This window comes from Carcharhinus amblyrhynchos, chromosome 6 (genome assembly GCF_965287045.1).
Source record: "Carcharhinus amblyrhynchos chromosome 6, sCarAmb.v2.hapA, whole genome shotgun sequence".
In the NCBI taxonomy this organism is placed as follows: domain Eukaryota; kingdom Metazoa; phylum Chordata; class Chondrichthyes; order Carcharhiniformes; family Carcharhinidae; genus Carcharhinus; species Carcharhinus amblyrhynchos.
Genome location: NC_137329.1, coordinates 66359559 through 66590686, shown reverse-complemented (window position 1 = coordinate 66590686; position 231128 = coordinate 66359559). Strand labels below are relative to the sequence as shown.

The 231128-nt window shown below is 45.7% G+C and overlaps 2 protein-coding genes across 16 annotated transcripts; one reads left to right on the top strand and one right to left on the bottom strand.

Annotated features, from left to right (window-relative positions):
• Positions 1-30617: 30617 nt before the first annotated feature.
• pacsin3 (protein kinase C and casein kinase substrate in neurons 3) lies at positions 30618-92719 on the bottom strand. 15 transcript variants are annotated; one of them, XM_080191648.1, is made up of 10 exons: positions 92642-92719; positions 48425-48514; positions 48121-48277; positions 47514-47749; positions 47036-47191; positions 46567-46742; positions 44617-44737; positions 43125-43252; positions 36740-36900; positions 30618-30772 (listed from the first exon to the last, which is right to left on the bottom strand). In XM_080191648.1, exons 2-10 carry the CDS (start codon positions 48467-48469, stop codon positions 30657-30659), a joined length of 1296 nt encoding a protein of 431 aa, XP_080047774.1. In that variant the 5' UTR covers positions 48470-48514; positions 92642-92719; the 3' UTR covers positions 30618-30656. The 15 variants fall into 15 exon arrangements, with proteins under 15 accessions (XP_080047774.1, XP_080047781.1, XP_080047768.1 ...); XM_080191655.1 differs by having other exon boundaries at positions 48425-48511; positions 92642-92683; XM_080191642.1 differs by having other exon boundaries at positions 48425-48511; positions 92595-92659.
• Positions 92720-124615: 31896 nt separating this feature from the next.
• LOC145343974 (lysosomal acid phosphatase-like) lies at positions 124616-229387 on the top strand. The gene is made up of 11 exons (XM_080190565.1): positions 124616-124823; positions 143491-143586; positions 148226-148312; positions 153796-153948; positions 154557-154655; positions 155581-155676; positions 191608-191740; positions 209924-210009; positions 211317-211420; positions 223125-223300; positions 225611-229387. Exons 1-11 carry the CDS (start codon positions 124704-124706, stop codon positions 225817-225819), a joined length of 1359 nt encoding a protein of 452 aa, XP_080046691.1. The 5' UTR covers positions 124616-124703; the 3' UTR covers positions 225820-229387.
• The last annotated feature ends 1741 nt before the right edge of the window (positions 229388-231128 follow it).

Genomic DNA, 231128 nt, shown 5'->3' with positions numbered 1-231128 from the left:
TCACCATATAACTAATTGCTGGAGCTGCCAGCTGGAAAATGACCCATTTATGTTTCTGAGGCAATCTTTCTAAAAAGTGGCAGTGTGCTGTTTCCAACATGAAAACCGGTGTGTTTCTCTCTAGATTCTGCCACAAAAATTAAGGAGGCATGATTTTCACTCACCGAAGCGCTTCAACATACGGTGAAAATCTGGCTGCTCAGATTTGGCGCCCTGATCAGAACCTGACCTCCTCGCCATTCCACCCCCCCCCCCCAGCTCAGCATGGAAGTTTTGGAGTGCCCCCCACCCCATCATGTGCCCCTTCCCCCATGACCATCAGCCCCTTCTCCCCTAGACCCCTCACGATCATTGGACCCTTCTCCCCCAGCCTGCCTGATCATTTGCCCCTTCTTCCATCACCATAACCATCTGCTCCTTCTTTGCCCGACACAATCATCTGCCCCTTCTCCCCCAAGCACCCCCATGATCATCAGCCTCTTCTCCCAGAGCCCTCTCCAATCATTGACCCCTTCTCCCCATACCTCCGAACGTTTGCCGCTTTCCCTCCCCGATCATTGGAATACTCTTCACCTCCACCATTAATCCCAGCCTCTCTCTCTCCTCTCCCCCACTGGAGTCATTGGCCCCTCCCCCCTCCCCACAGTCAGAGCGTGGGCGGCGTGGTAGTATAGTGGTAAGCACTGTTGCTTCACAGCTCCAGGGACCTGGGTTCGATTCCCGGCTCAGGTCAGCGTATGTGTGGAGTTTGCACATTCTCCTCAGGTCTGCGTGGGTTTCCTCCAGGTGTTCCAGTTTCCTCCCACAGTCCAAAGATGTGCGGCTTAGGTTGATTGGCTAAGGTAAAATTGCCTCTTAGTGTCCCGGGATGCGTAGGTTAGAGGGATTTGCGGGTAAATATGTAGGGATACGGGGATAGGGCCTTGGTGGGATTGTTGTCAGTGCTGACTCGATGGGCTGAATGGCCTCTTTCTGCACTCTGTGGCGTCTCTATGCAGCTGAAACTCACTGTTCCAAAGGCTATTGCTGCATGCCCTGCTCCTCTGCTCCAGGCCCACAAACAAATCTGAATGAAGTCCTCTCCCGATGAGGCTCAAAATAGGGTCCACCCATTGACAGTGTTTGGTGCTGCCAGATTGGCATCACAACTGTGCCAATCAGGTAGTGCCAATCTGTGGAAAGTGCAGTTCCAAGGAACATTATCAGGTCACTTCCAGGCCATATCTCTCTCTCCTGGGGGCTACACTCAACTTTATGTCAGTTGTAAATGGCGCCAGGATGATGCATGCTGTTGCCCTCGGATCATCCAGTGAGGGGGGGATTCCTGGCAAGAGTGCTTGTTAATGACATGCTAATGTATTAAAATTAACTTTCTGTAGTTCAGCGACATGTTTCATGTCATGCCACTGGCAAGGGGCAGGTAAGATTGAGATTCCAAACTTGCGGGTGTAAATCATGCTTTCTGGATTTGGAACATGTGTCATCATTCATGTAAACAGAATGTGGGCTCAAATTCACCCCCAAAATTCTTTTGCAAATTTATTTATTTCAGTTTATTGGTTTTTTGTGATTGGAATACGTCACATTCAAATTTAACATGGAATACTACTCCTTCCCAATGGATCTTTCATTATTGGATTACTAACACCCTGCCTCATTACAAAATATTAAAACTAAAATTTCTTTGTCCCAAGTTGAATCTACTATATATTATTTCAAGAAAGTCAGGAAAACATTCGACAAACTCACCTTCTACACCACCATTGTCAATTTAGTCGCCCCAGTCTACATGAAAATTGAAGTCCCTCACAATTATTTCAATACTTTCTTACACTCCAGTAATTTCTTGCTTAAAGCTCTTTCTCATGGCGTAACTACAGTTCAGGATGACTGGATGCACCATGTGTCCTAGATGAATTGATCTGCAGGAAGTGTCAGTGGCTATAGAAGTTTGAGCTCTGGGCTTTGGTAATTGAGGGGTGGCTCAGTCACTGTGATGCATCTGTGAGGCAAAGAAGTAAGTGGCTCACTTGTTTAGGGAGATGATCACACCAGGTTAAAAGTAAAGGTAGAAGCAAAATAGTGTGGATGCTGGAATCTGAAACAAAAACAGAAAATGCTGGAAAATCTCAGCAGGTCTGATAGCATCTGTGGAGAGAGAATAGAGCCTTGAGTCTAGCCAAGCTCTGACGAAGGGTCATCTAGACTCAAAACATTGGCTCTATTCTCCCCACAGATGCAGTCAGACCTGCTGAGATTTTCCATCATGTACAGTTTAAGAGCATGCAAGCGGACAGGGAGTGGATGTCTGTAAGACAGTCTTAGATCGGACAGATAGACTCAGGTGACTCCTGCACTATCTTGCATGCTAATTGCCTATTCATTTTGGATACTGGTAAGGACTATGACTCTTCATCAGGGAGCCAAGTCTGTGGCACCATGGTGGGTTCAGCTGCACAGGAGGGGCGGAAGAAAAGTGCAAGATCAATAGGGGGATCACGGATTCCACAGTGTAGGGGATTTTCACAGTAGCTTCATTACAGTGCGAATGTAAGCTTACTTGTGACTAATAAGTAAACTTTACTTTTAATCAGGGGATCAGAGAGGCATTCCTACAGCAGTAAATGTGACTTCAGGATGGTGTGGTTGTCTCCACAAAGTGGTTGGAGGACATCTTTCTGGAGGAGATTGAACAGCCAGAAGCTGTTTTTAATATTGGTACCAATGGCATAGGTAAGAAGAAAGATGAGGTCCTGAAACAGATTTCAGGGAGTTAGGAAGGAAATTAAAAAGCAAGACCTCAAGAGCAGAAATTTTATGATTACTCCCAGTGCCACTTGCTATTGAGCATGGGAATAGAAGGACTAAGCGATTGAAAACTTGGTTGGAGGACTGATGTTGGAGGGAAGGCATCAGATTCCTGAGGCACTGGGACCACTTCTGGGGCAGATTGGATCTGTACAATCTGGATGGGTTGTACCTTAACAAGGCTGGGATTAATATCTTCACAAGGAGCTTTGCTACTGCTGTTGGGAGATTCAAATTAGCTTGGCGGAGGGCAGGAAGCTTACAGGTTACGATGTTAATAACTGAAGTTGGAGTAGGGGAGATAGTAGTGACATCTAAATCAAGGTTAGATTCACTTTTCTTTAAACTTTTTTCTTTTCACTTTTTTGGCTTCCTGTTACCTTGTTAAATTATTTAAATTTCAGCTCTTTAAAACAGCCCCTAATGTCAGTTAATCACTAACTAGTCTACTTTCTGCTTTCCTGACGTGATTCTTGGATTTTTCAAACTCAGCACGCTGTTTAAAGCTGTCCCTCGCAGGTCCAGAGTTCTCCAATCCCTCAGGGTCCCAAGCCTTGCAACTTCCTTTATCCTCCCACTCAGAAAGGACAGTAGGACTAGAGGGCACAGCCTCAAGATAAGGGGGGGCAGTTTAGAACAGAGTTGAGGAGGAACTTCTTCACTCAAAGGGTGGTGAATCTCTAGAATTCTGTGCCCGTTGAAGTGGTGGAGGCTACCTCGCTAAATATATTTAAGTCACGGGTAGATAGGTTTTTGGTAGGCAAGGGAATTAAGGGTTATGGGGAGAAAGTGGGAAAGTGGAACTGAGCCACTTCAGATCAGCCATGATCTTATTGAATGGCGGGGCAGGCTCGAAGGGCTAGATGACCTACTCCTGCTCCTACTTCTTATGTTCTTATGTTCTCTGGTGGGTGGCACAGAGGTTAGCAACTCTGCCTCACAGCTTGAGGGGCCCAGTTTCGATTCCCGGCTTGGATCATGGTCTGTGTGGAGTTTGCACATTCTCCTCATGTCTGCATTGGTTTCCTCCAGGTACTCCAGTTTCCTCCCATAGTCCGAAAGACGTACTGGTTAGGTGCTTGGCCATGCTAAATTTGCACGTTCTCCTCATGTCTGCATGGGTTTCCTCTGGGTGCTCCAGTTTCCTCCTACAGTCCGAAAGATGTGCTGCTTAGGTGCATTGGCTGTGCTAAATTCTCCCTCAGTGTACCCACACAGGCACCAGAGTGTGGTGACTGGGAATTTCCACAGTAACTTCATTTCAGTGTTAATGTAAGCCTACTTGCGACTAATAAATGAACTTAAAACTTTAAAGAGGAGTGTCCCTCACAGGTCCAGTGCTCTTCATCCCCCAAAGGTGCGGGAGGGCCCCGAGCCTTGTGCTTTTTTATCCTCTGCTCCCAGAGGGGTATCCCTCGCAGGTTCAGTGCTCTCCCCTTGCCAAAGGTAAGTGATGGCTACAAGCCTCACATTCCCTTTATCCTCTGCTCCCTGATCAGTGTCGCTGTGGGTCTGGTGCTCTCTGCTTCATGAAGGTAAACGATGGCCTTGTACCTTGTACTCCCTTTATCCTCCATTCATAGAAGTGTGTCCCTCGCAGGGCCGGTGTTCTCCCCTGCCTGAAAGTGAGTGAGAGCCTTGAGCCTTGTACTTCCTTTACCCTCTGCTCCCAAAGTCTTTTATAGGCATATAAATAGTAAAATGGTTGTAAAAGGAGTAGGGCTGATTCTGGACCAAAAAGGGAATTTACACATGTAGGCTGGGAGAATGGCTGAGGAATTGAATGAACATTTGCATCTGTCTTTAGCAAGGTGGTAGATGCTACCCAGGTATGGTGACAGATGAGAAAATTCTGCCCCTAGAAGGGTTCACAATTGATGAGGAAGGTTTGAATAATCTGTTGATACTGTTGCGGTGTCCCTTAGGTGTCAGTATTAGGGCTTTTCCTGATGTATATTAATGATAGCTCTTGATGTGCAGAGGACAATTTCAAAGTTTGCAGATGATTCAAAATTTGGAAGCATTGTGAACTGTGAGGAGGATAGTGTAGAACTTCAAAAGGACATAGATGAGTTGGTGGAATGGGCAGATAGGTGACAAATGAAGTTCAATTTGGTAAAGCATGTGTGATGCAGTTTGGTAGGAAGAACATGGAGAGACAATATAAAATAAGGGCTAAAATTCTTAAAGGGTGCAGGAGCAGAGGGAGCTGGGTACATACGTATATAGATCATTGAAGGTGGCAGGACAAGTGGAGAAAGGAGTTAGTAAAGCAAATGTTATTCTGGGCTTTATTAATAGAGACATAGAGAACAAGAACAAGGAAGTTATGCTTAACTTATACAAGACACAAGTTAGCTCTCAGCTGGAATATTGGGTGCCAGAATATCGGAAGGATAGAAACACATTGTGGAGAGCGCAGAAGAGGTTACTAGAATGATTCCAGGGATGAGAAACTTCAGTTATGAAGATAGATTGGAGAGGTTGGGACTTTTAAGGATAAGAGGAGATTTGATAAAGATGTTCATGAGGGGTCTGGACTGAATAGATAAGGAGAAACTGTTCCCACTTGTAAAATGATCAAGAATGAAAGGGCACAGATTTAAAGTGATTTGCAGAAGAAGCAATTGTAATGTGAGAAAAACTTTTTCACACACTGAGTGGTTCAGATCTGGAATACATGGCCTGGTAGTGTAGTGGAGGCAAGTTCAATCAAGGCATTCAGGGGACATTGTTTCTATTCAAATAACCATCTAATGTGCAGGGGTGTGGTAAAAAGACAGGGGAATGACACTAAGTCATGATGCTTGTTTGAAGAGCCAGTACAGACAAGATGGACCAAATAGCCTTCTTCTGCACCATAGCAATTCTATGATTCTGTGAACATCAGCCATGATCATATCAAATGGTGGACCAGGCTCAGAGTACAGTCTACTCCTCCCCCTATTTACTTTATTCTTATGTTTTGAAGTGATGTTTGAAATTCAGAATTTAGCTCTATACAATCTGAAGATTGATCAATAATTATAATGAAACAATTGGATTGCAGTTTAGTATAATAAAGAAAATTGATATAGTGAATGGTGCTGAGAAATGAGTGGCTGTACATCCATCCTCCAGCTGATAGCCACAGAGTACCCAAGAACCTCATTCAGCCCATCAGACCTGCGCTCTTTGAAGGAGCTATCCAATTCGTCCTCTTTCTAGAAATATAGAAAAACTACAGCACAAAACAGGCCCTTCGGCCCACAAGTTGCGCTGAATATGTCCCTACCTACCAGGCTTACCTATAACCCTCTATCTTACGAAGTTCCATGTACTTATCCAAAAGTCTCTTAAAAGACCCTATCGAATCCACTCCACCAGCACTGCTGGCAGCCGATTCCATGCACTCACCACCCTCTGATTGAAAAACTTACCCCTGACATCTCCTTTGTACCTACTCCCCAGTACCCTAAACCTGTGTCCTCTTGTGGCAACCATTTCAGCCCTGGGAAAAAGCCTCTGAGCATCCACCCAATCAATACCTCTCAACATCTTATACACCTCTATCAGGTCACCCTTCGTTCTTCGTCGGGATTTTGTTCTTTGTTCTCCAAGGAGAAAAGACCGAGCTCACTCAACCTATCCTCATAAGGCATGCCACCCAATCCAGGCAACATCCTTGTAAATCTCCTCTGCACCCTTCCTATGGCTTCCACATCCTTTCTGTAATGAGGCGACCAGAACTGAGCACAGTACTCCAAGTGGGGTTTGACCAGGGTCTTACATAGCTGCAACATTATCTCTTGACTCTTAAACTCAATTCCTTGATTGATGGAGGCCAGTACACCATACACCTTCTTAACCACAGCCTCTACCTGCGAAGCTGCTTTGAGCGTCATGTGAATCTGGACCCCAAGATCCTTCTGATCTTCCACACTGCCAAGAGTCTTACCCTTAATAAAGAGTCTTCCCTTACTAAAGGTGAAGCTGGAAGATGATCAGGATTTGTATTGAAGAGAAATCAAAAAGGATCTGATTCTGTGTTGATAGGAAGGATAAGAACATAAGAAATAGGAGCAGGAGTAGGCCATCTAGTCATCCAAGGATGACAAGAATCAGGTTCTGTGTTGAAGGGAAGTTTGAGAATCAGAGTCTGTGTTGAAGGGAAGGTTGAGGACCAGAGTCTGTGTTGAATCCAGACAAGTGATCAAACTCAGCTGTAGTATTTATACATTTTCCACCACCTAACTCTCTGGGCAGGCTTTGATTTTGGAAAAACAAAGCTGAAAGGGTGACTACATTTGCTCAGATCTGTACCTCTGGGTTGTTGAAGAAGGATACACAGTGTGTAACATATGTGTGGATCCTATCAGGAAAATCTTTAATCAATTGTTTTGTAATGTCGCTCAGGAATTCTGTGTAGTTCAGGGTATTTGCTCCTAAATGTTTCTCAATCTTGGAGCATACTTCAGCTGAGTCAATAAGGGGAATGGTCAAAGCAAGCATTGAGCTACATGATCTAGACACTTCCTTGCTCTTTCCACCCAGGTTCAGTAACAAACAAACCAAGTGTGAATGAATTTGTTGGTTAAAAAGATATTATTCTGGGATTTCAACATCCACACTGGACTAAGCTCCCCAACACACTAAACGCTTCAGCCTGCATCTTTTCACAGTTCGCTTCAAAGAATGGTTGGATCCTACTGATGATTTTCAATATAAAGGTCCTGATGGTATTTGGTCTCAGTTGAGCTAAATGCTTTGAGAGGCTTAACAACACCTCAAACATTAGTCATTTTCCCCAGTTTCCATCAGACTAGTCATTGCACAAAGCACTGATCGCGAATGTTTTTCTGTTCTCTGAGGAGCTCTAGTTGTAACGTTGCTCAGGACCCGAACATAGAGAAACTAGACAACTGAAGAAACAACTAAGCAGCCTGTTCATCAGGGTATCTGTTAGCTGAAGCTGTGAAATCATTGAAGACTTTAGAAGTTCTCCAAGGAAGACAGCTGCAGTGGTTTTCTGACATTCTTCTACTATGAGGATGGGAGCAGAGAGTTGCACTACAATCCCAGTCAGACTAGGGCCAGCATATACCATTGTTTTAGTCAGCAGAATAACCCCTCTGTGTGATTTGCGTAGGTCCATCATCTGATTCCAACCTCCACATTCCATCATGAAATGTACCATATGTTTATTGTTTGACATATTCAACGGCTCTATTAAAATCTCTACACAATTCACACTGCTCAATGACTGAGGTTCAGTTGAGATATAAAGAATAAAGAACAATACGGCATAGGAACAGGCCCTTTGGCCCTCCAAGCCTATGCCGATAATGATCCCTTAACTAAACTTAAAAAAAAGAGCCTCTGCCCTTACTCGGCTCATATCCCTCTATTCCCTTCCTATTCATGTACCCATCCAGATGCTTCTTAAATGTTATTAATGTGCCTACTTCCATCACCTCCCTGGGAGCATGTTCCAGGCACCTACCACTATCTGCATGAAAAATGTCCCCCTGCACATCTCCCTTAAATTTTTTCCACCTCACCTTGAACTCGTGCCCCCTTGTATTTGACACTTTCACAGTGGGAAAAAGCCTCTGACTATCCACCTTGGCTGTGGCTCTCATAATTTTGTACACTTCAATCAGGTCTCCCCTCAGCGTCCATCTTTCCAGTGAAAACAACCCTAGTTTATTCAATCCCTCCTCCAGTCAATATCCTGGTGAACCCCCTTTGCATTCTCTCTAAAGCTTCCACGTCCTTCTGACAGTGCGGTGATCAGAACGGCAGGCAATACTCCAAATGGGCCTAACCAAAGTTTTATATAGCTGAATCATGATTTCTCAACTCTTGTACTCAATGTCCCAGCTGATGGAAGCAAGCATGCATATGCCTTTCTAATCACCTTGGCCATCTGTGTTGCCACTTTTAGGGAACTGTGGATTTGCACACCCAGATCCCTCTGTATATTAATGTTCTTAAAGGTTCCATTACATACAGTATAATTCACACCTAAATTTGATCCTCCAAAATGCAACATTTCCACATTTGTCTGAATTCTGTGCCCAAGACTTCAATCTATTTATATCCTCTGATAATCCCCGGCACTATCAGCAATTCCACCAATCTTTGTGTCGTCCGCAAATTTACTAACCAGATCACCCACATTTTCCTCCAGAACATTTATATATACTACAAACACAGAGGTCCCAGCATTGATCCCTGTGGAACACCACCACTAGCTATTCTGAAAAACATCCTTCCACTGATATTCTCTGCCTTCTACAACCAAGCCACTTCTGTATCCATCTAGCCAGCCCACCCCAAATCCCATGTGATTTTATTTTTTGTACCAGTCTGCCATGTCAAGCGCCTTACTAAAGTCCAAATAAGCTACTCACAGCCCTTCCCTCATTAATTACTTTTGTCACATCTTCAAAAAAACAAGTTGGTGCGACATGACCTTCCCTGTACAAAACCATGCTGCCTGTCATAAGAACATAAGAAATAGGAGCAGGAGTAGGCCATCCAGCCCTTCGAGCCTGCCCCGCCATTCAATAAGATCATGGCTGATCTGTCGCTGCTCAGTTCCACTTTCCCGCCCTCTCCCCATAACCCTTAATCCCCTCTCCTATCAAAAACCCATCAACCCGCGTCTTAAAAATATTTAGCGAGGCAGCCTCCGCCACTTCAACGGGCAGAGAATTCCAGAGATTCACCACCCTTTGAGTGAAGAAGTTCCTCCTCAACTCCGTTCTAAACCGCCCCCCTTTTATCTTGAGGCTGTGCCCCCTAGTCCTATTGTCTTTTTTGAGCGGGAAGAGTCTTTCCACCTCTATCCTATCCATCCCATTCATCATCTTATACGTCTCAATGAGATCTCCTCTCATTCTTCTAAACGCTAACGAGTACAAGCCCAGTTTATTCAGCCTCTCCTCATAGCTCAACCCCCTCAACTCCGGTATCAGCCTAGTAAACCTCCTCTGCACTCCCTCCAAGGCCAAAATATCTTTGCGCAGGTGCGGCGCCCAAAAATGCACACAGTACTCCAGTTGCGGCCTCACCAATGCCCTATACAGCTGCAGCAAGACCTCCCTACTTTTATATTCAATCCCCTTTGCTATGAAGGCCAGCATCCCATTCGCCTGTCATTAACTGGTCCATTTTCTTCCAGATGTGCATATATCCTGTCCCTCAGTATCAATCTCCAAAATCTTCCCACCACTGATGTCATGCTCATAGGACAATAATTTCCTGGATTATCCTTGCTTCTTTTCTTAGAAAGGGAACAACATTGGCTATTCCCCAGTCCTCTGGAATCTCACCTGCAGTGCAAGAAGACATGAAGATATCTGTTAAGACTCCAACTATTTCTTCCCTTGCCTCCCACAGTAACCTGGAATAGATCTCATCCAGCCCCGGGGCCTTGGCTAACTTAATGCAATTTAAGATACTCAACACTTCTTCCTTTGATATATTTACATTCTCTAGAGTGTTCGCACACCTATCCCTGACTTCATCCATCATGAACTTCTCCTTGGTGAATACTGATACAAAGTACCCATTCAGAATCTCACCCACTTCCGGTGGCTCCACGGGCAACTTCCCTCTATTGTCCTTGAGTGGGCCTACACTTCCTCTTGCTCCTAATATATGCAAAAAAAGCCTAGGGAATTCTCCTTGACCCAGTTTGCTAATGACATTTCATGGCCCCTTTTAGCTGTCCTAATTCCACATTTAAGTTCCTTTCTACTTTCATTATATTCCTAAGGGCTTTGTCAGTTTTTAGATGCCTAGACCTATCATATGCTTCCTTTTCCCTTTTTACTGAGCTACAGTTTCCTTTGTCATCCATGGTTCCCAAATCCTGCCATTTCTATCCTTCATTTTTGCAGGGAGATGCCTGTCCTACACTTCAATCAACTGGCCTTTAAAAGCCTCCCACATGCTAGATGTCCATTTGCCCTCAAATAGCCGCTCCCTACCCACATTCCCCAATTCGTCTCTGCTTCGATTCACGATGGGAAACAAAAACTTTGGGCGGACGAATATTGATGGAGGAGCTGTAACAATATGCTGAATAATTGGGGAATAGCTTGATGACTGTTTCCCTTGACTCGTTTGTGATTATCATCTCATAGAAACACACACAGCAGTCAGGGATTCAAAAGATAAATACTGATTCAGGTTGTCAGTGATGGGCTAGGTTCTCCTTTCCCCAACTGGTAATTGTTCAGTACATTCAGCAGCTCCCTCACTGTATTCATGGAACATTCTGTCTCCTCTGCCAATGCTCTCCATATGTCACTGCATAATCATCCAAAGGAACTGGGAAAGTGAGGAGGCAGGATACAACTGTTGGTGTGTGGTTAGAATGGCAATACTACATAGAACTGAAAATTTCATAGCCTTTGAAGGAACTGACTGTAACTGAACTCTCAGCAGGTCAAGTATCTTAGAGACCTGGTCCTGAAGTTCACTGCCACGTCTCTTAATGTAGGTTTTCAGGAGGACAGTCTGCTCTCAGTCATCAAGCGATGGAAGGGACCATCAACAGTGCAATTAAGTGATACTTAGAAATAAACTGCTCACAGAACTCACTTTGGGTTCCATCAGGGTCACTCAGCTCCTGACTCCATTACAGCCTTGATTCAAACATTGGCAAAAGAGCTGAATGCCAGAGGTCAGGTGAGAATGACTGCCCTTGACATCAAGGCAGCATTTGACTGAGTCTGGCATCAAGCAGTCCTGTAAAACTGGGGTCAATGGGAATCAGGGGAAAATGTTCTGTTTGTTGGTTTCATACCTGGGTGCCCCATGTCCCCCATGAGCCATCCCTGCACCCTGGCCTCCTCCTCAAAGACCTCCGGGATGTCTGAGCTCCTCAAGATAAAGCTGTCATGAATGCTGCTGGGGTGTCTGGCACAGACGTGCACAATGTCAAGCTGATGGCCACACACCAACTGCACATTTATTGAATGGAAGCCCTTTCTATTCATGAATCTTCCTGGATTCTTGACAGGGGCCTTGAGGGTGACATGGGTACACTCTATAGCCCCCTGCACATTTGGCATCCCCATGATGGCTGCGAATCCTGCAGCCCGGGCTCCCTGCTGGGCCTGGTTCAGGTCAAATTTGATATATTGGCCAGCCTGGGCATACAGGACATTCATGACCTCCTTCACACATTTGTGGAGAGATGACTGTGAAATGCCACAAGGTCTCCACTGGCAGTCTGGAAGGACCCAGTGGCATAAAAGTTTAAGGTGGCCACTGGGAATGGGTGCACCCCCTACACCCCCACCCCGTGCCCCGAGGTGCAAGATCCTGCATAAAATGGCACAGGCGTTGCACTGTCTCCTTTTGGGAACTGGAGCTGTCGGCCAAACACAATGTCCAACAGCAGCTCATAGCACAATCAGCCACCTCACGCTCCTTCTAGTGGGGTGGCTATCTTGTTGGCCCTGCATTTTCAGCTGGAGATCTTGGGGGGGGTCAAGGAGCCTGTGCCAAATCGATTATTGCACGTGATGATCCACGAGCAGGGGGCATGGCCATTCACTTTCTGAACATTTATGTCCCGATCGCTGGACCACAGCAAACAACTTTATATGAGAAAGGGGGTGAATGCATCATTTTAGCTGGAGGACAAGCGCTTCCTGGACACGTTTCATCGATTTTGGGCCAGCTAGAGAAGGACGCGGGAAAGCTTCCCCTCCTTGAGTCTATGGTGAGATGTGGGCAAGACTCACATCCGTATTTTCTGTCAGGAATACGCAAGAGGGTCGACAAAGCGGCAGAAATCCAGGCTTGCGGAGTTGGAGAAGGAGATTTTCGACCCAGAGGCATGCCTCAGTCAGCCCGACGCGGACCTGGTCCTGTGGCTGGAGTACAAAGAGAAAAAAGGTGCGCTGTGGGATGCAACTTGTTGGATCCCGTGACATGTACATGAGGTCACGGCTCCAGTTCCAAGTGGACTGGACCGTGGTTCCCCCTTCTGCTCACCGGAAAAAGGCAGGCTAACCGTCAGCAGCTCGTTACGCTGCTGGCTGACAAAGGTTCCCTCGTCTTGGATCCAGAGGGCATCCGGGCTATTACCTGGGATTATTACATCACCCTCTTCTCTCTGGATCTGTCCAATGAAATTCCCACAGAGTCTTGTGGGAGGACCTGCTGTAGGTCAGCTCGGAAGGCGTTGGCAGGCTTAAGGCCCCAATCAGCCTGGCCAAGCTGACCAGCACCCTTGACAGCCTCCAATGGGTCAAGGCCCCAGGGCTGGGCGGGCTGACCGTGGAGTTCTTCAGGGCACTCTGGGACATCCTGGGGAACGACTATGCCAGGATCCTGGGGGAGAGCATCGCAACGGCAGAGATGTCCCTTTCTGACACAGGGCAATGATTGCCCTGCTGCCAAAGAAGGGGGATCTCTGGTGCCTTAAAAACCAGCGCCCAGTGTCCCTCCTCAGCACGGACTACAAAATCTTTTCCAGGACTATGGCTTCACGCCTTGACCACATGATCCACCCTGACCAGACCTACACAGTCCCTGGCCGATCTATTCATGATAATCTCCAAGTCGTCCGTCACTCACAGGGGGATGTCGAGCGCCTTCCTGTCTTTAGATCAGAAGAAGGCATTTGACAGGGTGGAACACGAACATTTGTTTGGAACTCTGCGGGCATTCAGGTTTGGGAAGCATTTTGTCACCCGGATCCGATTACTGTACTCTGCCACAGGTTAATTAAGGTTGCAGGGTTCCTGACGGCACCACTTCACTTTGAGACAGGAGCGTGGCAGGGCTGCCCCTTGTCCGGCCAACTGTATTCGACTTCGGGGGAGCCATTGCTGCGCACCTTGCGAAGGAGGTTGTCGGATTTGGCTCTGTGCAGCCTGGGTATAGGGATCCGGCTGACCTGCGGAGGATGTGAGAATGCCAGGCGATGTACTCTGCCACTTCCTCCACTAGGATCAACTAGGCCAAGTGCTCTGGGATCCTGGTCGGTCCGTGGCAGTTGGACCCCCTCCCGGAGGAGCTCAGCCCTTTCACCTGGAGCAGGACCAACCTCCCCTACTTGGCGGTCCATCTCTGCCCAACCAAGGAATCCTAGATGGCAAACTGGCAGGAATTGGAAGCCAAAGTCACCACTTGCCCGAGTCGCTGGACAGGACTGCTCTGAGCGCTGTCCTACAGGGCACGAGTTCTTATCATAAATCATGTTATTGTACTGGCTGGTCACTTTGACCCCTCCCCTGGCTTTGTCATCAATATCCAGAAAACCCTCTTCGGTTCTTCTGGGTCAACTGACTGCACTGGGTCTCCGTTGAGGTCCTGTGTCTCCCACTTAGGGAGGGCAGTCAAGGTCTGGTGTGCCTCCGCACAAAGATAGCAATCTTCCGCCTCCAGACTGTGCGAAGATACTTTACGCCAAGCCTCTACAAGGGTGTGCCCTGGCAATGTATTTCTTCCACCAGTTGCATGGCCTGAATTATGACATACAGCTCCTTCATATAAATCTGGCGCATTTTCTGACCTTGTAGGTGGTACCCGTCTTTTACCAGGATCTTCTCACAGTCTGGAACACGGTCACCTCGCGACGCAGTTCTCCCCCGTCAGGAGTAGCAGCTCTTGTGTGAGAGATGCTACTCAGGCATCCATTCCTCCAGCCGCATAACTTCAGGTGGCTGGCGGAGCGGAGTGCCGTGGATGCAGGGGGGACCAGGATTGGGAACAGATGGAAGAAGAGTGGGCTGGATGAGCCCACACGTGCTGGTTGAGCAAACGGGGGTGGCCGTCTGGCACGCGGCCAAAGCCATGCAAGACCTTAGGGCAGTTATGCTTAGCCCTGCGTGCACACACGATCTCGAGATGGTGCAGGCGTCGAGATGGGCTCTGGCAGATGTATTTAAAATGTCAGTATTCGTGGGGGAGGTGTCAGTTGATTGGAGGGTGGCTCATGTTGTTCCGTTGTTTAAAAAAGGTTCCAAAAGAAATCCAGGAAATTGTAGGCCAGTACATTTGACATCGATGGTGGGCAAGTTATTGGAAGGTGTGATAAGGGATAGGATCTCCAAATATTTGGATAGAAAGAGACTTATTAGGGAGAGTCAACATGGCTTTGTGCGTGGTAGGTCATGTTTGATCAATCTATTAGAGTTTTTCGAGGAGGTAACCAGGAAAGTGGATGAAGGGAAGGCGGTGGATGTTGTCTACCTGGATTTCAGCAAGGCCTTTGACAAGGTCCCTCATGGGAGGTTAGTTAGGAAGGTTCAGTCACTAGGTATAGATGGGGAGGTTGTAAATTGGATTAGACACTGGCTCAATGGAAGAAGCCAGAGAGTGGTTGTGGAGGATTGCTTCTCTGAGTGGAGGCCTGTGAGTAGTGGAGTGCCGCAGGGATCAGCGTTGGGTCCATTGTTGTTTGTCACCTATGTCAATGATCTGGATGATAATGTGGTAAATTGGATCAGCAAATTTGCTGATGATACAAAGACTGGAGGTGTAGTGGACAGTGAGGATGGTTTTCAAAGCTTGCAGAGGGATTTGGACCAATTAGAAAAATGGGCTAAAAAATGGCAAATGGAATTTAACACAGACAAGTGTAACGCAGACAACGCAGGCACTTTGGAAGGACAAACCAAAGTAGAACGTACATGGTAAATGGTAGGACTCTGAAGAGTGCAGATGAACAGAGGGATCTGGGAATACAGGTACAGAATTCCCTAAACATGACGTCACAGGTGGATAGGGTCATAAAGAGTGTTTTTGGTACATTGACCTTTATAAATCGGAGTATCGAGTATAAGAGTTGGAGTGTTATGGTAAGGTTATATAAGGCATTGGTGAGGCCAAATTTAGAGTATTGTGTACAGTTTTGTGTACAGGATGTAAATAAGTTTGAAAGAACGCAGAGAAAGTTCACAAGGATGTTGCGGGACTTGAGAAGCTGAGTTACAGAGAGAGATTGAATAGGTTAGAACTTTATTCACCAGAGCATAGAAAAATGAGGGGAGATTTGATAGAGGTGTTTAAGATTTTGATGGGTATAGATAGAGTGAATGCAAGCAGGCTTTTTCCATTAAGGCTAGGGGAGAAAAAAACTTGAGGGCATGGGTTAAGGGTGAAAGGAGAAAAGGTTAAAGGGAATATTAGGGGGGATTCTTCACGCAGAGAGTGGTGGGAGTGTAGAATGAGCTGCCGGATAAAGTGGTAAATGCGGGGTCACTTTTAACATTTAAGAAAAACTTAGACGGGTTCATGGATGAGAGGAGTGTGGAGGGATATGGTCCAGGCGGGACTAGGCAAAAAATGGTTTGACACAGACAAGAGGAGCCAAAAGGCTTGTTTGTGAGCTGTAATTTTCTTTGGTTCTATGTCCTTGCCTGTAGCCCGGATACATCTTGTTGGGCCCTGTTGCTGCCTGGTGGGGAGGTCTGAAATGGAGGTCCCTCTGTGGAGGAATCTCCCCCAGCTGTCTTTGGGAGCTGGGATGGAGGATGCTATACACAGTAGTACCACACAACTATAGGTTTTTCAGGTTCACAGGCTCCCAAACTTGCCCTTTTTGTGGTCTTGTAGAGTCTATGGACCATGTCTATGTCTTGTGTTTTAGGTTGCACGCCCTTTTCAGTTTCCTGAAAAACCTTTTACTGATGTTTTGTTTGCACTTCAGTCCCACGCTCCTGATCTATGGGCACCCGGTGCAGAGAGGGGAGCATCGGGACGCTGACCTCCTCGTGAACCTGCTGCTGGGCCTGGCGCGATGCGCCATCAACAGGTCCAGGCAGCGAGCGATCGACGGGGCCGTCCGTCCCGACTGCCTGCCCCTCTACTGCAGCTACGTTCGCGGCCAGGTGTCCCTGGAGAGGGAGCACGTGGTGTCCACGGGCACAGTCGACACCTTCCGCACCCGCTGGGCACTGCAGGGGCTGGCGTGCGTTATAGACCCTCACAACCACATTTTGATTTAACGTTTTAAGTTTCCTTTGGACTTTGGTTTCTGTTCGGGCCGTTTTCCCCCCCCCAACTATCCTTTTTGGGGGGCCGCCCCTCTTAATTTGTCCCTAAGTTAATTTGAGTTGGTTTTGCTCGTTTGGCTGACAAGAACTACCTGATGAGTTCTAATTGATGGTTAAATCAGAGAGCCTCATGCTCCTTATTTAGAGACACTGTGTCAGACTCCCAGCCTGCATTCTGTAGGGAGCAACTGTTTGAGCTGGCTGTATCCGGAAGGGGATCACTGCTGTATCCAGGTGAAGGGTCCCTTCACCTTTATGAGAGGGATTGTACTGGAAGGAAGAGTCATCAACCTGCCTGACCACCCAGTCACTGGAAGGTGCTCTCTCCCTGCGAGAGGAGAGGGAGAAAGAAAGCAAAGTTTTCCATCCACAGGAGGGAGGACAACACAGAACAACAGGACAGAATATCACATCAAAGGACTGAGTTGTTGGGCTGGTGCCCTTGAGTATCAAAGTTCTGTGCTTGAAAAGGAGGGAGGGAAGAAAGCAAGCAGATCTTTCCCATCTGCAGGAGTGGGGGTGAAGATACCCTGGACATTTTACTGCTTGACCCAGGAGGGCTGAAGAAGAGAAGTCTCCCCACGCACTGCTGCTGCCCCAACACCGGCAACCCCCCTCCCCCTGCTCTTCTACTGATCTGGGGCACCGGCCCACCTCAGTGTCCTATCTCTCGTCCTCCCTTCTACTCCTCTGTCCCCCTCTCTCCCTCCCTGACACCAGGGAGAGAGCACCTAGATCCCCATCCTCCCTCATTCTGATCCCCCTGACACCTGGGCTGAGACCTGCCACACTCACCACACCCACAATCCCTACCCTTTACCCACCCCCTCTCTGCACCTAGCATAAAGGCCATAGAGGACCCCCCCCCCCCCCCCCCAGCTCTCCCTACACCCTACGAAAAATAAACAATCAATACACCCTGCCGTATGTCTGAGCAATCTCGGGGTGGGCGTAGCACTCATTGTTGACAACCATGGCGACAGTGCCACTGTTGCTGATGGCAGGGCCCTCTAGGCCCACTTATGCGGGTGTGGTGGCAGCCAAAGCCCCTGCTGCTCCCAAGGCCCTGCCACCTTTCAAACTAATCACTAAACAACTCAGGTGAAGTGCTACGCCCACCCCGACATGACGATCGAGGCATGTGTTCACGCAATGGCTGGGGTTGTCAGCCCCTCAGCCATTGTAGAGGCCTCAAAGATGTATGGCAAGGCTGTATTCTTTTTGAAGGCTGAGCAGGCGGTCCATCTACTGAGGGAGGTCAGGTCTGAGGTGGTGCCAATCCCACTCAGTCTGTGACGCCCACCCTAAGGCATATGTACTCCTTCCGGCGCCAGGTATAGGTTCGCCTGGCCTGGGAGGGGTGCCTGGAGGGTGCCTTCAACGTCCCTTTTGAGGGCACTGTCTACCGGGTCTTCTGGTCCATGGTTGGTGTGCAGCGCCATGCCTGTAAGGAAGTGGGGCATATCAAGAAGAACTGCCCTGCCTCCAAGGCCGCCAACACCCAACCCAAGGCGGCCGCAGCTGGCACCACAGCCCCCTCTCCCCCCAAGCGAAGTACCACATGGCCCCCTGTGAGGAGAGGCCACGGCGGCAGCAGCTGCCACCTTGGCTGCCGGTGGGGAGGGAGTGGAGCCTCCGCGCAGCTAGAAGACTGCGGCAAAAAAGGGTAAAAAGAAGGCGGGAAGGGGGGGGAAATGGAACCCTGACCCCACCACCCCAGCTGCCAGCTCGGGGGGAAAAAAAAATGCCTCCGGACCCCTCCACCCCAAAACCATCTACCGGGCCCGTGGGTGCCTCAGCACCAAGTGCTGTGCCTGGCGGCGGTGATGTGCACAATCCCGGGTCCAGGTGTGGCAGGGTATGCGATCCCGAGCCGGCAGCGACAACACCTCCGGGGGAGGGAGAAGGTAACGCCAAGGAAGGGGAGGGGCAGAGTGCGAGGGTCATCCCCTGCCAAAGGGTTGCCCCTCAAGAAGAGGTGCCACACCTCAAGGGAGCTGGAAACTGAGATCAGTGGGATTCCTCATACCCCCTCCCCTAGCTCGGAGACTGCGCCACCTACACCCCTCCCTCAATTTGTACCAACCACTGCCCCGCCCCCACCTGTCTTTGTACCTTGCCCCTAAGTGGGGGGGCAAGAGGAAGGGAAAAAAGAATGTGCCGCCGCAGTCCTCCAGGCGGAGCTTCCCCGGGCCGGGTGAGAGCAGGGCCCCCCGTGGTCTCGTTCTTCCCAATCATGTTTAGCACCACCGAGGAGTTTTTTCTTGAACTGCTGGGGGACTGTGGTGGCACCCAGTTGTTTGGGTACCTGGGCAACGGTGGTGAGGAAAGCCCCCCTCTCTCTGTCCCGACCTCTGAAGCTGAGCATCCCTGACCTCATACCGGGAGACTCTCTGTGGGGTGAAAAGTGAAGTGAAGAGCCCGGGGGAACCCCTCCTCTGCTGATCCTGGGGGTGGGATCGGGGAGGAGCTAGGACTAGTTGGCAGCTCCGTGTCGCCCGGCGTATGCCCTGCGGCGGGGGACTCAGAGTTGAAGGGCAATGGCCCTGAGGAGGTAAACTGCTCGGCGGTGGGCACTGGGACTATTTCAGAGTCCACCTTGAGCGAGGCGGGGGCTCCCTCATGCCCACCACTGAGTTGCCCCTCATCCCCTCTGGGGAACTCGGCATTTATCAAAGACCATTCTGGCTGCCCTGACTGCATCCGACGAGCCCTCGACTGTTGGTCAGGTCCACGCAGGCCTGGCTGAAAAAGAGTGGCGTTGGGTACAGGAGTTCCTCGACGGGCTCACCAGGGAGTGGACCGGCACAAATTGCACCAGCGTTCCCCCAGATAATTAGATAAGTGGTGACGGTGGCACGATGCTTCTGACATGAAGGTGACCATAGCCAGCCTCAACGTCAACAGTAGCAGCGAACCACTCCGCAGGTTCCAGAACTTCTCGGTCCTCCGTGACGGGAGTATGCGGCGTGTTTCCTGCAAGAAACCCGTACCATTCCAGGAGATGAATGCCAATGGCTCCTGGAGTGGCGGGGGGCGCGAATGCATCGTCGTTGGGGTTGGGGGGAGGGGGGAGATTTCAACTGCACCCTCGAGGCACGGGACCACGTCGGCCCCTTGTGGCACACCCTGGCAATGGTGAAGTTGCAGGACCTGACCGGGACCCGCGATTTGGTAGACATCTGGAGACATCTCCATCCTGACTCCAGAGATTTCATTTTTGTGAAGTGTGGAGGCAGAGCGTCCAGAACCAAATGCCTTTACATTTTTGAGGGCGCACGTGTCCAGCGTGCCGTCGGCCTCCACATGGCAGGTACCGTGCACGGACCACCACTTGGTGTGGGCAGAGTTTGTTCCGTCTTGCGTCCGGGGGGGGGGTCCGCGTACTGGCCCTTTAACAACGCGCTACTTGAGGACAAGCGCTTCCTGAATTCGTTACATCGATTTTGGGCCGGCTAGAGAAGAAGTGGGGAGGCTTCCCCTCCTTGAAGCTATGGTAGAATGTGGGCAAGACTCACATCCGTACCTTCTGTCAGGAGTACGCAAGGGCGTCGACAGGCGGAAATCCAGACTCGAGAAGTTGCAGAAGGAGGTGTTCAACCTGGAGGCACGCCTCAGTCAGCCCGTGAACCTGGCCCTGCGACTGGAGTACAGGGAGAAGAAGGGCGAGCTTCAGGACCTGCAACTCATCGGATCCCGTGGCATGCGTACGTGAGGTCACAGCTCCAGTTCCGAGTGGACCTGGACCACGGCTCCCCCTTCTTCTACTCACTGGAAAAAGGACGGGCTAACCGTCAGCAGCTCCTTACGCTGCTGGCCGACAATGGTTCCCTGTCTTGGCTCCGGAGGGCATCCGGGCCATTGCCTGGGATTATTACACCTTCTTCTTCTCTCCAGATCTGTCTAGCGAGGATGCCCAGAGTCCTGTGGGAGGACCTCCTGCAGGTCAGCCCACAGGGCTTGAGGGCCCCATCACCATGGCTGAGCTGACCGGCACCCTCAACAGCCTCCAACAAGGCAAGGCCCCAGGCAGGACGGGCTGACTGTAGAGTTCTTCAGGGCCTTCGGGAACGTCCTGGGGAATGACTACACGGGGGTCCTGCAGGAGAGTGTGGCGCAGGGCAATTATTGCTCTGCTGCCGATGAAGGGGGATCTCCGGCAACTTAAAAACTGGTGCCCGGTCTCCCTCCTCAGCATGGATTATAAAATCTTTGCCAGGGCAATGGCTTCACATCTTCAATCTGTGCTGGACCACATGATCCACCCTGACCAGTCCTGCACAGTACTGGGCCGATCTATCCACAACAACCTCCATCTAGTCCAGGACCTGATCCACCATTCCCAGAGGGCTGGTCTGTCGAACACCTTGTCTTTAGATCAGGAGAAGGCGATTGACAGAGTGGAGCACGAGTATTTACTTGGAGCTCCGAGGGCATTCGGGTTCGGGATGCATTTTGTCGCCTGGATCCGATTACTGTACTCTGCCACAGAGTGTCTGATTAAGGTTAACGAGTTGCTGACGGCGCCCCTTCACTTTGGGAGAGTACGGCAGGGCTGCCCCTTGTCCGGTCAACTGTATTCTATATGCGTGACAGCATCTGTGCCTCTTGCGGAGGAGGTTGTTGGGTTTGGCTCTGCGTGGCCCAGATCCTTCAAATCATTTATATATATATATATATATATATATATATTACAACTGCAAAGGTCCCAGTACTGATCCCTGAGGAACACCACTAGTCAGAGCCCTCCATTCAGAAACGCATTGTTCCACTGCTACCCTCTGCTTTTAATTGGAACCCATTAGAGATATTTATTAAGGGTGTACATTATAGTGGTTGTTTTGTTTCTTATAAAAGTTCTTACTATATATGTTAACTATATTCTTAAATAAATGTTTCATAAAAGCTCCCTACAGGATAATTTTAATCACACCTGAAATGAGGCATCTCATGCTTATCCTAGCCAAATTCACGATGCAAAACGATTCAAATGAACGTCACAAAATACTTTGGAGTTTCTAAACTGAACCATAACATTTGTTTTTTTTTAATAACCTTGGGAAACAATACTTAACTCAAAATGCTGATATGAATGGCTCATAGCCAGCCAGCCAGCTTTACGTACAGGTCTTAAACTTTGGGATTGGACACTTATCTAATTTGGCAGCCTGATTAGCTGTTAATTTCTAGTCACCACAGATGCAGATGATCTTGTCAGACTTCAACTTTGGGTGGTGCGCATTCCATAAATTGAATTGGCTGGATGATAACCTGTTCTTCCAATTTCTTGTCCAACTTTCCTTGAAAGGCACATGGTACTGGTCTTGCTATATGAAAAAAATGAGGGATTGCCTCTAAATCCACACAGATCATCATCAGGAGGCCCTTTAGTTTACCTAATGCATTGCAAACAAAACATTCTTATACTTCTTCTTTAACTCAGGCAGTCCCCTTCCCATCCAGTTTAACCTGATTACCTTGAGCCAATCACGACCCAGAAGACTTGGTCCTTGGCCTGACACTATTATTACTGGGAGTTGAGCAAACTGCTACCATTCACTTACAGATACTGTGCTAGTGTCTTTTATCTTGATAGCTTCTCCTGTGTACATTGTTCGTTTTGCTGTGCAACCTTCAAATTAATGGCTGGACTCCCTGTAAATATCAAAATGTGTGTTCTCCTATCTCTGTGGATGAGGCTACCATATCAAACTCCATCTTTAAAAGTGAACTGTTTACCAAAAGAACCAATGTGATGGGGGCTACCTTGCCCATGTTCATGTTGACCAATGAGTGAATATTTAAATCCTTACTTCTGGGCACTTCCATGTAATGCACTTGTGATATATCACTAACACAGTTACTAGGTAGACTTGACTTGACTTATATATTGGTGCCTTAAGTGATTTTTCCTGTGGCAGAAAAAAACATTCAGACTCTTTTAGCTCTGACAAAGAGTTATCCAGACTTAATGTTAGCTCTGTTCTCTCGCCACAGATGCTGTCAGACCTGTAGTTGGAAATTCAATCCTTTTCTAAGATGGTGCTTCAGATCTGCATGGCCTTTGATTGCTTACTAATAGCGCGGGGGGGCGGTGGTGGTTTGTGCAGCTGTCAATGAGACATGCTGTTTTGATGTTGATGAGAATTGTAGGATTGAGGCAGATGTACATATCATTCAAGAGAAGATGCATCTCCTGCGTTCAGTTGCTCAGGAAAAGCCTTTTGACTGATGGGGTTGGCTCCCTAACAATGGTGTGTGGTTTGGAGACCTTTGCAAGACTCTTCTCAAATACCTTTGTAAGCCTGGCCTTGTTCATTGCCCTGAATGTTATGATCCAACTTTCCCTTCACTGTATCTGTTCCATTTGTCATCCTTGTAGTTTTATCCACAGCCCAACTCCCCATTTCCTCCCTCTCGTCCCAGCTAATGAATCAGCCAAGGAACAATTTAGAAAACTGACATGCATAGTGTGCGTAGAGGGCCTATCAGATTGTCCTTAAAGTGCCAAAGGAAAGTGTTGGAAGTTGGAACACTTAATTATATTTCATAAATAGGTATATTCACTATCCAGAAGAGATGGACTGGTGCCCAGATGTGGCATCACAAGTTAGTAACCTTTAAGGGAACCCATGAGAACATTTATTTGAACTCTGGGCTGAGCATCTTAGGCTTCTAGGCAACCAGGGTGTGGTGTCAGCCAAGAGAGGAGTCAGCTTCCAGACTTCATGGACTAATAAAATACCATTATGCTGAGGGTGAAACACAATTGGCTGAAGTATTTGACATGTATTATTGTTGATTTGTGTATCATGAAATTGATTGATTTAAAGTTATTGAAAGGTGGGGATGATTGATAAGAAAAAACTAATTGATTGATTTTTGATCGTATATGTTAGATTCATCAGAGGGGGTCTGCTGCTCTACATCAGAGGTATTTAACCCTTTGAATTCCTGGCAGCCGCTGGTTTAAAAAAGTAACTTCTTTATACAAAGATAACTGCCTTGTGAATCTTGTATTGTCTAAACTTTGGGCAGTACTGTTCAGCTCTGGGACCCCACTACACACAGCCTCCAGTTTGCAGGGGAAGAGAATTCCAAATATGAGTAACTCAGTCAAAAAATGCATCCTCATTTCTATCTTAAATGGGGGCCCCTCATTTTTAAACTATGCCCTCTAGCTCTAGACTCCCCCAAGAGGGGAAAAATGCTTTCACTATCTAATCTGTCAAGCCCCCTTAGGATTTTAGATGTTTCAATAAGAGCACATCTCACTCGCCTAAACTGCAACTGAGTACAGGCTCAATCTGCTTAAACTTTCTTCATAAGACAAACCCTTCATCCCAGGAATCAACTTGTCAACCTTCTCTGAACTTCTTCCGACACAAGTATAACCCTCCTTTTTCTAAATGTGGACTCACCAATGTGCTGTATAAGGATTCACTTTCAGTTTAGTTAGTTAGAAGCTGTTGGACTCCAGAGTGAAAAGCAGTGTTTCTGTGTCTCACCCTGGTATTGGAAATGTAGTTCTTGTTGGCTGGCTGGCTGGCTAGCCAGTATTTAGAGGTAAAGAGTGCCTCTGTCTCTTGAAATACAATAAAGGTACCAGGGTCTACTCACTACCCAAAGGAGTAAATCCCAGAGGGGGTTGGAAAATTGCAAGATCCAGCATCATGTGAGCATACTTACTTTCTGTGTTAAGCCTGGAATGGGGGGGTGTATGTTTGTGAGAACATTTGAGTTGGAACAGCGTTCATAACTGTTAAGGTTTATACAATATCACTTTTTTCTTTGTTTGTAATTGGTTAAAGTTATTGCTAATTTTCTATATGTTAGCTGTATTTTAAAATAAGCTTTGTTTAGTGAAAGCTCCCTACAGAGTAATTTCAGTCATACCTGGAATGAAACATCTTGTGCTTACCAATGCCAAAATTCAAAATGCATAACTTATGGTCTAGGCTGACTTCATAAAACATCTTGGAGTTTCTAACCTGGATTATAACACGAGGTATTTGGAAAAGAAACCATGGCTGTTTCTAAATGCATTTCCCCCTCTCTTCCTGGTTCTCTTCCCTGTTTCTCTGAAGATGTTTTTAGGTGATTCTTTCAATGCAGCATGAGGCAAAGATACTTGTCATAATTCCAGATAAGGTGAGTGGTAATTCCATTACAATTTTGAATTCTGTTTACCACTGTCATGATCAAAATGGCAAACATTGTTCACACCTTACAGTGACTTATCTGTTAGTGTCTTTGTGTTTGAAGGGAAGTTATCAAGTTGATGTGCTTTTTATTAATTATTTTGAAACAATCATTGGATTTCAAATATCCTTTTCTATACATGTCTGAGGACGTCTCATCTTTGTCTGGCCTGAATCCAAAAGATAACCCTCTGAGTCTATTCTGAAAACAGCCCCGAAACTCAGTATAGATTTAAAGATGTAACCTTTAGAACAGTTTTCTTAAAGTCACTAATATCACGAACTGCATATTGTAAGTAAAAAATAGTAAGATGCAGTAAGTAGAAAGGGTCGAGAGCTTCAAGTTTTTAGGTGCTCAGATCACCAAAAACCTGTCCTGGTCCCCCCATGCCGACACTATAGTTAGGAAAGCCCACCAATGCCTCTACTTTTTCAGAAGACTAAGGAAATTTGGCACGTCAGCTACGACTCTCACCAACTTTTACAGATGCACCATAGAAAACATTCTTTCTGGTTGTATCACAGCTTGGTATGGCTCCTGCTCTGCCCAAGACCGCAAGATCATGACAAAACATCATGAACGTAGCCCAATCCATCACGCAAACCAGCCTCCCATCCATTGACTCTGTCTACGCTTCCCACTGTCTCGGCAAAGCAGCCAGCATAATTAAGGATCCGTGCACCTCAGATATTCTCTCTTCAACTTTCTTCCTTCAGGAAAAAGATACAAAAGTCTGAGGTTATGTACCAACTGACTCAAGAACAGCTTCTTCTCTGCTGCCGTCAGACTTTTGAATGGACTTACCTTGCATTAAGTTGCTCTTTCTCTACATCCTAGCTATGACTGTAACACTTCTGCATTCTCTCATTTCTTTGTTTTGTCCGTACAGCACGCAAGAAACAATACTTTTCACTGTATACTAAATACATGTGGCAATAATTAATCAAATCAAATAACATTAGCCACAGATGATTAAGTCTTTTTGAGTCTTTTTCTCTCAAATGAATACATCTCAGTTTTGAAATATTACCTTAAAAGTCAACTGCTGTTTCCCTACAGCTTTACTTTTTGATTGTTTTCTCAATCCACTAACTAACTGTCATAAAGGTGATTTACAATCAAGGCATGAAAACGCTTATTTCTGACACAAATTTCTCACCTGCAAACCGAATGTGAAATTCTGTTATACTATGCTTATTATTACCCAGAGAATTCTTTACTGAGGTCATTAATTGAACTTACCTCATTATACTCTACCAGGCCTAAAATAATCTGTTCCCCAATTGGTTCCAGAATGTATTGTTTAAAGTAACTGTACCAAATATACTTTATGAACTCATTCTACTAATTTAATTCTAGTAATCAATACAGATTCATAGAATCCCTATAGTGCAGAAGGAGGCCATTTGACTCAACAAGTCTGCACCAACTACAATCCCGCCCAGGCTCTATTCCCGTAACCCCACCTATTTACCTTGCTAATCTCCCAACACTAGAGTCAATTTAGCATAGCCAATCAACCTGACATCTTTGGACTGAGAGAGAAACCCGGAGCACCCAGAAGAAACCCACGCAAACACAGGGAGAATGTGAAAACTCCATACAAACAGTGACCTGATATCCCTGGGTACATTATTGTGATATGAACATTAAAATCATCTATGATTGTTGCAATATCTTTCTTATAAGCCTCCATTATTTCTTGATTTATAATTTTCCCTACAGTGTAGATACTGTCATGGGACTCAAACTGGTAATTCTATTGCAATTCTTTTTATTACCAGTGACTTCTTTCGTTGTTACTTATTTCCACCCAAACTGATTTTACATCTTGATCTCTGAATCAAGATCATCTCTCACTACTAAACTGATCTCAATTTTAATAGCAGAGCTACTGCATCTTATTTCCCTTTTGTCCTAACCTTCTGAAATTTCAAGTACCCTTGACAATTCAGTTCCCAGCCCTGGTCACTTTGCAATCATGTCTCTATAATGACCAGCATATCATACCCATTTATTTATATTTATGCTCTATGTTCATCCATCTTGCTTAGAATGCTGTGTGCATATAGATAAAGAGCCACAACCCTCTGGGACATCTGCATTCCTCTAATGCCAGCCCCTTGTGCATTCCCAATCAATTGCTCCACTATTGGTGCCATGTCTTCAGATGCCTAGGCCCCCCTAAGTTCTGGAAATTGCTCCCTAGACCTTTCCACTTATGTCCCTCCTTTGAGGCACTCGTTAAAACCTACCTCTTTGACCAACCTTTTAATCATCTCACCTGTGATTTAATGTAGCTCAATGTCATTCATTCGATAATGCTCCAGTGAAGGTGCTATAACATAAAAAATGGAACATTACAGCGCAGTACAGGCCCTTCAGCCCTCAATGTTGCGCCGACCAGTGGAACCAATATTAACTATTCCAATATTATCCATTTGCCTATCCACTGACTATTTGAATGCCCTTAAAGTTGGCGAGTCCACTACAGCTGCAGGCAGGGCGTTCCTCGCCCTTACTACTCTCTGAGTAAAGAACCTACCTCTGACATCCATCCTATATTTATCACCCCTCAATTTAAAGCTACGTCCCCTCGTGTTAGCCATCACCATCTGAGGAAAAAGGCTCTCACTGTCCACCTTATCTAACCCTCTGATCATCTTCTATGCCTCAATTAAGTCACCTCTTAACCTGCTTCTGTTTAACAAAAACAACCTCAAGTCCCTCAGCCTTTCCTCATAAGACCAATGAGGTTGTCATTGTTGTCAATGCAAGAGTCAGTTGCCTCTTCCCCCAAGTTCCCTCGCCACCCTAGATCTGAACTCTGAACTTCATATAATTCTCTCCTGTCTCCTCCAATGTCGTCTTTACGTTTACCTTAATGGATAAAAACCCACCAAGCCAATGAAACAACTGACCACCCAACTGGCGGCGCGGGCTCGTTGGGCCGAAGGGCCTGTTTCCCGTGCTGTGTTGTTCTTTGTATTAGCACCCAATTTTGCTTGCTGCTGCTAGCTGACTGAATTAGTATCTGGTTTTCCTTACAACAAACCTCCCCCCCCCCCCCACTAACTCCCCATCCTATCATTCTGGCAAATTCCCACTTCCTTCATCCACCATTGGCGCCTGTGCCTTCAGTCAATAAGGAATAGTTCACTCCCTGAATCCTTCACCTTTCTCTCTGTACCCCCCCCGCCTCAAAACACTATGCTGAAGAAACTTGTGGCCTTGAGGAGTTTATGTTCAAGGTGCTATCTAAGTTCCACATGTTGTTAACTCCAAGTATGTAACTAGTGTTAATGTCTTGGTTATGGAGCAGAAGAAAGTCAAACCATATCAGGAGAGTTGACAATTCAGGAGAAGTCACTTCATCAGAACAGTTCCATTTAGTTTTAACCTGTTATTCACATGCTGTCTACCATGTTATCTGTTTCTATTAGGGTCTCTGATTTTCAGCATCAAGGGTTTGTTATGAGATGAACAACAGCTATTTATGTTCCATGCTTTGAGGCTGGGAAATGTTTCTCACCTATAAGCACAGAGCCTAGTGATTCCTTCTCATTAAGAACAAGAGAAAAAGTCAGTAAGGAGAATAAGAAAAGTGATAGAGAAATCAAGGGCCAGAGTCAGATAAGAACCAAGTAAAAAATAGTACGAAAAAGGAAAAGACATGTTAAAAATGCCCACCTTATGGTTTTCTATCTGAACACTCAGACCATTTGAAACAAAATGGATGAATTAGTTGCACAGATAGACGTAAAGGGGATTATATCTCTGGCATTACAGAGACATGGCTCCAAGGGAACTAAACACTGAGGGCTATTCAGTGTTTAGGAAGGACAGACATAAAGGAAAAGGTGGTTACTGTCTGTGTGGAGTTTGCACATTCTCCTCATGTCTGCATGGGTTTCCTCTGGGCACTCCAGTTTCCTCCCACAGTCCAAAGGTGTGCAAGTTAGGTTGATCGGCCATGCTAAATCACCCCTCAGTGTCAGGCGGATTAGCAACGTAAATACATAGGGTTGCGGGGATAGGGGCTGGGTGGAATTGTTGTCGGTGTAGGTGCAGACAATCTGCATTGTAGGGACTCTTAAAAAAACTCTAACAGGGCTAGGCAGGGTAGATTCAGAAAGAAATGTTCCTAATGGTGGGACAGTCCAGAATTAGGGGTTATAGTTTGACAATAAGCATGATTTAGAACTGAGGAGAGGAGAAATTTCTTCACCCAGAAGGTGGTGAATGTATAGAATGCAGTACCACAGAATGTAGTTGAGACCAAACATTGTCTGATTTCAAGAAGAAATTAGATATAGCTCTTGGGGTATGGGAGGATCAGGATATTGAATTTGATGATCAGCCATGATCAAGATGAATGGCAGAGCAGGCTCAAAAGTCCGAATGGCCTACTCCTGCTTTTAGTTTCTATTGCAAGGTGGAAAATATGATATTAAATGTTGTGGCAGTAATTGTAACCTGGCCTATTGCTGCAGATGAACTGGCATCTACTTAATTGTGAAGGTGAACGTGACTGCAGAACCTCAAATCTATTGGCTGCAGACCGAAGCAAAGGACATGTCATGTAACTTCTCCCTTCTGACACCATCAGATTACAGTCACATTGATTATGCCACATGCTCAGTCCAGGTTACATCACCTTCAGAGGTGATTCAGAATTCAGGATGGGTGGCAACTAAGTCGAGATACATGCAACAGATCTACCTCATCAAACACTCCCAGGACGGCATGAGGTTAGATAGAGTAAAGCTCCCTCTACACTGTCCTCATCAAATACTCCCAGGACAGATATAGCACAGGGTTAGATGCAGAATAAAGCTCCCTTTACACTGTCCCCATCAAAAACTCCCAGGACAGGTACCGGGTTAGATGTATAAACTGAGGTTATGATGCAGATACAGGGCCCACACTAAATGTTAATCTGTGGTGAAAGTAAAACCCTCAGAGCCGATAGGTGTATATCCCAGAACTAATCATATCTAGTCAGTGTGCGATTTGTAATATCCATTTATTTCACACTTTCTCCTGCCACATACAAATGAGATTAATTAAAACGCAGCTGCTTCCTACATCAGGCTAGAAAAGTCTTCTGCTTTCCATTTGGCAAATATGTTCACTTAGTCTATCCCAAACATCTATTGTGCTGTGATTGCATTTGATGCTCCACAAACAGATGAAACACGGTCTAGTCCAAGGAAATAATCAGGTCCAGAATTCCTTCAGAAATCCACAGCGTCAGACTCAAATCTAGTTCAGGCTTCTTCACTAAACTAGGAGACAAGACAGAGTCTCCTCCTATTGACCATAAATACTACTCAGTTCATTCTAGAAGCTGCTAAGCTCTACCTCAGACAATTGATCAGCAAAAAGAAAATCTTAACCAGTACAATACAAGTGAAGTGAACTAGCCCCCATTGATTAATAAGCTCAAGTTCTCCCTATCTTGTATTTTTCTAATCCTTCATTTGGAGCAGGAATAGGCTGCAACAGGGGGAACATGAAGCAGAATAATTAGCTATAGGTAGCAGGAGTGGGGGTGGGGGGGGGGGGGAGAGAGAGAGAGAGAGAGAGAGAGAGGGTAGAGGGTTGTACAGTGCTGGTGGTTTTATGAAGCATTTGTCAGGAGTTCACAAGGACTGCGTAGTTTGCAGGGTAGAGTCCTGATTGACCATTGTCCAGTTGACCTTTACACCAGCCCTGTTCATCCTCTTCACCAATCTTCGTTAACTCTTGACCTGTGAAGAAAGCCGACAAGAGCACAGAGAATAACTAAACTTTGCTTGTTTGGTGGTGATGACTCACACCCTGTAGGGAACAAACTGACAAAGGGAACCCAACAAACCGGATGATTTGTGACTCGTCAAAATCAAGGCTAAGGTGGTGTGGGAGGGCAGCCAGAGTGACCACAAAATGTGTCAGATTATTGTGAAAAGTGAATCGTCACACCCATTCCAATGCTTAGAATTCCCACACTGTATGGTTTAACTCTAGGGTAACAATCAACAATAAATGCAGCTGTGCTGATGTTATATACATCTCAAAGTGCTCCAGTCTTCTTTTCATCATCGAACGGTACAATAAACTGCCAATCCAAAGTTAACCACCTCTCCCAGTATTTGATGAAGTGAGAGTGACCATTCCTGTGTTGTTTTTGATAATGAAGGCAGTGGATAGCATGTTTTATGGACAGCAGCATCTGACCATGTTAGTATTAGTAGCCCATAGATGCTGTGGATTTCTGGTAAAGCCTTTTTGACCTTGCTGAGCACAGTCATTTGGTTCAATTGCCAGTTAGCCAGGTAACTCACTGGACAGTTTCAGGCTAAAGGTTCTTGACATCTAGTGCTATTTATGCTGCAAGGCATTCAATTAGCTTCCACTGAAGCAACCCTATAATTAATTTTACAACCCACATCACACAATTTGCTCAATCCATGAAAAAAACACTCTGCCAACCTGGTTCCAAATGCCCATTATGGGGGAAGACGCTGCCCCACCACTCATTGTCCTGGTTTAACAGTTCAAGCAAGAGGGGTAAAAACCAAACATGATGGGCCAAATACCATTCATTACGTTGTAAATTTAATGGTTCCAAACAGTCCAAATTACCCAGATTAACAGTTAGACACTCAGACATGCCTGCCACAATCCAAAGGATGTGCATGTTAGGTGGATAGGTCATGCAAAATTGCCCTTAGTGTCCTAAGATGTGTAGGTTCTGGGGATTAGCGTGGTAAATATGTGGGGTTACCGGCCTGGGTAAGATGCTACATTGGAAAATTAGTGCAAACTTAACGAGCCAAATGGCCTACTTCTGCACTACTGGGATTCTATGATTCTAACTAACTTTGACTCAAGATCGTTATGGAAAAGGTCAAGGAAGAACCAGAAATCAAAGTTCTAAACTGGGGCGAGGCTGATGCAGACACACATATTGGTATAGCACAGCGTGCCCACGCCCCTTCATACAGTGCGGTGCACCCACGTCCCTTCATACCTTCAGCGAGTTGGGGGCCAGGCTGAAGTGTAGGGCCTCCAGGGTGGCGTTCTCTGGGCTGCTGTCAGTGCCCAGTAATAGCAGGGATAAAAATAACGAGATCCTGCAGCTGAATGCATGGCTGAGGGATTGCTGCAGGATAGAGGGTTTTACCTTTGTAGACCATTGGGAAGTCTTTGTGAGGAAAGGACACCTGTACAAGTGGGATGGGGACCATTTAAATGGGAAGGGCACAAATATTTTAGCTGGGAGGTAGGCTGGAGTGTTTCAGCAGGGTTTAAACTAATATGGAGGGGGGGTGGGGAGGAGACAGGTAGCTCAGTAGGCACTGGGATTGGGAGCGAGTTGGGTGACAGGGTAAGTCTAGATGATAGGAAAATCTCCCAGGAGGAGGAGGGTCCGAGTGGGCCTGTGGGTCTTCAGTGCATCTGTTTTAATGCGAGGAATGTGACGGGTAAAACGGATGAACTTAAGGCAAGGAATTTAGATGTGGTGGCAGTGATGGAGTCATGGTTAAAGGAAGGGCAGGACTGGCAGCTAAATATTCCTGGGTATAAGTGTTTTAGGCATGACAGGGGAAGGTCGAAAAGAGGAGGGGGAGTGGCGCTCTTAGTTAGGGAGCACATCACAGCGGTGTAGGGGGAAGATAATATAGAGGGGTTAGGAATTGAGTCTCTGTGGGTGGAGTTGAGGAATAGGAAGGGGGCCATTACTATGCTAGGGGTGTACTACAGACCGCCCAACAGCCCACGGGCAGTGGAAGAGGGTGTATGTAGGGACATTTTGGATAAGTGTAGGAAGAACAGGGTTGTTGTAGTGGGAGATTTTAATCTCCCTGGAGTGGATTGGAAGGTGCCTAGAGCTGGGGGTTCGGACGGGGAGGAATTCGTAAGATGTGTATTGGAAGGGTCCTTGGAGCAGTATGTAGATAGCCCGACTAGAGAAGGGGCTATACTGGATTTAGTTCTGGGCAATGAGCCGGGTCAGGTGGTTTAGGTTGCAGTAGGTGAACATGTGGCTAATAGTGACCACAACTCTGTCTACTTTAGGATACAAATGGGAAAAGATGAGTGCTGTCCTAAGGGGAGGGTCTTAAATTGGGGGAGGGCTAGATACAGCCAGATTAGGCAGGAGCTTAGGGATGCAGACTGGGATAGGCTGTTGGAGGGCAAGTCCACGTTAGGCATGTGGGAGTCTTTCAAGGGAAAACTGAAATGGGTGCGGGAAAGGCATGTGCCGGTTAAGAGGAAGGATGGGAAAGGTAGGATTAGAGAACCGTGGATTACTAGAGATATAGAGGACCTGGTCAGGAAGAAACGAGAGGCGTATGTCAGGTCTAAGCAACTGGGAACGGAGAGAGCGTTGGAGGAATACAGAGAGAGGAGGGATCTCAAAAGGGGGGTTAGGAGGGCAAAAAGGGGGCATGAAATGGCTTTGGCAGGTAGGGTTAAGGAAAATCCAAAGGCGTTTTTCTCCAATGTTAGGAACAAAAGGGTGGCTAGGGGAAGAAAAAAATTGGTCCCCTCAGGGACAGAGGAGGGGAATTGTGCTTGGAGTCTGAGGGAATGGGGGAGATCCTGAATGAATACTTTGCGTCGGTATTCACGAAGGAGAGGGGCTTGATGTCTGGTACGGTCTTCGAGGGAGCTATAGACCAATTGAAGGAACTATCGATTACGAGGGAAGAAGTGTTAGGGCTTTTAGGTAGCATTAAAACTGATAAATCTCCGAGGCCCGATGGCATTTATCCTAGGCTGCTTAGGGAGGCGAGAGATGAGATTGCTGGGCCTCTGACACAAATCTTTGTCTTTTCTTTGGACACAGGTGAGGTCCCAGAGGACTGGAGGATAGCGAACGTGGTACCGTTGTTTAAAAAGGGCAGGAGGGATAACCCGGGTAACTATAGGCCGGTGAGTTTGACATCAGTGGTAGGCAAGTTGATGGAGAAGATTCTTAGGGATAGGATGTATGAGCACTTAGAGCATTGCGATCTGATTAAGGATACGCAGCATGGCTTTGTAAAGGGGAAGTCTTGCCTTACAAATCTGGTAGAATTTTTTGAGGAGGTGACAAAACTGGTTGACGAAGGACGAGCCGTTGATGTTGTCTTTATGGATTTCAGTAAGGTGTTTGACAAAGTCCCTCATGGTAGGTTGGTAGAAAAGATTAAAGCTCATGGGATACGTGGCCAGGTATCTAGATGGGTTGAGAACTGGCTTGCAAAGAGGAGTCAGAGAGTAGTAGTGGAGGGGTCCTTTTCTAGCTGGAGGTCTGTCACTAGTGGTGTGCCGCAGGGCTCAGTACTGGGACCTCTTCTCTTTGTAGTGTATATAAATGACTTGGAAGAGGGAGTAAGTGGTGTGATCAGCAAATTTGCTGATGACACTAAGATGGCTGGATTGGCGGGCAGTGAGGAGCAGTGTCTGGCAATACAATGGGATATTGATAGGCTGGTATATTGGGCAGATATATAGCAAATGGAGTTTAATCCGGATAAACGTGAGGTGATGCATTTTGGCCGGAATAATGTAGGGGGGAGTTACATGATAAAGAATAAGCCTATAAAGATTATAGAAACGCAGCAGGACCTGGGGGTGCAAGTGCACAAATCTTTGAAGGTGGCAGTACAAGTGGAGGAGGTTGTGAAGAAAGCTTATGGTATGTTAGCCTTTATAGGAAGGGGTATAGAGTATAAGAGCTGGAGTCTAATGTTGCAGTTGTATAGAACGTTGGTTAGGCCTCATTAGGTGTACTGCGTCCAGTTCTGGTCGCCTCACTACCAGAAGGACGTGGAGACTCTGGAGAGTGCAGAGGAGGTTTACCAGCATATTGCCTGGTATGGAAGGACTGGGTTATGAGGAAAGATTGAGCAAATTGGGGCTGTTCTCCCTTGAAAGACAGCGACTGAGGGGAGATCTAATAGAGGTATATAAGATTATGAAGGGTATAGATAGAGTAAACAGTGGTAAGCTATTTCCTATATTAGGGACACACAGTACGAGGGGCCACGGGCTTCGGGTGAGGGCGGAGAGGTACAACACGGATATTAGGGGGAGGTTTTTCACACAGAGGGTAGTGGGGGTATGGAATGCTCTGCCAAGCAAGGTGGTGGAGGCAGGCACGCACGCTGGAGTTGTTTAAGAGTTACTTAGACAGGCACATGAGTGGGTTGGAGATGGAAGGATATAGGAGATTGTTTTAAATAAGGTTCATTAGCATTGGGACGTCCCTGGTAATGTATAAGGATGTGGAATGATCCTAATGTTTTTCTCTTCTAATTCACAGGTTTTAAGTCGGTCCGCCATGTTGTCCAACGAGGGGCATACACGCGATGGGTCGTACTAGGGCTGCTCTTGGATGTTCGAGAATAGCCTAGTACTTCATGTCGTTACTGTGCGCTTAAACTGGACCAGATGCTGGGCAACACGACAGCTCAGTGACTATCACTGTTTGCTGTGCAGACACATGGATTTGGGACAGTGTCTGTGGGAGTTTGCGCATTCTCCCCGTGCTTGCGTGGGTTTTCTCCGGGTGCTCCGGTTTCCTCCCACACCCCAAAGATGCGCTATTTGGCTGATTGGAGGTAATAAATTGTCCCTAAATTAGTTTTCCCTCAATATGGAATGCCATAAGCATAGATAAGGGCCATGGGTGGAGGGGGGACTGATAATGTTAAAATGGCGGCGTGGGCTCGTTGGGCCAAAGGGCCTGTTTCCCGGGCTGTTTTTGTTCTTTGTTCATACAGTGCGGCATGCCCGAGGGGACGGGCGCAGACATACCCTTTGACGGGGCGTTGGGCGTGGACACACCTTCCTACAGCACGAGGACACACCTCCAGCCAGCGCGAGGCACATGCGCGCACACCTCCTGACAGAGCGATGCTTGCACACAGACCTCCAAACAGTGCGATGCACACACCTTCAGACAGAGTGACCCATGTACATCTTTAGACAGTGCGATGCACACACACACACACCTTCGTGAGCCGCTGTAGAGCAGTCTGAGAACAGTGCCCTCGCAAGCTCCGGGCAGCACTTTATGGACGGATCCTGGCAGGCATCATTCACCCAGAAGGTGATTACTCAAAATCGGTACAAGACACAGGCACTGGTACACGTGAGCAGTGTTACACAGAAATGAGTCCAATTTCATTCAAGCAGTGGCAAACACAAATATATTCTGATGCATTCACTATACATGCGGATACAAGAAGTGGGAGGTACATGCACAATTAGGCAGGAGCACTGATATTCACTCTGGGGATCGAGGCTATTAGATTCGGTAGAATAGATGGCACCAGAGCGAGGCGACTTCTTGTAAGCTGTGCCCAGCATAACTTTGAATTCTATCTTTTACTCTTGTTCCATGCTTCACAAACTTTATTCTAACTCTTTTAAACTCTCTAACAATGCTCTAATATTAATATGTATGGAGCAATAAGATCAGATTGATTGGATCAATGAAAAATCCCAACACAGTAAATGGGCCAGATGGCCAGTCTCTCTGCCTGGCTAAGTAACTCGGTCAGTTGTACACTGCCTGTGTGGATACTCCATTACTATAGACAGCCGTGAGATGCTGTAGATTTTGGTGCTGAAGGTATGTGTTGGTGTGAGATGGACTCTGAGGGTTAACATGCAGTGCGCCAACAGCCTGCACATGCAACATTGCGGAACAAGACCGATCTGTGTTAGTGTGTCAATACCTGCCGAGAAGCTTAGCTCATCAGCCTCCTGCCCCGCATAATCATACAGTGCACGCACTCGGACCATCGCTACCTTCACATCATCTTCAGTGCTCAGTGTCAACACAAATCTCCTGGGGCTGTCATCATCCGACCAATCAGACGAATAATCCTTAAATCCACTGTGGGACACAACACAGATTAGTGTGAGGTTATCGTATGTGGAAAAGAGAGAGAGAGAGAGACAAAGATAGAAACAAACAAAAAGATAGAAGCGGCGAGGGCGCGAGACAGAGCGAAACACAAGCAAGTAGGTATGATACTGAGAGACAGAGTCATACAATACGGAAGGAGGCTATTCAGCCAATCATAACAGTGCTGGTTCTGGTAGAGCTGTCCAATTAATCCTCTCCCCCCTACTCCTGAGATTATTTTTCCTTTCAAGTATTCCTCCAATTCTCGTTTGAAGTTTATTATTATTGTACTTGGACTTCCTGCAGGCATTTGATAAGGTATCACATCAAACTTTATTGTGTCGGGGTTAAAATATTGGTATGGATAGGAGATTGGCCAGCTGAAAGGAAACAGGAAATAGCCACGAATGGATCTTTTTCTATTTGGCAGGGTATGATAAAGAACAGTAAAGCACATGAACAGGCTCTTCAGCCCAACAAGCCTGTAGCGATTACATTGTCCTATCTAGACCAACCATCTGTATCCCTCAATTCCCCACCTGTTCATGTGTCTATTTAGGTAAGTCTTGAATATCGCTAAAATGTCTGTCTCAACCACTTCACTTGACAGTGCATTCCGTGCCCCCACCACCCTCTGTGAAATGCTTCCCCCACACATCTCTACTTTCCCCCCTTACCTTGAACTTGTGTCTGCTTGCAATTGTCATTTCTGCCCTGGGAAAAAGCTTCCAACTATTCACCTTATCTATGCCCCTCAATTTTATAAACTTCTATCAGGTCGCCCCTCAGCCTCCGTCTTTACAGTGAGAACAAACCCAGTTTATTCAATCTTTCATCATAACTAATATCCTCCGCACCAAGCAACATCCTGGTAAACCTTTTCTGTACTCTTTCCAAAGCCTCCATGTTCTTCTGATAGTTGGGTGACCAGAGTTGGACACTATTCCAAATGTGGTCTCACCAATGTTTTATATAACTGTAACATAATTTGCCAACTTTTATACTCGATGCCCCAGCCATTGAAGGCAAGCATGCCATATGCTTTCTTCACCACCTTTTCCACCTGTGCTGCCACTTTTAAGGATCTGTGGACCTGTACTCTCAGATCTCTCTGTGTCTATGCTCCTGATAGTACTGCCATTTATTTTATTGCTCTCACCTGAATTGGATGGAACAAAATGCATCACTTCGCATTTGTCCAGATTAAATTCCATCTGCCATTTCTCCTCCCAATTTTCCAGAATATCTACACCCTGCTGTATTCTCTGACAATCTTCATCACTATCCCCAACTTCAGCAATCTTAGCATAATCTGCAAACATCTAATCAGACCAGCTACTTTTTCTTCCAAGTCATTTATATATATTACAAACAGCTGAGGCTCCAGCACTGATCCCTTCAAACACCACTAGTTACAGACCTCCATTCAGAAAAACACCTTTTCACTGCTACCCTCTGTCTTCTGTGGCCAAGCTGATTCTGAATCCATCTAGCTAGTTCACCCTTGATCCCGCGTGATTTAACAATTTGCACCAGCCTGCCAGAAGACTGGGGGACAGCAAATGTTGTCCCCTTGTTCAAGAAGGGGAGTAGAGACAACCCTGGTAATTATAGACCAGTGAGCCTTACTTCTGTTGTGGGCAAAGTTTTGGAAAGAATTATAAGAGATAGGATTTATAATCATCTAGAAAGGAGCAATTTGATTCGGGATAGTCAATACAGTTTTCTGAAAGGTAGGTCGTGCCTCACAAACCTTATTGAGTTCTTTGAGAAGGTGACCAAAGAGGTGGGTGAGGGTAAAGCAGTTGATGTGGTGTATATGGATTTCAGTAAAGTGCTTGATAAGGTTCCGCACGGTAAGCTATTGCAGAAAATGTGGAGGCATGGGATTGAGGGTGATTTTGCAGTTTGGATCAGAAATCGGTTAGCTGTAAGAAGACAGAGGGTGGCGGTTGATGGGAAATGTTCACCCTGGTGTTCAGTTACTAGTGGTGTACCGCAGGGATCTGTTTTGGGGGCCACTGCTGTTTGTCATTTTTATAAATGACCTAGATGAATGATGGATTAGTAAATTTGCGGATGACACTAAAGTTGGTGGAGTTGTGAACAGTGTGGAAGGATGTTGCAGGTTACAGAGGGATAAGCCGCAGAGCTGGGCTGAAAGGTGGCAAATGGAGTTTAATGCAGAAAAGTGTGAGGTGATTCACTTTGGAAGGAGTAACAGGAATACAGAGTACTGGGTTAATGGTAAGATACTTAGTAGGTAGATGAGCAGAGAGATCTCATTGTCCATGTGCATAGATCCCTGAAAGTTGGCACCCAGGTTGATAGGGTTGTTAAGAAGGCGTACGGTGTGTTAGCTTTTATTGGTAGAGGGATTGAGTTTTGGAACCATGATGTCATGTTGCAGCTGTATAAAACTCTGGTGCGGCCGCACTTTGGAGTATTGCGTACAGTTCTGGTTGCTGCATTATAGGAAAGATGTGGAAGTATTGGAAAGGGTGCAGAGGAGATTTACCAGGATGTTGCCTGGTATGATGGGAAGATCTTATGGGGAATGGCTGAGTGACTTGAGGCTGTTTTCGTTAGAGAGAAGAAGGTTAAGAGGTGACTTAATAGAGGCATACAAGATGATCAGAGGATTAGATAGGGTGGACAGTGTGGATCTTTTTTCTCGGATGGTGATGGCAAGTATGAGGAGGCATAGCTTTAAATTGAGGGGTGATAGATATAGGACAGATATCAGAGGTAGGTTCTCTACTCAGACAGTAGTAAGGGCGTGGAATGCCCTTCCTGCAATAGTCGCGGACTTATCAACACAAAGGGCATTTAAAGGGTCATTGGATAAGCATATTGATGATATTGGAATAGTGTAGGTTAGATGGGCTTTAGATTCATTTCACAGGTCAGCACAACATCGAGGGCCGAAGGGCCTGTACTGCGCTGTAATGTTCTACGTTCTAAATGCTTCACTAAATATAGACAACATACACAGCCCTTCTCTCATCAATCATTTTTGTCATCTCCTCAAAAAACTCAATCAAATTAGTGAGACATAACCTCCCCTGTACCAAATGCAGTTCCAAATGTGTATAGATCCTTTCTCTAAGAATCTTCTCCAACAATTTCACTATCACTGACCTCAGGCTCACTGGTCTATAATTACCTGGGTTATCCTTGCTATCCTTCTTAGATAATGGGACAACATTGACAATCCTTCAATCCTCTGGGACCTCACCTGTGGCCAACAAGGAAATAAAGATTTCTGTTAGAGGCCCAACAATTTCCTCTCTTGTCTCCCTCAATAATCTGGAATAGATGCCATCTGGCCCTGGGGATTTGTATACCTTAATGCTTTTTAATATGCCTAACATTTCCTCCCGACTTACTCTAGAGGGTTTCCATTCCTGTCTCATCAATCAACGTGTCCCCCTCTCCTTTGTGAATACTGATGCAAAGTATTCATTAAGGATCTCACCCACTTCCTACGCATAACTTCTCTCCTTTGTGCTTGACAAGTCATGTGCCACAGGGATCAGTGCTGGGGCCTCAACTGTTCACAATTAATATGAATGACTTGGATGAAGGGCAACACAGTGGTTAGCACTGATGCCTCACAGCACCAAAAACCCAGGTTCAATTCTGGCCTCAGGTCACTGTGTGTGAAACTTGCATGTTCTCCCTGTGACTGCACGGGTTTCCTTTGGGAACTCCAGTTTCCTCCCACATGCCAAAGATGTACGGGTTAGGTTAATTGGCCATGCTAAATTGACCCTAGTGTCAGGGGAATTAGCAGGATAACTGTGGAGTTACGGGAATAAGGGCTGGGTGGGATGTGGTCGGTGCAGACTCGATGGGCCAAATGGCCTCCTTCTGTCCTGTAGGGATTCCATGATTCTATAAAGAGACTGAAGAGATGGTTCCTAAATTTGCTGATGGCACAAAGATAGGTAGGAAAATAAGTTGTGAAGTGGATGCTAGGAGGCTACAAAAAATATAGATAAGTCAAGTGAGTGAGCAAAGATCTGGCAAAATGAACTATCATGTGAGCAAACTGAAATTGTCCATTTTGGCAGGAAGAATAAAAAGCATATTATCTGAATGGTGAGAGACTGCAGAGCTCTGAGATTCAGAGGGATCTGGATGTCATAGTGCATGAATTGCAAAAGGCTATGTATAGGTACAGCAAGTAATTAGGAAAACTATCACTTATTGCAAATGGAATCGATTACAAAAAGCTGGGAGGTTATATTTCAGTTATACAGGACATTGGTGAGACCACATCTGGAGTACTGTGTACAGTATTGGCCTGCTTCTTTAGGGAAAGATGTAAATGCGTCAGAAGCAGTTTAGAGAAGGTTTAGTAATGCCAGGGTCTGAGTCTATTATGTGGAATTTGTGGAAGTTATCTTTTGAAAGTCCATATGCACAACATCAATCCTATGACTACCATGAACCATCTACCTGAAAATATCCATTAAGGTAGTCAAATACGATTTGCCTTTAACAAATCTATGCTGATTTTAATTTATTAGCTCATAATTTTCCAAATGTTAATTAATTTTGTGTCATATTGTCAACAGATGAACCCTCACCACTGGCTGCTTTGTAGTTACTCAGTTTGATCCTTGCCTTCGTTTTAAGAACATAAGAAATAGGAGCAGGAGTAGGCCATCTAGCCCTTCGAGCCTGCCCCGCCATTCAATAAGATCATGGCTGATCTGTCGTGGCTCAGTTCCACATTCCCGCCCTCTCCCCATAACCCTTAATCCCCTCGCTTATCAAAAACCCATCAACCCGCGTCTTAAAAATATTTAGCGAGGCAGCCTCCACCACTTCAACGGGCAGAGAATTCCAGAGATTCACCACCCTTTGAGTGAAGAAGTTCCTCCTCAACTCCGTTCTAAACCGCACCCCCTTTATCTTGAGGCTGTGCCCTCTAGTCCTACTGTCCTTTCTGAGCGGGAAGAGTCTCTCCACCTCTATCCTATCCATCCCATTCATCATCTTATATGTCTCAATGAGATCTCCCCTCATTCTTCTAAACTCTAACGAGTACAAGCCTAGTTTATTCAGCCTCTCCTCATAGCTCAACCCCCTCAACTCCGGTATCAGCCTAGTAAACCTCCTCTGCACTCCCTCCAAGGCCAAAATATCCTTGCGTAAGTACGGCGACCAAAACTGCACACAGTACTCCAGCTGCGGCCTCACCAATGCCCTATACAGCCACAGCAAGACCCCCCTACTTTTATATTCAATCCCCCTCGCTATGAAGGCCAACATCCCATTAGCCTTCCTGACCACCTGCTGCACCTGCAGGCTGGGTTTTTGCGACTCATGCACAAGGACCCCGAGGTCCCTCTGCACCGTTGCCTGCTGCAGTTTTTCGCCACGTAAGTAATAGTCCTTCCTATCATTATTCCTACCAAAGTGGACCACCTCGCACTTGCCAACATTAAATTCCATTTGCCAGTTCCTGGCCCATTCGCCCAGCCTATCTAGATCCTTCTGTAGACTCTCCACACCCTCCGCACAATTTGCTGTTCCACCAATCTTGGTATCATCAGCAAATTTTGACACCATACACTCGGTTCCCTCCTCCAGATCATTTTAACACAAGGAAAACAGATACAAAGTTACGTATACCCTTTGCCTCCACAGGAACGTCTCCTAATCAACCCTATCCTTCCTTCAAATACCCTTTTATGTGTCTTTAACATACTTTGGCTTTCCCGTTTTGTTTTTTAAAATTTTATTCCAAACTTAAAGTAACAAAGCGAATACACAGAGTGCACAAGGCAAGCCCTTAATCCATCTCCTTGCTTGCTTCCAAAACCAAATTCAAATTAAACCCAATTCATGGACTCCACAAGAGAGACATACAAGATCCAGACTGACAAGAGAAGATATTGCTTCCCATCTTGGGCTTGATCTTAGTCAAAAAGTGATGCATTAGTCACTAGTCCAGTGCTCTGAACACAAGTCTCTAACTCAAAATGCAACTCATCAAACACTTAAGTGAATCCCAATATTAACTGTACAGACTCCTTTTGATGTTGCTTGCTTTGTTTTTATACACTTCTTCTTGTATTTCTGAAAGTGCATCATTCAAAGAACAACTATTTTCAAAGACCTCTAAAATTGGGGAGAAGTGAATGATGGGGCACTTTGTTAGTGGTCAGGGGGATATTTTGGATTCAGGGACCCCGTACCTGTCCCCTGGGGGAGAGAGGGGCACAGTGTTACTGGAAGGGATGATGTTGGTGAGAGTCACTTCCTCCATTCCTTGGCTGCTCTTCTCCTTACGATTAATAGCTCGGTTTGCTTCTGGGACCCACTCCTGTCAAAGGCAAAGAAACTAGTTATTCAAGTTCAAGGAGCAGGAATTGTTTGGGAAGAAGTGGTGGGGTGGAAAAGGCATATGAGCAGAGGCCAGGGTTAGGTTGGGTGGACAGGGAGTCGATGCTTGGGGAAAGAGTGTGTTGCCATCAAGTTGGGATGTGAAGGCACAGGGTTCTGGGAGGAGCTCATGGGGTTCCAAGGAGGGACAAGGAATAGTCCGGAGGGAAGGGAATGTCAGGGAGGAATCCGGATGGCCCAGTGATGGGGATTTTGCAGCAGGGTGCCAAGAGAAATTCGGATGGAGGGGTACGGTATGCTGTAATGAGGGGTTGGGGGAGCGAGGATGGGCTCCAAGGGAACAGTCTAATGGGTGCCTTATATTAATTATCACAGGAATACTTCAAACTGCCACCAGTATGTTGGTGATAATGAACTTAACTTCTGTAGTTCCTTGAGAATTGAAGGCCATCAATGGTGACATCACTCCACATCAACTGTCAGCTGTCCTTGGAGTGTGTCCTTTTGTTAGCATCCCTGTTACGGAGGCGTGAAGCCAATTCAATAGGTATGACGGGAGAGTGGGCTATGTGAAACAGTAAGAAACAATTCAAAATGTTCAAGAAAAATGTATCTCATTAGCAATATAGATCCATCTGTGATTTACTGAGGGAGTGAGAGATTGTATTAAATTAAAAGACGCTTGTACTGTTGCAATGTAGAAGAAGTTAACATTGGGAATAAAATGAATTCAATGTCAGGTAGTGTGTGATGATTCACTTTTTGCGCAAGGTTAGAAAGGCTGAATGTATTTAAATAGAAATATTAATGTTCAGAGGGACATAATATATTTGTAAAAGAAGCAAAGGTAACAAAAAATAGGGAGTTCCCAAACTAATCTCACTGCCCAGCTCTCTCCCCGTAGCCATGTATCACTCCCAAAATAATCCCATTGCCCCACTCTCTCCCATAGCCCTGTATCAATCCTCAAAATAATTTCACTGCCCTGCTCTCTCCCCATAGCCCTGTTTCAATCCCAAACTAATCCCATTGCCCCACTCTGTCCCATAGCCCTGTATCAATCCTCAAACTAATCCCATTGCCTCACTCTCCCCATAGCCATGTATCAATCTCAAAATAATCCAACTGTCCTACTCTCTTCCCAAAGTCCTGTATCAATCGCAAATTAATCTCATTGCCCCACTCCTTCCACAGCCTTGAATCAATCCAAAATTAATCCCACTGTCTTCTCCCTCACCGTATCCCTGTAACAATCCTAAACTAAATCCACTGCCCCATCCTCCCCACAGCCCTGTATATTTATCTGCTTCAAAGGGGGATGAAACTGAGGCAACAGCAACTTACCTCAAACTGTGGCCAGTTCATGGCCATGCCAGGTCCATGAGTGTTCTGCCACCATTGTAAATCTTCCTCCTCTTTGGCTGAAGCGATGGTCTGGTACAGATCGCGATAGATAGTTTGGAAACTGAAACAACACCACAGCCATGTATTAGTTAAACAAATTATCTACCCCTGACTACAGACGTTCAGCAGCAACCCAGAATAAACAGACTTGCAGGGTTTTGCTGACAGTTCAGAGGGAGATTAGCATGCTGTTACCGTAGGTCTGATCAGGGTCCAATCTATTACCATGTTGTTGTGGAGTTAGCAGAATGGCACAATGGATTGACTAAGCTTCAGATGCAGGTCATGACAGATGCAGGTCATGACTTAGCCAATAGCTCACCCAAATTGGTGGGACAGCCATTACAGGTCAGTCACATAGAACCATAGAAACCCTACAGTGCAGAAGGAGGCCATTTGGCCCATCGAGTCTGCACCGACCACAATCTCACCTAGGCCCTACCCCCATAATCCCTACATATTTGCCCGCTAATCCCTCTAACCCATGCATCGCAGGATCCTAAAGGGCAATTTTTAACATGGCCAATCACCTAACCTGCACATCTTTGGACTGTGGGAGGAAACCGGAACACCTGGAGGAAACCCACACAGACACGAGGAGAATGTGCAAACTCCACACAGACAGTGACTCAAGCCAGGAATTGAACCCAGGTCCCTGGAGCTGTGAAGCAGCAATGCGAACCACTGTGCTACCGTGCTGCCCCATGCCATCACATACTAACCTTCAGCTTATTGCTAAAAAACAACAGACCTTTCAACAGGCCCGACATCCCTTCCAGCAGGCTCGACCCCAGGCCCCCTTCCAGCAGGTCCAATCTCAGCCCACCTTCCAGCAGGCCCGACCCCGCACACCCCTTCCAGCAGCTCTGACCCTGGCCCACCTTCCAATAAGCCCAAAACCCCTTCCAGCAGGCCCGAGCTGACCCACCTTCCAGCAGGCCTGGCCCTGACCCTGGCCACTCCCCACTCCCAACCAGCAGGCCCGACCCAGTCCCCTCCTCTTCCGGCAGGCCCGACCCCAACCCCCGCTTCCAGCAGACACAACCCTGACACCACTTCCAGCAGGCCCGTTCCTGGCTCACCTTCCAACAGGTCTGACCTCCCATCCAACCGGTATAACTCCGAACCCCCTTCCAGCAGGCCCGACACTGGACACCCTCCCAGCATGTCCGACCCCCCCCTCCAGCAGGCCCAACTCCTAACCTCCCATTCCACCAGGCTCGACCCTGGCACCCCCTTCCAGCAGGCCAGATCCCAGTCCTCCTTCCAGTAGGCCCAACCTCGGCTTCCCCTTCCAGCAGTCCTGACCCCAGCCACCCTTCCAACAGGCCTGACCTTGACCCACCTTCCAGCAGGCCCGACCCCGACTCCTCCTTTCAACAGACCAGATCCTCCTTCCAGCAGGTCAGACCCCAGCCCCCACTTTCCAGCAGGCTGACCCTGGCCTCCCCTTCCAGTTGGACCAACCCCTGCCCCCCTCTTTCCAGCAGGCCCAACCTTGGCCCCCACTTCCAGCAGGCCTGATCCCAGCCTCCCCCTTCCAGCAGGCCCGATGCCAGTCCTCCCTTCCATCAGGCCAAACGCACTTTACAACAGGCCCAGCGGAGTGACAGCATGTATTCTAGCTCTCCATATTATCTCATCCCTCGCAACCCAGCATTATTCCCCACAACAATCATCTACACACAAAGGGGCATCAGAGCCGCAACTTGTGCCTGCTTCATCTCATCGCCCACAGGACCCTGTAAATGTTGAGCTGCAGACTGTTGGGCCATCAGAATTCAGAGCCACAAACTCCATCCTAAATCCTGCTTGTAATATCCTGAGACACCTTCAGTTCCCCCATCAGCCCAGCCAAACATGCTGCCCACCACAGACCCTTTCTCTCACCTGTTGGAAGTGGAGAGGTCAATGTGTTTGTGAAATTCCAGCAGGATCTCCTTGAAGAATCGGAGACGCTTCTTTTCAAAATCTTGGCAGCTGTCAAATACCTGCTCCATGTCCTCCATGTATTTGGGATTGTATTTGTTCAGCTCAGCCAGGGCTTTCTCATATCGTTCATGACACTGAATGCAAACAGCCACATTATTGCTCAACACAACACCCAAACTGTCCTACCACTTTTGGCCCTTCACCTCTAACAACCTGCTGACCCCTCAATCTCTCCAACTTGCTCACCTCTAATGCCCCATTCCCCACTGACTGCTCACCCATACCCGCACAATGACCAGATCCACTAGTCAAATTTCGTCTCCTCCCAATCTGACACATCCCTGCCGTTTTCTCTTCCCCATCTTTGACTCACACTTTCCATCAGCCTCCCTCTCCCCCTGTGTCGCGCGCTCCATCTCTCTCTAACCTTCTGCACTTCCTGTGAGCTTCTCTGCACATGTTCCTGCAGTTTGTGGAGTTGATCGGGGGACATGGACTGGTCAGCCCTGCCATTGTTTTCCCGGGTGCGTACTGTCCGTTCCTCTTTGCACGCACTGTGGTAACTGTGTTTAGCCAGCTCCACCTGAAACACAGGGTGAACAGATAACAGGACGTGCAGAGCAACAACAGGCAGCTAGGCACAGAGAACTCAGTAACTTACAAGTGGCCAGATCCACTGTTCATCCACTCTCTTACCATCAACCAGAGAATTCAATAGCCCAGCCAGCGAAGGCGGACACCGAGACACTGGCCCAGCCAGTGAGGGGGGAGACCGAGATGCCGAGTGAGGGTGTTGATGAGGGTTTGGGATGGACTAACAGAGATGATCACTCCCTTGCAGCACACAGTATCTGCTATTGAATGAGAGATAATCTGAGATCCACATCACCCAATGACAACCTCACCTCCTTCAGCTTCTTCAGCCATGGTTTCTGAGCCTTATGAAACTCATCCTGGGCATCTCTGCTCTCCTTGAAGCCCCCAATCAGCTGTTTGTGGAAGGCCTCCTTCTGCCATTGCTTCACTCGTTCAGAGTCGACAGCAGATAAATGGTTCTGTACCTCAAGGTGAAGCTCACTCAGTTTGTCTGCAGCTGTCATGAAAGCATGCCAAGCTTTCTCCACGGTACCATACTGTGCGCCTAGGGGTGAAGAGCAGGAGAGCAAGATGGTGGGGGTGGGTGGGGTGAGGGAGAGGCGGAGGTTGGGAACAGAGGGAGAAGTGAAGCAGGGAGTTAGATGAAACATATAAACACAGAAATATTTGCACAAGCCCCAACCAAGTGACCCCCAAACCTTGCAGGGGATGGGGGGGGGGGGGGTGGTGGTGGTGGTGGTGGTGGTGGAAATGACACACAGTAACCCCTGCCTCTGCCTCAAGGGGATGCAGTGCCCCATTGGTGACAGCAAACTGCCAATACTACTTTCTGTGACTAAGAGTTGACAATATACCGACAGGAAGGATTCACTCATTGACTGGTGAAGTGGGCAGATTGCTCTAGCAGACTCTTACCTTTGTCAATCAAAGTTTTCCATTTCTGGGACCAGCTGGTCAGTTTCTGAGCGTACTGCTTCTCAATACGGGCCCGTTCCTGGAAGCAGCTCAGCAGCTCATTGCAGAGACGGTGACCATCATCAATCCGCTTTACCGTTCGTCTGTACTGTCCCGGCTACAAAGAGAGGAGAGGCACTATGAGCAGAAAGGAAACACACAAACTGAGACAGGAGGCACGTCACATGGTAACTAGGAGAAAGATGGCAGTGTTTGTGCTTAGGGGCCTGGTGAGGACATTGTGAGGGTCATGTTTGTCACTGACCTCCCAGAAGCTCTTGGCTGTTTCATCTTGCCTTGCCACTGACATGGCTTGTGTTCCTTTGCAGCACAGAATTTTGGCGGCTTTGTCCTGCTGAAGTAAGAAATACGTAATTAGTGGAGAAATGATGGGAGTTCACACAGTTTGTCCCACCTGAATGAGGGGCAGCTACAGCACGGTGCAAGTAGCATGCACCTGTCTTTCAATAGCCCTCCCACAGCCACAGTGCAGAGATAGAAATGGAGAGAAATGTGCAATTTCAGTTACTGAAGCTATAATTTCAGAAGCCGCTTGGAGCAAACCTTGCTTTAGTAAATTACAGATTACACATGAAAATAGAATACATTTTGCACAATGGTGGAGTGAGCTTTGGGTGAATGGGAGTCTGTTTGATCCTACTCTGTGTGGATGAACGGAGAGATCTTGGTGACCATTTACTGAAATCCATGGCATGTTAAAAGGTGATTGAGTAGTTATTTTGTAAAGCGAATAATCATGCCTGAACTTTATAAATCACTCGATTTGCCTCAGCTGAAATACTGTGGATAATTCTAGGCTTCAGAAGTAAACACCTTAGAAAGATGCAGATGATGTTAACCAGCATTTTGCTGCTGAAGATGAACTTCAGACATGAGATTTGAATCGTCAAGACTGTTCTCCTAGGAACAGAGATGATTAAGAGATAGTCTAATTGAGATTTTTTAAGGTATGTTTTGGTAGCTTGGATGGGGAAAAACTATTCCTTCTGGTTAGTGAATCAATAATTTGAGGTCAGAGATTTAGTTTAATCGAATAAGATCCAAAGGTTGATGAGAGATTTATTTCCTCGAGTTGTCGGATTCTAGAAAACTTGAAATGAAGTGCCGGTGAAACATGATTTTGTAATTTAAAAGGTACCCGACTTCTGGACAAGCATCGGGAATATGAGAAAAATATGACTGCACTTTCAAATGGCCAGTATGGGTTGAAAGGCCTCCTGTGTAGTAAATTTCTAAGAAGACCAATTGGTTACAATAGCAAAAAAGGACATGAAGGAAAGTGAACAACAGCAGAAAGATTGAAAGATGGAGACACAAAATCTGGAGCACTGGATGAACAGGGCAATACCAAATAAACCTGTTGGACTTTAACCTGGTGTTGTAAAACTTCTTACTGTGTTTACCCCAGTCCAACACCAGCACCTCCACATCATGAACAGGACACTGACAGGGCAGAATGGAGACAGTACAAAGAGAATAAGAAACACAAAATACTGTTGAGATGGAAATGTGAATTATAAAACAAGAATACTACAAATACATGGCAACTGTGGAGAGACAAACTGAGTTAACGAGGCGATTTTCCCCAAAAGTGCTGAATTGGCGAGTAAACTGGTCTAGATCACAACTGTTTTTTCAGTGCAACTTCACACCTGAATCTCCCCACGTTGTGCAACGCAGACGGTGCAATCATGAATATCATTAAATGCACAGGGGGTGGGGCCTACTCACGACAAAGAGCCTGTATGGAATGGCAGCCAATCCACAACCTGAGGGATGCATGACACTCAACTGAAAAAACGCCTTCAAAATCTCTCACAAGGATTTGTTGCCAATGTACCCTTGACTGGCCACACTCACTGCACTGCACCCCGTAATAAGCCAGAGCTGTATATAAGCTGCAGGAATGGCACACAGTCAGTTATGCCACAAAGATATCTGTGTGGAAGCCTGCTCCCAGATTTTCAGAGGCCGACCAGGAACACCTGCTGGATGCCGTGGAGGAGAGGTGTCATTGTCTCTCCGCTGGCCAGGGCCCTAACCCAAGGGGTATATCTGCCATGGCATTGTGGGAGGAGTGGAAGAAGTGGTGAATGCCAGGAGCCCGATACTGTGCTCTGACCAGCAGTGTCGGAAAAAACTGTACAACCTTCTTCAAGCAGCAAGGGTGAGGGAGCGTCCCACCTGGATCCCCACACATGGTTTACATGGATATGCTTAGACACCTGAAGGAATCCTTTCCCCGTCACACCTTAAACGGTAGCCATGTTCCCAAAACTGCCAGCACAATGCCCGAGGCACAGGCAGGCATTGGACACCATGCACTTCAATATGTTAATGCTTGCTATCCACCTTATGTTCCCACAGGAGAAAAACATTCAGGAGAAAAACACAGGAGGAAAAAAGTTTTGGAAAGAATTATAAGAGATAGGGTTTATAATCATCTAGAGGGAAATAAATTGATGAGGGATAGTCAATATGGTTTTGTGAAGGGTAGGTCGTGCCTCACAAACCTTATCGAGTTTTTTGAAAAGGTCACCAAAGAGGTGGATAAGGGTAAGGCAGTTGATGTGGTGTATATGGATTTTAGCAAAGCGTTTGATAAGGTTCTCCATGGTAGGCTACTGCAGAAAATGCAGATGTATGGGATTGAGGGTGATTTAGCAGTTTGGATCAGGAATTGGCTAGCTGATAGAAGACAGAGGGTGGTGGTTGATGGGAAATATGCAATCTGGAGTTCAGTGACTAGTGGTGTACCTCAGGGATCTGTTTTGGGGCCACTGCTGGGGGGAGTGGGGGGGGCGGGGGGGGGAATGAGCATGGGGTGGGGGAATTTATAGTCAGGGTGAGGATCCTCACCCCAAATGTAAACCCTCCATTCTGACTCCAAATATAATCCCCCCCATCCCCACCCTGAATATAAACACCCCCCCCCCGACACTGAATATAAATCCCCCAACCTCCCGCGCCCCTGCCCCCCCAGCCATTCCTCATACTGAATATAAACACCATCCCCTGTGATTGAATCTTCTGATGTGTACACACTGCAGTTTGATTGAACATAGAACACTACAGCACAAACAGGCCCTTCGGCCCACAAGTTGCGCCGATCATATCCCTACCTCCAGGCCATAGAACTATCTGTAACTCTCAATCCCATTAGATCCCATATACTCATCCAGAAGTCTTTTAAAAGACCCCAGTGAGTTCGCCTCCACCACCACCGATGGCAGGTGATTCCATTCACTCACCACCCTCTGAGTGAAAAACTTACCCCTAACGTCTCCTCTGTACTTGCTTCCCAGCACCTTAAACCTGTGTCCTCTCGTAGCGACCATTTCAGCCCTGGGAAATAGCCTCCGAGAATCCACCCTATCTATTTCTCTCAACATCTTATAAATAGAGGGACAGTGTTAACTTGACTTGGTCTTGTGGACAGCCCTCTGACAAAAGTGAACTCCTTTACTGACTGGATATGCAGCTACTCAGCAAGAAACAAGAGACAGATTGACCATCACTTCAGGGATTACAAGTGACCAGATAGCCCCTGACTGAAACCAAAAGAGAAAATGCTGGAAAATCTCAGCAGGTCTGGCAGCATCTGTAAGGAGGGAAAAAAGCTGACATTTCGAGTCCAGATGACCCTTTGTCAGAGCTAAAAGGCATAGCAAATGGGAGAAATTTATAAATCCTGTTGGAGAGAAGAGCAGTACTTCTTCAGGGTGTTTTTTTAGACCGTGACCAAATTGAAAAACAAAATCAAGAGGCCACAATATCTGATGTGGGTAGCTAAATCTCACAGGAGATGCCCGTGAGAGTGTCTGTTCGCCAAGACTCACCTTGTTATCCACACAAAACAAGTCGTACTGTCACTCTCCCCTCAGACACACAGAGGGACCCTCTCCAGTGATCCTCTCTTTTAATTCCCCATTTCCAGCTTTGCTTTTGTTGGCACTCTTCCAGATGAGAATTCTGCTCTCTGCACCCAGTGTCAAGTATCTGGGCACTTCCCCATCACATGTTTATTGCCTGGGGGACCACCTTGTTATTGTTGTACGTTAACAGGAAGAGATGGAGCTCCGTGCCTGGGGATTGATATCCACTGGGAATGAAACAAGATCCTCCCACAGCCAGACATAGTGCAGTTGCAAATAGATGTAAACATGCTGGGATTGAGCTTGAAGGATAAATGTTGCACTACTGTGTGTGTCTACAGGAGGGATACACATACTCGGCCATCAGCGAGTTTAAGCTCAGGAAAGCAGACAGAGAATCCAACATCAAAATCTCAGCATAACCACTGAGTTAGTGAGGTCACCTGATCAAAGATAAAGACAAATTACTGTGGATGCTGGAATCTGAAACAGGAATAGAAAATGCTGGAAAATTTCAGCAGGTCTGTCAGCATCTGTGGAGAGAGAATAGAACCAATGTTTTGATAATTAAGTCAACTCTGACAGAGTCATTCAGGCTCAAAACATGAACTCTGTTCTCTCTCTACCAATGCCGTCAGATCTGCTGAGATTTTCCAGCATTTTCTGTTTTGGTTTCACTGCCTAAAAATCTTTCCAAACTGCAATCAACATGTCCACTAATTAACTAGATTTCCTGGATTGGAAAAGGTCTGAGCAAATCACAGCCATGAATAATGACCAGACTGAAGCACACCTGATTCTGCTGTAGAGTGTTGGGCAGAAGGCTGAAGTTCAGGATCTCCAAGTTCGTACATAGGACAATACAGCACAGTACAGGCCCTTCAGCCCTCAATGTTGTGCCGAGCTATGTCCAATCCCAAGATCAAGCTATCCTACTCCCTATAATTCAGGAGTGCTCCATGTGCCTATCCAATAACTGCTTGAAAGTTCTTAAAGTGTCTGACTCCACTATCACAGCAGGCAGTGTATTCCACACCCCAACTACTCTCTGAGTGAAGAATCTACCTCAGACATCCCTCCTATATCTCCCACCATGAACCTTATAGTTATGTCCCCTAGTAACAGCTACATCCACCTGAGAAAATAGTCTCTGCGAGTTCACTCTATCAATCCCTCTTATCATCTTGTAAACCTCTATTGAGTCACCTCTCATCCTCCGCCGCCCCAAAGAGAAAAGCTTCAGCTCCCTCAACCTTTCCTCATAAGATCTACCCTCCAAACCAGGCAGCATCCTGGTAAATCTCCTCTGCACTCTCTCCAATGCTTCCACATCCTTCTTATAATGAGGTGACCAGAACTGAACACAATATTCCAAATGTGGTCTCACCAACGTCCGGTACAGTTGTAGCGTAACTCCGTGGCTCTTAAACTCAAACCCCCTGTTACTAAACACTAACACACTATAAGCCTTCTTCATGGCTCTATCCACTTGAGTGACAACCTTCAGAAATCTGTGGATATGAGCCCCAAGATCTCTTTGTTCCTCCACATTCCTCAGAACCCTGCCGTTGACCCTGTAATCCACATTCAAGTTTGTCCTACCAAAATGAATCACCTCACACTTATCAGGGTTAAACTCCATCTACCACTTTTCGGCCCAGCTCTGCATCCTATCAATGTTTCTTTGCAGCCTACAAGAGCCCTCCACCTCATCCACTACTCCACCAATCTTGGTGTCGTCAGCAAATTTACTAACCCACCCTTCAGCCCCTTCTTCCAAGTCATTGATAAAAATCACAAATAGCAGAGGACTCAGCACTGATCCCTGTGGTACACCGCTGGTAACTGGCCTCCAGTCTGAAAATTTTCTCTCCACCACCACCCTCTGTCTTCTATGAGACAGCCAGTTACTTTTCCAATTGGCCAAATTTCCTTCTATCCCACACATCCTTACCTTCTTCATGAGCCTACCATGGGGAACCTTATCAAATGTCTTACTAAAATACACATAGACATCTACTGCTCTACCTTCGTCCACACACTTAGTTACCTCCTTAAAGAATTTAATCAAATTTGTGAGGCAGGACTTACCCCTCATGAAACCGCGCTGACTATCCCAGATTAAACTGATTCTTTCCAAATGGTCATAAATCCTATTTCTGGACTACTACAGTTGCCACGTGCTGGTGAGAGTATGAATAGGAAGATTAGGCTGATGAATGTGTGGCTTGAGCGCTGGTGCAGCGAGCAGGGATTTAGGTTTTTGGATCACTGGGTCTCTTCTGGGGAAGGGCTGACCTGTTTAGAAGGGACAGGTTACACCTGAGCTGGAGGGAGACTAATATCCTGATGGAGAAATTTGCTAGAGCCACTCAGGAGGGTTTAAACCAGTTTGGCAGGGGGAGTGGAAGCCAAAGTAGTAGGGAGACCAAAGAGAAGGTTGAGGATAGCACAGAAGTTAAAGAGAGCACATTAAATAGTAAAGGCAGTGCCATTAATCCTAGTATTAGACAGATCAGGCAAAAGCAAGACAGAGCACAAGGGAAGTCTAGAGTAAACTGCACTTAGTTCAATGTGAGAGGGCTGACGAGCAAGGCAGATGAACTCAGGGCATGGATGGGTACATGGGATTGGGATATTATAGCTATTACTGAAACATGGCTAAGGAAAGGATAGGACTGGCAGCTTAATGTTCCAGGGTACGATAGGAAAGATAGAACAAGAGGCGAGAGGAGGGAGAGTTGCACTTTTGAGCAAGGGAACCTCATGGCAGTACTGAGAGGGGATATATCCAAGGGTTCGCCCACTGAGTCTATATGAGTTGAAATGAGAAACAAGAAGGGAAAAGTCACGTTGATAGAGTTGTACTATAGGCCCCCAAATTGTTAGTGGGAAATTGAGGAGCAAATATGTAATGAGATTACAGATAGCTCCAAGAAAAGTAAGGTGGTAAAAGTAGGGGATTTTAACTTTCCCAATATTGACTGGGACAGCCATAATATTAGAGGGTTGGATGGAGAGAAATTTGTTGAGTGTATTCAGGAGGAATTTCTCATTCAGTATGTGAATGGTCTGACTAGACAGGGGACAAAACGTGACCTCCTCTTGGGAAATAATGAAGGGCAGGTGACGGAAGTGTTAGTGAGGGATCACTTTGGGACCAGTGACCATAATTCTATTAGTTTTAAAATAGCTGTGGAGAATGATAGGTCTGGCCCAAAACTTAGAATTCCAAATTGGGGCAAGGCCAATTTTGATGGTATCAGGCAGGAACTTTCAAAAGTTAATTGGGGATGTGTGTGGGAAAGCAAAGGGATGTCTGATAAGTGGAACACTTTCAAAAGTGTTAACCAGGGTTCAGGGCAAGCACATTCCTCTTCGAATGAAGGGCAAGGCTAGTAGAAGTAGAGAACCCTGGATGACTCAGGATATTGAGGCCCTGATCAAGAAGAAGGAGGAGGCGCATGACACGTGTAGGCAGCTGGGATTAAGTGGATCCCTTGAAGAATATAGAGGGTATAGGATAGAGTTAAGAGAGAAATCAGAAGTGCAAAAAGGAGACACGAGATTGTTTTGGCAGATAAATCAGAGGAGAATCCAAAGAGCTTCTACAAATACATAAAGGGCAAAAGAGTAACTAGGGAGAGAGTAGGGCCTCTTAAGGATCAACAAGGTCATCTATGTGCAGATCCATAAGAGATGGGTGAGATCCTAAATGAATATTTCTCATCAGTATTCAATGTTGAGAAAAGCATGGATGTTAGGGAACTTGGGGAAATAAATAGTGATGTCTTGAGGAGTGTACATATTACAGAGGAGGAGGTGCTGGAAGATTTGAAGCACATCAAGGTAGATAAATCCCCGGAACCTGATGAAATATATCCCAGGACGTTGTGGAAGGCTAGGGAGGGAATTGTGGGTCTTGTAGCCGAGATATTTGAATCATTGACAGTCACAGGTGAGGTGCCTGAAGATTGGATGGTGGCAAATGTTGTGCCTTTGTTTAAAAAGGGCTGCAGGAAAAATCCTGGGAACTACAGGCCAGTGAGCCTCACATCTGCGGTGGGTAAGTTGTTGGAAGGTATTTTGAGGGACAGGATCTACAGGCATTCAATGATACATGGACTGATCAGGGACAATCAGCATGGCTTTGTGAGTGGAAAATCATGTCTCACAAATTTAATTGCGTTTTATGGAGGTGTAACCAAGAAGATAGACGAGGGTAGACGAGGGTGTTGTCTAAATGGACTTTAACAAGACCTTTGACAAGGTACCACACGGTAGGTTATTGCATAAAGTTAAATCGCAAGGGAACCAGGGTGAGGTAGCTAAATGGATACAAAATTGGCTTGATGATAGAAGAGGGTGATTGTAGAGGATTGTTTTTCAAACTGGAGGCCTCAGGGATTGGTTCTGGGCCCACTGTTATTTGTCATTTATATCAATGATTTTAATGAGCGTGCCTTTATAGGACGGGGTATAGAGTATAAAAATTGGTGTCTGATGTTACAGCTGTATAGAATGTTGGTTAGGCCACATTTGGAGTACTGCGTCCAGTTCTGGTCACCACACTACCAGAAGGATGTGGAGGCTTTGGAGGGAGCGCAGAGAAGATTTACCAGGATGTTGCCTGGTACGGTGGGTCTTAGCTAGGAGGAGAGATTGGGTAGACTGGGGTTGTTCTCCCTGGAAAGACAGAGAATGAGGGGAGACCTAATAGAGGTGTACAAAATTATGAGGGGTATGGATAGTGTGAACAGTGGGAAGCTTTTTCCCAGGTTGGAGGTGACAAACATGAGGGGTCACAGGTTCAAGGTGAGGAGGGCAGGGTTTAGCTCATATCAGAGGGACATATTTTGCACAGTGGGTGGTGGGGGCCTGGAATGCACTGCCAAGCAAGGTGGTGGAGGCACACACGCTGGAATCGTTTAAGGCTTATCTGGATAGTCACATGAGCAGACTGGGAATGGAGGGATACAGAAGAATGGTCTGGTTGGACCAATGAGCGGCGCAGGTTTGGAGGGCCGAAGGGCCTGTTTCCTGTGCTGTATTGTTCTTTGAGAGTTTAGTAGACATGGTCAGTAAGTTTGCAGATGACACCAAGATTGGTGGCATAGTGGACAGTGAAGAAGGTTATCTAGGATTGCAACGGGATCTTGATCAATTGGGCCAGTGAGCTGATGAATGACAGATTGAGTTTAATTTAGATAAATGCGAGCCGATGCATTTTGGTCAACTGAACCTGGCCAGGACTTACTCAGTTAATGCTAGGGTGTTGGGGAGCGTTATAGAACAAAGAGATCTAGGTGTACAGGTTGATAACTCCTTGAAAGTAGAGTCACAGGTGGACAGAATGGTGAAGGCGGCATTCGGCATGCTTGGTTTCATTGGTCAGAACATTGAATACAAGAGTTGGGAAGTACTGAAATTGAACAAGACATTGGTAAGGCCACGCTTGGAATACTGCTTACAGTTCTGGTCACCCTGTTATAGAAAGGATATTATTAAACTAGAAAGAGTGTAGAAAACACTATTAGGATGCTACCAGGAGTTGGTGGTTTGAGCTATAAGGAGAGGCTGGATACACTGGGATTTTTTTCTCTGGAGCGTAGGGGGCTTAGTGGTGACCTTATAGAGGTCCATAAAATAATAAGGGGCATAGATCAGCTAGATAGTCAATATCTTTTCCCAAAGGTAGGGGAGTCCAAACTAGACGACATAGGTTTAAGATGAAAGGGGAGAGGTACAAAAGGGTTCAGAGGGACAATTTTTTCACACAGAAAGTGGTGAGCGCCTGGAACAAGCTGCCAGAGTTAGTAGTAGAGGCAGGTGCAATTGTCTTTTAAAAATGTTTGGGCAGTTACATGGATAAGTTGGGTATAGAGGGGCTTTGGCCAAATGCACGCAATTGGAACTAGCTTAAGAGGTTAAACAAAAGGCAGCATGGACAAGTTGGGCCAAAGGGCCTGTTTCCATGCTGTAAGCCTCTAGTACACCATGAGTCTATAACAACCACCCAGAACAGCAGACCAGATATTCCAGCTGCAAAACCAAGGCAGCGTTCCACCGTGATGCAGTGCGAGGGGGATGAGGGCAGTATTCCAGTATGATGCAGTGCGAGGTGAGGGCAGTATTCCAGTATGATGCAGTGCGAGGTGAGGGCAGTGTTCCAATGTGATGCAGTGCGAAGTGAGGGCAGTGTTCCAGTGAGAAGCAGTGCGAGAGGAGGGCAGCATTTCAGTATGATGCAGTTCGACAGAGGTGAGTGCAGCATTCCAGTGTGATGCAGTGTGAGGGGGCGAGGGCAGCATTCCAGTGAGACATAGTGCGATGGGGGGGGTGAGGGCAGCATTCTAGTTTAATACAGTGCAAGGGAGGAGTGTTCCACTGTGACGCAGAGTGAGGAGATGAGTGTTCGAGTGTGATGAAGTTCGAGGTGGAGACAGCAATCCAGTGTGATGCAGTGAGCAGGGGACAGTGCTCCAGTGAGACACAGTGCGAGAGGGAGGCAGTGTTCTAGTGTGACACAGTGTGAGGCAAGAGCAGCGCTCCTGTTTGATACAGTGCAAAGGGGAAGCAGTCCGCTGTGACGCAAAGTGAGGAGGGGAGCATTCCACTGTGACACTTGCTTATGGAATGCTAGCTTTTATAGGAAGGAGTATAGAGTATAAGAGCTGGCGTCTAATGCTACAGTTGTACAGTACGTTGGTTAGACCGCATTTGGAGTACTGCGTCCAGTTCTGGTCACCTTACTACTGGAAGGACGTGGAGACCCTGGAGAGAGTGCAGAGGAGGTTTACCAGGACGCTGCCTGGTATGGAAGGACTGGGATATGAGGAAAGATTGGGTAAACTGGGGCTCTTTTCCTTAGAAAGACAGAGATTGAGGGGGGATCTGATAGAGGTGTATAAAATAATGAAGGGTATAGATAAACAGTGGCAGGCTTTTTCCTAGATTGGAGACAAATATCACGAGGGACCACGAGCTTAGGGTGAGGGGGGAGAAGTATAATTTGGGTGCTAGAGGGAGGTTTTTCACACAGAGGATCGCGGGGGTACGGAATGCACTACCAAGTAAGGTGGTGGAGGCAGGCACGCTGGACTTGTTTAAGGTTTACTTAGATAGGCACATGAGCGAAACAGGGATGGAGGGTTATAAGAACATAAGAACATAAGAAATAGGAGCAGGAGTAGGCCATCTGGCCCTTGGAGCCTGCCCCGCCATTCAATAAGATCATGGCTGATCTGTCGTGGCTCAGTTCCACTTTCCCGCCCTCTCCCCATAACCCTTAATCCCCTCTCTTATCAAAAACCCATCAACCCGCTTCTTAAAAATATTTAGCGAGGCAGCCTCCACCACTTCAACGGGCAGAGAATTCCAGAGATTCACCACCCTTTGAGTGAAGAAGTTCCTCCTCAACTCCGTTCTGAACCGCCCCCCCTTTATCTTGAGGCTACTATCTAGTCCTACTGTCTTTTTTGAGCGGGAAGAGTCTTTCCACCTCTATCCTATCCATCCCATTCATCATATACGTCTCAATGAGATCTCCCCTCATTCTTCTAAACTCTAACGAGTACAAGCCTAGTTTATTCAGCCTCTCCTCATAGCTCAACCCCCTCAACTCCGGTATCAGCCTAGTAAACCTCCTCTGCACTCCCTCCAGGGCCAAAATATCCTTGCGCAGGTGCGGCGCCCAAAACTGCACACAGGTTTTAAATAAGGGTCAGAGCCTCGGGACGTTACTGGAAATCTAATGCTACATGTATTGATGTTTTGTCTCTTTTACTGCACAGGTGCGTTGGTCCACCTTGTTGTCTAACGAGGGGCATGCACACGGTGGGTCGTGCGTGGGCTGCTCTTGGATGTTTTGAGAGTGGCCTAGTACTTTGCGTCATTTGTGTATGCTTAAAACTGGGCCAGCAGATGGGCACCACAACAGCTCAGTGACTATCACTGCTGGCTGCGCAGACACATGGATTTGGGCCAGTATCTGTGGGAGTTTGTGCATTCTCCCTGTGGTTGCGTGGGTTTCCTCCGGGTGCTCCGGTTTCCTCCCACACCCCAAAGATGTGCTCTTAGGCTGACTGGTGAACAAATTGTCCCTAAATTATTCTCCCCTGAATCTGGTTTCCAATGGGGGCACCATAAGCATAGACACGGGTCAAGGGTGGAGGAGGAAAAACAGTGTTAAGATGGCGGCGCGGGCTCATTGGGCCGAAGGGCCTGTTTCCTGTGCTGTGTTGCTCTTTGACAGAGTGAGGGGGCGAGCGTTCAAGTGTGGCACAGTACAAGGGAGGGGGTGGGGGGCAGCATTCCAGTGTGATGCAGTGCGAAGGAGGGGTGCCCCAGTGTGAAGAGGGCAGCGTTCCAGTGTGACGCAGTGCAAGGGAGGCAACAGTAACGTTTCAGTGTGATGCAATGCAAGGAGGGTGAGTGCAGCATTCCAGTGTAATGCAGGGCGGCGTAAAGGCAGTGTTTCAGTGTGACGCAGTGCAAGACAAGGGCAGCGCTCCAGTGTGATGCAGTGTGAGATGAGAGCAGTGTTCCAGTGTTTTGCATTGCATGGGAGCGAGGGCAGACTTCCAGTGTGATGCCGTGCGAGGGGATGAGAGCAATGTTCCAGTGTGATGCCGTGGAGGCGGCAAGGGCAGCGTTATACTGCGACACGGTGCAAGGTGGGAGCCTTCAAGCGTGACGCAGTGCGGGGGGAGGTGGGGGGGGTGTGAGGGAAGTGTTCCAGTGTGACAGTGCGGAAGGGTGTGGGGGAGAGCAGCATTCCACTGTGATGGAGTGTGAGCGGGTGAGATCAGCATTCAAGTGAGATGCAGTGTGAATGGGTGAGGGCAGCATTCCAGTGTGGCACAGTACGAGAGAGGAGCATTCAAGTGTAACGCAGTGTGAGAGAGGCAGCATTTCAGTGTTAGACAGTGTGAGAGGGGAGCGCTGAACTGTGACCCAGCATGAGGGTTCGGGGGCAGCGTTCCAGTGTGACGCAATGTGAGGGGGGCAAGGCTGGAGTTCCAAGGTGATGCAGTCCAAGGAGGGTGAGAACAGTGTTCCAGTGTGGCACAGTGAGAGGGGAGAGCGATCAAGTGTGATGCCGTGTGAGGGGAGCGAGGGCAGCATTCCAGTGTCGTGCCGTGTGAGGAGGCAAGGCAGTGTTTCAGTGTGACGCAGCGCAAGGGAGATGAGAGCAGTGTCCCACTGTGAAGCAGGACAAGGCAAGGGCAATGTTCCAGTGTGACGCGGTATGAGGGTGTGAAAGCAGTATTCCAGCGTGAGGTGAGTGAGGCAACGTTCCAATTTGATGCAGTGCGGGTGGGGCAAGGGTAGCGTTCCAGTATGATGCATTGTGAGGCAACAGCAGATTTCCAGTGTGATGTAGTGCAAAGGGGTGAGGTCAGCATTCCTGTCTGGTACACTGTGAGAGGAGAGTGTTATACTGTGATGCAGTGCAAGGTGGCAGCGTTCAAATGTGACGGAGTGCAAGGGGGCAAGGGCAGTGTCCCAGTGTGATGCATTATGAGAGGGGAAAGGGGAGTGTCCTAGCATGATGCAATGCAAGGGGGAGAGGGGTGAGGACAGCGTTCTGGTGTGATGCAGTGCAAGGGAAGCGAGGGCAGCATTCCAGTGTGATGCAGTGCGAGGCAAGGACAGCAATCCAGTCTGACATCACGCAAGGGGGTGTGAGGGCAGCATTCCAGTGTGACACCACCGTTACAGTGTGACACAGAGCAAGGAGGGGCAGCATTCCTGTGTGACGCTGTGTAAGGGGAGGGCAGCGTTTCAGTGTGACGTAGTGCGAGGGGGTGAGTGCAGAGTTCCAGTGTGATGCAGTGCGAGGGGTGGCAGTGCAGTGTTCTAGTGTGATGCAGCATGAGGGCAGCGTTCCAGTGTGAGGGGGGCAAGGGCAGAGTTCCAGCATGATGCAGTGCAAGGAGGGCGAGGACAACATTCCAGAGTGACACAATGCGAGGGGGAAGCATTCAAGTGTAATGCATTTCAAGAGGGGCGGGGGCACCACTCCAATATGACGCAGTGTTATGCACTGTGTCAGGGGAGCATTAAAGTACGACGCAGTGTGAGGGTGCGAGAGCAGTGTTCCAACCTGACACAGTGTGAGGAGGGTGAGGGCAGTATTCCAGTGTGCTGCAGTTTGTCGGGGGAGGTGGCAAGGGCAGCGTCCCAGTGTGCTGCAATGCAAGGCAAAGCAAAGTTCCAGTGTGATTCAGTGCTTGGGGGATAAGGACAGCATTCCAGTGGGACACAGTGCAAGGGGTATGGGGGCAGTGCGAGGTGGGTGAGAGCAGTATTCCAATCTGATGCAGTATGAGGGGACATGGCCAGCAGTGTGTGGGGGGTGCTGAGGACAGTATTTGAGTGTGATGCAGTGTGGGGGGGGGCGAAGGGGAAGGGCAGCATTCCAATGTGATGCTGTGCAAGCTGTAAAAGTTAGCAAACATGCCAAACTTCCTTAGTCTCCTGAGAAAGTAGAGGCATCAGTGGACTTTCTTAACTATATAGTGTTGGCATGAGGCGGGGAGGTGTCCATGGCCGGTTGTTGATAATCTGGATACCTAAAAACTTGAAGCTCTCGACCATTCCTACTTTGTCGCCATTGATGTAGATGGGGCATGTTCTCCTCGACACTTCCTGAACTCAATGACTGTCTCCATCATTGAGGGAGAGATTATTACCAGTTCAACCGATTCTCTATCTCTTCCCTGCACTCCGTTTCGTCATTGTTTGAGATCCAACTTGCTACGGTGGTGTTATCAGCAAACTTGAAAATCAAGTTGGAGGGGAATTTGACCCCATGGTCATATTTGTATAAGGAGTATAATAGGGGGCTGAGAACACAACCTTGTGGGGCACTGGTGCTGAAGATAATCATGGAGGAGGTGATGTTTGCCTTTCCTTACTGATTATGGTCTGTGAGTTAGGAAGTTCATGATCCAACTGCAGAGGGAGGAGCCGAGGCACAGGCCATGGATCCCGATGAATTTCGTAGGGATAATGGTGTTGAAGGCTGAGCTGTTATCGATTTTTAAAAAAGGGCTTGCGTAGGTGTTTTTGTTATCTAGGTGTTCCAGGGCTGAGTGCAGGGTCAGGGAGATGGTGTCTGCTGTGGATCTGTCGCAGTGGTAGGAGGAAGAAGTTCCGGAAACTCAGGGTGCTGAGAAGAGAAGATTCTCCTTATGATGGCACAGTGGTTAGGGAGTGCCAGAGAACCAGGTTCAATTCTGGCCTTGGGTAATAACTGTCTGTGTGGAGTTCACAAATCCTCCCCATGACTGCAGGGTTTCCTTTGGGTACTTGGTTTTCTCCCACAGTCCAAAGATGTGCAGGATTGATGGATTGGATGTGCTAAATTGTCCTTTGGTGTCCAAAGATGTGTATGTTAGGTTGATTAGCCAGTGTTTATGTGAGTGGTTATGGAGATGGGAGTGGGGGGGGTGGGGACAATGCCTTGGGACAATGCTCTTTCAGAAAATTGGTGCAGCCTTGATGAACCAAATGGCGACCTCCTGCATTGCAGGAATTCTATCGCTGTCTTAAGTGAGTGACCTTTTATATTTAAATGGTGACTCCTAATTCTAAATTCTCCCACAAAAGAAAATATCCTTTCCATGTCCATCCTGTCAACACCCCTCAGGATCTTGTATGTTTCGATCCATATGTATGTATGATCTTGTACGTTTCAGTCCAAAGATGTGCAGGTTAGGTTGATTGGCCATGCTAACAAATTGCTCCTTAGTGTCCAGGATAGTGGAGGTTAGAGGGATTAGTGGATATAATATGTAGGGGTAGGGATATGGGGGTAGGGCCTGGGTGGGATTGTGTTCGGTGCAGACTCGATGGGCCGAAGGGCCTCTTTCTGCACTGTAGGGTTCTATGGTTCTATGATTCTAAGAGGGGCGAGGGCAGTGTTGCAGTGTGAGAGAGGTAGCATTCCAGTGTTACACAGTGTGAAGGGGAAGCATTCAAGTGTGATGCAGTGCAAGGGGAGGCCAGCATTCCAGTGTCATGTAGTGTGAGGGGATGAAGACAGCGTTCCAATGTGACACACTGCGAGAGGGTGAGGGGGGGCAGGGGCAAAGGCAACATTCCAGTGTGACGCAGTGCAAGGGGAGGCCAGCACTCCAGTGTGACACTGTGTGAGGGGATGAAGGCAGTGTTCCAGTGTGACACACTGTGAGGGGGAGATGCGAGGGCAGCATTCCAGTATGACACAGTGCAAAGGGGCTTGGGCAATGACCCAGTTGAAAGCAGAGTTGGGGGAGTGGGGGGGGGGGTAAAGGCAACATTCCAGTGTGATGCAGTGCAAAGGGAGGCTAGTATACCAGTGTGATGCATTGTGAGGGGATGAAGGCAGCGTTCTGGTGTGGTGCAGTGAGAGACAAGGGCAGAGTTCCAGTGTGAATCAGTGCAATGGGGCGAGGGCAGCATCCCAGTGTGGGGGGGTGAGGGCAATATTCCAGTGTGAAGCAGTGCGAGGGGGCGTGGGCAGGGATCCGGTAGGGCGTAGTGCATGGGGAGGGTAAGGGCAGCATGTGAGTGTGATGCAGTGTGAGGCAGTGTGAGGGGAGTGAGGGCAGCATTCCAGCGTGATGCCGTGCGAGGGGGCAAGGGGATTGTTGCAGTGTGAGAGGGATAGTATTCCAGTCTTATGCAGTGTGAGGGGGGAGCATTTAAGTATGATGCAGTGTGAGGGGGCAAGGGCAGCGTCCCAGTGTGATGCAGTGTAAGGGAGTGCAAGGACAATGTTCTAGTGTGATGCAGTGCGAGGCAAGGGCAGAGTTCCAGTGTACTGCACAATGAAGTGGGGGAGGGCAGTGTTTCAGTGTGACAAAGTGCAAGGAATGTGAGGGCAGCACTCTGTGATGCAGTGCAATGCATTTGCGTTCCAGTGTGACAGAGTGCGAGGGGTCTGAACGCAGGGTTCCAGGGTGATGCAGTGCGAGGGGGGCAATGGATGTGCTACAGTGATGCAGTGTGAGGCAAGGACAGCATTCCATTGTGATGCAGTGTGAAGGAGTGAGGGAAGTGTTCCAGTGTGACACAGTGCAAGGGGGTGGGGGGTGGTGGGGTCAGAGGCAAATTTCCAGTGTGACGCAGCACAAGGGGAGGCTAGCATTCCTGTGTTACACAGTGCTAGGCGATGAGGGCAGTGTTCCAGTGTGATCCATTGCAAGGGGGTGGGGTGTGAGGGGAGGCGAGGGCAGTGTTGCAGTATGATGTCGGGGGTGGGGGAGGGAAGGGAGAACAGCGCTCCAGTGTGATGTAGGGCAAGAGGGGTGAGAGCAGCATTCCAGTCTGACACAGTGCGAGGTAGGTGAGGGCAGTGTTTGAGTGTGATACAGTGTGAGAGGGGAAAGGTCAGTATTCCAGTATGATGCAGTGCAAAGTGTCAGCAGTGTTCCAGTGTGATGCAGTGTGAGGGGGAGAGACAATAAAACATAAGAACTAGGAGCAGGAATAGGCCAACTGGCCCCTCGAACCTACTCCGCCATTAAGATCATGGCTGATCTTTTTGTGGACTCAGCTCCACTTACCTGCCTGCTCACCATACCCCTTAATTCCTTTACTGTTCAAAAATTTATCTATCCTTGCCTTAAAAACATTCAGTGAGGTAGCCTCAACTGCTTCACTGGGCAGGGAATTCCACAGATTCAGAATCCTTTGGGTGAAGAAGTTCCTCCTCAACTCAGTCCTAAATCTGATTCCCCTTATTTTGAGGCTATGCCCCCTAGTTCTAGTTTCACCCGCCAGAGGAAACAACTTCCCTGCTTCTATCTTATCTAGTCCGTTCATAATCTTATATGTTTCTATAAGATCTCCCCTCATTCTTCTGAACTCCAATGAGGAAGGCTCCAGTCTACTCAGTCTCTCCTCATAAGCCAATCCTCTCAACTCCTGAATCAACCTAATGAATCTCCTCTGCACCCTTCCAGTGCCTGTATGTCCTTTCTCAAGTAAGGAGACCAAAACTGTACTCCAGGTGTGGCCTCATCAGCACCTTGTACAACTGCAACATAATCTTGCTGTATTAAACTCCATCGCTCTAGCAATGAAGGACAGAGTTCCATTTGCTTTCTTAATTACCTGCTGCACCTGCAAACCAACTCCTTGAGATTCCTGCACAAGGACACCCAGGTCCCTCTGCACAGCAGCATGCTGCAATTTTTTACCATTTAAATAATTGTCCATTTTGCAATTGGTCCTACCAAAATGGATGATCTCACACTTACAGAGAGGGCAGCATTCTAATGTGATGCGGTGTGAGGGGGCCGAGGGCAGCATTCGAGTCTGCCACAGTTGGCTGGGGGGGGGGGGGCGCTGTTCCAGTGTGATGCATTGCAAGGGGGGGGCGGTGGGGGAGGGTGAGGGCAAGGGCAAGGGCGAGGGCAGCTTTCCACTTTGACAGAGTGTGGGGGGGGGGGGGGGTGAGGACACTGTTGCAGTATGACATAGTGTGAGGTGGGCAAGGGCATCTTTCCAGCGTAATGCAGTGTGAGATGGGGAGAGGGCAGCATTCCAGTGTGACACAGTGAGTGTGGGGCAAGGGTAGCATTCCAGTGTGACACAGTGCGAGGCAGATGAGGGCAGTGTTACAATGTGGTGCAGTGTGAGGGAGGTAAGAACAGCACTTCACTGTGATCCAGGGTGAGGCAAGGACAGCGTTCCAGTGTGACGCAGTGCGAGGGTGGGGCAAAGTTAGCATTCCAGATTCCAGTGTGAAGCAGTATGAGGGAGCAAGGGCAGCATTTCAGAATGACACAGTGTGAGGGAAGGCGAGGACAGTGTTGGAGTATGACGCAGTGTGAGGTGGGCGAGGGCAGTGTTACAGTGTGACACAGTCTAAGGGGGGAGAGAGCAGTGTTCCAGTGTGATGCAGAGTGAGGGGGAGAGGGCAGTGTTCCAGTGTGACGCAGAGTGAGGGGGAGAGGGCAGTGTTCCAGTGTGACGCAGAGTGAGGGGGAGAGGGCAGTGTTCCAGTGTGACGCAGAGTGAGGGGGAGAGGGCAGTGTTCCAGTGTGATGCAGTGCGAGGGAGGTAAGAGCAGCGCTCCACTGTGATGCAGGGTGAGGCAAGAGCAGCGTTCTAGTGTGACGTAGTGCAAAGCAAAGGCAGTGTTCCCTGTGATGCAGTGCAAGCTGTCAGCAGTGTTCCAGTATGAGGCCAGGGCAGCATTACAGAGTGACACAGTGCGAGGATGGGCAAGGGTAGTATTCCAGTGTGATGCAGTGCAAAGGGGTGAGGGCTGCATTCCACTGTGATGCAGTGTGAGCCAAGGGCACTGTTCAGTGTGACGCAGCACAAGTGGCAAGTGCAGCAATCCAGAGTGATGCAGTGAGGGGCGAGGGTAGTGTTTCAGTGTGACGTAGTGTGAGGGGGCAAGGGCAGCATTCCAGTGCGACACACTGCAAGGTGTCAGCAGTGCTCCAGTGTGACACAGTGAGGCAAGGGCAGCGTTCCAGTGTGACGCAGTATGAAGGGGGTGAGGGCAGCATTCCAGTGTCATGCAATGCGAGTGGGGGAGGGGTGGAGCATTCCACTGTGACGCAGTGCCAAAAGACAAAGTTGTGAGTGCGAGTAAATTGAGATACACGACGGACATGAATAGGATGAGGATCTGTGATTTCTGTCTGTCAGGCTGGTATCAGTCACTGATATATCCGCATATCTGGGCTGTTACCATATTTTTGACATCACAGGCGACATCCGCATCAATAGCTAACTGTACAGACGTGTGCTTTCTTTCACACGGTGAGACAATTTGATTTTGCAGAGCAGTGTCATCTCATCTCATTATATTTATCCAGCACATTACAATATAGCATTTGATAGAGCAGTCACGTTATAAACCAGCACAGATTGGCAACCCTAATGAGGCCATCAAGTTTCTGTATCGACCTGCCACTTTGCTGTGTGGTCCTGATGAATTTGGGCTGGATGGGGAACAGAGGGAAAGCAGCAAGTTTCTGTTACCCAACTGCCAACAATTCCCCTTCACTCAGTCAGAAATTCAAGCTGGGGTGAACCCCAAACCCTCATCACAAGGCAGTCAATTACATAAATCAAACTTATAGATACATGAAGAGGTTACATACCCAGTAATATTGTACAAACAGTTTCCTTCACTCCATCTGTCTGTTTCCCTCTCTCTCTGCCCCCAAGCTGCCAAATCATTCTTATTAATAGGCTCCTGTTCCATTTTATTAACATGACGTTCATGACAAGTGGATGTCACAAAGCACATTCCCAGCTTCAAACCCACTCTGTCACCTGATCAGAGCTAGCAATAGAAAGCAGCACATGGACAGGGCAGTGACAAGCCCTGTAAGGAACTTGAGCAGACGCCAGATTTTAATACTGTGATATTTCACACACCCTGTGTACTGGACGGCAACCCAGCTTTCAGGGTCCTGAAAGGCATTGGTGAACCCCAGTCCCACCCAAACTATACTGCAGGAACAACTAGATCTGGTCCTTTTTTAAGCCTCGTCCCGGAATACCCACCTCTGGGATTGGTACAGGCAGCAGGCCAGGAAAGGGCGGGGTTGAGATATTTCCAACCAGTTCTGGCACAGGAATATTTCACACAGAAATGAAGGGTCCAGGCAGCACTGCACACCAGGGATTACAGCTCTCCCCACCCTGTGTGACATTCATCTCCACCCACCATCCCTCCACTCTCCAGCACTTCTCTCTTCTGCCTTAGTCATTCTCTCCAGCGGCCCCGACTCTCCTACCACCCAAATCCCCACTGATGGGAAGGGATTCCCCACTGAGGGGGGGGGGGAGAGAAAGAGTGGGAAGTGGAGAAAGAGATCTTGGGGGGTGGAGGAGAATGCTGCTGTTGGCGTGGGGGGGGGTGGTGGTGGAAAAGAGAAGGAAGGTGGGTGGAGGAGGATGTTGTCATTTAGTAGCTGTGTATCTCTGTTGCTCACACCTTTGATGGAGAAATCGGTGGGTCCTCAATGACTCTATAAAACAGAGCACATTGTCGCGTGTACTCTGGAGTATGAAAGAAATAACTGCAGTGACAGTGCCATTTGAAAATGAAGAGTGGCTACAGGGTGACCAGAGCAGCAAGCGACAAAGTCCAGTCCATGTCAAACAAACAAACAACTCCCTACCGCTGTTTTGAGCAGACACAGGATTGAATCTGGCAAGTGTAGTTAGCTGATCGTGACAGAGGCCTCCTACTCAACTCCCCATCAAAGCCACAACTATCCCCAACACAGCACTACAAGAATCTGGCCATATCCTCAGTGGGAAACAGCTGAATAGAATGGGGCTTCCCACTCAGCCAGTGTCAGCTATTTCATTCTGCAGCTGCCGAGGATAAGAAGCCAGAGGTCAGAACTCCAACCTGTCTGACAAAACATGCTCGGGGAGAGCAAACTTGGAGCAATTTATAGCAGATTTATATGCTTCAGTCTTCCAACACCCATTCAAAAGGCATTCTCTCTGTGGTGGAAATACATATTATAAATAAATATAACATATAATAAATAAATATCATTTATTTATTACATCATTAATATAAACGGACAGGCCCAATCCCTCACTGACCTGAGTGAGACAGGCCCAACAACTCACCGACCCCGGACTGGATTGACTTGGCCTGACCCCTCACCGACCCCGGACTGGATTGACTTGGCCTGACCCCTCAGCGACCCCGGACCGGCCCGGCCCCTCACTGACCCCAGAGGAAACCCTGGCCCTATGGAAAGTTTCAATCCTGTGTTACTCAGGTAGACGATCCCCCTCCATGACCCAGAGGGGCTCTGTGATCTCTCTGTGACCTGAGAGGGAGTCTGTAGCGCTTCGGTAATCTGGGAGACTTCCTGGAGAATCCCTCCACTGGGCTGTGAACTGTGGGAATGCAACCCCTCCCGCCTCCTCCATAACCCTGAGGAACTTCCTCACCTGGCCAGGGTGGGGGGTGGGGAAAGAAAAGGAAAGTAAAAAGAAACTTGAACAAGGAATAAGGAGGGCTAAAAGGGGTCACGAAAAATCATTGGCCAGTATGATTAAGGAAAATCCCAAGGCTTTTTATACATATATAAAGAGAAGAGGGTAGCCAGGGAGCAGGTTGGCCCACTCAAGGACAGGGGAGGGAATCTATGCATGGAGCCAGAAGAAATGGGCAAGGTATTAAATGAGTACTTTGCATCAGTATTCACCAAAGAGAAGGACTTGGTGGTTGATAAGTCTGGGAAAGGATGTGTAGATAGTTTTGGTCATGATGCAATCAAAGAGGAGGTGGTAGTATTGGGGGGGTCTTGAGAAACATTAAGGTAGACAAGTCCCCAGAGCCTGATAGTATTCTGGGGTATATCCTGAGAGGCACAAGGGAGGGAATTGCTGGGGCCTTGAGAGAAATCTTTGCATTCCTACTGGCTACAGGGAGGTCCCAGAGGACTGAAGAATAGTCAGTGTTGTTCCTTCGTTTGAGAAGGGTAGCAAGAATAATCCAGGTAATTATGGCCGGTGAGCCTTACGTCAACGGTAGGGAAATTATTGGAGAAGGTTCTTCGAGACAGGGTTTACTTCCACTTGGAAATAAGTGGACATATCAGCAAGAGGCAACTTCGTTTTGTGAAGGGGAGGTCATGTCTCATTAACTTATTGAGTTTTCGAGGAAGTGACAAAGATGATTGATGGGGGTAGGGCAGTGGATGTTGTCTACATGGACTTCAGTAAGGCCTTTGACAAGGTTCCTCGTGGCAGACTGGTGCAGAAGGTGAAGTCACATGGGATCAGTGGTGAGCTGGCAAGGTGGATACAAAGCTGGCTTGGTCATAGAAGATAGAGGATGGCAGTGGAAGAGTGCGTCTCTGAATGTAGTGGCATTCCTCAGGGATCAGTACTACTATCTTTGCTGTTTGTAATTATATATATATATATATATAAAATAAATGATTTGGAGGAAAATGTAACTGGTTTGATTAGTAAGTTGCAGATAGTAAGATTGGTGGATTTGCAGATAGTGATAAGGACCAGAGGATACAGCAGGATATAGATCGGTTGGAGACTTGGGCAGAGAGATGGCAGATGGTGTTTACTCGGGACAAATGTGAAGTAATGCACTTTGGAAGGTCTGATACAGATAGGAAATGTACAGTAAATGGCAGGGCCCTTAAGAGTACTGATAGGCAGAGGGATCTGGGTGTAGGTACACAGGTCGCTGAAAGTGGCAATGATGGCATGCTTGCCTTCATCAGCCAGGGCATTGAGTTTAAAATTGGCAAGTCATGTTGCAGCTTTATAGAACCTTAATTAGGCCACACTTGGGATATAGTGTTCAATTCTGATTGCCACATCACCAGTCAAATGTGGAGGCTTTGAAGAGGGTACAGAAAAGATTAACCATGATGTTGCCTCGTACGAAGTGCATTAGATACGAGGAGAGGTTGGAGAAACTTGGAACGACAGAGGTTGAGGAGGGACCTGATAGAAGTCTACAAGATTATGAGGGGCATGAACAGAGTGGATAGTCAGAAGCTTTCTCCCAGGGTGAAAGAGTCAATTACTAGAGATTTAAGGTGCCCCCTTGTAATTGATAATTCCACCCTGGGAAAAAGCCTCTGACTATTCACCCTGTCCATGCTTCTCAATTTTGAAGGTCTCTATCAGATCTCCTCTCAACCTCCATCTTTCCAGGGGAAAAAAAATCCTAGTTTATTCAACCTCATAGCCAATGCCCTCAAGACCAGGCAACATCCTGGTGAACTTTCTTTACACTCTCTCCAAAGTTTCCACGTCCTTCTGGGAGTGTGGTGACCAGAACTGCACGCAATACTCCAAATGCAGCCTAACCAACGTTTTACATAGCTCCAACATGTACTCAATGCCTGGCCAATGAAAGCAAACATGCTATGTCTTCTTAATCATCTTGCCCACGTGTGTTGCCACTTTTCGGGAACTGCAGACCTGCACACCCAGACCCCCACTGTACGCTAATGTTCCTCAGGGTTCTGTCATTTACGCTATAATTCACACCTAAATTTGATCCTCCAAAATACATCAGCTCACATTTGTCCAGATTAAATTTCATCTGCCATTTCTGTGCCAACATCTCTAATCTATCTATCTATATCTATGAGGAGAGATTGAATAATCTGGGATTGTTCTCCCTGGAAAGGTGGAGACTGAGGGGTGACCTACTAGAAGTTTATAAAATTATGAATGGCATAAGGTGAACAGTTGGAAGTTTTTTCCTAGAGCAGAAATGACAATTACAAGGGGCACAAGATCTTGTGTGCCATTGTAATTGTCATTTCTGGGGGGAGGGAAGGTTCAGTAGAGTTGTGTGGGGCAAGTTTTTTTACCACAGAGGGTGATGGGGACCTGGAGTGCACTACCGAGTGAGGTGGTTGAAGCAGACATGTTAACAACATTTAAGACTTACCTGGATAGACACATGAACAGGCAGGGAATAGAGGTCTAAATAGGACAATGTGATCAGCGCAAGCTTGGTGGGCCTAAGAGCCTGTTCCTGTGCTGTACTGTTCTATGTTCTCTTCTTTGTATTTATTCTGTTACATCCTCTGATAATTCCCGGCACTATCAGCAACTCCACCAACCTTCGTGTCCTCCGCAAACTTGTTAATCAGACTACCCACATTTTCCTCCAGATCATTTATATATCCTACAAACAAGAGAGAGATCCTAGTACTGATCCCTGCACAACATCACCAGTTACAAATCTCCATTCTGGAAAACACCCTTCCACTGTTACTCTCTGTCTTCAATGACCAAGCCAGTTTTGTATCCACCCGGCCAGTCCACCTGGATCCCATGCGATTTTAGTTTTTATACCAATCTGCCATGAGACCTTGTCAAAAAGTCCATATAAACTACATCACAGTCCTTCCCTCATCAATTATCCTTGTCACCTCTTCAAAAAACTCAATCAAGTTGGTGAGACATGACCTTCCCTATACAGCACCATGCTGCCCATCATTAACTTGTCCCTCAGTAGCTTCCCCACCACTGACACCAGCTTCCCCAGCCTATAATTTTCTGGATTATCCCTGCTTCCTTTCTTAAACATGGGAACATTGGCAATTCTCCAGTCCGCTGGAACCCCACCTATGGTCAAAGGCCTCAGCTATTTCTCCCCTTGCCTCCCGCAGCAACCTGGGCAGCACGGTAGTATCGTGGTTAGCACTGCTGCTTCACAGCTCCAGGGACCTGGGTTCGATTCCCGGCTTGGGTCATTGTCTGTGAGGAGTTTGCATATTCTCCTCGTGTCTGCGTAGGTTTCCTCCCACAGTCCAAAGATGTGCGGGTTAGGTTGATTGGCCATGCTAAATTGCCCCTTAGTGTCCTGAGACATGTAGTTAGAGGGATTGGTGGGTAAACATGTAGGGATGTTGGGGTAGGGTGTGGGTGGGATTGTGATCGGTGCAGACTCGATGGGCCAGATGGCCTCTTCCTGCAATGTAGGGTTTCTACGAACCTGTGATAGATCCCATCTGGCCCCAGGGACATGCCTACCTTAATGCAATTTAGGGTACCCAACACTTTCTCCTTCCATATACTGACATGCTCTCTAGCGTTCACACAGTTATCCCTGGCTTCCTCATCCGTCATATCCTTATAGCGCATACCAATTACCTATACGACCAGGCTCAGGAATAGCTCCTTCCCCAGAGCTGTTACCCAGCTGAACTCTGTCCTTTAATATATTCCTAGGCAATGGACATTGTGCAATATGCATGTATACACTTAATGCTTACTGGCACCATTTTATAATGGCTTTGCTTCTTTTTGCATCTTGGGAGTCTGCAAACTCGCATTTCATTGTATTTGTATATTATACAATGACAACAAACTTGAATTGAATCGATCTGAATAAGGCAGAGAGGCAACAGTCAAACCAGATCAGAGAGAGAGAGAGAGAGAGAGAAAGACAATAAGTAGTGAGGAATAAGATGGAGAGGTAACAGGCAAATCACAAATGAGATGGTGAAGTAACATGCAAACCAGCAGCCACAAGTACGAGACAAACCACCAACTGCGACAGTTGCAGAGCTCATAATTTCAACAATCACAGATTCAGATAACAATAATGTGTGTATATTGCTGCTATCCGATGACGGGTCACAACGTTGATTGTTTCTTTCACCAGAATGTTCATAAATAAACTCGTAATGTCAAACAAGCACACTGACAAGGCAGTACTAACAACAGGCAGATTGTCTTTGAGAGAGTGAAGGAATCCTTCACCATGTGGATAACTCACTAAGAATCAATTGGCTGTAGTAATTCGCTCAATCATTTGGCCAATTTGCGCTGCGCAGAACTGGCCATTCATTCAAAAGGGTGTACTGGGACATCCATGTTGTGAGCCTTCAGCAGCCCATTTATAGATATATATAGATGTTGTGAACCATGTGCAAGGCAGTTCATTACTTTTAAACAAGTCTAACAAATGCAGAAATAGCATCAAAGCTATCCTGCAGGACAATGAATATCCCAATCAGGTCATCGTTCATTGAGGAGAGCACAAACTAACAAATCAGACTGGAAATAGGCTGGGTCTGCCTTTCCAGCATAATTTGAGGTCAAGTATCTCAAAAGTTTAAATAGGTTAAACAAGGTGTTTCATGCTGCCACTGTGCAGTGGCTACGTGAATGGCATTTTCCATGAACAGGACCTGCCATCAGTCCAAAAGGACCTTCTGCCTACCACACAATTTAGTAATGTTGAGTATTTCAGTACCTGTGTAATGCCAGGTATTTGCTGTAGGTCCCAGTGACTGGCCAACTGAATCAACCAGCAGGTTCCTTCAATTGTTCAAAATAGGCTGGGGTAGAAGACTGTACTCAACCAGCCACATTTACAAAGCCCAAAACATCAACTGTGATGTGATTCCATTATTCAACAACCCTTGAGCCATTCTAGGTGTGTGAAGAGCAACACTAACAGCCAATTTCTGATAATCAGTTCAGCTCACAACATGGCTCATTGACACTTAGTGAAGCAGCTTACATTTAAGCTTACATTACATTTACATTCCTGTAAACAAAAGAAACATGTTCAAGCCTTGCTTGTGTTTTGAATTATGTGGGAGCCTGGGGAGCTTCTGACTTCCCAGTGCTTTCTCCATTATAGCGCCTTGGCCAGAGTCAACTTGGCAGCCAATCTGCACCCTATGCTCCCATAGTATAAACTGTAATAATGATTTGAAATTTGGCATTTTTGTGTTTGTCCTGATGAGTGTAAGATGAAAAGATTCAGCAACATAATGGGTGGATTGTTTTATGAGGAAAGATTTAACAGGCTAGGCTTGGATCTGCTGGAGTTTAGAAAACCAAGAGGCACATAGAATCATAGAACCCTACAGTGCAGAAAGAGGCCCTTCGGCCCATCGAGTCTGCACCGAACACAATCCCACCCAGGCCCTGCTCCCATATCCCTACCCCTACATATTATATCCACTAATCCCTCTAACCTCCACTATCCTGGACACTAAGGAGCAATTTGTTAGCATGGCCAATCAACCTAACCTGCACATCTTTGGACTGAAACATACAAGATCATACATACATACGGACCGAAACATACAAGATCCTGAGGGGTGTTGACAGGATGGACATGGAAAGGATATTTCCTTTTGTGGGAGAATTTAGAATTAGGAGTCACCATTTAAATATAAAAGGTCACTCATTTAAGACAGCGATAGAATTCCTGCAATGCAGGAGGTCGCCATTTGGTTCATCAAGGCTGCACCAATTTTCTGAAAGAGCATTGTCCCAAGGCATTGTCCCCACCCCCCCACTCCCATCTCCATAACCACTCCCATAAACACTGGCTAATCAACCTAACATACACATCTTTGGACACCAAAGGACAATTTAGCACATCCAATCCATCAATCCTGCACATCTTTGGACTGTGGGAGAAAACCAAGTACCCAAAGGAAACCCTGCAGTCATGGGGAGGATTTGTGAACTCCACACAGACAGTTATTACCCAAGGCCAGAATTGAACCTGGTTCTCTGGCACTCCCTAACCACTGTGCCATCATAAGGAGAATCTTCTCTTCTCAGCACCCTGAGTTTCCGGAACTACTTCCTCCTACCACTGCGACAGATCCACAGCAGACACCATCTCCCTGACCCTGCACTCAGCCCTGGAACACCTAGATAACAAAAACACCTACGCAAGCCCTTTTTTAAAATCGATAACAGCTCAGCCTTCAACACCATTATCCCTACGAAATTCATCAGGATCCATGGCCTGTGCCTCGGCTCCTCCCTCTGCAGTTGGATCATGAACTTCCTAACTCACAGACCACAATCAGTAAGGAAAGGCAAACATCACCTCCTCCATGATTATCTTCAGCACCAGTGCCCCACAAGGTTGTGTTCTCAGCCCCCTATTATACTCCTTATACAAATATGACCATGGGGTCAAATTCCACTCCAACTTGATTTTCAAGTTTGCTGATAACACCACCGTAGCAAGGTGGATCTCAAACAATGACGAAACGGAGTGCAGGGAAGAGATAGAGAATCGGTTGAACTGGTAATAATCTCTCCCTCAATGATGGAGATAGTCATTGAGTTCAGGAAGTGTCGAGGAGAACATGCCCCATCTACATCAATGGCGACAAAGTAGGAATGGTCGAGAGCTTCAAGTTTTTAGGTATCCAGATTATCAACAACCGGCCATGGACACCTCCCCGCCTCATGCCAACACTATATAGTTAAGAAAGTCCACTGATGCCTCTACTTTCTCAGGAGACTAAGGAAGTTTGGCATGTCTGCTAACTTTTACAGATGCATCATACAAAGCATTTTTTCTGGTCGTATGACAGCTTGTTATGGTTCCTGCTCTGCCCAAGATCGCAAGAAACTACAAAGGGCCATAAATGAAGCCCAGTTCACAACACAAACTAGCCTTCCATCCGCTACACTTCCTCAGAAAAGCAGCTAGCATAATCAAGGACGTACTCTCTTCCACCTTCTTCCTTGGGAAAAAAATACAAAAGTCTGAGGTCACATACCAACTGACTTAAGAACAGCTTCTTCTCTGTTGCCATTAGACTTTACCACTACATTCTGCACTCTCCTTTTTTTCTTGATGAATGAATCATAGAATCCTACAGTGCAGAAAGAGGCCCTTCGGCCCATTGAGTCTGCACCGAACACAATCCCACCCAGGCCCACCTCCATATCCCTACATATTATACCCACTAATCCCTCTAATTTACACATCCCTGGACACTAAGGGGAAATTTCTTATCATGGCCAATCAACCTAACCCGCACATCTTTGGACTGTGGGAGGAAACCGGAGCACCCGAAGGAAACCCATGCAGACACGAGGAGAATGTGCAAACTCCACACAGACAGTGACCCGAGCTGGGAATTGATCCCAGGACCCTGGAGCTGTGAAGCAGCAGTGCTAACCGCTGTGCTACCGTGCCGCCTGTCTCTATAGCGTGAAAGAAACAATACTTTTCACTGTATACTAATCCATGTGACAATAATAAATCAAATCAAATCAAATGGCAGTGGAAGACATTTCTAAGTCAGAGTCCTTATTAACAAACATTCATTTTGAGACGAGCGAGATCCTAAATGAATATCTCTCACCAGTATTTACTATTGAGAAAAGCATGGATGTTAGGGAACTTGGGGAAATAAATAGTGATGTTTTGAGGAGTGTACGTATAATAGAGATACTGGAAGTCAACGCACATCAAGATAAGTAAATCCCCAGAATCTGATAAAGTTATCAAAAGACGTTGTGGGAGGCTAGGAGGAAATTGAGAGTCCCTGAGCAGAAATATTTGAATCATTGACAGCCACAGGTGAAGTGTCTGAAGACTGGAGGGCAGCTCTGGACTGGACTGGTTGTGCCTTCGTTGAAATAGGGCTACCGGAAAAAGCTTGGGAACTACAGACAGGTGAGCCTAACGTTTGTAGTGGGTAAGTTGCTAGAAGGCATTCTGAGACAGGATCTACAGGTATTTAGAGAGGCAAGGACTGATTAGGGACAGTCAGCATGGTTTAGAGAGTGGAAAATCATGTTTCACAAATGTGAGTTTTTTTGAAGGGGTAACCAAGAAGGTAGATAAGGGCAGTGCAGTTGATGTTGTCTACATGGACTTTAGCAAGGCCTTTGCATGGTGGGTTATTGCATAAGGTTAAATCTTATGGTTTTCATGGTGAGGTAGCCAGTTGAATACAAAATTGGCTTGATGATAGAAGACAGAGGATGGCTGTTGAAGGTTGTTTTTCAAACTGGAAGCTGGTGATCAGCGGTGTGCCTCAGGGATCAGTGCTGGGTCTACTGTTATTTGTCATTTATACTAATGATTTGGATGAGAATTTATGGAACATTGTTAGTTAGCTTGCAGATGACACCAAGGTTGGTGGAATAGTGGAGAGTGAAGAAGGTTATCTAGAATTGCAACGGGATCTTGATCAATTGGGCCTGTGAATGGCAAATGCAATTCAAATGAGATAAATGTGAGGTGATGAACTTTGGTAGATTGAATTGGAGCAGGACCTATTCAGTTAATGGTAGGACATTGGGGAGAGTTACGGAACAAAGAGATAGAAACATAAAAACATAAAACAGTACAGCACAGTACAGGCCCTTCAGCCCTCAATGTTATGCCGAGCTATGTCCAAACCCAAGATCAAGCTATCCCACTCCCTATCATTCTGGTGTGCTCCGTGTGCCTATCCAATAACCGCCTGAAAGTTCCTTAAGTGTCTGACTCCACTATCACCCCAACCACTCTGAGTGAAGAATCTACCTTGGACATCCCTCCTATATCTCCCACCATGAACCTTAAAGTTATGCCCCCTAGTAACAGCTACAGCCACCCGAGCAGATAGTCTCTGCATGTCCACTCTATCTATCCCCCTCATCATCTTATAAATCTCTGTTAAGTCACCTCTCATCCTCCTCTGCTCTAAAGAGAAAAGCCCCATCTCCCTCAATCTTTACTCATAAGACCTACCCTCCAAACCAGGCAGCATCCTGGTAAATCTCCACTGACTCTCCAATGCTTCCACATCCTTCTTATAGTGAGGTGACCAGAACTGAACACAATATTCCAAATGTGGTCTCACCAACATCCAGTACAGTCGCAGCATAGTCCAATATAGTTGCAGATCTAGGGGTACAAGTTTGTTGCTCCTTGAAATTGGAGTCACAGGTGGGCAGAGTGGTGAAGAAGGCATTCGGCATGCTTGGTTTCATTGGTCAGGACACTGAATAAGGAGTTGGGATGTGTTGTTGAAGTTGTACAAGACATTGGTAAGGCCACACTTGGAATACTGTTCTGGTCACCTGATGATAGGAAGGATGTTATTAAACTAGAAAGAGTGCAAAACGGATTTACTAGGATGCTACTGGGACTTGGTGGTTTGAATTATAAGGTGAGGCTGGACAGACTGGGACCTTTTCCTCTGGGGGGTAGGAAGCTGAGGGGTTAACCTATACAGATCTATAAAATAATGAGGGCCATAGATCAGCTAGATAGTCAACATCTTTTCCCAAAGATAGGGGAGTCTTAAACTCGAGGGTTTGGGTTTAAGGTGAAAGGGGAGAGATACAAAAGGGTTCAGAGGGGCAGCTATTTCATACACAGGGTGGTGAGTGTCTGGAATGAGCTGCCAGAGCCGGGTAGAATTTTGTCTTTTAAAAAGTATTTAGACAGATACATGGGTAAGGTAGGTATAAAGGGATATGGAGCAAATGTGGGCAACTGGGGCTAGTTTAATGGTTAAAAACTAGGTGGCATGGACAAGTTGGGCCAAAGGACCTGTTTCCATGCTGTAAACTTTTATGACTCTACAGCAGAAGCATTGCAACCCGAGGATTCTGATTTTAAGTGATGAGCAAAAGACCCAACATGAGGATATTGATTTTTTCCCCCCCACAGTAACTCGTAGCAATTTGGCTGTCTAAAAGAATAGAACATAGAACATTACAGCGCAGAACAGGAAGATCATACAGATGTCATTTACTGACTGAATATTTAAAGGGGGCACATCTATAGGCTATGGGGGTAAAAGCAGGATAGCGGGATGGGAATTGGAGAACTCTTTCAAGAGCAGCTACAGGCACACAAGGCCAAATTTGTACTGGATCATTCTCTGAGACACATAGCTAACAGAAATAAGGTCAGTGAGTCTCCAGACTCTGAAGGTCACAAACATATTTTCATCCTAAACAGCTCCCCCTGTATACATATCCTCTCCCTGGCAACCACTATGAACTCAAAAATACCAGGCAGAATGAACCTTCTGACTGACAGTCTCTGGCTCTAAAAGCAAAATACTGTGGATGCTGGAATCTGAAACAAAAACAGAAAATGCTGGAAATCTCACAAGTCTGACAGCATCTGTGGGGAAAGAATCAAGCTCTGACGAAGGGTCATCTCAACTCGAAATGTTGGCTCTATTCTCTCCCCACAGATGCTGTCAGATCTGCTGAGATTTTCTCTTTTTGTTTGAGTCTCTGGCTCTTGCCCGGAAGTCCCCCTCCTTCCAGGCTGTGCCAAGTGCCCAAATCCCAGTCCCTCTGCCTTCATTACAGGCCTTTACAGGCGTTTGATAAGGTTCACCATGGAAGGCTTCTGCAGAAAATGCAGATGTATGGGATTGAGGGTGATTTAGTTAATTGGATCAGGAATTGGCTAGCAGATAGGAGACAGAGGGTGGTGGTTGATGGTAAGTATTCATCATGGAGCTCAGTTACAAGTGGTGTGCCTCAGGGATCTGTTTTGGGGCCACTGCTGTTTGTAATTTTTATAAATGATCTGGATGAGGGTATAGTTGGGTGGATCAGTAAATTTGCTGATGACACCAAAGTCGGTGGAGTGGCAGATAGTGAAGAGGGGTGTCATAGTTTACAGAGAGACTTGGACAAGTTGCAGATCTGGGCCGAGAGGTGGCAGATGGAGTTTAATGCGGAAAAGTGTGAGGTAATTCACTTTGGCAGGAATAACAGATGTGTAGAGTATAGGGCTAACGGTAGGACTCTGAATAGTGTTGATGAACAGAGGAATCTAGGTGTATGTGTACATAGATCCCTGAAAGTTGGGAATCAAGTAGATAAGGTTGTTAGGAAGGCATACGGTGTCTTGGCGTTTATTGGTAGGGGGATTGAATTTAGGAGCCGCAACGTCATGTTGCAACTGTACAAAACTCTGGTGCGTCCGCAGTTGGAGAATTGTGTGCAGTTCTGGTCCCCACATTATAGGAAGGATGTGGAGGCATTGGAGAGGGTGCAGAGGAGGTTTACCAGGATGTTGCCTGGTATGGAGGGGAGGTCCTATGAGGAGAGACTGAGGGATTTGAGGTTGTTTTCGTTATAAAGAAGGCGGCTAAGAGGGGACCTTATTGAAACATACAAGATGATTAGAGGTTTAGATAGGGTGGACAGTGGTAGCCTTTTTCCTCAGATGGAGAAAGCTAGCACGAGGGGGCATAGCTTTAAATTAAGGGATGGTAGTTACAGGATGGATGTCAGAGGTAGGTTCTTTACCCAGAGGGTGGTGAGGGATTGGAATGCCCTGCCTGCTGCAGTTGTAGATGCGCCTAGTTTGGGGGCGTTTAAGAGATCTGTGGATAGGTTTATGGATGGAAAGGGATTGGTTTAGGTTAGAGGGTCATTGCTTTTTTAATTGGTTGGCGCAACATCGTTGTCCGAAGGGCCTGTTCTGCGCTGTAATGTTCTATGTTCTATGTTTAGCACATTCTCCAACAACAACGCTCTCAGACACATCAAAACCTTGGTGTTTGAATTCACTCACTTACTGTGTTCCTGCTGCTGTCACTTGTCAACGAAAGCACTGAATGCCGAACAAGAATCACAGGAGCTGCACAGAATTCAGCTAAACTTACTGAACAATCGGTAGGCTGGTGTGACACAGCAGTACAGAGAGGTACATGTACCACTCTGCTGCCCAGAGCTCCAACATCAAAAATATAAAGATCATCAAAACCCAAATCTCTGCAACCCCAGCTGTATCTCAAGGTGCTCAGTAACCCGTATTTCAGTGTTCCTTTTTACTGACTTTCTACTGATGTTGTGGGACTGGTGGGGTGCTTGCATGCTGAGGAATATTGGCTAGGTGATGACACAATGTGGTAAGGGGTGGGAGTTAAGAGAATCATAGAATCATAGAATCCTAGAGTGCACAAAGAGGTCCTTCGACCCATGGAGTCTGCACTGAACACAATCCCACCCAGGCCCTACCCCCATATCCCTACATATTTTACCCACTAATCCCTCTAACCTACGCATCTCAGGACACTGAGGGGCAATTTTTTAGCGTGGCCAATCAACCTAATCCGCACATCTTTGGACTGACGAAGGGTGCGAGGGCAGTGAGGTAAGACAATAGAGAGTGGGGAGGGGAGCAGAGCGGCATGGTGGCACAATGGTCAGCACTGCTGCCTCACAGCACCAGGACCCAGGTTTGAATCCTGGCTTGGGTCACTGTCTGTGTGGAGTCTGCACATTCTCCCTGTGTCTACGTGGATCTCCTCCAGGTAGTGGTTTCCTCCCACAGCCCAAAAGACATGCTGGTTAGGTGTACTGGTCATGCTAAATTCTCTCTCAGTGTATCCGAACAGGCGCTGGAATGAGACAAGTGGGGGACTTTCATAGTAACTTCATTGCAATGACAATGTAAGTCAACTCATAACCAATAAATAAATCAACTTTAAAATATGAGTGAAGGTGAGACAGGAGTCCTACTGGAAGCACAAATGAGCAGCAAATTGTGTATGAGAGTACTGCCCCTCCTGCGTCGGCTTGCTGTAATGTTGTTAGAGTGCAGTAGAGACTCCATTCTCTCAGTTAGCTCTGGAACACAAGGGGGTGGGGGACTGCCAGTCAGGGTGGGGGGACCAGCAAAAAGGGGATGAAGGTGGGAGAGACCAAAGACAAAGAACAACACCAGCCAACAGCATTGACACAACTGTAACCATCCAAAAAAAAAGAAAAACATTCACTACCTGTTGTCTCTGCCTCCTGGATGCCTTTACCCTTTGTCATCCAATTATTAGAGTCAGAACCACAGAGTCACCATTTCTCAGCACCACTTATTCTGTCTCCCCGCCCCAACTCAATAACGCAGGATGCATCCTGCCATCCCACCTCCCTCCCACCGAGCCCTTCTGTTAAGCTGCAGCAGCAAGAACAGTGAATGGGCTCTCTGTGTGAGGGTGCAGCACACAAACAGACTATAGCCGTCCGTCGCACACTCCCTCAGGCACTCGACATAAAGAAGCACTTGTTCGCTTTGCCTGCCTTCTTTTCCAGCTCGACTCACTGGAAATCTGCATGGTCCAATGAGAAATGGCAAGGGGAAACCAAGGGCAGCAGTCAAAATCAGCAGGAATCTGTAAGGGTAAGGCTGGACTGCCTGAATGCTAACTGTGGACAGAGAGCTGTCCAGAGAGAAGAGCAGCACAGATGGGCTTCAGTCACAGGGATTTGATAATTAATGGTTAGGCGGCATTCTCTGCAGTCCTGACCAAGAGCATTACCTGCCACAAAGAGTAAGTACAGCTCAGAACCAGCAGAGGGAAACTTGGAAAGACAGGGAGCAATGACAGGGAGCAAAAAGGAGCGGGAAGGAACATCAGAAGTAAGGAACGAAATCAATGAACTAGATCTCAATGGAAAGTGAGCAGTAGACAACGATGCAGTTGGGAAAGTTTGACAAAGCAGCACAGAATGACTGAACAAGTAATAAAAGGGAGGAATTGGAGCAAGACAAGCGAAAATAAACAAGAAATATAAAGATACACAGTAAAAGCTTCTGCAAGTATATCAAAGAATGTTTGACATATTGGTGTCTTAAGAGTTTAAAAATGGAGAACTAATAATGGGAAAGAAGGAAATGACAGACTTTGAACAAACTTTGTAACTTCACAGTAGAAGACACGACAAACATCCCAAAGATAGCAGGAAATCAAGAGCCAAGCAGGAAAATGGAACGGTAAACAATCACAATCACTGGGGAAAAGACACTGGAAAATGACTAGAACTAAAGGTCGTCGAGTCCTCACGAGCTGATGACCTACATGTGAGGGTCTTAAAGAAAATGGCTGCAGAGATAGTAAACGCGTTGGCTGTAATCTTCCCAAATTCCTTAGATTCTGGAACGGTCCCCTTCATATTGGAAAGCTGGAAATGTAAGACCGCTATTTAAGAAAGGAGGAAGAAACAGAGCATGGGGCAACAGCTGCCTCACAGCTCCAGGGACTCAGGCTCAATTCTGGCCTTGGGTGACTGACTGTGTGGAGTTTGTACATTCTCCCTGTGTCTGCGGGATTTCCTCCAGGTGCTCCAGTTTCCTCCCACATTCCAAAGATGTGCAGGTTATGTGGATTGGCCATGCTAAATTGCCCTTTAGTGTTCCAAGATGTGTAGGCTAGGAACATTAGTGGGGTAAATACATGAGGTTACAGGGATAGGGTCTAGGTACGATGCTCTGTTGGAGAGTCAGTGTAGACCCAATGTAGTTATTCTAATGTCTGTCATAGGAAAAATGCTCAGATCCATTATTAAGGAGGTTATAACAGGACATTTGGAAAATCATAATAGGACAGAGTCAACATGACACTGTGAAAGGGAAATCCTGTTTGACTAATTTATTAGAGCTTTTTGAAGATGTAATGAGCAGGGTGGCTACAGGGGAACCAGTAGATGTAGTGTATTTGGATTTCAGGAAAGTATTCAATAAGGTACAAGGAAAAAGTTAATGGTGTTGGAGATGATATATTAGCATAGAGGATTGGGCCAAACATAGGAATTAAGAGCTGAAGTAGGCAAATTCAGCCCTTCTAGCCTGACAGGAAACTCAGTCAGTATAAAAGGCTCATTTTCAGGTGAACAAACTATTACCAATGAAGTGCCACAGGGATTAGTGCTGAAGCTTCAACTATTTTCAATTTATGTTATTGATCAGGATGAAGGTACTAATATGCAAGTGGACAAAAATTTGGCAGATGAAGTATAATATGAACAAAAAAAATTACAGCAAAGAAACAAGTCCTCTGGCCTTCCAAGCCTATACTGACCATGCTACCCAAATGAACTTAATCCCCCTATCCTTCCAGGGACCATATTCCTCTATTCCCATCCTATTCATGTATTTGTCAAGGCGCCCCTTAACAGTCACTATTGTACCTGCTTTCACTACCTCCCCCAGCAGTGAGTTCCAGGCATCCACCACCCTCTGTGTAAAAAAACTTGACTCGTACAACTCCTTTAAATGCTACCACTCACACCTTAAACCTATGCCCCCTAGTAATTGACTCTTCCACCCTGGGAAAAAGCTTCTGACTATCCATGCCGCCCTTGCCCCTCATAATTCTGTAAACTTCCATCAGGTCGCACCCCCCCCACCCCCCAACCTCCATTGTTCCAATGAGAACAAACAAAGGTTCTTCAACCTCTCCTCATAGTTAACCCCCTCCACATCAGGCAACATCCTGGTAAATCTTTTCTGTACCTTCTCCAAAGCCTTTACATCCTTCTGGTAGTGTGGCGACCAGAATTGAACACTACATTCCAAGTGCAGTCTAACTAAGGTTCCATAAAGCTGCAAAATGACTTGCCAGTTTTTAAATTCAATACCCCGGCTGATGAAGGCAAGCACCCTGTATGCCTTCCTGACTACCTTCTCCACCTGCATTGCCATTTTCAGTGATCTGTATACCTGTACACCCCGATCCCTCTGCCATTTACTGTATATTTCCTATCTATATTAGACCTTCCAAAATGCATTAGCTCACATTTCTCTGGAATAAACTCCATCTGCCATTCCTCCACCCAAGTCTCCACATGATCTATATCCTGCTGTATCCTCTAATGGTCCTCATCACTATCCGCAAGTCTACCAACCTTTGTGTCATCACAAACTTACTAATCAAACCAGTTACATTTTCCTCCAAATCATTTATATATATTACAAACAGCAAAGATCCCAGCAATGATTCCTGAGGAACGCCACTTGTCACAGCCCTCCATTCAGAAATGCACCCTTCCACGGCCACCCCCTATTTTCTATGACCAAGCCAGTTTTGTATCCATCTTGTCAAGCTAACCTCTGATCCCTTGCGACTTCACCTTCTGCACCAGTCGCCCATGAGGGACCTTGTCAAAGGCCTTACTGAAATCCATGTAGAAAATATCCACTGCCCTACCCTCATCAATCATCTTTGTCACTTCCTCAAAAATCTCAATCAAGTTAGTGAGAAATGACCTCCCCTTCACAACACCATGTTGCCTCTCGCTAATACGTCCACATATTTACAAGTGGGGGTAAACCCTGTCTCGAAGAATTCTCTCTAATAATTTCCCTACCACACACGTAAGGCTCACTGGCCTGCAATTACCTGTATTATTCTTGCTACCCTTCTTAAACAAAGGAACAACATTGGCTATTCTCCAATCCTCTGGGACCTCCCCTGTAAGAAGTCTCATAACACCAGGCTTAAGTCCAACCAGTTAAACCTGGTGTTGTGAGAATTCTTACTGTGTTTACCCCAGTCCAAAGCCGGCATCTCTACATCACGACCTTCCCTGTAGCCAGTGAGGATACAAAAATTTCTCTCAAGGCCCCAGCAATTTCCTCCTTTACCTCTCTCAATATTCTGGCATATATCCCATCAGGCCCTGGGGACTTGTCTACCTTAATATTTCTCAAGAATCCCAATACTTCAGATCTCAACATGGCTCAAACTATCTACATACTCTTTCCTAGACTCATCATCCACCAATTCCTTCTCTTTGGTGAATACTGACGCAAAATACTCATTTAATAAAGTGGGAAAATGAGAGGTTGTCCACTTTGACAGGAAGAATAGAGAAGTAAAATATTATTTAAATGAACAGAAACTGCCAAAAGCTGCAGTCCAAAGGGATCTGGGTGTTTTTGTCCATGAATCACACAAAGTGAACTTGCAGGTACAGCAAGTAATCAGGAAGGCAAATGGAATAATGGCCTTTATTACATTAAATGTAGAAAAGTCTTGCTATAGCTGTATACAGTATTGATGATATTGCACCAGGAGTAGGGTACAGAATTGTTTTTTTTTTACACTTAGGGAGGGAAATGCTTGCATTGAAAGCAGCTGTAAGAAGTTTCCTGAGGTGAAGGATTGCCTTATGAGGAAACATTGAACAGATTGGAGATGCATTTTGATAGACTGAACCAGAGCAGGACTTACTGGGGTAGGGCACTGGGGAGAGTTATAGAACAAAGAGATCTAGGGTTTCATGTTCATAGCTCCTTGAAAGTGGAGACACAGGTAGACAAGGTGGTGAAGAAGGCATTCAGCATGTTTGGTTTCATTGGTCAGAACAGTGAACACAGGAGTTGGGATGTTTTGTTGAAGTTGTTCAAGACATTGTTAAGACCACACTTGTAGTAGTGTGTAGTTCTGGTCACCCTATTACAGAAAGAATATTATTAAACTAGAAAGAGTGCAGAAAAGATTTACTAGGATGCTACCGAGTAAATGCTATTATAGTAAATCCTTTCTGCACTTTTTCAAGTTTAATAACATCCCTTATATAATTGGGTGACCAGAACTATACACAGTATTCCAAGTGTGGCCTTACCAATGTCTTGAGTTTGAGCTATAAGGAAAGCTGGATAGACTGGGACATTTTTCCCTGGAGCATAGGAGACTTAGGGACAATCTTATAGAGGTCTATAAAATGAAGGACGTAGATCAGCTAGATTGTTAACATCTTTTACCAAGAGTAGGGGAGTCTAAAACTAGAGAGCATAGGTTTAAGGTGAGAGGGGAGAAATACAAAAGGGTCTAGAGAGGCAATTTTTTCACGCAGAGGGTGGCGAGTATCTGCAACATGCTGTCAGAAGTAGTGGTAGAGGCGGGTACAATTTTGTCTTTTACAGTTACATCGATAAGATGGGTATGGACCAAATGCAAGCATTTGGGACGAGCTTACAGGAAAGTCAGTGTAGACCCAATGATTAAAAAGGAGGGTGGAATGGACAAGTTGGGCTGAAGGGCCTGTTTCCATGCTGTAGATCTCTATGACTTCATGTTCATTGGAGTTAGAAGAATTAAGGGATAAAGACAAAAGAAGGAATAAAATTCTTAAAAGGTGCAGGAGCAGAGGAAAATCATCAAAGGTGGCAGGAGAGGAGGAAGAGCAATTAATAAAGCAAATAGTACTCTGGGCTTTATTTATGGGGGCATAAAGTACAAGAGGAGGAAGTTATGCTAAACTTATATAAGACACTATTAAGACCTCATTGGAGAGAATGCAAAAAGAGGTTTACAAGAATGATTCGAAGGGTGAGAAACTTAAGTTGTGAGGATAGATGACAGAGGGGGGATTGCACTTTGAGAGAAGGCGGCTAAGAGGAGATTTAATCAAGATGTTCAAAATCACGAGAGGGCTAGACAGAGTAGATAGGGAGATGCTGTTCCTGCTTGTAAAGGATTATAAATGACATGTAAAGTGATTTGCAAAAGAAGCAAATGTGCTGCGAGAAAAAACATTTTTAATACAGAGTGGTTGGGGTCTGGAATATACTGCCTGGAAGTGCATTCAACCTCTCTTTACAACAATCGGAGGTCCCTATCTACTTCAAGAAGATGACCAGCATCCCAGTACCTAAGAAAAGCCAAGCAGCGTGCCTTACTGACTATCGGCTGGTGGCTCTGACATCCATCATCATGAAGTGCTATGAAAGGCTAGTCATGGCACAAATCAATTCCAGTCTCCCAGACTACCTGGATCCATTACAGTTTGCCTACCGCCGCAACAGGTCCACAGCAGACGCCGTTTCTCTGACCCTGCACTCAACCTGGAACACCTAAATAACAAGGACACCTATGTCAGACTCCTATTTATTGACTACAGATCAGCCTTCAACACTATTATTCCCATAGAATTCATCTCCAAACTCCATGACCTGGGCCTTGGCACCTCCCTCTGTGACTGGATCCTGAGCTTCCCAACTCACAATCAGTAAGGATAGGCAACAACACCTCCTCCACGATTCTGATGAAGTGTATCCCTGGCCATTGTGAAAGGCTAGGGAGGAAATTGCGGGTCCGCAGCAGAGATATTTGAATCATCGTAGACACAGGTGAGGTGCCTGAAGATTATAGGATGGCAAATGTTGTCCCTTTGTTTAAAAAGGGCTGCAGGGAAAAGCTTGGAAACTACAGGCCTATGAACCTCACATCTGTGGCGGTTAAGTTGTTGGAAGGTATTTTGAGAGACAGGATCTACAGGCATTTAGAGATGCAAGGACTTATTAGGGACAGTCAGCATGGCTTTGCGAGTGGAAAATCATGTCTCACAAATTTGACTGAGTTTTTTGAAGAGGTAACAAAGAAGGCAAATGAGGATAGTGCAGTTGATGTTGTCTACATGGACTTCAGCAAAGCCTTTGACAAGGTAGCGCATGGTAGGTTGTTGCATAAGGTTAAATCACACGGATCCAGGATGCGGTAGCTAAATGGATTAAAAAAAAACTGACGTGATGACAGAAACCAGAGGGTGGTTGTAGATCTGTTACCAGCCTCAGGGGTCGGTGCTGGGTCCACTGTTATTTGTCATTTACATTAATGATTTGGATGAGAATATAGGGGCTGGTTAGTAAGTTCACAGATGACAGCATGATTGGTGGCATAATAAACAGTGAAGAAGGTTATCCCCGATTGCAACGGGATCGTGATCAATTGGACCAGATGAATGGCAGATGGAGCTTAAGTTACATAAATGTGAAGTGATGCATTTTGGTAGATTGAGCCAGGGCAGGACTTTCTCAGTTAATGGTAGGGCACTGGAGAGAGTTACAGAACAAAGGGTACAGGTTTATAGCTCCTTGAAAGTGGAGTCACAGGTGGACAAAGTGGTGAAAAAGGCATTCAGCATGCTTGTTTCATTGGTCAGAACATTGAATACAGGAGTTGGGGGCATCTTGTTGAAGTTGTATAAAACATGGGTACATCCACATTTGGAATACTGTGTACGGTTCTACTATTACACTATTATAGAAAGGATATTATTAAATTAGAAAGATTGCAGAAGAGATTTACTAGGATGTTACCGGGACTTGATGGTTTGATTTGTAAGGAAAGGCTGAATAGACTGGAACTTTTTTCTCTGGAGCGTAGGAGGCTGAGGGGTGACCTTATCGAGGTCTATAAAATAACAAGGGGCATAGATCCGCTAGAAAGTCAACATCTTTTCCCAAAGGTAGGGGAGTCTAAAACTAGAGGGCATAGGTTTAAGGTGAGAGAAGAGAGATACAAAAGAGTCCAGAAGGGCAATTTTTTCACACAGAGGGGGTCAGTATCTGGAACAAGCTGTCAGAGGCAGTAATAGAGGCTGGTACAATTTTGTCTTTTAAAAAGGGTTTGGACAGTTACATGGGTAAGATGGGTATAGAGGGATATGGGTCAAAAGTGAGCAATTGGGACTAGTTTAGAGGTTTAAAAAAAAAGGGCAGCATGGACAAGTTGGGCCAAAGGGCCTGTTTCCATGCTGTAAATCTCTATGACTCTATCCTCAACACCAGTGCCCCACAAGGTTGTGTTCTCAGCCCCCTACTATGCTTCTTGTATACCTATGACTGTGCCGCCAAATTCCCCTCCAATTCGATTTTCAAGTTTGCTGACAACACCACTGTAGTGGTTCGGATCTCAAACAATGACGAGAAGGAGTACAGGAATGAGGTAGAGAATCTGGTGGACTGATGTGGCAACAATAATCTCTCCCTCAACGTCAACAAAACGAAGGAGATTGTCACCGACTTCAGGAAGCTTAAAGGAGAACATGTCCCTGTCTACATCAATGGGGATGAAGTAGAAAGGGTTGAGATCTTCAAGTTTTTAGATGTACAGATCACCAACAACCTGTCTTGGTCCCCCCATGCTGACTTATAGACAAGAAAGCCCACCAACGCCTCTACTTTCTCAGAAGACAAAGGAAATTTGGCATGTCAGCTACAACTCTCATCAACTTTTACAGAGGCATCACAGGATGCATTGTTTCTGGTTGTATCACAACTTGGTATGGCTCTTGCTCTGTCCAAGACCACAAGAATTACAAAAGGTCATGAATGTAGCCCCATCCATCACGCAAACCAGCTTCCCATCCATTGAATCTGTCTATACTTCCCACTACCTCGGCAAAGCAGCCATATAAAGGACTCCACACACCGTGGACATTCTCTCTTCCACCTTCTTCCTTCGGAAAAGAGGTACAAATGTCTGTGGTCACGTACCAACCACCTCAAGAACAATTTCTTCCCTGCTGCTGTCAGACTTTTGAATGGGCTTACCTTGCATTGAGTTGATCATACTCTACGCCCTAGCTATGACTGTATAGTACATTCTGCACTCTCTTGTTTCCTTCTCTATGAACAGTATGTTTTGTCTGTATAGTGCACAAGAAACAATACTTTTCACTGTATGTTAATACATGACAATAATAAATCAAATCAAATCAAAAGTGTAGTAGGATGAAGGCAGCTTCAAATGAGACATTCAAGAGGACATTTGATGATTATTTGAAAAGAAACAATGTGCAGAGGTACAGGGAAAAAGCAGGAGAATGGCATCAAATCATGATGCTTGTTTGGAGAGTTGTGCAGATACAATGGGCCAAATGGCCTTCTCCACCATAATAATTCTGTGATTTTATGGAAATGTAAAAGATTCACAGGGAGCTTCTCAGAGTAGATAATGAAAGGATATTTTTCCCTCATGGGGGAAGTCCAGAACTAGGGGGTCACAGTTTGAAAACGAGGGGTCTAATATTTAAGGGAGAGAGCAGAGGAAAAGGAATTTCTTCACTGAGAGGCTCTTTATGTTTGAAATGTTCTATTCACAAAACAATGGAAATTGGGTCATTGAATATGTTCAAGGCCAAATTAGATAGAATAGATCCACAAGGTATCAAGAGTTACGGAGGATAGGCAGGAAAATGGGGTTGAGATCACAGTCAGAACACCCATGATCTTATCAATAACAGAACAGGTTCGAGGGGCCGAATGGTCTACACCTGCTCCTATCTTTTAAACGATTCTCCAAGTCATGTGTTCTAGACTCAACTAAAGTTGCAAAATGCCACTGATTGATTGAGCGGGAAAAACTAGGGCAGGTAGAGTTCATTATAAACACGTCTGAGAGTATCGACTTGTTCCCAGGAAAGATAAATTAGTCAGCTTAAAACCCACCCCAACCTCGACTCCAAAATCTCACTCAGTCCTAAGCCTCTTCACCATATCCAATCACCCTGAACATTCACATCATCCCCTGTCCTTCAGTTTCCAACAAACCAACTACACCCCTCACCCCAAATCTCCTATCTCACTAACAGGGCCGGCTCCCTCCCAGCAAAGACTGAGGATCCCTTCTCCCGGCCCCCGGGCTCTACCACTCTCACACTCTGCGCTCACCACCTCCGACTCTCGGCCCACTCCAAAGGCGGTCCCTCCGAAACCTCTCCTCGGGTTAGAGAAAGACTGACCCCGGAGCCGGCACTCCGCGAACGGTGATTCTTCAACATTCACGAACCCAGAAGGTGAGTTATTCTCTATCCCACTTGCTCCTGTGTTTAACCCCTTCACTCCCTGTAACCATACTGCGTTACTCTCCCACTCATTCCTGGGTTTAACCCCTTCACTTCCGGTAACCCAGTATGTCCTTTGGGATATAAACTCTTCAAAGCCTGTAACCCAGACAGTGAACTGTGCTCTGTCCCACCCACACGAAGGAGTTTAACCCCTTCACACCCTGTAAAGTTTTTAGTTTATTAGTGTCACAAGTAGGCTTACAATGAAGTTACTGTGAAAATCCCCTAGTTGCCACACTCTGGCTCCCATTTGGGTACACTGAGGGAGAATTTAGCATAGCCATTGCACCTAACCAGCACGTTGGATACAGAACTGGCTTGGGTGTAGAATGACGTGGAGATCCCAGGCGTTGGACTGGGCTAAGCATATTAAGAAGTCTCACAACTCCAGGTTAAGTTTTAACCTGATGTTGTACATGGCCGTAGAAGACAGAGGGTGGCAGCGGAGGGGTGCTTTTCTGAATGGAAGGCTGTGACTAACGGTGTGCCACAGCGATCAGTTCTGGGACCTTTGTTGTTCATAGTACATGCAAATGATTTGGAGGAAAACGTAGCTGATCTGATTAGTAAGTTTGCAGACGACACAAAATTTGATGGAGTTGTGGAAAGTAAAGAGGACACAGCAAGATATAGACTGTTTGGAGACTTGGGCGGAGAAATGGCAGATAGAGTTTAATCCAGAGAAGTGTGAGATAATGCATTTTGAAAGGTCCAGAGCATGTAGGAATTATACAGTAAATGGTAGAATCCTTAGGAGTATTGACAGACAGAGAGATCTGGGCATACATGTCCACCGATCACTGAAAATGGCAACGCAGGTGGATAAGGTAGTCAAGAAGGCTTATGGCATGCTTGCCTTCATCAATCAGGGTATTGAGTATAAAAATTGGCAGGTCATGCTGCAACTATACAGAACCTTAGTTAGGCCTCACTTAGAATATTGTGTACAATTCTGGTCGCCACACTACCAGAAAGATGTGGATGCTTTGGAAAGGGTACAGAAGAGGTTTACCACAATGTTGTCTGGTCTGGAGGGTATTAGCTATAGGCAAGGTTGGATAAACTCGATTTGTTCTCACTGAAACGACGGAGATTGAGGGATGACCTGATAAAGGTTTACAAGATTATGAGTGGCATGGATAGTCAGATACTCTTTCCTCAGGTAGAAAAGTCAAGTACTAAGGGATATAGGTTTAAGGTGCATGGGGAAAAGTTTAGAGGAGACATGCAAGGCAAGTTTTATACACAGAGGGTGATGAATGTCTGGAACACGCTGCATGGAGAGATGGTGGGAGCAGGTACGATAGTGCCATTTAAGGGGCAACTAGAAGAATACATGAATAGGATGGGAATGGAAGCATATGGACTCCGTAAGTACATATGGTTTTAGTTTATGCAAGCATCATGATTGACGCAGGCTGGGAGGCTGAAGGGCCTATTCCTCTGCTGTACCTTTCTTAATTCCTTGCTGTCTTTCAGATTATGGGCGGAAACCCAAGCAGACACGGGAGAATGTGCAGACTCAAGCTGGGAATCGAACCTGGATCCCTATCATTGTGAGGCAGCAGTGCTAACCACTGTGCAACCGTAACCCAGCCAGTGAGTTACTCTCAGTCTTCCTGTGTCACCGCTAAGGTTTAACCACTTCACACCCTTTAACCCAGTGAGTTACTCTCAATTGAACTGTTTTTGTATTTGTAAATGGAATGTGAGGCAAAATCAGCATTTGTTGACCATTCCTGATTGTATTTGAGAAGGTGATGGTGAGCTGCCTTCTCACACTGCTGCTATTGTGTGGTGTAATTCACTCACAGAACTGTTAAGAAACCTATTCCAGGCTATTGAACTGGTAATACAGTGAAATCACAGTGTGTCAACCTGGGATGACACAAAATTCTGGTTATGTCAAATTTCCATTGGCAGAATATCAAATCCCAGGGAATGACATCTTTGAAAAGCCAAAATTCTACTCTGGAAACTCCAGATTTGTCAAGTTTGTCTGACCTTGTCATATGACCGCACCACCGATCAGAGTTAGGCCACACAAGCATATGAAAATGGAGCATAGGACAAACTACCATTTGATATCAAGATCGTCCTGTGAAATAATGTGCAAAAGGATGTTGCCTTGGCTGGAGAGTTTTAGTTATGAAGAGAGATTGGATAGGCTTTGGTTGTTTTCCTTGGAACAGAGGAGACTAAGGGGGTACTTGATTGAGATGTATAAAGTTATGGGGGACATAAATAGACAGAAAGAAGTGTTTCCCCTTGGTGGAAGGATCAACATCCAGAGGACATGGATTTAAGTTAAGGGGTAGGAATTTTAGAGGGGATATGAGGACAATCTTTTTCACTCAGAGGTGGGAATCTGCCCAAAAGGATGGTGAAGGCACAGACCCTCATAACATTTAAGGCATATTTAGATGTGCAATTGTAATGCCAAGACATACAAGGCTACAGGCCAAGTGCTGGAAAATGGGAAAATAGTTGGGTGATTTGTCTTTGACCAGTTTAGACACGATGGGCTGTAAGGATTTTTTTTCTCTATGACTGTATGACTCCTAAGTATAGCTGAAATTATGAGAATGTGAAAAATATTGTCAGAGAGAAGATGAAGTTAAGACAACAAGGGGAAAACCGTGGTGCGATGTGGAAAATGAGCATCGCAAAGAAATGGGAAATTCTTTCATCAAGTTTGTCAATCATTATGAAACACAAGGTGAACATTTTGTAAAGGTTGACAAGCAGACACTCTCTCCAGCAATGGAGAGGATGAGAACAGCTGCCTATCCTGACATTGAAGAAGCTCTATTAATGTGGTGTCCTGAATCCGTTGAATCCTGGAGGAAAAGGATGTCATGATGGCAAAGAAGCTGGGTCATATGGCATTCACCCCTGGAGACAGATGGCTGGGCCAGTTCATAAGGTACGATATTGTCTTCTGCGTGGTTAATGGTAAGGGTGCACAAAAGTTATGGTAAGGATAACAGACAATTAGCTCCAAAATGGCCTTGCCCATATCTTGAATAAGTATAGAACATAGAAAATAGAACATAACAGCACAGTACAGTCCCTTTGGCCCTCAATGTTGTGCTGAGCGATGTCCAATCCCAAGGTCAAGCTATCCACTCCCTACCATTCTGGTGTGCTCCATGTGCCTATCCAATAACTGCTTGAAAATTCCTAAAGTGTCCGAATCCACTATCACAGCAGGCAGTGTATTCCACACCCCAACCACTCTCTGAGTAAAGAATCTACCTCCGACATCCCTCCTATATCTCCCACCATGAACCTTATAGTTATGCCCCCTTGTAACAGCTACATCCACCCGAGGAAATAGTCTTTGCAGGTCCACTCTATCAATCCCTCTCATCATCTTATAAACCTCTATTAAGTCACCTCTCATCTTCCTCCACTCCAAAGAGAAAAGCGCCAGCTCCCTCAACCTTTCCTCATAAGACTTACCCTCCAAACCAGGCAGCATCCTGGTAAATCTCCTCTGCACTGTCTCTAATGCTTCCACATCCTTCTTATAGTGAGGTGACCAGAACCGAACACAATATTCCAAATGTGGTCTCACTAATGTCCGGTCTAATTGCAGCATAACCCCACGGCTCTTAAACTCAAACCCCCTGTCAATAAACGTAACACACTATAAGCCTTCTTCACGGCTCTATCCACTTGAGTGGCAACCTTTAAAGATCTGTGGGTCTGAACCCCAAGATCTCTCTGTTCCTCCACATTCCTCAGAACCCTGTCATTGACCCTGTAATCCACATTCAAGTTTGTCCTACCAAAATGAATCACCTCACATTTATCAGGGTTAAACTCCATCTGCCATTTTTCAGCCCAGCTCTGCATCCTATCAATGTCTCTTTGCAGCCTGCAAGAGCCCTCCACCTCACCCACTACTCCACCAATCTTGGTATCATCAGCAAATCAGTAACCTACTCTTTAGCCCCTTCTTCCAAGTCATTGATAAAAATCACAAATAGCAGAGGACCCAGCACTGACCCCTGTGGTACACCGCTGGTAACTGGCCTCCAGTCTGAAAATTTTCCTTCTACTACCACCCTCTATTTTCTATGAGACAGCCAGTTTCTTATCCAATCGGCCAAATTTCCTTCTATCTCACACATCCTTATCTTCTTCATCAGCCAACCATGGGGAGCCTTACTAAAATCCATGTATATGACATCAACTGCTCTACCTTTGTCCACACACTTAGTTACCTCCTCAAAGAATTCAGTCAAATTTGTGAGGCAGAAGTTACCCCTCATGAAACTGTGCTGACTATCCTGGATTAAACTGAATCTTTCCAAATGGTCATAAATCCTATCTCTCAGGACCCTTTCCATTAACTTACTGACCACCGAAGTAAGACTAACTGGCCTATAATTACCAGGGTCATTCCTATTTACTTTCTTGAAGAGAGGAACAACATTTGCCGCTCTCCAGTCCTCTGGCACTACCCCTGTGGACAGTGAGGACCCAAAGATCAAAGCTAAAGGCTCTGCGATCTCATCCCTTGCCTCCCAAAGTATCCTAGGATGTATCCCATCTGGCCCAGAGGACTTATCAACCCTCAGGTTTTTCAAAATTGCTAATACATCTTCCCTCAGAACATCTACCTCCTCCATCCTATCAGTCTGTATCACGCACTCATCCTCAAAAACATGGCCCCTCTCCTTAGTGAACACTGAAGAAAAGTATTCATTCAATGCCTCACCTATCTCTTCTGACTCCATGCACAAGTTCCCACTACTATCCTTGACTGGCCCTAACCTCACCCTGGTCATTCTTTTATTTCTCACATAAGAGTAAAAAGCCTTGGGACTTCTTTTATCTGACCTGCCAAGGACTTCTCATGCCCCCTCCTAGCTCTCCTAAGCCCTTTCTTTAACTCATTCCTAGCTACCTTGTAACTCTGAAACGACCCAACTGAACCTTGTTTTTTCATCCTTACATACGCTTCCTTTTTCCTCTTGACAAGACATTCAACCTCCTTTGTGAACCATGGTTCCCTCACTCGGCCATTTCCTCTCTGCCTGTGAGGGACATACCTATCCAGGACACGCAGTATTTGTTCCTTGAAAAAGCTCCACTTTTTGTTTGTGCCCATACCTGACAGTTTCTGCTCCCATCTTATGCTCCCTAATTCTTGCCTAATCGCATCATAATTACCCCTGCCCCAATTATAAACCTTGCCCTGTCGTGTGACCCTATCCCTCTCCATTGCAATAATGAAGGACACCGAATTGTGGTCACTATCTCCAAAGTGCTCTCCCACAAACAAATCTAACACTTGGCCCTGTTCATTACCCAGTACCAAGTCCAATGTGGCCCCACCTCTTGTCGGCTTATCCACGTTGTGTCAGGAAACTCTCCTGCACACACTGTACAAAAAGTGTCCCATCCGAACTATTTGACCTATAAAGGTTCCAGTCAATATTTGGAAAGTTAAAGTCTCCCATGATAACTACCCTGTGACCTCCACACCTATCCATAATCTGCTTTGCCATTTCCTCTTCCACATCTCTATTACTATTTGGGGGCCTATAGAAAACTCCTAACAACGTGACCGATCCTTTCCTATTTCTAACTTCAGGCCATATTACCTCAGTCGGCAGATTGCCCTCGAAATGTCTTTCAGCAGCCATATGACATATTTACTGGATCTTTTGCCATACCACCATATGATGTTTAAAGGTGGAAGGTATAATGGTGGAAAGCAGAGCTGTATCACTGCAATGGTCTGTGCCAACATGGATGGAACAAAAAAGCTGCCATTTTTTGTGATGAGAAAGTCCAGAAAGCCATGGGGTACAAGACTAACAAAACCACCTGGATGATCGCCAGCATTTCTGAGGTGTGGAGCAGGGAAGTAGAAAAAATGTGAATGAAAGAAAAGGAAGATTGTCATCATTACAGACAACTGACCCGCGCGCCCACTCGTTGACCTCAGGATTGTCAAATAGATATTCTTGCTGCTCAACACCACAGCCAAACTCCAGCCAATGAATCGGGGCTGACTAGAAATCTGAAAATCTGTCAGTGTTGTGTATGTGGTGTTTGTCTCTTTAAAAGAGTAGAGCAGACGGCAGTCACCTGACTTGAGGAACCAGTGGAAACCAAGAACAAGTGATCACCCATGAGGGTGAAGTCCTCTCTCGAGGAGAACCATTGAGGAGCCATGTTCTAAGCATATACAGACTGGAGCTCTGCTCCAAGGCAGCCTAGGGTTGCAAACCTCCTGTATCAGGTTTGTCTTATCAATAAATATTTTTTATTGCTAAAAAAGTTTGAAATCTCTTGACAACACCACAACGTATCACTCAGCTTATTGATAAGAAGCAGAACTTCAATCCCACTGTACCAGAGACCATGTTCATGATGGAAAATGGTGACAGAAGCCCCAATTATCAGTCACACTGGGTTCAAACAGGTTATGTGTAATGACCTCAACAAGGCTCATGAGGTTGGTCTCTTGGATTATGAGCTCGTAATGATAGCCAGCCCAATCAGGGAGTCTCACCTGTAAATATCTTGATGAGTGTTTGGATTCTGACTTTGTATCTGAAGCACTCTTAGGAGTGGAGATAAGTTTGTAAATAAAGGAAATCTTGGTGAATGGACACTGGCCTCTAAGAAGTTATTTCAGTGGCAATGAGCAAAAAGAGTGACCCTTAGAAACTTGCTTGCAATAGCTGGCTTTGTTTGGGGGTAAGCCATTTTCAGGCATCATACCTCTGTTTGGGAAACTGGACTTTTTTGACCCTGCTGTGGAGGACAGGGCCAGATATGTGGAACACATGCGTTATGTTTTTAAGGCTAATGACATTGTGGCAGATGAAAAACAATGGGTCATTCTTCTGACTGCTTGTGGCCATCGCCGTTATTCATACCTTAATTTTCTCAGAGGCACCAGATAACAAAACCTTTCAGGAATTAGCAGACTTAGTGAGGGAATATTATGACCCTAAGCCACGTCTGATCCTGAGAAGATACCACTTTTACTCAGCAATCTGGGAGACAAGGAAGTTTGTTATGGGTTTTCTCACAAGTTTGAGATGACTGGCGGAAGCACGTGAACTTGGGTTGACACTTACTGAGATGTTTAGGGATCCTTTGATTTGCGGAATAATAATGTAACTATCCAAAAATGCTTGTTGGCTGAAGCTCAACTGGACTTCAAACAGATGCTACTGCTGGCCTTATCACTGGAAAATGCTGCAAGTGGGGCATATGATTTGCAAGGTATCCTAATGGAAATGGACACCTATGCCAGTTCGATTGAGTTCAGAGGCCACCATTTGAGCACGGGCGATTACATAGCCTCATTCAGGAAATATCCAGATACAAATAAACCCACATCTGCCCGGAGTCCAGATATTAACTGTTCCTTCAGAATCCTGTCTAGCAAGGAAATGGGCAGCGCCAATTGCCCCTATTTCAGGTTCAGTCCACTTTTGCAAGAACTTTAAACAAACAATAAACCATTATTCACATCTGGACAAATACCCAATTTCCTCAGATCGAGGATTTATATGCAAAATTGGCAGGGGATTCTTATTCTTGACATTAGGACTTGAGGCTGTTTTCGTTAGAGAGAAGAAGGTTAAGAGGTGACTTAATAGAGACATATAAGACAATCAGAGGATTAGATAGGGTGGACAGAGAGAGCCTTTTTCCTCGGATGGTGATGGCTAGCATGAGGGGACAAAGCTTTAAATTAAGGGGTGATTAATATAGGACAAATGTCAGAGGTAGGTTCTTTACTCAGGGTAGTAAGGGCAAGGAATTCCCTGCGTGCAACAGTAGTGGACTTGCCAACCATAACGGCATTTAAATTGTCATTGGATAAACATATGGATGATATTGGACTAGTGTAGGTTAGATGGGCTTTAGATTGTAGCACCGACCTGTGAAACCATCGAGGGCCGAAGGGCCTGTACTGTGCTGTAATGTTCTATGTAGACTCGGTTCATGCTTATTTGCAGTTGCAGCTGGATGAGGATCTCAGAAATATTCTACCATCAATATTCTAAAGGGCCTCTATCAATATATAAGGTTACTTTTTGGGGTATCGCCAGCCTGCTTGATTTTTCCAGAGGATAATGGAGAACATATTAGAAGGTTTACGCCAGGTGGTCATTTATCTGGATGACATTCTCATCACAGATAAAACAAAGGGAGATCACCTACAGAATTTGGAGGAAGATTTTAGTCATTTTTAAAGTGGCCCCTAAGAAGGGAGAAATGCATCTTCATAGTACCTCATGTGACCTATCTGGGGTACAAAGTGGACAAATTGCGTCTATATCCTTTGGAGGACTGCGTGTGGGTGATTAAACACGTCCCAGCTCCCACGCTTATCCTGGAGTTATGGTCATTTTTAGGGCTGGTGATGTACTACGGAAAACTCATACCAAACTGGGCCTCTATCTTGGTTCTGCTATATCAGCTGCTAAAAATGGGTCATGCTTGGGAATGGTCCACCTGTCAAGACCTGGCTTTTAAGAGAATACAGCAACAGCTGTAATTGTCAAATTTCTTAGCACGTTATGATCCTAGAAAAGTTAGTGCTAACTTGCTATGCGTCTCTGTATGGCATTGGGCAGTATTAGCACATCGATGGCCAAATGGAGAGGAATGCCCAACTGCATACGCCTCCAGGACCTTGGCCATTGCGGAAAGAAAATACGCCCACGTTGAAAAAGAAGGGTTGGTGTTAATATTTGGAGTGAAATAAATCCATCAAAAAGTTAAAGTTTATTTATTAGTGTCACAAGTAGGCTTACATTAACACTGCTATGCGGTTAATCTGAAAATTACCGAGTTGCCTCACCTGTTCAGGAACACTGCGGGAGAATTTAGCATGGCCAATCCACCTAATCAGCACAACTTTCAGACTTGTGAGAGGAAGCCAGTGCACCTGGAAGAAACCCATGCAGACATGGGGAGAATGTGCTAACGACTGTGCAAGTACTTTTATGGGTGGAAATTTGTGATTGTCACCAATCACAAGCCACTATTGGGGCTACTAAGAGAGGACAAAGCGGTGCCACCAATATCATTGCCCCGTATCTAGCGGTAGAGGTTATTATTGGCTGCCTACGACTATCAGTTGGAAAACCGGCCAGAAGGCTGCATGGTAAACGCAGATGCCTTGAGTAGTCCGCCTTTAGCAGACATTGCACTGCTGGTACCATATGTAGAAGAGAGGTAATGACCATGAAATTTCCCGTTGTCACACATAATAAATAATCTTTTGGATGCAAAAGGACCCGGTCCTTACAAAGGTTAAACAAGTTTCTTGTTGATGAAAGAGAAAGACCAGTACTGCCATAATTGCTCCTGTATTGGAGTAGAAGAGAGCAGCTCATTGTAGATGTCAGACTGCTATGGGGGAGCACAAGTGCTTGTTCTGCGTCAAGGCTGCTGTTCCATACTGGCTGAACTACATCACAGATGCCCTGGAGCATCCAAAATGAAAATTGGTGAGGAGCTATGTTTGGTGGCCCAGAATGGATGTGGACATAACGATGTTTGTGGGTTGGTGCCAGGAATGCCAGCAAGGACAAAAGTTGCCAGCAGCAGCTCCGCTACATCTGTGGGAATGGTTGGAAAGATCATGGACTCGGCTGCATGTGGATTAGGCAGGCCAATTTATGGATTTGATGTTTCTAGTCATAATGAGCACCCATTTGAAGTGGATGGATGTTCTTAGGGTGCGTTTGATGACCACATCATTAATGGTAGAGAAACTTTGCGTCTCCTTTTCAACATATGGGATCCCGGAAGTTGCTGGCCTGACAATAGGACAACTTTTGCCAGCCAGGAGTTCACCAGGTTGATGAAGTTGAATGGGATTCAACATATCAAGATGGTACCTTACCATCCATTGTAAATAGGGTCTCGTGGAGAGAGAAGTCCAGATTTTAAAAGCTGGTTTTAAAAAAAAGCTGGCAGCCTCAATGGACACCAAGCATTCATGTCAGTGATTTAATTATAGGATAATCACCCATGCCACTATGGGAATAGCGCCTGCAGAATTGCTCATGGGCAGACGACTCTGCACTAGATCTTCTCAAACTTTTGTGGGGCGTCTTGCACGTCTTGAACTCACAGTTTGTCCAGGAGCTATCTGCCAACTCCACAGTGGGCAGAAAACTGAGGAGCGTTTCCCAGACCAGACCAACATCTCCCAGCTCCCCATCACATATAGTTAGGATTTTGCAGTCTGAAACGGTTACTGCAGATGGAGCCACGGGTTACTACTTTACCTCCTGATGAATGGAGTGAACTAGAACTCTGGCATTGCATTATAAGAGACGATTGCCTGTTCAATACACCCTGCCCATATCAGATGCCATGTTGGAGGAACTGGATCCGGCCCTGAATTGCAGCAAGAGATCCATGAGGGGTGTGAACCATTGGCTTAAGGGGAGAGCAGTGTAATAACCTTAACAAGGCCCAAGGCCTCTTGAGCTCCCTGATTCAGGTAACGATTGCCTACCCAATCAGGGAGTCTCACCTGTAAATAAATATTGAGGAATGGCAGGTCTATTGACCTTTTAGATTCTAAAGCACTCTTAAGTGTGGAGGTAAGTTTGTAAATAAAGTGAATCTGGGACACCAGCCTCTGAAGAGTAATTTCATCTATGGGCTTGAACTTTGCTGGCAGGCCTATTATTTGGCATGTTATCAAACACTTTTTGCAAGTCCATATACACCGCATCAGGCCTTTCTATTGCCTCATCAAAAACTTAATCAAGTTAATTGAACATGATTTGCCTTTAATAAATTTGTATGGGCTTTCTGGGGTTGTGGGGCATTGAATTCTGTGGATAGTAGTGCAACTGGTGGGATTTGTCATTTCAAGATGCATGCACTGACTTTGATTGCTCATGTTGGGTCGTTGAATTTCTCATACACTGCAACCAATCCCTGGAGCTACTCTCCTGTCATTGACCTGCAAGGCCATCTGGCACCACTTATTTTCTTCAACTAATGAGTACTGAGCTCAACTGATGAGTACATGGCATTTAATGGGATTGAGGGATATAGCTAGGGCTGGTAGGTAGGAATATGATTGGTGTAAGTTGTGGGCTGAAGGGCCTATTTGTGCTGTAGTGTTCTATGTTCTAATCAGCACTTGTCCAAGTGATTTAGTCCCATGTTATTTTTTCTGATGGGGCTGGACAGAGCAGATGGTTAATGTGTGGTTCAGATTAATGGCAACAGTGCAGGTTCAATTCCAGTTCTGGCTGAGGTAGATTTGGGATTTGTCTCCTCTTTGGCCTGCCCCTGAGAGTGGAAGGTAATCATGAAGCAACTGAAGATTGTAGGACTCTATCCTGAAGAATTTCTGCAGAACATCCTGTGACTGGGATGATTGGCTCCAACAGCCATTTTTCTTCATGCTAACTATGTTTCCAACCAATGAAGAATTTTCCCCTGATTCCCATTGACTTCAATTTTACTTGGAGCTATGAATGTACCATTGAGGGATGATATTTATTCCTCATCACAGCCTTCCTGCTCTTCCATCTCTTTCTTTTACACCACTGTCTGACCAGGTTACTGTTCTTGGATATCTGACAGGAGGAACCTGCAAGAGTATTGTTGTGGTGAGGGGTAAGAAGGAGGTGCATACTTCCATTATCTTCATCTTATAAAACAGGAGAGATTAACTGCTGAAGAAGAAATGATTATCTGTTGTGGGAAATGCTTTCAGGTGACCTGATTAATTTAAAGATAATCTTTTCATTAAACATTTCATTTCAAAGGCAAAAAAGAAGTTTATTTAGTTCAATGAAATACTTAAATTAAACTAATTTTATTAAAAACTTTGACATGTCAGAATCAAAAACATTACAAATTAACAATATTCAGACAAACATACAATTAAGTCAAGACAAATATCATTTTGGCCCAAAACAGGAGATCTATGGTTCCACCCACAAAGCTAATATGCTAGCAGGCTTTTTAAAGATCTCAGATTTCATGCCAAAAAAGTAGAAGTTATACATTTTTATCAGATTAATCTGCCCTGCCCTTAATTAACAGTTATTTCATTCATTCATTGATCGGTCAATCTACTGATGGCATATCTTTTAATCAATAATTCTTTGATACCTTCAAATATAAATATGTCATTAGTCTGTCTATTTTACAGAAGTTCTCTCCCAAAAAATGGCTTCTTCTGATTCAGCATTTCTCCAACAAATTTAAACTGGTTCTACTGAAGGCGCCTTTATCCATTGGGCTTATTTCCCTGGCTTAGATATGCATTGATAATTTACTTTGCTGCATTATTTATGCCTGACTTGTGCTGATATCTTTCATGAATACATCTTCCAATTTACTGGCCTGTTACAAACTCATTTCTTAATAAGACAAATTTCATTTCTTAGAGAACATTATTAATATGCTACATAAATATTTTGTACTATTCTCAAACCACATATTAAAACATTAGCTGCTAATTATCCTCAAGTTGGGAATATAGAATTAATCAGAATTTTCAACTACAAATTCAGTTTTCTTAACTGGTTTTCTTATCTCTGATATTGACTTGCTGTCTGGCTTTTGTCCCAGAATATTTTGAACTTTGTTTCAGTTTCTTAATCAAAAAGTCCATTGTGTTTCTACATCTTTCATTTCAGTTCACAAATCTCGTGCACATTGATTTTGAATGAATATTCAATATTAATCTTTCAGAAAAGTTTTATACAGTTCAATTATTTCTAAACTGAATTACTAATTTACCTAATCCTTTTTTCTGTTAATTCCCATCTACAATATCTGAGAAGGAGGATTACATATGAGCATCCCAAAACTGTGTTTGATGGTTTTAATGTCACCACTGCCATGATGTCAGTCCTGGTTGCTTATATGATGGCGAGCACTATCTTCTCCATGGGGATGAGTTATGCAGATGTGCCTGTCCCCTACTAGGTTATCTCACGCTGCCTCTGGTTGTCTGGCATATTCCGTTTGGGGGATGTTACTGCAAACTGAGATGTGCGTGTGAGGTTTGCAGCAGTGTGAGGGTGAGGTGAGCTATGAATCTCAAGTAGGTGTCTGATTTGCTAAATGGTGGGGGTATAGTGCATTGAATTCTGTGGATAGTAGTACAGCTGGTGGGATCTATCATTTCAAGATGCATGCACTGACCTTGACTGCTCATGTTGGGCCATTGAATTTCTTGCAGCAATTCATCAGGAGGCACTCAGCCAGAAGACATTATGATTGTGTATACATAGTTTCAGCTAGACTCTCTGCTATTAACCATATCCTAAAAGGGGATATATGCAACTAGGATAACCTGACCTAACCTCATTTGGTGTTGTGACCCCACCCTATCACCCTATTGGCTGAAAGCCAGGGAACATTCAAAGAAGGATGAAAACACCATTTTCAAGACAAACTCCAGCGAAGACTTCACCAAACCTGTTGTGACCTGGGATGATGCAAGAGGACATGCAAGATCCACCTTTGTGCGAAGAAGACTCCAAGTTCATCTGTCGCCATGAGCTCAGTGAATTGAATCCAACAAATCGATTTCACCAAACTGGGTAGTATCTATTTCTCAGGCAATTAGCCTACTTTGGGGAAAGTTAACTTAATTTATCATGTAAGAATTGTTTCTTTAACTGGTGAGTGTTTTTAATAAGTTTTGAACCACAGTCCTTTGCCTGTCTCATAAAGTAAAAGCACTTGAGTTGATGTGTGATTAAACTGGTTGAAGTGTCTGTATAAAATACAGACAATATCTTTCGTCTCTATGCCTGCTCAATCAAGGCCTCCAGTAGAGCATTGGACATTCTTAGCATCCACTTTCTGCCATCATGTGCCATCATTCAGTGTTCCTTCTCACATACTTTCTCATGCAAACAGTTCCAGCATCTACTCTGGACTGAGTAGATGTCCTTTTGAAGAGGTGTAGGGCTGACTTCAAGTGGTGCTAATTCCTCAATGTTTTGCACCTCTTTCTCAGCAGTACAGCCACTCAACAACATGCAGACCGTTGTCTGCATAAAACATTAACTTAAATGCATACGTCATAAGCAATGGACACGGGTTAATGACACCTCATCATCTCTGTGCCTGGTTTTGAGCATTACCAATGTTGTAGCCTCTGTCCTCTCTATTTCTTTGTCTCCCTATCTCTGTCTCTCCCTCTGGGGTCAGCTGCCCAGGGAACTCTTCATTATGTGGAGATGTCCGCATTGGACTTAAACATCACTAACTGACCTGGCTGGAGACAATACACAGCCCTTTAACCTATGCTTAACCCTCTCTCCACTCACATTGTCTGTACCTTTAAGCTTGATTACCTGTAAAGACTCACATTCCAAGCATTATCTTGTAAAATTGAGTTTGTGTCTATATATGCCCCGTTTGTGAACACAACTCCTCGCTCACCTGAAGATGGAGTGATGCTCTGAAAGCTTGTGCTACCAAATAAACCTGTTTGACTTTAACCTGGTGTTGTGAACCTTCTTACTACAACTCTTCATTATGCAGGTCTATCTTTGTCTATCGGCTACCATTCTTGGTCCTTTTTCCTCCAATCTCCTCAATTTCACTGTTCAACTTCCCCAGGCTCTGATATTGAGAATATTTTCACCAAAGCAACAAGTTAAAACAGTTGCTATTTGTTAGTTTGAACTCCAATCCTTTAATAGTGCCTGCTTTTTATCTATGTACTCCGGAATTTCTCTCAGATTTAACATCCAAATTCCTGAACAACATTGTGCTACGTGGTAAGACGTGGCTGCTGTTTCTGACCTGATGCTCTGTAGATTCAGAAAGAATGTTCCCAATGATGAGGGAGTCCAGAACTAGGGGCCATAGTTTGAGAATAAGGAGTAAACTTCTTAGAACTGAGGTGAGGAGAAACTCCTTCACCAAGGGGGTGGTGAATGTGTGGAATTCACTACCAATGAATGTAGTTAAGGCCAATACATTGTCTGATTTCAAGAAGAAATTAGGTATAACTCTCGTTGCTAAAGGGATCTAGGGATATGGGAGGAAGGGGAGATCAGTATATTGAATTAGATGATCCGCTGTGATCAAGATGAATGGCGGGCACGCTCAAACAGTTGAATGGCCTACTCCTGCTTCTATTTTCTATGTTGTTAATATTTTATTGTAACTTTGATCAGCTTACAGACCTTGCCCCATTGCTCCTGTAGCTGTAGGACCTCAATCTCCTGCTGAGGTTGGTTCTGAGCCTGGTTATAATGATGTTCCAGTCCATACCTGCCCAGAGACTCATCTATCTATATTGAGATACACTCCTCCACCGTTTCTCAATTTTATGCTGATCTCCAATCAACTTTCTGTCCTTTCTTTTATTCATTCATAGGACATGGGCATCGCAGACTGACCAGCATTTATTGCCCTTGCTTTGTTGCCAGAAGGCAACTGAGAGTCAACCACACTGCTGTGGCTCTGGAGTTACATATAGGCCAGACTGGGTAAGGATGGCAGAATTCCTTCCCTAAAAGACCCAGATGGGTTTTTCTGACAATTGACAATGGTTTCACGCTCATCAGTAGATTCTTAATTCCAGATAGCTTTTTGTGAAATTCAAATTCCACCTTCTGCTGTGGCGGGATTCGAACCCGGATCCTCCAGAACATTAGTTGAGTTTCTGGATTAGCCTAACGATAATAACATGAGGCCATCGCCTCCCTATAACTCCTACAACTGCTTCTGTACATCTCCTGGATCATTCCCATGGGAAATCCTCTGTATGTCGTCAGTTTGTCCTCTGATAGTCTAGCCTCAAATAGTTTCAGGAAGTCACTCAGCCATCACATCAACCTCAAAACTTGAACAATAATTTGTTGATGTTCTGTCCTGACGCCATTGTTAATTTCTTGTCAATTGTGGAGGTGAAGATATTGATTGGGTTGTTACTTGAGCATATATAGAGACACTTGCTGACACTGGAGGATGGTTGCATTACAAGGTATATATTCGTAATGATTCATTCTGTGAGTAAAGATTGTCTCCAACTTCATCCTTCATTGGCTGACTGTCAGGGGTTTGACAGCAATAGCAGAGAATTATTGCCTAAAGGTGAAAGTTGGAACTTAAAATAAATGAGGCAGAATATTACAATGGGTTTCTTCGCAATGCATCACTTGGTTACAATCACCAGGTTGTAATGAGCATAATAGACAATCACAATATGTGAGATCCTTGCTGGGACAGAATGGTGGGCACCACCTGATCAATCCTAATCGTTCTGATGTGTTGTATTTCTCTGCAAACTCTGTTTGAGTTCCTCATAGCAATAGCCATCTCTTTAGTAAGTAGCCTAATCCAAGAATCTTTCTTTGAAGGCCCATGTTTGGACATCTGGGATTTTCTTAGTATATAGGCATGGTACCTGCTTCTAAGGCACTGTGCGCACACCTACAACATCTGTTTGCAGTGGTTGAAGATCAGTTGGGTATTGACTCTTATTGGAAGCCCTTTCTATTGATGAGGATGGCTGACTGGCCTATTGGAGCTTTAATGACCACATTCTAGGCTAGACTATCGGAGAACAAACTGATGACATATGCAGGATTTCTCATGGGAATAATCCAGGAAGTGTACAGAAGCAATTGTAGGAGTTATGGGGAAGCGGTGGCCTTATGGTATTATCACTAGACTATTAATCCACAAACTCAGCTGGAGGACTCGGATTCGAATCCTGCCACGGCAGATGGTGGAATTTGAAATCCACAAAAAATATCTGGAATTAAGGTAAGCTCTTCACGACCATGAAACCATTGTCAATTGTCTGAAAAACGCATCTGGGTTACTGATGTCCTGTTAGGGAAGAAATTCTACCTTCCTTATCCTTGGCCTACATGTGACTCCAGAGTCACAGCAATGTGGTTGACTCTCAATGGCCTTTGGGCTACAAGGGATGGGCAATAAAAGTTAGTCAGTCAATGACATCTAGACCTTGCAGGATCCAGCAATGGCCCTGAACCCAATGGCTCTCTCCAGATCAATGCAAAAATGGATGTGGTGGTTAGACCATCAGTCACTACTTTGATATATCTGTGAGCAATAGACTGGGAGATCCCACACACATCTACAGGCATTGAAACTCAGCACCATGTGAACATCAGTGTCACTGGCATTGGATGCACACATTTTCTATGTATGGTTTGATTTGATTTATTGTAACATGTATTAGGATACAGTGAAAGGCACCATTTCTTGCACACTATGCAAAGCATATCGTTCATAGAGAAGGAAAGGACAGAGTACAGAATGTAGTGTTACAGTCATAGCTAGGGTGTAGAGAAAGATCAAATTAATGCAAAGTAGGCCCATTCAAAAGTCTGATGGCAGTGGGGAAGAAGCTGTTCTTGAGTTGGTTAACCTCAGACTTTTATATCTTTTTCCTGACGGAAGAAGGTGTCAGAGAGAATGTAGGGTGTAGAGAAAGATCAACTTAGTGCGAAGTAGGTCCATTCGAAAGTCTGGTAGCAGGGAAGAAGCTGTTCTTCAGTCGGTTGGTACATGTCCTCAGACTTTTGTATATTTTACGTGCTAAAGAGGATGGAAGAGAGTATGTCGGGGTGCTTGCGATCCTTAATTATGCTGGCCACTTTTCCAAGGCAGCTGAAAGTGCAGACAGTGTAAATGGGTGAGAGGCTGATTTGAGTGATGGACTGGGCTTCATTCATGATCCTTTGTAGTTTCTTGCGGTCTTGGACAGAGCAGGAACTGTATGAAACTGTGGTACAACTAGAAAGAAAGAATGCTTTCTATGGTGCATCTATAAAAGTTGGTGGGAGTCATAGCTGACATGCCAAATTTCCTTTGTCTTCTGAGAAAGTAGAGACATTGGTGGGCTTTTTAAACTATAGCGTTGGCATTGAGGGATTAGGACAGGTTGTTGATGATTTGGGCATCTAAAAACTTGAACCTCTCGACCTACTTTGTCCCCATTGATGTAGATGGGCATGTTCTGCTTTACGCTTCCTGAAGTCGATGACAATCTCCTTTTTGTTTTGTTGACATTGAGGGAGGGATTATTGTCATTGCACTAGTTCTCTAGATTCTCTATCTCTTTCCTGCCTCATCATTGTTTCAGATCTGACCCACTATGCTGGCGTGATCAGCAAACTTGAAAATCAAGTTGGAGGGGAATTTGGCCACATAGTCATAGATGCATAAGGAGTATAGTAAAGAGCTGACAACATAGCCATGTGGGGCATGTGTTATTGCAGTCTGTGGGTTATGAATTTCAGGATCCAGTGGCAGAGGGAGGAGCCAAGCCCCAAGCCACAGAGTTTGGAGATGACATTCATAGGAATAATGGCTGGGCTGTAGTTGATTAAAAAGGAGTCTGACATAAATGTTTTTGTTATCTCGGTGTTCCAGGGTTGAGTGTAGGGCCAGGAAGATGGCATCTGCTGCAGACCTGTTGTGGCGGTAGGTGAACTGTGGTGGATCCAGGCAATCTGGGAGGCCGGAATTGATTCATGCCATGCCTAACCTTTCGAAGCACTTCATAATAATGGATGTCAGAGCCACTGGGATGATAGTTGTAGGGTCTACTTTCTTCTTCAGAATAAACTTGAGCACGACTGATTCAAAGTGGAAACTTCTTTATCAAATGTCTTTTATAATTAGAATTTTATAAAAAGCTAAAGAGATTAATTTTACTGGTAAGAGAGAGAGAGAGAGAGATCTTGCCTCAAACTTGTACAGCATCCAAAACAGCAATTGAACAGAACTGGACTGTAAATATATAGCTGTAACTAACAATATAGCTTTTTGGTTATTTTTTTTAAGGAGCTGGGTGCATACAGTCTCTAGCTGCATAAACAATTGGCATCTGTGACCATGAAACACTGTTGTTTACCTTATGGTACCTTGCTAGCACGAGGGGGCATGGCTTTAAATTAAGGGGGGGTAGCTACAGGATGGATGTCAGGGGTAGGTTCTTTACCCAGCGGGTGGTGAGGGATTGGAATGCCCTGCCTGCTGCAGTTGTAAATGCGCCTAGTTTGGGGGCGTTTAAGAGATCTGTGGATAGGTTTATGGACGAAAAGGGATTGGTATAGGCTAGTGGGTCATTGTTTTTGTAACTGGTCGGCGCAACATTGTGGGCCGAAGGGCCTGTTCTGCGCTGTGATGTTCTATGTTCTATGTTATGGGAGCCGTTTATTAGAAGGATCATTTCTACTTAACACTGCATTTCTAAAATGTAGCCAAGTTTCTAAGCTAAGTCCAAAATTCCAAGCTAATGTGGTCAAATTAGCGTAAGTTAATTTAAAGCATAGCACATTAATTACATTAGGCAGAAATACATTAAAATGAAGCCTTTTAACTGGGCAAACCATACCCACAGTTGAGTCATTGATACACACTGCCTGCTTTTCTTTGGTACTGGAATGATGGTCGTCTTCTTAAAGTAAACAGAAACCTCAGACTGTTGTAAAGAGAGGTTGAAGATGTCTGCGATTATCTGTACCAACTGGTCCTCGCAGGATCTCATCTGGGTATCCAATCTGGGCCAGTTGCTTTCCATGGGTTGACCATTGAGAAGGCTGTTCTGATGTCTACGATGGTGATCTCAGATACAGTTTTATCCGAGGCTTCTGGGGTGGAGGATGTGCTCTTGCTGACCATTTGCTTAAAATGGGCATAGAATGGATTGAGCTCAAGGGGAGGGGTACATTGGTACGCTGATTTGACGTGCCTTCATCTTGTAGCCTGTTATGACTTGCAGATCTTGCCATAGTCAGTGGGGGTCTATGTGGCTGGCTTGGTCCAATATTGTCTTTTGGCATCGTTGTTGGATCTCCTTAAATCATATCTGGCTTTCTGCACTGCAGGGTCATCTGACTTGAATGCCTTAGACTCAGATTTTAGCAAGTAGTGATATCCCTGTTTATCCATGGTTTCTGGTTGGGAAACCTCTGGATTTGCTTCTTTCACACAGTCTTCTACACATTTACTAATGAAGTCAGTTACTGTAGTTACATACTCATTCAGGCTGTTCGCAGAGTTTTTAAACACTGACTCTAAGCAGTCCAGTAGATCATCCAATTCATTGCTTTTGCTATCTCAAGTTTCTTGCTGTGTCTCTTTCTATCTTTTTCCCTCAGTATCTTTCTGTCTTTTTCTTTCTCTATACTGTGTGTGTGTGTGTATGTCTCTCTCTCTGTCTCTTTTTGGATCCCTCTTTCTATTCTTTTGCTCTCTTTTCTCTCTCTCTCTCTCTGTCTCTCTCTCGTCTCATGTTCTCTCTTTGCCAGTATTTTTCTCTGTTTCTTTCTTTCTCTCTGTTACTTTCAAAACTGAGATCGATAGATTTCTACACATTGTCACCATCAAGTAATATGGGGATAGTGCGGGAAAATTGAGTTGAGATAGATCAGCCATGATCACATTGAATGGCAGAGCAGGCTAAAAGGCCTCTTCCTGCTCCTAATTTGTTTCTCTCTCGTCCTATCACTGTTTCTTTATCTCTGTCTCTTTCGCTCTGAGAATAACAGAATTGTCACAATGCAGGAGGCCATTTAGGCATTGTGCCTGCATCTGCTCTCTGAGCAATTCACTTAGTGCAATTCCCTCACTTTCTCCCTTCAGCCCGGCACATTCTTCCTTTTCAGATTACAGCCTAATTCCTTTTTGAATGATTCAGTTGAACCTACTTCCACCACACACTCAGGCAGTGCATTCCAGATTCAAACCACTTGCTGTGTGAATAAGTTTTCCTAACGTTTCTTTTAGAAATTACTTTAAATCTTTTTCTTGATCCTTTCATGAGTGGAAACTCTTTCTCCCTATCTACTGTATCCTCACTCATCACAGATTTTGAATACTTTTAGTAAATACAAGTTTAACTAACTCTTCTACTCTATGCCCTATTAATAAAGATGTGGAGATACCGGGGTTTGCCCCTGCATCAGGTGAGTGGACTCACCTGATGAAGGGGCAAACCCCAAAAACTTGTGGGTTTACTATCAAATAAACTTGTTGGACTTTATGGTGTTGTGAGACTTCTTGCTATTAATAAAGCCCAGGAAAAGGCTTTATTAATAGTTCTCTCAAACTGTCCTGCCCTCTTCGATGACCTATGCACATATCCACCCAGGTCTCCCTGCTCCTCCACTCCCTTTTAGAGTAGTGCCCTAATTTTCACATTGTTTCTTAATGTTCTTCTTGCCAAAATGAATCATTTCACATTTCTCCACGTTGAACTTCATTTACCATCGGATTGCCCATTCTGTCAACTCTGTCCTTTTTAAACACTGTCTTCACAGTTCACAATGTTTCCAAATTTTGTATCATCTGTAAATTTTGAAATTATGCCCTGGATACCATAATCATCAATAAAATCAGGAGAAACAAGGGTCCCAAGGCTGACCTCTGTGGAACTCTGTTACAAATCTACCACCAGCCCAAAAAATATTCATTACACTATACCCTGCTCCGTTGCTCAGCATTTTTGTATCATCTGTCTTCCTCCCTTTCTCTTATTGTCTGTCCCTCTCAGTCTCTCTTCCTCTCCGTTTTCCTCCTTGCTAGTATCTCTCAATTCCTGTCTCTCTTCCTTTTTCTTTCACTGTCTCAACTTCTCATTTTTTCTTTCTTACTGTTACCCTGTCAATCTCTCTGCATCATGGTCTCTGTCTGAATCTCATCCTTCCTTTATCTCTATCTCTCTCTGCATATTTGTTACTCCTTGCCTCTCTCTCTGTCTGGAGAAATGCCTTTGTGCACTACTGCCTCCTGTGTACTGTAGCTGTGGATTATTACCTGAACCATGTGCAAATTATAAGAGGATAAATAAGATTAGGTAAGTGAGTGTGTGGCTTAAAGGCTGGGGTGGAAGAAGTGGGTTCTGGTTGGTGGGGTGTCAGTCTATACCTGAGCTGGGCTGGGACCAGAATCCTTGCAAGCCGCAGAAGTAGGGAAGGCTTTAAACTAAACAAGTGGAGTGAGGGAATTAAGCTTGAATAGATGTAACAACTCAACCTTTGAGTCAGAGCAGGAGAACAAAACAGTAATATGAGAATTAAATACCTGGATTCCAGTTTGGGAATATATATTCTGTGTCCAACATATAGAAGTATGTCACATGACCTTATTTTGACCTTGTCATTTGGAACTGAACTCTGGCAGTTATTTGACATGAAAAATGAACAAAATTCCAAGCTGGTAAGCCTGTGCTGCTTACCATCAAGATGGTGGCAATATAAAGACCTCAGACCTTTATCAAAGCTGCCAATTGCTGGAACCTTGGAAGTCATCCCTCTAGACTCGCTCATTCTATGTGCCTTCTCTTGTCATGGACTCTGTCACTCTGGAGCATTCTGCGATCAGCCAACCTCTCCTTGGAAGGACTATTCCAGTTGACTCATGATTCTGGACTCTGGACACATATAAAACACGCACTTGTATTTTTAACATAAGAACATAAGAAATAGGAGCAGGAGTAGGCCATCTAGCCCTTTGAGCCTGCCCCACCATTCAATAAGATCATGGCTGATCTGTTGTGGCTCAGTTCCACATTCCTGCCCTCTCCCCATAACCCTTAATCCCCTCGCTTATCAAAAACCCATCAACCCGCGTCTTAAAAATATTTAACGAGGCAGCCTCCACCACCTCAACGGGCAGAGAATTCCAGAGATTCACCACCCTTTGAGTGAAGAAGTTCCTCCTCAACTCTGTTCTAAACCGCACCCCCCTTTTATCTTGAGGCTGTGCCCCCTAGTCCTACTGTCCTTTCTGAGCGGGAAGAGCCTCTCCACCTCTATCCTATCCATCCCATTCATCATCTTATATGTCTCAATGAGATCTCCCCTCATTCTTCTAAACTCTAACGAGTACAAGCCTAGTTTATTCAGCCTCTCCTCATAGCTCAACCCCCTCAACTCCGGTATCAGCCTAGTAAACCTCCTCTGCACTCCCTCCAAGGCCAAAATATCCTTGCGTAAGTGTGGCGACCAAAACTGCACACAGTACTCCAGCTGTGGCCTCACCAATGCCCTATATAGCCACAGCAAGACCTCCCTACTTTTATCTTCAATCCCCCTCGCTATGAAGGCCAGCATCCCATTCGCCTTCCTGACCACCTGCTGTACATGCAGGCTGGGTTTTTGCGACTCATGCACAAGGACCCCAAGGTCCCTCTGCACCGTTGCCTGCTGCAGTTTTTCGCCACGTAAGTAATAGTCCTTCCTATCATTATTCCTACCAAAGTGGACCACCTCGCACTTGCCAACATTAAATTCCATTTGCCAGTTCCTGGCCCATTCACCCAGCCTATCTAGATCCTTCTGCAGACTCTCCACACCCTCCGCGCAATTCGCCGTTCCACCAATCTTGGTGTCATCAGCAAATTTCGACACCATACACTCGGTTCCCTCCTCCAGGTCATTTATATAAATGGTAAATGGCTGAGGCCCCAGCACTGACCCCTGGGGCACTCCACTAGTCACCAACCGCCAATCCGAATAGCACCCATTAACCCCCACTCTCTGCCTCCTATTTGACAACCAATCCTCTATCCACGCTAACACCCTACCTCCAACTCCATGCCCCCTTACCTTCTGCAATAACCTCTTGTGAGGTATCTTGTCAAACGCCTTCTGAAAATCAAGAAAGACCACATCCACCGGCTCTCCTCTATCCACCGCCCTAGACACATCCTCATAGAACTCCAATAAATTTGTCAGACACGACTTCCCCTTAACGAAACCATGCTGCGTCTGCTCTATCAAGCAATTCCCCTCAAGATGCCTCGGTATTTCCTCCTTGATGACGGATTCTAACATTTTACCTACAACAGACGTTAAATTAACCGGCCTATAATTCCCTGCCTTTTGCCTGCCACCCTTCCTAAACAACGGCGTAACATTAGCCGTTTTCCAGTCTTCCGGCACTTCCCCGGAATCCAGCGACGTTTGAAAAATAACCACCAAGGCATCCACTATCACCTCCGCCATTTCTTTCAGAACCCTTGGATGCATTCCATCCGGTCCTGGGGACTTGTCCAAAATCAGTCCCTCCAGTCTGTCGAGCACCGCCTCTCTAGTAACAATAATGTCATTTGAGACCCTCCAGTCCGACCGCCTTTCCATCGCTAACACCCGGCAAATTATTCACGTCCTCCTCCGTGAAGACCGAAACAAAAAAGTTATTCAAGACCTCGGCCATTTCCCCATCCCCTACCACTAAGTCCCCCCTCTCATCCTCTAAGGGTCCAACGTTCACCCGAGCCAGCCTCTTCCTTTTTATATATTTATAAAAACTCTTGCTATCTTTTTTATATTAAGCGCTAGCCCAGCTTCGTAGTTTCTCCTACCCTTCTTTATCAACTTCTTTGTCAATCTTTGTTGACATTTAAACCTCTCCCAATCCTCTTCTCGCCCACTACTCTTAGCTACTCTAAACGCCTCCGCTTTTAATTTAACACTTTCCTTCACCTCCTTTGTTATCCACGGCTTATTACCTCTCCTCCTACGGTCCTTTTTAACCATCAGAATAAATTTCTGCTGAGCATCAAGAAAGATCTCCTTAAAGATCCTCCACTGCTCCTCAGCAGACCTACCTTCCAACGTGCTCCCCCAGTCAACATTCGCCAATTCTTCTCTGGTTTAAACTGATTCAGAGGGGGGGTGGGATCCTGGGTAGAGGGGGTGAAAGTGAGGGGGGCATAGAAGGGGACGGCATTGCACGGCATTGTGGGGGTGGGGCGGAGCGAGGTTTGAAATGTATATACTTTAACGCGAGGAGTATTCGCAATAAAGTGGATGAACTTGCAGCGTGGACCAGTACCTGGGACTTTGATGTTGTGGCCATTTCAGAGACGTGGATAGAGCAGGGTCAGGAATGGATGTTGCAGGTGCCGGGGTACAAGTGCTTTAGTCGGAGTAGAGAAGGAGGTAGAAGGGGGGGTGGAGTAGCATTATTGGTCAAGGACTATATCACAGTGTCAGAGAGGAAGTTTAATGAGGACTTGTCTGTTGAGGTAGTATGGGCAGAAATTAGAAATAGGAGAGGAGAGGTCACCCTGTTGGGAGTCTTTTATAGACCTCCAAAAAGTTCTAGAGAGGTTGAGGAAAGGATTGCAGAGACGATCCTGGTTAGGAGTGAAAGTAATAGGGTAATTGTTATGGGGGATTTTAACTTTACTAACATTGATTGGAATTGCTATAGCTCTAGCTCGTTAGAGGGGTCAGTTTTTGTTCAAAGTGTGCAGGAAGGTTTTTTGACTCAATATGTAGATAGGCCAACTAGAGGTGAGGCTATATTGGACTTGGTGCTGGGAAATGAGCCAGACCAGGTGCTAGACTTGGAAGTTGGTGTGCTTTTTGGTGATAGTGACCACAATTCGGTTACGTTCACCTTAGTGATGGAAAGGGATAGGCATGAACCTCGGGTCAGTAGTTTTAGCTGGGGGAAGGGTAATTATGAGGCCATTAGGAGAGAATTAGGAAGCATTGGTTGGACTAGGAGATTACAGGGACTAGGAACGTCTGAAATGTGGAGTTTTTTCAAGGAGCAGCTACTGTGGGTCTGTGATAGGTATGTCCCTGTCAGGCAAGGAGGAATTGGTAGGGCTAGGGAACCGTGGTGCACAAAAAAAGTTGATTTGTTGGTTAGGAAGAAGAAGGAGGCTTATGTTCGGATGAGGCTTGAGGGCTCGGGTAGTGCAGTAGAAAGCTTTAGATTGGCTAGGAGGGAGTTGAAGAGGGAGTTAAGAAGGGCTAGAAGAGGGCATGAGATGACTTTGGCTGATAGGATTAAGGAGAATCCTAAGGCATTCTATAGGTATGTCAAGAACAGAAGGTTGGTTAGGGCAAGATTAGGGCCAGTTACAGACAGTAGGGGGAAGTTGTGTGTGGAACCGGAAGAGATTGGAGAGGCATTGAACCATTATTTCTCTTCGGTGTTCACGCAGGACGATATGAATGTAGCTGAGGAGGTCACTGGGGTGAAGGGGTGTAAAATAGAAAGTATTGTAGTTGATACAGAGGATGTGTTGGATATTCTAGATGGGTTGAAAATAGATAAGTCCCCTGGTCCAGACGGGATTTACCCTAGGATTCTATGGGAGGCAAGAGAGGTGATTGCAGAGCCACTGGCTCTGATCTTCAGGTCGTCGTTGGTCTCTGGTATAGTACCGGAAGATTGGAGGACAGCGAATGTTGTCCCATTGTTTAAGAAGGGGAGCAGAGACTTCCCTGGGAATTATAGACCAGTGAGTCTTACTTCTGTAGTGGGCAAGGTTTTAGAAAGAATTATTAGGGATAGGATTTATAGTTATTTGGAGAGTAATGAATTGATTAGAGATAGTCAGCATGGTTTTGTAGCGGGAAGGTCGTGCCTTACTAACCTTATTGAGTTCTTTGAGAAGGTGACCAAAGAGGTGGATAGGGGTAAGGCAGTAGATGTGGTATATATGGATTTTAGTAAGGCGTTTGATAAGGTTCACCATGGTATGCTTCTGCAGAAAATGCAGATGTATGGGATTGGTGGTAATTTAGGTACTTGGATCAGGAATTGGTTAGCAGATAGGAGACAGAGGGTGGTGGTTGATGGTAATTATTCATCATGGAGTTCGGTTACGAGTGGTGTGCCTCAGGGATCTGATTTGGGGCCACTGCTGTTTGTAATCTTTATTAATGATCTGGATGAGGGTATAGTTGGGTGGATTAGTAAGTTTGCTGATGACACCAAAGTCGGAGGTGTGGTAGATTGTGAGGAAGGGTGTTGAAGTTTGCAGGGTGACTTGGACAGGTTGCAGAGCTGGGCCGCGAGGTGGCGGATGGAGTTTAATGCGGAGAAGTGTGAGGTAATCCATTTCGGTAGGAATAACAGATGTGTTGAGTATAGGGCTAACGGGAGGACTTTGAATAGAGTGGAGGAGCAGAGGGATCTAGGTGTATGTGTACATAGATCCCTGAAAGTTGGGAATCAAGTAGATAAGGTTGTTAAGAAGGCGTACGGTGTCTTGGCGTTTATTGGTAGGGGGATTGAATTTAGGAGTCGCAGCGTCATGTTGCAACTGTACACAACTCTGGTGCGGCCGCACTTGGAGTACTGTGTGCAGTTCTGGTCCCCACATTACAGGAAGGATGTGGAGGCTTTGGAGAGGGTGCAGAGGAGGTTTACCAGGATGTTGCCTGGTATGGAGGGGAGGTCCTATGAGGAGAGACTGAGGGATTTGGGGTTGTTTTCACTGGAAAGAAGGCGGCTAAGAGGGGATCTTATAGAAACATATAAGATGATTAGAGGTTTAGATAGGGTGGATGGTGATAGCCTGTTTCCTCGGATGGAGAAATCTAGCACGAGGGGGCATGGCTTTAAATTAAGGGGGGGTAGTTATAGGACGGATGTCAGGGGCAGGTTCTTTACCCAGAGGGTGGTGAGGGACTGGAATGCCCTGCCTGCTGCAGTTGTAAATGCGCCTAGTTTGGGGGCGTTTAAGAGATTGGTGGATAGGTTTATGGACGAAAAGGGATTGGTTTAGATTAGTGGATCAATGTTTTTTTTTAAAAATAAGACTGGTCGGCGCAACATTGTGGGCCGAAGGGCCTGTTCCGCGCTGTAATGTTCTATGTTCTATCCTACCGTACTCCCCTCTGTTCAAACAAAGGACGCGTGTCCGGGAACCCACTTTCTCCTCCTCCATCTGCACCAGAAACTCCTCCATACAATGATCACTCTCCCCAAGAGGATCCTTCACCACAAGGTCCCTAATTCTACCCGCCTCATTACATAACACCAGATCCAAGATAGCTCGCTCCCTCGTTGGCTCCAACACACACTGTTCAAGGAAACTATCCCGGCAGCGTTCGAAGAACCCACCTCGAGCCCACCGCGTCCAACATGGGTCAACCAATCAATATGTAGATTGAAATCCCCCATAATTATTGCCGTTCCATTCCTGCAGACCACACTTACTTGAGCGTTAACAGCCCGCCCCACCTCCAGATCATTATTCGGGGGCCTATAGACGACACCCACCAGCTCTTCCTCCCTTTGCTGTTCCTAATCTCCACCCACAACGATTCCACTTTCTGCTCTTTGGTTCCTATATCATCCCTTGCTACCACCCTGATGCTATCCTTAATCAGCAGAGCTACGCAGCCCCCCCCCCCCTTTTTCCTCCCGCCTATCCTTCCTAAACACTTGATACCCCTAGACATTCAGCTCCCAGTCCCTGTCACCTTGCAGCCACGTCTCTGTAATGGCCACCAGATCATATCCATTTGTGCCGATCTGCGCCATCAGTTCATCCACTTTATTCCGAATGCTTCGTGCATTCAGATAAAGTGTCTTCATCCCAGCCTTCACCTGGACCCTATTTGCCAGAACGCCACCAACCATACTCACGCCCCCTACTCCCTTTATTATTGGGACATCCTCGGCCTCTTCCCTTACCTGTACCCTCTCCTTAACTTTAGATCCCGTAATGTCACCTACCCTCACACCCTCCCCAATTAGTTTAAAGCCCTGTCTACAGTCCTATTTACACAATTTGCCAGGACTCTGGTCCCAGCACAGTTCAGACCAACCCCATTCCACCCGAACAGGTCCCACCTACCCCAATACTGATGCCAATGCCCCATAAATTCAAACCCACTCCTCCCACACCAATCCCTGAGCCACCCATTCACTTCCTTAATCTTATCAACCTTACGCCCGTCTGCACTCGGTTCAGGCAGTAGCCCAGAGATAACCACCTTGTCGGTTCTACTTTTTAATTCCATTCCCAGCTTTTCATACTCCCTCCCCAGATCCTCAGTTCACATTTTGCCTACATCGTTGGCACCCACATGTACCACAACGACTGGATTCTCACCCTCCCATTCCAGGTTCCTCTGCAGCCCACATGCGACATCCCGGACCCGAGCACCAGGCAGACAACACACCCTTCTGTGCACTTTGTCATTGTGACAAAGGACAGTGTCAATACCCTTAACTCCACTATTCCCAATTACTACTACGTTCCTTTTCACCTTCTCTTTGCCTATGTCCTGCGTCTGCATCACTGTACTGCGTGTAGTTTGCTCACCAGCCTCCCCTCCCTCGTTCTCGTCCAACTGAAAGCAAGATCCTCAAATCTGTTATGCAGATTGAGAGGCTGAGGCATCCGCGCCCCACCCTCCTTCCTCCGCTCAGCAGCCCCCTCTTGTTCCTGACCCTTAGAGTTAGCCAGTCTAGGGGGGGTGGATGTCACTTGCACCCCATTGACAATGGCACCCTCTCTCCCCCTGATGAGCCTCAGTGTCTGTAGCTCAGAGGCCAGCTCATCTACCTTGAGCTGGAGCTCCTCCAGCAACCTGCACTTACTGCAGACATGGTCACTGGGAAGGACCCTGGGGTCCACCAGCTCCCACATCATACAGAAACAACACATCACATGCCCCTCCATTATTCACTGTAGTAATGTTGAAAATTTCAACATGAACTTACGAAGCCCTTTTGCTCCTAAGCCCTAGTAGCTCACTCTGCTTCCCTCTCACTCCGCTGCCCGCTGTCTGCACCAGGCCTCCTTTTAAACCTGGCGTTGTTTTAAAGCCTGCTCCCCCACAACTCCCTGCTATCCACTCCCTTAGAATTCTTAAAGTGGTAGATACAAAAAGCCCGCAAAAATGTTTTTAAATGATTTAAACAGTTCTACAAGGAAAGTTCTTACTACGAAAGGGCTTTAAACTTATTTAAACAGGTTTTTAACAGATAATTTCTTATCTCTCTGTTGTGGTTATGCTGAACTCTCTTCCTTTTTCCTTCTCCCCCATTTGTGAGAGTGCAAAAAGGGGCATACATTGTGAAGTTCTTCTTGTCTGTGTTTTGTGTTAAAATAAACCAACCCTTTTATTTTCATTGTGCCTTGAGTTTGTTGTGCAAATTAATAGTAGAGGATTGAAATATTTCCAACAAGATTTGAGGAAATATGCCATTATTGATAAAGGGGGAAATCAGGATAATTTAAAAAAAACACTTTCTATTTATGGATGGGAAGAGAGTGGGGAAATCAGGGCAGTTTAAATTGACACCCCTCATGTCCATAACACTGCCCCTCAACTTTCTAAATTGCAGGGAATACAACCCTCATTTGTCTGATTCGTAATATTTCAGGTATCTGACTTCAGTGTCAAAGGGTGACATAATTACTGACCAAGAAAATGTTGACCAGACATAGCCTGTGCCAGGTGGTGAGAAAAGCAACATGAGGGGAAAAGCTACTTGCCCTTGTCATCTACCATGTCTATGATAGCACTGCTTGAAGTGACTACGGTACAGCACTGTGGAGACAAAACCCCATCTTTACACCCTTCGTCATCTTTTGTGTTAAATGCAATAAATTCAGAATAAATCTAGTAGCTCAAATCATGAGGTATTGTGGCCAACAGCAGTGGAATTGTATTTCACTGTAATGTATCATGATCTGTACAGTACTCATTCTATCATAGCCAATAACCCAGTAATAAAGATACAAGGGGGCACATCAGGAGCAGCAGCAGGTATACCTAAAATTGACGTGCCAATCTGGTGAAGCTGCAAAAAAGATTTACCTCCATGCTAAACTGCAGAAGAAGCATGCATAGATAGAGCTAAGTGATCCCATAATCAATGGATCAGATCAAAGATCTGCAATCTTGCCCCAGTCAGGAATAGTACTTAGCACTTGAAGTACTAACAGGAGATTGAGCATCAAAATGTTCCATCAGTGGGGAGCCCGACATATCAGTACAAAAGTTAAGGCTGGTGCATTTACAAATATCTTCAGTCCAAAATGCCAAGTAGGTGATCCATCTCAGGGACTTCTTTGGATTTCAACTATCACTGATGTCAATTCAATTCACTTCACTTGGCACTGCCTAAAGATATGGCTGAAGGCACTGGATACTGCAAAGGCTATGGGCCTGGACAATTATCTGGCAATAGTGCTGAAGACTTGTGCTAGAGAACTAGCCAGGCACCTAGCCAATCTGTTCCAGTACAGCTACAACACTGGCATCAACCCAGCAATAAGGAAAATTACCCAGGTATGCCCTGTACACAATCTATCTACTCTTGATCATCAGCAAAGTGATGGGAGGGGTCATCAACAGCACTATCAAGCAGCATTTACTCAGCAATAACCTGCTCAGTGACACTCAGCTCCTGGCTGCATTGCAGTCTTGGTTCAAACATGGATAAAAGAGATGAGTGCCAGAGCTGAGGTGAGAGAACATAAGAAATAGGAGCAGGAGTAGGCCATCTAGCCCTTCGAGCCTGCCCCGCCATTCAATAAGATCATGGCTGATCTGTCGTGGCTCAGTTCCACATTCCCGCCCTCTCCCCATAACCCTTAATCCCCTCTCTTGGCAGCATCTTCTGGCATCAAGAACCCCTAGCAAAACTAGGCTGAGGATTCTCCATTGAGTCTGCAGTTACTGTCTCAGGACTCCTCTCCAATCAGCCTTCCCATCACTGACACAATTTCCATCGTTACTATCTCACAGAGCTAGTACAGACAGGCTGGGCCGAATGCTCATTTCTGCACTCAGAAATACAGCACACATCATCAAGATGACAGGGTCCACATTGTGTCCGTGCCGGTTTCTCATTGCTCGGTGCGACTGCGCCGTGCCGGTTGCTGATTGCTGAGTGCGGCTGCGCCGTGCCGGTTGCTGATTGCTGAGTGCGGCTGCGCCGTGCCGGTTGCTGAGTGCGGCCGCGCCGTGCCGGTTGCTGATTGCTGAGTGCGGCTGCGCCGTGCCGGTTGCTGAGTGCGGCCGCGCCGTGCCGGTTGCTGATTGCTGAGTGCGGCTGCGCCGTGCTGATTGCTGAGTGCGGCTGTGCCGTGCCGGTTGCTGAGTGCGGCTGCGCCGTGCCGGTTGCTGATTGCTGAGTGCGGCTGCGCCGTGCCGGTTGCATGGGGGTGTGCCGACTGTTTTAAGGTCCGTCCCCGCCTCCAGTCGGTGGTTTCGGCAGCTGAGGTTCCGACACTGGTACGGGATGGTCGGCGCCGTGTCCCAGGCTCCGGTCCCGGCCTCCCGCCGGGCTTTGCTGGGCGTTGTGTTAATGCTCGGGATCCTGAGAGCGACAGAGGGAAGAAAACTGAAATTCGTCAATCTGGTGAGTGAGAAACAGAGAGGAGGAGGAGGAGGAGGAGGATGGGGGACAGGACCAGGGAGAACGCAGGAGAGAGTTCTTTGTAATCTGATAGTGTAGCTATCTATCTCTTTTAAAATACCCCAGTAGTACCCACCACTCCCCCCACCCCAAACATATATACACGTGCACACTGTCACCATAGGTGATTGAAGAGAAACTTTATTTTAAAAATGATAAAGTTCACATGGTGTTGATGTTGTCAATCAGGAGTTCCCTCCTACGAAGTCAAGCCGGCTAATCCAGGTGAGGGTAGCTGACGGGTGTCAACCTTTGGTGAGATAGGGAGATGTCTATCACACAGCGTGTGAAGACAGAGTCCGGCGGATAGAGTAGATGAGACCAATGGAAGGTCCAATGGTCAAGAAGGCGGTCTCTACAAGCATCATGGAACGCGAAGAGCAGGACAAGACACAGAAGACGTCCTGGTCATCCACTGTACCTCGTCCCACCTCCAGCCGCATTGACTCTTGTCTTGCCACTGGATCGAGATAGGAATTGGGAAGAGAGAGTGAGGCTGACGCTGCGCAACTCTCCCTCACTTTAATCCAAATCAAGCGCTAGTTTCAACACCATCATCATCAGTGGCCTGTTCAACCCTTGAGGTCCTGTGGTGATGGGCGAGTGACGAAGCAGCAGGTGTGGATACACTGGGAGCTGTAGTCACGGACCTGCACGCAGGTGGCTCAGGTCTAATGGTCATTTTCCGCTGACCAAAGCAGCAGTGGAACTTGGCATCTACCTGGGCAACTGAGCAGTCCTCTTCAGGAACACGCTGCTCACCTCCATAGAATGAGGAAGGGGCTAGAAAAGGTGCCCTAAACATTGCCTGCTTCACTACACCCTGGTCAGTTTACCGCGGCTGGCAGGGATCCCATCTTGTGGTCGAACACAAAATAAAACACAAGGTGACACCGCTCACCATTGGCACTTGGAACGTGCGCACGCTTTTGAACAACCCTACAGCAGACAGACCAGAGAGAAGAACAGCCTTAATTGCCAGAGAGCTTGTAAGATACAACGTTGACATTGCAGCCCTGAGCAAAACTCGTCTTGCCAATGTAGGTCAGTTGACTGAAACTGGACGTGGATACACTTTTTTCTGGAGTGGTAGCAGCAGCGATGAGCGTTGTGATGCTGGAGTTGGATTCACCGTCAGGAGTCACCTTGTTCGGAAACTTGATAGTCTCCCCAAGGGTGTGAACGACCGGCTTATGACATTACAGCTTCCGCTACAGAACAGAAGTCAAGCCACTCTGATCAGCGTCTATGCCCCACAATGGACAATCCGGACGAGATGAAAGACAAGTTCTACAAAGAACTAGATGCCCTACTATCAGCAGTGAGCAGTACTGACAAGCTGATCTTGCTTGGCAGTTTCAATGCAAGAGTAGGCTGTGACTCTGCAATCTGGCAGGGAGTCACTGGGAGGCATGAGTGGGCAAGTGTTACCGTAGTAGCCTACTCTTACTGAAAACCTGTGCAGCACACGACCTCTTCATCACCAACACAACTTTCTGTCTGCCCACCTGTAACAAGACCTCCTGGATGCACCCCCGCTCAAAGTATTGGCATATTATCGACTATGTCATTGTCAGGCAGGATGTCAGAGAAACCAAGGCCATGTGTGGTGCTGACTGCTGGACAGATCACAGGCTCATTGTCTCCAAAATGAGGCTCCGCATCAGACCCAAGAGGTGACCACAAGGAAGCAAGGTTATGAAAAGAATCAATGCGGCCATGCTAAAGAACCCCAGCATAGCTTCAACACTGGCTGAAGACTTAGAGATCAAGCTTGCTGACCTGCACCTCGCAGGGAACGCTTGAGGGATGCTATCCGTACATCTGCACTGAAGATGCTTGGGCCTTCCACCCGCAAGCAGCACGATTGGTTTGATGAGAATGATGAGGAGATACGGGTTGAAAAGGTTTTCTGCTTGTTGAAAAGCACTGTCTTCATCGGGCCTGTCAGAATGACCCATCTTCAGCTGCCAAGAAAAATGCTTTTACCAGTGCTCGCAGGACTGTCCAGAATAAACTGCGTAAAATGCAGGATGCCTGGCTGAGCACCAAGGCAGATGAAATACAGGGATACACTGACAGAAACGACTTGAAATGGTTCTATGAAGACCTCAATCTCTCAGGAGTTTCCCCATCCTGAGTACAGATGATACTACTCTCATTACAGAGAAGGCTGAGATCCTGCAGAGATGGGCGGAACACTTTGAAGCCATCCTCAACCGACTGTCATCTATTAACAGTGATGCAATAGACAGGATTCCCTGCATTGATGTCAACAACGCCATGGATGATCCACCGGTGGTAGCCGAAGTCACCAAAGCTGTCAGCCAGCTATCCAGTGACAAAGCCCCAGGGGCAGATGCCATACCCGCAGAGATCTATAAAGCTTCTCGTCCTGCACTTATTGAGAAGCTCGTTGAGTTGTTCCAGTCCTTTGGGAAGCAAGGATCCATTCTTCAGGAACTTAAAGATGCTTCCATCGTACACCTCTACAAGAGGAAGGGCAATCGGCAAGTATGCAACAACCACCGAGGAATCTTGTGGCTCTCATCACAGGAAAAACCCTCGCGAGAGTCCTGCTAAATCATCTGGTCACTCATCTGGAGCTGGGCCTGCTTCCAGAGTCACAGTGTGGCTTCCGCAAAGGTCGTGGGATTACTGACGTGATTTTTGCTGTGCGCCACCTTCAGGAGAAGTGTCAGGAGCAGAATCGCGAGCTCTACACAACCTTTGTTGACCTTCAATACCGTAAGCCGACAAGGCCTGTGGAGGATCATGTCAAAGTTCAGCTCCCCCCAATTCATTCAGATGGCACGCCAGCTCCATGATGGCCAGAGTACTGGGTGGTGGGGAATCCTCTGAGGCATTCCCAGTCACCAGTGGTGTCAACAGGGCTGTGTGCTCGCACCCATGCTGCTCAGCATGATGTTTACTGCCATGCTGAATGATACCTTCCAGGACAGTGTTGCTGGAATCAGCCTCAAGTACAGATTGGATGGGAAGCTCTTCAACCTGAGGAGACTTCAAGCTATTACCAAAGTGAAGAAGACTGTTCTGAGAGATTTCCTCTTTACCGATGACTGCGCCCTGTATGCTGGCTCAGAGCCAGAGATGGAAGTCAGTATGGACAAATTTTCCACAGCTTGTGTCAACTTTGGATTCACCATCAACATTAAAAAGACTGCTCCTCATGCACCGTACACAGAACCCATAATCACAATCAAAGGGCAGAAACTACAGGCAATGGACCAGTTCTGTTATCTTGGCAGCACCCTCTCCCAAGCAGTGACTATTGATGCAGAAGTTAACTGCAGAATAGCAAAGGCAAGTTCTGCCTTTGGTAGACTGCGCTCCCCTGTATGGGAACGTCGCAGAATCAGTCGAGCAACAAAGCTGAAGGTCTACCGCGCCGTGGTACTCACTACCCTCCTATATGCCCGTGAAACGTGGACTGTGTATCGAAGACATGCAAGACAACTCAATCATTTCCACGTGACTTGTCTTCGCAGAATATTACACATCTGATGACAAGACAAAGTACCAGACACTGAAGTTTTCTCTAGAGCAAGCCCACCGTCAGTCCACACACTGCTGATGAGAGCACAGACCTGGTGGGCAGGTCATGTCATCCATGTGTCAGCATACCCAAGCAGCTCCTTTTTGGGGAACCCTCTGCTGGAAGACGCTTGCATGGGGGGCAGAAGAAACATTTCAAAGGCACAAGGCCTCCCTGAAGTCGCTTGACATTGACACGACCACCTGGAAAACGCTGGCACAAAACTGCCCTACCTGGCACTGCCTCATCCACAAAGGCTGTCAAGCTCACAAAGCAATGTGTATTTGCTGAAGCACAACTTAAGTGCGAGCTGCGCAAGTCCAGAGCCACCAGTACAACAACTACAGTGTCTACACAAGTCTGTCCACTATGTGCCCGGACATTCCATGCCCGAATTGGCCTGATCAATCACATTTGGACACACTACAACCAGCCTCAAAATGACTATTGGTGTTGAGGTCCTCATCCATGACGATGGCCAAACAACCTACGAAGACAGATTGCTCATTTCCATCAATGCCAGGAGGTTCTCACTAATGTAACTTCAGCATGGAGGGAAAATATAGCTGGATCAATCTTTCTTGTCTCAACCTCTCGGGTTTTAAGTGACAGGCAAGTTCCACCGTGGTGTGTTCCTTGCTGGATACTGGCAGCTTTCCACTTTCTTAGTTCAGTCCCAACTAAGTTTAAAAAAACTACAAGTTCAAAACTCAAAGCTGGGGTGATTTCCAGTAAATTACTAGCCTCTGCCTTCATACCAGTACTTATTTTAATAAACAGTTCTGTGCTCAGACATGTCATGCTGGTCAGGTGATTCCTTGGAAAAGGCTCGTATAAAGGTGATCTTATGAACTTTTTAAAAAAAAACAAGTCTTCAAATTTTAAAAGAGAATATAGTATGTGAGGATATGATTTTTATATTCCGAGGAAGCGGCTTACGAATGGCATAGATGGATCAACTGTGTGGAGGGGGTATGAATAATAAAGACCAGTGCGCCAGAAAGAAATATGTCGTTGGTCACAGGTATAGTGCCAGAAGATTGGAGGATAGCGAATGTTGTCCCATTGTTTAAGAAGGGGAACAGAGACTTCCCCGGGAATTATAGACCGGTGAGTCTTACTTCTGTTGTGGGCAATGTTTTAGAAAAAATTATTAGGGATAGGATTTATAGTTATTTAGAGAGTAATGAATTGATTGGAGATAGTCAGCATGGTTTTGTGGAGGGTAGGTCGTGCCTTACTAACCTTATTGAGTTTTTTGAGAAAGTGACCAAAGAGATGGATGGGGGTAAGGCAGTTGATGTGATATATATGGACTTTAGTAAGGCGTTTGATAAGGTTCCCCATGGAAGGCTTCTGCAGAAAATGCAGATGTATGGAATTGAGGGTGATTTAGTTAATTGGATCAGGAATTGGCTAGCAGATAGGAGACAGAGGGTGGTGGTTGATGGTAAGTGTTCGTCATGGAGTTCGGTTACAAGTGGTGTGCCTCAGGGATCTGTTTTGGGGCCACTGCTGTTTGTAATTTTTATAAATGATCTGGATGAGGGTATAGTTGGGTGGATTAGTAAATTTGCTGATGCCACCAAAGTCGGAGGTGTGGTAGATAGTGAGGAGGGGTGTCATAGTTTACAGAGAGACTTGGATGAGTTGCAGAGCTGGGCCGAGAGGTGGCGGATGGAGTTTAATGCGGAAAAGTGCGAGGTAATTCACTTTGGCAGGAATAATGGATGTGTCGAGTATAGGGCTAACGGTAGGACTCTGAATAGCGTTGATGAACAGAGGGATCTAGGTGTATGTGTACATAGATCCCTGAAAGTTGGGAGTCAAGTAGATAGGGTTGTTAGGAAGGCATACGGTGTCTTGGCGTTTATTGGTAGGGGGATTGAATTTAGGAGCCGCAGCGTCATGTTGCAGCTGTACAAAACTCTGGTGCGGTTCTGCGCTGTAATGTTCTATGTATCCTTACTGTCTCTTTTTCAGAAAGTTTCTAAAGTATTTCTTGGCTAATTGAAGTGCTCTTTGAAAACAAAGAGTGGCAACAAATTTTCACTGAGTAAGCTCCCATAATGTTGGCATTGGACTGGGGTAAACACAGTAAGAAGTCTCACGACACCAGGTTAAAGCCCAACATGTTTATTTGGTAGCACAAGCGACAAGTTTTCAGAGCACTGCCCCTTCATCAGGTGAGTGGGAATTCTGTTCACAAAACAGGGCATATAAAGACACAAACTCAATTTAGAAAATAATGGTTGGAATGCGTGTCTTTACAACTAATTAAGTCTTAAAGGTACAGACAATGTGAGTGAAGGCAGAGTTAAGCACAGGTTAGAGAGATGTGTATTGTCTCCAGCCAGGACAGTTAGTGAGATTTTGCAAGCCCAAGCAAGTTGTGGGGTGCTTACAGATGGTGTGACATGAACCCAAGATCCAGTTGATGCTGTTCTCACGTGTGCAGAACTTGGCTATCAGTTTCAGCTCAACAATTCTGCATTGCCATGTGTCGTGAAGGCCACCTTGGAGAACGCTTACCCAAAGATAAGAGGCCGAATGTCCATGACCGCTGAAGTGTTTGCCAACAGGAAGAGAACATTCTTGCTTGGTGATTGTCGAGTAGTGTTCATTCATCCATTGTCATAGCGTCCACATGATGTCCCCAACGTACCATGCCTCGGGACATCGTTTCCTGCACTGTATCAGGTAGACAACGTTGGCCAAGTTGCAAGAGTATGTACCATGTACCTGGTGGATGGTGTTCTCACGTGAGATGATGGCATCCACGTCAATGATCCGGCACGTCTTGCAGAGCTTTTTGTGGCAGGGTTGTGTGGTGTCATGGTCACTGTTCTCATGAAGGCTGTGGTAGTTTGCTGCGGATAGCGGTCTGTTTGAGGTTGTGTGGTTGTTTGAAGGCAAGAAAGGGGGTGGCCTTGGTGAGATGTTCATCTTCATCAATGACATGTTGAAGGCTCTGGAGAGCGTACCGCAGCTTCTCCGCTCAGGGGAAGTACTGGACAATGAAGGGCACTCTCTCCGCTGTGTCCTATGTTTGTCTTCTGAGGAGGTCAGTGCGACTTTTCGCTGTGGCGTGTTGGAACTGTCAGTCAATGAGTCGAACGCCATATCCTGTTCTTATGAGGGCATCTTCAGCGTCTGGACGTGTCAGTTGTGATCCTCATCTATGCAGATCCTCTGTTTACGGAGGGCTTCTTTAACATGTTTAGGGTGGAAGCTGGAGAAGTGGAGTATTGTGAGATTATCTGAGAGCTTGCGGTACAGTGAAGTGCTGAGGTAACCGTCCTTGATGGAGATGCATGTGTCCAAGAATGCAGTGGATTTTAGAGAGTCCAAGGTGAGTCTGATGGTGGGATGGAACTTGTTGATGTCATTATATAGTTGTTTCAGTGATTGTTCACTGTGAGTCCAAAGGGAGAAAATGTCATTGATGTATCTAGTGTATAGCATTGGTTGAGGTCCTGTGCAGTGAAGAGGTCTTGTTCGAACTTATGCATGAAGATGTTATGACATAATCTCCGGAGCCTTCAACACGTCATTGATGAAGACGAACATCTCGCCAAGGCCATCCCCACATCCCACTTGCCTTCAAACAACTGTACGACCTCAAACAGACCATTGTCAGAACCAGCCTTCACGAGAACAGTGACCACAGCAACCTCTGCAAGATGTGCTGGATCATCAACATGGATGCCATCATCTCACATGAGAACACCATCCACCAGGTACACAGTACATACTCTTGCAACTCAGCCAATGTTGTCTGCCTGATATGCTGCAGGAAAGGATGTCCTGAGGCATGGTACATTGGGGTGACTATGCAGACGCTATGACAACGGATGAATGAACACCGCTCAACAATCACCAAGCAGGAATGTTTCTTTCCAGTTGGAGAACCATTCAGCAGCCACGGGCATTCAGTCTCTGATCATCGGGACTTTAACCTGGGGTTGTGAGACTTCTTACTGTGCTTACCCCCAGTCCAACGCCGGCATCTCTACATCATGACTACCATTGACGCTGCAAACTGCTGGCTTCAAGTACAGAGGATCTCCAAGAAGATCACGCATATCAATACAGACATCAATTTTCTACAAAGATGCAAGAAAGTAGACAAGATACCAAAAGGACTACAGATCACGAACCCACTCAGGTAGATCTACAACACAGACCATGCTGAGTGACTTTGCCATTGCACCTCTCTCACACTCCTCAACCACTTCAGACGCCAGCTCTACAGCAAACGCTGCAACCTGGAAACCAAGATAGAGTCCATTTTCTCAACTTACCCTCAAGACGCAAACCAGCTGTGAAACACTGCTAAGCAGATGAGACAATGGAACTACGCTATCTACATACACACCAAGAACAGGAAACTTGAGAAATTCGGCATTACCACCAGCAGCAACCAAGCCTCCCCTGGTACTGCAGTAGAAAACAGTACCACTGCAGGAAAGTCCATTGTCAATTTTGTTGGACTACACTCTTCAGCCAGATGAAATCGAAGTTCTCCATCCCACCACCAAAATGGACCCCATCAGTCTCACGGCAGACACAGAGGAATTCATCAGGCGAATGAGGCTGCAGGAGTTCTTGCACAAACCCCAAGAGGCCAACAGCGAACACAGTGAGACAGCCAATGAACCGGAATGGCGTACGGTGTGTTAGCTGTTAGCTTTTATTGATAGAGGGATTGACTTTCAGAGCTGTGAGATCATGTTCCAACTGTACAAAACTCACGTGGCCACACTTGGAGTATTGCGTACAGTTCTGGTCGCCGCATTATAAGAAAGATGTGGAGGCATTGGAAAGGGTGCAGAAGAGGTTTACCAGGATGTTGCCTGGTATGGTGGAAAGGTCTTATGAGGAAAGGCTGAGGGACTTGAGGTTATTTTCGTTAGAATAAGGTTAAGAGGTAATCTAATTGAGGCATACAAGATGTTCAGAGGTGTCGTCAGCAAATTAGACTGGATTTACTCCCACTTAAAAATAAGTGGACACATTAGCAAGAAGCAACATGGTTTTGTGAAGGGGAGGTCATGTCCCACTAACTTGCTTGAGTTTTTCGAGGAAGTGACAAAGATGATTGATTGAGAGTAGGGCCGTTTATGTTGTATATATGGATTTCAGTAAGGCCTTTGATAAGGTCCCTCATAGCAGACTGGTACAGAAGATGAAGTCGCATGGGATCAGAGGTGAGTTGGCAAGATGGATACAGAACAGGTGGATAGAAGACAGAGGGTAGCAGCGGAAGGGTGTGTTTCTGCATGGAGGGCTGTGATAAGGGCATTCCTCAGGATTCGGTGCTGGGACCTTGCAGTTCGTAACGTAGATAAATGATTTGCAGGAAAGTGTAACTGCTTTGCAACGACACAAAGGATTGTGAATTGCGATGAGGACCATCAGAGGATACAGCAGGATATAGGTTGGTTGGAGACTTGGGTGGAGAGATGGCAGATGGAGAACGTGAGGTAATGCATTTTGTAAGGTCCAATGCAGAGAGGAAATATACAGTAAATGACAGAACCCTTAAGAGTATTGATTAGCAAAGGGATCTGTGTGTACAGGTACACAGCTCACTGAAAGTGGCGACACAGGCGGGGAAAGTAGTCAAGAAGGCATACAGCATGCTTGCCTTTATCGACCAGGGCATTGAGTTTAACAATTGGTAAGTCATGTTGTAGCTTTATAGAACCTTAGGCCGCACTTGGAATATAGTGTTCAATTCTGGTTGCCACACTACAAGAGGGACGTGGAGGCTTTTTGGAGAAGGTACAGAAAAGATTCACCAGTTGACTGGTATGGAGGGCATTTGCTTTGAGGAGAGATTGGAGAAACTTGATTTGTTCTCTCCGCAATGAGGGAGGTTGAGGGGTGACCTGATAGAAGTCTACAAGATTATGAAGGGCATGGACAGAGTGAATAGTCAGAAGCTTTTTCCCAGGGTGGAAGAGTCAGTTACAAGGGGGCATAGGTTTAGGGTGCGAGGGACAAGATTTAAAGGAGATGTATGAGGCGTGTTTCTTAGAGGTAGTGGGTGCTTGGAATTCATTGCCATGGGAGTAGTGGAAGCAGATATGATATGACTTTAAGGAGTGTCTTGATAAATACATGAATAGGATGCGATAGAGGGATATGGTCCCCAGAAGAGTGGGGGCATTTAGTTCGGTCAGGCAGCATGGTTGATACAGGCTTGGAAGGGCGAATGGCCTGTCCCTGTGCTGTAATTTTCTTTGTTCTTTGTTCTTTACATGCTGAAAGATCTTCAATGACGCAAACCTGATTTTTTTTTGGTTTTTGGGAATATTCTTTTTGAATCTACCCTGTCTAACCCTGTTATAAATTTATAAGTTTCTATGAGATCCCCCTCGTTCTTCTAAACGCCAGTAAATATAATCCTAACTGGTTAGTCTCCCCTCATTTGACATACCTGCCATTCCAGGAATCAGACTGGTAAACCTTTGCTGTACTCTCTCTATGGCAAGGACTTCAAAACTGCACACAATACTCCAGGTGTGGCCTCACCAACACCGATTGCAGCGCATTGTTTGCTGGAGCAGAGAGACAGATAAGAAATTATCTGTTAAAAACCTGTTTAAATAAGTTTAAAGCACTTTCGTAGTAAGAACTTACCTTGTAGAACTGTTTAAATCATTTAAAGGCATTTTTGCGGGCTTTTTGTATCTACCGCTTTAAGAATTCTAAGGGAGTGGGTAGCAGGGAGTTGTGGGTGAGCAGGCTTTAAAACAGCGCCAGGTTTAAAAGGAGTCCTGGTGTAGACAGCGGGCAGCAGAGTGAGAGGGAGGCAGAGTGAGCTATTAGGGCTTAGGAGCAAAAGGGCTGGGGAGAAAAGGGGCCAGGTAAGTTCGTGTGGAAATTTTCAATACTACTACAGTGAATAATGGAGGGGCGTGTGATGTGCTGTTTCTGTATGATGTAGGAGCTGGTGGACCCCAGGGTCCTTCCCAGTGACCATGTCTGCAGTAAGTGCAGGTTGCTGGAGGAGCTCCAGCTCAAGGTAGATGAGCTGGCCTCTGAGCTACAGACACTGAGGCTCATCAGGGGGAGAGAGGGTGCCATTGTCAATGGGGTGCAAGTGACATCCACCCCCCCTAGACTGGCTAACTCTAAGGGTCAGGAACAAGAGGGGGCTGCTGAGCAGAGGAAGGAGGGTGGGGTGCGGATGCCTCAGCCTCTCAATCTGCATAACAGGTTTGAGGTTCTCGCTTCCAGTCTGGACGAGAACGAGGGAGGTGAGGCTGGTGAGCAAACTGCATACAGTACAGTGATGCAGACGCAGGACATAGGCAAAGAGAAGGTGAAAAGGAACGTAGTAGTGATTGGGGATAGTGGGGTGAAGGGTATTGACACTGTCCTTTGTCACAATGACAAAGTGCACAGAAGGGTGTGTTGTCTGCCTGGTGCTCGGGTCCAGGATGTCACATCTGGGCTGCAGAGGAACCTGGAATGGGAAGGTGAGAATCCAGTCGTTGTGGTACATGTGGGTGCCAACGACGTAGGCAAAATGCGAACTGAGGATCTGGGGAGGGAGTATGAAAAGCTGGGAATGGAATTAAAAAGTAGAACCGACAAGGTGGTTATCTCTGGGCTACTGCCTGAACCGAGTGCAGACGGGCGTAAGGCTGATAAGATTAAGGAAGTAAATGGGTGGCTCAGGGATTGGTGTGGGAGGAATGGGTTTGAATTTATGGGGCATTGGCATCAGTATTGGGGTAGGTGGGACCTGTTTGGGTGGGATGGGGTTGGTCTGAACCGTGCAGGGACCAGAGTCCTGGCGAATCGTGTAAATAGGACTGTAGACAGGGCTTTAAACTAATTGGGGGGGGGGTAGGGTGCGAGGGTAGGTGACATTACAGGGTCTAAAGTTAAGGAGAGGGTACAGGTAAGGGAAGTGACCGAGGAGGTCCCAATAATAAAGGGAGTAGGGGGCGTGAGTATGGTTGGTGGCGTTCTGGCAAATAGGGTCCAGGTGAAGGCTGGGATGAAGGCACTTTATCTGAATGCACGAAGCATTCGGAATAAAGTGGGTGAGCTGGTGGCGCAGATCAGCACAAATGGATATGATCTGGTGGCCATTACAGAGACGTGGCTACAAGGTGACAGGGACTGGGAGCTGAATGTCTAGGGGTATCAAGTGTTTAGGAAGGATAGGCGGGAGGAAAAAGGGGGGGGGGGGCTGCGTAGCTCTGCTGATTAAGGATAGTATCAGGGTGGTAGCAAGGGATGATATAGGAACCAAAGAGCAGAAAGTGGAATCGTTGTGGGTGGAGATTAGGAACAGCAAAGGGAGGAAGAGCTGGTGGGTGTCGTCTATAGGCCCCCGAATAATGATCTGGAGGTGGGGCGGGCTGTTAACGCTCAAGTAAGTGTGGTCTGCAGGAATGGAACGGCGATAATTATGGGGGATTTCAATCTACGTATTAGAACATAGAACATAGAACATTACAGCGCGGAACAGGCCCTTCGGCCCACAATGTTGCACCGACCAGTCTTATTTTTAAAAAAAACATTGACCCACTAATCTAAACCAATCCCTTTTCGTCCATAAACCTATCCACCAATCTCTTAAACGCCCCCAAACTAGGCGCATTTACAACTGCAGCAGGCAGGGCATTCCAGTCCCTCACCACCCTCTGGGTAAAGAACCTGCCCCTGACATCCGTCCTATAACTACCCCCCCTTAATTTAAAGCCATGCCCCCTCGTGCTAGCTTTCTCCATCCGAGGAAACAGGCTATCACCATCCACCCTATCTAAACCTCTAATCATCTTATATGTTTCTATAAGATCCCCTCTTAGCTGCCTTCTTTCCAGTGAAAACAACCCCAAATCCCTCAGTCTCTCCTCATAGGACCTCCCCTGCATACCAGGCAACATCCTGGTAAACCTCCTCTGCACCCTCTCCAAAGCCTCCACATCCTTCCTGTAATGTGGGGACCAGAACTGCACACAGTACTCCAAGTGCGGCCGCACCAGAGTTGTGTACAGTTGCAACATGACGCTGCGACTCCTAAATTCAATCCCCCTACCAATAAACGCCAAGACACCGTATGCCTTCTTAACAACCTTATCTACTTGATTCCCAACTTTCAGGGATCTATGTACACATACACCTAGATCCCTCTGCTCGTCCACTCTATTCAAAGTCCTCCCGTTAGCCCTATATTGATTGGTTGACCCATGTTGGACGCGGTGGGCTGGAGGAGGAGTCCTTAGAACGCTGCCGGGATAGTTTCCTTGAACAGTGTGTGTTGGAGCCAACGAGGGAGTGAGCTATCTTGGATCTGGTGTTATGTAATGAGGTGGGTAGAATTAGGGACCTTGTGGTGAAGGATCCTCTTGGGGAGAGTGATCATTGTATGGTGGAGTTTCTGGTGCAGATGGTGGAGGAGAAAGTGGGTTCCCGGACACGCGTCCTTTGTTTGAACAGAGGGGAGTACGGTAGGATGAGAGAAGAATTGGTGAATGTTGACTGGGGGAGCGCGTTGGAAGGTAGGTCTGCTGAGGAGCAGTGGAGGATCATTAAGGAGATCGTTCTTGCTGTTCAGAAATTTATTCCGATGGTTAAAAAGGACCGTAGGAGGAGAGGTAATAAGCCGTGGATAACGAAGGAGGTGAAGGAAAGTGTTAAATTAAAAGCGGAGGCGTTTAGACTAGCTAAGAGTAGTGGGCGAGAAGAGGATTGGGAGAGGTTTAAATGTCAACAAAGATTGACAAAGAAGTTGATAAAGAAGGGTAGGAGAAACTACGAAGCTGGGCTAGCGCTTAATATAAAAAAGATAGCAAGAGTTTTTATAAATATATAAAAAGGAAGAGGCTGGCTCGGGTGAACGTTGGACCCTTAGAGGATGAGAGGGGGGACTTAGTGGTAGGGGATGGGGAAATGGCTGAGGTCTTGAATAACTTTTTTGTTTCGGTCTTCACAGAGGAGGACGTGAATAATTTGCCGGGTGTTAGCGATGGAAAGGTGGTCGGACTGGAGGATCTCAATGACATTATTGTTACTAGAGAGGCGATGCTCGACAGACTGGAGGGACTGATTGTGGACAAGTCCCCAGGACCGGATGGAATGCATCCAAGGGTTCTGAAAGAAATGGCGGAGGTGATAGTGGATGCCTTGGTGGTTATTTTCCAGACGTCGCTGGATTCCGGGGAAGTGCCGGAAGATTGGAAAACGGCTAATGTTACGCCGTTGTTTAAGAAGGGTGGCAGGCAAAAGGCAGGGAATTATAGGCCGGTTAGTTTAACGTCTGTTGTAGGTAAAATGTTAGAATCCGTCATCAAGGAGGAAATACCGAGGCATCTTGAGGGGAATTGCTTGATAGAGCAGACGCAGCATGGTTTCGTTAAGGGGAAGTCATGTCTGACAAATTTATTGGAGGTCTAGGGCGGTGGATAGAGGAGAGCTGGTGGATGTGGTCTTTCTTGATTTTCAGAAGGCGTTTGACAAGGTACCTCACAAGAGGTTATTGCAGAAGGTAAGGGGGCATGGAGTTGGGGGTAGGGTGTTAGCGTGGATAGAGGATTAGTTGTCAAATAGGAGGCAGAGAGTGGGGGTTAATGGGTGCTATTCGGATTGGCAGTTGGTGACAAGTGGAGTGCCCCGGGGTCGGTGCTGGGGCCTCAGCTATTTACCATTTATATAGATGATCTGGAGGAGGGAACCGAGTGTATGGTGTCGAAATTTGCTGATGACACCAAGATTGGTGGAACGGCAAATTGCGTGGAGGTGTGGAGAGTCTGCAGAAGGATCTAGATAGGCTGGGTGAATGGGCCAGGAACTGGCAAATGGAATTTAATGTTGGCAAGTGCGAGGTGGTCCACTTTGGTTGGAATAATGGTAGGAAGGACTATTACTTACGTGGCGAAAAACTGCAGCAGGCAACGGTGCAGAGGGACCTCGGGGTCCTTGTGCATGAGTCGCAAAAACCCAGCTTGCAGGTGCAGCAGGTGATCAGGAAGGCGAATGGGATGCTGGCCTTCATTGCGAGGGGGATTGATAGGGAGGTCTTGCTGCAGCTGTATAGGGCATTGGTGAGGCCGCAGCTGGAGTACTGTGTGCAGTTTTGGTCGCTGCACTTACACAAGGATATTTTGGCCTTGGAGGGAGTGCAGAGGAGGTTTACTAGGCTGATACCGGAGTTGAGGGGGTTGAGCTATGAGGAGAGGCTGAATAAACTAGGCTTGTACTCGTTAGAGTTTAGAAGAATGAGGGGAGATGCTTTAACTTTACACAGTAGTCTGTTATGTGAAACCTTGGCGAAAACCTTCTGTTCTTCTGGGACAGAAGAAGGCTAAGAGGATTTTTGATAGAGATGCTCAAAATCATGAGGGAGCTGGACAGGGTAGGTCGGGAAAAACTGTCCCCGCTCATAAAATGATCAAGAACGAGGGCACAGATTTGCATAGAAACATAGAACGGTACAGCACAGTACAGGCCTTTCGGCCCTCAGGTTGTGCCGAGCTATGTCCAAACCCAACATCAAGCTATCCCACTCCCTATCATTCTGGTGTGCTCCATGTGCCCATCCACTAACAGCTTGAAAGTTCCTAAAGTGTCCGACTCCACTATCACAGCAGGCAGTCTATTCCACACCCCAACCACTCTCTGAGTAAAGAATCTACCTCAGACATCCCTCGTATATCTCTCAACATGAACCTTATAGTTATGCCCCTTAGTAACAGCTACGTCCACCCGAGGAAATAATCTCTGCACGTGCACTCTATCTATCCCCCTCATCATCTTATAAACCTCTATTAAGTCATCTTTCATCCTCCTCAGCTCTAAAAAGAAACACCCTAGCTCTCCCAACCTCTCCTCATAAGACTTACCCTCCAAACCAGGTAGCATCCTGGTAAATCTCCTCTGCACACATTACAGTGCTTCCATGTCCTCCTTTTAGTGAGGTGATCTGAACTGTACACAATATTCTAGATGTGGTTCCACCAAGATCTGGTATAGTTGCAGCATAACCCCATGGCTCTTAAACTCAAACCCCCTGTTAATAAACGCTAACACACTATAAGCCTCCTTTATAGCTCTATCCACTTGAGTGGCAACCTTCAGAGATCTGTGGATGTGAACCCTCTCTGATCCTCCACATTTCTTAGAACCCTGCCGTTGACCCTGTAATCTGCATTCAAGTTTCTCCTAACAAAATGAATCACCTTGCACTTATCAGGGTTAAACTCATCTGCCTCTTTTTTTCTGCCCAGTTCTGCATCCTATCAATGTCTCTGCAGCCGGCAAGAGCCCTCCACTTCATCCACCACTCCACCAACCTTAGTGTCGTCAGCAAATTTACTGATCCAACCTTCAGCCCCTTTTTCCAAGTCATTGATAAAAATCACAAATAGCAGAGGACCCAGCACTGATCCCGCTGGTAACTGGCCCCCAGTCTGAAAATTTTCCTTCCACCACCACCCTCTGTCTTCTATGAGACAGCCAGTTATTTTTCCAATCAGCCAAATTTCCTTCTATCCCACACCCTCTTACCTTCTTCATGAGCCTACCATGGGGAGCCTTATCAAATGCCTTACTAAAATCCATGTATACGACATCAATTGCTCTATCTTTGTCTACACGCTTAGTTGCCTCCTCAAAGAATTCAATCAAATTTGTGAGGCAGGACTTCCCCTCACAAAACCATGCTGACTTTACCTGATTAAACTGCATCTTTCCAGATGGTCATAAATCCTATCTCTCGGGACTCTTACCCTTTGCTTTATTTTGTTTAGGGCAGTTCCTGACTTTAAGGGCCACTGCTTTAATTTTGTCTCTCAGTTTATCTGATTTATTTGGTTTGCCAACAGGATGACTTCACCCGTGTGCTTGTTGGAAGGAAATTGGGCGCACAAACAATTCACTGCAATGGTTTCTGTCCCTGGCTGTTTCTCAGGGCCACCCAACTGATTTTACACTTTGATCTTCAAGAACTAAGGCTCATCTCTCGCAACACTACTCATGCCTTCTCTGATAAACGCAAATTGCCCCACCACTGGCTCCCTGTTTTTCATTATTGCTGTTTCCTAACTGCGCATCTCAATTTCTATCCTCCTGCTTTGGCATTAGTGTATCTCTCTCCAGCTCACTGTTTTTCCTCTTCTCCCTTACCCCTATCTATTGCAGTGTCGGTTAGCCCTGGGTCTTTCTCTCCTTTCTGATTAGCATATTTGATTGCCTCTGTCTATCTCCAGAATCTGCCTCGCATGTACTGATCCCCTCACCTGGCCCCAACCCCACTGGCTTCTCTCCACCAGTTGGTGTCCACAGCTCTGCCTCTGGTACTGAGATCAGTCAGATTGTTCCCTGGCAACAGAGGAAATCGCTCAGCAAAAATAACTGAAGACAGAAATAACAGAACCATCATCATACACCCTCAGTTCAGTTAAGAGGAAGATTAACCCAGAACAGTCCACCAGTTCTGTTTAATAATGAAACTGCAATTCCAATATTGCATGTTTTACGTACCAAAACGTGACACTGTAGGGGACTTGTGAAATTCAGGCTGGGTGTTTCACGAGACACAAACTGCTCCAACTTCATCATACATCACACAGCCTTACACTGGATAATTGTGCTTGCTGCTCAGACTCTCCATATTCACACAGCATTTCCGACCTCACGTTATAATCTTTTTGTACTTGCTACAGGACCAGAGTAAATGGAACTTCCTCTCGCCTTACTGTCCAGAGAATATATGGAAGCTCTTTGAATGTGAAGGTTCCTGTCTGGCTGGCGCTCTCACAATACTGTGCTGGTTCACCTCTTATAATTCTTCAGGCCACAATCCCTGCTGAATTGCAACTGTGGATTTTCACAATTAATCCAGTGTTCCCCCAAATATCGTTACTCACAAATGCATGTGATTTGTAAAAGAAGCAAATGTGTTGCAAGAAAAAAAACTTTTTCACATAGTGGTTGGGACCTGGAATACACTGCCTGGAAGTATGGTGAAGGCAAGTTCAATCGATGCATTTAGGAGGACGTTTGATGATTTCAAAAGAACCAATGTGCAGAGATATGGGGAAAAGGCAGGGGGTTGGCACTTAGTCATGATGCTGGTTTGGAGAGCTGACACAGACATGGGCCCATTGGCCTCCTGCATTGTAACATTTCTGTGATTCTATTACCATTTTGCTGGTTTGGCAATACATACTCCAGGGATGATGTTGCTGGTGTCTGGGACATTGTCCTTGAGGTATGATTCCATGCATGTGACAAGTCTGTGGGACAGCTCCCCCAATTTTGACACAAGCCACAAGATGTTAGTAAAGAGAACTTTGCAGGATCCAACTGAATTTGCTGTTGTCACTTTTGCCTTGTACCTAGGTTGATGTTAGGTGGTCTGCCCAGTTGCATTCTTTTTTAGACTTGGCAGTGTTTTGAAATAAGTGGCTTGCCTGACCATTTCAGAGCTCTGGGTATGGAGTCACATGTCAGCTAGACTGAATAAGAACAATAAATTTTCTTGACTATACGACATTAGTGAATCAGATAGATTTTTATGACAATCAATGATAATTTCATGGTCGCTATTTCCAGACTAGATTTATATTTTTGATACACTGAATTCCACCAATTGCTGTAGTAGGATTTGAACCTGTGTACCCTGAGCCTCATGACCACAAGTTGGGTGATATTACCGCTATGCCACCACCTTGTATCTTTCTCCCTCTGTGTTCATCTTTTTAGCAACTCCATCTTTGAATGGAGTGGAGCAGGCTCAAGGCGTATTGAGGCTTCATGTTCTATTGCTGTCCTTGCTTCTTGTGTTTAGCCTCCTCCAATTAGGTTTTTGGCTCTATCACAGCAAAGAAACAGTTCTCATCAAAGTCACAAAAGATATTCAATGTGACTGTGATCCTGGCAAATTATGCTGCCTTCCTTGAACTTTCTGTGATCTTTGACATGGTTAATCTCATTTTTCCCCCTCCATTGTCCAACATTTCATCTGTAGCTAGGATATCTACAACGCTTTTCTTTTTCTACACCCCTATCTACTGTCTATGTTCCCAGGTTTATCGCCATGGAGACCGAGCACCTGTCAGAAGATACCCAACCGATCCGTATGTGGAAAAGGACTGGCCCCAAGGCTTTGGGCAACTTACCCAGGTCAGTAGTTCCTGTCTCTCGGCTTTGCATTTGTCTCTCACCCACCTCGCATCCCACCCTTTCTCTCACAGGAGAGGTGGGGTGGGTCACAACAGAATATCTTATCTGGAAGACTAACGGTAGTAAATATGCTCTGTTTATTTCTGTTGCCCAGTATTTGTAACTGAGCTGCAAGATCACCATCTCTGTCAGAAGCTGTCTCGATTTGTTCCCATGAAGTGATTTCAGATTGGTATTTGAGGTCAAGGGACATGTACTTGTGAGGCTGTTGAGTTCTGAACTCCACTCTGACCAGTACAGGGCATTTGCCCAAGTACCGTTCCCCCCAGCCCCATTTCTTAACAAGAGACAATTGAGTACAAAACTGGTTCGGTCAAAGAAGGCAGAGGGTAGCAGTGGAAGGGTGTGTTTCTGAATGGAGGGTTGTGACAAATGGTGTTCCTCAGGGGTCAGTGCTGGGACCTTTGCTGTTTGTAATATAAAAGAACAAAGAACAGTACAGCACAGGAAACAGGGCCTTTGGCCCTCCAAGCCTGTGCCGCTCATTGCTCCAACTAGACCACTCCTTTGTATCCCTCCATTCCCAGTCTGCTCATGTGACTATCCAGATAAGTCTTAAACGATGCCAGCGTATCTTCCTCCGCCACCCTACTTGGCAGTGCATTCCAGGCCCCCACCACCCTCTATGTGAAAAACATCCCTCTGATATCTGAGTTATACCTCGCCCCTCTCACTTTGAACTTGTGATCGTCACCTCCGACCTGGGAAAAAGCTTCCCAGTGTTCACCCTATCTATATCCTTCATAATTTTGTACACCTCTATTAGGTCTCCCGTCTTTCCAGGGAGAACAACCCTGGTTTACCTAATCTCTCCTTATAGCTAAGACCGTCCATACCAGGCAACATCCCGGTAAACCTCTGCACTCTCTCTAAAGCCTCCACATCCTTCTGGTAGTGCGGTGACCAGAATTGGACGAAGTACTCCAAATGTGGCCTAACCAGCATTCTATACAGCTGCAACATCAAACTCCAGCTTTTATACTCGGTACCCCATCCTATAAAGGCAAGCATACCATATGCCTTCTTCACCGCCTTCTCCACCTGTGCTGCAACCTTCAAGGATTTGTGGACTTGTACACCTGGGTCCCCCTGTATTTCTATACTCTTGATGGTTCTGCCATTTATTGTATAACACCCCCTACATGTTCCAAAATGCATCACTGCGCATTTATCTGGATTAAGTTCCATCTGCCATTTCTCCACCCAATTTTCCAGCCAATCTGTATCCTGCTGTATTGTCCTACAACGTTCATCGCTATCAGCAAGTCCAGCCATCTTCGTGTCATCCGCAAACTTGCTGGAAACACCAGTTACACCTTCCAAATCATTTATATATGTCACAAATAGCAGAGGTCCCAGTACAGAGCCCTGCGGAACACCACTGGTCACAGACCTCCAGCCAGAAAAAGACCCTTTGACTGCTACCCTCTGACTCCTGTGGCCAAGTCACCTCTCCTTGTATCCCATGAGCCTTAACCTTTTTCACCAGCCTGCCATGAGGGACTTTGTCAAACACCTTACTGAAATCCACATAGATGACATCCTTCGCCAACCGTTTTTGTCACCTCCTCAAAAAACTCCACCAAATTTGTAAGGCACAACCTCTCTTTTACAAAACCATGCTGTCTGTCACTAATGAGATTGTTCCGTTCGAAATATGCGTACATCCTATCTCTAAGAATCCTCTCCAACAACTTCCCTACCACAGACGTCAAGCTCACCAGCCTATAATTACCCGGGTTATCCCTGCTACTTTTCTTAAATGATGGTACCACATTCGCTATCCTCCAACCCTCAGGGACCTGTGTCTAATGAAGACATAATATATATATGTATATATGATTTGGAGGAAAATGTAACTGGTTTGATTAGTAAGTTTGTGGATGATGCAAAGGTTGGTGGATTTGCGGATAGCAATGAGGACCATCAGAGGATACAGCAGGATATAGATTGGTTGGAGACTTGGGCAGAGAGATGGCAGATGGAGTTTAATCTGGACAAATGTGAAGTAATGCATTTTGGAAATATACAATAAATGGCAGAACCCTTAGGAGTATTGATAGGCAAAGGGATCTGGATGTACAGGTAGACAGGTCACTGAAAGTGGCAATGCATGCTTGCCTTCATCGGCTGGGGTATTGAGTTTAAAAATTGGCAAGTCATGTTGCAGCTTTGTAAAACCTTAGTGAGGTCGCACTTGGAATATAGTCTTCAATTCTGGTTGTCACATAGAATGTGGAGCTTTGGAGAGGGTACAGAAAAGATTTACCAGAATGTTGCCTAGTATGAAGGGCATTAGCTATGAGGAGAAGTTGGAGAAACTTGGTTTGTTCTCATTGGAGCGACGGCGGTTGAGAGGCAACCTGATAGAAGTCTCCAAGATTATGAGAGGCATGGACAGAGTGGATAGTCAAGCTTTCTCCCAGGGTGCATGTTTTAAAAGAAATGTACAAGGCAGATTTTTTACACAGTGGTGGGGAAGGTAGTGGAAGCGGATATAAGAACATAAGAACATAAGAAATAGGAGCAGGAGTAGGCCATCCAGCCCTTCAAGCCTGCCCCGCCATTCAATAAGATCATGGCTGATCTGTCGCTGCTCAGTTCCACTTTCCCGCCCTCTCCCCATAACCCTTAATCCCCTCTCCTATCAAAAACCCATCAACCCGTGTCTTAAAAATATTTAGCGAGGCAGCCTCCACCACTTCAACGGGCAGAGAATTCCAGAGATTCACCACCCTTTGAGTGAAGAAGTTCCTCCTCAACTCTGTTCTAAACCGCCCCCCTTTTATCTTGAGGCTGTGCCCCCTAGTCCTATTGTCTTTTTTGAGCGGGAAGAGTCTTTCCACCTCTATCCTATCCATCCCATTCATCATCTTATACGTCTCAATGAGATCTCCTCTCATTCTTCTAAACTCTAACGAGTACAAGCCCAGTTTATTCAGCCTCTCCTCATAGCTCAACCCCCTCAACTCCGGTATCAGCCTAGTAAACCTCCTCTGCACTCCCTCCAAGGCCAAAATATCTTTGCGCAGGTGTGGCGCCCAAAAATGCACACAGTACTCCAGTTGCGGCCTCACCAATGCCCTATACAGCTGCAGCAAGACCTCCCTACTTTTATATTCAATCCCCTTCGCTATGAAGGCCAGCATCCCATTCGCCTTCCTGACCACCTGCTGCACCTGCAAGCTGGGTTTTTGCGACTCATGCACAAGGACCCCGAGGTCCCTCTGCACCGTCGCCTGCTGCAGTTTTTCGCCTCGTAAGTAATAGTCCTTCCTACCATTTTTCCTACCAAAGTGGACCACCTCACACTTGCCAACATTAAATTCCATTTGCCATTTCCTGGCCCATTCGCCCAGCCTATCTAGATCCTTCTGCAGACTCTCCACACCCTCCGCACAATTTGCCGTTCCCCCAATCTTGGTGTCATCAGCAAATTTCGACACTCTACACTCGGTTCCCTCCTCCAGATCATCTATATAAATGGTAAAAAGCTGAGGCCCCAGCACCGACCCCTGGGGCACTCCACTAGTCACCATCTGCCAATCCGAATAGCACCCGTTGACCCCCACTCTCTGTCTCCTATTTGACAACCAATCTTCTATCCACGCTAACACCTTACCCCCAACTCCATGTCCCTCGACCTTCTGCAATAACCTCTTGTGAGGCACTTTGTCAAACGCTTTCTGAAAATCTAGAAAGACCACATCCACCGGCTCTCCTCTATCCACTGCCCTAGACACATCCTCATAGAACTCCAGTAAATTTGTCAGACACGACTTCCCTTTAATGAAACCGTGCTGCGTCTGCTCTATCAAGCAATTCCCTTCAAGATGCCTCGCAATTTCCTCCTTGATGACAGATTCTAACATTTTACCTACCACAGATGTTAAACTAACCGGCCTATAATTCCCCGCCTTTTGCCTGGCACCCTTCTTAAACAACGGCGTAACATTAGCCGTTTTCCAATCATCCGGCACTTCCCCAGAATCCAGCGATTATGATATGATTATGATTATGATATGGTAGTGACTTTTAAGGGGTGTACTTTGACAAGTATATGAATGAGATGGGAACAGAGGGATATGGTCCCTGGAAGCGTAGCGGATGTTAATTAGGTCAGGCAGCATGGTTGGTGCAAGCTTGGAGGACGGAAGGGCTAATTCCTGCGCTGTAATTTTCTTTGTTCTTTGTATGTTAGTGAGACTGAGGGGCTCAAATATAATGTTGCAGCCCAGTGTAATAATACACCCCCACTCTGAGTATTACAGCCCAGTGTGATATTGCACCTCCGGCCTGACTTAGCATTACAGCCCAGTGTAATACTGCACTCCCACCCTGAATGAGCATTACAGCCCAATATAATACTACTGTGTCTCCGTTTTGAGTGATTTGTATACTCCTGTTCACATATGAACTTGCTGACTATTCTCACCGGGTTAGCTGTGTACACATTGTGATAGACTTGGGACAGCCTGTTGCTAAGGTGGATTGCAAAGCGGTTGTGATTGATGATTGAAGTCTGACGCTGATCTGTCGTCTCCTGTAATGACCAGGATTTCTGCTGCCCTTTTTGCAGGTTGGGATGAGGCAACATTATGAGCTGGGCCAGTATTTACGACATCGTTACAAAGACTTCCTCAACATCTTGTATGATTGGCAAGAGGTGAGTGGTTGAATGAAGCGGTCACTGGAGGGTTGAAAGATTAAGTGAGGGGTGAGTGAGAGAATTTGGTTAAGGGATGCGCGCTTGGGTGAGGAGCTGATCCATTCTCTGAACTGCGATCTCAACTCAACCTTGAATATATTTGAGTGATGGAAGAGGAGTGTTTTTCAGCTGTTGTGTTATGCTGGCGACTTGTAGTCAAAGTCTTCTGTGAGGTGCTTTGATTCAGGTGAGTGTAAAGACCAGGCTTGTGAACAGGGAAGCCAAAAAAGAAGCTGGTGTTAATTAGAACAGTGGATACACTAGCCAAAGTGGGATGCTTTTTGGGAGATTTGGCATATACCTGATGGGCTGAATGGCCTCTTCTGCACTGTAGGGGTTTTATGGTTTTAAGCAGCCAACTACTTTTCAGGATTTTCACAGACAGACAAGGAGGAAACAGAAGGAAGTAAATTAAGATCTTTGTTTCAGGTGTGCAAAAATATAATAAATTCACTGTGAACACACGGTGATTTTTAAAATGATAAATTTAGTTTAAAAGTAGTACTTAATTATTTAACAGCATACCGCAATGAGCCAATTATTTTTTTCTGTTCTTTGAATTTTAACAAATGATGTTGCCATTAAAAAGACATCTGCACCTGATGAAGATGTATATTTTTAAACAATTTCTAACAACAATACAGTTTTCAACCAGCGGTAGAGCACTCTGTGACACAGTGTTCATACTAATCAGCCTGTGTGCTGCGTCCTTAAGTTGTGATCAGTTTCAGAGAGTGACCCACTACAGGGGCAGTAACAGATGGGGAATTTGATATCTGTCACATCATGATGCAGGTGTCCTAAACTGAGCTCAAGAAGGACAGAAACCCCTGGTGGAGCGGAAGGGCCGAAGCTCGCTTGATCTTGATTTTCATTATGGATGCAGACCGTGAAAGTGGGGCCTCATGATCTTTATGATCTTTTGGGTTTTAAGCAGGAGATGTCAGAAAAATTACCACAGGGATAACTGAATTGTGGCGACCAGACCTTCATAATGACGTCGCATTTGATACTTTGATAGCGATTCTTCCCAATATTTTGAAACGAAATGCAGTTGACACAAAGTTGGGTGGAGAGGTGAGCTGTGAGGGAGATGCAGAGATGCTTAAGTGTGTTTGGATAAGCTGAGTCAGTGAGCAGATGCAGTATATTGTGGATAAATGTGAGATTATCGGTAGAAAAAACAAGAAGACAGGTTATTTTATGAAGAGCCATATGTTGAGAGGGGAGTTCAGGCTGTGTACACCAGTCACTGAAGCTAAGCATACAGGTGCAGCAGGCATTAAAGAAGGCAAGTAGTATGTTGGCCTTCATAGCACAAGGATTTGAGTGCAGGAGTCCTGGAATATTGTGTGCAGTTTTGCTCTCCTTACTTGAGGAAGGGTGTTCTTGCTGTAGAGAGAGTGCAGGGAAGCTTTACCAGACTGCTCGGATGACGCAAGAGAGGAAATAGAGTCAGTTAGGATTGTGCTCACTGGAGCTCAGAAGAATGAGGGGATTTTATATAAACTTATAAAATTCTCAAAGACTGGACAGGGTAGATGCAAGAAGGATGTTTTCGATGGTGGGGATATTCAGAACCGGGGGTCACTATTTGAGGATACATTTTAAGACTATCACTGAAAGCAGTTGAGACTAAAACGTTGTGTGTTTTTGAGAAACAGTTAAATAAAAGGCACTCAATGAGTATTAAAATAGCTCTTGGGAGCAAAGGGATCAAAGGATATGTGAGGAAGGTGGGATCAGACTATTGAGATTGGATGATCATAATGAATGACAGAGCAGGCTCAAAGGGCCAAATGGCCTCCTCCTGCTCCTATTTTCTATGTTTCTATTCTATGACAATTAATTGATAATGACAGCTCTGATATTCTGCTGTCAACCCCATCCCTCCTTCGCATTCTATGCCAATTTAGGAGAGATCTGGAGATGATAGCAGATAACTACTAAACTGTCTACGCTATTGCCATGTCGGGAAACTTCAATGGACTATCTGAACAAGCAACGGGGTAGTCAAGTTTAGTTGTCTCCCTTGAAGCATCGTGATATTTTTTAAAAATTCATTTATGGTTTGTGGGTGTCACTGGTTAGGCCAGCATTTATTGCCCATCCCAATTTGCTCTTAAGAAGGTGGATGTGAGCTGCTGCATTAAAGCACTGCAGTCCCTGAGGTGTAGGTACAATCACAGTGCTGTTAGGCAATTTCAGGATTTTGACCCAGTGACAGTGAAGGAACGGTGATATATTTCCAAGTCAGGATGGTGGTGGTGTTCCAGATATCTGCTGCTCTTGTCCTTCTGGATTGTATTGGTGGTGGGTTTGAAAGGTGCTGTTTGAGGAAACTTGGTGAGTTGCTGCAGTGCATCTTGTCGATGGTGTACATGGCTGCCACTGTTCATTGGTGCTGGAGCGATTAAATGTTTGTGGAAGGGGTAGCAGTCAAGCGGGCTGCTTTGTCCTGAATGGTGCTGAGCTTCTTGAGTGTTATTGGAGCTGCACTCATCCAGACAAGTATCCCATCACACTCCTGACTTGTGTCTTCTCGATGGTGGACGGACTTTAGAGAGTCAGGAGATGAGTTACTCACTGCAGGATTCCCAGCTTTTGACCTGCTGTGGTAGCCACAGTATTTCTGTATCTAGTCCAGTTTAGTTTCTGGTCACTAGTAACCCCAGGATGTTGGTAGTGGCAGATTCAGTTATGGTTATATCCTCTCTTGTTGAAGATGGTCATTGCCTGGCACTTGTGTGGCATGAATGTTACTTGCCACTTCTCAACCCAAGTCTGGACATTGTTCTAATCTTTCTGTGTTTGGACGTGGATTGCTTCAGTATCTGAAAAATCACGAACGGTGCTGAACATTGTGCAATCATCAGCAAACATCCCCATTTCTGACCTTATGGTGGGGGGAAGGTCTTTGATAAAGCAGCTGAAGATGATTGGGCCTAGACACTGCCCTGAGGACCCCTGCAGTGATGTTTGAAGCTGAGATGATTGACCCCCTACACCACAACTGACTTCCGTTGTGCCAAATATGGTTCTAACCAGTGGAGCGTTTTCCCCCAGTTCTCAGTTTTGCTAGAGCTTCTTGATGCCATACTTGGTCAAATTGAAGAAGCCGCTAAGATGTCTTACCACTGACCACCTGCTTTCCCTTCCTCACCCTGAATCTGTGGAGCCTGTTCCTTGCATTTGGATTCTTGTGAGCGCTGCACTAAATAAGACCATAAGACATTGGAACAACAATAGGCTACTTGGCCCATTAAGTCTGCTCTGCCATTCAATCATGGCTGATTTTTCTTCTCATCCCCATTCTCCTGCCTTCTCTCCATAACCACTGATCCCCTTATTAATCAAGAACCTATCTATCTCTGTCTTAATGATACTCAATGATCCGGCCTTCTGTGGCAAAGAGTTCCACAGATTCACCACTCTCTGGCAGAAGAAATTCCTCCTCATCTTTGTTTTAAAGGATCATCCCTTTAGCCTGAGGTTGTGCCCTCAGGTTCTAGTTTTTCCCACTAGTGGAAACCTCCTCTCTACGTCCACTCTGTCCAGGCCTCGCCTGTAATTCTGTAAGTTTCAATAAGATCCCCCCTCATCCTTCTAAACTCCAACGAGTCCAGATCAAGAGTTCTCAACCGTTCCTCATATGACAAGCTCTTCATTCCAGGGATCATTCTTGTGAACCTCCTCTGGACCTTTTTCCAAAGGCCAACACGTCCATCCTCAGATATGGGGTACGAAACTGCTCACAATATTTCAAATGGGGTCTGACCAGAGCCTTGCACAGCCTCAGAAGTACATCCCTGCTCTTGTATTCTAGCCCTCTCGACATGAGTACTAACGTTGCATTTGCCTTCTTAACTGCCGACTGAACCTGCACATTAACCTTGAGAATCTTGAACAATGACCCCCTAGTCCCTTTGTGTTTTTGATTTCCTAAGCATTTTCCTATTTAGAAAATAGTCTATGTCTCCATTCCTCCTTCCAAAGTGCGTAATCTCCCACTTTTCCACATTGTACACAATGGGATATTATGTACACTCATTTCTCATTTCCTGCCCAAGTTCAAGTCGTAAGGTACACACCTTCTTGAGTCAGTTGCAAATGACGCTGTTCTGAAATTGCGCCAATGCAGGATTTAAATTTGATGTAGGGGAATGATTCCGGTGTGTGGCCACAATGAGATGTAAATTTATCAGTTCCTGAATTTAGTAGCAGGAAATGTGGCCTGTCATTGATGACGGGAGGAGACAATCATATCCTGGATTTGCGCTGCTGGAAAACCCACCAAGGATCTTCTCGTCAGATTTTCCAATCTTGCTGCCTGCCCTGAGTGGGTGTGGAATATCCTGACCAGATTGTCATGGAACAGGTTATTGCTGAGTAAGTGCCTCTTGATCACTCTGTTGGCTCCTTCCATCATTTTACTGATGATCAAGAGTGGACTGGGGCAGTAATTGGTCAGGTTGGATTTGTCCTGTTTCTTGTGTGCAGCTCATATCTGGGCAATTTTCCAAATTGCCGGCTAGATGCCAGTGTTGTTGCTGGACTATTTGGCTAGGGCACAGCAACTTCCGGAGCACAAGTCTTCAGAACTATTGCTGGAGCATTGTTAGAGCCCGAATCCTTTGCTGTACCCAGTGCCTTCAGCTGTTTCTTGATATCTTGTGGAGTGAATCAAATTAGCTGAAGACTGACATTTGTGATCCTGAGGGCCTCTGGAGGAAGCCGAGATGGATTATTCATTCAGCACTTCTGGCTGAAGATTGTAGTGGCTGCGTCACTTTATCTTTTGCACTGATATGCTGGGCTCCTCATTATTGGGGATGGGGATATTTGTGGAACCTCCTCCAGTCAGTTGTTTGACTATTCACGACTGGATGCGACAGGACTGTAGAGCTTAGATCTGATCCATTGGTTGGAGGGAATTGCTTATCTATTACTACTACTTGCTGCTTATACTGCTTGGCATGCAAGTAGTCCTGTGTTGTAACTTCACCAGGTTGACATTTAATTTTTAGATAAGCCTGATGCTGCTCCTGACATGGCTTCCTGAAACTCTTCATGTGCTTTTCCCCTTTGGTTCCTTCAGCACCTGTCAGAGTCCCAGTTTAGCAGCTATGTCCTTTTTGGATCAGGCCAGCTCTGTCTGTGGTGGTGTTACAGAGCCGCCACCTCTGCTAGATTTGTTAAGACAGTGGGACAAGACGTAGCCATTGTTGTGGAGTACGTTTTCAGGAAAGACGTTAAAATGGTAGAAATAAATTAGATATAAAAGCAATTGAATGTGATTCTGCAGTTCAAGACTGATAGGATTTGGTTAAAAAAAAAGTGCCAGCATGGTTAATCTCAACAAAGAACTGCCTTGTTGGGCCTAATGGCCCTTTTGTGTTCCTACACTTCGAGCAAATATAACTATTTTCTCTTCACTGTAGATTTATGTTCGGAGTACAGATGTTGACCGGACTCTAATGAGTGCTGAGTCAAATCTCGCTGGTCTGTACCCTCTACGTGGACATAAGATCTTTCTTCCTGGTCTTAAGTGGCAACCTATTCCCGTGCATACAGTGCCTTTGCAAGATGAAAAGGCAAGTATCCACAAACAGAGTGAACAGTAACGTGCACCATTCACAGAAAAAGAGAATGGGCCCTCATGTATAGGGGAGAGACTGGAGCTCTGTGTGCTAGTACAGGGAAGAGAGTGTTTATTCACACAAGTATAAGGCAGAAGATGGAGCTCCCTATACTAGGACAGGAGAGAATATGGGCCATTGTACAGGTACAGGAGAGAGTGCAAAGCACTATACACTAATATAGGGGAGAGAATGGGCCCTCATACAGTTACAGGGGGTATGTGTGGAGCTCCATACACTAGTATAAGGGAGAGAATGGGCACTGATACAAACACGAGGGAGAGTACGGAACTCCCTGCAGTAATAAGGTGGGGGGTGGGGAGAGAGAGAATGGGCCTTCGTACAAGTACAGGGGAGAGTGTGGAGCACCATACACAGATATAGAGGGAACAGAGCATGTGGTCACTGGCAGCGTTACAGAGGGGGGGGATCATCAGGCCCCATGCAGTGGTACAGTGAACAGCATAGGGTTGACAACAATCTGTGCACAGATGTGACAAGTGTGTCTGGGGCCCCGAAGCCCCTTGCGCTGGCACTTACTGACACTGTCTGCATCTTTTTAGTTGTTGGTGTACCCAGTGAAAAATTGCCCTCGCTATGTTGAGTTGATGATGGAGACTGAGAGTTGTTCTGAATACAAGGAAGTTCTGCAGGCAAACCAGGTAAGTGAGAAGCAGTTTGCCAAAACAAATCTGTTGAACCTCTGCTAATCCTACCCCTTTGTGTTTTGCTTCTGTGTGCTGCCCCTTACCTGGCATGGCATGGCATTTTCTTTCACAATTTAACCCCACACCCCCTCTCCCACTCTCCCACCCTCCCTATTGCCCTCTGTGGGTCTGCGGTCTTGCACAGTCTGCCCCTCAGTCTGTCTCTGTCTCGTTAGCAAGTACTCCACCTCTCTCTCTCCCATGAGCGCACTCTTCACATCTTTCTCACTTGACTGCGGTCACAGACTCCCTCTCCCTCCCTTGCTCACACTTTGTGCCTCCTGCTCTCACACTCCCTCTCTCACTCAAACTCTGTGCCTCACACTCTCCCTACCTCTCTTGCTCACTCAAACACTGTGGCTCCCGCTGTCTCTCTCTCCCTCCTTTTGCTTGCTCACTCTGTGCTTCCCACTCTCCCTCTCCCTCACACTCAATGCCTCCTGCTCTCCCTCCCTTTTTACCCACTTCCTTGCTCATTGAAACTCTGTGTCTCATGTTCTCCCCCTCTCTCGCTCCCTCCCTCGCTCAAACTCTGTACCTCCCACTGTCCCACACCCTTGCTTGTTCACACTGCCTCCTGCTATTCCTCTTCCTCCCTCGCTTGTGCACAATTCTCTCCTCTGCTGTTGCTCCCCCCCACCTCGGTTTTGCCGTCTGAATCCTCCACCCTCCCTCCTGCTCTTGACCTCTGGCCCCACCCCCTGCGCTGTTGCCCTCTGCCTCTTGCATGTCTGCCTGCCTGTGCGCCATTGCTCTCTGCTTCCTTTACTGAGGGTGGGTAATTCTGTCTGGGACCTCCACTCTGAGGGACTTGATCTCTGAGCCTGTTGTGGACCCCTTTTCTAATATTGCTTGTTCTACTCACTGGTCACTTGTCTAGGACTTTCTGAAGAGGTTATCTGCAAACACGGGGATTCCCTATAAGGATTTGTCGCTGTATGCTGTGTGGCTGATTTATGACACCTTGTACTGTGAGGTGAGTAGCTCAGAACTGTGACAAGTTTCTTTTCAATGGGATACCGAACTGGAAGCTACAAGAGAGCATAGTGAGGTGAACAGCAGTGTGCATGCAGGTATGTACGTGTAAATCCTGCTACCCCATTCTAAACGACCATCCCCATGTTCATCCTGCCTCTATCCTGTGGGTTCTGTCTGATTGAACACCAGTGTTTTGATCATTTGAACAAATGAGGGGTTAGGGGTTAGCACCTGAGAATGAGCTCTCTCTCTCTGTATCTTAATGGTCACAACAAAAAACCAAAAACAGGATATCCATTTCTATCATACTGTTCACAGCTGGAAAATGTCCTAAAGTGCACTACATCGAATGAAATGTGTTTGAAGTGTCAGCACTGTTGTAACATAGGAAATCCTGGAACTAGTTTGCACAAAGATCCCGTATTCAGGAATGTAACGATGACTTTAAGTTAGGGAGGAAGCTTGTGTAATCTGTTACAGACAGGGAGAGATGGTAAGACACTTCCTCCTTTTCTCCATTTGTCAGTGAACAGTTTCTTCTTCCAAATCGTTAAGATGTGTCTTACAGAAAAATTAATTTAAACACCACCCCCCCCCCCCCCAAAAAAAAAAGAATCAGGGCTGAGTCTGAGTCCACTGGATTTTGGATACATACTGTTTGCTAACATGCATAGTTCTGTTAAAACCTGATAAACCACAACACTCTCATTCTACTATGCACCTGGCTCTTCCTTGACTGACTCTGGCAACTAGAACTAGTTTGGCCCAATTTTTGCTAATGATTGCTGCTAACCAGAGTTCCTGCTGCAAGCTAATTTTTTTTTTAGTTTCGCTACGGCCTTATCGAATCTACTATATATATGAAATATCCTAGCAGTGTCTGCTCTGTAAGCTCATTGACAATTACAGTGCCCTTGGTCTTAGCACATTTGGCTAAGTTTCACTACCAGGTTAGCATTGTTTAAACTTGGGAGAAGTGTCTTCATATGGTATAAAATGGTGTTCCCATATGTCGCTGTAACTAGCAAGTCATTAATGTATGCTGCACAGTTAAGTAAGCTAGCGAATTCTTGGTTCATTCGCCTGGGCATCATAATGTACTGGGGTGAGCCATCTGGGATCATGAAAGCTGCAGTTATTTTTTAGCATGGGTAGTCATGCCAGAATCCCCTCACAGATTGACTGACTGGTAATTTAAGTGGAATTGCCCACTCAGTCGGATATGGCCTTCAGTGCAAGGAATTGAGTATGAATCAATTTGGATCACTGTGTCAACTTTTCTGTAGTCAGTACAGAGTCTTTTGGAATCATTTTTGCTTAGGGACTGATATGATAGGAGGATTGACTCGGTTTGCTTATGTTGTTTTTCAACATGTATCAATTCTTCTGTCAAGCGTACTTGGCCAGTATGAGTTCTGTTTAGACCGTAAGACATCGGAGTAGAATTTAGGCCACTCTGCCCATTGACTCGAGCCATTCAACGATGGCTGATATTTTTCTCATCCCCATTCTCCTTCCCCATAACCATTGATCCCCTTAATATTCAAGAGCCTATCTATCTCCGTCTTAAAGACATCCAATGACCTGGCCTCCACAGCCTTCTATGGCAAAAAGTTCCACAGATTCACCACTCTCTGGCTGAAGAAATTCCTCTTTATTTTATGAATTGTACCTTTAGCCGGAGGTTGTGCCCTCTGGTTCTAGTTTTTCCTACTGGTGGAAACATCCTCTCCGTGCCCACTCCATCTAGGCCTCACAGTATCCTGCAAGTTTCAATAAGATCTCCCTCATCCTTCTAAACTCCATCGAGTACGGACCGAGAGTCCTCAACCATTCCTCATACGACAATCTCCTCATTCCAGGGATCATTCTTGTGAACCTCCTCTGGGACCCTTTCCAAGACCAGCACATCTTTCCTTAGATATGGGGCCCAAAATTGCTCACAGTACTCCAAATGGGGCCTGACCAGAACTTTATACAGCCTCAAGTATATCCCTGCTCTTGTACTCTAGCCCTCACGACATGAATGCTAATGTTGTATTTGCTTTCCTAATTGCCAACTGAACTTGCATGTTAACCTTAAGAGAATCTTGAACAATGACTCCCAAGTCCCTTTGTGTTTCTGATTTCCTAAGCATTTTCCCATTTAGAAAATAGTCTGTGCCTCCGATCCTCCTCCTAAAGTGCATAACCTCACACTTTTCCATATTGTACTCCGTCTGCCATTTTTTTTACCCACTCTCCTAACCTGTCCAAGTCCTGCAGCCCCTCTCCTTCCTCAATACTACCTATCGCTCTACATATCTTTGTATCAACTGCAAATATGGCAACAGTGCTTTCAGTTCCTTCTTCCAAATCGTTAATGTATATTGTGAAAAGTTGTGGTCACAACATTGACCCCTGAGGTATATCTTTAATCACTGGCTGCCATCCTGAAAAAGATCCCTTTATCCCCACTCTCTGCCTTTTGCCAGTCAGCGAATCCTCTATCCGTGCCAGGATCTTCCCTTAACACCATAGACAGTTAACTTATTTAAGTCTCCTATGTTTGTAGGTGGGGTCTCCCCTGCACCATGAATGGCCAAGGAAGTGAAACTTGGCTTGTCCCTACAGTCTTCCTTAAACTCTGAAAAATTTAATGATGTTCTTGCTCAGCATGTATACTGTATCTGATCTCCTGAATATCCCTGTTCTGACTAGCTTCACAAAGGGGGTTCAATTTGGAAAATTTCAGTCATCACTCCTTTAGCTCTTCCCACTATCAGTTTCTTCTTCATTCATCCCCCAGTGCTGGGCCATTCATCTGACATACTGCCTCACCTCCCTCTGGGGTTTGCTTGGCTATGTACCGTGTTACCACACAGTCAGGAGAAGACAGTGATTTCTTTGCACAGCCTCTCCATTTCTCTGAGCTCACTCAACTGAGACTACTGGAGAGGTTACCACTCTACTCCATTCAGATGGATCTGATACATGGCCATGAACCCAACCTCAGTATTCTTCACTAGAATGTCATGGATTGGCCTGGTGACAGCAGTAGCCACCAAAGGGGATGATGAGATGCGACCTTTCCTAGTAACGAGATTAACAGACAGAATCAGATGTAAATAGCTATCATCGGGAAACAATTTACCTAGGTGACTAAGAAATCAGTGAAGGTATGCAGGTGCTAATTTCTAATGTGAGAATCAAGTAAAGTACAGCACAGGAACAGGTCCTTATGCCCTCCAAGCTTGTGCTGATCATGATGCCCTAAATAAGCTAAAAAAAAACTTCTGCCCCTCGAGGCTATGTATTTGCTCAGACTTAAACTAAATACAAAGACTCAAAATGCAGTGTACTGATGTTGAAGACGTTTTTTTATTTAACCAAACGATTGAATGGGAGAATGATATGAGGAAGCCCTGCACTCGTGGTATAGAATGCAGGCAATCAGATATCAATCTGAAGAACAGTGCCCCTGTGAAGGCAATTATACATTCTCAAAATCAGATTGCCCTCTTTTCCGGTGGGCATTATCCAGTAAACTGATTAATATTAATCAGTCAATAATCATCCTGCCATTAACTCCAGCCAATAAGAATGCGTATCACGAGCAAATGGGATTTCATTTGTTATTAAATTATGGGCTTTACCTCCCTTCAGTTGTTCGTAGTACATACAAATGATTTGGAGGAAAATGTAGCCGGTCTGATTATTAAGTTTGCAGATGACACAAAAATTGGTGGAGTTGTGGATAGTGAAGAGGATTGTCAGAAGATGCAGCGCGACATAGACTGGTTGGAGAGTTGGATGGAGAAATGGCAAATGGAGTTTAAACCGGACACCACCACCACCACCATGCACCCCCCCCCCCCCCCCCCCCCCCCCCCGAAACACTTTGAGAGTGGTATCGTCAGAAGGACCTGGGTATCTCAAGTGTCGCTTGTATGTCGCCATTTTTTAAAATTCTAATTGTGGAGCACTACTGAGCAATTTTTGTTCAGATCAATGAATAGATGAATCGTGAGGTTGTCAGAAAAGAGCTATTTAACTGGCCAGCAAAATCAAGGTGGCCAGTTTTAGTCTAGCAGCAGTCACCATTAACAATAGGGACCCAAAGAGCACAGGTGTCGGCTGTAATGACCTGAAGAGGTGTCTGTTCTATAAGTGTGTTGGAGTTTGAAATCGGGCCGCATGTAAAATTTAGCGCAAGTGCCTTGAAGAATTGAAAATATGTCCTTTTAACATTAGGGATAAAGAAATGGCCCTTCTATCATTAGAACACTGGAAATAAAATTCTCAGTGTCACTTGGAATGCAGAGCAGCTGCAATTTGTACCAGGCTTTTGTACTGTAAGAGTCTTGTTTATTTCATTTCCTGTTGAGAATGTAGCTCAGTTGCCTTGAAGATTTTAAAATTTAGCACAGCTGCCTTGAAAATGTTAAAATTTAGCATAGCTGCCTCAAATGTTATAATTTAGCACAACTGCCTCAAAGATTTTAAAATGTAGCATAGCTGCCCAAAGAGATGTATAATTGGCTTAATGTTGTCTTAACTAGAGAAAACTAGTGAAAGAGCTGGTGTCGGATTATGTAAGTAATCTGGTTAATTGTACGAGCAGCCTACAATTGCTTGTAGGCAGGTGCTCCTATCAGGGATTCTTGTACCTTGCATTAGTCTGTACTGTAGGTTGAATTTCATCATTTGGGGTACCTTAGGTTACTTCATTTAGCATTTCTGTTAACCAATTGCCCAACAGAGACTCTTTTTCTGAATCATTTGTCTCATGGGGCTCCATCGTTATCTCCTCACCTGGTTCCCATACCCGTGTTTGTTCGTTGGACTGCACTGTGGGGTGTGTGTTTGAATCAGGGTTCAGGAGTTCTTCATCCTCGTGCCCCAGTCTAATTAATCTATGTGTTTGGTCCCTTATCCATGTGGAGGATGCAGCATCGGGTATCCCCATCGAAATAGAACAGAGAACATTACAGCGCAGTACAGGCCCTTTGGTTCCACTGGTCAGCGCAACATTGAGGGCCAATCTAATGACTCTCTAATCTAAACTATTCCAATGTTATCCATATGCCTATCCACTGACCATTTGAACGCCCTTAAAGTTGGCGAGTCCACAACTGCTGCAGGCAGGGCATTCCACGCCATTACTACCCTCTGAGTAAAGAACCTACCTTGACATCTGTCCTATAACTACCATCCCTTAATTTAAAGCTATGTCCCCTTGTGTTAGCCATCACCATCCGAGGAAAAAAGCTCTCACTATCCACCCTATCTAACCCTCTGGTCGTCTTGTATGCCTCAATTAGGTCACCTCATAACCTTCTCTCCAATGAAAATAACCTCAAGTCCCTCAGCCTTTCCTCATAAGACCTTCCCACCATACCAGGCAACATCCTGGTAAACCTCCTGTGCACCCTTACCAATGCTTCCACATCTTTCTTATAATGCGGCGACCAGAACTGTACACAATACTCCAAGTGCGGCCGCACCAGAGTTTTGTACAGTTGCAACATGACCTCACAGCTCCGAAATTCAATCCCTCTACCAATAAAAGCTAACACACCATACGCCTTCTTAACAACCTTATCAACCTGGGTACCAACTTTCAGGGAACTATGCACCTGTACACCAAGATCTCTCTGCTTGTCAACACTATTAAGAGTCCTTCCATTAGCCCTATATTCTGTACTCCTGTTACTCTTACCAAAGTGAATCACCTCACACTTTTCCGTATTAAACTCCATTTGCCACCTCTCGGCCCTGCTCTGCAGCTTATCTATGTCCCTCTGCAAACTGTAACATCCATCCTCACTGCCTACGACTCCTCCAACTTTGCCGTCAACAAATTTACTAACCCATCCTTCTACACCCTCGTCTAGGTCATTTATAAAAATGACAAACAGCAGTGGCCCCAAAACAGATCCTTGAGGTACACCACTAGTAACTGAACTCCAGGTTGAATATTTCCCATCAACCACCACCCTCTCTTCTATCAGCTAGCCAATTCCTGATCCAAACTGCTAAATCACCCTCAATCCCATGCATCTGTATTTTCTGCAGTAGCCTACCATGGGGAACCTTATCAAACGCTTTACTAAAATCCATATACACCACATCAACTGCCTTACCCTTATCCACCTTTTTGGTCACCTTTTCAAAAAACTCGATAAGGTTTGTGAGGCACGACCTACCCTTCACAAAACCATGTTGACTATCCCTAATCAATTTATTTCCCTCTAGATGATTATAAATCCTATCCCTTATAATTCTTTCCAAAACTTTGCCCACAACAGAAGTAAGGCTCACCGGTCTATAATTCCCAGGATGGTCTCTACTCCCCTTCTTGAACAAGGGGACAACATTTGCTATATTCCAGTCTTCCGGCACTATACCTGTAGCCAATGACACATGAAGATCAAAGCCAAAGACTCTGCAAACTCCTCCCTAGCCTCCCAGAGAATCCTAGGGTAAATCCCATAACCCGGAATTTAACCTGGTGCTGTTAAGTCAGGCCCTCACTGTTGGGTCTGGGGCTGTTTAGGCTTATGTTTATTAAAGAATCCATAATGCTGCAAGGGTTGATATCTGGCAAGTTGCACCAGCCCTCTAGGGTGCGCAAGTTTCCTGTGATGTCTGGGTCAGTTAGTATCCGTAGAGGCACTTCAGGTGTGGACGAGGCTCTGGGCTGTAGCGTGGTAGGGCTAAGAATCTGCTCTGAACCCGAAAGTGGATAAGAAGGTGTCCAAGAAATACATTCCCTGGGTGAGGCCATTCCAGTCGTCTAGTGTCATCCTTCCCTATCTCTAATGAGAGATGATGGAAGTGATTATTCTGAGTCCCGTGAGCTTTAGTTGATTGACGTGGAACCAACCAGTTTTCTCGTTGGCTATTAGGACTTTATACTCTGAGGGGCTTATTTTGTTGGTGATGGTGTGCAGACCTGCATATCTTGGGGACAAGAAGGAACTGGGGTTGCAGAGGGAAATCATTACCTGCTGGCCAACTGTATATCCTACCGGGTGTAGCCTTTTATCGAAATAAATTGCTGTGTTTCTTTTTAACTCTTTAGACCGCCGCGGCTAACTGGGCTGCTTTAATGTTTTTGTTTATCTGCTGGATGGCTTTCTTGTGGGTGAACACTGTGATAGCAGGCACAGTTAAGTCAAACCCCAATAAATATTCAGCTCCCGTCATAGGTCGGCCAGTCATTAATGTGTGGGGGGTGAATCCAGTAGAACTGGAAACGGTGTTACGTACCATCATCAGGACAAAGGGAAGTCCCATGTTGTGTTGTTTTGCTACACTGTCTTTCTAATGATCCTCTTTAGTGTTCAGTTCATGCGCTCTACAGTTCCACTAGATTGTGGATGGTAGGCAATATGGAATTTCTGCTTGATGCCAAACAAAGCCGTAGTGTTCTGCATCATCCGCCTGGTGAAATGTGTCCTTTGGTTGGACTCTATGCTGCAGGGAAGACCCCATTGTGTAAACACCTGGGCTAATATCTTTGCGGTGGCCTTAGCTGTGTTGGATCTAGTGGGGAATGTCTCAACCCATTTGGTGAAAGTGTCTGTTATTACCAGGACGTGTTTAAATCCATGGCGGTATTGGCTGGTATAATCAATTTGGAGATTTGTCCAAGGGCCTTCTACTGGGCATATGTGGCTTAGCTCCGCTTTCCTGCCTTACCTATCAAGGTTGTTCTAGGCATAAATTAAACAATTGTCGATACAATGGGCAACGTCATCATGCAGTTCGGGCCACCAACATAATTCTTTTAACTGCTCAATTGTTGCCTCTATGTCCTGATGGCCATGTCCATCATGGTACTGGTAGATGAGCTGATCCCTGCCCTGGGTAGGGACTACGTATGTGCTTGCCTTTAATATCAAGCCATCCTGAATCTGTATCTTGTCCTTCCATTTCTCGTGGGGCTGGATAGACGCCGTCTAAAATTTGTTTTAGGGAACTGTCAGTGTGCTGCGCCTGGACTAGGTTGGCTATATTAGTTTGGCAAGTGGTCGCAGCATTTACTTGCTCTCCTAAAGGTGGCTGCCAAAACTCTACCATGTGAACACCGGCTTTGGTTAATGCATCAGTCTTATAGTTATCGGGTCGGGAGGTCCTATGGTGGCTTCTAACTTAATAATCCCATATGTGCGCCCTTCGGTGGCCTGCAGAATGTATTTGAATTAGGGGGCTGTCGGTAGGGCCTTTCCATCCCCTGATACGAAGCCTCTGGCTCCCCACAACAGTAGGAACTCAGTCAGACTTGCACACGTACATACTATTGGAGTGCAAGTGGGCGGGGATTGGAAATAGGTCTGGGTGGCTCACTACGTATGTGACTGCTGCTAGTTCGGCAGCTTAAGCACTCAAATGGCTGGGTAATTTGAGGGCAAGTTCTATTAGTGGCTGTCCCTGTTGATTTTCTACATAAATGCCATTTATGTAGAAAATGAATCCTGTGATTCTGGTCCCATTCTCTATGGTGGATGAACCATCTATATAAATTCTCATGGCTGAACCTGTCCGTTGGGTGGCTGTTTGTTTTGTCCCTGATTGTCCCTCTCGTTTTGTGATAAACGGACCTGTAGGGTCCTTTCTGGCTGTAACCTGACATTCATGCGGATCTCCACCATAATTTAAATTATCTGCCAGGAACTTGGACACTTTAGTTCGCTTTACAGTGAGGACCCTACCTTGCAGTAGTAGTGACCAACGGGCAGCACGGACATGACTTATTGAGCCATCTTTAAGGCGGCCATCCAGCAGAAGATGGGTTGGGGTGTGTTCAGCGAGATGGTTATTGGGTTCAGTCCGGTGATATCGGCGAAATGCTGCACGGCCCAAAATACCGCGAGCAGGTGTCGTTCACATCCGGAGAAGCCTTGTTTGACTGGGTCTAATGCTCGTAAGGCATAGGCTACTGGGCCTGGTCTACCATGTCTCATAGTACTGCTGAAAGTGTGTGGTTAGTGGCTGCAACTTCTAAGGCATATGGTAGATTTGGGTCAGGGACTCAAGGCTGGCGTTGTGGCGAGGGCACGCTTTAAATCGGTTACTGCAGCCGTGTGCTGTACAGTCCACTTTCAAGTTGCGTTTTTCTTTAGCAATTTGGGGCTGCCTTGGTGGTGAAGCCATCGACATGGTTCCAACAGTACCCTATTAAACCTAGGAAAGATTGGAAGGCACTCACATCTCGGAGCAGTGGAAGGTGCACGATGGAGTCTATCCTTCTCGGTTCAATCTCCCTCTTCGCATGGGTAATCACTGTACCGAGGTATATAACCTTGGGTTGCAAATTTTGCGTCTTTTTCAGATTGACTTTGCAACCAAATGAGTGGAGCAGTGTGAGTAATTCATCCAACAACGTTAGATGTTCCTCTTTGATGTTAGTCTGTAACAATAAATCATTTACATATTGGACCAAGCACTCGGGTTGGGAAAACTTTTCCAGTTCAATCTCCAGTGAAAGATGGACGGGGTATTCGGTAACCTGTTGTAGGCAAGTCCAAGTGTATTGCTGTCCTTGGAAGATAAAGGCAAACTTGTACTGACAAGAATGATTTAAAGGGATAGATCAGAAGCCATTACTAATATCTAGTACTGTGAAAAACTTGGCCTTGGGCTCTCTGTCTCATCATGGTGACGGGGCTTGTGGCTACTGTGGGGGCTGAGTGGGGTAACCTTATTTAATTCTTGGTAGTCGATCGTTAACCTCCATGATCCATCTACCTCCTTCACAGGCCATATCGGCGCATTATTTGTGGATGCTACTCGTATCAACACCCCCTGCTGAAATAGACTATCAATTACTTTAGCCACCTCCCCATCTGCCTGTCTGGGCCTGTCTCTGTGGTTTCGGATCCGGCCCTTCAATTAATACCTCCCCACGTATCCAGCCACAATCATGTTTATGCTGCACAAACACCCCATTGTTTCTTTGAAGCACCTCCCTGATTGCTGGATCACTGCTAGTCGTTAAGGGATCAAACCAGAATTCCCCTATTGTGTTAATCCTATTAGCATATATCCTGACTGGAATGATAGTGCTCTGCTAATCTTAGCCGTCTGCCAAATGCATTGATTAGCTGGGTCGAATGAAAGACTACATTTATTCATATAATCGGACCCCAGAATGTGTTCAGCGCTTGGGGGAAGGTCAGATAACACAATTGGATGGTCACACACCATGTTAGGCAGACCTGTACAGGGGCTGTAATGCATCCCTCCTGCATGTATCCTACGAACCCACTGAGTGTAATTGTGCTCGTAGTTGGCCAAGGGATGTCTATTTTTAATTTTGATACATTTAGGATAGTTCGGGAGCTTCCGGTATAGGGTTTCTAGGAGGAATTCTATGAGGTGGCCTCTTATCTTGCCGTTAACTAGGGTTTTCCCGACAGTATCCCACTGGTGCTACAGATCCAGTTGGGGAGGCTGGGCACCGTCAATCTAGGGTTCCATAGGCGAGGACAGTTGGATACAGTGATGGGCTCGTGCTTATGGTATGCATGGGGTAATCGGGACCTTCCATCGGTGGTGGACAGTGTTCTCTCTCGTACCTAGGAGCTGCCCTAACTGGTGGAGCCGGTGGTCCTGGTAGACTCGGGGACCGTGTATATGTGGTGGGGGTCTCCCGTAATCTCTGGCGACATGTCCTGGCTGCCTGCAATTAAAACATGTCCCTCTACCTCTCCCAGGGCTGCTGTGTAAGGTGGAGCTGTACCTCCCTGGTGTTGGTGATCCCTTCTACCCTCGTTTCTCCATACCAGACCCTGGCTAGCCCTCATCGGAAGCATTCTCGCCTCCCTTTCTGACTGTGACATTGGGTCTCCCTGAACTTCCTGTTCCCAGGCTCTAGCTAAGCGCTGGAGAACCCATGCTTCATTGTGTGTGGTCTCTGTGGGGTCAAAATTAGCACAGGCTTTCTTGCCTTCCTCTGTGGTATGCGAAACTAATGTCCTAGCTCATTTGGATGAATCAGTCTCATTTAATCTAGCCTGATCTAATTCCCCATATACTCCCGTGAAGTGGATCTGCAAACGACCAGCAAAGACAGTCGGATGTTCCCTTGATTGGAGATAGTCAGCATGGTTTTGTGGCGGGTAGGTCGTGCCTTACTAACCTTATTGAGTTTTTTGAGAAAGTGACCAAAGAGGTGGATGGGGGTAAGGCAGTGGACGTGGTGTATATGGATTTTAGTAAGGCGTTTGATAAGGTTCACCATGGTAGGCTTCTGCAGAAAATGCAGATGTATGGGATTGGGGGTGATCTAGGTAATTGGATCAGGAATTGGCTAGCGGATAGGAGACAGAGGGTGGTGGTTGATAGTAAATATTCATCATGGAGTTCGGTTTCGAGTGGTGTGCCTCAGGGATCTGTTTTGGGGCCACTGCTGTTTGTAATTTTTATTAATGATCTGGATGAGGGTATAGTTGGGTGGATTAGTAAGTTTGCTGATGACACCAAAGTCGGAGGTGTGGTAGATAGTGATGAAGGGTGTCATAGTTTGCAGGAAGACTTAGACAGGTTGCAGAGCTGGGCCGAGAGGTGGCGGATGGAGTTTAATGCGGAGAAGTGTGTGGTAATTCACTTTGGTAGGAATAACAGATGTGTCGAGTATAGGGCTAACGGGAGGACTTTGAATAGTGTGGATGAGCAGAGGGATCTAGGTGTATGTGTACATAGATCCCTGAAAGTTGGGAGTCAAGTAGATAAGGTTGTTAAGAAGGCATACGGTGTCTTGGCGTTTATTGGTAGGGGGATTGAATTTAGGAGTCGCAGCGTCATGTTGCAACTGTACACAACTCTGGTGCGGCCGCACTTGGAGTACTGTGTGCAGTTCTGGTCCCCACATTATAGGAAGGATGCGGAGGCTTTGGAGAGGGTGCAGAGGAGGTTTACCAGGATGTTGCCTGGTATGGAGGGGAGGTCCTATGAGGAGAGGCTGAGGGATTTGGGGTTGTTTTCGCTGGAAAGAAGGCGGCTAAGAGGGGATCTTATTGAAACATATAAGATGATTAGAGGTTTAGATAGGGTGGATAGTGATAGCCTTTTTCCTCGGATGGAGAAATCTAGCACGAGGGGGCATGGCTTTAAATTAAGGGGTGGCAGTTATAGGACGGATGTCAGGGGTAGGTTCTTTACCCAGAGGGTGGTGAGGGACTGGAATGCCCTGCCTGCTGCAGTTGTAAATGCGCCTAGTTTGGGGGCGTTTAAGAGATCCGTGGATAGGTTTATGGACGAGAAGGGATTGGTTTAGGTTAGTGGGTCATTGTTTTGTAACTGGTCGGCGCAACATCGTGGGCCGAAGGGCCTGTTCTGCGCTGTAATGTTCTATGTTCTATGTTCCCCTGTCTACATTTGTTTAACCCATCTACAGGATCCCCTTTATTAAGTCGTACACCGGTCAATATTGCTTCCTTAATTCCATTTAAGGTTCCTTCCCTGACCTTCTGAAGGATTGGCAGGGCAGACCGTACAGACTTGATTAATCACATGTCTATCAGCTTCACTTCTTCTTTCCTTTCATCTAACCCACGCATTATCCTCTGCCTAATATCCTCAAAGAAACTGCATGGATCAGCCAATGGCTCAAAAGTTGTGATTTTGGCCAATTGTGCCACTGTAAACGGGGTTGTGTATGTAACAGCTGGGCTCTGAGACTCTCCTACCCGACGTTCAATCATCACTGGGTACATCGGTACTGGGGGCGCAGTGGATATGACTTCCTCTGGGAAAGATGGTGGTGGACCCCAATCCTTGGTTTGTGTAACGTAAAGTCTAGCATTCTCCTTTAATTCTCCCCAGTCTGCATTCTCTATCTATTCTTCCTCTACAGTCCCGAAGGTACACATAAATCCATTTTGAACTGATAATAGGGATTCCAGCTGTGAAATTTCTTGCTGGCATTTGGAGTGGTCAGCGGTTTCTTGAGTCTGTTCTTTACTGACTTGATGTAGTCTTTTATTGCCGCCTGCAGATCAGTGAACTTGGCTCCCAATCGTGCTACTGTCTGCTTGGCTTCACTTTGGCCAACACAGCGCACTGGGCATGTTGGTAGTCTCTCTCATACTGGGCTTGAAAATTGCCCAGATGTAATAAATTTGCTTGGTTGGTTCTCCTTAATTCATCTATCTTGCTGTCCTTTTCGGCTCTTATCTGCTGTATCCTTTCCTGCTGTTGTTCCTTTAGTTTCTTAATCTCCTCCTCCTCCTCCTCCTCCTCCTCCTCCTCCTCCTGTGCCCACTTCGATTCCTTCAGTTCCCTATGAACTGTGTTTAACTCTTTTTCTGTACCTAGCAGCTGTCCTAAGCAGCTCACAATGGCAGTTCTTTCTTACTTTTGTCTGCCCGTTTTCCCTGAACTTTCCTTAGATCATCCCAATATTTCTGCCCTAGGGATCCTGGTCCCGTCTCAGTATTGGCACAAGATTCTGCTCATAGGAGCCACCCTTCTTAATAAATTCCCTAATTTTTGTTTCCTGTATGGGACACTTCTCTGTCTCTGTGCTGTTTCCTGCTACTCTATATTCAATGACAAGGGGTAGGGAGTTGATCGGACTGCGGGTACAGCTTTAGGCTATGTTCTGGTGTTAATCCCTCCGGATTCCAATGCAAACCTACGGAGTTTACCCTATCCTCCTTGTTAGTAACAACACATGCATAATAAACAATTTTCCGAAAGCAGTTATTTGTCCAATAAGGAGTTTACACCTGTTGACTCTGAGTTTTAAATAGTAGTTTAATGTAGATTCTGTGGGATTCGATATCAGAGCAACAAAGTTACTTCTTGTTGATGTCCCAGCAGAGTCGCCAATTGTTGTACCTGCCACACAGTCTGTTTTAACCCTTATACGGTGGACAAATAACTGCGAGTAGGCGTCTGGTTAGTTCAATCAATATTTATTTAAGACACACAATCAATAATCATCCACCCAACCAACAATAACTTAATCTTACAGAAAATACTAGAGTTTAAGCCCAATATAAGACCTTGACTTAGCTTTGCGTGACTAGCAAGTACCCCAGCAAATATTGGCCTTTATCTGTGCGCTGGTCTCAGTTGTGCTCTGCGTAGTTTGGTCCTTTGGTCTGGTCTGGCACTCTGGTCTTCCTTCTCGGGTGTGGTGGCTCTCCTCATGCTGGTCGTCGCTGGCAACGGTCGCCAGTGTTGTAGCTCGTTCGGGGGGAGGTCAGAGAGAGAGAGATTCTTGGTTGTGCAGCACCCTTTATATCCATCGGGTTTTGCGTTCCTTTTGGCCGTTGCCAATTAATCGATCAGGACTTGATCACCCTGATCGAAAAAGACCAATTGGGTGCTGCCACACCGATCTCTGGGTGTATCCCCAGTGCCCATTTCTGCAGGTGCTGGGCGCATGTAGAATACACACCTCCATCCCAGATAAGGGGTTGCGACGCCCCTATGTCTGGTAAACAACCCAGTTTGACCAGAAAGTCCCTTTTGTCCTGGAGATGACCCATATTCTGTGTATTCACTTGTCTGTGTTGCAGTCTGTTTATCTCCATCTTTTAGGCTGCAGCCTGTGGTTTTAGTTCTTGCCCAATATGTTGCACCATACTGATATTGTTTCAGGGAAGTGGTGAGATAGTACCTACCTGTTCCTTTGTAAGCTACCCGAGTTATGTCTGTGTCTGGGCTACGAGCTTCTACTGAGCAATTTAGGCTAGTGTTTGTTCTGAAGCCACACAGTGCGTGCTCATTTAAGTAAACTGGGTATGGGCATGCGATTATTTAGTCAGTTTGCTGACATCTGTCCAAAGTATTGCCCATGAGCCTCCCTTCTTTCTGGACTGCGTGTGGTAAATATATCCAGATATATTCATGGAAAGTCCCTATATTCTCCACTTCAAAGGCTCATCAGTCTGACCTCGTCGTCAGTGATTATCGGGAGCCCCAACGTCATTCCCAGGGTTTTCCCTGGAGTTCCTTTGCCGTCGTCATTGAATCAGACTTTGACCAGAAAGTCCCTTTTGTCCTGGAGATGACCCATATCCTGTGATTGCACTCAACTGGGTTGCAGCCTATTTTTTGTCTTTTGGGCTGTAGCCTGTTCTTTTAGTTCTTGCCCAATTGTCCCAGAGTGGTTTACAAATTGCCATTTTAGATGGCCTGTTTGGCCACAGGGAGGTGGTGGGAGGAGGTATGATTGTGGCATTTAAGAGGCAACTAGATAAATATATGGATAGAATGGGAATGGAAGGATAGGACTCCGTAAGTGCATATGGTTTTAGTTAGGCAGACATCATGATCAGTGCAGGCTTGGAAGGCCGAAAGGCCTGTTCTTGTGCTGTACTGTTTTTTGTTCTTTGTACTGCAGATACTGGAATCTGAAAATAAAACCAAATGCTGGAAACTCTCAGCACGATTGACAGTATCTGTGGAGATTACTGCCGTGATTCTGCCATTGTGACCGCAACTTTTCTGGTGGGTTGAGCTGGGAGATGTGCATCGGTCAACTTGCGGGTTCTCTGCTAGATTTTACGACCCATGCGCATCTTCCAGCAGGAGAAAAATGGCACCACCCACTGAAAACTGGCAGGCCACTGATTAGCATGAGTTTACATACCTTTACATGCCATTATTGGGATCCACACGGCAACCTCTGTCCAACATGGTAGCACAGTGGTTAGCACTGCTGCTTCACAGCTCCAGGGACCTAGGTTCGATTCCCGGCTTGGGTCACTGTCTGTGTGGAGTTTGTACATTCTCCTGGTGTCTGCATGGGTTTCGTCCGGGTGCTCTGGTTTCCTCCCACAGTCCAAAGATGTGTGGGTTAGATTTATTGACCATGTTAAAATTGCGCCTTAGCGTCCTAAGATACATAGGTTAGAGGGATTAGGGGGTAAAATATATGTAAAGATATGGGGGTAGGACCTGGGTGGGATTGTGGTCAATGCAGACTCGATGGGCCAAAGGGCCTCTTTCTGCAGTGTAGGGTTCTATGATTCTATGTCTGCGTTTCCCACCTCTTTGGCATGATGTTACTTCGGCGCAAAGCAGACTAGCTATTTAAAAGTCTCAACCTGGTGTGGCAGCCTTGAACTGGCGTAAGGAGTGCGAGGCATGTTGCAGGCAGGTCCTGGAAATGCCTGGTGGCCATTGTCCTGCTGCCTACAGGTGTTGTCCCATGGAGCAGTGATATCTGGGGTGGGGCTCGGGTGGGCTTCTATTTCCTCTCAGCTCTCTAGTGAGGTTTCGCCAGGGAGTCCTGCTTACCCCCATCCCCTGGGCAGCACTGTAGCATAGTGTGGCAGGCAGCCTCGAGGGCTTCTGCTTCACTGCGCCCCCCCACTTCCAGGGCAATGCTGTAGCGCAGTGAGAGAGGCAGCCTCGAGGGTTACTGCTCCTCCCCTCCCCATCTCCTGGGCAATGTGTAGTGCACTGTGGGAGGCACTGTCAAGGGCTCCAGCTTCCCCTCCCTCTCCACAGCACTTTGCAGTGGCTTTGACTTGCCTGGGGTGTGGTCAGGGACTTGACTGAGTGCTGGTGTTCTGGGGTTTGGGAGGAGTGTGCCATGTGCTGACTTGAGGCCTAACTAGACGAAACAGTTGCTACTCCAGACCTGGGTGCAGAGGTTCAGACATGGACTGCATGGAATCTGCTGTCACTGGGCACACATCTGGTGCTGATTTGCAGTCTGACCCTGTCCTGTGATACAGACCAGAAGCACATGGCTGTCACAGTTGCTGTTACACACAGCGATGGTTCAAGGGTGCACATTGCCCATGTCTGCACACTGACCTACATAATCTGTGCCAGCATTTGTCATGATGGGAATCTCACACAACCCTAATCGGGCCACGCGTGGCAACATGGATTGTGTGGTGTTGCCAGTTCCCACAAGTGGGGATTGGGGCGATGCTGGATCAATGCAGCCAATGGTAATAATCTGTCATTCTATGCTTTTGCCAAGCCCTGTTGTGCAGATGGATCTCGATCTGGAGCTGGCAATGTTGGTTGCAGCAGGGGTGGAGGAGGCGGCAGCGGCTCAGGAAGTGGCGGGTGTGGAGAGACCACCACAAGAACAGCCACCCCCAGGCCCTCAGGAAGGAGGGCAGGGGGCTGTCCCTGAGGGCCAGGAGATGGGTGAGCAGGCTCCTGAGAGGGTGCGCAGAAGGCAGAGGGTGCCAAAGGCAAGGAATTACAGACCCCGCAATTCAATTGGACGGCCTGTCTAAGACCGTAACGCTACACATTTGCGACGTGCCCTCTCACACCTGGCACCTCAGGGGAGTGGGAGCTACCCACTCGCTGTGGACGTGAAGGTGATGGCAGCCCTCAATTTCTATGCCTCTGGATCATTCCAGGTTCCCAGTAGTGATCCAGCTGGGATCTCCCAGACCTCTGTGCACAGATGTGTAGGGATATGGGAGGATGGGATTGTGGTCAGTGCAAACTTGATGGGCCTGGGTGGGATTGTGGTCAGTGCAAACTCGATGGGCTGAATGGCCTCTTTCCGTACTGTAGGGTTTCTGTGATTTCTAGAAGGTCACAGATGCTCTGTATGCAGGGCAGTTCATTCATTTTGATGTGGGCCGTGTGCACAGTAGGAGGCCCAGATTCTCAGCTTCGCATCCATCACTGGGGTTCCAAATGTGCAGGGTGCAGTGGGTGGCACGCATGTCACCTTGCAGGCTCCCGCCCATGCAGGGCAACAACAATTTCTGAACTGGAAGGAGTTCCACTCCCTGAATGACAAATTGTCTGCCATCATCAAATGAAGATCATGCAGGTCGATGCATGCCACCAAGGTATTGTCCATGACAGCTTTGTGATCCTGCAGTTGGACATCCCTGAGCTCTTTGAAGACCAGCCCAGGTTCCCGGGATGGCTTCTGGGCGACAAGGGTAACCTGCTAAGGTCATGGCTGATGATGCCTGTGCAGAGGCCCGAGACCGAGGCAGAGACCCGCTACAATGAGGTCCATGCAGCCCGGTCTGTCATTGAGCAGTCCTTCAGCCTGTTGAAGATGAAGTTCCACTGCTTGGACCACTCTTGGTGAGGTGCTAGTATGATGCTGTGTGTGCTTTGCGCATCATTATTGTTTGCTGCATCTTCACAACATTGCCCAGTAGTGGGGAGACCAGCTGGAGCAGGAGAAAAAGGAGCGGAGGGGTGGGCGTCCCACCATATGAAGAGCCGGAGGAGAGAGAGAGAGGGTGGCGATGGCAGGTGTCTGGCAAGGAAGGGCAGTGAGGGACACCTTGATTGCAGTCTGCTTCACCAGCTGGTGCTGTGCAGTGAGGGAGGTGCAACCAATATACATCCACCATACCTCAGGAGCAAGTGTAGCTGTTATTCCCGCTCCAAACCAACCTGGGCCCTCAAACCACCACATTGCCTTTCCCCTGCTCCTGTCATCCCACCACTATATCCCCCAGAAACATCCAACCCTATTAACGTGCCTGGGCTGGCACAGGCATCATCAGCCATGACCTTAGCAGGTAACCCTTGTCACCCAGAAGCCAACACCGGAGCCTGGGCTGGTCTTCAAAAGAGCCAGGGATGTCCAGCTGGCAGTGGTTGCGAGTCTTGTTTGAAGGCTGGAGGATGATGACGACTTGCTGTTGTGCATACAGGGATCCTACCCCTCGTATAACTCAAGTCTGATTCCCACCTGTACTCTCAGTGCATGCTGCCACCCTGGCCCAGGTAGCTGTAAGGGTTGGGGACACATGTTTTTTGGCCAAGGGGGTAGGATGGGCACTTGCATCAAGGGTCTGGTGGATGTTAGGGAAGGTAAGGCAGGCACTCTGAAATATGTGGCTGAGTCTGCAAGACTCAACAGACAGCACCTCTATGTTTGGGAGTCGGGAACACTGAGCTCTGGGGGTGGGGAGTTGGTGAATCAGAGACACGGTCACAGCATGATGTGCAATCAACAGTTTATTGTGCTCTTAACACAAATGATTATGCTAATGCTGACCTTCATCCGTGCCCTCTAGTGAACAACTTTCTAACTTTGTGCTCTCTTCTGCTTCTCAGCACATCAGAGGTGGAGGTGTCCAGCTGTGATCACGCCCTGTTGCCTGTGACGCCCTTGGGGGCATCCCTTGGGTGGCCGGACCTGGAGGGCCTTGTCTGACTTGCAGATGGCACTGTTTTGGTGCCACCCTGTTCATCTTGCTGGCCCTGAATGCCCTGATGAGAGGAAGGGGGGAATTGGAAGGTCTCGGGCTGTCCGGGATCTTCTGGGTGGAAGACCTCAGCATGGACTCAAGCCCTTCCTCCTCCCTTGGACTGCCCAGATGCCCCAGGGGCACTGCAGGGGAGCTGCACTGAGCTTTAGAAGCTCTAGGCAGGCTTAGATACGTCTGCTCCATGATGTGTGATCCTTCAGCCCTGGCCCTCTGAGACTCAGCCAAGCTCCATAGCCCCTCCACTGCAGCATTCTGAAAGCAAGCCCTTCAGCAGTAACCCTCTGAGCCTGTGCAAAGTTGTCGAGGCTCAGAGCCACGGCCTGCTGTGTCTCCAGAATACCAGCGAGAGTCCCAGCCAGTGTCTCCCACGTGCCTCCGATACCCATGGTCATCAAGTGCTTGCCTCCTGGATGCCCATGGCCTGTAGTGTCTCCAGGATGGCCTGGATCCTGTCACCCATGAGGACAGACCCCTGAGCCATACTTTCCACTGCGGCCACCCTTGCAGTGTTGACCTGGATCTCGCGCTGTGTTGGCACCACCTCCTGCAATAGCACTCTGACTCCCCTAAACAGCCTTGCAGTCGCAGCATGGTTGCTGATAGCCCTTCCACAATCATCCGGGTTTCCTGATGTACCTTCACCAGCCTTGGGAGGAACAAACCCAGAGGCCCTGCAGCTGGCTTGGGGATAGCTGAATCCTGGCCTCTGGCAGACCTCTGTCTGCCCGAGCCCTCAGATATGCCCGCCTCCATCCAATGTACATTAGCAGCGTGATGTGCTCACCAGATCATGACCCAGAAGCCTCAACGCTAAAGGTACCCACCGTGGTGCTAATCTCTGTGTTGATGGATTACGTGGTACATGCCAGTGATGTTTTAGTGGTGCTGCTCTCAGAGGATTCCTCAGCGTCTCCCTCTGAGGTGTCAATCAGTGGGTGGTGTGCAGTTTGCTCCAGAGAGGGGGAGGGGGAATGAGGCCAGTATGTGCGACTGGGGGGTTTCTGGAAGCTAGCGATATCTGTGTGTGATGGGGGGGAGGGGTTGTGGGGGCAGTGATCTGAATGCCAGGAAGTCTTTTCGGTGATCTCCCAACGATGTGCACATTCACGGGTTCCCGCTCAACATGCCAATTTCAGGCTCTTTGGCATGAATAGGCCCCACCCCCTGAGCATTTAATGATGATTTCATGACTGGGACTTCTGCAGTGCACAGAGTGCGGAGATTCGCGTGAGAAGCTGAACTGAGAAAACAGTCAGGATTGCAAACAGTTTCCCCACAGATTTTGGGAGAATCGCGATCAATGTTTCAGAACTCTGATGAAGAGTCATCCAGACTTGAAACATAACTCTGTTCACAAGATACTGATGAAACCATTTCACAATGAAAATGATGGGTAGATTGTCCTTATCTGACTGAACATATACATATCTCAGCTGTTGTCAGCATCTGTATTGCGCAACCAGTGGGTTTTTCTGACCTATCAGAGTACTGCCTCAACTATTACAAAAGAGGAGGTTGATTGCCTCTCTGAAAACTAACACTTAACTACTGAAAGAGAAGTACCTTGTTTCATAATCTTGAGGTGTTTGTGAGAAGGGGGATTATCTGCCCTTCAACAGCTTTTAGTGGTCAAATCTATCTGAGACTCTATATCAAGAAGTAACATTTTATTCTAACAGTAAACATGTTGACTAAACTATTAACAAATTGAATAAAACACTATTCCAGTGGAATGCTGTTTAGATAAATACAATTCCCACTTAGTTTAAAAAAATAGAACTTTTAGTCACACTTAAAATGCAATCAGGTTTGTCATCTCCCGACATCATCATCTTTGTGGATTTCTTCTATTTTTACTATGTTCTGATGGTACCATTACAATTTTAAGACATAAATGTGGCCGTTACACTGGCAAAGAACAGTGACTGTCTGTGTGTGTGTGTCTCTCTCTCTCTCTCCCGCTGTGAGCTGAACTATGCTGTTACTCGGCAGGTATGGTTTTCTGGCCGTTTTCTGGAGCTGACCACATACTAAAAACCCCCACATTGGATTGATTTGCGGATTATCAAAACACCAAATTCAAATTTGACAGGCTGTTGCTATTCAAATGCCTGTTTTAAATTGGTTAAAATTCAACCTGTTGCCTTGGCAGCAATTACTGCCTAGCCTACCGATAGTGTTTCATTCTATGTTCTCTTCGTACTGCACATTTGCATCTCTTCAAACAAAAACTACCTTTTTTTTTAAAACAGACAAGGCCATTTTACAACTGTTAACATTTTACAGATTTTTATAGTTTTACTAACACTAACTTCGCAAAACCTCTCCCCAAGAAGAAAATGAACATCATCATGAAAAGGTGGCTTCATTTTTTCTTTAAACATGTGATAAAGTATCCGTAATAATGTTTTCCCAAACCGCAACATATACAATCTGTAAATTAAACGCTTGTAATGTAACATTCAACAAAATAGCCTGGGGTTCTTGTCCTTGAATCTTTCTAGAAATGTCAAAGGATTGTGACCGGTTTACGCAATCGGCTCTGATGCATTGTTTTTAATGTAAACGTTAAAATGGTGTAAGGCCGTTATTAAACTCTAACTCGCTTTCAAATGTGGAATATTTTGCCTGGCGGATATTGAGTTTTTTTCCAAAAATGACCGATTGGCTTTTCAATTCCACAATCATCCTCTTGTAACAACACAGCTCCAACACCTATGTCGCTGGAATCGGTGGTGACTTTAAAGAGTTTCATAAAGTTTCGTGTGGCTAAAACAGGTTCGGTGGTTAACATTGCTTTCAACTTCTTAGATGCCTCCAGGCATTGTTCTGTCCACCGAAATTTCACATTCTTACTAACAAGTCCGTCAATGGTGCCATGACGCTATTGATGTTTGACACAAATTTCCTGTAAAATCCGCTCAATCCCAAAAATCGTAGCACTTCCTTCTTGATCATGATCTTGTGAATTCCTCAATGGCATTCCTCTTCTTGTTTCTCAGTGTCGTCTGTCTGTATTCGATGTCGTGTCCTAAGACTGTCACTTCTGCCTTTGCAAATTCTGCTTTTGCCAAGTTTATGACCAACTTTGCCTTCAGTTGTCTCTCAGAGCATTTGGCAGAGCTCTGTGATCTTTCCATGAATGACTAAAGATCATTAAGTCATCTATGTAGACAGCATAATTGATCAATCCTACAACAACTCTTTTCATAAGTCTTTGAAAAGTGCCTGGTGTATTTTTCATCCCAAAGAGCATTTAAATTGATACAGCCCATATGAGGTTGCAAATACAGAAACATCTTTTGCTCTCTCTGACAAAGGTACTTGCTAGTAACCACAAAGTAAGCCCAACTTTGTGATGTAAGTAGCTTGTCTCACTTTTTCCACACAATCCACCAGCCTTGAAATTGGGTATAAATCCAGATTTAGTCACTGTTGACTTTACGATATTCTACGCAGAATCGTTGCGTACCATCAGGTTTGGAACCAACATGATTGGTGAACTCCACATGCTTCGACTTGGCTCTCTGATGTTGTCTTATAGCATCGCTTCCACTTCCTTCTGAAGCGGGGCTGCTTTGAGAGGATAAAGCTAGTAGGAGTGTTGTTTTATTGGAACAGTATTCCTTATATCAGTCTCATGTACTGTATCATTAGTTCTCCTCATTCTATTTCTACCTAGGTTCTCATAGCACCGTAACAAATCTTTCGAATCAGTTCTCTGTTTCTGAGATATGTAACTCCCTACCCTATTTCATTCCTTAAGGACTTCTTCATTGTTCGTTTTATTCTGAGGCATATCAAAATCCACATCATCTGCATTTCATTTCTCAATCTGAGTGATAGGAGCCATTGTTTTGTTGGCTCCCTTTCCCTATTTTTAGCATATTCAATGACATACCCTCTACATTTTTTTCTTATCTGGCATCTTTACCAGACAATTCACCTGACTTAACTTCTCAATCTGATAGGGACCACTAAACCTGGCTTTCAAGGGATCTCCTACCACTGGTAATAGCATCAATACTTTGTCCCCATGGGCAAACATACGGATTTTACATTTCTTATCTGCTTCTTGCTTCATTAGGTGCAGTGCCACGTTAAACTATTGTCCAGCAAATTCACCCACTCTGTTTAATCTTCCTCTCACTTTAGATACATAATCCAACTGTGATTAATCCAACTAATCCATTTGTTGTAACTCTGACTTTGGACTTACCAACTTTTGCTTAATTTAGTTGAAAGGCCCTCTTACTTCATGAGAGGAGGGATTAAATAGTCTGGACCTGTACTCGTTGGAGTTTGGAAGGCTAAGGGGGGATCCTATAGAGACTTACAAGACAATGAAGGGGCTAGATAGGGTAGAGGTAGAGAGATTCTTTCCGCTTAGGAAGGAAAACAGAACTAGAGGGCACAGCCTCAAAATAAGCGGGGGGGGGGGCGGGGGGGACAGTTTAGAATGGAGTTGAGGAGGAACTTCTTCACTCAAAGGGTGGTGAGTCTCTGGAATTCTCTGCCCATTGAAGTGGTGGAGGCTACCTCGTTGATTATATTTAAATCACGGGTAGATAGATTTCTGATAGACAAGGGAATTAAGGGTTATGGGGAGAAAGTAGGAAAGTGGAACTGATCCACTGCAGATCCCGCCATTCAATAAGATCATGGCTGGCAGGCTCGAAGGGCTAGATAGCCTACTCCTGCTCCTATTTCTTATGTTCTGATGTTCGTGTCTGAATATCAATTCAAATGGAGGAGACTGAGTCATTTGGAGCACCTCTGATAGCAAATAATATAAAGGGGGATATCTTTATTCCAATCAGTTGGGTAATCCTGGCAATAAGTCCTCAACATGGTCTTTTGGGTCTGATGCCATCTTTCCAAGCTTCAGGATGGTACGCACTTGAAGTTAGGTGTCTGATGCCTTAACTATCCATGACCACCTTAAAAAATTTGGCAATAAAATTGGACCCTTGGTCTGACTGAATCTCTCTGGGCAATCCATAACAGTTAAAGAAACCAAACTACTCCTCCACAACCTTGCCTTGATATTCCATAAAGGAATTGCCTCTGGAAGCCTGGTAGACACATCCATTATGGTTAACAAATACTGATTCCCGCTTTTGGTTTTGGGGAGGGCATCTACACGATCAATTATAACCCATGCAAAAGGTTCTTCAAATGCGGGAATTGACATCAAAGGCGCTGGTTTTATCACTGCCTGTGGCTTTCCTACCATCTGACATGTATGACAGGTCCAGCAAATTTCAACCACATCTTTCTGTAATCCCTCTGTATCTTAGTCTGAGTGTTCCTCAATCCTAAATAAGCTCCTGCAGGCAATTTGTGTGCTACACTCAATAATCCCTGTCTGTATTCTACCGGCAACACAATCTGGTGAACTTCCATCCATTTCTCATATGCTCTAACCTGCCATGGTCTCCATTTCCACCTTAATATTTTACCCTTAAGGCAATAGCATTCTGAAATTCACTCTGATTTCTTCTCTGTATAGGCTTCATGATATAAATCGTTTATTATTTCATCTTTCTGTTGTAACTCCATTAATCTTTCAGAAGTAAACACCTCTGCCTGATCCTCTACCCGTTTAGGCTTTTCCTTTACCATTTCATCAGAGTGATGCTAAGTGGATCGCAACACCTTTATCTTTTTCTTTTGTTCTCTTAACTTATGGCTGTGGGATTTTATCAACACAGTCTGGAAAAATTCCAGAGTATTTTTCTTTTAATTTCTCAGTCTCCTTGGTTTTTTTCTGGCTTTTCCAGTACAGTGGGCATCACCCCACCAGTGATCCAATTGTATAATTTCAAATGATTCTTGGAATAGCTAAGTTTTCCATCAGTCCCAGTATCATTTCCCCAGTCTTGATTGTATTTTCTAGCCTTATTTTACACAGGGGAACACTATCATTCTCTTCATTTATTCCACAGATTACCACACTCTTGGGCAACATTTCAGAAGGAGTGCTAATATTTTCATCTCTTGCTATCAGAGACATGCTATCCTCCTGTATCCGTCAATGTTTTATCTTCTTTACCAACTCCACCTGTTCTACCTGAGTAAACCTTACCCACACAGGTGAAGTCTTTGAAAAGATCGGGCGCTATCTTACTATCCAGCCCCTGTGTAGGCTGTGCACTCCCCTACAGTTTCTCGACTTCTGTCAAGATTTCCTTCACTGTTTTAACTAATCCAACTGGTTGAGCACCTTTTACCACATCCTTTTTCCCAGTGCCTTTCTTAAGCCACAAGCACTGTGACATTTTGTGTCCCACCTTATAGTGTAAACACTGGAGGTCTTCTACCTTTTTTCCCACCCCCTTGGGTTTCTTTGTTCACCGGTGGTAAACTGTTCTCAGTGTGTTCTACTTTTTGTTTTTCATTGAAGGATCTCCTCCTTTCCCAATTTTTATTCCTCTCAGAATGAAATTGCTGTCAGAAGCTTGATTTCAATTTACGCACTAATGTGTATTCATCTGCTATCTCTGCAGCTCTTCTCACTGTTCCAGCTTTCTGTTCCTCAACATGTTCCTATCACACTTCGGGAAGTGAGTTTTTGTACTCCTCCAGCAAAATAATATCTGTCTCCTATGTCTTTTCTCCCTTTAATGTTCTCACCCATCTATCAAAGTTGCTCTGAACAAAGAACAAAGAAAATTATAGCACAGGAATAGGCCCTTCAGCCCTCCAAGCTTGCACCAACCATGCTGCCCGACTGAACTAAAACCCCTACCCTTCCAGGGACCATATCCCTCTATTCCCACCCTTTTCATGTATTTGTCAAGATGCCCATATCCGCTTCCACTACCTCCCCTGGCAACAGGTTCCAGGCACTTACTACTCGCTGTGTAAAAAATCTGCCTCGTACGTCTCTTTTAAACCTTGCCCCTCGCACCTTAAATCTGTGTCCCATAGTAATTGACTCTTCACCCTGGGAAAAAGCTTCTATGTACTCTGTCCATGCCTCTCATAATCTTGTAGACTTCTTTCAGGTCGACCCTCAACCTCCATCACCCCAGTGACAACAAAACAAGTTTCTTCAACCTCATAATTAATGCCCTCCATACCAGACAACATTCTGATAAACCCTCTCCAAAGCTTCCACATTCTTCTGGTAGTGTGGCAACCAGAACTGAACACTATATTCCAAGTGCGGCCTAACTAAGGTTCTGTAAAGCGTCAACATGACTTGCCAATTTTTAAACTCAATACCCCGGCCTGTGAAGGTAAGCATGCTGAATGCCTTCTTGATTACCTTCTCCACCTGCATTGCTACTTTCAGTGACCTGTGTACCTGTACACCCAGATCCTTTTGCCAATCAATACTCTTAAGGGTTCTGCCATTTACTGTATATTTCCTATTTGTATTAGACCTTCCAAAATGCATTACCTCTCATTTGTCCGGATTAAGATCTAGCTGCCATCTCTCTGCCAAGTCTCCAACCGATCTATATCCTGCTGTATCCTCTGATGGTCCTCATTGCTATCTGCAAATCCACCAATCTTTGTGTCATCACAAACTTACTAATCAAGCCAGTTGCATTTTCTTCCAAATCATTTATATATATTTACATATATATTACAAACAGCAAAGATCCCAGCACTGATCCATGAGGAACGCCCCTTGTCACAGCTCTCCATTCGGAAATGCACCCTTCCACTGCTACCCTCTGTCTTCTTTGACCAAGCCAGTTTTGAATCTACCTTGCCAGCTCACCTCTGATTCAATGCGACTTCATCTTCTGCACCAGTCTGCCATGAGGGACCTTGTCAAAGGCCTTACTGAAATCCATATAGAAAACATTCACTGTCCTATCCTCATCAATCATCTTCGTCACTTCCTCAAAAAACTCAATCAAGTTTGTGAGACATGACCTCCCCTTCACAAAACCATGTTGCCTTTCACTAATAAGTCCACTTATTTCCAAGTGGGAATAAATCCTGTCTTGAAGAACCCTCTCCAATAATTTCACTACCACTGATGTGAGGCCTTAATTATCTGGATTATTCTTACTACCCTCCTTAAATAAAGGAACAACATTGGCTGTTCTCCAATCCTCTAGGACCTCTCCTGTAGCCAGTGAGGATATAAATATTCCTCTCAAGGCCCCAGGAATTTCCTCCCTTGCCTCTCTCAGTATTCTAGGGTATATCCCATCAAGCCCTGGGGACTTGTCTACCTAAATGTTTCTCAAGAACCCCAGTACCTCCTTTTTGATCTCAACATGGCTCAAACTATCTACACATCCTTTCTCAGACTCATCATCCACCAAGTCCTCTGGTGAATACTGATGCAAAGTACTCATTTAGTACCTCGCCCATTTCCTGTGGTTTCACGCAAAGATTCCCTCCCTCATCCCTAGCCTCACTCTACTTAATTCTTTCAAATTCAATATATGTCTGACTTAGTTCCTTCCTTACATTTCTGAACCATTGTCTATATGCTTCTGGTACCAATTCATAAGCACTCAAAACAGCCGCCTTTGCTTCTTCATATTCTCCTGACACCACCTCTGACAATGCTGCAAACACCTCAGTAGCCTTGCCTACCAACTTAGTCTGAATTGACATTACCCTTACCTCCTTTGGCCACTTCATTTGTTTTGCCAATTTCTCAAAGTAGATGAAAAAGGCTTGTGTCCTTCTCATCAAATTTTGGTAATATTTGGAAATATTTGTAAATATCCCTTCCCAGCAGTTGGTTACCATGAGCTTGCTCACCATCACTTCCATCTTGTACTTTCACTCTTGTCATTTAAAGTCTTTTTGCTTCCAATTCCAAGTTTATCTTTTTCAACTTAAACAATCCCGTTCTTTCTCTCTCTTTCCTCTCTTCTTCCCCTCTCTCCTTTTCGAACTCTAATCATCTCATTTGCAATTTTTTTTTCTAACTCCTCACTTAACAGTTTCTGTGATATACCTAAATGCTTGGCTATCTCCATTGCAATTTCAGCTTTCTTATTGTCCCTGGTTTAAACCAATTTTAGCCCGTTTGCCAATTTTACGAAGTGTCACTTTTTTCTGGCTTTCTAAACTTGGCAAATTTGGGAAGCATCTTTAACCCCCAGAACCTCTTTAGCAATGTTAAGAGCCATTTCCCCACTTTTGATTTAACCGGTTTGCTGTCAGTTAACTGATCTTCCACTTCTCAATTAAGGTTTACTTAAAGATCTAGGACTATTCAAATCCAGGACACAAGGATCTAGGACTCTTCAAATCTAGGACACAAGCCCGCAAATCTGTTACAAAGGGGAGGTTGATCTCCTCTCTGAGAACTAACACTCAACCACTCAAAGAGAAGTACTTCCCTTCATAATCTGTTAAAGAGTTTGTAAGAAGGGAGATTATCTGCAACTCATCAGCTTTTCGTGGTCAGATCGAAGTAACTACCTGAGACCCTCTATGTAAAATCAACAAATAATACTTTTTCTTCTAACTAACAATGAACAGGTTAATTAAACTATGAACAAACCAAATATAACACTATTCTAATAGAATGCTGTTTAGATAATTACAATTCCCACTTATTAACAAAAAAATTAGAATTTTTAGTCACACTCAAAATGCAATCACGTTTGTCATCCTGGAATCATTTTTCTTCTTTGCTGATTTCTTGTTTTCATTATGTTTTGTTGGTACATTTATGATTGAGGTGAAGCTTTCTTTTAAGATATAAATGTGGCTGTTACGCTGGCAGAGAGCAGTGAATGTCTTTTTCTCTCTCTCTCTCTCTCTCTCTCTCGCTGTGAGCTGAACTAAGCTGTTACTTGGCAGGTGTTAGCAAGTGGTCTTCCGGCCATTTTCTGAAGCTGGGAGCTCGTTTTATACCGCCGATGATATACCAAAAAACCCCCATAATAGGATTGGTTTACAGGTTACCAAACCATCAAATTTGATAGGCTGCTGCTACTCAGATGCTTAGTTTAAATTGGTTAAAATTCAAAAACAACCTGTCGTCTTGGCAGCAATTACTGTCTAGCCTAGTGATACAGTGTTTCACTCTGTGTTCTTTTTATACTGCGCACCTGCATCTCTTTTTTAAAAAAAAAGACCTTTTTTGAAACAGACAAGACAATTTTACAACTCTTAGCATTTTACAAGTTTTTACAGTTTTACAAATACTAACTTCACAACAGTGTAGGACAAGGCATTGCAGAATAACTGAATTGACTTGAAATGAACCCACAGAATAGCTGATTGTAACAGTGTCCTCAAAGCTTTCTTTTGTGCTGGCCTCCACTTCCATTTGGTTGGTTTGTGAAATAGTAGGTACAGTGAAGCCAACACTGTTGAAAGTCTGGCAGAAATTTCTTGTAATTTATCATGACCTGAACTCAGACACATCCCTGGAATTTGGAGCATACTTAAGAGCTGAAACTTTTTCCTCCACGGAATAAACCCTGTCTTGTGATTCTATGATCTGAAATTCCGCACTCGGTGCTTCGAAGATGCACTTGTGATTCTTCAGCCGCAGCCCTCCTTCTGAAAACATCTTTAACACTTGATCAAAGTTGCAAAGCTGCCCCTGATAGTTTTCCCTGCAATCAGAATGTTGTCTAAATAAACTGCTACATGAGGAATACCTTGTGACAGATTGTCCATTATCCTTTGAAAGATCACCAGTCTGGAAGAAACCCCAAAAGCCAGACTAATTGTATTTGAACAACTCTGAGTGGGAGCGTGACATACTGCTATGAGTTCTTCTTCTAGTGAGAGTTGCTGGTAGGTATGACTCATGTCAAGCTTTGAGGACAACTTTCCTCCAGAAAGGGTTAAAACAATTCATCTACCCTCGGCTATGAGTAAGCATCCAACTTGGAGGCCTGATTAATTAGTTTGTACTCTGTGCAAATGCGAACAGTGGCGACACTTTTAAGAACAGGAACAATTGGAGTTGTCCAATGTAGGAACTGAATGCTCAATGATTTCAAGTCTTTGCAGCCATTCCAGCTCCACCTGGTTTTGTGAAGGGTAGGTCGTGCCTCACAAACCTTATCGCGTTCTTTGAGAAGGTGACCAAAGAGGTGGATAAGGGTAAAGCAGTTGACGTGAATATGGATTTTAGCAAAGTGTTTGATAACGTTCCCCATGGTAGGCTACTGCAGAAGATATGGATACATGGGATTGAGGGTGATTTAGCAGTTTGGATCAGGAATTGGTTAGCTGATAGAAGGTGGTGGTTGATGGGAAATATTCAACCTGGAGTTCAGTTACAAGCGGTGTACTGCAGGGATCTGTTTTGGGGCTACTGCTGTTTGTCATTTTTATAAATGACCTAGATGAGGGTGTAGAAGGATGGGTTAGTAAATTTGAGGACAACACTAAAGTCGGAGGAGTTGTAGACACTGAGGATGGATGTTACAGTTTGCAGAGGGACATAGATAAGCTGCAGAGCTGGGCTGAGAGGTGGCAAATGGAGTTTAATGTGGAAAAGTGTGACTGGAAAGAGTAATAGGATTACAGAATATAGGGCTAATGGAAGGACTCTTAGTAGTGTTGACAAGCAGAGAGATCTCGGGGTACATGTGCATAGTTCCCTGAAAGTTGGCACCCAGGTTGATAAGATTGTTAAGAAGATGTATGGTGTGTTAGCTTTTATTGGTAGAGAGATTGAATTTCAGAGCCGTGAGATCATGTTGCAACTGTACAAAACTCTGGTGCGGCCGCACTTGGAGTATTGCGTACAGTTCTGGTCGCCGCATTATAAGAAAGATGTGGAAGCACTGGAAAGGGTGCAGAGGAGGTTTACCAGGGTGTTGCCTGGTCTGGGTGGGAAGGCCTTATGAGGAAAGGCTGAGGGACTTGAGGTTGTTTTCATCAGAGAGAAGAAGGTTAAGAGGTGACCTGATTGAGGCATACAAGATGATCAGTGGATTAGATAGGGTGGACAGTGAGAGCCTTTTTCCTCGGATGGTGATGGCTAACATGAGGGGATATAGCTTTAAGTTGAGGGGTGATAATTATAGAACGGATGTCAGAGGTAGGTTCACCCAGAGAGTAGTAAGAGCATGGAATGCCCTGCCTGCAGCAGTTGTGGATTCGCCAACTTTAAGGGCGTTCAAATGGTCATTGGATTGGCATATGGGATAACATTGGAATAGTTTAAGTTAGAGGGTCATTAGATTTGTTCCACTGGTCGGCGCAACATCGAGGGATGAAAGGCCTGTACTGCACTGTTATGTTCTGTGTTCTACCTCCATTTTGCCTTTCATGGGCTTGAAAAAGTAAGGAGTAGCCTAAGGATCTACGCACAACTTAATTATGGTGCCATGCAATGTACCAATTCTTCTTCAAAAACCTCTGGGTATTTCTGGATGACGTCCTCTCTCACCGGTGTGAAATCAATCTCACTCCAGTTCACAGAATTTTAATGAGCAAGTCTTGCCCCAGTAAACTGGGCCCTTTCCCTTTCAACACTAGGAGCTGTGCTTTCACTTCTTAATTGTTGTATGCAATGTTCACCACTAATGTCCCAAGCAATGTGTAGCCTCTCTGGTGTACACCTGAAGTTTGATCTTTGCCTAAGAAAGGGTTGGTGCCTGCTTAGAGCCCCAAGTCTTCCTTTTGTTTTCTACACTAATTACTGATGCAAAGACTCCTGTATCCACCTACATCTTGATTTGTTTTCCATCAACCTTCACTCACCCTTTACTCACAACCATATTGTAAAAGTGGTCTCTGCCTAGTCTGAGCTTTGCAAGTGATGTACAGCTGACTGAGACTTTCCAAATCTGCATTTTCCTGCTCGGCTTTTAACTTGTTCTTAGTGTTTCTGCATTTTTTTTACTTAAATTACTCTTCTGGTTGCAATGGTGACAAACAGCATCCATAAATTTGCAATGGTTTTCATAGTGTGTTCCTCCATACCTGAAACATTCCATTGCGTTACCTTTTTGCTTATAACCTCTTTGTTTACTTGATGCACTGCACTGACTTGTGTGTAGCCATTGGCCTTTTGAATGTCTTGAATTGCTCGCAGCTATTTCTGTGCCTGGAGAAATTTCTAGGGCCTTCTTAGAAGTAACTGTGCCTTCTCCCAGCAAACATTGCTGAATGCTTTCCTGGCTAATGCCACAAACTAGCCTGTTCCGCAGCATGTCTTCCAAAACTGTCCCAAACTCTCAATGTTCCGAGAGCTGGTGCAATTCAACAACAAAATTAACTACAAGCTGTCCCATCTTCTGAAAATATAATGGAATTTGAAACACTGGGCAATCATGGAGGGCTTAGAACTGTGGTGATTCTGAATGAGTACAACTAAATCCACAAATGGAATATACCCCTGTTACCGTGATGTTGCTGAATTCCCCATTAGCCTATAGGTCTTCATCCCACATACACACTCAGGAGAATGGAGCACGTTTTAGCCTTATCTGCAATCCTGTTTGCCCAGACAAAGCGTCCTAACCTTTCCACAAACTCAGACTAATCCCTGCTCTCTTCCACAATCTCACTGATAGTCCCAAATATAGCTATGGTGCTTTGTTTCTTTGGTGAAACTCTGATCTGAAATCTGGATCTGAAACGTTCGCTCTCCTCAAATGCTGCCAGACCTGCTGGATTTTTCCAGCATTTTCAGTTTCTACTTAAATTTTTTAACATCTGTACTTTTCTTTTAATGGTGTACAATATTTGAGTTGGCTGGGTGCAGTATTAGGGCTGGCATGCAGAGTTGGTAGAGCTGCACAGCATTTGGAGAGGGTGGCGAGGAATGGTTGTCATTAGGTGGCACAGTGGTTAGTACTGCTGCCTCACAGTGCCTGGGACCAGAGTTTGATTCCAGCCTTTGGTGACAGTCTGTGTGGAGTTTACACATTCTTCCCATGTCTGTGTGGACTTCCTTTGGTTTCCTCCCACAGTCCAAAGATATGTAGACATGCAGGTTGAGTGGATTGACCATGATAAATACATGAAGTTACAGAGGTAAGCGCCTGGGTAAGATGCTCTTTCAGAGAGTAGATGCAGATTTGATATGCCAAGTGGTCTCCTTCTGCACTGTATGGATTAGAACATAGAACACTACAGCACAAATTAGAATATAGAAAAACAACAGCACAAACAGGCCCTTCGGCCCACAAGTTGCACCGATCATGTCTCCACCGACTAGGCTTACCTATAATCCTCAATCCCATTAAGTTCCATGTACTCAACCAGAAGTCTGTTAAAAGACCCTATCGAATTTGCCTCCACAACCACCGATGGCAACCACCCACCACCCTCTGTGTGAAAAACTTACCCCTGTATCTATCCCCCAGCACCTTAAACCTGTGTCCTCTCACAGCAACAATTTCAGCCCTGGGAAAAAGCCTCTGAGAATCCACCCGATCTATACCCCTCAACATCTTATAAACCTCTTTCAGGTCACCCCTCATTGTTCGTCTCTCCAAGGGGAAAAGACCGAGCTCCCTCAACCTATCCTCATAAGGCATACCACCAGGCAACATCCTTGTAAATCTCCTCTGCACCCTTTCAATAGCTTCCACATTCCTCCTGTAATGAGGCGACCAGAACTGAGCACAGTACTCCAACTGGGGTCTGACTAGCGACTTATAAAGCTGCAGCATTATCTCCCGACTCCTGAACTCAATTCCTGATTGATGAAGGCCAATACACCATGCGCCTTCTCAACCACATCCTCTACCCGCGAAGCCAATTTAAGAATCCTGTGGACCCGGACACTAAGGTCCTTCTGATCCTCTACACCGCTAAGAGTCTTACCCTTGATATTATACTGCTTCATCCCATTTGACCTGCCAAAATGGACCACTACACATTTATCTGGGTTGAAGTCTATCTGCCACTTCTCCGCCCAGTCTTGCATCCTATCTATGTCACGCTGCAACTTCTGACATCCCTCCAAACTATCCACAACACCACCAACCTTTGTGTCGTCGGCAAACTTACCAACCCATCCCTCCACTTCCTCATCCAGGTCATTTATGAAAATGACAAACAGCAAGACCCCAGAACAGATCCCTGGGGCACTCCACTGGTGACCGACCTCCATGCAGAAAAAGACCCATCTACAACCACTCTCTGCCTTCTGCGGACAAGCCAGTTCTGGATCCACAAGGCAATAGCTCCTTGGATACCATGCCCTCTCACTTTCTCAAGAAGTCTTGCATGGGGACCTTATCGAACACCTTGCTGAGGTCCGTATAAACCACATCTACCACTCTTCCTTCGTCAATGTGTTTAGTCACATTTTCAAAGAACTCAACCAGGCTCATAAGGCATGATCTGCCTTTGACAAAGCCTTGCTGACTACTTTTAAGCATACTAAACTTCTCTAAATGTTCGTAAATCCTGTCCTTCAGGATCTTCTCCATCAGCTTACCAACCACTGAGGTTAGACTCACTGGTGGTAATTTCCTAGGCTATCCCTCTCTTGAATATAGAAACCACATCTGCAATCCTCTGGAACCTCTCCCGTCTCCACTGACAACGCAAAGATCATCACCAGACGCTCTGCGATCTCTTTCCCTGCCTCCCACAGAAACCTGGGGTACGTCCCATCTGGTCCCGGCGACTTACCTATCTTGATGCTATTCAAAATTTCCAACACAGCCTCTTTCTTAATGTCCACATTTGGATTCTGTGGTATCAGCAAGTGCGTGCTTTGATAATTGTATTGTTAAGCTAATTGTCTCATTGGCCTTCATAGCGAGGGGGATTGAATATAAAAGTAGGGAGGTCTTGCTGCAGCTGTATAGGGCATTGGTGAGGCCGCAGCTGGAGTACTGTGTGCAGTTTTGGGCGCCGCACCTGCGCAAGGATATTTTGGCCCTGGAGGGAGTGCAGAGGAGGTTTACTAGGCTGATACCGGAGTTGAGGGGATTGAGCTATGAGGAGAGGCTGAATAAACTAGGCTTGTACTCGTTAGAGTTTAGAAGAATGAGGGGAGATCTCATTGAGACGTATAAGATGATGAATGGGATGGATAGGATAGAGGTGGAGGGACTCTTCCCGCTCAAAAAAGACAGTAGGACTAGGGGGCACAGCCTCAAGATAAAGGGGAGGCGGTTTAGAACGGAGTTGAGGAGGAACTTCTTCACTCAAAGGGTGGTGAATCTCTGGAATTCTCTGCCTGTTGAAGTGGTGGAGGCTGCCTCGCTAAATATTTTTAAGAAGCGGGTTGATGGGTTCTTGATAAGAGAGGGGATTAAGGGTTATGGGGAGAGGGCGGGAAAGTGGAACTGAGCCACAACAGATCAGCCATGATCTTATTGAATGGCGGGGCAGGCTCGAAGGGCTAGATGGCCTACTCCTGCTCCTATTTCTTATGTTCTTATGTTCTTAAAGACAGGCAATGGTTATTGGTTCCAATTCCAAAAGAGAGTAAATGGACACAGTTGGAACAGTTGCTGTGGAGAACCGTAAGGACTTTGTATCTTCACTGAGTTGTATGTGAAATAAACTTGCTGAAGATAAAGACAAGCTGCTGTATTATCCCTTCATCATATACTATCACTAATGTAAACAGGGATGGGAAGGGCACGGGGCGGGTAAAATGTGTAGGTGTGTTTGGAGGTGAGGCGTGGTGGATGTTCTGGGCCAGTTGGACTGCAGCTCAGCTCGAGCCTATGCTCAGCTGCTAGCCCTCAAGGGTCATTGCAGAGTTACGACACTCCAATGATCTACCAGATACTGAGACCCACTGGGTTTATAGCTGGAATGAGTGTCCCTGCATAGAGCTGGAAAATCCTGATTAATTACTAACTTGTTCTTCCATCTTATTTGGACAGCAAGTTCACAACTTCACTCTGCCATTGTGGGTGACACCAGCCACCATGGAACATATGAGACAACTGAAGGAATTTGCCATCAAGTCTGACTATGGACTGTACAAGCCAAAGGAGAAATCACGGCTCCAAGGGGGTGAGTATGGGCTGAAAGTTTTGACTGGGTCCTGAAGAGATGAAGGGGCAGAATGGTGAAAAAAGACTATTCTCACAGTCTTTAGGACAAGTGTTTGGTCCAGCCTTGTTCAGCAGCACCCAGCTGTCATCTTGTGGAAATGCTGAAGCTCCAGAACTAGAGGATCTGGTTTCTCAGCAGCACGTTATTGCCACAACGACATTGTTAATAGAAATTTAGAAAATCAAAGGCATGTTGAATGGATACTTGTGTCAATGTGTACAGGAGTGGAAGAGGTCAGCATACCTGACATCCCAAGGAAATTAATATTGAATCATTGAAAAATAATATGGAAATAGGCCTTTCCCATCCTTTTCCATTTAGCCCCTTCATAATGTGTGCGCCTCAATCAAACTGTCCTCAGTCTCCCCGCTCCAAGGAAAACAACCTTGACTTAACCAGTTTGTCCTCAATATTCCAATTCTGGAAACACTCTTGTCAATCTCCTCTGTACCCTCTCTAATACATAGAACATTACAGCGCAGAACAGGCCCTTCGGCCCACGATGTTGCACCGACCAGTTTTTTTAAAAAAAAAACACTGACCCACTAATCTAAACCAATCCCTTTTCGTCCATAAACCTATCCACGGATCTCTTAAACGCCCCCAAACTAGGCGCATTTACAACCGCAGCAGGCAGGGCATTCCAATCCCTCACCACCCTCTGGGTAAAGAACTTAGCCCTGACATCCGTCCTATAACTACCCCCCCCTTAATTTAAAGCCATGCCCCCTCGTGCTAGCTTTCTCCATCCGAGGAAAAAGGCTATCACTATCCACCCTATCTAAACCTCTAATCATCTTATATGTTTCAATAAGATCCCCTCTTAGCCTCCTTCTTTCCAGCGAAAACAACCCCAAATCCCTCAGTCTCTCCTCATTGGACCTCCCCTCCATACCAGGCAACATCCTGGTAAACCTCCTCTGCACCCTCTCCAAAGCCTCCACGTCCTTCCTGTAATGTGGGGACCAGAACTGCACACAGTACTCCAAGTGCGGCCGCACCAGAGTTGTGTACAGTTGCAACGTGACGCTACGACTCCTAAATTCAATCCCCCTACCAATAAACGCCAAGACACCGTATGCCTTCTTGACAACCTTATCTACTTGATTCCCAACTTTCAGGGATCTATGTACACATACACCTAGATCCCTCTGCTCCTCCACACTATTCAAAGTCCTCCCGTTAGCCCTATACTCAACACATCTGTTACTCCTACCGAAATGAATTACCTCACACTTCTCTGCATTAAACTCCATCCGCCACCTCGCGGCCCAGCTCTGCAACCTGTCTAAGTCACCCTGCAAACTATGACACCCTTCCTCACAATCTACCACACCTCCGACTTTGGTGTCATCAGCAAACTTACTAATCCACCCAACTATACCCTCGTCCAGATCATTAATAAAAATTACAAACAGCAGTGGCCCCAAAACAGATCCCTGAGGCACACCACTCGTAACCGAACTCCATGACGAATATTCACCATCAACCACCACCCTCTGTCTCCTATCTGCTAGCCAATTCCTGATCCAAGTACCTAGATTACCCCCAATCCCATACATCTGCATTTTCTGCAGAAGCCTACCGTGGTGAACCTTATCAAACGCCTTACTAAAATCCATATATACCACGTCAACTGCCTTACCCCTATCCACCTCTTTGGTCACATTCTCAAAGAACTCAATAAGGTTAGTAAGGCACGACCTACCTGCTACAAAACCATGCTGACTGTCTCTAATCAATTCATTACTCTCCAAATAACTATAAATCCTATCCCTAATAATTCTTTCTAAAACCTTGCCCACAACAGAAGTAAGACTCACCGGTCTTTAATTCCCAGGGAAGTCTCTGTTCCCCTTCTTAAACAATGGGACAACATTCGCTGTCCTCCAATCTTCCGGTACTATACCAGAGACCAACGATGACCTGAAGATCAGAGCCAGAGGCTCTGCAATCACCTCTCTAGCCTCCCAGAGAATCCTAGGGTAAATCCCGTCCGGACCAGGGGACTTATCTATTTTCAAGCCCTCTAGAATATCCAGCACATCCCTGGTATCAACTGCAATACTTTCTATTTTACACCCCTGCACCCCAGTGTCCTCCTCAGCTACATTCATGTCCCCCTTCATGAACACCGAAGAGAAATATTGGTTCAATGCCTCTCCAATCTCTTCCGGTTCCACACACAACTTCCCTCTACTGTCTGTAACTGGCCCTAATCTTGCCCTAACCAACCTTCTGTTCTTGACATACCTATAGAACGCCTTAGGATTCTCCTTAATCCTATCAGCCAAAGTCATCTCATGTCCTCTTTTAGCCCTTCTTAACTCCCTCTTCAACTCCCTCCTAGCCAATCTAAAGCTTTCTAATGCACTACCTGAGCCCTCAAGCCTCATCCGAACATAAGCCTCCTTTTTCTTCCTAACCAACGAATCAACTTTTTTAGTACACCACGGTTAATACAATTACATTAATTAATACAATTACATCCTTTCTGTAATGAGTTGACCAGACTGCACACAGCACTCAAGCTGTAGCCTAATTAATGTATTATACAGCTTCAGTATAACCTCCTTAATCTCTATGCCATGCATCTGTTAATAAAGGAAAGTATTCCACGGGCCTTTTTAATCATCAGCCTCCTGTTCATCAGCAAAGTGATAAGTGTTGTCAACAATGCTATCAAGCAGCACTCACTTAGCAGTAACCTCCTTACTGATTGCGTTCCACGTCAGCTTCTTACCTCATTGCAGTCTTTGTTCAAATATGGGCAAAAGAGCTGAACTCATGAAGTGAGGTGATATCAAGAATCCCTAACAAAACTGAAGCCAACAGGAATAGGGATAAACTGGGGATAAGCTAGTTGGAATCATAGAATCCCTACAGTGCAAAAAAAGAGGCTATACAGCCCAACAAGCCCAGGCCGATGACAGTCCTGTAACCTCATGTATTTACCCTACTAATCTCCCCGACAGTAAGGGACAATTTAACATGGCCAATCCACTTAACACCTTGACACCTTTAGTGTCCAGAAATCTGTTTCTTTGTCTAATATATCCAGTGATTTGGCTATCACAGCCTTCTACGGTAGAAAATTCCACAGGTTCACATCCCTCTGAGTGAAGAAATTTTTGCTAATCTCAGCCTTGAATGGCCTACCCTGTACCTTTTGTTCTAGAAACCCCCAGCCCCAGTCAGAGGAAACACCATCCCAGCATCTAGTCTGCCCAGCCTTGTCAGATTTTATGGGGACGATTCTCCCAGTCCATGGTGCTGCTTTTGTAATGCAGTGGGTCGGGAAACTCAAGTGGGGGCTATTTTGCGGGCTTGGTGCGGAACTGCATAAATTATTTAACTCGGCGTAACTTTACAATTTAAATGTAATTTGCGGGCCTGGGACTGAAATCTGTGGACCCATGAGCATCTTCAACCCCCCCGTCCCTCCCCACCAGGAGTGGTTCATTCCAGTGGGGTTTCGTATAGCTTGCCACTTGCAGGGAGCTAGCAGCCTGACCTTGCTGGAGTGAAGGGAGGCCATCGAAGACCCCAGATGGTTGGGCTGTTGAAGAAGGGTGGGCTGATGGGGCAGAGGGGGAATTGGTGGGGTGTTCCGCTGCCTCTCAAACACGGGGCTCGGGCTGAATAACAGAGAGAGGGGGGCCAGCGATTGGGGCTGGCCATCGGAGGGGGGGGGATGGGGTTGGGGGGTCAATCGAGACATTGGGTTGGGAGGGGTGACGTCAAGGTGGGCTGAGACAGGGCAGAGATTGAGCTTTGCCCAGACATGCCCTGTGGCCAGCAATTGGTGGTGGCGGGGAGGGGGGTGATCTGCTAAAGATGAGGCTTCGCAGGGCTGGCCAGCAATTGGGAGACCAGTAGTGCGGGGCCCGCTCAGCATTATGCTGCCGGACTCTCCAGCGGGAATAGGCCCCATCCATAGAATTTCAGTATCATTTATGCTAGTGCACTCTGGAATGCACAAAGTGTGGGAGATTCATAGGAAAATAGCAAATAGGTGCAGGAGTAGGCCATTTGGCCCTTTGAGCCTGTACCACCATTCAATATGATCGTGACTAATGATGCACTTTCAGTATCCTACTCCTGCTTTCTCTCCATACCCCTTGATCCCTTTAGCCACAAGGGCTACGTCCAGCTCCCTCTTGAACATACTTAACAAACTGGCCCCAGTTGCCCTCTGTGGTAGAGAATTCAACAGGTTCACAACTCTGAATGAAGAAGCTCTTCCGCATCTCAGTTTTAAATGGCTTATTGCTTATTTTTAGACTGTGATCCCTAGTTCTGGACATGGGAACGTTCTTCCCGCATCTAACCTGTCCAGTCCCATCAGGATTTTATGTTTCTCTGAGATCCCCCCTCATTCTTCTAAATTCCCGTGAGAACAAGCCCAGTCGATCCAGCCTTTCTTCAAATGTCAGTCTTGCTATTCCAGGAATCAGTCTGCTGAAACTTTGCTGGACTCTCTCACTAACAAGGATGTCCTTCCTCAGACTAGGAGATCAAAACAGCACTCAACACAAGGTGTGGCCTCACCAAAGCCCTGTATAATTGCAGCAAGACGTCCCTACTCCTATACTCAAATCCTCTTGCTATGAAGGCTAGCATGGCACTAGCTTTCCTCACCGTCTACTGTACCTACATGCCAGTCTTCACCAATCAACTGATCCACCATGACACCCAGGTCGCATTGCTCTTCCCCCTTTCCTAAACTGTTGCCATTCAGATAATAATCTTCCTTGGTGTTTTGCCACCATAGTGGATTAATCCACATTATATTGCATTTGCCAAGTAGTTTTCCACTCAGTCAGCCTATACAAGCCACCCTGCGGTGTCTTAGCATCCTGTTCACAGCACACATTGCTACTTAGTGTCGTCTGCAAATTTGGGAATATTGCACTCAATTTCTTTGTCCAAATCATTAATGTATATTGCGAATAGTTGGAGCCCCAGCACTGAACCCTGCAGTACCCACTAGTCATTGCCTGCCATGCTGAAAAGGACATGTTTATTTCCATTATCTGCTTCTTATCTGCCAACAAGTCCTCTATCCATGTCAATACATTATCCCCAATACCATAAGCTTTAATTTTGCTCACTACTCTCTTGTATGAGATCTTGTCAAAAGTGTTTTGAAAGTCCAAATATACAACAACCACTGATTCATACTTGTCTGCTCTACTGGTCATACCCTCAAAAAAAATTCCTGAACATTTATCAAGCACGATTTCTCTTAGTGAATCCATGTTGACTTGGACCGATCCTGTCATCGCATTCCAAATGCTCAGTTATTGCATCCTTAATAAATTAACTCCAGCATTTTCCCTACCAGAGATGTCAGGCTAATCGGTCTATAATTACTGTTTTTTTTCTCTCCGTTTTTAATTAGCTACCCTCTAATCCACTGGAACTCTTCCACAGTCCATAGCATGCTGGAAACTGAGTACCAATGTGTCCACTATTTCATTTTGAAAATCCCACTGAAAACACCAGCTGGATTTACTCCAGTTTTTACATGAATTTGATACTTTGAATTTTTTTGGGAGAATCGCCCCCTATATGTTTCAATTAGATCCCCTTTCATTCTTTTAATTCCAGTGAATACAGATCCAGTTTGACCTGATCTGTCCTCATATGAGAATCCTGCCATTTCAGGAATCAGTCTGGTGGACATTGATTGCACTCCCTCCATGACACGTGTAGCCTTTCTTAGGTAAGGAGACCAAAACTGCTGCTATCATAGAATCCCTGCAGTGCAGAAGGAGGCCATTCGGCCCATCACATCAGCACTGACCACAATCTCACCACTAAGGGGCAATTTAGCATGGCCAGTGCACCTAACCCGCACATCTTTGCACTATTCTAGATGTGGTGCAATATTCGAGATGTTCTATAGATATTCTATAGATAGTTACATGGGCCAAATGTGGGCAATTGGGATTAGTTTAGGGTTTTAAAAAAAAGGTGGCGTGGACAAGTTGGGCTGAAGGGCCTGTTTCCATGCTGTAAACCTCTATGACTTTATGACCTCTATGTGGTCTCAAAAATGCCCTGTACAGCTGCAGTTAAGTATCCTTGCTCCTGTACTCAAGTCCTCTTGCAATGAAGGCCACCAGACCATTTGACTTCCTAACTGTTTGCTGTACCTGCACGCTTGCCTTCAGTGACTGGTGTAGTAGAAGACCCAGGACCCTTTGTATGTCAACATTTCCCAATCTATCACCATTTAAATAATACCCTGCCATTCTGATTCTCTATCCAAAGTGGATAACTTCAATTTATCAATGTTATACTGCATATGCCATGTACGTGTCCACTCACTTGTCTAAATCGCTTCAAAGCCTCTTTACTTCCTCCTCACAATTTACATTCCCACCAAGTTTTGTGTCATCAGAAAACTTGGAAATGTTACTTTTGATTCCCTCATGCAAATCATTGATGTCTATTGTGATGAGCCGGGCCCCAAATACTGATCCCTGTGGGACCCCATGAGTCACTGCCTGCCACTTTAAAAAGACCCATTTATTCCTACACTCTGTTTCCTGTCTATTGAACAATTCTCAATCCCCCAATCCCAAGCACTCCAATTTTGCTCTTACGTGGAGCAAGGCGACTTCTTGCGAGTTGTGCCCAGCATATCCTCTAATTCCATCTTTTATTGTTGTTATCTTTCTCTGCACCCTAGCTATGATTGTAACACTACATTCTTCATCCTTTCCTTCCGTATAAATGGTATGCTTTATATGGAGTGCAAGAAGCAATACTTTTCACTGTAAACTAATTCATGTGACAATAATAAACCAAATTTATCAAAAGCTTTCTGAAAATCTAAATACACCACGTAATAAGTCAAATCAAATCCACTTGTTCACCCTTATCTATTCTACATAGAAACAAAGAGGATAGGAGCAGGAGGAGGTCATTTGGCCCTTCAAGCCTGCTCTACCATTCATCATGATCATGGCTGATCGTCTAACTCAGTAGCCTAATCCTGCTTTCCTCCTTTACCTTTGATCCCACTCGCCCCAAGTACCATATCTAGCTGCCTCTTGAGTACATGCAATGTTTTGGCATCTACTACTTCCTTGGTAATGAATTCCCCAGGCTCCCCACTCTTTGGGTGAAGCAACGTCTCTTTCTAAATGGCCTACCCTGGTTCTGGACACCCCCGCCATGGGGAACATCCTTCCTGCATCTACCCTGTCTAGTTCTGTTAGAATTTTATAAGTTTCTATGAGATTCCCCCTCATTTGTCTGACTTCCAATGAAAACTATCCTAACCTAGTCAATCCCTCCTTATACATCAGTCCCACCATCCCCAGAATCAGCCTGGTAAACCTTCACTGCACTCCCTCGAGCAAGAACATCCTTCCTCAGAAAAGGAGACCAAAACTGCGCACAATATTAGAACATAGAAGAACAAAGAAAATTACAGCACAAGAACAGGCTATCTGGCCCTCCAAACCTGCACCGACCACGCTGCCTGACTGAATTAAAACCCCCCACCCTTTCGGGGACCATATCCACCTACTCCCATCCTACTCATGTATTTGTTAAGATGTCTCTTAAAAGTCACTATTGTATCTGCTTCCACTACCTCTCCCAGCAGAGTGTTCCTGGCACCCGCCACCCTCTGTGTAAAAAAGAAAATTGCCTCGTACATCTCCTCTAAACCTAAAGCCTCGCACCTTAAACCTATGCCCAGAGTAATTGACTCTTCCATCCTGGCGAAAAGCTTCTTCTGACTATGCACTCTGTCCATGCCCCTCATAATCTTATAGACTTCTATCAAGTTGCCCCTCAACCTCTGTCGTTCCAGTGAGAACAAACCAAGTTTCTCCAACCTCTCCTCATAGCTAATGCCCTCCTATCAGGCAACAACCTGGTAAATCTCTGAAGCTTCCACATCCTTCTGGTAGTGTGGCAACCAGAATTGAAAGCAAGCATGCTGTATGCCTTCTTGACGATCTTCACCTTCCCACCCAAGTCTACTGCTGTATCCTCTGACAGTCCTCATCGCCTTCACTGCAATTCCACCAACCTTTATGTCATCTGCAAATTTACTAATCAAACCAGTTACACTTTCCTCCAAATCACTTATATATATTTTAGAGTTGTAGAGGTGTACAGCATGGAAACAGGCCCTTTGGCCCAATTTGTTCATACCGCCCTGTTTTTTAAAACCCCTAAGCTTGTCCCAATTGCCTGCATTTGGCCCATATCCCTCTATACCCATCTTACCCATGTAACTGTCTAATTGCTTTTTAAAAGACAAAATTGTACCTGCGTCTGGCAGGTTGCTCCCTCTGTGAAAAAAAATGTCCTTCTGTATCTCACCCCACTCACTTTAAACTTGTGTCCTCAAGTTTTAGACTCCCCTACCATTGGGAAAAGATATTGACTATTTATCTGATCTGTGCTCCTCATTATTTTATAGACCTCCAAAAGATCACCCCTTAGCCTCTATGCTCCAGAGAAAAAAGCCCCAGTCTATCCAGCCTCTCCTGATAACTCAAACCATCCTGGTAGCATCCTAGTAATTTTTTTCTGCACTTTTTCTAATTTAATAATATGCTTTGTATAATAGGGTAACCAGAACTGTACACTGTATTCCAACTGTGGCCTCACCAATGTCTTGTACAACTTCAACAAGATGTCCCAACTCCTGTATTCAGTGTTCTGACCAATGAAACTAAGCATGCCAAATGCCACCTTCACAACTCTGTCCACCTGTGACTCCACTTTCAAGGAGTTATGAACATGTACCCCAGATCTCTTTGTTCTATAAACCTCCCCAATACCTTACCGTTAACTGAGTAAATCCTGCCCTGGTTCAATCTACCATTCTGGGTGGAGAAGTGGCAGATGGACTTCAACACAGATAAATGTGTAGTGGCCCATTTTGGCAGGACCAATGGGATGAAGGAGTACAATATCAATGGTAGGACTCTTAGCTGTGTTGAAGAGCAGAAGGATCTTGGGGTCCAGGTCTATGGGACTCTTAAATCGGCCTCGCAGGTGGAGGATGTGGTCAAGAAGGCGTATGGTGTACTGGCCTTCATTAATTGAGGGATTGAGTGTAGGAGTCGGGAGGTAATGCTGCAACTTTATAAGATCCTTGTCAGACCCCACTTGGAGTACTGTGCACAGTTCTGGTCGCCTCACTACAAGAAGGATATGGAAGCTATTGAGAGGGTGCAGAGGAGGTTTACAAGGATGTTGCCTGGATTGGGAGGCATGCCTTATGAAGGTAGGTTGAGGGGGCTAGATCTCTTCTCCCTGGAGAGACGAAGGTTGAGAGGCGACCTGATAGAAGTTTGTAAAATGTTGAGAGGAATAGATAGGGTGGATTCTCGGAGGCTATTTCCCAAAGCTGAAATGGTCGCTACGAGAGGACACAGGTTTAAGGTGCTGGGAAGCAAGTACAGAGGAGATGTTAGGTGTAAGTTTTTCACTGAGAGGGTGGTGAGTGGATGGAATCGGCTGCCGTCGGTGGTGGTAGAGGCGAACTCGCTGGGGTCTTTTAAAAGACTTCTGGATGAGTACATGGGATCTAATGGGATTGGGAGTTACAGATAGTTCTGTGGCTTGGTAGGTGTAGATGTGATCGGTGCAACTTGTGCGCCGAAGGGCCTATTTGTGCTGTAGTGTTCTATGTACCAAAATGCACCACCTCGTATTTATCTAATTTAAACTCCACCTGCCATTCGTCAGCCCACTGGCCCAATTGATCAAGATCCCATTGCAATCTTGTTACTACTTCACTGTCCACTAATCTTGGTGTCATCTGCAAACTTACTAACCATCCCTACTAAATTCTCTTCAAAATCATTAATATAATAACAAATAACAGTAGACCCTACTCTGAGCCCTGAGGCACACTGCTGGTAACAGGCCTCCAGCTTGAAAAACAACCCTGTACAACCACCCTCTGGCTTTTGTCATCAAGCCAATTTTATATCCATTTAACTATCTAATCCTGGATCCCATGAGATTTAACTTTATGTAACAATTTACCATGCAGTACCTTGTCAAAGGCCTTGCTGAAGTCTGTGTACACAAATCAACTGCATTGCCATCACCTACCTACCTTCGTTACCCCTTCAAAAAACTCAATCAAATTTGTGAGACGTGATTTTCCACTCACAAAGTCATGCTGACTGTCCCTAATCAGTCCTTGCGTTTCCAAATACCTGTAGATTCTGCCTCTCAAAATACCTCCAACAGCTTACCCGCCACAGATGTGAGGCTCACCAGCCTGTAGTTTCCAGGTTTTTTCCTGCAGCCCTTTTTAACAAAGGCACAACATTTGCCACCCTCCAATCTTCAGGCACCTCACCCGTGACTATTGATGATTCAAATATCTCTGCTAGCACCCGCAATTTCCTCCCTAGCCTTCCACAATGTCCTGTGATGTACTTCATCAGGTCCCAGGGATTTATCTACCTTGATGCGCTTTAAGACTTCCAGCACCATCTCCTCTATAGAACATAGAACATTACTTATTACTCTGTTATATGTGCACTCCTCAAGACCACTATTTATTTCTCCAAGTTCCCTAACATCCATGATTTTCGCAACAGTAAATACAGATGAAAAATAATCATTTAGGATGTCACCCATCTCTTGTGGATCTGCACATAGATGACCTTGTTGATCCTTACAAGGCCTACTCTCTCCCTCGTTACTCTTTTGCGCTTTAGATATTTGTAGAAACTCTTTGGATTCTCCTTAGTCTCATCTGCCAAAACAACCTTGTGTCCCCTTTTTGCCCTCCTGATTTGTTTCTTAACTGTACTCCTATACACTCTGTATTCTTCAAGAGATCCACTTGATCCCAGCTGCCTCACCCTTCTTGATCAAGGCCTCAATATCCCAAGTCATCCAGGGTTCCCTACTTCTACCATACTTGCCCTTCACTCGAAGAGTAATGTGCTTACTCTGAACCCTGGTTAACACACTTTTGAAAGCCTCCCACTTACCAGACATCTCTTTGCCTTCCCACAGACTCCCCCAATTAACTTGAAAGTTCCTGTCTAATGCCATCAAAATTGGCCTTGCCCCAGTTTAGAATTTTAACTTTTGGGCCAGACCTATCATTCTCCATAGCTATCTTAAAACTAATGGAATTATGGTCACTGGTCCCAAAGTGATCCCTCACTAACATTTCTGTCACCTGCCCTTCCTTATTTTCCAAGAGGAGCTCACATTTTGGCCCCTCGCTAGTCAGGCCATCCACATATTGAATGAGAAATTCCTCCTGAAATCACTCAATACATTTCTCTCCATCCAGACCTCTAATACTACAGCTGTCCCAGTCAATGTTGGGAAAGTTAAAATCCCCTAGTATTACCACCCTATTTTTCTTGGAGCTATCTGTAATCTCTTTACATAATTGCTCCTCAATTTCCCGCTGACTGTTTGGAGGCCAAAAGTACAACCCTACCAAAAGCGATTTCCTCCTCCTTATTTCTCAGTTCAGCTCATATAAGCTCAGTGGGCGAACCTCGGATATATCCCCTCTCAGTACTGCCTTAATGTTTTCCTTCATCAAAAGTTCAATTCCCCCTCCTCTCTCACCTCCTGTCCTAGCCTATAACATCTGTACCCTGGAACATTGAGCTGCTAGTCCCGTCCTTCCCTTAACCATGTTTCATTAATTGCTATAATATTCCAGTCCCATGTACCCATCCATGCCCTGAGTTCATCTGCCTTGTCCATCAGGCCTCTCGCATTGAAATAAATGAAGTTTAATCTGGACTTCTGTTGCTCTTTGTCTTGCTTTTGCCTCATTTGTCTACTACTAGGATGATTGACACTGCCTTTACTATTTCATACGCTCTCTTTAACTTCTATGCTATTCTCAATCTTCTCTTCTGTCTCCCTACCCCCCTGCCAATCTAGTTTAAATTCTCCCAAACCACAGAGGTCCCAGTACTGATGCCTGAGGAACACCACTTGTCACAGCTTTCCATTCAGAAATGCACACTTCCACTGCTGCCCTCTGTTTTCTGTTACTGAGATATGGAGATGCTGGCGTTGGACTGGGATAAGCACAGTAAGAAATCTCACAACTCCAGGTTAAAGTCCAACAGGTTTATTTGATAGCACAAGCTTTTGGAGTGTTATTCCTTCTTTAGGTGAGTGAAGAGTTGTGTTTACAAACTGGGCACTATACAGATTCAATTTACAAGATAATAGTTGGAATGCGAGTCTTTGCAAGTAATCAATCTTTACAGGTACAGACAATGTGAGAGGAGAGAGGATTAAGCACAAGTTAAAGAGGTGTGAATTGCCTCCAGCCAGGACAGTTAATGAGATTTTGCAAGCCCAGGCAAGCCATAGGAGTTACAGATAGTGTGACATGAACCCAAGATCCTGGTTGAGGCCATCCTCGTGTACAGAACTTGGCTATCAGTTTCTGCTCAGCGATTCTCATTGTCATGTGTTGTGAAGGCTGCCTTTCACCTTCAACTGACACTATACACTAGATGCATCGATGACATTTTCTTCCTTTGGACTCATGGCGAACAATCACTGAAACAACTATATGATGACATCAACAAGTTCCATCCCACCATCAGACTCACCATGGACTCCTCTCCGGAATCGGTTGTATTCTTGATGCACGCATCTCCATCAAGGACGGTCGCCTCAGCACCTCACTGTACCACAAGCCCATGGATAACCTCACGATGCTCCACTTCTCCAGCTTCTACCCAAAACATGTTAAAGAAGCCACGCCCTGTGGACAAGCCCTCCTTATACACAGGATCTGCTCAAATGAGAAGGCTCACAACAGACAACTACAGGTGCTCCCTTAAGAACAGGATATGGTGCTCAACTCATCAGTCGACAGTTCCAATGCACCATAGTGAAAAACCGCACTGACCTCGTCAGAAGACAAACACGGGACACAGCAGATAGAATACCCTTCGTCGTCCAGTACTTCCACGGAGCAGAGAAACTACACCATCTTCTCTGGAGCCTTCAACATGTCATCGATGAAGATGACCATCTCGCCAAGGCCATTTCCCACACCCCTACTTCTTGCCTTCAAACAACTGCACAACTTCAAACGGACCATTCTCTGCGGCAAACTACCCAGCCTTCAGAACTGTGACCACAACACCACATAAACCTGCCACAGCAATCTCTGCAAGACGTGTCGGATCATTGACATAATGCCATCATCTCACGTGAGAACACCATCTGCCAGGTACATGGTATATACTCTTGCAACTCGGCCAACGTCGTCTACCTGATACACTGCAGGAAAGGATGTCCCGAGGCATGGTACATTGGGGAGACCATGCAGATGCTACGAGAACTGATAAATGAACACCGCTCGACAATCACCAGGCAAGAGTGTTCTTATCCTGTTAGGGAACACTTCAGCAGTCACGGGCATTCAGCCTGTGAACTTGGGTAAGCATTCCCCAAGGCAGCCTTCACGACTCATGACAGAATCATTGAGTAGAAATTGATAGCCAAGTGCTGCACACACGTGGATGGTCTCAACCAGGATCTTGAGTTCATGTCACACTATTTCTAATCCCCATGATTTGCCTGGGCTTGCAAAATCTCACTAACTGTCCTGGCTGGAGACAATTCACACCTTTTTAATCTGTGCGTAACTCTCTCTTCTCTTTCATTGTCTGTACCTGAAAGGACTTGATTACCTGTAAAGACTCGCATTCCAACCATTATCTTATAAATTGAGTCTGTGTCTATGTATGCTCTGTTTGCGAACACAACTCTTCACTCACCTGAAGAAGGAGCCACGCTCCAAAAGCTTGTGCTACCAAATAAACCTGTTGGACTTTAACCTGGTGTTGTGAGACTTCTCACTGTTCTATGACTAAGTCAGTTTTGTATCCATCTTGTCAGCTCACCTCTGATCCCATGCGGTTTTACCTTCTGCACCTGTCTGCCATGAGGGACCTTGTCAAAGGCCTTATTGAAGTCGATGTAGACAGCATCCACTGCCCTATCCTCATCAATCATCTTCGTCACTTCCTTAAAAAATTCGATCACGTTAGTGAAACACCATCTTCCCTTCCCAAAACCATGTTGCCTCTTACTAATATGTCCATTTATTTCCAAGTGGGAATAAATTCTGTCTCGAAGAATCCTCTCCAGTAATTTCCCTACCACTGATATAAGGCTCAGGGATCTATAATTACCTGGTTTGTCCTTGCTACCCTTTTTAAACAAAGGAACAACATTGGCTATTCTCCCTGTAGCCAATGAGGATATGTTGATTTCCCTCAAGGCCCCAGCAATTTCCTCCCTTGCCTCTCTCAGTATTCTGGGATATATCCAATCAGGCCCTGGGGACTTGTCTACCTTAAAGTTTCTCAAGAATGTCAATACTCCCTCCTTTTTGATCTCAACATGACCAAAAATATCTACACGTCCTTCCCCAGACACATCATCCTCCAAGTCCTTCTCTTTGGTGAATACTGATGCAAAGTACTCATTTCAGGCACGGCATGGTAGCACAGTGGTTAGCACTGCTGCTTTGCAGCTCCAGGGACCTGGGTTCGATTCCCAGCTTGGGCCACTGCCTGTGTGGAAGTTGCACATTCTCCTCATGTCTGCGTGGGTTTCCTCCGGGTTCTCCGGTTTCCTCCCACAGTCCAAAGATGTGGGGATTAGGTTGATTGGCCATACTTAAAAAAAAATTGTTCCTTAGTGTCCTGAGATGTGTAGGTTAGAGGGATTTGTAGGTAAAATATGTAGGGATATGGGGGTGGGGCCAGGGTGGGATTGTGGTCAATGCAGACTTGATGGGCTGAAGGGCCTCCTTCTGCTTGTAGGATTCGATGATCAATGATCTTTAATACTCACCCATTTCCTCTGGCTCCATGCATCTAGTTCCTCCCCTTTCCTTAAGTGAACCAACCGTCTCCCTGGCTATCCTCTTGCTCATTACATATGTATCAAAAGCTTTGGGACTTTCCTTAATCCTGCTGGCCAATGACTTTTTGTGACCCTTTTAGACATCCTTACATCTTCCTTAAGCTTCTAATTCTCTAGGTGTGGTTTCATCAAGGCCCTGAATAATTGCAACAACACATCCCTGCTCTTATTAGAAACCTCTCGCAGTGAACACTAAGGTACCATTTACCAGCTGACCTGCATGCTTATCTTCAGCTACTAGTGCACAAGGACGCCCAGGTCCCACTACACACTCCCCTCTCCCAACTTAAAGCCATTCAGGTAGTATTTGCCACCTTGTTTTTGCTTCCAAAGTGAATAACCTTACATTTATCCAAATTATACTGCATCTGCCATTGATTTGCCCACTCATCCAACCCTGTCCAGATCATACTAAAGGATCTCTCATCCTTGTCACAGTTCACCCTCCCATCTAACGTGGTATCATCTGCAAACTTTGAGATGTTACCTCAGTACTCCCAGCACTAATCCCTATGCCACCCCACTAGTTACTGCCTGCCAATTTGAAAAGGACCCATTAATTCCTACTCTTTGTTTCCTCTTTGCCAACCAGTTTTCTGTCCATCTCAATTCACTTCCTCCAATCCCATGCGCTTTAATCTTACGTGATAATCTCTTATGCAGGACTTTGTCAAACGCTTTCTGAAAGTCCAAATATACCGCATCGACTGGCTCTCCCTCGTCAACTCAACTAGTTACATCTTCAAAGAATTCCAACAGATTTATCAAGCATGATTTCACCTTCATAAATCCGTGCTGACTCTGCCTGATCCTGCCACCGCTTTCTAAATACTCCATCGTGAAATCCTTGATAATGGATTTGAGAATTTCCCCCACTACTGATGTTAGGCTTACCAATTCCCTGTTTTCTCTCTGCTTTTTAAAATATTGGAGTGACATTTGCTACCCTCCAATCTTCAGGGACTGTTCTAGAGTCTGCAGAATCCTGGAAGATGACCACCAATGCAGCCACTATTTCCCGAGCCACTTCCTTAATTCCTTTGGGATGGAGATTGTCAGGCCCTGTGGATTTATCCACCTTCAGTCCCATTAATTTTCCCAGCGCCATTTCTCTACTAATAGTGATCTCCCTCAGTTGTTCCACTAAATCTTGCATTCTCCAATATTTCTGTATCTGATTTGTGTCCTCTTTTGTGAAGACAACTGAAGTATGTATTCAGTTGCTCAGCCATTTCTTTATCCTCTGTTGTACATTCCACCCCATTTCTGTCTGGAGGGAAGCTACATTTGTCTTCATTAACCTCTTTCTCTTCACAAATCTATCAAAACTCTTAGTGTCAGTCTTTATGTTCCCTGCAAACTTACTTCATACTGTATTTTCCCCGTCCTAATCCCTTGGTCCTTCTTTGCTGAATCCTAAACTGCTCCCAATCCTCAGACCTTTGTTTTTCCTGGCCACTCTAAGCTTTTTCCTTGGATCGGATACAATTTTAATTTCCTCTGTAAGCCATGGATTGGCCGTCTTACCCATTTTGCTTTTGTGCCAGACAGGAATAAAAAGTTGTTGCAGTTACCCATGTGTTCCTTGAATGTTTGCAATTGCCTATCCACTGTCACCCTTTTAAGTAACTCTCCCTAATCTATCAAGTTATCTGCTAGATACATCCTCAAAAAACTCCATGTCGGCTTGTCAAACATGATTTCCCTTTCAGTAATCCATGTTGATGTTAGCTAATCACATTGATATTTTCTAAGTATCCTGTTATCGCATTGTTTATAATAGGTTCTAGCACTTTCCCTACTACTGATAGGCTAACTTATCTGTAATTCCTTTTCCCTCTTTTTTTAATAATGGGATTACATTTTCCACCCTTCAATCTGCTGGGACTACACCTGAAAGACAACAAATGCTGGCCCAGTCAGTGATGCCATCTCTTTGTGAAAAAGTTGAAGATAAAAGCAGTTGATCACTGCAAATTTTCCTCAGTAAGGCTGCATGGGCGAGGCTTCCTGATGTGGTTCCTTGGCATTTTATCAACTCACTTGCCACTCTGCCCCATGGCTGGTGATATACCAGCGATGGAATCATAATAGCTTAGAAGGTCCCTGTGTTGGGGTCCCAGCTGTTGATTAGTGGGTTAGATGATGGAAAAAACACAAAGATTGGCACCATTGTCAGCAGTGTAGATAGAAATATAAAATTACAAAGAGATATTAACTGATTAAGTGAATAGACAAAACTAGCTATTTGATTCACTTTAGATATAAAGAGGAGAAAACAGGGGACTTTCTAAATGGTGAAAAATGAAAAACAACTGAGACTTGGGGGAGGCATCCAGGTACACAGATCATTCATATCCCAAACATGTACACGGATCATTCAAATATCCCAAATAGAAATTAATGAAAAGGTTGATGGAATTCTTGTCATTTTGTTGTGAGGATTCAAATACAAGGAGGTAGAAGTCAGACTTCATCTTTACAAAGCCCTGGTTAGATTACATCCAGAGGATTGAGAGTAGCTCTGAATAATATACTGTCCAATCTCTGCTCTCACAGTAACTGTCCCCACAGTGACCAGTCTCTGGTTTCACAGTAACTGCCCTCAAAATGAACAGCTTCTTGTTTCACAGTAACTGTCCGCACACTGACCGTCTCTGGTTTCACAGTGACTGTCCCCACACTGACCAGTCCCTGATCTTGCAGTAACTGTCCTCACACTGATCAATCTTAGTTTCACAGTAACTGTCCTCACGTGGACAGTCTCGCAATAACAGTCCTCACACTGACCATTCTGTACTCTCACAGTAACTGTCCCCACACTGAGCAGTCTTCTCTGAAAGCAACTGTCCTCACACTGACCACTCTTCGGGAGACACTGGGTTCACAGTTTTGTCCTATGATGGGAATGTTGTAATTCAATCAGGGTTCCTTTAGATTTAGATTTAATGGGTTTTATAGTATCCTATAGTGCAGAAAGAGGCCCTTCAACCCATCAAGTCTGCAATGATCACAATCCCACCCAGGCTGTACCCCCATATCCCTATATACTTTACCCGCTAATCCCTCTAACCTACGCATCTCAGGACACTAAAGGGAAATTTTAAGGGGTGTGTTAACTTGATAATTTCCTGTTGATTAGTCTTTATTGTTCTTGCTTCCTTCTGTTCCTTTACATCTGAAGATTTGTTCCTGTTACAGGCGTGCTCCTCAAGCAAATCCTCCAAAACTTTGCTCAAGTTGTAAATGGGACCAAGTCTACTCACAAATTGATCATGTACTCAGCGGTGAGTCATCAATCAGAAAACTGGCTATGCTACATATGCTGCAATCAGTGCCGCTGTTGAACACACTCCGACGCTGCTGTTGAACACTCTCTGATTGACGCCACTGTTAAATGCTGTCTGATTGACGCTGCTGTTGAACACTCTGCCGCCGCTGTTAAAACGCTGCCTGATTGCCGCCGCTGTTAAAACGCTGCCTGATTGCCGCCGCTGTTAAAACGCTGCCTGATTGCCGCCGCTGTTAAAACGCTGCCTGATTGCCGCCGCTGTTAAAACGCTGCCTGATTGCCGCCGCTGTTAAAACGCTGCCTGATTGCCGCCGCTGTTAAAACGCTGCCTGATTGCCGCCGCTGTTAAAACGCTGCCTGATTGCCGCCGCTGTTAAAACGCTGCCTGATTGCCGCCGCTGTTAAAACGCTGCCTGATTGCCGCCGCTGTTAAAACGCTGCCTGATTGCCGCCGCTGTTAAAACGCTGCCTGATTGCCGCCGCTGTTAAAACGCTGCCTGATTGCCGCCGCTGTTAAAACGCTGCCTGATTGCCGCCGCTGTTAAAACGCTGCCTGATTGCCGCCGCTGTTAAAACGCTGCCTGATTGCCGCCGCTGTTAAAACGCTGCCTGATTGCCGCCGCTGTTAAAACGCTGCCTGATTGCCGCCGCTGTTAAAACGCTGCCTGATTGCCGCCGCTGTTAAAACGCTGCCTGATTGCCGCCGCTGTTAAAACGCTGCCTGATTGCCGCCGCTGTTAAAACGCTGCCTGATTGCCGCCGCTGTTAAAACGCTGCCTGATTGCCGCCGCTGTTAAAACGCTGCCTGATTGCCGCCGCTGTTAAAACGCTGCCTGATTGCCGCCGCTGTTAAAACGCTGCCTGATTGCCGCCGCTGTTAAAACGCTGCCTGATTGCCGCCGCTGTTAAAACGCTGCCTGATTGCCGCCGCTGTTAAAACGCTGCCTGATTGCCGCCGCTGTTAAAACGCTGCCTGATTGCCGCCGCTGTTAAAACGCTGCCTGATTGCCGCCGCTGTTAAAACGCTGCCTGATTGCCGCCGCTGTTAAAACGCTGCCTGATTGCCGCCGCTGTTAAAACGCTGCCTGATTGCCGCCGCTGTTAAAACGCTGCCTGATTGCCGCCGCTGTTAAATGTTCTGCGACCGACGGTAGCACCAAATGCTCTGTGATTTACAGCTATATTTAGTTTGCCAGCAGTGCCATTAAACATGCCATGAACGGTATTGGTCTGAGTTTTATTCTGTTCTCTTTTGAACCACTTTGGTCATTTGATCCATTGTGAATTTCTCATTTTTCGCAGCATGACTTAACCATCGTCGCACTTCAAATGGCTCTAGATGTATACAGCCTCGCTCCAGACTATGCTGCCTGCCACATATTTGAGCTTTACCAGGAGGAAAATGGGTACAGTCAAGATTTATTTTAAATGCATCTTCCTGCTCCCTACTGTTGGAGGTCCATTTCCGAAGGACTCTTGTGTGTTGTTGGTCTATTCTCTCCACTGATTATTTCAACTGCAGATCTACATCCATTATCTGGTCCCACATATGGTCCCGATACTGGGAACCCCATCATTTGATCCATCCAATTGTTTTCTTCAGTGTGGGGATAGTTACTGTGAGAGCAGATATTGGTCAGTGTGAGGACAGTTAGTGTGAAAGCAGACCCTACAAGCCATCTAATTGGAACAAATGCGGTTAAGATTTGTTAGCTATCAAGCTGGGAAATAAAGGAGACTTTTTCACATTGCCAGGCTTTGACTAGTCAAGTGCCATAAGGAACGATCTGGGTGCCTTTTCACAATCGATGTTAATGAGAGGCAGCAATTGTTGTGGCTTGGTTTGTGGATGATACAAAATTGTTAAGACAATACAAAGAGCTTGCAAAAAGATATGTACAGGAGAGTGAGTGAGCAGTAAGGTAGCAGATGGAATATTAGCAGAGTGAGAGCTAAAGGGTTTTGGCTCAACGGGCTTAGGCGGAAATGGGCGAGGCAAGGTAGGTTTAATTAGTTTCTTTTTCTGTGGAATTTGAAGAAAAGGGGAATTATGAGCGTGAGGCCAGTTTGTTGTTCTCAGTTTTGGATATGGGAGGTCCTGGAGACTCCTGGCCTCCCGGTCGTCCATATCTGCGCTGGGTGCATCGAACTGCGGCTCCTAAGGGACCGTGTTAGGGAACTGGAGCTTCAGTTCAAGAACCTTCATGTGGTCAGGGAGAATGTGAAGGTGATAGATAAGAGTTATAGGCAGGTGGTCACACCAGGGCTTCGGGATGCATGCAAGTGGGTCACGGTTAGGAATGGGAAAGGTCAGGTGCTAGAGAGTACCTCAGTGGCTGTGCCCCTTAGTAATAAGTACTCCTGTTTGAATACTGTTGGGGGGACAGACTACCTGGTGGAAGCAGCAGTGCCCGTGCCTCCGGCGCAGAGTCCAGTTCTGTAGCTCAGAAGGGTAAGGATAGGCGGAGGAAAGCAGTAGTGATAGAGGACTCTACAGTGAGGGGGTCGGACAGGTGATTTTGTGGAGGCAGTTGAGAAACTCGGATGGTAGTTTGCCTCCCTGGTGCTAGGATCCGGGATGTTTCTGGTCGCATCCAGGATATCCTGAAGTGGGAGGGAGAGGAGCCAGAGGCCGTGGTACATACTGGTACCGCTGACATAGGTAGTAAAAGGGAAGGGGTCATGAAAAGAGAATATAGGGAGTTAGATAGAGAGTTGAGAAGAAGGAACGCAAAAGTAATAATCTCTGGATTGTTGCCCATGCCACAAGACAGAGAGTAAGAATGGAAAGAGTTGGAGGATAAATGCGTGGCTGAGGGACTGGAGCAGGGGGCAAGGATTCAAGTTCCTGGATCATTGGGATCTCTTTAGGGGCAGGTGTGACCTGTACAAAAAAGATGGGTTGCACTTGAATCCCAGGGGGACCAATATTCTGGCTGGGAGTTTTGCTAAGGCTAATGGGGAGAGTTCAAACTAGAATGGTTGTGGGGTGGGAATCAAAGTGAAGTGACTGGGAGAGAGAGGAGGTTAGCTCGCAAATAGAGAGTGCTTGTCGACAGTGGGAGAGGGAGGATGGGCAGGTGATAGAGAAGGGGAGCGCTCAGACCGAAGGTTTGAGATGTGTCTATTTTAATGCAAGGAATGTTCTGAACAAAGTGGACGAGCTTAGAGTGTGGATTGCTACTTGGAAATGTGATTTGGTGGCCATTACAGAGACTTGGATGACTCAAGGACAGGACTGGATACTTCCAGTGCCAGGTTTCGATTGTTTCAGAAGGGACAAGGAGGGAGGGGGTGAGTGACACTGTTGATCAGAGATAGTGTCACGGCTGTAGAAAAGGTGGACGCCATGGAGGGAGCGTCTGTGGGTAGAGGTTTGGAACAGGAAAGGGTCACTAACTTTACTGGGTGTTTTCTCTAGGCCACCCAATAGTAACAGGGATGTTGAGGAACAGATTGGGAAGCAGATCCTGGAAAGAATTGTCGTGATGGGAGATTTTAATTTCCCAAATATCGATTGGAATCTCCCTAAGCAAGGGTTTAGATGGGGAAGAGTTTGTTAGGTGTGTTCAGGAAGGTTTCCTGACACAATATGTGGATAAGCCTACAAGAGGAGAGGCTGTACTTGATTTGGTATTGGGAAATGAACCTGGACAGGTGCCTGATTTCTCGGTGGGAGAACATTTTAGGGATAGTGTTCATAACTCTATCTCCTTTACGTTGGCTTTGGAGAGAGATAGGATCAGACAAACGGGAAAGTGTTTAATTGGAGTAAGGGGAATTATGAGGCTATCAGGCAGGAAATTAGAGGCATAAATTGGAAAGGGGTTTTCTCAGTGAAATGTACAGAAGGAATGTGGCAAATTTTCAAGGAATATTTATCTGGAATTCTGTACAGCAATGTTCCAATGAGACAGGGAAGTTATGGTAGGCTAAAGGAACTGTCGTGCACAAAAGCTGTAATGAATTTAGTGAAGAAGAAAAGCTTACAAAAGGCTCAAGGAGCTAGGTAATGCTAGAGATCTAGAAGAGTATACGGCTAGTAGGAAGGAACTTAAGAAGGAAATTGGGAGAGCTGGAAGGGATCATGAGAAGGCCTTGGCAGGTAGGATTAAGGAAAACCCCAAGGCATTCTACAAGTATGTGAAGAGCAAGAGGATAAGACGTGAAGGAATAGGACCAATCAAGTCTGATGGTGGGAAGGTTTGTATAGAACTGGTAGAAATTGCAGAGGTGCTCAATGAATACTTTACGTCAGTATTCACGGTGGAAAAGGATCTTGGTGGTTGTAGTGCAGACTTGCAGCTGACTGAAAAGCTTGGGCATGTAGATATTAAGGAAGAGGATGTGTTGGAGCTTTTGAAAAGCATCAAGATAGATAAGTCGCCAGGACCGGATGGGATGTACCCCCGGTTTCTTTGGGAGGCGAGGGAAGAGATTGCTGAGCCTCTGGCAATGATCTTTGCATCATCAATGGAGACGGGAGGATTGGAGGATTGCAGATGTGGTTCCTTTATTCAAGAAAGGGAGAAGAGATAGCCCAGGAAATTATAGACTGGTGAGCCTAACCTCAGTGGTTGGTAAGTTGATGGAGAAGATCCTGAGAGACAGGATTTATGAACGTTTGGAGAGGTATAGTATGATCAAAAATAGCGCGACTTTGTCAAAGGCAGATCATGCCTCACAAGCCTGATTGAATTTCTTGAAGACATGTCTAAACACATTGACGAAGGAAGAGCAGTAGATGTGATTTATATGGACTTCAGCAAGGCATTTGATAAAGTGCCCCATGCAAAGTTTGTTGAGAAAGTGAGGGGGCACGGGATCCAAGGGGGCATTGCTCTGTGGATTCAGAACTGGCTTGCCCGCAGAAGGCAGAGAGTGGTTGTAGATGGGTCTTTTTCTGCATGGAGGTCGGTCACCAGTGGAGTGCCCCAGGGATCTGTTCTGGGACCCTTGCTGTTTGTAATTTTCATAAATGACCTGGATGAGGAAGTGGAGGGATGGGTTGGCAAGTTTGCTGATGACACAGAGGTTGGAGGTGTTGTGGATAGTGTGGAGGGAAGTCAGAAGTTGCAGCGAGACATTGATAGGATGCAAGACTGGGCAGAGAAGTAGCAGATGGACTTCAACCCAGATAAGTGTATGGTGATTCATTTTGGCAGGTCAAATATGATGACAGATTATAATATTAAGGGTAAGACTCTTGGCAGTGTGGAAGATCAGAAGATCTTGGGGTCCGGGTTCATAGGACGCTCAAAACGCCTTCTCAGGTAGAGGCTGTAGTTAAGAAGGCGTATGGTGTACTGGCCTTCATCAATCGAGGAATTGAGTTTAGGAGTCGGGAGATAATGCTGCAGCTGTATAAGACCCTGGTCAGGCCCCACTTGGAGTACTGTGCTCAGTTCTGGTCGCCTCATTACAGAAAGGATGTGGAAGCCAAAGAAAGGGTGCAGAAGAGATTTACTAGGATGTTGCCTGGATTGGGTGGCATGCCTTATGAGGATGGGTTGAGAGAGCTCGGTCTTTTCTCCTTGGAGAGATGAAGGGTGACCTGATAGAGGTGTAAAGGATGATGAGAGGTATTGATCGAGTGGATTCTAAGAAGCTTTTTGCCAAGGCTGAAATGGTTGCCACAAGAGGTTTAGGGTGCTGGGGAGTAGGTACTGAGGAGATGTCAGGGGTAAGTTTTTCACTGAGGGTGGTGGGAGTGTGGAATCAGATGCTGCTGGTGGTGATAGGGGCAGATTCAATAGAGTCTTTTAAGAGACTTTTGGATAAGTACATGGAACTTATTAAGATGGAGGGTTATAGGTAAGCCTAGTAGGCAGGGACATGTTCGGTGCAACTTGTGGGCCAAAGGGCGTGTTTGTGCTGTAGTTTTTCTATGTTTCTATTATGTTGTGAAATGTGAGATTGCTCACTTTAGTCGTAAGAATAGAAAAGCAGAATTTTTTTAAATGCCATGAAATTTTTAAAGCCACAGAAAGTGGATGAGATCCTTAGTGAGTACTTTGTATCGGTATTCTCCATGGAGAAGGACATGTCAGGTGTTGAAGCCAGGAATAACTGCGTGAATGCTCTAGGTAATATCAATATATTGAGTATCCTAAATTGCATTAAAGTAGACAAGTCCCCTGGCCCGGATGGGATCTATCCCACTCGTGCCTCAGGGATCAATGCTAGGTCCACTGTTATTTGTCATTTATATTAATGATTTAGATGAGCATATAGGAAGCATGGTTAGTAAGTTTGCAGATGACATCAAGATTGGTGGCATAGTGAACAGTGAAGAAGGTTATCTCGGATTGCAACGGGATCTTGACCAATTGGGCCAGTAGGCTAGTGAATGGCAGATGGAGTTTAATTTAGATAAATGTGAGGTGATGCATTTTGATAGATTGAACCAGGGCAATATTTACTCAGTTAATGGTAGGGCATTGGGGCGAGTTACAAAACAAAGAGATCTAGGGGTACGGATTCATAGCTCCTTGAAAGTGGAGTCACAGGAGGACAGAGTAGTGAAGAAGGCATTCAGCATGCTTGGTTTCATTGGTCAGAACATTGAATTCAGGAGTTGGGACAGAGTTGAAGTTGTACAAGACATTGGTACGCCACATTTGGAATACTGCATACAGTTCTGGTCACCCTATTATAGAAAAAATATTATCAAACTAGAAAGAGTGCAGGAAAGATTTACTAGGATGCTGCCGAGACTTCTTTGTTTGAGTTGTAAGGATACCTGGATAGACTGGGACTTTTTTCTCTGGAGCGTAGAAGGCTGAGAGGTGATCTGAAAGAGATGTATAAAATAATGAGGGGCATAGATCAGCTAGATAGTCAACATCTTTTCCCAAAGGTGGGAGAGTCTAAAACCAGAGGGCATAGGTTTAAGATGAAAGGGGAGAGATGCAAAAGTGTCCAGAGGGGCAGTTGTTTCACGCAGAGGGTGCTGAGTGTCTGGAACAAGCTGCCAGAGGTAATAGCAGAGGTGGATACAATTTTTTCTTTTGAAAAGCATTTAGACAGTTACATGGGTAAGATGGATATAGAGGGATGTGGGCAACAGGGACTAGCTTTGGGGTTTCAAAAGGAAAAAGGAGGACGGCATGGACAAGTTGGGCTGATGGGCCTGTTTCCGTGCTGTAAACCTCTATGACTATATGACATTACTGCGGGAGGCAAAGGAAGAAAAGCTGGGGCCTTTTCAGAAAACTTCACATCCTCTTTGACCACAAGTGAGGTTCCACAGGACTGGAGATAGCCAATGTTGTTGAAGGAAGGAAGCAGCGATACTCCAGGAAATTATAGGCTGATAAGTCTGACGTCAGTGGTGGGGAAGCTTTTGGAGAAGATACTGAGCAACAGGGATACATGCACATTTGGAAGAAAATGGACTAGTGACAGGCAGCATGGTTTTGTATGGGGAAGGTCATGTGTCACCAACTTGATTGAGCTTTTTGAAGTGTGACAAAGATAATTGATGAGGGAAGGGCTGTGGATGTAATTTATATGGACTTTAGTAAGATGTTTAACAAGATGACACACAGCAGACTGGTATAAAAACTAAAATCACTTGGGATTCAGCAAGGGCTGGATAGATGGATACAGAACTGGCTTGGTTATAGGATGTGATGTGGAGATGTTGGCATTCGACTGGGGTGGGCACAGTAAGAAGTTAAAGTCCAACAGGTTTATTTTGAATTAGCGCTGCTCCTTCTTCAGGTGATCAGGAGGAAAATGTGGGTGGTCTGATTTGTAAATTTGCAAATGAAATGAAAATTGGTGGAGTTGCTGATAGTGCTGGGGATTGTCTGAGGATACACCAGAATATCGATAGATTGGAGACTTGGGCGCAGAAATGGCAGATGGAGTTTACTCTGGACGAATGAGAGGTGATGCATTTCGGAGGGTCAATTTAGGTGAGAATTGTTACAAAAAACAAGTTGATCTCTGAAGACTAACACTTAACCAGTCAAAGAGAAGTACTTTTGAAGGGTGGAGGGACCAAGTCTGATGTGATAGTGCACATAGGAGAGAAGGATGTAGGAACAAAGTGCAGGGGGGACATACGTAGGCAGTTCAGGGAGTTGGGGGCTAGGCTGAAATGTAGGGCCTCCAGGGTGGCGTTCTCTGGGCTGCTGCCGGTGCCTGGGGCTAGCAGGGCTAGAAATAATGAGATACTCCAACTCAATGCGTGGTTGAAGGATTGGTGTAGGGCAGAGGGTTTTAGATTCGTAGACCATTGGGAAGTCTTTATGAAAGAGGGGCAAATATATAAGAGGGATGGGGTACAGTTAACTGGGAAGGGTGTGAATATCTTAGCTGGAAGGTTAGCTGGAGTGTTTCGGCAGTGTTTAAACTAATATGGAGGGGGGGTGGGGATGTGGACGGAACTGGGATTGGGGATAGGGTAAGCCCGGAGGGTAGGAAGAAGGATCGGATTGTTTCTGAGTGTCTTCGGTGCATGTGTTTCAATGCTAGGAGTGTGACTGGCAAAACAGATGAACTGAAGGCAATAATGTTCGAAAGGAAGTTGGAAGTGGTGGCGGTGACAGAGACTTGGTTAAAGGAAGGGCAGGACTGGCAGTTGAATGTTCCCGGGTATAAGTGCTTCAGGCGTGATAGGGGAGGGTCGCAGAGAGGTGGGGGAGTGGCGTTGTTAGTTAAGGATTGCATCATAGCAGTGCAGAGGGAGGGAGGAATAGAGGATATAGGAATCGAGTCGCTATGGGTGGAGTTGAGGAATAGGAAGGGAGATGTTACTATGTTGGGTGTGTACTACAGACCGCCCAACAGCCCGAGGGCTGTGGAAGAAGGGATAAGCAGGGACATTCTAGATAAGTGCAGGAAGAATAGGGTGGTGGTAGTGGGAGATTTTAATCTCCCCGGGGTAGACTGGAAGGTGCCGAGATCAGAGGGTGCTGACGGGGAGGAATTTGTACAGTGTGTAATGGAAGGATCCCTGGAGCAGTATGTGGATAGCCCGACCAGGGAGGGGGCTATACTGGACTTGGTTCTGGGGAATGAGCCTGGGCAGGTGGTTGACGTTGAAGTAGGAGAGCAGGTGGCTAACAGTGACCACAACTCTGTCTGGTTTAAGATATTAATGGATAAAGATGAAGCCTGTCCTAAGGGGAGGGTGTTAAACTGGGGGAGGGCTAGATACAACCGGATTAGGCAGGATCTTAAAGATACGGACTGGGGTAAGCTGCTTGATGGCAGGTCGACGCTGGGTATGTGGGAGTCTCTCAAGGGAAAACTAAAATCTTTGCAGGAAAGGCACGTGCCGGTCAAGAGGAAGGATGGGAAGGGTAGGATTAGAGAGCCGTGGGTAACTAGGGATATTGAGGACCTGGTCAGGAGGAAGAGGGAGGCGTACATTAGATCTAGGCATTTGAGGTCAGAGATAGCATTAGAAGAATACAGAGAATGTAGGAGAGAACTTAAAAGGGGCATCAGAAAGGCAAAAAGGGGCCATGAAATGGCTTTGGCGGGTAGGATTAAAGAAAATCCTAAGGCATTTTACTCCTATGTTAGAAATAAAAGGATGGTTAGAGGGAAGATTGGTCCTCTCAGGGACAGAGGAGGGGAACTATGCTTGGAGCCTGGGGGAATGGGGGAGATCCTGAATGAATACTTTGCGTCGGTATTCACGCAGGAGAGGGGCCTGATGTCTGGTGCTGTGCTTGAGGAGTTTGAGGATCCGTTGAGGGATATAGTCATCACGAGGGAAGAGGTGTTGGGACTTTTAGACAGTATAAAGACGGATAAATCTCCAGGGCCTGATGGCATCTATCCCAGGCTGTTAAGGGAGGTGAGGGATGAAATTGCTGGGCCTCTGACGCAAATCTTTGTCTCTTCTTTGGACACAGGTGAGGTCCCAGAGGATTGGCGCATTGCAAATGTAGTACCGTTGTTTAAGAAGGGTCAGAGGGATAACCCAGGGAATTATAGGCCGGTGAGCTTGACTTCAGTTATAGGCAAGCTAATGGAGAGGATCCTCAAGGATAGGATGTATGAACATCTGGAGCGCTGCAATCTGATCAGGGATACGCAGCATGGCTTCGTTACAGGGAGGTCATGCCTTACGAATCTAGTGGAATTTTTTGAAGAGGTGACAAAAACGGTTGACGAAGGACAAGCCGTTGATGTCGTCTATATGGATTTCAGTAAGGCGTTTGACAAGGTCCCTCATGGTAGGCTGATAGAAAAGGTGAAGGCTCATGGGATACAAGGCCAGGTATGTAGATGGGTGGAGAACTGGCTTGGGAGGAGGAGACAGCGAGTAGTAGTGGAAGGCTCCTTTTCCAATTGGAGGCCTGTCACCAGTGGTGTGCCGCAGGGCTCGGTACTTGGACCTCTTCTATTTGTGGTATATATTAATGACTTGGAAGAGGGGGTAGGTGGTGTGATCAGCAAATTTGCTGATGACACCAAGATGGTTGGATTGGCGGGTACTGAGGAGCAGTGCCTGGCAATGCAACAGGACATAGACAGGCTGGTAGATTGGGCAGATAGATGGCAAATGAAATTTAATCCGGAGAAATGCGAGGTGATGCACTTTGGCCGGAATAATGTGGAGGGGAGTTATATGATAAAAGGTAGAACTATCCGGAGTATAGATACGCAGAGAGACCTGGGGGTGCAAGTGCATAAGTCCCTGAAGGTGTCGGTACAGGTGCAGAATGTGATGAGGAAAGCGTATGGTATGTTAGCCTTCATAGGAAGAGGTATAGAATATAAGAGTAGGAGTCTGATGTTGCAGTTGTATAGAACGTTGGTTAGGCCTCACTTGGAGTACTGCGTCCAGTTCTGGTCGCCGTACTACCGGAAGGATGTAGAGATCCTGGAGAGAGTGCAGAGGAGATTTACCAGGATGTTGCCTGGTATGGAAGGGCTGTCTTACGAGGAAAGATTGGATGAACTTGGGCTGTTTTCCCTTGAGAGACGTCGGCTGAGGGGGGATCTAATAGAGGTTTATAAGATTATGAAGGGGATAGATAGAGTAAATGGTGGTAAGCTTTTTCCGCTACAAGAAATGGATAGAACGAGGGGTCACGGGCTTAGGGTGAGGGGGGCTAGGTATAAGACAAATATTAGAGGGCAGTTTTTCACGCAAAGGGTAGTGGGGGTGTGGAATGCACTGCCGAGTAAGGTGGTGGAAGCAGGCACGCTAGGGTTGTTTAAGAGTCACTTAGACAGCCATATGAGCGGGCTACATATAGGGGGATATAGTAGGCCTTACTGAACATTGTAGGCTTGGGAATACGTTTTGCCTCAGGAATGTTAGTCTTTGCCTGTTTAATAATGAATTTTTTTGTCTCCACAGGCATTTAAGTCCAGCATGGGGCATGCAGGCGGCAGGTTGTAGTGGGCTGCTCTTGGATGTTGCTTCGGGAGTTGCCTATTGCTTCATGTCGTTAGTGTGCTTAAACTGGACCATCTCGAGGGCAACATGACAGCTCAGAGACTATCTCTGTTGCTGTGCGGACACATGGATTTGGGCCTGTGTCTGTGGGAGTTTGCACGTTCTCCCCGTGGTTGCGTGGGTTTCCTCCGGGTGCTCCGGTTTCCTCCCACATCCCCCAAAGATGTGCTTTTAGGCTGATTGATTGGGTACTAAAATTGTCCCTAAATTGGACCTCCTTGATCCTCGCACGTTAGGCGTAGACTAAAATCATGAATAGGTCACTGAGATAGTAGGACGGCGGCGCGGGCTCGTTGGGCCGAAGGGCCTGTTTCCCGTGCTGTGTTGTTCTTTGTTCTTTGTTCATAATCTGTTAAAGAGTGTGTGAGAAATAGTACAATCTGCTCTTCAGCAACTTTTAGTGGTTAAAAGTCCAAAGATGTGCAGGTTAGGTTGATTGGCCATGCTAAAATTGCCCCTTAGTGTCCTGAGATGCATAAATTAGAGGGATTAGTGGGTAAATATGTAGGGATATTGGGGTAGGGCCTGGGTGGAGTTGTGGTCGGTGTGGACTTGATGGGCCGAATGGCCTCTTTCTGTACTGTAGGGATTCTATGAAAACAAAATAACTTCATCGTCCATTGAAGAGTTTGTGAGAAGAGGGATTATCTGCAACTCAACAGCTTTTAACGGTCAAATCAAAGTAACTACCTGAGACCTAGTAGAATTTCTAGTCACTCTCAAATTTCAATCAGCTTTCATATGTTTCTCTTCGGGCTTCAGGATACTCTTCATGATCTCATGACTCCACCACACATAAACAGCCTTTAAATCTCTAATTTTTTTCCCCTTTCATCTTTAAATTTATTGTTTTTTTGCATCCTTTTGAGCGTTCTCTTTCCCATGATACGAATCTTTCATATTTTATCACTACTACTTTTAGCTAAAAATAAACCTAATACTTTGTATACTTATAATTTTCACCAATTGTACCTTTTCCTTTAAAAATATGATAGTTAAACTTCAAGTCACCTTCTTTATCTTCATAATGCAAATTTCTCTTCGTGCTGCTCACTGGAATCCAATTTAGCCCTGCTCTTTTCCACTTCAAAATACTTGATTTCACACCTAATCGCTTTGATTTTTTTTAACCTTACAGTTAAATTCAACTTGTCACACCCATACACAAGTCTGTTTCACAGCATAACATAGTGATATTGGGAAAACATTGGAAAATAAGGTATTTTCATCACCAGGTTGTTTACCCTGGTTGGGAAATCTGGAACATGATGCACAGCATCCAAGTAAGGGGATGATCATTTCACACACATGGGAGAAATTCCTTCACTCAAAGGTTTGGGAATCTCTGGAACTGTCCATCTCACCAAATTGTGAATGCTTAGACTGGAAGTTCCGATTGATCTGGGATGAGAGAGAATGGTGAAATAGAGCTAGCAGAAGAAGAGAATCAGTCTTGGAAAAGAGAGAGAAGAGGACAGTGAGAATAGCTTGGTGGGAGAGACAGAGATTGACGCACAGAGAGCATGACACAGAGTGCAAGAGAAATGGGACCAGTGAGAGAGAGGGACAGAAAGAAATGGGATTGTGTGAAATGCAGCCCTCTGAGGAGAATCTAATTTGAGCACCAAGATAGTTGAAATGGCCCTGCCTGTTGTAAATGTTGTGTGTGGTTTTTACAGGTCCTTCACTGTGACAATGTACTATAGAAACGGGAGTAGTTCCGAGACACGTCTTCTTACTTTACCATCCTGTACTGAAAGCTGCCCATTAGAAAAATTCATCCTACTTACTGCAGACGTGATCCCAGAGAACTGGCAAGAGGAATGCCAAGCTCATCGCAGCAGCATCCAAATAGGTATTGTATTAATAAACAACTCAGTAAACTCACTAACAGCGCACTTTGATCTGTGGCAGTCTGTCATTGATTGCTCCATCCTGTCTGATAGGATGGTTTGTTCCATTTTTAGCAATGTAGGGCCCTGGATTTCCTGTTCAGTTGGGGCAGCACGGTGCCACAGTCCTTTGCACTTCTTTGTCACGGCGCCAGGGATCCAAGTCTGATTCCAGTCTTGGGGTCTGGTGGGTGACCAAGGTGAACCTGAGTAAATTGCTCTTTTGGAGAGTCGGTGCAGACATGAAGGACCGAATGACCACTTTCTGCGCTGTCGGGATTATGTGATTCTGTAATGTCCTAACTATGTTTGGGGTTCTGGGTCTTAACAAATAACATTGTTTACACACAGATTCAAACTACCAACAACAAGGTTTATTGAAAGAGATGTTCTCCAAAGTGCACAAAATACAAACTGAAAGCAAAATAGCAGCCTGTGGCAACACCTGAATGATGTCACCATCAAATCATGTGATCAGCTCTTAAAGCAACCTGCAACCCTTTATAATATATATATATATATATAGTATATATAAAATAGATTCTACGATTGGCCCAACATCTAATTGTATGACAGCATAATTAATGGAAGAGTGGGAGACCTCAATACACCCCATATGTTCAGGATATATATTGTGTCTTCTTCATACACATTTTTATGAAATTTCAATAGGCAGACATTATAGGTACAAGAAGTTCAGAAGTAATTGATCAAGTTTACACAGGCCTGCAGTTACAGACGAAGAATTGTTTTTGCCCATCTCTCAGCAAACCATCTCACCTAGGTTCATACTTGGGTTCTCTGATTGCTTCCCCATTTGCCATTAGAACTGGCAACAGCTCCAGCAAATTCCCCCTGTAATAGAGTATCAGAGAGTGCTCTCACAGATGAGAAAAATGGGTGATGCCATTAATAATGGAGGTGAATGTTTCCTGGGGTTCTGAGATTCAGTAACCAATTAATTAAGTGTTATCTCTGGTCGTTATTGAGTCATAGAATCTTGGAACAAAGGAAACTATTTGGCCCATCATGTCTGTGCTGACACATTGAAAAAGTTATCTAATTCCCTGCACACATCAGAGACAGCATCTCTGGGATCCCCCTGGGCACAGGTTGGGCTGAGCTCTTATTTGTGCTCAACCTCTGTTCAGTTCCTGCTGGACTTGTTGATTTGCTGTAACCATCCCATCCCAACACCTATGAGGGGGGAATTGGTTTTAAGCTTGGAAATTTGTTTGGAAAATGGAGGAATGCCTTCAGTGGAAAACGGACGGACTGTCTCAAGTCTGTCAGATTGTGGTTTGACTGTTAGTGCCAGAAAGACGGGTGCCATGGTCCAGGATGTTGTCTTATCACCAGCTTTCAGCACTGATAATGTGGAGTTGTTGATAGCTCCAACAATCTGTCAAACTGAGTAAGAGTGTATGGAAATAACAGCAACCTAATGGATGATGGCTGTATACCCAAGAATCATAGTGAATTAACCACTTAGATTGCAACCTCCTGGGTATCCATACCTCTGCTAAACGGATGGATCAGTAAGGTGTGAAGGTGGCAGATATTGATGCTGACACTTGGGAGACAGTCACTGATGCCTGTGACTTGGGGAGGCCGTGACCCTTGCAAGAGACAAGTGGCTTCAAAACACATGGTGGGGCACAGAGAATTGTGTATCTTAGTCCACTGCCTTCCTGTGAAGGAGATGTGACAGAGACTGACACATCACGGTGGGATTTCTGAACTACACCATGACACAAGATGAGGCTGCAACAGTCAAACGAAAGTCAGAAACTTCAGCGATCATGAACATTCAAAAGATTTTGCCCCCTCCAGCACCGCGGGGCCCCCCCTCCAGCCTTGTGGGCTGCCCTCTCCAGCCCCGTGGTATCCCTTCCAGCCCTGCGGCTCCCCCCACTGCAGCCCCGCAGGGCCCCCCCTCCACCCCTCCACCACCCCCTCCCCCCGCCCTCCCCACAGCCCCGTGGCCTCCCACCTCTCCAGCCCTGCATGGTCCTTTCCTCCTCTTCCTGTCTGTTCCTCTCCTTCCCAATGTTCTTACTGCCTGATGAGCAGCTTCCAGGGATTTTGACATTCCAGGTGCCAGGCCCCTAAAATTATCCATGTATGAGCCAAGGTGAAGAGTCTTTGTTGCAGACTGGTGAGTTTTGTTGTCAATTTTTACCAATGCCTTATCTCCCTGTATATAAAAAAGCAGTGATCTACTTTTTTATCATTGGTCCCTATCTGAAACATGTATCTCACTCTCCTTGCAGAGCTGATTCTGGGATTAGCCAGTGGCTTCTGCTTTCTGCTGTTGCTCATTATCCTGTGTGTGAAGCTCCAGTGTCGAAACGTGTACCAATCTCTGGGCTACCAGAAACTGGCCTCCCACCACGAACCGGACGAGGAGGATCATGAGACCAGGGACAATCTAAAGCCCAAGGGAAGTCAGGGCTGCTTGCTTCTAATGTTTGATGAATAAGAATTTTAATTGTGCTTTGATTATCAAGGGGTAAAAGAGCTTTTGCTTCAGAAAAAGAGTATTGATTAGCAAATAGGTGGTTAAACAGTGGGAAGAAAGGGGAAGGAGTGGCAAATGATCTGTTTAAAAGTGCTGGCATGAAATGAGCGCTTAAAGCTTGTTATGTGGAGTGGCTTAGTTTAATTGTCTTTATTGTCACACAAGCCTTTTTAATCATTACAGTAGACACATTACTTGGTCAACATCTGTCCTCAAATTACAACTGGCAATAACCTGGACCTGGATATTTCACTGATATACCTATGTATCTAGGATTACAGGCAATCTAATCTCTCCAGGCAGCCACTTGCCAAAGTCATAGCTGTAAAAAATACTTGTATTTATATATCGCCATTCACAACCCCAAGGCATGCAAAACGCATTGAAGTGCAGTCACATTTGTAATGGAAGGAACACTGCAGTAAGTTCATGCACAGCAAGATTCCACAAACAGCACTAAAATACAAGACCAGATTTTTTTTTTTAAGTGTGGATGTATGAAAAATATTTGGAGGGAACTACCCTGTTCTTTGAGATTCTGATGTGGAGATGTTGGCATTGGACTGGGGCAAACAGAGTAAGAAGTTTCACAAACCAGATTAAAAGTCCAACAGGTTTATTTGGTAATAAATGCCACTAGCTTTTGGAACACTGCTCCTTCATCAGGTGAGTGGGGAGTTCTGATTACCAAACAGGGCATATAAAGGCACACGCAGTTTACAGAGTACTGATTAGAATGCGAGTCTTTACAGCTAATCAGCTAATCAAGTCTTAAACGAGCAGACAATGTGAGTGGAGATAGCATTAAGCATAGGTTAAAGAGATGTGTATTGTCTCCAGACAGGGACAGTAAGTGAGATGTTGCAAGTTCAGGCAAGTCATAGGGGTTACAGATAGTGTGACATGAACCCAAGATCCTGGTTGAGGCCGTCCTCGTGTGCGGAACTTGGCTATCAGTCTTTGCTCAGCGACTCTGCGCTGTCATATGTAGCATCACGTCAGTGCATCAGGTAATGGGTCAGTTGGTTGGTCAGTGGGTCAGGCATTGGGTCGATTGGTTGGTCAGTGGACTAGTTGGTTGGCAGGTCTTTGAGCCAATGTGTTTTGTACTGTATACTTTTGAATGTGTGCTTACTGGTCTTGTTAAGTCAGGTTTATTTTCATTTTATTAGAAGCAGCTCAGCATTAATGCACAATATATTCATCTTCTAGCAGTATGGAACTGTGAAATCTATTTCCTTTATTAAGACGCTGTAACTGCTGCCTTGGATTGAGTTCAAAAATAATTTACTTTTTTATTTATACATTTTTCTTTCAAAGATGTGACACAGAAATATGAATCCATGATAAATGCCTTTTATGCAGTGAACCTCCACTGTCAATACTAATGTGGCCTCTATAAGCAAATGGAATGTGAGAGTCAGTTGACTGAGGTAATACTGCAGGAGAAAATGATCTCCTTCTATCCATCTATTCAGTGTTAAAGAGATGAATATCATTTCACAAATGGAGTTTTCACTGCTCTCAAACCCTGTTCAATTTGTCTCCTCTTGGCCATCTGTACACAAGGCGACAATTCAAGCTGGGCTAGGGTAATGGAGACAGTTTGACAGCTGTTTTATTGTGGTGGCCTGGGAGTTTTTGGAGAGGAATATGGGGAGCTTGTCATAGTGAAGATCTCCACCCTTCTATTTCTGATGTCAATCCTCCCACACACATCTGCTTTGCAGTTTCTTTTTGTAAGCACCAATGGTTTCATGTGATGGCTGTGTCAGTGGGTAAATAATCAAAATGTCCAGGAGTTGAAATCCAACTATAGAAGTTTGAGAACTTGAAGTAAAAAGTTGCAGTCAGTAGAAGTGACAATAATTGTCTTAAGATGATTCACAAATGTCTTTTAGGGAAGGAAATCAAGTGTCTTGTCTCAATCTGGCCCATCCTTGATTCCAGACACACTTAACAGTCTTCACATGAGGCTTAGCAAGCCACTCAGTTCATAAAAAAGGCAGCAACCACCAGGAATGGGCAGTCAGTGACAACCTGACCATTATGTGTATGAATCCTTTGCAATCACCACAAAGAAAATTTTCTAACAAGAAGTCTCCTGTAACAAACTAAAATAAGCATGATTCAAAAATTAACCAAGGCGATTTTTAAAAAGGTAAAATTCTTTTGCGCCTCACTTTGGGTACAATCTTTCTGCCAGTTTTTCCCAGCTCCCTGCCCAAGCTCACACTGTCCTCAACATGTTATGTCAAATTGTCCTGTTTCTATGCCTACCAGTCCATTCTCAACAAGCCTTCAGGATATGATTATCACCAATAAGGCAGACCTTGATGAATCCCCCTCTTCCTTGGGTCACTACTATCCTAACATCCCAAAATTTCTGTATCCAACCCCTTGTGAATAGTTTTGCTGGCTCTGGTAAAACTGTTCTCCCTATGTTTGCTCCCCACCATTTCTTTCAGACCAGAGAAGACATGTTTTGAGGTGTGTCTCAGCAGCAGCCTTCTGTTCTGAACTTCTGTGGGAGCTGCGAGAAACGACAACACCACATTTTAATGGGTTTCTGTTTGAATTTCTCTCCCTTCTAAACTTCATCCCCATGGCAATCCAAAGTCATATGAACACTTCTCCAAACTGAGGTGTTGGCTAGGAATCCCCAACACCCTCACCTTTCTGAACTATCTGTTTCACTTTGTGCATAAAGGAACATTTAATAATAACTGTCAGCATTCATGATGATACATAACTGCTTGTGGACATCTTCTCTCAAAGGTTCTTATGAGAGTTTTTTTGTGTATTTCATTCATAGGATGTGCGCATCACTGTGAAGACCAGCAGTTGCCCATCCCTAATTGCCCTTGAACTGAGTGGCTAACCAGGTTCTTACTTAAGAGCCTGTAACATTACTATAGGTCTTGTAGTCCAGAGCTGGTGAGGACAGCAGATGTTCTTCCCTAAAGGACATTAGTGAATCAGATGTTTTTTTTTCTGGCAATTGGTGATTGTTATCTTGGTCACCATTACGGAGACTAGCTTTCAATTCCAGATTTTGAGATTAATTTAAATTTCACCAGCTACTGTGATGTGATTTGAACCCATGGCCCCCAGACCATGGACTAACTAGTCCAGTGATATTAATATGCCATCATCTGAAAACATAAAACAGAATAAGATCCTTTAATATTTAGATTATTGTGACCTTTCAGACGAATGTCACTGTTTCCCACTGCCGAAAAATTTTATTCTCTTCTGGAAATTCAGCTGCCTTTTAGAAAAAGCTTGTCAATCCATGTTTGCCAAATTACTGCAGCTGCTGGAATTCTGAAATAAAATGAGAAAATGCTAGAAAAATTCAGCAGGTCTGACAGCATCTGTGGAGAAACTTAATATTTCAAGTCAAATATGGCTTCTGCTTTTAAGACTGGGGTGTTTAGACTTTATTATTAAACAATAACAGTACACAGAAGTGTTCCAGTTTCAGCAATTTTCATGTGTTGAATGCAATAAAGTTTAATTTTATCTCTGCTGTACATCAGACTCATTTATTCATAACAGTGATGATGGTGTTTTGTGTAAATACTGATCACATCTCAGTGCAGGAGCAAGAGAAGTTTCAGCCACTTGGTTCCTTTCCTCCCCCCAATCCTCTATCCTCTCCCCTGTCTCCAACTCATCCCCTCCCAACACCCCTCCCCACCTCTACTTTCCCCTCTCATTTTTTTCTTTCTCATTCAAGACATTTGGATGTCATTAGCTAGGTCAGCATTTATAACCTCGACAAGATGGTGGTAAGTTGCTTTCAACTGTTGCATGTGCCATAGCTACCTTTACAATGCTGTTAGGGAAGGAATTCCAGGATTTGGACATGGTGCAATGAAAGAACAGCAATATATTTCTAAGTCAGGATGGTGAGTGACTTGGAGGGGAACCTCCAGGTAGTAGTGTTCCCAGGTATCTGCTGCTTTTGGCCTTCTAGATTGTAGCAGTCATGGGTTTTGAAGTTGATGTTGAAGGAGCTTTGGTGAAGATGGGGTGCCATTCGTTACAGCTGCTTTGTCCTGGTGTCAAGCTTGTATCATTGGAGCTGCATTCATCTAGGCAAGTGGAGAGTATCACACTCCGACTTGTATCTTGTATATGGTGGACAGGTTTTGGGGATTCAGAAGGTGTTACTCATCACAAGATTCCCAGCCTCTGATCTCTTCTTGTAATCACAGTATTTATATGGCTTGTTTAGTTCAATTTCTGGTCAGTGGTCACCCCCTCTCCCCTGCCCAATTGTTAAACAGCTTTCATATATGTCTTATCCCTTTTCCTGCGCTCCATTCTAAAGTTTTAGTTAAGGCTGTCAGTTCTGCTGTGCTGACTTGCTTCCTGGAATCTGCAATCACTGTTCCTTATCCACTGCCCATGCAGGGTATGCCATTATGCCAATTTTAAATCTGTAAGGTTTTACAAGCACTGCATAATCTTCCACAAAGTTGCTACAATAGTTAAAGAGTTCCTACAATAGCTAAGAGACGTGATGTGAATGAACAGCAGAACAGCTGGAGGGCCTAAATACATGAACAATACATGTCTCTTTTCTGGTGAGAGACCTTTGTACATAATGCATAATCTCTTTGGGTCCTCTGGAATTTTTGATTGAATTCTATAACATCATAACATCTTTGAAACAAAAATCAAACCCTTCAATTTGATTCCAAGAAGTAACTTATTTTTATTGCTCCTTCTTTATCTTAAATAGTATCATTATATTAAGGTAACTTACTTTAACACATTTTCCTACGTTAGAATTGTCCCAAACTCAGAAAATAGGCTTTCTAATGTCTATTAATATCTCTATTATCATCCTGTTCACTTCCTTCAATGTTTGTTTATTCTACCAGATTATTTCCCCTTTGAGCCCATCTTGCATCTGTTACAGTTTTCAACCTTCCCAAATTCACACCTAGATGTGCGCTCTGGACTATTCCTCTCAGTCTCATGATTGGTTCACTAATTTTAAACATCCTCTCCTCACAATCCAACTAAAATGCTGTTACATCACTATTATTGTTGAATAGCCCTAAGTTAACTGGTGCTATTGTTACAAGTTATCCAATAGGGCTGTTGTAAACTTCACACTTTCCTCACCCATTTATCTTGTGTAATTTTTCACAAAATGCTGTTCCCCATTCTGCTAGATTTTGATTTGAGTTAATAATTTCTACTATATTGGCTCATAGCTGCTGCAAATCTTTAGAACACACATATTCATCCTG

Excerpts from the sequence above, each read along its gene's own strand:
- pacsin3 (XM_080191642.1), bottom strand. The coding sequence starts at position 92,633 with ATGTTGAAGAATCACCGTTCGCGGAGTGCCGGCTCCGGG. Across the intron at positions 47,750-48,120 it reads GAAAACTTTGATTGACAAAG|GCGCACAGTATGGTACCGTG; the intron begins GTAAGAGTCTGC and ends CTTCACCCCTAG. Across the intron at positions 47,192-47,513 it reads GGCTGAAGAAGCTGAAGGAG|GTGGAGCTGGCTAAACACAG; the intron begins GTGAGGTTGTCA and ends CCTGTGTTTCAG.
- LOC145343974 (XM_080190565.1), top strand. The coding sequence starts at position 124,704 with ATGGTCGGCGCCGTGTCCCAGGCTCCGGTCCCGGCCTCCCGCCGGGCT. Across the intron at positions 124,824-143,490 it reads AACTGAAATTCGTCAATCTG|GTTTATCGCCATGGAGACCG; the intron begins GTGAGTGAGAAA and ends CTATGTTCCCAG. Across the intron at positions 143,587-148,225 it reads GCTTTGGGCAACTTACCCAG|GTTGGGATGAGGCAACATTA; the intron begins GTCAGTAGTTCC and ends CCCTTTTTGCAG.